General features: G+C 40.1%; 3 protein-coding genes and 1 long non-coding RNA gene across 6 annotated transcripts; 3 read left to right on the top strand and 1 right to left on the bottom strand.

Annotated features, from left to right (window-relative positions):
* Positions 1 to 66,231: 66,231 nt before the first annotated feature.
* Positions 66,232 to 154,102, bottom strand: OXCT1 (3-oxoacid CoA-transferase 1). 2 transcript variants are annotated; one of them, XM_065661637.1, is made up of 17 exons: positions 153,854 to 154,091; positions 151,303 to 151,411; positions 149,823 to 149,913; positions 138,438 to 138,573; positions 135,597 to 135,746; positions 133,813 to 133,919; positions 129,287 to 129,347; positions 106,190 to 106,297; positions 103,465 to 103,576; positions 102,893 to 102,987; positions 99,634 to 99,682; positions 96,575 to 96,647; positions 95,747 to 95,822; positions 81,038 to 81,127; positions 75,495 to 75,575; positions 73,210 to 73,311; positions 66,232 to 66,711 (listed from the first exon to the last, which is right to left on the bottom strand). In XM_065661637.1, the coding sequence occupies exons 1-17, from the start codon at positions 153,935 to 153,937 to the stop codon at positions 66,676 to 66,678; spliced, it is 1,560 nt and encodes a 519-aa protein (XP_065517709.1). In that variant the 5' UTR covers positions 153,938 to 154,091; the 3' UTR covers positions 66,232 to 66,675. The 2 variants fall into 2 exon arrangements, with proteins under 2 accessions (XP_065517709.1, XP_065517710.1); XM_065661638.1 differs by lacking the exons at positions 66,232 to 66,711; positions 73,210 to 73,311; positions 75,495 to 75,575; positions 81,038 to 81,127 and adding an exon at positions 95,220 to 95,295 and having other exon boundaries at positions 153,854 to 154,102.
* LOC136004789 (uncharacterized) lies at positions 153,373 to 158,631 on the top strand. Its single transcript, XR_010608592.1, has 2 exons — positions 153,373 to 153,559; positions 154,774 to 158,631. It is a non-coding gene; the product is annotated as an uncharacterized LOC136004789 (long non-coding RNA).
* A 12,268-nt stretch (positions 158,632 to 170,899) lies between these two features.
* Positions 170,900 to 174,460, top strand: RIMOC1 (RAB7A interacting MON1-CCZ1 complex subunit 1). 2 transcript variants are annotated; one of them, XM_065662409.1, is made up of 6 exons: positions 170,900 to 171,085; positions 171,514 to 171,614; positions 172,023 to 172,169; positions 172,564 to 172,695; positions 172,905 to 173,019; positions 174,167 to 174,460. In XM_065662409.1, the coding sequence occupies exons 1-6, from the start codon at positions 170,977 to 170,979 to the stop codon at positions 174,454 to 174,456; spliced, it is 894 nt and encodes a 297-aa protein (XP_065518481.1). In that variant the 5' UTR covers positions 170,900 to 170,976; the 3' UTR covers positions 174,457 to 174,460. The 2 variants fall into 2 exon arrangements, with proteins under 2 accessions (XP_065518481.1, XP_065518482.1); XM_065662410.1 differs by lacking the exon at positions 172,564 to 172,695.
* Positions 174,461 to 174,728: 268 nt separating this feature from the next.
* FBXO4 (F-box protein 4) lies at positions 174,729 to 183,047 on the top strand. Its single transcript, XM_065662408.1, has 7 exons — positions 174,729 to 174,923; positions 175,021 to 175,256; positions 176,850 to 177,070; positions 178,079 to 178,154; positions 178,700 to 178,878; positions 179,821 to 179,996; positions 181,404 to 183,047. Exons 1-7 carry the CDS (start codon positions 174,738 to 174,740, stop codon positions 181,491 to 181,493), a joined length of 1,164 nt encoding a protein of 387 aa, XP_065518480.1. The 5' UTR covers positions 174,729 to 174,737; the 3' UTR covers positions 181,494 to 183,047.
* Positions 183,048 to 204,465: the final 21,418 nt, after the last annotated feature.

Raw genomic sequence — 204,465 nt, 5'->3', positions numbered from 1 at the left:
TCCGGGGAAGGCTGCAGCTCCCTCCCGAGAGCTCTGCTGCGGCCACGGCGCTGTAGGCAACCTCTCCTGGGATGGCGTTCCGGGGCCCTGGCTGACTTTTGTTCCCCCATAGCCCTGAGGCTCCGCAGTGCCCTTCCTGCCCTTGGCGGTTGACTGAATGTGGAATGCCTCTGCGCTGGGACATGGGCACACTTCGCAGCTGATGCCTCCGCCCCCATCCGAGACAAACCTCTCCTTTTCCAGTGGCGTTGCTCACACTGAAAGAACACCCTTACTTGAACACTTCATGGACATATGTAATTCTGGGGGTGATTATTTTTCATTGTCCCCTGAGGATAAGATAGTACTGTTGCAGTTTTCAAAGGGTGACGATTCCCTTTTCACAAGGAGTCACCTGGAAAACAAAATAGTGGCAATAGGCACAAATTAATCCTGAGGACATTCCTGTTGGACACAAGGAAAATGTCTCACAATGAGAACAATCAGCCGTTGAAAAAATCTCCCCAGGGAAGTGGTTGACTTCCCAGCATTGGATACTTTCTAAGATTCAGCTGGACAGGGTGCTGGGACATCTAGTCTAGGCCAAGAAAGGTTGGACCAGGTGATCCTTAAGTTCCTTTCCAACCTGGGATTCTGTGATTCTAGTATCTTTCATTCTCATATTCCACGTACTCATCTTTCGGGAACCATTTTAAATGTTGGCATTAACAAAGCATTTATGTTACTGCCTCCAGATCAGTGAAGGAATGAACTCGATAAAGCCTTGTGAGCCGTCTTGATTGCCTGATTTTTTTTACTTCAGCATAACTGTTTGTTTTTTTTGTCAGAGTTGCTGACACGTGTGGAAGTTCACTTGGTAGATCTGACAAAAAGAACAGCCTGGAGAGAGCCACACCTGAGCTGAGACCAGTTACCAGCTCACCTTGAATTTCCAGGAGGGTCAGCTGTGGTCCTGTAGCTTCTATTCTCACTCAACATCATCTTTAACATCTGGGTTTGGGAATAAAAATGCAGGGAACAACTAATAACAACCCACTTTACTCTTTCTGTCCAAGTTTCCAGAGCAAGTATGAAGAAAAGCTCTTCCTTCAGCCACAAAATAATGATTTTTTTGAAAATGAGTGAATGTTTCTGAGGTATTTGAATAAATGAAATTTTGCTGACTCACTTTTTGCTATAGAAATAACTCTTAGGGTGGGTTTTTAGTGAGGAAACATGAACAGATGGTTGAACTCAGGGGGGTTACTGAATCTGAATCGAGTAGTAAATTAAAAAGGGGGAGGATTAAGCTGACAGACGCTGGAGAAGTTTAATTTTTGCACTGTTACTTCCTGGCTATTAGGGTGCTTATCTGTCCATTTCCAAAATCACTACTATTGGTGAATGTGGGAAGAAAAAAAAACCCACTAATAACTCAATGATGAAGGATGTTACTTCACATCACCTTCAAAGGACAGGCAGAAATTATAACAAAAAATGTCACCATTTTAAAGAGCACTCAAGTAAGGAGCAAATAATGTTTTTATCAACGTGATTGCCAACATTTGAGTGGCAAAATAATTAATGGATTGCACTGGTTACCTGGAAAACTGCTGTTGAACTTTTACCTGCTCCACTATTTGTTCTGTCTTTTCTGAGATAAAATTGACGTATACAGCTTTTTGACAGATTAAACATGTTGTTAATACTGTTGTTGACCTCCTCCAGTCTCTAAAGCTTTGGGTGTAGCTCAGAGCAAAATATATAGCTGCAAAATCCTGTCATTTTAAAATGTATTATTATGTATAATAACACCTGAACACTCTGGGCATTCTAGGTCTCTCAGTAATGTTTTCCACTTTACTGGACAACTCAAATGTCCTTTTCTGCACTGGCTAGAAACTCTGCTACCACAACTGATTATGTTGGCCTTTGCTTTGGTGTTTGCTTCCACAACTGATTTTTTTTTTCTTTAATGCCTAAAATAAGATTTTTCATAGTCTGGATTTTCAAACCATGGCTACTCTGCTTTGAAAAAAACAGTCTCCCCTAACATGTCTCACACTAATCCTGTTTGAATAGCTTTGCCTCTGTTTCTAATGCACTGTAACTGCTAAGGTAGCAGGCTTAAAAGCTGTCAGTGGGTCTCTGTGAACTTCTTGGAATGTAGGCTTAAATAACTTTGGAGGGAAATGGGACAGGAGAGAAAGCTTTTATGGAACAGAAAATAGGAAACATTTGTACAGCAACCTGAAGAAACACTGATGAGGAAGATTTGATGTAAAACAAAAAGGTAACTTGGAGCTTTTCAGTGGTGTGAAGCTTCAGCATTTGTCTATGTATCTGCTTGAGAAAACTCTTTGTGTATCAGGATTGAAGAGCAGATTAATGTGGTTTAGTTTGAACCTGCCATTTTACTAACTTTAACTGATTTATGAACAATGGAAGCTTATAAATCAAAATCTGGGTATCCGTACAACCTTTTGTTCCTATTTGAAAATAGTAAAAAAAAAGTAAAATAACATTTTTGGTCAAATTACTGAAATCCCTACACATAAGTCTGAACTGTCAAAGAAAGTGAATTTCAGGAATCAAATACTTTAAAAGCTCAAGAGAGACCAGGTACGTCTAAAATGAAAGGCAGTGCCAAGATACTGAAAAAGACCATCTTTGCTTTAATTCACAGCTATGCTCAACTCACTGAAGAAGCCATGAAGAGACGGAAAATTGAAATCGTACTATCTGTTCATCATGTATTGTATTCTTTCCAGTCTGCAGCTATAACAGCATGGATGAATAGTGACATCTCTGCTTCTATGGAAGAGAAAAACAGACTAATTTCGCCAGTAGGACTGTCGCTTCGGCACTCAGAATGAATTTCATTGTTAAAAAAAGGCTTGCCATAGTTTTTATTCTCTTAAAAATTAGCATTTTAATGGTAAATATTCACTGTTACACTCTGTCATTTTAACAGACACTTTGCCTTTTCATATGTCCTTGGCATCTATTTTAATCATGTGAATAACAAAAGAGTAACAGGATCTTTTTCTCTAAATTACATAAAGTACATTTTCCTCTCTGGTGAAAGAAAAAATGGCTTAATAGGGTATTGTCTCTCTCTGTAATTTTTCTATTATATCTGATTTATTTAGAAGGTACTCTAAATCTGTTAATGAATTCAAAATGGGGCTTTGAACAGAAGAATTACTATTGTTTAAATATTTGAAGTTTTTCAGCGGATTCTGCTTCCGAGGTTTGGTCTCATCCTCTTTCTTACTGCCCACTTCTATTAATAGCATTTTTTTCAGAACAAATCCTGGCTCCTATCCCATGTTCACAGCTCTCACGGCTTTAAATGACTCCATCAGTCACATCTGGCCGGCAAAGCCCTTCCAGTTGCTTTCAGCTGAGTTTCCAATTATCTTCTTGTTACTTTAGAATACAGTGGATCCACAGTATTCTCAACTTCATTACTCCTCACGACTAACAGGTGTAAAAACTGATTTTTACCTGTAAGACAAGTGCATTAATCCCTGGAGAGTCAAAGTAAGTAGATTGATGGAACAAAAAAAGAGATAATTTTTTTAAATGATTGTATGGGTGAATGGAAGAGGTAACAAGTATATTTGTTGTCAGTTCATACTTCATCTTGCTACTTTGACAATCTCACCTTGCATTTATTACACAATCTCTATTGATCAGTATTTTTCCTGTCAAAAGCAACTTATAAAATTAATAGACAGAAACAAAGCCATGTAGAAACAAGTTAAATGTCTTTTCTTCATTTTATGTGAAAGAATATGTCTGTTTCTGCTTTTCAAACAACAGAAAATGTTGTTTATTGTGCTCTCAGATTTGTTACTCTCTGCTAAGAAAATCTGAGCATCCTTTACTGGTGCTGATACTGAAACGGAGAAGGAGCTGTATTTATTCTAGGCAGCTGACAAATGTCAGGGTATTAATGTTATCCCTGCTCTTTGTTGTTATGAATTAAAGAGACTGTGAACATGATGGGTTAATATAAAGATCCAACATTTCTTTTTCTTCTTCTTTTTTTTTTTTTTTTACTCGCATACTTTATAACCAAAGCAGAGATATTACAATAATATACAGAGTACTCAAGGGAGCATATGTGTCTTAATGCAAATAAAAATCAAGTCCAAAATTTATATAGTACATCTACTGGAACAAAATGAAATAATTAAAGTGTATGGCAAGGCATTTTTAGTTAACCAGATTCTGGAAACTTGAAATAAAGAGGCTAAAAGGTGAATGATAATATTTTTACCTAGTCCTTGAGAGGAAATCAATCTCACCTTCTCTCTGAAGAGTGTTTTTCAGGTTTCTGGTTTTTGTTTTATAGAAGAAGGTTTGGTTTGTTTTCTGATTTTTGAAGTTTGTCATGCAAAGTCATGCTGTCTTACCTAAGATGATTGCTTAAAAACAAGTGGTTACTTTTTTACCTCATTAAAAATAGACAGTTTTGGTTATGTTGGCAGAGACTCTAAGGGCATTACAGAGAACAGTGATGGCAGAACATGAAACCCCCTATTTTCTAGCCAGTGCTGTAAGATCACAGCAAAGTATGAAACTTTGGTACAGGGGAGAATGAGAGACTTTTTTATTTCTAAACAGACCTGACAATGTTTAAAAATTTTCTGTAGAAGCCATGGACATTTTGTCATGAACAAGTATCTCTGTGGCTTGAAGGCCCCAAGTTTAGCTTGAAAAAGAACTTGTAGAGAAAGTTTGATTCATGCATTCAAATTTCAGCACATTCTCAAGGTAGAAAAAAAAAAGTTTTAACAAAACAAGAGCTAAATGAGTTACTTTAGTGGTGAAGTTATAACAGGCAGCTCAAAAGCGAGCTCCAGTACTGATCATAATCTGTGTAGCCAGCCAATGTGCTGTTGATGTGGTTGCAAAAACTTTATCAATATGAGAATATCTACCTTTGGTTAAAAAAAAACAAAACAACCCAGAGCTGAATGCCCCAAACCAAGCTCCGTCCTTCTAATTTTTAAGTTTTCCAGCAACAGCAAAAAAGAATTAAAAGTTTTAAAGGCAGTCAGGTAGCCTCATGACTCAGTTTTGTCAGAAAACAGAGCCCTTTGAATAAATAGAAGATTTGACCAATCTACAAAAAATACTCACTATAAAGTAATATAATAATACACAACACATTCCAGAAGAATTGAGATTATATAGAATCATAGAATCATAGAATAGTTAGGGTTGGAAAGGACCTTAAGATCATCTAGTTCCAACCCCCCAGCCATGGGCAGGGACACCTAACACTAAACCATCCCACCCAAGGCTTCATCCAACCTGGCCTTGAACACCGCCTGGGATGGAGCACTTACAACTTCCCTGAGCAACCCATTCCAGTGCGTCACCACCCTTACAGTAAAGAACTTCTTCCTTATATCCAATCAAAACTTCCCTTGTTTAAGTTTTAACCCGTTACCCCTCTTCCTTTCACTACAGCCCCTAATGAAGAGTCCCTCCCCAGCATCCCTATAGGTCCCCTTCAGATACTGGAAGCACAGCCTTCTCTTCTCCAGGCTGAACAGCCCCAACTTTCTCAGCCTGTCTTCATACAGGAGGTGCTCCAGTCCCCTGATCATCCTCGTGGCCCTCCTCTGGACTTGTTCCAACAGTTCCATGTCTTTTTTACGCTGAGGACAACAGAACTGCACACGATACTCCAAGTGAGGTCTCACAAGAGCAGAGTAGAGGGGCAGGAGCACTTCCTTCGACCGCTCCTTTTGATGCAGCCCAGGATACGGTTGGCTTTCTGGGCTGCGAGCGCACACTGCCAGCTCATGTTCATGGATGGATGTTCATACGGATGCTGGGATCTTACTTTCAGATTTGTAGCTAGCATAGACAAATTGTGACTGTTCAAGTCAGGATAAAACCTGCAAAAAAATGCAAGACAGAACCAAGTCAAGAAAAAAAGCCTATTTTTATTGACAATATTTATTACGCTATCACATAGAGGTAAGAAAAGACGAACCCATATGCAGAAAAATCAATGAAGGTAGTAGAAATTAAATGGATGATCAGAAGTGAATATTGCTTACAGGGTTTTACAGTGGACCACCAGAAACAGAAGATGAAATCAGTTTGTATGTGTCAGCAATTTAGGATGTATTTCAGACTTACTAGGCAGGTTATTTAGCAGCTGAAGGAGAAGAGGAGAATAGTATTTCTAAGTAGGTAGTAAAGTACTTTTAAATTTATTAAAATATGAAAATTAAGTGCTATAAAAAGGGACTCGGATTTTGCAACTGTTTCTTTACCATCAAGATATTAAGCATGACATCTTATGATTGAGCTTGGCTATGACTGAGAGGCACAATTATGTAGTTCCCATATCTTTGTTTTATAAAAATAGTGAACATCGGTCAAACTATTCATGTTCTGCAGTAATTGTTATTTAAAAGAAGTTAAAAGGAATGAGAACTGCATTAAACAGGAAAATAATGAAAGCAAATAAATACATAATGTCTGCTTAAGGAATGAATATTAGCAATAATATATAAACTATTTTTATTTCTGCGCTTGTTGGAGAATAGTCCAAAATCAGTAAGGAAATTAAAATACTCCACTGAATTCAGTGGGATTTGAACCCCCTGGATGGAAAACTAGTATCAGTTGGTTAATAGTTTATGCATCTACTGTGCTTATACCCTAAGCCACTGAAGATGAAAAGTCTTTTGTATTTTTAAATAGAAAGGGTGATGGATGACACAGACTTTCCAACAGGAGCTGCAGAGTATTAACAGTGGTCAGTTCCATTCTTGGTAACTGGAATCATGTTTCATGAAATTTGCATTTCTGCTTCCTGGATGAGGTTTTTCAAACAGGCCCTTGTTTTTTGCATGGTAATGAAGCACTCCCAAAAGGTGTTGAAAATGGTGATCAGGACTAATGAGATTTTAGCACACTATTCAAATTGGTATGCTAGCCACATTTAACAGGCTGCAGTCAGTGCAGGCTGGAGGGATAAGAGGTAGTGTTGCTTTTCAGTTACTCTCAGCCCATGATAGGTGTGACCAGTGAAGTTGTTCCAGCTTGGCATTTGCAGGTGGTACGTAATGCAGGGCAGAGTTTCAACCACAAAGAAAGGGGTGGTACATCTGGATTCTCTAGAGAGAAAGGTAGGAGGAGGACACTAGAGAAACACAGATGACTACCAACTGTGGGAAGTCGGTATTTCCATGGTGTGCCCCACTCCACCTTATGATGTGTATGCGTGCTTTGTGGTCATTGCTCAAAGGTAATATCCTATCCAACAACATAAAACTCCTTACTTGAAACCAGGGATATTTCTTCTTCCAAGCCAAGAAAATTATGTGTGAGAGAAAGAGGGTTATAACAAGAGAACGGAAAACATGGGTGGTAACAAAGAGAAGGGGAAGTACACCCTAAGGGCATGGAGAAAATGGATATCCAAAGGTGGTGGTATCACCATGAGGTTAGAGGCCAAATTCTGCTGCTTATCTGTACCCTTGAACTTCCATCCTCTGGGGCAACACAGGGGAAAGAGCTGGTCTTGTTTTCCCTCAGAGAGCATCTGTCCCTCTCCCGTCCAGACCCTCCCAATTCCTGTGGATTCGGCTCTGTTTCTCTCTGCTTTGAATTGCTGCCTTGCTCTTGACATGTATGGCAAATTAAATTATGCACCTAACACCTTAATTGCCTGAGAGCGCTGTACCTAATGAACCATTTCAAAGGCTGTAAATATTTCTAGCTAGAGCTTGGAAGTCAAGCATCAGTTTCCAAAAGAATTTTCTGCACGCAGGATTGGGCTCTAATTGCTGTGCATCACGACTTGCTGCCAGAATGAAAAGTTGTTACAAACAGTTTTATTAAATGCTGTGCAGCTCTGGATTATAAAGATAATTAAGTTTGAAAATGTAATGATCCATATGACACCATTCAAATGAATCATATGAGGAATTCCTAATAAAAATACAATCCCTTTAGAGAAAAACTTTTTTTTTATATATATAAAGTCACACATTTTAGTCTCTATGGCTTTAAAATGTTTGACTAATTCTTTTGGGAAAGACCAAGGTTTAAAAGACCATCAGAGACTCCTCCATATAACAACGCAAAGGTGCCGTCTTCCTCTAACCAGCCTCCTCTCACTTCTGTCTACCAGAGTTGCAAACTTCAGTGTGCTGCAAACACTGCAGCACTTACAGGTTGCAGCTTTAATGCAGTGCTCATTACTGTAGGAGCCAGTATTTTAGAAGTGGTTTCCCATTTTACCCATTTTTAGCTATTTTTCATTGGAAGCAGTAGCTTGGAAACCAGAATAAGGCCATGATCCACTGAAGCACCTATATGTAATCGTAGTCTGGCAAAAAAAGGGTATCAGCCTCGCATTTTGGATTCAAGACCTTGAAGTGTGGTCATGTTTTGCTGATATATCCAGAGTCCTGTTGAAAAATACACATTGGCCAAATTAAAATCATCCTTCAAAAGCTGTCTTTTGCCATCAACTGAATCAAACTGGGGGCAGGGAAGACACATGCAAGTAGAACAGTGGTGGGAGGAATGTGCCATTCAGGATGAGCAGCAGGGGGAAAAGGCCGTGTTCACACCCTTGACAGCAGGACCAGTGTTGGGGCTGTGAGCACCACTGTTCATGCCTTAACCTCACAAGGCCCGCTGAGAGCACTAGAGGTCATCTGTTTTGTTGGGTTTTTTTAAGGCAAGAAGGATGTCTCATCTAAAGTAGAGTCTGAATTAAAAATGTTCCTTGCAGATCCAGGACATCACTCTGACAGCAAAACAAAGATCCAGTGCTTTCCACAATGGCACTGAGCAGCTCTTTTCCTTGGCCTACAGCCTGAATTCAGCATACCATCACTTTGCCTGAATATATGTCTGATCTTTTAGCTCTTCTGCTTTTTTTCAGGTACTTGGTCTTCTTATTGCAAGTTTTGAGGGCAACAGGGAAAAGCAATTCTTCACAGCAATAAATATTTTCTTTCTGCAAACCAGCTGCTTTCAACGTGTGTTTTTGCAAGGGCTAAACAGGTTAGAGCATGACTATGATTTGCACACAGATATACCAGCTTCACTGAAATACCCTTTCTTATTTGTGCAAAGCAACAGATTTCCAGTTTCTGCTGCTGTGGAAAAGGGAAACTTAATCCAGACAGTGCACATGCTATTTTCTTTCACCTAAGGGGATATGGAGGGTGTTTTCCTTGTGGTAATTACAGCTTTACAAACCACATACCTGAGGATGAAGCTAAAATAGACATGGGACAAGGCTGGCAGGAAGGGTGGTGGGGATGTCATCATTAGTGGGCTGCCATGGAGAGAAAGCTCCTCTGGTACTGGGTCTAACATGGAGCCTGGTCTGGAGAGCCAGGGAATGGCTGGGTTGTGTCTACAGCTGCTCAGCTGCTGTAGACTATATCTACAGTCCTCAGCAGTAGCAGAGGCACTGGGAAGTGAAGAGGCACAGGTAGACTTGGAGAAGAGGAAGAAGCTGGAGGGGAAAAAAGCCTGGTGGTTAGTTTCATCGCTCTTTGGACAAATGAAAAGACCTTGCTAAGGACAGCACAGTAGCAGTACACAATAAAGTATATATTATTACACTTGATTAGTGTAATTTTAAGTGCTAGGTTCATTAGCACTCTAAGTAACCTTTCTTATTAACATGATTCTTTCTGAGTTGAAGTGTGGTAAAATGCAGTTCTATGTAAGTCAACAGACCTGTGCAACTGTAAGCATATGTAAGCATATCAGAAGCAGACATGCATTTTTGAATGGAAGAAAATAAACATTAATTAGAGCATAAGTATATTTGTTGAAAATCTCTGTGTGGAAGTGATATCACATATTCAGCAGCAGCTGAATTCTAAGTACCAGCTGATTATGTCTCCTCACCGTTAAATTAAGTATATGCCACCTGAGAAAGAGCATCATTGATTCCACTAACCATATGAAGTGAAAAAGCAAGAAAAACTGCCCCATTTTTACAATTTCATTTTTGAGTTCTCTGCTGCTGAAAGGGAAGTGGCAGCAGTGAATGGTCTGCATGATAAACAACTTGAATCACACACAGACTGAGGAGACACAGTGGGAAAAATTCTCACCCCTTTGAAGTCAGTGCTAGGCTTGGCACGGCACAGAACAGAGACAGCCTTCAGGAGCACAGTTTTGGCTTTCCCTGGGATGTTGCAAGAGCTTTGCAAGTTACAGTTGGTTAAACAGAGAGAGTGTTGTGGAAGGACTGAAAAAGCATTAACTACTTTTTCTATTGCAAATTACTGAGAAATGTGCGCTGATTCCCTGAATGGTTCTACTTTCTTGGGAACTGGATGAAAATTCTCATCACCTGTCTGGAGGCAGATGTCCTTAAACCCCAACCTAAAGCATACCAGAGGGCAAATGAAATACTTTGAAACCCTGTTGCCTCCAGGAAGAGCAAAGCTGTTTTGTGAAATGTGCTTCATGCATGCTTGAAGTTGGAAGTCCGGCTGGGACACAGTTCATCACCCACACTAGAGATATTTCAACACTCTGAGAGAAGGATACCTAATAGTCACCACTCCAGCTCTCTTCCCTAATACTTCTTACTGTAAAATAATGTAAAAATTCTCTTTACTGTGAGAAGCCATTTGAGCAGCTTTCAGGAATTTAGAGAAGTTCAGCTCATGTTGAAGTGCCACTTTCTTCTGCTGCATGGAGAGGAGCTGTAGGACAATGGAGGAGGGTAATTAAGAAAAACATGAGAGTAAAGGATTTCAAACACTGTGTGTGTGCCATCAGGGGATAAATGATTTGCCAATGAAGGAATAATACCTTCAGAAAAAAAGAGTCCTCATGAAAGTACATTGGTATAATCTGAACGTCTTTTTAGTGCGCAACCAGAACTTTCAAAAAAGGAAGTCTTGCTAGATACAGGAGGAATTTCTGGCATTTTATGTACACACACAAAGAAAATATTTTAAAAAGTGAGTATGAAAAGGCAATGAATCTCCAGCTGAAAGTGCCTGTGTCTGTGGAAGATAAGAGGTCAGGAAAAATCAGAAACAACAGTAATTTATTTAAAATTCTTCTTGTAATCCACTTACAGCATAGCGCCTACAGAACACGTTGCAATGGTTAGGCAGACAGCTGTGGCAGCAATATGTGCTACCCTAACCCTAACTATTTCCTCATTTTTTTGTCTCCTTGCAATTAATTTTCTTTACTGTAGTAGTAAATTCTTCAGCTCAGGGGTTGTTCACAGGTGCATGCTAATAGGGACCTCTACTCACTGATGCAATACGAATTAATAAGCTGCAGGACTAGGTAGCATACAAGCATTCAAGTGGATAAATGTGCATGTGAAAGCCTGGGTAGATTTTTGCTTTGTCATTCCTACAGCTCTCCCCCATGGCTCCCACAGCTCCAAACTTTCCTGTGGTGAGGAAAGCTGCAGGACCCACTAGCCACCTGACCCTCTGCCATCCATCACCAGGGACATTCGTGCCATCAGCCGTACCCTACATCGGAGGGGAGGTATTACTGCGAAAGATTTGTATTGCTTGACATTTTTATTTTGCCTAAAGAAAGGTGTTCTGGCCAAGACTTCAAAGCCAGCTCTGTTTCTTGAATTTTGAAAGCAAAATTTCTCGGGAGGATAAATGGTGGGCATTTTAGCTGGGGTCTTTGAAAGATTCATAAGAGGGAATAAATGTTGCTTGTGGTTTGTTTGATAAAGCTTGGGAAGTTTAAGATGCATCTCAAAAGTTGAGAGGAATGCTTAGGGACAGGGATAGGTTTTTCCTTTATTGGTTGTATAAATCAGAATAAACAATGAGACATAAAGAAATAATTATGAGACCTGCAAATCAGTGCCAGTAATGGTAACAGACTCTACGTGTTTAGGTACCTATAAACCTCTTAATACCTCTCAAGAGTAAAATTTCCAGAGATGTGTTTCCCTGTAGTGAAGAATTTTGTTTTCAACACGATGCAACATATAAATTTGTTATGCTGTGATGATAAGGAACTTACATAGGTTTTGCAAAGGACAAAAGACGAGAAAGTTTGTCTGTATTGAAAAAAGTAATAACACACACCACACACTGTGAAGTTATGTTTATAAAAAGAGAGCTAATTGCACACCATTTTCACAAAGGGCAGAGAATAATTCAGAGCCAAGCATGCCCAATGCCTTCCTGTTGCTCTGAGGGACCACCAGCAGCAAAACATCCACGCAGCCAGTCTTTGTGCTTGCCCCACTTCCCACTTTCCTCTCAGGGAAGAAGCCTAAGGGAAAGGTGGGAGAGGCTAAGAAATGTGCTCACAGATTCTCTGTTATTCCCCAAATGTATTGTTTTAGTTAACTCTTTAACAAGCATTTTGTTGAGGACAACTGAAGTATATGTCTGTGATTCTTTATCAGCTAGATGAATTTGATTATTTTGTATTCTTCCTGAAGAAAAACTAGTTTTTCAAGTCAGATTTTCACTTTTACAGTCAAGCTTTTAGTAGCAAAAATGTTGGTGGGTTTGCTTTTTTTTTTTTTCTTTTCTTTTTATTTGAAGCTCTGTAAACATTAGGGTGAGCAGCAGACACCACTCTGCAAGTTTAAAAAAACTCCAGAAAGTTTGTTGAGTTTTTATGTCCCAAATCCTGGTTTTGTCCAGTTATTCTCTTCCATCACACAATGTGTTCGTATCCTGCACCTGCAGTAATCACTTCCAGAAGAAAGAAAATTCAGTATTTGTTCCCCAGGAAAGCTGTTACAGATGTGCGTTAGATAGTTTCCTTTTCACTTTTGGTAAATTAAAGCAATATTTTAAATATCCTGAATACGAATTTTGTTTGCCTCTCTTATTACAAAGCCTGAAGGAAAAGCAGGAGACGGTCTCATTTCCTTAGCAACAGTCAGGTGTGATTTATGCCACTGCGTGTCCCTGCAGCTGTCTCCAAGCAACAAACCAAACTGCAATGCCAACTGTTGTACGCACAGTATACAGAGGGGGCTGAGAGTGCAAATACCTATCCCTGGCATTGAGCAGGAGGGAAGACTGAACAAACATAGGATTATCATAGAAATGGAAATCGATCAAATAATCTAAGCATCTCAGTTCAGCCTGCCAAATGCTCAGCATGCAAAGAATAATCTATTTTAAATCAGTCAGCACCTAGGTGGCAGCTGTAGATGTGTGTTAATACTTTACCAAGGCTTTGCCTTAGCTTATGAAAGTGGTACCACTGTGTCTGCTGCTCCTGAGCAGTTCTGATGGAAAACAGAGTATTTGTGTAGGGGAAAAAAAATATTTTCAGTATTAATTCACTCTTAAAGTAGTTGCCAAAATTTGCCCAACTTCATTTGCCATTTCAAAGCTGTTTCCTCTTTGAAGTAAAGAGACTTACCTCTATGATTATATTATGTTGGCAAACACTGTGCTTCCAAATAACAACTGTAAAGCTAGTGAGGCTTGCCAACTGCAATCATGACAGATAGCACTGTTTTCCTGAAAAAAATTACTGTTTTAGTTAAGGTGACATTTTCTGTGGAAGCTGAGCTTTTGCAAGCATCAGTCTGCCTGCACTGATGTTTTCTAGGTGCTTGTCAGCTATAGAGCTAATACCTGTGGGCTACAAAAACCACACAAGTTTGCAGTCCCTCCTGCTGACTTTTTGTTCCTACCCCTAGTTTACTCTTACTGTAAATCCATAAAACCTCTGAAATAACAGTGTTCATTCTACTGCTGAAAATTCAGCAATTGTGTACGAATTGCTCGATGCTGTAATCAGGGAAGACCTGCTAACCAACATGGTGAGGATGGAGCATGGAAATGCTGGGATCTCTGTGGGGGTCACCACCCACTGGTGATGGAAGCAATGCGCCAGTGTGTTTCACATCCCTGAGCACATGCTGCCCATGCCAGGCTTGATGAAGAGGCAGAGCAGGCAGAAAGCTCTGCCTCTCCCTGGCCTTTCTGCCCTATGAAATGTTTTTTCTTTCAGTGCTTTGCAGCATAGAAAACATCCCCAGGCCACCTGTGTGGCATGTGTGCAATGCCAGCATCTACAGCCTTTAAATATAGCTGCTCTGTAATACAGCCACTCTGTAAGCAGAGCGGAAAGACATAATAAAGAACACAAGAGCATCTCTCACTTTTAGGAATCAGCTCTGAAATTACAACAACATGGGTTGTCTGCGGGTCTCCAGAGGGTTGGCTGGCTGGGATCAGGCTTACACCAGTCAGGGTATACCTCAGCCTGGCTAACCACAGTTCCTGCCTTTTCAAGGCAGTTTAGCATGATCCTTCAAGCTTTCGACTTTTCACTTCTTGGTGTGCTACCTGAGTGGTTGTACTCTGAAACCAATCTGATTAATTTCAGCACATTAGGTAATAGCTGTCTTGACTTGTACTTGGAAAAGTTTCTAAACTGATTTTGGTTATTTTCACTTACTGCAGAGCATTTCCCACTTCATAGAATAAAATCATAAATGGTTTGGGTTGGAAGTGACCTTAAGGTTCAAACCCCCTGCTCGAAGCCCTGTCCTGGCCTTGAACACTGCCAGTGATAGGGCAGCCACAGCTTCTCTGGACAACCTGTGCCAAGGCCTCACCATCCTCACAGTTCTTCCTAATGTACAATCTAAATCTACTCTTTGTCAGTTAAAAGCCATTCCCCCTTGTCCTATCCCTACATGCCCTTGTATAAAGTCCCTCTGCAGATTTTCTGTAACCCCCTTTAGGTATCAAAAGGCTGCTATTAGGTCTCCCCAGAATCTTTGCTTCTCCAGGCTGAACAAGCCCAACTCTCTCAGCCTGTCTCCATATGAGAGATGCTGCAGCCCCCTGATCATCTTCATGGCCTCCTCTGGACTCATTCCAACAGGCCCACATCCTTCTTATGTTGAGGGTCCCCAACATACTTCTTAGGACATCTCCCTTTACCTCATATTTTTGTCCTGATTTTAAAATTTATCTTTTTGTGGAGCTTCTCTGGGAAAGCTCTTACTTGAAAATTTTTATAATCTACTAAAATTCTCATCAGCTGGCAGCTGTTCCTTAGTTTTGAGAGAGCATAAAACTGTAAGGCATAATGTTGAAATTTTTTTAATAATATTTTGCCCTGAAATGCTAAGTTCTTGCAGTAGCATAAGCTTGTATTCAACTTAAATATTGAGTTAAAAAAGAGTTTGGGATTTCTTATCTGTGCTGCAGATACTCACTCCTGTTGACATTGCTTCTGCAGACCAGGTCTCACTGCAATTTTGAGTATTTAAAAAGAAAACAAAATTGATCTTTGAGATCTAATGCAGTACCAAAATCAAGCTTGTTCTCCTATTGCCCTTTTTAACCCAGAATAATGAAACACAGATGTTTACATCAAAGGGCAATTTCTCAGAGGTTTGGGAAATGCTAGCTGCCCCAATCATTACAAAGTAGTTAAACAGAGGCACTCTGCTTTCCCTTGTGGAGTAGCACAAGTTTCTAAAATCAAGGAGCAGCGAAACTTTAAAACAAAAGGAGAGACTGCCTGGGTCCTTCTCATCTGGGCAGCCAAAGGAATTTTAGGTCCTTCTGGAAAAATGAAAAACACGAAAGTCTGTCATGTGTATGTAAATATGCAGATGTGAATAAGGCTTTTCTGGTATAAAACCATTGCAAAATGAGAAAAAAACTTGTGGAAAATACGAAGCCATTTCAGTTGGTTTAGTGCTCACATGCTTATTCTTTGTATATGTATTTTCACAAATTTTTATATACTTTTAGTATGAAGTTTGAAAGGATCACAATGGAAATAAACTTCCGTATCTTATGCTTTCCCTGAATTGCAGGGTTTTTATGCTTGAAAGAGGAAAAAAATGGTTCAAGGAACTTTTTTTTTTACATGATACCACTTCCTTATGAGTATTTAAAGGACGATCTAGAAATACCAAAAATTATATTATCCATCAGCACTCTATACTTTCCATTAGCCATTATACCTTATGTGTACATTTTTGCTCCTGGCAAGCTAATTTTAAATGACAAAACTTTATTTCAGTTTGTTATTTTTATTAAAATAAACAGCCTGTGATTGTTAGAAGTTTTTGTCTTAATCTTTTACCCTTTAGTTTGTTCACAAATACCAATTTCCTCAGTATCCTACTGAGGCTGCTCATAGTTTTTCAGGGTATATTTAGTGCTGCACAGAGAAGCAGACAGACTATGGGATAATAAAAGACTGATTTTGACACTGCCTTGCATCAGTCCTAGTAAAACTAATTAAATTCAGAGGCAAAACAGGCCGTCAGCGGGTCTGCATGTTGCAGTTCCCTTAAAAGAGTTGAAGACTGTCTTTTTCATCAATAACTGCAAATACCACCCCAGTTCTAGGAGTAACTGGATGCAAAATAGTAACGACTAAATTCATCATCAGAGAAGCCTGGGAGGAAGATGACTTCAAAGAACCCAGACACAGCCACGGGTTCTTTATGGAAATGGGGACGTGCAGAGCTGGACTGCAGCATCCTGGGATCTGAGTACCAGCCAGTGACTGCAAGTGGGTGGACGCCCACTGCAGAACTGCATGTTCTCTCTATCCTCCCCTCTCCTCAAAACTTGTGAAGCAAATCTAAGGTCCACCAGACACCCTTCTGTCCCCAGAAATTCACAAAGCAACAGTGTGTCACAAGGAAAGAGGCCAAGAGAAAAGCACATAGCTATATCACCTCTCTTTGTTGGACCAAAAACGTCAGATGGGGTGATAAGCAGACTAACACTCTCTCTCCCAGAATGACTGGCTACACCTCAGGAAAGAAACAGTGGCCAGACTGTGCTGCTTGACCCATGTCTTGAAATCCACACTTTCTGCTTTTCCTTCCTTTCTTATTGCCATAGAAAAAGAAAATCATCTGTGAAATGTCTATGCTTGACACTTCTGAGATTAATTTTCAGCCCTGTTACACCTCTTCTAGCAGCAGTTAAGTATGTGTCTGGGGGGTTTATTAATTTTTATTAGGGTTTGGTGTTTTGTTTTGGTTCCCATTAAACTGTGTTGCAGATTTGCAAATTTCTCTCAATGACATGTATCACAGAATCACAGAATCACAGAATCCCAAGGGTTGGAAGGGACCTAAAAAGATCATCTAGTCCAACCCCCCTGCAAGAGCAGGGTAACCTACAGTACATCACACAGGAACTTGTCCAGGCGGGCCTTGAATATCTCCAGTGTAGGAGACTCCACAACCCCCCTGGGCAACCTGTTCCAGTGCTCTGTCACTCTTACAGTAAAGAAATTCTTCCTGATGTTAACGTGGAACTTCCTATGCTCCAGTTTACACCCATTGCCCCTTGTCCTATCACTGGATATCACTGAAAAAAGCCTAGCTCCATCATCCTGACACCTACCCTTCACATATTTGTAAACATTGATGAGGTCACCCCTCAGTCTCCTCTTTTGCAAGCTAAAGAGACCCAGCTCCCTCAGCCTCTCCTCATAAGGGAGATGTTCCACTCCCTTAATCATCTTTGTGGCTCTGCGCTGGACTCCTTCCAGCAATTCCCTGTCCTTCTTGAACAGAGGGGCCCAGAACTGGACGCAATATTCCAGATGCGGCCTCACCAAGGCTGAGTAGAGGGGGAGGAGAACCTCTCTTGACCTACTAACCACTCCCTTTCTAATGCACCCTAAGATGCCATTTGCCTTCTTGGCCACAAGAGCACATTGCTGGCTCATGGTCATCCTCCTATCCACCAGGACCCCCAGGTCCCTTTCCCCTTCACTACTTTCCAGCAGGTCAACCCCCAACCTGTACTGGTACATGGGGTTGTTCTTCCCCAGATGCAAGACTCTACACTTGCCCTTGTTAAATTTCATCAAGTTTCTCCCCGCCCAACTCTCCAGCCTGTCCAGGTCTCGCTGAATGGCAGCACAGTCTATATTCTCTCTGAACATTTTTCTGTGGCCTATGTGACTTGAAAAAATGCCTAATGAAGTAGTCTTCGTTGCCTCTACTCCACATCATAAACACACACATTAGCCTTAGAAATACCAATTCCCAATTGACATGCAAAACCCATCTGCAAGAAGTTCCTGCTTCTTTACTAACTGTATGGAAGAGTCATTTCTCATTCCCTGATGAAGCTTTAACCAGTAAAGTAGCACAATGGCTCCATTTAAAATTTCCCTAAACAGCAATAAAATATTATTAATCCCTGCCTCCTCTCTGGTCCCAGATCACTAACAGCCATCATAAACAGAGCAAACTGGGCTATTTGTCTATGCTTCAGCTTATGCAAGAATAATTTTTTCTTTTTTTGATTCTTCAGTCAGATCTGCAGACTTTCCATCAGCTGCTTCTTTTATTCTCAACCCACATAAGTCAGTAAAATTGTCATCTTTTGAAAGCAAATATTGTACTTCTCATTTTCATTTAAAAAATAAATCAATGGAGTTTGTAACTGATAACCAGATTATGATTGCTTTTAAGATTCTGGTATCTTTTGCATGAGATAATCTGGCAGCGCAATAAAATACATCTATATATTACAAGGAACATTCACATATTCAATTGTCCTGTTTTAAAAGAGACCATAAATGAGATTTAGGATTTTAAACAGCCTGGATTACTTTCCTTCCTCTTAATTTCCAGCTGCTTTATTTTTATATGTCTTCCCTCCCTGAGAAGAGTTCTTAAGACTTATTCAAGATTTTAAAATATATATATGTATATAAAAAAATATAAAACAATACATATACACACACATTCAGAAACATATACCCCTACCCATATTACAAAGTAAGAAAATTCTTTTTGCGTCGCTTCTTTCACAAAACCTGAAAGGAAGTGAGACACTTTGTTCTCTGCAAAACTCTTCAAAGATGTTCCTCTTTGCGTTGTCCCTGTTTCCTTTCTACAACCTTCACACCCAGCCCAAACACAAGCACTCGATGCCTGCCTCAAGAAACTGTTCTGCAGTCCTGAAAGCAGAGGCAAAAGCATTACTAAAGTAATCATATCCAATAGTGCCCCAGCACTGTTTGCCTCTCAGTGTGGGGCTCTTGTGTTTTCATAATGCAGGGAAAATGTTCTTTTCGTTCTGGGGTTGGAACTGAAAAGTGTAAGGTTTGCCTCACATCCTGGTAAATAGCGTTATTATGTTTCATGAGGAGCACAATTACTTCCCAGGTGGCTCTGGAGTTACACTTTACTACTAAGAACATGCACTGAGAAAGCAAACCAGAAGATCACTGAACAAGTGGCGGCAATTGGCGAAAAGCTGGACAAGCTGTGTCTGTGTGCTTATTGGCAGCACTTAACTCTTGGGAATCACGGGCATGAGCCCTCACGAGTGGGGAAAGCAATCCCAAGGGAGAGGCACTCTCAGGGTTGGCAATATAAACTTTTTAATATAAAGTAAAAATTACCCTGTTTGGTAATTTAAAATGGTCACATTTAATAATTAAAATCTCAACAAGGTAGAGGCAAGCATTAGCAAGTAGGGAGGCAAGATCTCCAGCATCTGTGCCCTGGAGGACAGCGTATGGAGAAGGAGGGTCTCTGCAGAACAGTGGCAGCTCCATGGCCCATCTTGAGTGAAAGTGCAGAAACTTGCATGCTGGAGGAGGGCAGCAGCAGCCAGATTTTCTGAGTATTTAGGCTGCTCAAGGGGGAAAAAGCAGCCAAAACCAGGCTTGAGTGCCATTACTAACACATAAACAAATAAGCAGCAGGTGTTTGTGTGTACCTTGATATGTTGTTTATTTTATGCCAGCATGAAAACATAAATAAGATGAAGCAATATTACTTGTATTGCCAGATTCAAATCTGTTTCGCATCCTTATTCCAAAAAGCCCCAGTATTGTGGCTGTTGCATTGGAAATCTGGACACAGTATGGAGGAAATAAGCTAAACCACACTTTATTTCTTTATGTTTTTCAATTTGTGAACCTGTAAGTGGTGTCAGACAAAACAGTCACACACAATCTTCTAATGCAACTGCAATGACAGCTTAAGAAGTTTAAACTCCCCTTACCGACAAATAAGCAAAGCCTTATATGATGTTAATTTTCAGGTTTTCATTGATCCTGATTTTTGAGAAGATTTTAAGTGTTCTGAAATTACTGTCTAAAGCAACCACAGAAATTGCAGTCAGAACCAGCTTAGCAACTGCCTAATGCAAAGGAAAATTTCAAGAAACAACAGGACGTTACCATCTAACACCCAGATATTGCCCAGAGTCCCAGCCTTTAGCCCATTTTGGTGCATCCCTCAGATGAGTCTTTCCTGCCCATACCTGAGTATCCTTCAGAGTAATCCAAAAGCAAACAACCTGTTTGAGCATGACCTTTTTCCTGGACACTAGACTGTGCGGCCAGCATCCACTGCCCTTCACCTTCCTCAGGGGGCTCCATCTTCATGGGACCCTGGGACACAATCATCATAGCAGGTCTTTGAAGAGAGGCAGATACTGCAGTTGAAAAACAATTCGGTCTGCTGGTGGCTGCAGTCCCTGAGCAGTGTAGCTGACAGGCTGCAGCCTCCTGTGAAACCAGTCAGGGTATTCTGAATTTTCATGCTGTTGTGTGTGAAAGCCTAATTTTGCTGCCAACATTTTTCCCGACTATTTAGAAACCATAAAGGTATGAAAACCTGATGTGTGCAAATATGTTTTAATTTTTTTTTTGTAACTCTTTTAAAGCACTGTTTGGTCACTGTACATTTCTGCTTGTCTTGAAACTGAGCAGATTCATTTGCTGAGGATTTTTCTTATAGAGTTAAGTCTGAAGTGCATTATTTTTAGTGTTTTTATGCTACAACATTGCAATGATGGAGAGACTCAAGTGGTGACCCTATACCAGTGATTATCTCCTGCCATGGCCACAGGGAGTCTGAAGCGGGGTATTCACTACCCCCTACACATGGCCCGTGACCTGCCAGTTCCTTGAGCTCCCTGGCAGGGATAAACAAGGCAGCTGCATGGTGCTGAGCCATGTGCCTGCCAGGCACAGCGTATAGTGTTAGCAAAGACACCAAGTGCCAAACTCCTGCTTTCACCTGCTAACCTTCCTGGAAATACACGGTGCTGTAAATGGATAAAGACAGGAAAAAAATATATGGTAAAAACTCTTGATAAGTTTTCTACCTTTTCCTTTTCTCCCCTACATTTTATTTTGTTTTCATGACTGTAGATATTACTATAACACCTAATCAAAATTAGGTCAATCCCATTACAGTGGGAGCACTGTTTTAATGTCAGAAAAGGCCAGAAAGCCAGCCTTCAGGAAGGAGGAGATTTCCCTGGAGTGAGAGACAGCTTTCATGCCAGAGACTGCATGACCTCAGAGTTAAGCCACTTATATCAACTCCCTGTCCAGAAGAGGAGCAGTCAGAGCACACTGTTGTAAAAATTGGTAGCTGTATGTATTAAAGCAATCTCAATGCTGCTCCATGGCCCAAATTACTCTCTTCAGTGTTAAAACTCAGAGGAAAGCAAAGGCAGTATTGCTGTTAACTTGCCTTCTGCATCGCTGACTGGGACTGCAAGGACTGTAGCCCCATGCAAGGCTAGAGGTACTTTATATCCACAGTTTCTTGGGACTGGTTTAATCTGAGAAGGATTATGGTTAGTTCTGCAGTTTTGGTACTACTTGCTTCTAGCAATCTTCTATCACTGTCAACTCAGACTTGCAATGGTTTCTAGCAGAACTGTTAGCCCAAGACAGCTCACATGTGCTTCAGCACAAGCCCTGTGCTTGCTGCGCTGTGGGCTGGGAAATGCAGTTCCCTGAACTGGGTTGTGCAAGTAAAAATGGACATGTGCTCAAGCTCAGTTAACACCTTTATTCCAGCAGCTTCCAACACCTGTTCTTCATCCTGTGTTGGTTTTTCTGCCTCCTTAGCAGCAATAGGTGCATTTCACTGATACTTAGCAAAGCCAAAACTTCACTTGTCTGTGCTGGCTTTAGCGTACATAACATTTCATAATGCTCAAATCATGACTCAAAAGCCTGACCTACACTGTGGTTTTGGTATAAATTAATGTAAAATACTACATCAGCACTACAAAAGATGTCCTCATTCCTGTGCCTTTTAGGCTTGTTCTCTTTTTATTTTCCTGAAGAAAAGTTGATTTCTGTTGTGAAGCTATAATTATATGCGAATTTTCAATTGCTATACTTGTCTTAGCTTCTCTAGTTCTTTCATTAGATTTCATAATTCTTCATAAAACAATGATGTATACAGTGTCTTCAGAAGATTAAGTAAGACTGAATAATTGTGTTAAGTTATATAACCATTTACAATTCAATAGCTGCTTACATAAATGTAAATAGCAAATGCCCTCTCTCTAAGAACTTTGCATTTGTGATATGTCAAAGCAACACTTAGAAGGAAATTAGAGGTCAGCTAAATTGCATGCAGCAGAATTTAAAAGAAGTATTATTTGTTAAATTGCCTTAAATTTCCTGGACATGTAATAAAAAATAAGCTTACCAAATCATATTTTAATATAAAAGGTTATTTATTAAAAAATATAATGAACTGAAGAGATTGGTCCTGGTGACTATGCCTTTCAAGATTTTAGAACAAATAAATTTCGTTTCCAGACATCATTTTTACTTATAAACTGGAAAACAAGCTTGCTTGCTTTTCTGCTCCCAACTGGATTTTCGTTCTTGAAGGAAACCATCTTTGGTAGAACTACTTGAGAAAAATAGACTAGTCTCTCATCCAAGATCTCTGTGGACACAAAACAGGATATCTCAGTTAAAAGTTTGTTCATAATTTCAAGCATTAATTTTTTTCTGATGCATAGTCAGTGCGTAACATTTCAGGATTTTGACATGTTTTAAAATGTTGACACCATGCACTGCTTGGCATTATTTTTTCTTCGTGGAGCAGAGATGTAAGCATATAATATATACTGAAGTAGAAGACAGGTAAGCGATTAAAGATTAAGAGATGCCATCTCTCTTTTTCTGTCTCTGAGGCTACAGGGATAGCAAATGGTGATAAGATGATGATAGGCCATTTAGACCTCAACATTTCGTGAGATCAGCCTCAAAGTTAAACCACAAATATGTTCTTTGCTTTTAAATGTTCTTCCTTCCTTATGCTGATGTGCTGATTTTGTAACAGGAAAACCGTTGCCCCTTCAGTGAGTTTTACAAGAGCGTCTGTATGATATGGTCCTTTCATACCAGTGCAAAGTCCAAACTAGACAAACGTGCAAAATAAGCTTCTTGATTCCAGTTAGTAAAACTTTAACATTACTTAGCTGAAAACATGAAGCTAGATTAAATGACTCATGCAAGACAGTATGATTAAACCAGAAATGTAAAAGTTAGGACCACAGAAAGGATTTTTCATCATCTCAGTGTGAGCCTGTTCTTTGCTTCATGGGGCTGCCCACAGCTTCCATCTGACCAGGTGAAACCAAGAGCTTGGTTCAGCTCGTTCAGACTTCTCTCTTTCACCAGAATAAACTAATTCTATCACCACAATGCCATAAGGCAATTTACAGTAGTATAATAGACATTATCAGCTCAGACTATTGTCCATAAGACATTTTGATCATTAGAGCTATTTGAAATAAAAGCTTCATTCCTGTACTCTTGTCTTTGTCTAGAATTGGAGATAAGAGTCTAAGCCATTTGGTAGGAACTGTGGCCAAATCCCTGAGATACCAAATACTCATACAAATTTCCCATTGAAATTAGTGGTAGATTAGGTGCTTTGCCACTGCTGTTGATCAAATCTGTTCCCCAGATTCCTTTAAAGATCTTGGTCTTGCCAGTGAAACACTGCATAATACATTTCTGTGTGTGACATACATACACACAAGTGTGCATGAGTGTGCTATCAGGTTAGCTATGCAGTGCTGTCCGGGGACTAGTCCCACTCTTCTTCACCATTACGAGCAAGCAATAGCCATTCTTTATAATGAACATGAATTTGGGAGGCCAATGCAAAAACGACTCTTGCAATCCATTATAATTCTGTTCTTTTTTGCATGTTGTTATGTTTCCCAAGATATTACTGTATTATTCTATTGTATTCTTAAACAAAAAATACTGAATATGCCACTTGTAAATATAGCAATGCAACTTGATGTGCGGAACAGTTATGTGCTCTTTCTACCACTGCTGCCTGTGCTCCAGCTGTAGCAATGACAGCACTTTAGCTCTCTTGCTGCAAGCAGTTATTATTCTGCTTTTCCCCTTTAGTTTTATCTTAGCCTATTTCACTTCTGCAAGTTACAGCTTCTCCATCTTCAGATTAGTTCTCTTGCTATTAAGTAACTTCCATTTAAGACAGTGAATAGCCCATTGCAGATAACTGTGCATAGCACTCTTATTAGGTTAAGCCCTCTGCAGCAGGAAGACTTAGGTCAGACATTGGCCCTTTTCAGTCCAAATGTCATTTCCAAGAATAATTTCCCCTGGTTGCTTAGCAACTTCTCTTAATCTTTCCTTTCTCTCATTCATATCAATATCCAGTCCCTCAGCCACATTGCTAAGCCAAAGCATGCTGCCTCCGGCTTGCTGTTTACAGTGTCCTGGTAAAACAGTCAGAAACTCACTGATTTCATTGTTTTGCTCCCTGGTATAGTTGTTTTTTTGGTTGATTTGCCCAAGGAATACATCAGGCATGAGATTTGCAGGCATCGCAGAAAGAGATCTACTGCTGCCTTTATGCACTAGGGCACAGGGATGTGAGTCAGATCAGTTTTGCAGCCCTTGAGGAACCCCAGACTAGGCAGAGGTTGCCTCTTGCTCCATTTGTAAGTAAGCACCTAAGGCAATCTTCACACCATCATGTAAGGGTAAGCTTCAAGCTCCTAAAGAGTTCCTGAGCCTTTTATTTTTCTTTCATTTTTTCTTTTCTTCAATATCTTTGTCTGAAGCTGGCAGAACAGCAGCATTGCTCAGAAGGAAGGTGCTCAGAGTTTAGAGGAGTAACAGCATCAGGTGTATGTGATCCCTTTCCATGAAAAGAAATGCAGGCTGTCACTTAAAATACATAGCACAGTCTTGCATGATTGAAATGTAATTTTGTTTCTGCAGAGTAATTTTGGCCCTTGCTGGTTTATACTCATTTAAGCACAATTCTTTCCCTTTCTCTTCTATGCTGGTCAAGACCATGCCTCACAGTGCTGCAATATCACTGCTTACACAATAACCATGGGTCTAAGCTTTACTCATACACCCAGTTGCAGCTCAGAATTCAATGCAAGTGATATCGTATTTACTTAAAAGAAGCAGTTATTCAAGTCCCTCTGTCTGAAGGAAATATTTTCTCTGGGCGGTATTTAACAGGCATTGACCAAATTTAGGAACTTTCAATATTTCTCATCCCTATGATGGCACTGGTTTATCCACTGGCAAGAACAAAATAATGAGAACAAAGTATCACTATAGTCTCATACGGTTTGATTTTTATGGTTTGATTTTTAACTCTGCTAGCATCTCTGTGTTTGCTTATGCATAAATAACAAAGATATGCTCTGCAGTTTTGTGGTAACCCCACTGGTACCTTATGTTTCTCAAGCTGTAGGAAAAAAACCTGACCTTCTAGTTCTCAGCCATACCACTGAGGAAACTTCAACCAAGACCTTTATCAGTTTGAAAGTGTCCTTTACAAAACTAGGCAGATACCAGTGTTAGTCTAGATCAAATGGCCCTTTCAATAAACAACTAATTGAAATGTCAAAATAAAGTCACTTCAAGTTCTTGGTGATATTCAGGACTTCCCACAAGACTGGACAAAGCCATTATTTTCCTACATACCCCGGTACCATCCTCATGTACAGTGCAGACTGGAGACTCCTCTCCAAAGGTGAGAAATAGAAACATTTTTCAATGTGACTGGGGACAACAGATGGTTACTGGGTTGTTGGCAAGTCAAATGCCAAGAAATCTGTCTGTGAAGAAGTAAAACTCAGCTTAACAGGACATAACTTAATAGTCATCCTTGTAGCATGAAGCAAGTATCAACCAAGAGAAGTTCTTCACCTATATCAAGTTTATAAATAACAGTTGTCAATATTATGATTATACATCCTTCCTTTCCGTGGCACAAGAACAAAAGGATAGCTTGTGCTATCTTTTTTGGAGGAGAAAAGCACAAATCCTCATTTTTTTACTTGAACTGCAATAATTGGGTAGAATTATGAAGAAATCTGGAAAACTGCTACTAATGATGATACACCCTGGAACGGATATCATATCAAACAAAGCTAGACAGATGCGAGAAAAAAAACTCATATCCATTTCTTCTGCCCCCAAGAGTGAGAAGGGAAAAGGGTAAAAATAATGGAGACACATCATTGTTCATATCAGTAGAGAGAAATGGGTTTTCTTTTTGCAGATCCTTAGACAGAGGAGTTTTTTTAAAAACGAGGTGACCAGTATCTTCTGTGTCACAGCAAGAATTATTGGGAATGGAGGAAAACACAGCAGTAAATAAAGTAGTACTTAAAAAAACAGATGGAATTATGCAAAGGAGACAAATATAACACAGACATTAACTCAGCAAATCATGAACAAATTGACCTAAAATGACAGAAAAACTGAAAAGAAATATCATCCAAATTGCTAGAACTTGCAGTAAGAAGCAAAAAGAGTTGGAAATTTCTCATTTACAAGATGACATTTAATATAATTGGCATTACAGAAATGTAGTGGGAGGAATTGCATATCTGGAATGTTCAAAACATTGCTTTTAACCTGGTTAAGAGGAATAAAGCAGGTATAACGTAGGTAGAAAAATTACAATGTGTCACAGGCACCATTGCTCACTTTAGAGACTTGAAGTCCAGAGTAATAATAATCATAACAATAACAACAATAATAACTGGACTGGACAGCAACTTGAAAGCTGGTTATACCGTCTATGAGTTGGTTTGCTTTCCCGATTTTCAGCTCCTTTTTTCCATATTTGATACATACCTTGATACATATCTTGATAGACCAATTAGAAGATTATATATGTGGACAATAAGACTGGTCTGAGTCAGTTTGCTGTTCTGAAATTTGCATCTTTGACATGGATGCTGCCTGGCATGCTGCTAGTTCCTATCCTTATCTGTTCATCCCTTCAGACTGCTGGCTGCTGTTTCTGTGGGGTCTTTTTAAACTTTCTTTTAATGTTCACAAATTTTAACTTAACATAAAAACGTAATTGAACAAAGTTGATTTTCTTCTAAAAGTTTCATTATTTACATTCCCACTTAGTATTCTGTTGAGGTCTGAATGTTTTACCTCCTTCAGTTCTTCTTAAATCCTGTAAGATTCATGGATTAGCATCAGTACTGATAAAAAGGAGATGGTTATTTTCTTGTATGTGGGGAAAGTTTTAGGCAACTTCATCTGAAAGAAAAGTTCAGACAAAAGAGAAGGAATACAAATAAATTAGTTCTTTAAGAAAAGTTTTAGATGGTCAAAAATCTACAGTCAAGGCAGAGAACTTTTTTTGAGCAAAAGTTCCTATTGGATAAATGAAGGCCAGCTAGACAATACATATCTAATAGGGAAACAAGGAGGAATAGGTAAAATGAACATGATGTCTAGCTCAGAGTGTAATAGGAGGGTGTAATAAGACAAGTTAATGATGTTAGATAAAAATCCATGGCAGGCAGGGCAAAGAACAAAGCAAATACCTTTTAAGTGTTTTAAGAAAAAAAAAAAAAGAGGTAAGAAAGAAAGATGGGCACCCAATTTTTGAACAACTCTTTCTACCTCATTAGTAACAGCTTTTCTATAATCATCTACTGCTTTGCATCCAGGAGAAGGCAAGATGAGGTACTAGATGAAGTATTTTCATGACAATGGTGAAATGATTCCCAGGCCAGCAGTAACCAAAGAAGCACACCAAGCTACTGGTACAGGACAAACTCTTGAGTCAGAAGGGCCAGATAACTTTTTCACAAGTCATGAAGCAAATTTTCTGAAGAAGAGTCTAGACAGTTGATTTCCTCTATTAAAATAAATTTTAGGAGAAACAAGAGAAAACACCTGCTGGAAGAGTTGCAACATTGTCCACACTTCAGTAGGAATAAACAGAATGACAGATGGTGGCTTAATTTGATAGCAATCTCAGACAAAATAGTGTGAAATCAAACAATCAATTGTAGGAGATTCAACCCACAGAAAATTAGCCATCCTGCATCTGCCATGGCAATACATTTGCCACTGCTGCTCTTTATTCTGCCCAGGTATTTATAGATAGTTTTTGCTCTGTAGGCAGGAAGATACAGCTAATCTCAAAGGTTAAGGACTTCTTGACCTAATCCCCAGTTTTCTGCCTTTTCTGTGATCCTTGTTCTCCTTCTTCCTTTTTCCTGACTCAGTGCTCTTTAGTTGTAGCTGGAGAAATATCTTACACAGTAAACCTTTGTTGGCTGCTGTTAGGTAGAGTCTATCTAATCTGTCATAGGATTTAATTGATAAAGAATTACAGGAAGACAATAATTAACGTGAGTCAATGTGATTTTATGGAAAACAAGTCTTGCCAGACTGTTAATTAAAATTTATTGAGTGGTTGAAGGTGACAGACTTGAAGTCTTGAATGGTGTTGACATTGTTCTTCACAAAGTCATGACTGAAAAATGAGTGCTCTAAAATATCTTCAAAGCACATGAACTGGCTAATGAGTTGGAATGTTTCTTATAAGATAATAGGGAAAAATGTTGCCTGAAATATGAAAAACCATCATCAGCTATAGTTTCTAGAACTCCAGTGCACAGCAGCTTGTTTATAACCTAAGCAATGAGCTAAAACATGAAACAAACTCAATTAAAGTCTGCACGTTAACAGCAGAAGACTGTAAATAAGGGACAATGCATTTGAGAAGTCAGTAGAGAGCGGATATACACAATGGAATCCTCACCAAGATAAATCCCAGAGCAACCACCTGCTCATAACAGCAGCTGCAAGAAGGTTAGTCCACACGGCTTGATGCTTTCTCTAGCCCCATCTTGAAAAGCTCCAAGAACACAGACCCTATGCTTCTCTTCACAGTCTGCTTCACCCTGGACTGTTCCCACATGGAAAAAGGTTTCCCTTTATATATATTGTGGGCTGCTTCTGTTTCATCTTAGACCCTCAGTCTCTTGTCCGCTGCCTTGCACTCCTGTGAAGAGCCTGGCTTCGTCTTCTTAGTGACCTGTCTGTAGGCAGAAGGCTTCTCTGAGGTGTCCTCAGAGCTTTCCCCTCTTCAGGCAGAAGTAGCCCTGTCTCTAAGGCTACCCTGCTACCCTTGCAGGGCAGATGCTCCAGGCCCTAAGTATCCTGACTGCCCTACGCTGGACTCACTCTACCTAATAAACCTTTTCTTCAGGTTTTGCTATACAATAGAAGGCTAGAAAAGTGCTTCCATTAATATTCCAGCAGAGATTTGTAATTAAAATAAACTACTGATTTAATGGTATTAAGAGAAAGACATTTTTGTTCATTACTTATACAAATCCATACCAGCTCCATTGTGGGAAGCTTTATACTGGGGTTGGACTAGATCTCCAGAGGTCCCTTCCAAACTCAAGCATTCTGTGATTCGGTGCTCTGTATCTTAAAAAAGACCCTTTAATGATGAAGAAGATCAGGCTGTTACTGATTGTGGTTTGAGACAATTTTTGGCTGGATTTAGTTCTCACCGCTTTTTCTGGATTCATCAAACTTCCACAGAGGAATGGGAAGTATCTATTTTCTAGCTTCAGCAGTTAATCAGTTAACCTGGGCCAAGTACTGCTGGAAATAAAACCAAACCGAACCAAAACCAAACACAAAACAGAACACTAAACCAAAACAAACCAAAACAAAGCCAAGCTCCTATCTGTGATTGTTCATTTAACATTTTACAGTAATTTTACCTGACTACAGTGAGGTCTCTTTGTATTTGTTTCTGTGAATATTCTGTTCAATGAATTTACTCTGTGAGCTGACATGAAAAACACTAATATTAAGCTGTTTTGAGTTCCAAATTCGTTGACTCGGCAACTTATGTTTAAATGTCATGCAACATATGCATTAAATAAAAACAGACCAATATTTACGGTTGGGGTTGTTGTTTTGTTGTTGTTGTGTTTGTTTTTTTGTTTTTTTTTTTAAACTAACTACTCTTCATGGCAGTTATTTAAAAAAATATGATTGTAAATAATAATTAATAGTAAATATTAAATCAAATATCACTCCATTTTTGGACATCAGAGAGTGAAAATATTTGTTGTTCAGATGACATGTCATCTTCTCCAAGTCAGATATGCAAATGTCTGTCTCTGAAATATCAGTTTCCCTCATTCATCTCTACTTTTTATACCCAATCCAAATACTGTTCCCACTGTAAATTGCTTCTTAAAAATTTGCTTCAGATTAAAATAATCAATAATCATCACCATGTTTTGTTTTGCACTGTTGGAAACAGCAGAAACATGTCAGTAGAGATGTTAAGTTCCCAGAATACATCCTCTTAAATGAGAAACAGATTCATCCAGAATGAATAAACCATGATGATGCAATGCACATTGTTCTCAGAGAAAGCAGTTCTCTTCCACTTTGAAAGGAGCTATATTAACTAATTACATAGTAATAATCAGAACATGCTGATCCCAGGGATTAATGACCAGAAGGTTGTGATTGTTTCTGTGCACACCTTGGCACATTAGCTCCCAGCAAGCCCCTAGTTATTCATCCTCAGGAAATTGCATTGTCCTTATTGGCGTATTAAACTGCATATGAAAGTAGAGCCTTCAGGCTTACGGTTAGCTTAATTTTATCGGCTAGTATATGAATAACTGTTATGTACAGCAAAGGCAATGAATATCATGTATATCAAATTAATTGGGAATAATCCCTGAACCTTCTAGTAGCTTGATAATCACCACAGATTTTCCAGTCGCAACTTGACTGATCTCATTTTGCACCACTGTACTTCCTACCAGTACCAACATATTCACATTACCACAATTTATTTTTATTTTTTTAACATAAGTATATATGTAATTTGACAATTTTGGAGCTTACCTATTTCAAAATAGTAATTGCAGTATTCACAAAATTACAAAAGCTTTGAAGAAGGGAAGGAGTGAGTCGATTTTTTTCCTGCTTCAAGCAGGGGTTGCTGACTCCCATTAATTAATAGCAGTAAGAACCGTGACCCCAAAGCAGTGCAATGGCAAGTCCTCACAGCCAACATCCCTCTTTCCTAAGGGAGACAACCATGAGGAGAGGGCACAGCTTATTTCTCATAGAATATGTTCTTCCGTCAACATAATTTTCCACAACATAAAATATAACTGCTTTATTAAGTCCCAGCTAGACTAAGTAATTTCTTGCAGTATGATTTTCTAAGGCAAAATAAAAGGACCTGAACATCTCCCCAGACTTGACCCACACTGTTAGGGCTGCTACACTAGAACTAACTGCAAATTAGATCTAACAGGTTTGTTTTCTTATAAGCAGGGTGAAGGGCTGGCTTCTTCAGCTCAGCAGTTTCTTTAGCATTAGCTATTATTTGAGGTTTAACCAGGGCATGGACTGTTACTGGCATAAATGGTTTGATGACATTTGTAAGCACAGCATGACACCACCATGGTAACTTTTCAGAAAAGCACAAGTGGAACATGTGCTCTGGACTTGTGTTATTATGTAGAAAAAATGGTCTTCTTATTTAAGCAAGAAGCAGTATTAAAATATCAAATATGCCTTCTAAAGAAAGCAAGGTTGAGTGAAAAAGAAGGGAAAGCTCAAACTTTTCAGTCCAGACTAGAAATATGATAATGAGCAATTTTGTGGTCACTTTCGCCCAACCTGCTCCAAGGGCTTTGATTAAGCATATCTTTAATTCTTCATTTGTTCACCCTTTGTAATTTTATAAAACAATCTATTATATTTATATGTTAAGTTTGATTTTGTCTAAGTAGGACCATGAATTCAAAAGTAAATGGTGTTTTCCCCATCATCATATTATCCCAGTCACTTATGATTAACACAGTCTCATCTTATCTGGATAAAAGACAAAAGCAGTATTCAAAGCCATCATTTTATAGGTGAAATGGGAAGGTCTAGAAAGATTTGAAAATTGCGCAGAAGTGGCCTAGAGCTAAAGCCTGGGGACAACACCTTGATCACAGCTCACCCCATCTTCCTGCTTGCTTGGACCATTCCCTTGCCCTGCTGTGGGGTGTGAATAAATATGTTTTGGAGGAGGTTAGGTGTCTTGTTCTTCTTTTTTTTTTTTTTTTTTTTTTTTTTTTTTAGCATGCATTAGAATTATAGAATGATTTGGGTTGGAAAGGACCTTAAAGATCATCTAGTACCACTCTCCCTGCCATTGTATATGCTTTAGTACCAATCTCTGCTCTGAAAGAAGAATGTGCTCTTTATTTCACAGCAGGCTCATGCTCAGCTCACTCTCCTCTTTCTACAGGGATACTCAACTGAAGATGCCCCTTGCAACCAAAAAACTGTGTCATAAATATTATCCTCCCTTGAACATGGAGTTTTCTGGAGGATGGAGAAGTCCCTAAAGCAGAGTGTTCATCATTATTCCAGCAATGACTTTGAAGATGATGAGGAGGATTTTTAACTCAGTTCTGAAATCAAGGAGGATGAAACACGGTTAGCGAAGCAGAGATGTGAATTGTTTGCATTGGCTGTCATTGTTTATGAGGCATGTAGCTGCATGCTGTACAATTTCAGGATTCCTATGGCACTCATACTAAGACAGAGGAAAAAAGGAGTTGTGAGAGTCCATACTAAAAGTTACAGGAATGTGGATTAGTAGAGATATCTCCTTGCTGGAAAAAAAATATGTCTCTGGACCACCTGCAAGCTTCTTGACCAAAACACAGAATGTGGGCGCAATGCTATAGCTTCAGGGTGCTCATAGTGTGGATGAGAGAAGCTGAGCTTTGAAGAGTTTCCTAATACTGCTATAGAACTCTTAAAGATTATTTCTTGGCTGGGTAAAACTTCCATCAATTGCTCTCTGCCAGTCACTTTAGATTTCCCAAGTTTTGGAGTTTCTGCAAAAAGAAGGAAAGGAAGGAAACCCATTGCTGTCTCTACAGAAGTATGGCATGAAAGTCTTTTATCTCAAGCTCCCTGAGGACAAACAATGTGAGGAAGGGAACAAACGGGAAGAAATAGTCTGTGTGACTCACTAATATACAGGTGTACATAGCCAGAAGTATCTGCCTAACCAAGATCCAAAAAGATATATTCATAGAGTTCTACAATTCTTTGTATAAGGTCTTCAGCAACCCTTGATATCAAAGTCCTGCCAGAACCCTCCCAAAGCATCTCCTTATGGTGCCTGCAGTTTAAGGCCAGCAACAAGTTGCTGTGACACCAGCAAACCCTCATCCAAAGACAAGGGCTAGGACCCTGAAGATGAGCACTCCTGCAGACCAAGCTGTCACTACAGCAGGGATGACAACCTGGCTCTAGGCAGTGGCAGGAGGTCATTGGCACCAGCTGTATACCATGACAATCACAGGTTTGAAGATGGTCGGTCAGTTGCTGCTTTCCACAGAGGTGTTGGAACCCTTGGTCACCTGGACCATATGACCTCCTTGCTATGGGTAAACTGAGATTCAGTACATCATGAACAGCCTTCTGGGTTTCTGTTTGAGAGGGCAAGTCTAAATTTCAGTAAAGCCATTTCTTGCATTTTGTTACCCTTAAGCGAAAATCACTCTTATTTTTCCTTAGAAACAAAAGAACTGCTTGCTGAAATACAACCATCAGCAAACACAAGCCATCTTTGTCAAGGCTAAGAATAATAAGAATGGATGGCAGACATCTCCTCCTAAGAGATATGACACAAAATCTGGCAGGTGAGGATGCTGGCAGGTGAGGATGCTGACATGTGGAACAAAGCACCAAGAGACATTGATGTTCAGCCATCACTTGGTCTCTCCATATCAAAAATGGGTATCTTTCTGGAAAATAAATCATAATCAATGGACCAGGATGAATCTTTATAGCACCATGTTGGTCAGAAGAAATAACTAGAGATATCTTTCGGTCTTAATATCTATTATTCAGGTGATCAGAGCAGTGGATGAAAGATTGTGCATTCAGCAAGAACCACAGGCAGGAGCTAAGATAGGCAGGAGATGCAATCTCCTGACCTTCCAGGGGGCAAATAATTTCTCCTTAAAGCAAGTCACAATGTATTCTATAGGAAGGCACATAGCTTCTTGATTTCACCCTTACGTGGCGGAGCTTTTTTCCCTAGGAAACTTTCTATTTCTCTCCATGCTTTTATTGTTCTTGTTTTTTCATGAGACAAAGGATAGGAAGAGTACATGACTTTCTGTTGTAGCTCATGATTTTATATCCTACATCTGAAAATGAAATGTAGCATGAAATTTACTCTTAGTCCTAATGTGAAATTGGATCAAGTAAAAGCAATTTCTGTACTCTTAGCATGGAGAGATCCTTAAAAATAGCTGAAAAGGTCTCCGCTCAGTAAAAAAAAAATTACCATCAGATTTGTACCTTGGCTCAAAATTATTTTATTACCATCTAAGAATGATGATATTGAATTACAGATGGATCATCATATCAAGCAACAAAATTATGAGATTTTTCTTTTGCGTAATGTATTGTTCAAATCCTGGCTCTCTTGGACTCAATAAAAAGCACCAGGCTCTATGCAGCTGCAGCTGAAGGAACTTCAGCTACAAAACATTGGCTCTGATCGTAGCAGTTAGGACAATAGTTTTCATTTTAATAACAATGTTCAGTGACTCATGTTAATAAAAAGTCCTCAAGAAACATAGGCCTGGAATGCTTGGATTTTTATTTATTTTTATGAATTATTCTCCCATTTGAATATGGCTGTAGAGTTCAGAAATCTGTGGGGGAAAAAATCATATGATTACTTTAGCTATCATTCAAACTCAAGCTAACAGGACAGATGAGCTGTCTGGGAGGTTGTAGCGAAGTAGGAAGGAAGCACAAGGGCTCATAGGCTATTCCCCAATGGCTTCCCTTTGTGCTTTGTCCTGCTGCAAGATCTCGTTGGCAAACACAGGAGTTGCCATAGCACTGCCCAGCTCCTCACATGCGGAAGCATATGCTCTGCCATAGCCCCCAAGGTACAAAACAGCCCTGGCAGGGCAGAGTGTGACCCATTTGGTGCAACAGAAGATGCTCTTGCAAGAGCTGCCGAAAAGATGTTTTTTACAGACCTCAGCAAATAAAACAGCTCAGAGACCAAACTGGTCCTTAGAAGTACCCCAAAATACCCTTCTCCTAGTGAATGTTAAATAGCAGAAATACACATAAGTCAGCAGAATGAGAAAAATGCTAGTGCCTCCATGCATCCATAATGCTGGTATCCCTGTGCACGGGGAAAATGAGCCCTCTTGAAAAGCAACTTTTTTCTCTGCATTTCACATTGCCTTGCAAGGTACCTAAAAATACTGTTGAATCACCATGTATTGAGTAAATAAACAGAGCTCCAGTTTGTAATTTGTATAAAGCAGAATGATAAAATATAATGAAAAATTAGACCTTCCTCAGGCCATAAATAACGTTTTTGTAACACGGCACTGAAGAGTGGTTTGTCTGTACAAGAACAATGCAGGATGAACTGCGACCAACAAAAGCTTTTATACATCAATAAATTAAAATTGTCTAGGTGGAAATTATACACAGACATGCACACTCATATGCATGTGCAGAGATTTCACTAAGCAAATTATTCTTAAGATGTTTCTCTGAAGCCATAATGGTTGAATGACCAAACTCTCAAGCAATTACTCAGGTGCTTGCCTTCACCTGCTCAGGAACCCCTGGTACAGAGGAAAGGGATTAGCCACAAGTAACAGCTTAGGCAGGTGCAGGATAAGCTCCCAGACAGCAAAGCTGCTATTATTTTGAGGAAGACTGTTGCCATGGTTTCTACAAAAATATTCCAGGTAACACTGAACCACTTGCTCATTCTATTTCAGGGCTATTCCCCCTGCTAAAGTGGTGGTGCAGCAAAAATCCTTGCCCCAGCATCCATGCCTTTCTAACCAGAGAGTTCCCAGCCCATGACACGCAACCATGGATTGGGCTCCCTGAGCTCTGTCATTTTGCAGAAGTGAAGGTTCTCAGGTCATTGTGGCTGGACTGGTGCCCATGAACTAAGGAAATGACTCGAGATACAGTGCAGCACTAGAGCCCCAAAACTATCAACTTGCCATTCCAAGATGTAAAGTCACCAGTTTAGACCCTGTGACTCCTTACTTATCTACCACAGTAGTTCATCAGCATCCTGTGCCCCTGCTGTCACTTGGAAAGACCCTGTGGACCCCAAGGGTGTGTCCAGATCCCCACAGTAAGGGTTTCCAGAAGAAAACCTCATCAAAAAGGGTCTGAGCCCACAAGCACTTTCCTGAATGCCCAAACCACCAACTATGGGCTCTCCTGGAGCAAAACTCTGTAAGCACCACTTTGCAAGGGATAATGAATTCTCCTGAGGATGGAGAGGGGGTGAACGTGACTGTACACAGAAGTGTGGTCAGAGCTCCCATCCGTCAGGCTATAAGCTTACCTCATCCAATGACTAACATTAAACGATATTATTATAAAATATAGAAAATGAATTGCTAGCATAATCTGATTTCTAAATGCAATGGCATATGTTGAAAGCCATTTATCTGTGGTATGAATGGATGAGAACTAAAGCAGGCACACAGTGAGACGGTAAAAGTGGCTGGCCAGCCCCTGCAAGGGCATGAAACATCCTGGAAGAGTTAACCATGGCAAAGAGTGGTGGGATTTTTCTCAGTATGGATAAACTGAATACTAGAAGGAAGAATTATTAAGGCCAAAAGGCCTTAGCCTAGGCACTAGAGGCTCTGGAGCAGCACCTCAGCCTCTAAGGTGAGCAAGACGACGTGCTGAAGTGGGGCTTGACAGACATGTGACTGGGAAAACAAGAAGTGCCAGGCAGGGATAGTGGGAGACCTCATAGCAGCCTTCCAATATCTGAAAGGGACCAACAGGGGTGCTGGAGAAGGACTTTCATCAGGGACTGCAAGGATAGGAGAAGGGGTAATGGGTTTAAAGGTACACAAGGGAAGCTCAGTTTAGATATAAGGAAGAAGTTCTTCACCGTGAGGGTGGTGGGGCACTGGAATGGGTTGCTCAGGGAAGTTGTGAATGCTCCATCCCTGGCAGTGTTCAAGACCAAGCTGGACAGAGCCTTTGGTGGCATGGTCTTGTGTGAGGCATCCCTGATCATGGCAGGGGGTTGGAACTAGATGATCTTAACGTCTTTTCCAAATAAAACCATTCTACAGTTCTATGAGACTAGACTTGATGGCTCAGAAAGGCTTGGATCCTATTATCATATCTGCAGGCAGAAAATCTCAGTCTGAAATTAACGCTTTTTCCACAGTCCTGATGCCAGATAGCATCTATGAACAGTGCTCTCAACTTTGATACCTCTGTAAGAGGTTCATTCCCATTCTCATGCATGTCCCAGCCTTGGTTTCACAGCTTCTTATTACTGGCACCAGAACAGTAACAGTGTAACATTAATAGGACCTGGAGCTCAGAAAGATTCTATTCTAAATAAAAATATTTCTAAAGTAAAATGCTCTTCTGTAACTGTGTTTCCCTCTGAAGACATATTACAGAATGGCACATGCCTCGCTGTAGTATCATGGAAACCCTTCAGATACTACAGTAACAGGGATTGTGTAAAAACCTATATAAAAACTGTGAAATCCTGATTAGATATGTGTACACAGAAGGGAGAAGTAAAGTTAACACCTCTGCAGAGGCACACTATGAACTGCTTTATGTAATGGCTTCTAAAGTTTATTCTCTGTTGTAAATCTAAATGTAATGAAGCAAATAGCAATCTCTGTTCAGATCATCTGGGAAAACATTGTTTAATGTCATTAATATTGTATAAGAATGAGTTACAAGCCCACTGTTTCTTGCATAAAACAGATAAACTCTGTAGACTCAAGGGCTTTTTGTAATATGTTTGCAGCCGTATCATTTGGACAGCCCATAGGCCTCTCACAGCACCATCTTCACAGCCTGCTTTGGCCTGGCAGTGGGTACCATGTGGTTTTTGCTAAGTTCACAAAGAGTCAGGCTGTTCAATGGAACCAAAACCCCCAGGTATTTATAATGAGTGCCTTTGTGTGTGACTTGTGTATGAGAGACTAAACAGCCATGAACACTAAGTGATTTTGAAGAATTATCTAGCAACATCAGGCTGCATGCACTGCCTGGATAGTCCAGAATAGCCTTCATTCTACATTAGTGACTCCAAAGCCTTTGAATGATGGCGCTGATCTTATTCTTCACAGTATGACTGCTGTATGTTCTGAGTAAAAAAAGGGAATTGCGTTTTAAGAGTTGCAAGGATGTGCATCTTAGCTCCTACATAGTGAAAGGCTATCCTCAAAGGACAAGGCAGTTACTCTTTGTGCAGGGAGTGAATTTGCAGGATCCTGTAAACTGGGAAGAGTGACAAAATATTCGTAACAATCCAGACTGATTTGATTTTGTTTATGGACAATGGCAAAGCCCTCCAGAAAAACCTTACCTGGCACAGCAAGTTCTGGTATTTTAAGACACAAAAGCCTCATGCACAAGCCTCATGCACACTTGGAAATGACTTCATACCATCACAGGGGACACTGATGTGACAGACCCACATGCTTCTTAGACAGGTGGCAGATTAAGAAACGGGTGGTTTTTAACAATCTGTGGTCACAATTTCTATGCAGACTCTTACCTGTAAAGAGTTCCTAAATAATGTGCCAGGCTCTCATGGCTAGCGTTAGAGATGGACTTATGCACATCTATGATTATAGATAATTGTAAGGGTGGTGAGGCACTGAAATTGATTGCTCAAGAAAGATATGAATGCTCCATCCCTGGTGGTGCTCAAGGCCAGGGTGGATAGAGGCTTGGGTGACATGGTTTAGTGTGAGGTGTCCCTGCCCATGGCAGGGGGGTTGGAACTAGATGACCTTAAGGTCCTTTCCAACCCTAACTATTCTTTGATTGTATAATTAGTAGCCATGATTATGAAACATTTATTGACCTACTGGATTTCTTTATTGAGATACTCAAGATTAATTCATTAGCTTGTCCATGATAAAGTTCTTAAAATTAAAAACGTAACCTTAAGTAAGGTTAATTATTTCCAAACTGTGTTTTGCAAAAAAAAATTCTTCCCTACTGAAAGATAAAAATATTAGTATAAAATGCTTTTCTGAAAAAAAGACTAATACTGCCGTTGAAACACGTCTACAGCATGCATGTGCTCAGACACATCTGTACTTCTCCTGGTTTTGGAATAGTGGAATTGCCCAAGGACCAGCTTCCTCAGAGTTGTCTCTTTGCTGGACCAGTCACTCTCTTTTTCTCTTTGCTCACCTTTCCAAAAGAAATCTTCCTTATAGGTTAGCTAGCTTGGTCTTTCATCTTTTATTAACCAAAACTGATCACTAGAGTTTAATACTCCTATTGTACCCTACTCTGAAAGAGGAGGAAAAACAGCCTGCTAAACACACAAAAAAGAAAATACACACACAAACAAAAAAACAATACACCAAAAACAAGCCAGCCAACCAACCAAGCAAACAAACAAACAAAAAACCACACACACACACACAAACAAAACAAAACAAAACAAAACAGAACATCTCCCCTGCAAAGAGAGGGGAAAAAGAAAATATATTGATTGGGAGTGTTAACAAGCTAAGTGGGGTTGCATGTTGGTGATGCCACATAAGAAATTTCATGGCTGTCTTATATGCAGAGGAACAGTCTTCCACACAGTGTGGGCAAAACATATGCAACAGCAGCACAAGTGTTAGGAAAATAGACATACTGCCTGATTTACATTTCTTCATGGTCCCAGAAGTTGTAGGTGCTTTATCCTAGGATAGATTGGGCTCTCAATCCATTGTAGTTCATGTATGAAGTTTTCGAAAGAGAAATCCAAAAAAGTGAGTGCAGAAGGATATGAAAAGAACCTGCTTTTTTAGGATAAGCCACACTCTCAGATTGTGTCACAGAATCATAGTATGGTTTGAGTTGGAAACGACCTTAAAGATCATCTCGTTCCATTCCCCCTTGCCATGGACAAGGACAGCTTCCATTCAAAGCCCCATTCAGCCTGTCCTTGAACACTTCTAGAGATAGGGCATTCATAGCTTCTCTGAGCAACCTGTTCCAATGTCTCATCACTTCCATATAAACAGCTGTTATAAGGCCTCTACTGAACCTTCTCTCCAGGCTGAACAACCTCAACTCTCTCAGACTGTCTCCATAGCAGTTCGGCTTTAGCCTTCTGAGTATCTTCATGGCCTCCTCTGTACCGACTCCAACAGCTCCATGTGCTTCTTCTATTGGTGGCCCCAGAGCTGAACACTGTACTGCAAGTACTGTGCAGTGGCCTTACAAATACGGAACAGAGAGAGGAGATGTCACATCACATTCTTACAGAAAAACTCAGTTCTCTGAAAACTCAATATTGTTTTAAGTGTGCACACTGTACTGGCAAAACTACCAGATTTTTTTTTTTTTTTTTTTTTTGCTTTCAAAACTGCCAGATTTGTGCATCCAAAGGCACTTTCCAACATTTTAAGCCTAACAAAAGATGATAGGCAAAACTGGGTTTTTTTCTGTCCTCAAAAACTGAGTTTCAACCATTACTGCTATAAGTGCCACACTCAGTGGGTGGTATGACTTGCTATGGGAGAAGGTTCAACTCTGCAGTTGTGGCTCAAAGGCACCACACTGCTTATGGTCAGAGAGACACTGCACAGTCAAACAAGCAGCTTTTTTTGCAAACAGTTCTCACTCTGTGAATGTTATATTTCAAGCTACCATAGGCTCAGTTTATTCTAAGCAAAAATATCTTCATTTAAATAAAACTTCGTGATTTCATGTATGATTGATGAAAAAAAGTGTACAGAAGATATAGTAAGGTAATTTTAATAATTACCTTATGATAATATGATATGATAATATATATATTGTAAAAACTCACCCTGGACTAAGAACCTTACAAAGCAGCATCCCTGGTTTTCTAGAGCTATTTGGAGGAAGAGAAAAGGAGAAATCAGGGACATCGCTCACACCAGTGGCTCTCGTGTGACTTCAAATAGACGTGCTATTGCAAAAAAAAAATAACTAAAGACCCCTCACCTGGCTGGATCAACAAAGCAGGCGAGGATCATGGCACCAGAGCAGACATGAGAAGCCCTCAGTTATCCCTTCTGTCGAGACCGAGTTCTGGTGATGAGTTTAAGCAGAGAAGGAACAAGGATGTGCACTGAGACTCTTTTGAAGTGAATGCCCCAGCAGTAACTATGAGTGTCACCACCACTCCGGGTCATCAGTCACCAGTGCCGAGGGAGACCAAGGAGATGTGTTCTTACTGTCACCCAAGACAGTTGAAACACTAGGCAATGGCAGTACAAGCACGGTGTTAGCAGAGGAATCCAGTTTATCTTCAAAAACTCTTTGGGTTTAATTTCTTGCACTCTCACAGGTCTCACAGAACAAAACTCACCCCTTTTCTCCAGCAATTCTTCCTTCATCTGTTCTGCCCCTCATGTGGGGATACGATGCTCCATCTTGAAACAAGTCTAAGCTCCCCATTTTCCTGACCAAATGGGGTTTTCAGAACTTGCCTTTTCGGATAATCAGAAATTGTCTTCTAATTTACCATATGAATTTATTCATGAGCAATATGTAGCCATTTGATCCTCAGCAGATATGATCCTTCAACTCAAAGAGCTGTTTCTTCTCCTCAGCATTTACCACCCAACATGTTTATTAAAAGATACTGCATCCCCTCTAACCTTTGCTCAATGGCTAAATGAGCTAAGCTCAACAGAGGAAATGTTATAATTATTTTAAAATACAATTACCAGTTCTGCTAACAAGAGAGAACAGAGAGACTACAAAGACAGGAGGATTTCAGTAGTAACAATTAAAACATAAAGGTGTCTGCCTTAGAGGCTATAGCTAGAGACAATCATTAATTCCCCAAATATGTATTTCCCTATGACACACAGCAGTGAACAAGTCTCCCACTTAAGGATAGTTCACTTTATACTCCACAATACCAAACCTTCCTGGCATCCAGCCAGCCTCCATCTGGAACAGCAATTTGCCCGTCTGCTTGTCTTTGCCAGCAGTGGTCTCAGGAGGTCCCTCCGGCCATGGTATAGGCAAGTGCACTAGCTGTGGTGGGAGCAGAAGAGTAGGTGAGCCGAGGAGTGATCATTTCACAGGTTATTATTGAATTTGTTTTCCACTGACATAGACTGTCAGACTGAGCTGGCTTCATTTCTAATTAAGTCTTTCTTCAAACATTTTTAGGGAAAAGAAAAATCCCTTCTTTTCCTTAACAAAGTTGTGATTTTAAGACATTTCTGGTTTTACTTTGACATTTCAGAGATTTAATGGCAGGTGGGGCATCTCGCCCCACAGTGGGGAAAAGCCCTGTCATTAAATCAGGAGTGCTCAATACGCCAAACAATCAGCAGAAAAAACATCTCCAGTTTTGGTGACAGTCTTCTCCAAGAGGCGGCTGAACAGACATAAAGCTATGACTGGGTCATAGAACTGCTCACCCATGCCTGGGGAGAGATGCTATGGGAGGACACCCTTAAGGTACCTGTCTCCTTGTCTGAGTTAGAACCTTCAGGATTAGAACCTTGCTAGTCAAGCAAGAAGGATTAATCAGTTTTGAACCCTCTACCTGCTCTGGCTCACTGTGCTTAAATCCTGATGATGACTCCTACAGCGTATCTAAGAGTCCAGGAATTGTATTATATGTAGATGATATATGTATCCATATAAAAGGTGCTTCCATAAATGCTATAGGAAGCTGCTTCCATTTGCATAGAGGAAGAGAAATGTTCTTGCCTTGCAGACTGATAAAACCTGTAAAAGCTGTAGGAGATAATTTCTGTTCCTCATATGTAGTTCATTTTTTCCAAACCATTACATTTTCCTCCATGAGCAAAAGGAGGAAACTACAGCTGTTCATTAGCAAACTACATATTTACATCCCTTATGTGTGTTTGGACCAGACCTGGTGCACGTCAGGAAGGTTAGAAGAGAGAATACGACATGCAGCACTTGGCAGAAGCTGAAGGTGGGGAAATGGCACCAGATGACAACTGGGTCATCTACAGGAGGTGCTGAGACACTTGGCTCATACAAGAGCCTGGAGTATTTCCACAGAGCTACCTCATGTATTACCTGCCCCACTGCCCACCCAGGCTACACTCCAGGAAAGGGAGATAAGGACAATAAGATGTCTTATAGACCCGTGGATACTGCCTGCAGTCATCTGCAAGGTGAGTGCTTTTCTGATTGCTCAGGCTGACTTAAGCCTAGTCATTGGTAGCTTTCCAAAATGTCATATGAACAGTCAAATGAACACAATTCCTTTGTTTTGTAGTAGCTGATCTACAGTAGAGATGAAGTGCTAAGGAACAGTGTTTCCGGTGCTGGCACTGCTGGACACATCCTTGGTGCCAGGCACCTGAGGACACAGGTTTGCTCTGAACATCCCACGGAGAGCTTTACTGCAGGGCACTGCAGGATCAGTTTTCAAGGCAGGCTGCAGGGATGCAGAGCCCATCCTCCTGTCATCAGCTGCTTCCTTTGTTATAACTTCAAAAGACTCGGAAATTAAAAAAACCTCATTTTTACTTTGGTATATGCTGAAGCAGGTAGCAAAAGCCTTAATTAGGGTAGATAATGCCAGAAGAATAAAAACCTGATATAACATAATGTCTCTTGGTGGTACATAAATGTCAAGACATTCTTGGAATACAAGTGGTGCAGCGAAACAAATGCCTGTATTTTCATTATACTGAGCAATGGATGAAGATGCAAATGTCACCATATGGCTGAAGGGTGCTGTGCAGATGAGTGGAGGTGGCTTGCTCGCAGCGCACTGCTTGAGCCTGCTGCACGCCACTGCTCCTGGAGAGGGACCACTGCAGGCAATCTGTGCTAGAGCTGCCCAGGAGGGCATGCCAGGACTGGACTTTGATTATGTTGTGGGGTGCATCCCTTTTCTTTTCCCACTGGATTAATGCTGGCTCCACCTAGCGTGATACCTGCCTTGCCCATAAAACATACATAAGCTGCATAAGAGAAAAAAAACATTGACTTGGAGGAAGGGATGGGGAGACGGGGCAGAGAAGACCCTTTTCCATAAGCACTTCACACAGTGAGGATTTAGGCTCCAAGACACGTTGACAGTTCAAGAAATAAATAGTAACAGGATATAACCTGGACACTGGGCTTCAGTTTGAAGATAATATGACTAAATAAAATTAGCCTTTATGTTCCATTCAAATCATACTCTAATTTCACAGACATTTTCAGATGTCTACAGCACTATACACAGCAGAACATATTAAAAATGCAAATGGAAGGTGAATGACTAATATTAGAGATTAAATAAGGATATTTACATTAGATATAAGGAAAAAGATTCTTCCCTGTGAGGGTGGTGAGGCACTGGCACAGGTTACCTGAAGAAGTTGTGGCTGCCCCATCCCTGGCAATGTTCAAGACCAGGTTGGACAGGGCTTGGAGCAACCTGGTCTAGTGGAAGGTGTCCCTGCCTGTGGGAGTGGGCTGGAACCAGGTGATCTTTAAGGTACTTCCCAATCATTTTATGATTCTATGATGAGCTATTAAAAAAAGAATAGAAATTATTTTCTAAAAGGAGTAACTCCTTTCTTCCTTTTGCCTTATTTTTACTGTTGGCTTTGACTGATATTTTGCATTTAAGGGATTCTAAGTATGGCCTCAGGTTTCATTAGCACATGCATCTCCAGCCCCTGAACACTGCAAGGCCTTCATGTCCTCAGCATGGTCATGTGCAGTCTCCCAGCACCCTGGCAGATGGCTCCTGGCCTGAGTCTGCTGGACAACAGTACATGAACACAAGCATATATGAGGAGGTTCACATGCACCATTGAGTAACTGGCCAAGGCTGATTTTCCTCTCCTTCCCCTCCTGCTAAACAAGAGCCCAATAGTAGGATGAAGGGCCAATCAAGATCTTGCAGTTGGAAGATCTTGCAATTTTATACAGCTGCTGAATCCCTCAGGAAATATCCTGGAGTAAGTAAAAAAGGTATCTGCTTTTTCTTCAGCCATAAAGGGAATCACTTAAGAGGTGCTACAACAGAGGAGTACCCTCCTGACAACACCAAGGAAAATGCTGAGGTTTAACTTAGAGGAAACAGACTGCAATCCCACATTAATCAAGGCCAGTTCCTATGAAAGATACAGTTTTCATGACCAGCCAACTTAGGCAATGAATGAGTGATTAAAATCATCAGTTGATGGTTTTCTTCTAAGAAATGACAGATTAGACCAGAAAACACTGTAGTTTGACAAGTAAAAACAGACTCTAGAACAAATCAATCAAACCTTTTCTTACTACGCATTAATGACAGCCATTCCTTCAGCAAAGGATTTTTTCATCAGTTCCCTACACTGTAGATAAACTGAAATATATTAATCTATTTTCAAAGCAGGTGATTTAAAAACAGTATTAAAGTAAAACAGAACCAAATAGTTAAACTTTCCTCTAAAGGACCAGAGGTCAATCTTCCTTAATGTCAAATTTTAGTCTGTAATGCATTTATTAAGATATTTTTTTCTTTTTAAATCAGACAAACCTTTAGACAGGATAGTCTGATTTTTGCAGCTACTGCTGCTCCAGAGTGCAAGTCCTTTTTGCCTCTTTCCCCTGTCTCTGTAGGTCTCCTGCAGCAAGCACTTTCCCTCAGCGCCTGCCTGTGAGCTCTGGGTGTGAGAGAGAAAAAACATTAATGAAGTAGTTTTGGTGCAGTCCATATGCAAAGCACAAACCCAGCCAGAAAGGAATGCACTCCAGTTTTGACCTCTTCCAAGAACCCAAGATTTTTTGTAGACAGCTGAATCGAATCCACAGGTCTGTCGAGCTGATCGTGTCTCATCAAAGGGAACAGCAGGACACATTCTGGGGATAGAGCCATCACTTATTCAGGAGCACAGGAGGTTGTAGGAAACTGAAAAAGCCAGTGAGTAAATACAGAGTGACTAAAGCCTGGGAAAAAGGAGCAGTCTGCAGGGTACACTAGAGAGCAAAGGGGTTTTGGTGGGGTTTTTTGTTTGTTTGTTTATTTGTTTGTTCAGCTCTTCTATTCTGTATCACTTTAAGGTTTTTCATCAATTTTCAGTTCACTGCTGGAGCTCAGGGATTGCGTTTCAAAAAGGTGCTGCAGCTGCTCTCAGAGCTGCCACCAGGCAGAAGCCCACCACAGCCATTCACAAGAGGGAAAGGGAGACTGATCCACAGAGTATCTTATTTTCACTCAAAGGCAATATGAAGGAGCTTAAGAAACACAAAAAATGCCAAAGCTTCTGAAACCTCATCATTTGTAATATCACAGACTTGGTGAGGTGGGAAGGCACCTCTTGGAAGATCTTGTCCAACACCCCTGCTCTAGCTGGTCACCTAGAACACATTGCTCAGTGCAGCATCCAGTCAGGTTTCAAACCTCCCCCAAGATGGAGACTGCACACCCTCTCTGGACTGCCCAAAGTATGAGGCATGGCCTATTAAGTGCGATATCACTATCACAAGTATTTCAGTTTCAGCTTTTCTAATGTGGCAATATGAAAAGTAGCTTCTCTCTCTCCATACTCATGCTTAGTACCATTATGAAAGTCAGTCTCCACCAGCTTCAGATGCATACAATGAAATATATTTCCCACTAAATTAAGACTAGAATCATTTAGGCTGGAAAAGACCTTTAAGATCATACAGTCCAATTGTAAGAGACATAGACGAAAGACTACAAAGAACTAGAGTCTGCTGCTGTGCGCAATCCATAATTCTTCTTGTATGAAAATACTTCCAGCAGCACCCGACCCCTCTGCCAGGCCCTGGAGCGAGCAGGACAAGCTGCCCTTTACAAGCACAGGCTCTGCTGCTTATGAGCATGTCACTGTGACCTGCTGAGATCCTACACTTGGGTTTATTAGCACAAGCAGACTACACAAACCACATATTGTCTTTTACTAAGGCTTGCCCTTTCCAAATATTAATCCCTTTGTTATTCAGTGGATTTGCTTGCTTACAATGAGACTTGAACACCAGCTAATACTCTACATGATACCAACCAGAGAGGACCAGATATCCTTCATGCACGGTGCCTTTCTGCTCCAGGGACAAGCAGGAACACTTGAGCAGTGTTCCATCCCACTGCCCTCACCGGCAGTGTGCTTGGTGGCTGCAGCCTTGCTGGCCTGCCCAGTAAACATGTGCCTGCAGTGGACCAAAGCCTGCCAGGTTCTTTGCAGCACCCAGCCACCCCTGCTGCCACACAGAACAGCCCCAGGGCAGCTGCTGGCTGAGATTTCAATTTGTTGCAGCAGAGCTCTCCTGAAATACTGGGAAAGGTATTTAACACTATTCCCAGCAGGTGCCCACTGCTGCATCCCTACCAGTTCAGCCCAGCCCTTGGAAGTAGCTGCTCAGGCAGAGCTGTCTGGGAAGTCTGCAGTCTGAATGTCAGTGTAATGTCTGGGCATGGCCCTTGCTGTGGCTAACACCCCATAAAGGCAAGGCCCTCAGTTCATGAGCTTAGAACAGCCTTTGCTTCTCCTTTCCTTGGCTTTTCCACCTGCAGCGGAAGGGATGCTCGGATGAAGCAGACCAAGTGCCAACCTATCCATCTTTTTACTGCTCTCCCCAGAGAGCAGCACTCCCAATCACTCCAGCAATCCCAATCAGTTTCATCACTGTCCTTATATTATCTAATGCACCTGGTCTGCTTAGAATCCCCTTTGGTGTTCATTTAATTCCATAATAATACTGCCTAAATGCTTGTGAGCATCTCTAGGTGCATAACAGGGGAGAGCACAACCTGCTCACTGGCACATCCTTGCACAGCTGATGGATGCGCAGGAGTGTGAGATTCCTGAAGTAGAGCATTAAGGTTGCCGAGGTTTTCATCTAAGTTTAAAGAAGCCTCTTTCTTCTGCCTGACATGGAGGACAGGCGCCTTCTGCAGGGTATCTGTGTAAAACCTGTGCACTAATAAACATCAGCTTCCCTAGGGCAGCTCCTGCTGTTTTGGCTTGCAGACCAAGTTGCAGGAGGTGGTGAGAAGCAGTAACTTGTGGGACAGTTTGCCTCCCCTACACAGGCTGCTGAGGCTGGAGTGGGCACAGCACCTCCACCAGATCCCAACACAATTCAACCCCTGTTTAATGCTTTAACATTTACTGTGGGTATATTTGCCCTTGATCTTTCAGGGACCTTTTAACTTAGTGTTTTTACAAAGGGGACATGGGGGGAGATGACAAAGAAACAAAAGACACAGAAAGGAGTTATACCCTTGTCTTCAAATTTTGACAACACAGTACCTTAAGTACTTAAAGTTATTCATGTTCTTATCCTGACTCCTGCTTCTCTGAGATGCTCCATGACATCCCTGTGTAAGAAGCCGATTTGGACGTGTTAAAATAACAGGAGCTTCTGCCCATTCCCTCCTGCTCTAACATGTCCAGCAAGTACAGGCTCGCAGCCAGAGCTGGCTTTGCTTTTCCCAAGGATACAAAAATTATGGTTTCAGCTTCCACACTTGCAAACCCAGTGCCACAATATTCTCTCACTGTGCAATAACTTACCCTGTGGGCGAGATAGCACATATTTCTGTGAAGAAAAATCCTTCCTTTTTCTTACCGCACGCAGATATCCAACACCACCACCTTAGCTTGCTTTTCCTAGAAACATTCCTGAGTATGTGAAGGGAGTGAAAGAACAGGTAACCCTTCTGACTGTTGGCTTGTATGAGCCAGAAAATAAGTAGCAGATATTACCAATTACCCCGGATGGAAATGAAGAGGCAGGATTTAAAGAAGAGGGACTGAAAATGCATGACTTAGTCTTGTTCTTAATTGCATAGTGCACAGCTGGAGTAAATAAATGGAAACTTGTCTTGAAGAAAACAGCAGCAGGGGGCAGGAGGTAAGCACCTTAGGGCTCAGTGGTGGGGGTGAGTCTCCTTTAGCAAATATTCAGTGAGAAGAAGCCAGTTACTTTAAGCTGGTGTTTGAGAGGTTGTACCCATGGAGGCAGAACTACTGCCTAGCTCATCACATGCCTAAAAGAATCATAGAATAGTTTGGGTTGGAAGGGACCATCTCATTCCAACCGCTGTCATGGGCAGGGACACCTTCCACTAGACCAAGATGCACCAAGCCCTATTCAACCTGGCCTTGAACGCTGCCAGGGATGGGGCAGCCACAGCTTCTCTGGTCAGCATGTTCCAGTGTCTCACCACCCTCACAGGGAAGAATTCCTTCCTTATGCTTAATCTAAATTTACCCTCTTTCAGCCATTCTCCCTTGTCCTGTTTCTACATGGCTTTGTAAAAAGTCCCCCTACAGCTTTCTTTTTCACCCCTTTAGTTATTGTAAGACTGCTATAAGGTGTCCTGGATTCAGCTGTAACAATTAATTTTCTTCCTAGTAGCTGGTGCAGTGCTGTGTTTTGGCTATAGTCTGACAACAATGCTGATAACACAGAGCTGTTTTAGGTGTTGCTAAGCAGCACTTACCCTGATCAAGGACTTTTCAGTCTCATGCTCTGCCAGTGAGGAGGCGCACGGGAAGCCAGGAGGAAGCAGGACATCTGACCTAAACTAGCCAAAAGGGCATTCTATACCACAGCACACAGGAAGAAATGGCTGGGAGGTGATGATCACTGCTCAGTTTGGGCTGGGTATTGATTGGCGGGTGGTGAGCAATTGTATTGTCATAGAATCATAGAACAGTTTGGGTTGGAAAGGGCCTTAAAATCATTCAGTTCCAACCCCCCTGCCGTGGGCAAGGACACCTCACACTAAACCATCCCACCCAAGGCTTCAGCCAACCTGGCCTTGAACAGTGCCAGGGATGGAGCATTCACAACTTCCCCAGGCAACCCATTCCAGTGCCTCACCACCCTAACAGGAAAGAATTTCCTCCTTATATCCAATCTAAACTTCCCCTGTTTAAATTTTGACACATTGCCCCTTGTCCTGTCACTACAGTCCCTGACAAAGAGTCCCTCCCCAGCATCCCTATAGGCCCCCTTCAGGTACTGGAAGGCTGCTATGAGGTCTCCACGCAGCCTTCTCTTCTCCAGGCTGAACAGCCCCAACTCCCTCAGCCTATCTTCATACGGGAGGTGCTCCAGGCCTCGGAGCATCCTTGTGGCCTCCTTTGGACTTGCTTCAGCAGGTGCACATCCTTCTCATGTTATTGGCCCCACAGCTGGATGGTGTGCTCTAGGTGGGGTCTCACCAGAGCAGAGGGGCAGAATCACCTCCATCAACCTGCTGGTCATGCTTCTTTTGATGCAGCCCAGGACATGGCTGGTTTCTGGGCTGCAAGCGCACACTGCAGGCTCATGGTGAGCTTCTTAAAATCAACAAAGAGCAACACTCTCAATAAAATAAAATAGATCTCCTCCAGGTAATGAGAAAGAAAAATTGTGGAGCCAGAGGGAAGAGCAGCTGAAATTTGACAGTGAAAACTAGAAAGGAGTAAAATCAGCACCGCAAAGTTTGCCCAGTATGTCAGGGGATCACTTTGGGGTAGGAAGGTAATAGTTAAGAAAGCTATGAATATTGCATAGAAATTTAATTTGCTTCCACCAGTCACCATTATAGCAGATACCACCCTACGTGTCACTGGGGCCTATGAGTTGAGATAGCAACTTTTGTGCTCTGTCCATAGTGTGCCACACTGCAGGACGATGTCTCAAACTGCGAGGTGCAGATAAGCTGTGCTGAACCACACCTGTCTTCACAGGAGAAACCAGGAGAGCCGGCACTCGCTGTGTTTTGCAGAGCTTTACCCCAAGCACCACCTCCCCCTCCATGCCCCTTCCCCAGGCAATAACGGCTCTATTCAAGCTATTTCAATGGTCTTTTGATAAAATATTTCTCTCCACAATTAGGTATTCACAGGCACCAATGTCTGCGTGGCTGTGGACACATCCCCTCTCCATCCTGGTGGTGGCTTCCAACAAAACAAATCAGTTGCTGTAAGCAGAGAGCTTGAGTCATGTCAACGTTACCACTGGTTAATACGCTCAGAGATGGACAAATGTGAATTCATCGAAAAAAACAGCGTATCTATGTACTGAATTCCTTTCCTCATGCCAGCAAGCAGGTGAGTTGGCAGTGTGTTCCCAAGGTCTTTTCCATCAGTGTCAGATGATAACACTGCTCCCAGTCTGGAAAAACTTAGGAAGGAATTCAAGTGTGGAAGACAAAGGCGAAAAACTGCTTGTGGGGTGTTTCCTGAAGACTAGAGAGCTATCATAGAACCCTAGAATGGTTTGCATTGGAAGTGACCTCAAAGATCACCTAATTCCAACCCCCTGCCATGGGCAGGGACACCTTTCACTCAAAGCCATGCGGGAGGGAGACATTCTCAGAACAAACCTCTGGTGCGTGCAGGAAAGAGTACTTCCCCTTACATAGCATTTGTGTAGAAACTGTCCTGCTTTAGGGGTTATATCGGCCATTTCCTGATGGAGGCTTGGGAGGTCTCCAGGCAGGTTATTACATGTTTGTAGCCGTGGAAATTTTGTGCATGTTGGAAGCGGCCCTATTTTAACAAAAAACATTTTGAAAAAGCAATTTAATTTAGTGCAAAACACCAGCAGGGGTTCTTTGATAGCAGATTAATCTTGAGATAGCAATTTAGCTGAAATGAACTCCTTGCCAAACTAAGCAAGACAGGTTACGGGTTAGATGCAGAAGGTATGGAAGAAACTGGATGTCAGGCAATAAGATGATGTCAACCCCTATGGGTCTCCAAAAGCTATCCATGGTGTTTAACCCTGATTTTGGAGTGCTCAGATGGGATTTCATACCTTTGAAAATATCACTTCTGAAAGCGCTGTACTGAGTGGGAAGCACATTTTTGCGAAGAGGCCCTTCAAAGCATTAGCCTCTTGGGAGGGCAAGTGGCTGTAGGACAGCAGTGAGCTGGAGCAGTCTGACTGCCCCAACAGCTCACCATACCATCCAGCAGAGTCTGTGTCTCTGGAAAGCCCCCTTCTCCAAAACTAGGCTGTGTTTTTCAGCCCCAAAACCTCACCTGCCAAATCATTGCTTTAGAAAAGCCAAAACGCTAGAGTTTTGTCAACATGAAAGTAGAATTCTAACAAGCGTTTGCTCTCCTGCCTTTTGGAAGTTGATCAAAAGCTCTGGCTCTGGTGAGCGAGAACTGAAGCATTACTCGTTTGAGTGTCTGCAACTCTTCGCTACCTGCCTTTGCCCTCTGTTTTGCCTGTGGAGGAAGTCTGCCAGGCTTTTGGCTGGGGAGAAGGCAGCTGAAAGCTCAGCTTGTAAAACAAAACTTTCCAGAGGGTACCTAGAAACTGCTTATGTTATTTTGCAAATGCATTGAAAAGAAAAGCTTCAGTTGCACCGAAAAGAAACATTTTGGGATTTTTTTATTCTTAAGTGGCTTTTCATTCTGAAGTGTTTTATTTTGGTTTGCACCTTACTGAAAAGAGAAAATCTGTTTCATTGTAACAAAATGTTCTAAATGGTTGATCTGAAATTAATTGCTTTTTATCTTGTTTTGTAAAGGAAACTTTGATGCTTTGGGCTTTCTTTTCATTTTGCTGTGAAAACAAGTAGCAATATTGTGCAGCTTTCCCAGGCAAAGGAATATTGAATTTCAACCAGATCTTGTTAAAAATCACAAGCAAATGAATTGCAGAGTTTTGTCTGTATCTTTACAAACAGTGATTTTTTTATTCTGTTTTTCCTGGAGTTTACAAAGATTTGTGAGCTACGGGAAGAAGCTGGGGAAGAGTCTAATTTGTTGCTTCTTAATGGTACAGATGTAAAACATTATCTGCATCCTTATTTACAGCTAATAGCAAGATAACATGCCCGAGAGACAAATCATATGCTCTTTGAAGTGCTTGTTAGCTGGAAACACAACATCCCACAGCATTCAGCAAATAACAAAGGCTTGCAAAGGTATTGTTAAGTTTATTGTTAGAGAATAAAGATGATGTGAATGGACACAGGGCTATAAATACAATTTCGTGAAAGGCTACTCAGAGGAAAAATTGAAGCCAGCACCTTTGCGGCCTGACCACAGAAGCAAAGAGGGGTGAAGCCACGCGAGGGTGATGGAGGAGGGTCCTGGGCCAGCTGAGCTGGAAGCTGGTGGGAGGGTAATCAACTGCTCCAATGACTCTCCAAAAGCAAAAATACGGTCTGAAATCACACTCGTTGGCCTTCAGTGCTTGTTCCCAGCCTTTTACCATAGTTGTAGCTTCCTTGGAGAGTATACCTTTGTTGCCAAAGTGTGTACTGGAGAAAAACGAGATGCCAGGTATGGCTGAAGTGGGTCAGTGCCCAAAATCAGGTGGCAGAGCTTTGAGAGGGCTGAAGGCTTTCAGCTTTGAAAAGGGAAAAAAAGCAGGAATTTTCTACATTTCCAGTCTCAGTCTGACTAGTCCTCTTCCCTCTTGTGTTGTTGTGTGGCAGAGCGGGTCCCTTCTCTGTTAGAACCACCTTGCTGATAATTCAGAAACACACACCTCTCTCCATGTTTGGTTCTCACTTCCCTCTGTCCCTGCAGTGTTACACACAGCATGGTAAATCCCGAGAAATAGTCATATCCTCATCTTTTTCCAGGGTTACTTGAAGACTTCCATTGTGAGCAGCCTGAGAAATTGCCTTGAACAACATTATGGCAAAAGTCCCTGTTGCCATAAATGACAGAAATGAGCCTGCTGTAGGGTCATGGGTGAAGGCTGCACTGTTCCTCTCTGCTCTCTTGGTGCAGGTTTGCTCTATCAAAAGAATGACTGCATTGGAATAAACTGTTACTGTGCCAGACTTACCACCCCTGAGAGAGTTACTGTATAATTTATTATGAAAAGAGCATTTGACTGAGGGAATATACAGATGGTCAAACCTACTTTACACTCATTAGGAGCTGAAGTGAAGGTTAAACGAGAGGATGAGCTTTCAAGGATGCAGTCAGATGGGACATAACCAAAGGGAAATAACTTTTTCTGGTGACAGGAAAACTACCACCACTGCATAAAAATGTCCTTTAAAACAAGTTTAGTGAGACTTTTTCCAGCTACTGGCATGGGCAGTAAGAAAACTGTTCTGGCCTTGGGACTATGGGAGCCACTCCTCTCCCAGGCTTCATCTGAATTTTAAAAGGAGTTTATTCTCCTGGATACTATTATATTTGTCTTTGGGTGTTTGTTTTTTTGTTTGTTTGTTTGTTTGTTTGGGGGGTTGTTTTTGGTTTTGGTGTTTGTTTCTTTTTATTGTACTGGGATGTTCTGGGGATGACTCCAGAACCTGATTAAAAGACAAAGCCCTGACCAAGTGCACACAGAGCAGCCTTGCCCCAAGATCTGTCCCCGGCAGGTCCCTGCCTGCAGGCTCGGGGGCTCCATAGGCAGCTCACATCAGTACCCATGGCCCTCGCATCACACACATGCCCCATTTTGTAATCAGAGAAAATTACTTTCACCTGTCCAAAAATAATCCATGGGGAGTAAGCACATCTCCACTACTGAAACCACAGCTTGCCCTGCCAGCACTTCACATGCTCCATCAGCTCTAGCGTTGTCCAGAATACTAAGTAGCAAACTTTATGTATGCTCTTTGGCTATCTAAAAAGCTCTGAGACTGAAAGCTGGAGATTTGCCTTCTGCCTCACTGTTCCCTCATTTTAAGTGATTCCAACAGCAAGTCATAGGATTTTCAGACACTACGGCTCATAACACGATGTGCAGTCCCTTTCCAAGGGCTGGTAACAAGACAGTGCCCCAGGCAAAGAGATTTTAGATTTATCCCTAGCCACAGCATATCAAGCACCATGCCTCTTAGTATCACTGCAACATGTTTGACTGCATTCTTCTCCCACTTTGTCTTACACTCACGCAGATGCAAGCATGCTGAGGATCCTGATCATCTGTCAAAAATAAGGTACAACCCCCCCCATATCTCTTCTTCCAAGAAAAAAAGCTGAATTTCTTTTCTATCTACACAGTTGAAAAATGAGTATTCTGTTTGTACATGACTGAGAGGAAAGGAAAACTGGGGGGAAATTACGTGGGAGAGCCAGCTCCGCCTGTGCTTTCTGGAGATGGTTCTCAGCTGCAAAGATTTTTTGTTTACTGGGATTAGCAAATATCTGTAATCTTTGAACCACTCAAATAGAAGTAAGAGCCCTCTGCTTTGAATAATATCTCTGCAACAGCTCCATTTTATCCTTAAAGATCTCCATTGCCTTTAAGGCAAGGACAACTTCCACTAGACCAGGCTGCTCAAAGCCCCATCCAACCTGGCCTTGAACACTTTCTGAATATTTATGATAGCCTTCAGAAATGCCCCACACCAGCCAGAGTTCAGCACTCAGCTTCTCAGGGAGAAGATGCAACATCTCTGCAGAACAGGCAGAAGTGCCTCCTCTTTTCAGACAGCTTTGCACAGCCTCGATGAGACTTTGAGATGGGCTTTGACAGCATGCGGCAACTGTCACACCAGCAGCAGCATTGCACAGCACTTCCCAGCTCTCTTGCCCACCACCACTTGCTCTGCCCAGAGAGCAGCAGCGTGTCATGCACACATGCAAACAAGTGGCCCCTGGCTTCTGGCATGTCTGCTGCAGCCAAAAAGCCCTTTCACAGCAGGGTGCCTTTCCTTTGCTTTCCTCTGGCCTCTGCCACTAAGCCCTTGCTCCTGGAGGTCCCCAAGCACACGTTTAATTCTGATTAAATCTGAAAATTTGCTTAAACTAAACATGCACTAGTAGAAATCACCCAAAAGAGGATCCCATCCAAATCAATAACCGTCAGTAGTGACTTTTGGAGAGTGGGTCTATTGGAACCCCCATTGGTCCCTAGGACCAGCAGTGCCATGATATGATGCATGGGGCTGTTCACCTGTGACCCACAGCTGTGACTGAAATCGGCTTTCATTTGCTGCTCCCTGGTCCCTCTACCCCTTCTTAGTTGTGCTGTGAAAGTAATCTGATGCACAATTAAAATCCCCATGGAAAAAGCTCTCAGGTTGATACCTACTCAGAGGGATTGTTTTGCAAAGGGTCGGTCAGGCAGGTTGCTAGGCAGAGACATACAGAAGCGGTGATTTGGATAATTAATTTCTAGAGGTCACTAGTGGGGAGTGACTTGTGCTTTTGAAGCGAAGTTACCAGTGATTGTTACCCTTTCTCAGTTTCACTGTGATAATACACACTACCTTTATTTTTTATCCACGTGAAAACGTGGAGATTTTTTTTCCAGGTTGGATGAGTTTTACAGCTGCACACCTGAACTGGTCTGCAACATGTTCTTTGTAACTATTGCCCTGCTGATGTACTGAGAATGACTTTCCTACATGACTGAGGGAGAGTACTTTGGAAATTATAAATGGGATTTTGCAAGGCTGTGTTTTATTTTATATTGATCTGCAGCCGTTAATGTGTCCTAAAAATGCTGAATTGCTCTTAATGAGAACATGGATATGCTATTGCAGACTAATTTCACCATCCTTCAGTTTTATAGCTACTGGATTTATGCAGTTAGCTTGCCTTTTTTTTTTTTTTTTTTTCTTTCCAGGCTATAGGTTGTCTGAAAAAGAATCTTGAAATGTCAGTATTAATCGATACAGCAGCAGAGAATCAGCAAATACAAGCTTGTGAGCCTGAAGAAGAAGGGAGTATCAACAATACCGTAAGCATCTCTTTACATAAGCCAAACCTTCAATGACAGTTCTGCAGCACAGGGCAAGGAAGTGTTTCTGTGCCACTTCATTCCCGTTTCTCAGCCCAGCCCTTTGTACCAAAGACATCCTGAGCCATTCTCAGTCAAGGCAGTCAGACCTGGTGGTACAGCCCTGTGGCCTGCTGCTGTTTAAGCATGTCCCATACGATGAGCATCTAAGATCTGAGAAGAACCACATCCAAGCTTGGCATCTTCCTCCTCACCCCAGCAGGCATTGCAGCCAGGAGTTTGCCCAGGGCTTGGACCAGCCAGCCCCTGGATCTTCACCAAGATGCATTCACTTCACAGGAGGGCATTATATTCACTTTTCAAACAGAGGCATCCATGTGATCGCCAAGCTGAAATGAAATGACAAACATGCAACTTCTTTATTCTTCTCCTGGCAGGAGGTGCATGAGTAGCAGTGCATTATAAACGGGTCAGCAAATTAGGCAGGCTGATCTCAGTGTTAGCTCTGTAACACCATTCCTCAGCACCATCTCTGCCTACACCATCCATTGCAGCTATGTTTTGGCTGAGAGCATCAGGAGTGATCACTGCCCCCCTGCAGCCTTACAGTCAGGCACTGCACACATCAGCTCTGCTTTTCTGGTCTCACTTCCCCCACTGATACAGCTCAGCTGACGCAAAGAGATGTGCTTCTGCCTTCCCTCCTTCAGCTGAGAATGAGTCCAGGAAGCAGGAAGACTAATGAAAATCAAGCAGTCTTCCTTGGTCAAAGGGACATACTCCTTTAGTGTTGGGTGGGTGCCAAACCACCACAGGTGATGGACTTTATAGGAGCAAAAGCAAGATGGAACTAGATGGAAATTACTAGTAGACAGAGAACCCTATTACAGCTTTAAAGTTTGCATTTTTGGGTACGTCCATTGGACAAGACAGCTTTGCTTGCTGTAGGCTTGTACTGATTGCTTCATTCTTGGACAGATCTGAGAGAAAGTGTTAATTTCTCACAAAGCTGGATTTTCCAAAGTGATGGTGGAAGCACTATTTTGCAGGGTATGGGCATCAGGTACAATTTATAGTATTTATTTACTCACCACCTAAACAGATGAGATTAAATTTGTCCTAGAATTAATGTATGCTTTCTCTAGGTGGTACCAATGTGCTGCTTCTGTGGTTTGCCTGTATATTTTGAGGTTAACATATTAAATTTGCTTTCCAAGTTGCTTTTGCCAAATTTATGCAAACTAATTCTCCTCCTGGCTGCAGTTTTTGTGCTTCTTGTAACATGTTTTCCCTGCATCTAAAATTTTTTCCAATTTCCTTTCCTACCTATGCATTACACACTTTCCAGCTGAAAGAACAAAAAGGAATGTTCGAGAAACTCATCCAAAAAATAAAAGTAATTGACATAGGCACCAGCAAGAGAATATAATTACTTTGGGCAATCCAGTCTTGAAAGTCAAAGTCCCTCTCTACGCCATTCTGAGGTGCCAGAGCACCACACTGCTTGACCTGCCAGTTATGCAGAAGCCTTCATGCTTCTGTTCTGCATTTGCCCTGAAACTCCTGGCTAAATGCAGGGAGATGTCTACATGCAGGGGACCCAGAAAGGAGGGGAACTTTTAAACTCATGGTTTAAAACCCATGTCAATAAAACAAAAGCCATTCTTCAAGGGATAATTCAGACCTTGCCATTACTGGGTGAATGACTTACACATTAGATGATGGTCTCCTGCTCTTTCTTTATTCACAGCCTTGTAGCCCTTGCAATCCTTTCCGTAAAATAAGCTGTTTCCCCCCAAAGCAGCTGTCTTACCCAGCTCACCTCATAGTGTGGCAGGTTAAGTGCTTTCCTGGAACAAGTGAGATGAGCTTTGGATCTTCCTCAACAGTTAGGAACTGAACATTCAAACACACTCTCCTTGCTAAGTTAACACAGGGAAAGAAGCAGTTTTGCCATTTTTTAAAGGAGCTATGGCTGTGCCAATTCTGTGTTGAAAACTGCACAAACATACCTACTTAGTGAGACCCCTCAGCAGTCAGGTGGATGGCCACAGACTTGTGAATCTTATACAGGCACATGTTTGAGACAAATGTAATGACTTGCACCAAAAGCAGCCATTTTCTCACTCCGTGCAATAACAGCACTGGCAATGCTGAAAGTATTGCAGTAGCTGCAGTCTAAGCATCTACCACAGCTTTGACACTGTCCCACGACATCCTTCTCTCTAAATTGGCGAAATATCAATTTGATGGATGGACCACTCAGTGGATACAGAACTGGCTGGACGGCCACACACACAGAGTTGTGGTCAATGGCTCGATGTCCGGCAGGAGACCGGTAACGAGTGGTGTCCCTCAGGGATCGGTGTTGGGACTGGTCTTGTTTAACATCTTCATCGCTGACATGGACAGTGGGATTGAGTGCGCCCTCAGCAAGTTTGCTGATGACACCAAGCTGTGTGGTTCGGTTGATATGCTGGAGGGAAGGGATGCCATCCAGAGGGACCTTGACACTCTTGTGAGGTGGGCTGATGCCAACCTTATGAAGTTCAACCACGACAAGTGCAAGGTCCTATACTGGGTCAGAGCAATCCCAGGCACAGCTACAGGTTGGGCAAAGAAGAGATTCAGAGCGGACCTGTGGAGAAGGACTTGGGGGTGCTGGTCGATGGGAAAATGAACATGAGCCGGCAGTGTGCGCTCGCAGCCCAGAAAGCCAACCATATCCTGGGCTGCATCAAAAGGAGCGTGACCAGCAGGTCGAAAGACGTGATCCTGCCCCTCTACTCTGCTCTCGTGAGACCTCACCTGGAGCATTGTGTGCAGTTCTGGTGTCCTCAACATAAAAAGGACATGGAACTGCTGGAACAAGTCCAGAGGAGGGCCACGAGGATGATCAGGGGACTGGAGCACCTCCCGTATGAAGACAGGCTGAGGAAGTTGGGGCTGTTCAGCCTGGAGAAGAGAAGGCTGCGTGGGGACCTAATAGAGCCTTCCAGTATCTGAAGGGGGCCTATAGGGATGCTGGGGAGGGACTCTTCGTCAGGGACTGTAGTGACAGAACAAGGGGTAACGGGTTAAAACTTAAACAGGGGAAGTTTAGATTGGATATAAGGAGGAAATTCTTTCCTGTTAGGGTGGTGAGGCACTGGAATCGGTTGCCCAGGGAGGTTGTGAGTGCTCCATCCCTGGCAGTGTTCAAGGCCAGGTTGGATGAAGCCTTGTGTGGGATGGTTTAGTGTGAGGTGTCCCTGTCCATGGCAGGAGGGTTGGAACTAGATGATCTTGAGCTCCTTTCCAACCCTAACTAATCTATGATTCTATGATTCTTTACAAAAATTTAAGTTTTTCTCCTTATTGCATGCTCATGGGACAGTTTAAGAGAATAGAAATAGAAATTCTAGTTTTAGACCCTACTGCTCTCACAAATAAGTAATGTTCTACTTGCTTTTGCATGCTATTACAATAATAAAATGCAATAAATAAAATCGAAGTACCATGGGAGGCAGATGGAGAACCCATTGGCCTTCAAGGCAAGCGTTTCTTCCATGCTCTTATTTATTCTAAATATGTACATAAATACACGAACCAGGAAAAGCAACACAAACACAATAGTACTTTTACCTTTGCTGAAATCTCAAAATCTGTTACATAAATGCATTCAGGAAAGGAATTTCTCCTCCCACAACCTCCCTCCCTCTCCCCAGGTGTCTCCTAAAGTTGTTCCATTAAAAACTGCTATACATCCTGCAGTGTAAGTATATTCAGAGCTAAAACCCCATGGTCTATAGCAGCAGATGGATATGGGAAGAAGAGAGGCACAGAATACTGCAGTGTATCAAAGAAATTATAGGAAATTGTAAAACAGTTGTGGTTTAACACCAGCCAGCAGCTAAGTACCACGCAGCCACTTGCTCTTTTCCCCTGCAGTGGGATGTGGGAAAGAACTGTAAGGGTAAAGTGAGAAAATTCATGGGTTGAGATAAAGATCGTTTAATGGGTAAAGCAAAAGCTGCACACACAAGCAAAGCAGAAAAAGGAATTCATTCACCACTTCTCATGGTCAGGCAGGTGTTCAGCCATCTCCAGGAGAGCAGAGCTTCATCACATGTAGTGGTTACTTGAGAAGAAAACATCACTCCAAATGTCCCTCTTTCCTTTTCTTGCCCCAGCTTTACAGGCTGAGCATGACACCATATGGTATGGGACATGCCTTGGGTCAGTGGTAATCACCTGTCCCAGCTGTCCTCACCCAAATCCTTGTGCACCCCCAGCCTGCTCACTGGTGGAGTGGTGTAAGGAGCAAAGGCCTTGACTCTGTGTAAACACTGCTCAGCAATAGTGAAAACATCCCTGTGTTATCAACACTGTTATCAGCACAAATCTAAAACATAGCTCCCCACAAGCTACTATGAACAATTGGCAACAACAAAAGAAATGCAAAAGGGAGCAAAACTGCTCAGATATGGCTATAAGCAGCTTTTTTCCCTCTTGTCTAGTAAAACTTTTCCTTCAACATTTGTGTGAGTGGATTTTAGAGCTGCAAGACCGGTGTATTACCTGTCTCAGTGGTTTTGGCACTTACCTTGTATCCCCTGTCACATGGGTGACAGACTGTTGGATTTTGACTGTGCATATAAATTACTCAATAGTTTCATTTCAGAGGAAAACATCAAGGTTTTTTTCTGAGCCTTAACATTCTTCTTCACATTCATCAACCTGCTTTCTGATGATACTAAAGATAAAATGAAAATATGACATATTTACTCATGACCTTACACATGTACGGAAGGATGACCCAGACAAGAGTTTTCATCACTTTGCAGTCATCTACTTTATCATTCACTAGGTGGTTAATAGAATTTGTCTTCATGTGTCATCTAGTACTATTTTCAGAGTGCAGACACACACTACCACCAATGATTAACATCTCAAATGCTATCATTTCTACAGCAGTTTTAATCAAAAGGTAAAAAATCACTTCTCTAAGGACTACATATGTAGTCCATTATTTGGCTTGATTGAAAAACAAGTAATTGCGAAAACGAATGTGATAATTATGTTTGAGACTGACGCAACCGATACACCAGTGAGGTGAGAAGACACGGGGAATCCAGCTGTTAACTGAGTTTCAAGCTTCATTATTCTTGTTTACCAAATCCTTCCATCTTCAGAAAAGGTCTTAAGTTTTTTGTGCGTGCTGAGATGTGATGTGCTGGTGAGAACATGAAGTAATGTTTTACTGCACAAATGACAGAACACCATGAAAAATGGTAGTAATAGATGAAACCCAAGATTTTTAATCTTTAGTTTATTGATTGTTTTGAAATACATAGAAGGACTTCAACATTTAGTTTGCAGGGTTTACAGTACAACTACATTTTCTATAATATTTCTTTTTTTTTTTTTCTTTTTCAGGGCGAGAGTCAATAAAATATAAAGTTAAGTAAGTCCAATGTGATAATATAGTAGAATCATCATCTTCTTCAGGACAAATGATATCAGCTGTCCTGTCTTGTGAAGTGCTGTCAAGCAGGGGATATCTCAGTGACATCCCAATAAACATTCATGCATGTCATCTACCACTGAAGAGGAATAAGACGCTCTCATCCCTGTAATACCAATCATCACAACTACTATTCAGAGTAAACCTCACCTACAAAACCACGCTTGCCCCACAGAAAGGGAGATACTTTAAAAAAAAATCCTACTTTAAAAATCAGCTAAAAAAGTGGAGTCACAGCTTGTTGCAATTAGCTTGTGCGGACACATGAGATTTTCTTAACAATACCAATATTCTACCACAACGTATTGTCCTCAAGATAAAAAAATTCAAGGGTGACATGCAGATATTTGCACCACTTGTATATGGAGAAAGCCTGTTCTCCTTTCTTCCCCAGTTTTCAGCACTATAGTGACTTTCACTCTCTTGCATTAACACTGATACAAATAAGATGAGAGCTCTTGGTGAAGTGCGAGCTGCAAGCTGAAGAGAAAAAATAACCTGTTGCACAGACCTTTGCTGGTTATTTCTCACAACATCCCTGTGAGGTAGGAAGAAAAACATCTCCTTTTCCAGGACCAGGAGACAAGGCAGAGAGCACAGATGACATTTGTCAAGGCAGTATGTGGAGAACTGGAAAAACTGAAACCCAGGAGTTCTTGGCTCTTACTTCTTTGCTTCAGAAACCAAGGTGCTAACCTCTCAGACAACGGGTCATCAGTCTTTTTATAGCCGTACATTAATGACAGATATGGCTTCTGTGCGTATGCCAGCAAAGCACAGTTCTATGGCAGAAGCAGCATACTCCTGATGCTGCCCTTAGACACTTCCCTTGTACTTTGTATACATCAATAAATGTTCGCTGCAATAATGTCTTACAATTAATGTAGCAGAGGTAATTGTGATAGATCCACATTTCACTTATAGATTTCTTAAAGACTTCCCAGTTATTTAAATACATTTTTTTTGTTTGTTTGGATATATTAACAGTTACTCCCTTTCCTTGCATAACAGTTTTTATAATCCTCCCCTAAAACCAGCATCCATTCTGGGTACTCTTTATGAGAGCTTTGAGGGACGATGAACAAGACACCTTCAGGGATCACGAACATCCCATCAGAGCAGCTTTTCACCCATCCTTGGCCGTGAAGGTAAAGGCAGGCACCTTTTGCTGTGTACAGCACTCCACAAGGGTCAGAATTGTCACTGAAGTGTCTTTATGTACTGGGGAAGAGGCCTCTGGTCTGCTCTATCCAAAACCAAAACTGGTTCATACTGAGCTAAAATGGAGTAAACTTTTCTTACACAGAGAATTTTAATCTGCAAAAACTCTGTAAGCAGAACTTCAGACTACCTCCAAAGCAATAGAAATAGCCAAACTTTAAGAATGTGACTTGTTTGGAATGAGTAAGTAACATAGCAAATACACCTAAACAGAGAAAACAGCTGAAAACTAAATCTAGATAAAAACTAGCTTGTGCTAATCCTGCATTAAGATATTCTAAAGCACTTTGATCAATATAGTTTCAAGTCTTGCATGCAAATTAGCTATCAACAAAACCCCTAGCATATGTTTAGCAGTAGCCTTTGTACAACACGTTTCTTTGCCGTGGGCTCAGCATCAGGCCTTGCCTACACATTCAGGCTGCACAACAGCCTATCACCTGTTAGCACCCACCAGCTCAAGTCATACAATTCGCTACTATGGCAGTAATTTTGTACTAGCATAAAAGTGCTTACAAAGGCATTTTGTTTATTCCTTTGTGGGAAGAGGGATAATCTACGCTGGTATTGACAAGAAATTTAAAAAGAACTGTTTAGAGTTAAGTGTAACTAAACAAAATAATCTCACTAATCAAAACAGTTTTACTGCTTTCAAACCCATGTGTGGATCAAGACAAATTTCAAAATTGTCCATTAAAAAAAGAAGCATTTCTTATTTCAGAATGGAAAAATGCAGTACAAAGGCTAGTACAGGAGCTAAACATTGCTGGATTTTTTTATTCGATTTTTGGTTCCCTAGAAATGAGTTATACTTTTTCCACAACAAACATTGTCTATGGTGAATACCTCACCTATCTGGTATTCAGATGCCTTCCATACCATATCCCCATACTGTTTATTACTGCAAATCACAGGTATGATAGGCATATATATATATATATATATACATATTTATTCGTGCATCTACATTTTACATGTTTTTCAGTCACTTCGTTTGCTCCAGCCCTGATGTCAAAATTATGTCAGCAACTATTGTAATTGAAGTGTTTAACACATTCCTATTTACATGAATGACAGAAACCATTATACTTGGAGGGAACACTGCATTTTAGTAAATGCAGATCTCCAGTCAGTTCATCATCTGTATAATAAAGACATATTGTGCTGATCCGGGATGTGATATCTAATGCTGTCATATTAGCTATTTGCAAAAATAACAGTAATTTTGTAATTAATAACAGGTAAAGGAAGATCTTTATCAAATAGCAGAACGAGTATGAGAGAATGACTTTTCATTTTGATTCTCTCATGGTGTTGGTTCTAGTTATCAGGAGTTCGGTTTCAAACTGTTTAATTTTTGGTGATTCCTCAATTGACAAGTGGTGCAAACTTAATGTTTTTACACTTAACCAACTGTATTCCTTTAGAAAGAATCTTCCAAGTGCCTACAGCATTATCTTCCCAGTTCTCTGTGTAACACTGCAAGGACAGACCTCACTCCAGAAACAATCTTAATTTGCCTTTGAATGGAGGCTAGAGAGAAGGATTATATCTGGAAAGTAAGAGCAGTTCAAGTAGGAAAGTTGTGCAGCTACCAGTTGTATGCATGGGAACAGAGACTAATCCTCCTCCCTTCACATTAGCCCCATTCCTGTTTGCACGATTTAATTTGCCATGCAGAGGGACCTTGACACACTTGTGAGGTGGGCTGACGCCAACCTTATGAAGTTTAACCATGACAAGTGCAAGGTCCTGCACCTGGGTCAGGGCAATCCCAGGCACAGCTACAGGCTGGACAAAGAAGAGATTCAGAGCAGCCCTGCAGAGAAGGACTTGGGGGTGCTGGTCAATGAGAAACTCAACATGAGCTGGCAGTGTGCACTTGCAGCCCAGAAAGCCAACTGTATCCTGGGCTGCATCAAAAGGAGCATGACCAGCAGGTCGAAGGAGGTGATCCTGCCCCTCTACTCTGCTCTTGTGAGACCTCACCTGGAGTATTGTGTGCAGTTCTGGTGTCCTTAACATAAAAAGGACATGGAACTGTTGGAACAAGTCCAGAGGAGGGCCACGAGGATGATCAGGGGACTGGAGCACCTCCCATACAAAGATAAGCTGAGAAAGTTGGGGCTGTTCAGCCTGGAGAAGAGAAGGCTGTATGGAGACCTCATAGCAGCCTTACAGTATCTGAAGGGGGCCTATAAGGATGCTGGGGAGGGACTCTTCATTAGGGACTGTAGTGATAGGACAAGGGGTAATGGGTAAAAACTTACACAGGGGAGGTTTAGATTGGCTATAAGAAGGAAGTTTGTAACTGTAAGTGTGGTGAGGCACTGGAATGGGTTGCCCAGGGAAGTTGTGAATGCTTCATCCCTGGCAGTGTTCAAGGCCAGGCTGGATAGAGCCTTGGGTGACATGGTTTAGTGAGAGGTGTCCCTGCCCATGGCAAGGGGGCTGAAACTTGATGATCTTAAGGTCCTTTTCAACCCTAACTATTCTATGATTCTATGAATTATAAGAGATCAGAGTTGGACTGTGGGAGGTGTAGGACTGTTAATGTCAACAGACATACACTGTGAAACATCAGATAGAGTCAGGGCTAAGGACCTAGTTATTTCCACCAGTATAAAGAGCTTTGTCACTCATGAAAATGCTCAAGGGAAGTTTCTATTCCTGGTATCTCTCTACAGGTGTGTACATTTGCTCTAGACCACTCTAGGAAAAAACAACACACCTTTACAGGCACAGGAGAATGGACATTCTAAGTGCTGTATTTCCAGAGCAATGGAGTAACTTGTAAGTTTAATGACATCAGGAAATGCAGAAGCAATTCTAGGTTTGCATGGACATTTTCTGGTTCTGTGTGAAAAACGTAATGTTTGGCAGAGAGACTACAAGGCTTTTTTTTTTTTTTTTGACAATGTTAATATTTAGCATAACATCATTCAAAATTTAGGGAATAAATTTACCCTTTCATTAAAATCGGTAATGTAATGAAAGCAAAATACAATTCTGATAGTCACAGCCTGAGTTTAACTATCTGGAAACTACTTAACAAGCCCTTAGAAAAATAAAAAAAAAATAAAAAAAAAAAAGAAGACGAAGTAAAATTGCGAAACAGACGTCAATTTGTCTTCACCGAGCTCCCATTTGGAAACAAGCTTTCTGGCAAGTTAAGCCCAGTCAGCATTTCACGTTTAAATCTGCCTCATTGGTGTTAGTTTTGGTGAAACCTAGCAGAAAAAAGGGAAAAAAACACAACAGTTGGCATGCAGATATAGCAGTACAACCCACCATTCACTTTCACCTCCATGAACACTGTGCCACTGAAGACTAGAGATACTGTATTTATTTAAACTAATATATTTACAGTATTTCTGAGATAAACAGTCCCACCACTATATTTTCTGAAGCAGGAATGCAAGATATGTGTGGTGTGCTAGTATCCATCCTCTAGACTTCATTTATCTTGAGTTGGGTTATTGATTTAAGAATGCAAGCAGATTAAATAAACTTGGAAAGCTGAACCCGTACTTGCCCCTGCTACCTGCATGGTCTTCTTGCATAGCTTCCAATGCCAGCAGAAGAGATAGCTGTACTCAGGTGAAGGCGCTCCTCAGCTGCACGTTGCATGAACATCACTCAAAACCAGGCCTTGACCTAGTTAATGCACCAGCCCATAAATGGTTTATGGGTGCAGAAGTAGTCAACTGAGTTTTGGAACATGCACATTAGACAGGGATATACAATCAAATGTACATTACAATATACATACTGCACTTACAGTATATGTAACCTTTGATTTGATATTAATTTGAAGATTATATAGTTCAGTACTTCTAATCTTCCCTATTTTTTTTTAAATTGCCCTTTTTCATTCACATTCATTTGATTTGTTTGATGATGATGTAGTTTAATATTTCTATTTTTACCTTTTTTAAAAAAACTTGCCTTTTTCCATTCATATTAATTTTTTGTGTGACAACACACATGTTCTGTTGTTTTAACTCCATATACTTGTAAAAATAAATTAGTGGTATTGGAAGACATTCAACACGACAAAAATAAAACACAGTAAGCTTAAATAGGAAACTAGATGAGGAAAGAAGGTTTAAATAGAAACAATACAAGACTTTGAAGAGTAGCAGTGGTTAAACCTGGACTGCAGGTCTACACAAATATCCTGAGGAAAAGCTCTGCACTGAAGATCCAAGCCTCTTCATATATCTCCTGTTCCCAGCCCTATTTAAATATGTGCTCCAGTATCAAAACCAAAACTAACTCGTGATCTTGTTCAGGATAAAAAACACTTCCATAGATAATCTGGCTCCTAGTTCATTAATTCATCCCTGTGAAATATCACATACTGCATTCCTTCTGCCTCCTTCTCCCATCTTTTTCACTTAATGGTATTGAATAAGCTAACTCATGCAAAAGTGATATATAAAGGCCTTTCCAAGCATTAAAGACTCTTTTTTTTAGAATACAGGGCTGTATTTCCTGTACCAGTTAGATTTTTACATTTTCCTTCCTCTATCCACTGTCTATCATTATTTATAATCTTATGAGAATAACCACCAAGAAAAGCTTAGTTCATGAAGAATGTGCTTACTTTATCAAATGTTAATGAAATGTTTTTAGGAGATGGAAACTGTTCATTGATTTTTCAAAGTTGTGTGTGAACTAGGATAATAAATAGATGTAATAGGTACAAGTGCAGAGGAGATGGAGAAACTCCCTGAGTGCATCAGCTTTCCTGGACGAACTTCAGAAATGTTTCAACATTCCTAACTCTAAGTACTTATGTGCCTCACTTTATTTGTGCCTACTTCTGCCTTACACAGGTGGAGGCAAAAACTAGAGGATGAAGACAGCACCATTAAAATCTGTATTCTGCAAATAATGACAAAAGCCAATTACTGGAGGAGATTATTCTTTTTCTGCTAACGTAGATTTTGGTGCCGTCAAAACCTCAAGTGTTTTACATTTGAATAAGCATATTATGTTAAATGTAATGTCTGCACATCTGATGCTAACATCTATCATTTGTATGCACCACTCTCCGCTTCAGACATGGTCAGATCCCCATGACTGCTGAAGTGCCACAATGCAGGATGGAGATAGTAGAGGTGGTGAGAACCCAGCACCACTCAGAAATGGACTCAAATGCAGCTGTTTACTCTAAATAAAACGGGATTAAATAAGCATAAAACTGCTAATGTAACAAAAAGGAAGGTTTGTGCTAGGAAAACAAGGGCTAATCAAGTCTGAAATGCAGAAAACCCCTGACTTTTAAACCCCGTAAGAGTCAGTCAGTTTGGTAAGGGCTGAATGTGCCTAATGACGTCTGTTTTACAGTATAGATCCACACAGTTGCTACTTTCTTACAGTACCCTCCTAAGCAACACATTCTTAATACTATTTCACTTATAGGAAGAACAGCTTATCTTGCAAGCTTCACAGTACTTTGCTACCATTAAACAAGAAGGTATACTGGGGGAAGAGTTTGAATGGGCAGTTCTGTATGCAGCCTCCAAACTGGTAAGAAAGAGGACACAGGGCCTCCAGGATTTCCTGCAGTTCAAGCTCATTGGCTCTGATTTCCAACCCAAACTACCCTTGCAGCTACACAACACAGCCCTATGCTTACTTAGTTTTATTTCTTTATAGCAAGCAGTTCTTTCAAGACCTGGTTGTGAATGACGCTTAGATCTAATAACTTCTAATGACCTCACCAGGTGTGCAAAAGCAAGTTATTGTTCAGGAATGTAAAGAATCAGAGAAAAGAAACACAAACCAAAATAAAAAGTTGTCCAGATTTAGCATATTTGTTAAAATAAGTTGCTTATCCCTTATTAACTTCTAATTATTTGAAATAGATAAAAGCAAACTACATTTCCAACATCAACTTTTGTACAAAACTGTTCCTAATGTGACTTTGACAATGGGGGTGATTGATCAGGAGAAAACACAACATCCATTTAAAAATGAACTCAACACTCTACACCCTATTTCCTCACAGGAAATGTTCTTCCAGAAAATAAAACCTTATCCTTTCTTTTTTTTTACTCACTGGCAGATGCTTTTCCTAAACTCTGTTATCTTTGAAGATCATTTTGTAAAATACAGCTTTTATATATATATATATAAAAGAGAGATAGAGAGACTTATCCTGATTATTTTTATAAAGAAATACAAATTCAGAAGTATGGTTCTCTCATGGTCTCAATGATATAAACCAGTACCAGCCCAAATAGATTACCTGCCAAGGTGATCTCTATGCTAGGCTACAGCATATCTGACTTAAGCATACAAGATAAGAAGATAAGCCAACATTTTGTCTTTACAGCACAGAAAAATCAAGAGTGAATTGTTAATTTTTTATGTAATGCCAGTCTTTAATGAAGACTGTTGACTCTAAATCACGTGTTCTTTGACATTCTGTTGCTGAAAATGTCCTTTAGGAGATGTTTTCCCAAATAAATAAGCAGGCTGTGAAAACGGGAATGCACAGCTGAATGTGTCTCTAAGAAGGCTATATAGGCTATAAAAAAGCCTATAAAGGAGTAGTCTGCAATGGGCAGATAGTTACATATAAAGTTACAGCTATCCCTTACAATCTCACTTGTAATGAACCTAGAGAGATGTTTGTTTCAGTTCAGATCACCCATTGCACTCATGGAATAAAGCTGCTAGAAAAGGGTCAACTCCTCATTTTCCACCCATCATTTGCTTCAAACTAGCAAAACATATGATCCAAAAAACTGTAGCAATACAGTATCACTAAAGTTCCTGTCACTGATATAAACAAGAACAAGATGTCTCGTTCGGTGAACATAAATAATCAGAAGCACAACTGTTATTCTTGCAAGGAAGCCTGAGGCAAAGTCTTGAAATGTGGAAAAAAAGGACCAAGGATTCTGCTTTCTTTAATAAAGAAATAATTGTGGTTCATATTTCCTGTGTTTAGTGCCATAGAGATTTCAGGCACTTTCCTATTTAGCAATCAGTAGGTAACACTGACCCACACACATTCCCTGGCAGAGGTACATCCTCTGCAAGTAAGATTTGCTTTGCAAGCATTTATGCAAGCTGCATACTGTTAAGGTGTCATGGGAGGGCAAGAAGGGGGGGGAGTGAGTGGACAGGCTGTGTGGATTGGTTTAAACCACGACACAAGGTAAGTAGTACATAAAAGTGCATAAACCAAGCAGTATCTACATTTTTCATGGCCGCAGCTCCTTTAGTGCGGCTCATGATTTCAGGCATGACCACAGCAGCTGTACAAAACACACTGCACCAGTTTGCCTCCAGGAGAACTAGGAAATGGTGCCTGTGAAATGTCCCTTTCTGATCCCAGTGAGACAGATCCCAGAGACATAGATGGTGGACTATTGCAATACCTCTCATCAGTTGCTAACTTCAGGCTACCCTAAAGATTCAAGATTTATGCCACTGTTTTGTAACATTTACAGTAAAGTAGTAAGGGATAATGGGTGGTGCTAATCTTCTCTTTGGTCCTAATTGCCTTGCCCTATCATATCCACCATGCTGCTGTAAAGCTTCATCTCATAGGCCATCATTTTAAGTTTACCACTTCTTTATCTGAATTCTTTGGCTGCTTCTGCTTTCATCGCCTTGAGCATAGGCTGCTGGACTTTGAGTAACTCACTCTCAATTAATACATATACACTTGTCACCTGAACCAAAAAGAAACCACTCTTTTCAAACAAGCAGGTTTGGAACATGCAACAACTGGTGTCTTCTGAAAACAAAGGTCCTCTACTGTAGTGTCAGTCTATTTAAATGCTTACTATACGTCATACCTTTAAATCATTAAGTTTATCCCCAAATTAAATATATAAGGCCAAAACAAATTTCCTGACTGCAAAAGACACAAACTTAGAAGGTTGTCCTGGTTTCAGCTGCAACAGGTTGCTTTTTTGGGTTTTTTTCCTCCTTCCTAGTAGCTGGTGCAGTGTTGTGTTTCGGCTTCAGTCCAACAATAGTACTGATTGGTTTAATTGTTGCCAAGTAGCACTTACTCTGATCAAGGACTTTCCAGTCTCGTGTTCTGCTAGTGAGGAGGGGTACAAGATGCCAGAAGGAAGCAGGCACAGGACATGTGACCCAGACTAGCCGAAGGGGTATTTCATACCACAGCACATCATGCGCAGTATATAAACTGTGAGGAGTCACCCAGAAGAGACCAGTCACTGCTCAGGTTGGGCTGGGTATCAGTCAACGGGTGGTGAACAATTGTACTGTGCATCACTTGTGTTTACTGTTTTTTTCCTTTCCCCTTTTAGTCTTACATTATCTCCCTTTATTATTTCCCTTATCATTATTATTATTAGTAGTAGTAGTTTTATATTATACTTTAGCTATTGGACTCTTCTTATCTCAACCCATGAGGTTTACATTCTTTCCATTCTCCTCCTTACCTCTTCCGGATGCTGAATTAATAATTTCTTTTAAACACAGAATTGCTGAGCATGGGAAGTTGCTTCTAGCGTAAATTAAAAAATAACAATGACCTCTAGAAAATGTTACATGGAAAATTAATAAAGAAACAAACTCAGTTTGTAGCAGTTTCCTGCCTCTGCAATTGCAGGACACTTGTCTCTAACCAAACAACTGTTCTCAGATAAATGAATGTATTTTCAGAAGTAAACACATCTTTACTTAGAATATTTAAGAAAAACATACACTATAAAATTTAGTTATCAGAAATTACAGGAATTGTAGAGAAATTCCACAAGCTCATTCCTCAGATAGTTTTACTTACTATCAGTAGTATGCTCAACCCTTAGTAACAAACTCTTTTACATATTAACTGCTCTGCAATCTTTCAATTATGTGCCCTAGCCCTGTCAAGTAACTGCAAAGAGGAAGAGTATTGCACTTCATTACCAAATATTCCCCAACTATTTTTACAGCAGTTTGTACACTGCCATTCTCTCTGTCATTGCCAAAGGAGGGCTGACCTGTCCCAAAAGACTTCACATCATGGAAGAAAAAATTTTGCAATGTGCATGTAGAAGGCCATGGAGAAGCTATATGTTGTCAATCACACATATGCAATCGATTACAGTCTGGTGCGCTACAACTTTTCCACTGGCTTTTCCACTGATAAACCAGTTTTATGTTAGCATTGACTAAGACTTCAGAATGAATGTGAAAGTCAAAAGGCAGTGGCTTTCTGGATTAATGCAGAGCATATGTTTCATTTGTACAAGGCAATGGGAGAGAAAAAGCAAAGATATCAACAGTAGAGTACTTAATTGATTGGCACTAGTAAAAGAGAGTGATGTGTAGTCACCCCTGTTGAGAAGACTCAAACCCTACCTAAAGATAGCATGAAAACTTAGCAACAGTGTTAGGTAAACTAACTTACACAGTGGAAAAACAAATATTCCTCCACCTCCCAGATATGAATAAGCTCCTCTCTTCAAAGCATCATGAAAGTTCCATCTACACTTTGTCCTTTTACTCTTTGTCATTTCTCCATCTCTTCTGTTCATCCTAGCTGCTAATGCTTCCAATATAATCATACTAGATTAGTCCCAGATTGTCTTCTTATTTTCACTGAAAATCCCACAGGTAATCTACCCAGCCCTTACAAGTAAGGAGCAAACTTACTGTGTCTCCAAGACTTCATGCGATGAGTATTTGCGGAGAATGTATGTTCTGACACTAGACTAACTATATTTGTTTGTAAAATTACTTACTGCGAAGTCACAGCCAGTACTTTTCTTGATATCATCCACTGTCAGTCCTTCCCAGATTTCCACAAGGGTCAATCCCTTCTTCTTGTCCACATCAAACACAGCCTGTCAGGTTCAAATAGCACAAAATAATATTTTTATTATTAAAGCAGAAAATGAGGGTGTAAGTAGCAATATTGTACAAAATGGCGTGCTAAAGTAAGCAGTGTTCAGCCAGTAACAAAAGATGCCACTATCAGTGGGTTTCACTTTTCACTTTTCTGAATGACCACTTAAGATTTCTGCTACCTTTATCTGTACTTGAAAGAATCTAGAGTCTGAGACATTTAAGTTTTGTGAAGAAAGTGTGCAACTGCTCTTCAGTGCACAAAATGAAGACCATGTTCCCAAACAATCTGGTGAGAACTGTTAGGTCCAAAAGAAAGGGCTGAGATGTTCTTTGCTGCAAGATAATGCTCATGAGGAGATTATGAAGAAAACCAGGAAAAGACAATGTCTTCCTCACTCTTTGATTTCATTTTAAGGCCGATAGAGAGGTACAGTGTGGTTGATCCCCTTCATCAGATGATAGGATTCTCCAACAGCTATTGCACACTCAGTACAAATTTTAGTATTTCCCTAAGCTAGCAATGGAAGACAAGACTCAGAGCAGCCCTGCGGGGAAGGACTTGGGGATGTTCCTCGATGAGAAAATAAACATGAGCCGGCAGTGTACGCTTGCAGCCCAGAAAGCCAACAGTATCCTAGGCTGCATCAAAAGGAGCGTGACCAGCAGGTCGAAGGAGGTGATCCTGCCCCTCTACTCTGCTCTTGTGAGACCTCACCCGGAGTATTGTGTGCAGTTCTAGTGTCCTAAACATAAAAAGGACATGGAACTGTTGGAACAAGTCCAGAGGAGGGCCACGAGGATGATCAGGGGACTGGAGCACCTCCCGTATGAAGACAGGCTGAGAAAGTTGGGGCTGTTCAGCCTGGAGAAGAGAAGGCTGCATGGAGACCTCACAGCAGCCTTCCAGTATCTGAAGGGTGCCTATAGGGATGCTGGGGAGGGACTCTTCGTCAGGGACTGTAGTGATAGGACACGGGGTAACGGGTTAAAACTTAAACAGGGGAAGTTTAGATTGGATATAAGGAAGAAGTTCTTTACTGTGAGGGTGGTGAGGCACTGGAACAGGTCGCTCAAGGAAGCTGTGAATGCTCCATTCTTGGCAGTGTTCAAGGCCAGGTTGGATGAAGCCTTGGGTGAGATGGTTTAGTGTGAGGTGTCCCTGCCCATGGCGGGGGGCTGGAACTAGATGATCTTAAGGTCCTTTCCAATACTAACTATTCTATGATTCTATGATTTCTTGTTGTATTTTTAATAGAAAGCCTGGGAGGAAGTGGATGAAGGAGCAAAGGTTGTTCTTTCCCCTTGCAAGGCTCGCAAGTGCATCAAATAAAAACACATGTAAAATGATGTGCATTTTAATGATGCCTACCAGAGGGAGATATACAGGTTGCAAGCTAGTTGCCATGGATACCATAAGGTCTATAGTGATTTTTCTTAAAAAAAAAGAAAAAGAAAAAGAAAAAGAAGTTAGTAGCAAAAGAACAATGAAGACTGAACTTGAAATTAAAGCAAAGTCTTAAACTTATCACAGAAGTGTAGTTAGGTCCTGCTGTCCTTTGAGCGTAAGACTTATTTCTAGGACGGAAAAACAATAGCTCCTCTAAATCTTAACAAGAAAATCTGGGCATAAGGAAGTTAGCGTGGAAACAGAATTTGTAACACTACCTAAGTATTGTTATGTTCGTGCCATCTCCTAATAGAGCAACCAGACATGACAACTGGTAACAAAGGGAAAATTCTGTTTGTTGTTTATTTTCTATCAGTCATTGTCCACTCTAATTTTTTCTGTACCTTACATTTGTATGAGGTCAATTAGTAGAAGACTGAAAAAACTTCAGTTTTCATTTGTTTTCCCTTACTTCATGGAGGAAAAAAAAGAACAAACCATGTTTCAAATTACAGTAGCAATATACCACCAGGAGAAAGCAAATGCTACACCAGCACCTTTGATGAATTCTACTTCATATGAGAGATGGCTTATACAGGGACTATTCTAAGCTCTTAAAAATGTAAACACCAATAATAAAAGGAGTATGACTGCAGAAAAAATCTTAAGTCACTTATCCTTTGCTGAAAAGATCAGCTAATGTACTTTAAGCAGCAGCACTATCAGATGCTCACACGTACTTGCACTGGAGAAGAGGAATATATTGACAAGGATTCCAGAAAAGTATTTTACCTTCTCTGTAATGATGCGGTTTACACATTGTTTCCCAGTAAGCGGCAAATTGCATTTTTCCAAGATTTTATGGACATTGCCCTGTGTTTAACAACAGAAAGACAAATGTTAATTTTAAAAACCAACACAACTTACTTAGAATTCAAATGCTTACATGAAAATTGCAGATGTAGCCATTCAACGTTAGTGAAACATTCACTGTACTCAGAACACCCTTTGAATTAATTTCTATGACAGATTACATCTCCAGCAATTTGGGACAGTTATTACTTAAATCCCACATACAGGGAGATGAGTAATAAGAATCTCACTGTACTACCGAGTGGGCTCCTGAGTTTAGAACTTCTGTATTCTTCTGTTTTATAATTTGTCTTTCCTTCTGCAATGTGAGGATAAGAGATACATGATAAGACCCACTGATGAAGGACAAAAATAAGGGAAGGCATTACAAGCATGACATTTTTCTGTCTTACACTTTATCACAAACTGTATGTGCAGGATCAGCCATACACACAGGCATTTCAAATACCTAGGGATCAAATGCATAGTCATGCTCTGAAATTACTAAATACAGTTTCTTTACCTACACTGCATTCACATTCCCTCTATCTCTCCAGGAAAGCCCAAAAGCACAAGCCATGAGTGCAATAGGCTCATCTTCAACTGCTACACAGGAGTTACATCTCTATTTTAGACAGAACAAATTAACATGCAAATATAGAAGAAAATAATATATATATAATTGGATTTATTTTAAGGCACTTCCTCTTATGGAGCATTAAGTACCTGTTCCTCTAAACCCTAAGAAAAATACTACCTAATGAGAAGGAATAACTTTTGACATAAAGGTTTGAGTGGTGAGGTTTTTCTCCTTTTTTTTTTTTTTTTTTTTTAATAGGAGTTCACAAATGGCTTTACATCCTCCTAAATGAATGTAGGCTGCAAAAGCTCTGAATGAATATAAAAGTGAAGGATTATTTTATTTTCTGTCAGTATTTGTAGGTGTTTTACAGAGGTAGCATTAAGCACACGTTTATCCCATTACCATATGCTTTTATTTTTTCTCTAATTATCAATTTCCAGCTACGCATTTTGAAACTCTCAGAGTATTACATGTTTCATTTAACTATCTGAATCTAATACTTTCTAAATCGACAATCATCAGTTTGCCTTAAGGCTTAATATAATCTCAGGAACCATCTCTCAGCCAGTTTGACTCCTGAGTGATAACAAAATGAGCAATCCATGCACTTTTGAATTTATCTTTTTCTGTGAAGAACTATTTCTTCATTCTATTTCTAATTATACTGGCAAGATCCACATCAGGTATCAAGGCAACTGCTTTGATGAAACTCCCTCACTCGTAATGAAAATAATGACTTGCCACTGTTACTTTCAATTGATCTACTTATATCTCATCCATCTCAGGGACCTTCCTTTGTGCTTTGCCTAAGAGTCAAAATCAACCTGTGCTACTTGTAATATCTTCAGAAAGATATCAGGTATACTTCTCAGCCATATGAAATGAAGCGTCTCTTCAACTAAGATTGAAATGTACGGACTTGCAGAGGTGACAGCTTGAATATCTCCTGTGACCCTGAGAACTGGAACATTGCATCTTCCTAACACTTCAGCTGAAGATCATTGTATTATCAGTTGGCATAGAAGGCCACTTTTGGAAGACATTCATCAGGGCACTATCAGAATAGGAATCCAAATGGAACTGCATGAATTTTTACCATCTTGAGTTCATACAGGATTTGTTCAGATAAAGGAAAAGACTGCTGTGTAAATACGCGAAGCCTTAAGGTGTTTCGTCTACTTTAAGTAAAGAATTCTGTTGCTGAAGAACAAAAATGTCATTAATCTTCCACAATACATTAAAATCAAAACTATTCACAATGATACGAAGGAGTGTTCCATTCAGTGCTCCATGCTTCACTCATGTCCAAATCAAGTGCTTAAAACTAGTTTCCGTTCTTTTTTTCTGAATGGTGTAGACAACTCATTTCACAACATGGAACAATTACCAGCCATTACTTTACTATGTTTTGCAAAATGTGTCAATGATGCTATGAGGGTAAGAATTTGACTGTTATTTCTCTTAGGCAGTATTTAGCAGATTAGGCACAGCTGCGCAGTGACTTTTAAAAGATTAAATAGCAACCTTACATCCTATTATTTTTCCTCACAGTTATAAACAAAAAACTAATTTAGCAAAAAGTACATGAAGAAATATCGTAATGAATTAAACTTAAGGTCTGTTTGCAAAGTCTTTCACAGTGGCCTAAGCATATGGAGCAAAAATTGAGATACCCTTCCACAGATATGTACTCCTGGTTCCTGCCATGCTGTGATGTATAGATTTTCTGAGCTAGTGACTACTTCAAAGCAATGCTATTTAATTGTCACTGGTGAACTTAAGATCGTAAAACAGTTTAGTCCCTTTCATATAAATTTAATTCTTTGAGCTCCTGCATCATCCTGCTGATCATCCACAACTTCATTAGCTGCCTGTTTCTTGTTGTTTTAAACACGGTGGTTGCTAATTTCAGTCAACTACTCCTACTTCCTTTATAAGGCAGTGACTAGCCATTCTGCATCCATCTCCTCCATGCCATTATAATTTTTTTCATTTCTATGTCACCTTTCCACAATAGTATTTCTTAAGCCAAAGAATATTATCATAGAATCACAGAATAGTTAGGGTTGGAAAGGACCTTAAGATCATCTAGTTCCAACCCCCCTGACATAGGCAGGAACACCTCACACTAAACCATGCCACCCAAGGCTCTGTCCAACCTGACCTTGAATACCGCCAGGGATGGAGCATTCACAACTTCCCTGGGCAGCCCATCCCAGTGCCTCATCACCCCTACAGTAAAGAGCTTCTTCCTTATATCCAACCTAAACTTCCCCTGTTTAAGTTTTTACACGTTACCCCTTGTCCTGTCACTGCAGTCCCTAATGAAGAGTCCATCCCCAGCATCCCTATAGCCACTATATAGGCTGCTATATGGTCTCCACTGACCTGCTATGAGGTCTCCACACAGCCTTCTCTCCTCCAGGCTGAAGAGCCCCAACTTTCTGAAGCCTATCTTGTACAAAATTATTTTTATGCTGTCATCTTTCTTCTTTACCTTTTGGTTTTCATTACAAGTAAGATGTCTAATAATTAAAAATGCAAATAGCTTCTGGCAGAGCGTATTTAGGTTTAGTTGGAATATACTGTGTATCAGAGTTTATCAGTGTTAAGACAGATTGTAGTTTCACCTTCATAATTAAGTTACATATTTTGCCTCCCCTGCAAGGACTTACCCTATCCCTATGTTTAAAACCTACAACGTGTACTGAAAAGAAGAATGCATTTTTAAACTTTTGGAAAACTTATTTTACTGCTTAATAATCCATTACTGTTACCAAAAAAAAAAAAAAAAAAAATTGAAATATCCTTCACAAGATCACAAATCAAACAAAACTGACTCCAAGAACTACCTATTGCAGCAACTCTTGAACATGACCATTCAAGGTACTGCGTACATCTCATGCCTTTTACTTTATTTCCATCCATCAGATCTTGACTGCTGTTGATTTACAGAAGACTTTGGTGTCTAATGATAGATTTCAACAAAAAAACCCTTATTCTAAAAAGCCAGCAGACACCACAGACTGTCACAGTACATGCAGACATTCCTTGCACTCGGTAGCACACTGGGCTTTGAGCAGGATAGAAGAATGCTTCTCTGATGCATAGATGCAGATGCAGTAAGATTGTGAGAAAATATTTGGTGTAAAGAATTAGAAAGCTGTAGTGTGAGGTGTCCCTGCCCATGGCACGGGAGTTGAAACTGGATGATCTTGGTCCTTTCCAACCCAAACTATTCTATGATTCTGTGAATATAAAATCAGCTCAGCAAGAAACAGTCACTCCAACAAAAAGCTGAATTTCAGAACTGGTCTCACAGATAGAGGATAGAGGAGCACCCGAAAACTTTAAGATCAGTTTTTGATTTCCAAATGTTAGATTTTCATATTTCATATCATCTTCATTTATGAGCAAACAAGAAGAAGCAGTATGAAGAGCCCAAAACCAGCTAAGGTAAGAGGAAAGAGCACCAAGAGTACCCTCTTTAAAAATAAGAGTAAAATTAAAAATCATGCATATAGTTTAATTTTGCTGTGCAGTCTCACAAAAGCAGGAGAAATGATTGTCCTGGGTTTACCAGTAGCTGTTTTGCTCCTTCTCAGTAACTGGTGCAAGCTCTGTGTTTTGACTTCCAGCCTGGGCAGCTACTGGTAAACCCAGGACAATGATTTATGAAAGCCTACAACTGGCTCTGTAGTGGTGCTCACCAGGTATCTCATGTACTTAAGAGCCCAAGTTATGCATACATATGCCAATAAATATAAGTCTGTGCCTGGACTGTTTGTAACAGTGAACATATCTATGTTTCCATCTTCTTCAGGTTTCTGTACTCCTGCTGACAAAAACAACATGCAAACACTTCCAAATAACTGTACTGAAAAAAAAATTTTTGGTAATAAAGAGAAAAACTGGCATGAATAATTACATTTGTGTGGACTCTGGGCCTTAACCAAATTCCACAATAACTAGAAATTTAGCATAAATATTAATTCAGATCATATTAGCACCTCAAGTACATCTCTGAGTAAATGGATAATTACATATCCAGCTTGGGAGGGCTGTGATATGGATGCGAATCACATAAATGAATTTGTTTTGTACATTAATTTACTTATTGACACAAATGCACACAGAAATAATCAGGTCAAACTCAGCCCTGATACTAAAAAATGTGCTCCTTGAGATCACAGCTTAGTATAAACTGTGAAGCTACTATATTTTCTAACAATTTTTTAAAGTGAAAATTCATTCTTCAAACAATATTTAAAAACACACAACTGTTATTATATTTAGTTTTAATATTTACATATTATAGTTTACCATGTAAATTCCTTATGTTTGCCCTTATGCATGCTGAGAGGGATATTATCTTGAACAACACACAACTATTATTGCAAGCATTCAACAAACTTGGAATTACAAAAACACAAGAATAAAAGAAAAAAAAAAATAATTTTTTAATATTTGGTATACTTCCCTGAAAATTAAGATAGTTGTTCTTCAGTACATTTTTCTCATAGTTTGGATAGTGCCATTTTAGAAGTTTCAAATTACAAGTTTCTTTGACCTTCTGTGGGAAACTGTCTATAGCTATAAAACTCCCCCCCACAAAGAAGTCTCTAGATTAACCTCTTACCACATAATGTTGTAAGCTATCCAGCATTTCATCATGCCAAAAAGATCTGTGCTGTTAAGCTGTCAGTACCAATTTGACTGGCAATTTCAAAAGTAAATACCTTTTCATCATAGCAAGTATTTAACCATGGGGAACCTCATTTTCCAAATTATTCCGTGGCAAAGAGTAAAACCTCTGGGGTAGCATCTACTGCAGCTTGGCAATTGCCACCCTCATTAAACTTGTATAAAGTAACTAAAAAAAATATGTACAGAGCCTTACCTTGGCTGAGTGCTCCATGGTGACAACCACTTTGGTTTGTGCACTGGATACCAGGTCCATGGCACCTCCCATTCCTTTCACCATCTTACCCTAAAATAAAGTTTTTAATGGAAATGTAACATTCTGAATACTAAAAAAAAAAAAAAAAAAAATAAAGATAGAATATGATGGCTGCAATGACAGCACAAAATATTAATCTTTTCCTGAATAGAAATCCCACTTGTTTCATCACCACTGTATTCAAACACTAACAGAGCTTCACCAGAGCAAAACCAGCAGTCTCATTCTAGGCTCTATTTGATGCAAATAGGAGAAGAATGGTGAGTAGAATAAGGACCTACTGTGTGTAACTTAAATCTAAGTAGTACCATTGTCTTAATGGAAGCCCTGACACCCAGGAGTGATGAATTCAGTTCCAACAGCTCTGACATTAAAAAAGCAAAGTGTTCACTCTCCTGTTGATAGAAATGTCATTACTTCCTCAGAAGAAATCTTTGCTTATGAAATGTAGCAACAAGAACATGTTAGCACTCTCCACCTGCGAGTTTAGAAAGCCATAGCTTGTATCACTGTATCAGCGCAAACCAATCTTTTTGTTCCATTCTGGCCTTTGGATATCATTTCAGAACATGGCCAAATAAATTAATGTGGATCAGTATTCACTTCCGTTTGCCCCTCAAACCACACAATGTTTCCTGCATCTGTGACTCATTCTTCTCTCAGAGTGCCCAAATTTCATCTGTTATCACAGCAGCTGTATTATGGCTTGGTGTTCAACTACCTCTATTTTTACTTTCTGTAATGCTACAAACAAGGCAACAACTTCATATTCCATTTGCTGAGAAGGGCGAAAGGGGAGCGAAACATCAAGGTACCTTGATGCATGATACGGGAGGTCAGTAGGAAATACAAGGCAAGGAATTTTACAGCTTAAATTTCTGTCTCAAGTGTTATGTATTTGTTCTCTTTTGACTGGTTATTATCTGTAATTAAAGTAAGTTATGGACAGTCATAGCATTTATTTTACGTTTTATAACCAAAAAGTAAACCGTTAGTTGACTGGAAAACTTGCTAGTATAAGCCTTTTCATTTTATTAGCTAGGTAATTCAGTACTTTACTAGCATCAGTACCTATGATCCACTATATCAAACATATGGAAGGGACTTACTGGTCTCTTGATCATCTTGAAGAGAATATGCACACTCTCTCTCCTTAAAAAATCTCCAAACAAAGAAAGAAAAAAAAAATCCCGTATTTTCTTACTGTTTGCACTGTAAATAATAAATAAAATCTTCCTGTGTCTATAAACAACCCCTTTGGAATTTCTCACATCAGATTAATGTTAATCACATTAATTAACATTACCACTAAGTATTTCTTGGCAAATACAAACCTGAAAGGAATGAAAATATTTATCTCCATCCTTAACTTCCTATCATTCAGATAATTCTCCATCTTACCTGGAAATACAGAGCTCTTACAGAGACTGCAATAATCTCTCACCTGTCTGGCAAAGGCTCACTGACAAGATAATGCAGAATAGCTGAAGACGATGGATTATCTCCCTAGTAACTCAGAATGTGTTTTGCTATCAATACATCTGTCCTGACAATTCAATTAGCTCATTTTCCAGACCTTTTAGTTCAACTAACTAGTAAAGACCTATAGCAAGTAGGAAATATCTGAAGAAGTAAGCGATGATGAAGGACAACAAATCTACTTCTGGAAAAGATGTCATATAGGACTCAGAGAAAAAACTTCATACCTTTGCATATGCAGAAGCCACAGAATGAAAGTTAAGTTCAAGAGAATGACTTGTGTACCTTTAAATTGCTACATCTATGTCTCCTCTTTAAGCAAACATACTCATCAATGTAGGGGGCTGGTCAAGCAAATCAATTAAGCATGAACTCAAACTAGCCAAGTAATTACATGTTTTTATTTTGAGGAATACCCAAAGCATAAGAGCTTTACATCACTCTCAGTGCATCTAGCAAACTCGCACAACTTGTTCTTTCCCCCACACCATACTGGCATGGGGGACAGCTATATATTACATTTGAATAAAAATGCTTGAGGCTCAAAGTGATTTCCCGAAGACATTTTCTTTCTTTTGCCTAGGATAAGTATACAAAACAAAACAGTTCTGATATTTATAAACACTGCACATTTACAAACAACAAACAATTTCTGTTCCTTTTAAATTTTAATAGTATATTTAATTGCACCTGACATAAGTCAGACTGTTTTATTTGAATACTTTGCACATGATATGCAGTCTGTCATAAAAATAAGTGTTTTCTTCTCCTGAAGACTGCTTGCCAAAGCCACCTCTGAGGTGAAATCTCTGGTTTATAGTGCTGGATATTAGCTGAAGTGGGAACTATACATTTCATTTCAATAAAGTGTTAATTTTTATTTATTTTTTTATTGAACAGGGCAAATAGCAGACAGTAAAACTGTTCACTCTGGGTTACTTAATAAGGCATTTAAGTGTAATGTAATAATGTGTACAAAGTTCAACTGTTTCAAACAATAATAATAGTAATAATAATAGGAGGTATTTCAAACAAGCAACTGATGAAGTACTTTTGCAGGTTTCCTGCTCCTTCTTACCCTGTTGGTAAGGTTTGCATGCCCCTAAACTCCCATTTATTTAAGATTATTTTTGTTAATTTCCAATTACATTGGTGGGCTTAGCATAAGAAAACAGAAAGGAAGACTTACTTCAGTGGCAGAACACTGTTAATTTGAAACACTATTATAAAGCCCACTTCATCAGCAAAAGCTTGAAGTGAGAAGAAAAGATATTTAAATTACCCATGTGCTTCCTGAGGGGTCCAAGGTTGGCAATATTTATACAGAGGGAGAGGGAAAGGATAGAAACAAGCTGACAGTTTCCTTGTAGCTTCTCAGTTCCAGAAAAGGTCCATACTACAGACAAGAATTCTGCTTTTCCCATGGTGCTTAATCAACAGTTCTTGTTAAGCTGCAGTCCAAATAACCTTGGGATGCAAGAGGTGGAAACTAATTTAAAACAGAGGATTTTTTTTTTTTAATTGAGATATTTAGATCTTCGGCAGCTTCACAGCCATGAACACACAAAATTAGTGGAATATGTTATAGAATGCCTACTTTTTTACAAAATAAATTATTCTGTTATTGTGGTGATGCAACATATTTAAGAAAATATGAGAGAAGGTACGTATCCTCTCATGTGATGTTTTCATATCTGAACATCATTTGAGTGGTCAAAATACAACATTAAAGGATGACCCAGGGAGCTTTGTAGCTGTGTAGTTTTGTATAAAGTTGTGTAGCTTTGTAGCCAGTCAGTCTCACCTCAGTGCCTGGCAAGATCATGGAGCAGATTTTCTTGGAAACTGTGCTAAGAAACATGGAAAAAATAAGGAGGTGACTGGTGTCAGTCAGCATAGTTTCACTAAGGCAAATAGTGCCTGACATACATGTTGGCCTTCTGCAATAGGGTTAGCATTGGTGAGTAATGGAAGACCAGCTGATGTCATCTACCCAGACTTCTGCAAAGCATTTGACACCATACCAGACAACATCCTTGTCTCTAAACTGTAGAGATATCAGTTTGATAGATGGAACACCCAGTAGGTAAAGGCTGGATGGCCGCACACAGAGAGTTGTGATCAATGGCTCATTGTCCAACTGGAGACCAGTAATAAGCGGTGTCCCACAGGGGTCGGTGTTGGGACCAATCCTGTTCAACATCTTTGTCAGCAACATGGACAGTGGGATTGATGCACCCTCAGCAAGTTTGCTGATGACACCAAGCCGTGTGGTTCAGTTGATAAGCTGGAGGCAACGAACGCCATCCAGAGGGACCCTAACATGATCAAAAGGTGTCCAGTGTCAACCTCATGAAGTTCAACATGGCCAAGTCCAGGGTTCTACACCTGGGCTGGGGCAATCTTAAGCACAAATACAGGCTGGATTGAAATTGGATTGAGAGCAGCCCAGAGGAGAAGGACTTGGGAGTGCTGGTTGACGAGAAGCTGGACATGACCTGGCAATGTGCCCTTCCAGCCCAGAAAGCCAAACGTATCTTGGACTGCATCAAAAGGAGTGTGACCAGCAGGTCAAGGGAAGTGATTTTTCCCTTGTACTCTGCTCTCATGAGACCCCACCTGCAGTATTGCATTCAGCTATGAGACTCCCAACAAAAGAAGGACATCATCCTGCTGAAGCAAGTCCAGAGGAGGCCACAAAGATAATCACAGAGCTGGAGCACCTCTCCTATGCAGACAGGCTGAGAGAGCTGGGGTTGTTCAGCCTGGAAAAACAAGGCACTGGGGAGACCTTAGAGCAGCTTCCAGTGTCTAAAGCAGCTACAAGCAATGCGGAGAGGGCCATTTTACAATGACATGTAAATACAGGACAAGGCGGAATGGCTTTAAACTGGAATAAAGTAGATTTAGATCAGACATTAGGATGAAGTTCTTTATAAGTATGTGAGACACTGGCACAGGGTGTCCGGAGAAACTGCGTCTGCCCCATCCTGGCAGTGTTCAAGGCCAGGTTAGATGGGGATTTGGACAACCTGGTCTAGCAGAAGGTGTCCCTGACTGTGGCAGAGTTATTGGAAGTAGAGGGTCTTTCAGGCTGCTTCCAACCCAGATCACTCTATGATCCTATGACAGAGCCAGAGAAAATAATTTAGCTTAATAGCAATCCCTAAACAGAAATCTTCCTGCTGGTTTGGTCACCTTTGCCATCCAAGACAATTTGTGGTGTCCCAAGCAGAAGATTGTGTGTACCTGAAGGTGAGCGAGACAGTAAAGATATTTTTCAAGAGAATGTGAAGTTTTTTCACAATGGTATAGCAAGCAGGAAAAAACTCATGAGAAAATCCAAACCAGCTAAAAGGAGGTGGTTGAGAGAAAAGAGGAAAGATCAGGAGCCTTCCAAGCTTTTGAAGGTCTTGAAACCACGCTGGTGTCTTATACCTGTCTTTTATATTCCCAGGGGGAAGTACTCTTCTTCCATAATTGAATTTTATAGCTACTCCAAACATCATAAGATAATATTCACCTAAACTGATCTGGTTGTGTTAAAATAACATAAACTTTCAAGACAAACAGATATCACATCAATTGTACAGCAAAGCAGGTGCTAATATGTTTGAGAAACAGTGAAAACAATGGCAACTGCGGCGTTTGAAGGATTAATACTCAGACTGAAGGAAACAAAAGCTTGAATAATTCAATTTAAAACTGAATATCAAAGGGCATCCAAGGTGAAAATGTGTACCTGTTTGAAAAGGAACTAAGGTACTTCCTTACTGAGTCCCTGCCCATGTTGCCAACTGCCCTAATACTGTATTAAATAAATACCATCCAGTCTGAAATTTCTTTCTTTCCATTAAATGAAAGAATATATATGCTTCACACTATGCTCAAAGTTAGGGAAAACTATTTCAAAAAACTCTTACAGAAGATAATGAATGCTTCTAGTTCAAACTACAGTTGTAATGGAGGCTTCCCATTCAATCTGTATTTTCAGTCATCTCCCTGGAAGCAGCTGAATGAGCTACTTAGAATGAGAGAGTGAAGACTTTAAAAATGTCAGTGTGGTCTCTGACAGCTACAAACACAGACTAAGTAGCAGGTATGGAATCCATCACCAGTCTCAAGCTCCTTACGAAAGGAAATAATTACATCGTGCCAGTGATGGCTACTAAAATTCGCAGGAACTGGAACTGCATAAACTTCATAGAATTAGACCATGATTTGGGTTGAAAGGGACTTTACAGATCATCTAGTTCCAACCCCTTTGCCGTAGGCACGGACATAGAAATTAATGTAATGCACTAGATAAAGATACTTCCATGAGGACCATCAATGGTGTTACTGCTGCAGTCGAGAGGATGAACTTCAAAATTTTCTGCTCTGCCCTCTCTGAAGTGCTGTGTATGCACTAACATACATTAATCACATAGGTTTCCCTATCCATATAGGTCTGTCTGTCTTCACAGATGTGCCAACTTCAAATGACATGCATAGCACAAGTTAGGAGGTCACCAGAGACATAAATAGTTATTCAACAAAAATAGCTTGTTAATTGTTATGCGGTTAGATGTCGTTAGTTTGGGTTTGGTTTTTTTGTTTGGTGGGTGCATATTAACACAGAGCTTAGCTTTGTACAAAAGAGATACCAAGCAGAAGGTAATATTAAAAAAAATACATATGCATAAATCTGCTCTAACTACATAACAATGTAGATAAAAATCCTTTGCCCATTGTTAACAGTCCTGTCCAGTGTTTAAAGGAAATGTACATCTATAGTTGATTACAACATGAAGGCTGCAACTCTTCCAGATTTCACTTCTCATTTCTTCAGTGAAAAAGACTGTATAAATACTGTATCAAAAATTATGGATAAAGCTGAAGATTAAGTGTTCTAAAATATACTTCCTTGTCCTATTTTCCATTGATTTGATGTCCTTATATGACACATTTACAGAATTACTGTAATTATGCTGTCAACTATGACAGCTAGATTAGATTTTACTCCAAGAATGTGACTAAATAAACATTACCAAGAAACAATTGGAAATCATTAATGGGATTTTTTCAATCAGTAGAGCTGCTAATTCAGCACCACAACAAAGAGTTAATACTAGCTGAATGTAAGAAAGCTGAGCAGACTCTAAATGCATGAGGGTGAAGATATTTTTTAAAGGATGTCCAAACAGAAAATGACCTGTTTTTCCAGAATGCTAACCAGATATCTCCTAACACACGCACACAAAATGAAAAACAAATGTAAAAAGAAAATATAATTTAAAAAAATGGAACATAAGTTCTTGAGTGACTGATACTTCCTGACAAAATTTATTAATAACCGTTCCCTAAAATGCAACATACACAACTATGTGCACTAACTATATTCATATATTTAGTTGCTATAACCAGAAAATTAAGGAAGCATAAAATACGTGCAAAGAAAGTTGACCTAATTTTATTCTTTAATTAGTTGGTGAAATTTTATTCCTTTATTCTCCCATAAAAATAATTTTAAAAAACTGCTGGCAACAGATTCAAAAGACTGAATGAAATTCAAATGAATACAGTGAGAAACTGCATCTCAAAAGCAACTCAAAACAGTCTGTAACATGCATACTGAAATGGATGTGCTTCACAGTGGTAAATGTTATTTCAGTGTAATAGGACAGTTAATCCTTCCATTTACTGTTGCATACTGTTTCCATAACACAGAGCATAACATGCAATAATTAAATATTACTGCCAACATAATACTAGTCTCACTTGAAAGTGATGGTTCCATATCATAGTCACAATTGTTACCACTAACCTGCAGATTTGGAGTCTTTTGACATACACTTGTATTCTTGGCAGAATTTCTTCAGCTCTCATTTTACAGATGCCTAATGCAAAGCAGCCGTTTCCCACATGAAAATTTAAGAAAGTATGAATAAAATACCAACAGTGAGCTCCTACATTCCCTCCATGAAGTCTGAAGAGAAATCAATAAAAACAAAATTGGTAGAAAACCCTCAAAAAGGTGAAAGAAGTAGAGCTAACGTAATACGCTTGCTTTCTCCTTTGAGATTCCAGGACTCTTCAGTAGTGGTAATCATGTGCTGCAAGAGCTCTGCAGGGCTTCCAGGCACATGTTTGTTGGGAGAGAAGCAGTAAACTGATATACTACTGTAGGCTTTATTCCAAGACACGTGCCTGCAAATACCTAACAGCTTTTTATATTAAAATAATACCCCATTGAAATGTAGATTTCCAAGGAGAAAAAGTAACTGCAGGTCCTGTCCTCTTTCATTCAACTACTGCTGTATATCCCTTTCTCAGTCATGTCCTAAACATTAAACAACTTCACATTGCCACTATGAGAAATACAGTCATTGAGCATAATTAACCTGCACATTTTGTATTCATATAGAATTTAGCTGATTTGTAGTGCTTAATTCATTTTACAGTTAATAGTTATAGAAAGCTTCCTAAAATTTCTTGTAATGCTGTACAACTTAAAACAACAGTTTGACGCACTCAGTGTCACAGAAATATTAGAAGAGTGTTACTAAACGGTGCATTTTGATTCAAAAGTGTAATAAGCCTTGTGCAAAGACTCTGCTTTCTTCAAGCAAAGTGGCAAACAGCTGGCAACAGGGCTTCTTGGAGAAGACCTACAGTGTTCCCAGGCTTACAATTTCAAGTCAGAAAATCGTTTGCTGTGGAGCCCTCACCTATCAGATTTGGCACTACAAATAGTAATTAAAAAAAAAAAAAACAAACCCCAAAACCCATCCCACAGTCACTGCCTCTGCCAGTTTACTATCATTTTAAAAATATCTCTACCAATGAACATGTAGTTTACCTCATGGCCAAAGTGTACAAAACTGTCCAGAAGATGTACTTTGAAGCTCTGTAGAAAAAATACCAATAATGTGTAAAATTATATTCCTAACCTTGGGTTATACTGCCCTCTACTCCTAATAAAATATTTATTACTAAATTTGAATTGTGTTTCCTGATGCCTTCTTTTCAGATAATCTTCTTTGCCAATGCTTAAAAGTTTTATATAATTTTCTTCTAATTTGCTGTATTATTAGTGCTTTAATCATTTAGGTTTGACTAGAGCATTAAAATCTAAGACTGTTGCTTCTAAAGTTTAAGGATTTTTTTTCCAAGAATTATCAAGATTTATGTATCCAAACTGCATCACCCTGCAAAAATTACATCACCCTCTTCTTCAGCCCCCTGACTGCACTACATTACTTAACCAGCAGAAGAATATACAAAGCTAGAGCTAATTTTCTTGCTCAGAATTGTATTTAGTTTATTGTTTTTTTTGTAGGGAAAAGAGATATTAAACCAGCTCAGTCTCAGCAACACCTCTCACACCGCTGCTTGTTAACTGAACTGCTAGCCACTAGGCTGTAAACCTCGTGGTTTAGGAAATTGCCAGCTTCCTTGACACCTTTGGATGTACCTGTCTGCCCTTGTGGACTTACATGTATCCAGTTCACTCAGTCAGTCCCTATTCCTCTTATACAATGAGTACTATACACCCTCCTCCACTGAACTGTAGAGGTTGCTAACCATTTCTCCTTGGATTACTGGGCTTCATTCTGCTCCCTGTCCCTGTCTTCAAGCTCACGGGGCTGATTACCTGATCTTACTATTAAAGAGGCTAAGAAGGCATTAAGTACCTCAGGATTTTCCTCATCCTTTGTCACTATGTTCCTCCTTCCCCCATCCAGTAAAGGACAGAGATTCTCCTTAGCCCTCCATTTGTTACTAATGTATTTACAAAAACACTTTTATTGTCTTTTATGGCAGTACCAGATTAAATTCTAGTTGGGCTTTAGCCCTTCTCATTTTCTTCATTCATAATCTCATGACAACTTTCTAGTCCTCCTGAGTATATTACCCTCTCATTAATGGTATGCTTCCTAGGTATACTTTCACCCATAACAAGTTTCTGCCTACTGGAATGTGACAACACAGCCATTTCATCCATTTTGCTTTTTCATATTCATGAACCTCCAGCTGCAGGGCTCCTCTGCCTGGTTCCAAGTTTTTTTTCTGCTGGTGTAGCATCACAGCTGTATCAGTAGTCATATTTAATATGTTTTTATGGTTAAGGGATGTTCAGAAATTCATATTAAGAAGACAGAGGCTCTGGTGTTTTGTTTTGACCAATACCCAGTCTCTTGACACATCACAATGGCAATCAGGTACCTTCCATTAGGAAGGCTGTAGCAAACAAAGCCATACGTCGTAGTAAGGTGCAGCAATCAAAAGGGCACAAAAACCTGTTTCATAAAATGTTTCTATTTTGAGGGTCTCAAAAATTCACAAATAGAAAGGAACTACAGACAAACAAGTAGAGGCAGGGAGATGTGCATTCAATCCCACAACTTTTAAAATCCCAAGCAACACAATGCAAACTGCCACAAGAGCCAGGACTGCTGTGACAGTACAGTTTTATGCTGCTGTCCTGCCTGCAGCAATTCCTTGACAGATGCTTCAGAGATAGACGGGTCAGATCCTGTGCCTGTCACTCACAAAGCGAAAAGTGGCTCCACACAGCGGCTCCCAGCAGCCATGGGCTCCCATCTGCTCTGGCCTGTCTGCCCTACTACACAGTGGTGGCCTGGTCATTTCTCTTCCACTTCTCATCACTTTCTCCCACCTGCACTATGTTCCCAGAGACTCCCCAGAGAACAACCTCCTTCTTTGCAGCCTCCTTCTCCTTTCCCTCTCCAGAAACCCTCTTGTTGGAGAAATACCAAAGGGAGAAACACGAAAAGCCATTAAGTCGTAGTGCTTAACAGAATAAAACTACCAATAAATGACAGTGTTTAGGGAGTAACTTCTGCATAAGCAAACAGCATTGTTTACTACATGTACTTAAAATATTCTCACCCTCTTCTTTCTTTACTCATGGGATTTTCCTCTGCATTAGAGATTAGCATATGAGAGCAAAGAAAGGGCTATTGTTGCAGTGAGCCTCCTTAGCTCAGTTCCTAGTAAGAGCAAGTAAATACTCACAAGCACACGCTAGGGCTCTTATGGGAGAAGGGTAGCTTCATGGTGGTACTATTCAAAACACAAAATTTAGAGTTATCACTTGCCTCTGAAATAATGGTGAATACCACCAATCCAAGAATTCAAAAGCTACTAGTGCATAAGAAGTTCTTAAACCAAGCCTAAATGCAAAACTGAGTAAAAAATGTTACAGTAATACAGTTTAGTTTTGTTACACTATGAGCTTTCAGAAATCAATCTTTTTATCACCTCACACAAATCTTGTGACTAAAAGAACACGCACCATGCTCGCAATTCAACTTAACTGACAATGACATACCACCTTACTTACAGGAAAGGCAGGAAGTTCTGAATGCCTATATGCTGGTTAATCCCATTTTAAAAATCTCTACTGTACAATAGTAATAACAGCAGTAAAGCAGATTAAAAATCATCTGAACAAGTCTCAAAACAAAGTAACCAGAGGGAAATGATTGATGTTTTGAAAGGCTGGTTTTAGTAATAAGGCATATTTACTCAGAAGTTTATACAAAGTCACTGCAAAGAAAATGTGCAGACAGCCAAAGCTTAGTAAGAGTGGCAAATGAAGGTAGCAAAAAGTCACATATATGCATGTATGATAGTAAAAAGATACACCTCGAAGGTAACAAAAAGACAAATAAAAGCTACCAAAAGTTTTATTTTATTCTTTCCTGTTTTAAAAATGCACACATAGTTCCTAAATTTGGGACTGAACAGAATGAAAAGGCATTTTCATAAGCAGAATATATAATTACAGATATGAAAAAGAATGCCCTTGATATGGATGCTAGATTGAAATCAATATATTCTAGAGAACATAAAGCATTTAAAAAAGGAATATATGTCTGCCCAGTTTTAAGAAAAACTTAAAATACAATCTGAACTTCAAAGTTTCATGAACTATATTTGTAAATACACCTGTTTTATTAATGCCAAATACTAGCTTCATCTTTTGATAGATCAGATCTTGAAAGACAAGTCACAAAAACCATCAGTGAAGAAATGTCAACATCATGATCAGAAAAATTAATTTAGCTTCTATATGGGAAAAAGTATTCTGAAAGAAAGTAAGAATTGCACAAAGCTACTGGAAAAGTTAGTATTACTTAGATCCTGAAAGCATTGTATGATATTGTACATATTATGTGTGCCTGCGGTGTCTGTGAATTTGTCTGCTTTTGTTCAGTGTAAGTCTAGGATACTAAAAAAAAAACCAAACAAAAACCAAACAAAAAACAAATAAAATTAAAAAAAAGGGAGGAAAAAACCTACCTCAAGTAAGAAACCAAGCAAGAAAACAAGTAGTGAATTGCTCATGACATTACCTCTCAAGATTGAATGCTCTAGTGAATAGCTTTTCGATTCAAAGCTATTATGTAATCAACGTAAAATTTCATATCCTGAGATACCAATATGGTCAGTTGAAATTACTGGGATTTTTTGGCATTAAAACCTATTCACCTGTTCAGGAGTGCCTTTTTCAAATATTTCAGCTTCATGAGCTCTCACTAGAGGTACATTTTTACAGTTTAATAGGAATACTTTAGTGCAGGAATATTTATTTATTACTTGTTCACTGGGTATTTTGAAGAATGCTTCTCTTGACACTTCAATTTACAAAATCAACAATAAAGCAAATACAGCTATTCTTCCTACCTAAAATTCAACCTACCCCCTTCCACTTTCTAATGGGTCTTTCAAAAACAGCTTGAGTAAACACAAGGCTTTAACAGGTGCAGGAACATTTAACACTACTTTTGCAGGACCAAAGGACTGTCAAAGAAGAAAATCTCAGGAGTTAAGTAACCTTGAATACAAAAGATAGTCTAGGGACACTTTCATATGTACAGTGTTACTTCATTTTGCAAAAGTATAAAGAGAATGTCAGTTTAAAGCAATTCACCTGAACAAAACCTAGAACTTATCTGACAATTGAAAGAAAAAGATATAGATTAAAATAATCTTGAACTATGCCAATAAGAAAAATCTCTAAACACTATTAAACCCCACCCAAAAAAAAGTTTCTACCATAGCAGCATAACAGCCTAAGTTTAAATGTTTTTTCCTCCTCTATCTTTAAAATTTTGACAGAGAATGTAATAATTCTGAATCATTTTTAAAAGCCACTATGGAAGCAAGTAATTTCTACATGTATAAAACACCATGGCCACCCCAAATTAACATGAAGGAAGTGCTTTCACAAAAACAGAATTACCTCACCCAGTGAAAGAAAAGAGTAATTCTTAGACTGACACACAAAAAAAATATCCTACTCAGCTTGTCAGTGACATGTACTTGCAGTGCTGGACTGACAGCATACATTTATTTATGTCGATCATCTGAAAAAAGTACATTTGACTAAATGTAAGTGTTTCAAAGTTAGCGATTTAAAATATGTAATTTGAGTTTGGGTGACTTATCATACCTTTGAGATACAAAGCCATGGATAAATCAGGTGAACTCCAATTTCAGTTAACCAAGGTTTTAACTCCTTGAAAACATACACTATCGTAATTTTGCCTTGGCTCAAATGGCAAACCTAAGGTCAAAATTTAATTTGCTTTACTCATATTTCAAAGTGTGTGGTGATTCCATGACAGAGGCTGGTTTCATTTTTGATTCTAGTGACATGTTTTTGTAACTCTAGACAAAAAATAAATTGGAAATGAGTAATGCAAAGCTAACCAGTATTAACTTAATGCATGTCATACTTGAACTCTTACAGTGTATCTGACCATCAAATAATGTTTAGCACAGAGTTCCATCAAAACACATAAAACAACAATAGAAGAGCACACACAGGATCCCAGAGTGCTGCACTAACAGAAGCACTAATTTTCTGACCCAGTTTTTCATGCTATATACTTGATGACAGCACAAGCAGAAAAGTCTTGAAAAGCTAGCATTTCAATCAATGGGGTCTGAAAAGATCTAGGCAGCACTAATTTGTCTGTTCTCAGTTGTGTGACCACAAAATCAGGTTATGCTGTGACAACATCTAAGGCAGACTGTTTTCTTATGGATGTCTCTCCTATATGCTATATTTCAACCCAGCCATAACCTCTTCACATTCCCTTACAATCACTCACATGGAGACCTGGAATCACCCTTCATATATTCCATTCTCCCACATCTGCCGGTACAGACCCTTTCTTTGTCCCCTCTTGCTAAAAGCAGCTTATGCTCCAGCCACAGCTCCACGACTTGTACACTCACAAGCATGCTGGAAAAGTCACACAGACTGCTGGGCTCAACCAATACTCCTCCAAGAGACAGAACATTCATTGGGTTTTTTATCTCCTCTACCCAGCTTTCAGTTTTCAAAAGACTCTCCTGAAACTTTTAGCAGTGCTCAGACAGATAGAAATATGCCTCATTACCTTAAACCAGGCTAAAAAGAAAATTTGTTTCTAGATGTGTTTGATACAAACTGTATCAGAAAGAACCATATTGAAAATATTAAACTTGCAAACCACGTGAAAGGTAGATACGTTTTTTAATGCTAAAACATAAACTGTGTTCAAAGAATGGCTTAATGTAATCAACTGCTTTAATAATACACTGGGATTAGCTTGTACTTTTATGGTTGAAACTTGCAGAAATTTTTTGGTGAACACAATAGTATTGCTGCCTTCTATATTTATTCAACATGGCAATGCTGTGATCCTTTGACAGGAACTCTGAGAAATATAATGCAGACATTTTAAAAGTAATTTTATTATGAGCTACATATTATTTTACACCTTCCTTCTAGTTCTTGCTCAAGGTACAACTATACAAGAGTTGACAGTCTCAAGAAAAAGCACTAGATCTCAGCAAAAGAAATGTAACATTTGAAAGGCATAGACCTAAGAGGAAGGAAAAAGGCTTGTGCATAAATAGTGTTTAGCTTTTCACAATGCTCAGCACAAGAATAATTTTAGGGGGCTCAGTGCTGATAATTGCAGCTTGGTGCCAGAAATAGGCAAAAAAACCCCTATCAACCTTAAAATTGAATATATTCTATATTTTAATGCTTTAAGCTTCACAAAACCCATTATGCTTCAGCCCTTTTCTCCTTTGCCTGACCCTCAGCTACATTTATATTTTCCTAAGTATAGTGCATTGACAGTAGTACAAGCATCTACTTACAGGAATCATCCAGTTGGCCAGGTCACCATACTTAGACACTTGCATAGCTCCAAGCATTGTCAAATCAACATGGCCTCTGGCAACAGAAAGTGTGTAATTAGCATTATCATGTTCAAGTAACAGCCCACAGACCATAACAAGCTTTTGTTCACATTATTATTACATCAATATAAAAAAGGTGGCATACCACAGAGGTAGCAACCATTCTGTCACACACATAAGCTGGTCTTTTTTTTCCCCTGCAGATGTATCACTGATGCAAATTTTTCTACTGAGCATCAAAAATGTTGCTACTTTTTGTTTGGTTTTGGCTATTGCATGCACAGTCAGTCAGTTCTGAACTCATACTTTTAAGTGCACTCCTTCGCATATTTACATGCACTCATTATCTTTTCAGAGCCATTAGGATTTAGTGTTTGTTTGCATCCAACCTCCTTCCCCAAAAAAACAAACAAAAACCAGCTGCAGATAGTGAATTTCCATTAGGGAGGTGGAATGACGATCACAGTTGCAAGCTGAGCAAAGAGAATATACAGACTGCAAGTACAGATTAGGTACTTGGAAACGATGAAAAAGTAGTTGTTAAAACATAGTTACAAATGTGTTTATATACGGCCAGGTGGTGGTAGACATGAACATCACTATAGTATCTATTAGTTACAGTGTTTTTCTATTTCCAATAGTGTGACCTAATCCTCTGTAAACCGTCACTGCTTAAATCCATGTTTATTTTACAGGTTGTTAAACGCTAACTACATTTCAAAGAATTACTAATGAGTTCAGTCACTGACTCAGTTTCAAAAGATCAGGGTTTGTGTTGTTACGTACCCTCTTATCATTGCAAATGATTCATCGCTAGAGAAATAGGAAGAACCTGGAAGAACAGTGACTGTCTCCTTACCTGTAAAAGAAATAAGTTATAGTATGTACGTGTTTGGTCTCTTTGACAAATGAAGTCACAGCTATTGACCAAGATAAGTTTTTTTAATCAAATTCCGTTGGAGTCTGCGCAACTATGGACCTGATTACACTTACTATGTCACATGTAAACCTAATCAATCATAGTGAACTGTGTAGCAGTTTCTTACAGTTTTTAACGGTAGGACTATCCCCTCTTTGACTAACAGTTCCAGGCAAGACACTGCTGACACCAGAGGCTAAGAAATCTCTGTGCATTTCAGCGTTCTGCTCTACCTACAGAAAAAGTGAGAGGTAACTCTTTTGAAACAGAGCATCATCAGGACAGAGGGAGGTTGCAAGGAAGAGTGAGCAGACCGCTTTGAACAGTCTAGAGTGATAACAATGTACAGTAGAGAAAAATAAATTACAGATCTAGTCTGCTCTTGCTTTGTTAGAGTACACCAGAGAATGTGCTTTTGTGTTCTGTACTGTTCTTTCCACAGTGCTTGGATCAAGCAATGCAGCACGCATGGAAGTGCCTTATTTTGACTCTGTCCAGAGCCCTTTCTTTCCTTTCCTGCCAGCACAGAAACAGTCTAAGCAACAGCCATGCATACAGCGTGCCTCTTGAAAAGCATAAGAAACACAGCTGAAGGTGAAATTATAAACCAAGCAAATCTTTATCACCAGATGACTTTATGAAGAAAAAGTGAGAGAGGACGGAGACATCTTTACAGTTTCCAGAAAACAGTGGAAAAGACAATGGGATTAATTAAGAGGATGAGAAACAGGAAGAAAAAACTGCAGGAAATTAAAATGGAGACCCAAGTTACTTGCTTTAATTTGTTGAGTTTACTTGATGTATATTATATGCCAAGATATTGTATGAGAATTTAATTTTGACACAAGAGCACGGTATTAAAGTTATACAGCAGTCCTGTAGTCAGACCTCAAGAGTTCACCATGTTAATATCCAGACCTTCTAAAACTGCCTCAATTGTCTTTCCCTACCAGGTACCCACCCAAGGCAGTGGGAGAGACAACATAGCCTGCAAGGAGCTAGATGGAGTGAGAACCCTGGGATAAAGTGACAAGCTAAGACAATGCCAAGTAGAAAGAGACACAGAATAACATAACAGCAGCCCCACATTACTCTGTAAGACAGAACTCTGCCTTGGGGACAAAGAACCCATACATTTTTCAGAGAAATACAACTGCATCTGCAGATAATATCTGGCAAAAGCCCAAACCAGGAGAGTATTTTCAAAATGTGGACTTTGAGGGCCGATACAGGACCATACCAGTAGGTGAATACAAACAGAATTAAATCCTACTGTTTTGTCATACAGCTTCTGTTTTCTTCATGTTTTTATATATTTGGCTGGAAAGTATCTAGAATGGTCTTAATCCAACTAAGTGTCTCAGAGACTTAGCAGCTACTGAATATTTCAGCAATGATAATGATAATTTTGGTGGTAGAGCTGAGGTTCGCCTATCCTGTGTCTTGTCTACTGCAGCTGCAGAGGAAGATGTAAAAGTGCTTAACAGCAAATTAACAATACTAGCATTATCTTATTTCCAATGTTGCATTCTGACCTCTTAAATTAGCTTCATTCCTGCAAGATTACCCCTTCAAAAATATTTATCATCCATAAACAACAATTCAAGATCATCTTGACATCCATATAAGAGCACAGTGATTCTTCAGAGTATTTATCAGTTCTTGGATATTTTTCCCATCATCACTTTGTTAATGTGTTCATTTCTAATGCACCCATATTAGAACTTAAGTTCTGATGTGCATGCATATAAAGTTACTTCTTACAGTAACCGTTTTTTTATTCTAAATATTTTTTCCTTCCAGTGATACCTTTAATTTTAAAAACAAACAAACAAACCACAACATTTTCAGTTCAAGTGTTAACATAGCTCTCATATCCCTAAGACATTTTTCTTCACACAGTTTATCGCGTTACCTAGCTACTATTGAAATGCTGGACTCAATTCCTTAATAATTTCTTATTTCAAATCAATTTCTTATTTAAAACATAATACTGAAAGAGGGGCAATAATATAGCAAATGATAATGGTATCAGTTGGTTAAACCAGGCAGCAAATATTTCAAGTCAGTGAAAAACTGCTAGACTTCATCCTGATATTAAATAAAAAGCAGATAACTAAAAAATATAAAATGCACATGTTTTCTATATGAAAAAAACAGCTCTAAGATGTCAGTTATGGGTCTATAACCTATACCATTAACATTAATGAGAATTTATACCATCCCAAGGCCTACTTTTTTTTGTCACAATGCAATATATAGCTGCAATTTTACATGGAAACAGAACAGATGCAGGAACAACTTCCCATAAAGAAAACAGATATCAGAAAGACACATTAAACCATAAAAAGCTTACATTTTTACATTGTATGGCTACTTCTGAGGTGTCATGCCCCAAACCAGCTGGGCGAGAACAGTATGTGAGGACTGGCATTTCTAGGAAGCTCTTTCCCCCTGCCCTGGCTACTGTTCTCTCTCTAAATGCAAATGAGTTGCAATCCTGCAGCTTACTAGCCTGGAATAAAGCAGACCATCATACACAGGATGTTTTAAAACATGTCCCAAACACAAACCATGTTCTAGAAGACACAATGTGAAAAGTAGCAGGAAAACAAATCCACATTCACATCTAGGCTTAACAAAACAATTTCATTTCTGAAAAGGAATATTTGACCCTTTACTGCCTGGCCTCAAGGACAACTTCCTTTAGTAGCACATGGAATGCACCAAAGCATAAGCTCTTTAACTAGAATATTAAACATCTCCATTGATTAAAACCAACCTTCAGTTAAAAGAAGACAAAGATATTAATATTCATAAACAAATAAAACAAGAGTCTGGGTTCATATACTGAATCAAAATTATATTTTTAGATTAACATTGATTAATAATTTTCCATTAAATAAATTTATTTAAAATAGTTTACCTGCATTAATCAGGTCTGGATCCACTTCATTTTCAAGTGGATAAGGACCCTGAAAACAACACAGATATATGTGTGCTTTATATTAAAATACATTTGAGAGAGAATTCACAACTTCTTTATTATTTCTAATGCTTGTTACTGAAAAAGAGTTCAGCACAGACATACATTTTTTTAATCTTCAGCAGAACAAAGTCCCTGACAACAGAAGCCACAATTTACATCAACTATCATATGAGGACTGATCAACATATTGTTAGAGGTTGTTAGAATGACTACATAACCAGAAAGTTGGGGGTTTGTTTGGTTGTTTTGGTTTGGTTTTAACCAAAGTGACAGACATTTTTCAGAAAAACATAGATAGGTGAAACTTCCTAAAACAAAACAACACTGAAAATAATGTCTACTTTAAGATTTATTTAAAATCGTGTTTAATGAGGCTTACAAGGCTTGGTCTTGAAAACTACTGAAGGTTCTGACACCTTCTAGCAAAACATGTACTTAAGAACATATTTAGCAAAGTAGGACTATAATCCTGAAATAAACATTTCCTGAAAAGCTTCCCTCCACTAATGAGAGTTTTATCATCGTGAAATATCTCTTACAGACCACGTGATCAAGAGTGAATCTGCGGGGGAAGCACTCTATAGACAGATAGGAAAAGCCTCACCCTCACAGGCCCTTCTTCTCATGGGGGATTGCAACCACCCTGATATCTGTTGGAACGACGGTACAGACCAGCAAAAGCAATCCAGGAGTTTCCTCGATTGTGTGGAAGACAACTTCCTTCTGCAAGTTATAGAGGAGCCGACAAGGAGAGGTGCCATGCCTGTTGGTGTGCTCACCAACAGGGAAGGGCTTGTTGGAAATGTAACGCTCCAGGGCAGCCTTGGATGCAGCGATCATGAGATGATCAAATTCAAGATCCTCAGGACAGTGAGAAGAGAGTGTAGCAAGCTCACTGCCCTGGACTTCAAAAGAGCAGACTTAGGCCTCTTCAGGAGCCTGCTTAGTAAGGTTCCATGGGATATAGCTCTGGAGGGCAGGGGGGCCCAAGACTGTTGGTTGATATTCAAGGATCATCTGCTACAAGCTCAGGAGTGCTGCATCCCAACTAGAAGGAAGTGCAGCAGGAGGGCCAGGAGACCTCCTTGGATGGATAAGGAGCTGCTGAGGAAAATTCAAAGGAAAAAAGAGGCTTATAAAAAGTGGAAGCAAGGACAGGCGGCCTGGGAAGAATACAGGGATGTTGTCCGGGAAGCTAGGGACCAGGTTAGGAAAGCTAAGGCCCAGTTAGAATTAAGCTTGGCTAGGGATATTAAGGATAACAGGAAGGGATTCTATAGGTACGTAGTGAATAAAATACAGAGTAGGGACAACATAGGCCCCTTGAGAAAGCTATTGGGAGAACTGGCTACCCTGGATCTGGAGAAGGCTGAGGTTCTGAATGACTTCTTTGCCTCGGTCTTCACTGGCAAAGGCTCTGACTGCACCACCCAAGTCTTGGAAGGTAGACGCAGGGACTGTGAGAATGATGACCCTAGGCCCACTGTAGGAAAGGATCTGGCTCGAGACCATCTTAAAAACCTGAACGTACACAAGTCCATGGGACCTGATGAAATCCATCCGTGGGTCCTGAAGAAGCTGGCGAATGAAGTTGCTAAGCCACTGGCCGTCATATTTGAAAACTCATGGCAGTCAGGTGAAGTTCCCGATGACTGGAAAAAGGGAAATATAACCCCCATTTTCAAGAAGGGGGAAATGGAAGACCCGGGGAATTACAGACCAGCCAGTCTCACCTCTGTGCCTCGTAAAATCTTGGAGCACATTCTCCTGGAAGGCATGCTAAGGCACACGAAAAACAACAAGGTGCTTGGTGACAGCCAGCATGGCTTCACTAAGGGGAAATCCTGCCTGACCAATTTGGTGGCCTTCTATGATGGGGCTACAGAACCGATGGACAAGGGTAAAGCAGTTGATGTCATCTACCTGGACTTGTGCAAAGCATTTGACACTGTCCCACACAACATTCTTGTCTCTAAATTGGAGAGACATCAATTCAATGGGTGGACCACTCGGTGGATAAAGAACTGGCTGGATGGCCGCACACAAAGCGTTGTGGTCAATGGCTCGATGTCCGGCTGGAGACCAGTAATGAGTGGTGTCCCTCAGGGATCGGTGTTGGGACCGGTCTTGTTTAACATCTTCATCGCTGACATGGACAGTGGGCTTGAGTGCGCCCTCAGCAAGTTTGCTGATGACACCAAACTGTGTGGTCCGGTTGATATGCTGGAGGGAAGGGATGCCATCCAGAGGGACCTTGACACCCTTGTGAGGTGGGCTGATGCCAGCCTCATGAAGTTCAACCATGACAAGTGCAAGGTCCTACACCTGGGTCAGGGCAATCCCAGGCACAGCTACAGGTTGGACAGAGAAGAGATTCAGAGCAGCCCTGCGTAGAAGGACTTGGGGGTGTTGGTTGATGAGAAAATGAACATGGGCCGGCACTGCACTTGCAGCCCAGAAAGCCAACCGTATCCTGGGCTGCACCACAAGGAGCATGACCAGCAGGTCGAAAGAGGTGATCCTGCCCCTCTACTCTGCTCTTGTGAGACCTCACCTGGAGTATTGTGTGCAGTTCTGGTGTCCTCAACATAAAAAGGACATGGAACTGCTGGAACAAGTCCAGAGGAGGGCCACGAGGATGATCAGGGGACTGGAGCACCTCCCGTATGAAGATAGGCTGAGGAAGTTGGGGCTGTTCAGCCTGGAGAAGAGAAGGCTGCGTGGAGACCTCATAGCAGCCTTCCAGTATCTGAAGGGAGCCTATAGGGATGCTGGGAAAGGTCTCTTCGTCAGGGACTGTAGTGACAGGACAAGGGGTAACGGGTTAAAACTTAAACAGGGGAAGTTTAGATTGGATATAAGGAGGAAATTCTTTCCTGTTAGGGTGGTGAGACACTGGAATCGGTTGCCCAGTGGGGTTGTGAGTGCTCCATCCCTGTCAGTGTTCAAGGCCAGTTGGATGAAGCCTTGTTTGGGATGGTTTAGTGTGAGGTGTTCCTGCCTATGGCAGGGGGGTTGGAACTAGATGATCTTGAGGTCCTTTCCAACCCTAACTGTTCTATGATTCTACGAAATACGGCATATATTTGAATATGACTTTTAGTAAAATTATGATCAAGTTGGGGGTGTGTGTGGAATGAAACCCAGCCCCAGCAAGGTAAGTACACCACAGTAAGTGACCAAGATATATTCTTACCAAGCCCAGGACTCCATTTTCACTTTGTAAGTGAACAGTTATGTCTGGACTGATGAAGTTACTGGCCAACAGTGGGATTCCAATACCCAGATTAGCTGAAGAGAATAGGTTAAGTCACAAACATGAATATACTGCAAACTAGTAGATTAAAAATAAAATATCATTCTACTATGATTAGAACTGTTCTCTTCAGAAACACCTTCATTTTTAGTTAGATGCCTCATATGTGTGATGAATTATTTTGCCATTTGGATTGTCCAACTGCATTCTGTCAATGCTTTACATGATATAAAAACACAGTGCAAGTAAGTTTCATTTCCAATGTACGTGACTTTTTTGAGAAATTCTTCAAAACATTCAACTGTTAACAAACTTTTCAGATATGCTTGGATAAAAACTCCACGTACCCTATTCCTTAACATCCTGTATATTTCAATAAGGTATTAATAAATGACAGAAGCCCAGGCTCTGTGAAAGACAATGAACATGGTAATTAACCTGCCTTAAACAAACTAGCTATGGTATTATTCTAGTGAGTCATCAGTCTAACCTATAGCACAGATGAAGGATACCATACATGCCATCCTCAAACTCTAAAGCAGCCCGTCTGATGATTCTCTCCCTCACATTGTCTCCTTGTTTCTGTTTGGCCTTCGAGTCTTCAGGCTTTCGAACTGATAAGCGCTGGAAAAAATGAAGTAATCATAAGTAAAGATTAGAATCCAAATTCTTGCTTTTCACAGCACAAAAGCCTGACATGTGATTGCTCAGAGGTACTTTGTGTAAGGATAAAATTATTTATACATCTCCTACAAAAAAACCCAACCTTTTATTCTATCAGTTTAAGTTTATCTAAGCCAATGAAGTCATCAAATATCCCCAGTGATGGCCTTAGAGCAAAATGTTATTTCTTTGTCTATATTGCCATGGCTTACGTAATACACTGACAACTGGTTAAGAAGGCACCAAGCATTAGTGCAAATATTAGCATGTCTGAGATTCATTACCCAAGAGATACCTAAATAGATTCTTTAAATGTCAGCCTAAAATACAAGTACTGCTCTCTTTCTGCATTTAATTCAGTGGTGCTAGTCTAGATATATATGCATGAGACAGACAAATGCCAGTCATCCAAAGATACTGGGAGCTAAACAACCAAATTTTCAAACATAAATCTGTATAATCTTGCAAAATATGCCTGAGATTTTCTGCCCTTGAGTTAATGCTTTCTAAATCACATGTTGGTGAAAATGCCATGACATTCCAGAAGTTTGCAAGACTTTTTTGAAAATTATTGTTTACATAGATTATGTTCTTTGCACATCTCTCCCATGCATATAAAATTGCTCAGGGTAGCACCATGTCCTGCACCCCCATGTTTTTCACATGCTTTCCTATTTCAGGCCATAATAAACACATCATGCAATATTATCCTCTGTTACTTTTCATCACCACAAAAAAAAAATTTTGCAGTCTCTTTTTTCTCCATGTTGGAAGTCACTTTGCTCTCAGGCAGTCAGAAACAGTCAGTATAAATCTTCTTGAATTCCCCAGAGGCTTTCTTTTTATGCCTTGGCTATTTTCCCTAGAATTGCTTCACTTGCAAGTTACAGAAAAAGAACAATCACAGAGGGTTTCTCTGCAGCAAAGAGAAGGTTGGACAGAGAGTATGACTTGCACTAGAGGGACCATGTCTAGGCCAAATTAGGAAGGAAATGCTATTTAAATCCAGCAAGAATTACAACAGACTAGATTCTTTGTATTCTCTTTATTTCTCATCTCTCCGCTTACCACTATCATACTCAACACTTTCATATGTACAGCCACTTCCTTATACATAATCTTTTATGGAAGAATAAATAAATCTACCATTTCCTTCCTATGCTTCTATTAATGAAAGGCACCACTTCCAGAATTACAAAATTACACAACCAAAAATAATCTCTGTTACTTTGCTGAGCCGTTTATAGTAGTTCTCCTCCCCCACTCCTTCATTTTTTCCTGAAGCATATAGGGAAGAAGGCAGTTGACTAGGTAGGTGTATTCACTCATACAGGCAACCCAAAGAAAGTCAGGTGTTTGTACAAAGGTATTCTCTGAACAGAGAGTCACCTTTTCATCCACTGCCAAACTGCAGTGAAAACAGCAATTCAATTAATGCAAAATGGATTTTGCTCATAAAAGATGAAAGCTTTTATGTGAGATGCTGCATCCTCAATAATACAGGCCATTACCCTCAGTATAACAAAACATGCACAAAGAAAAAAAAAAAAAGAGAAAGGAAGAAAATATATTTGACACATTTGTTTCCAGTTAAATACTCAACAACATGCAATATGTTTTTGCAGAATGAACAGATGGAATGAAGAAAAAAAAAAAAAAAAAAAAGCTTTTTAACCTAACATTCCTGAAAGAGTTTTAGCAGAGAAAAAGCCTTATATGACTTGCTAGGACCTTATGACTTGATTTTAATATTAAAAGTTTAATTATTACTATTCTTCTCTGCACTGGTTTTTGAGATTTTTTTTTCCTTGTGTCATATATCTCCCCCTCCACCAGCTCTTCTTATGACACTTTGAATAATTCCCACCTCCAGACTATGGAGACATAGGAGAAATAAGAATTTTCAATTACACTTTAAGAGCACTGCAAATCACCAAAATGAATAATACAGGGACACAGTCTGAGTGGGCAAAGCCACAGAAACAAAGAACAATTATGTAATCCTTATTTTTCAGTGATGGAATATTATTGCCGTGATGTTGCCATTGACATCTCATACAGACCAGAAATACCACTGATTAAAGAAAAAGAAAGGGGCGTTTGCAATGTAACACAATTCAATACACAGCACAAAAGGGGCTGATGCTGGCCCTACATGCTCATGTTAAAAGCTCTACAGCAGAAAATATCTGATCATCAAAGACATCTCATACTTAGTCTACGTGTTCCCCTTGTTGTGTCTGCAGCAGGTGAAGTAAGAGAAGGAAGGAGAAAGAGGTAGCATTTTCCATCAAAATTTCAGCTCCGTTAGAGACCCCAGGACTACAGGCTGTGCTCTTAAATTGTTCAGGGAATGAACCAGAGAGGCTGAGGTATAGGAAACAATGCTTGATTCTCAGGCCTACACCTAACTACTAACTACATAAGTACCTACCCAAGCTTCCAGCAAAACTCAACAAGTGTTTCTAACACTATGTTCTCACTGCTAAGACTTGGTGGCTAGAGAAAAACCCTGTGTATTCTAAAATATCCACCAAAATGAAATATATTGTGACCAAACACTCAGCTGCTTACTTCAATTCTCTTCTCAAACTTCTCTCCTTTTATCAGACGATCAACATAGATTTTGGGAACATGAATGTCTTCTGGGGCAAATGCTCCTATATCAACTATTTCTTCTACCTGTAGAGAAAAATGGAAAAGTGAAAATATTTAGAAAAGCTTATTCAACAAGATATTAGCCATGAGGTTTCAAATATTGAATATACAGTGAATCAAATAAAGAAAACTAAGGATTAGGACAAAATAGATACACCCCTTAAAATAGGCTAGCTTAGATGCTTAGATTTCCTCTTCTTTAAAAGGACATTTCTATATACAAATTGAAAGTAGTTTATATTTTAACAGCACAATTTGTATGACCACCTTGAGAAAACATACAATATACAGTTACATCAGAATTGGTTTCACCTACAAGTAATTTCCATCTAAATAGAGAGAAGCAATATGCTGGTAACAAAACGTCAGAGTATAAAGCAGAACTGGGAATTTTAAGGATACAAACAGAGAAGCCAGCTTGAAGTTTCTCCACGGTGTACTTGAAAATAAAATTGAAAATATTTGAACTGTAATAATTGATTGTAAAAGAGATGCGAAAATCTAGAGTTCTCTATGTTTTGTGAAGCAGAGATTCAGCACAAAATGTCACAATTCCACACAGAGTATATTTGAAATTACACCTACTTGAGCACCACAGATAACAGGATTTTCCTTCCTTCTATACCTGAATGCAGTGTGGTCTATGAGGAGACCCTGCTCTGGTTAGATGCCTGCAGCACAGACCCTCAGCTGTGTCTGGTGCTTTCCCTACAAGCCTTACATGCAGAGAGCTCACAACTCTCTGACACAAAACAGACACTGGGTTGGGGCTGTACCTGCATCTGACCACAGAGGCAATGTATAACATAAAAGCTACAGGTCAAAGATAATGTCTGAAACAACCTAATAAAAAATAAATTAAGTTTCTAAACTGCTTTATCACCAAGAACTAGTTAAGCTTTCAGGAATGTCTGAAGTCTAACCTAAAAAACAAGACCCAGGTTATGACATATCCGTAAGCATACATCATTTAGGAGCCATTACCAGTGAAGCAACATTAAAGAGCTTAAAATTCAGTTTGACATCCTACTGTTACTGCACAATGTGATCAATAATAAAATCTATAGTACCTCTGATAAGCAGTTACCTTCCTACCATGCTTTGCAGTTGACAGTAAACAAACAAACAAATCCACGCTAAAAATGGCAGAGGGAGAGAAAAAAATTAAACTAAAGATGAGGAAGATCAGGTTCAGATGATACTTAAAAGAAGCCCTTGGGTAAATAGACAGGATGAGACAAGTTGTGAAATCTGTAAGGCAAAGGCTGTAAGGAAGACACAGTAACAGCAACACCAAAATCAGTGTCCATGGAGAGCAGACACTTCCAGAAAGTCCTTATCCGCAAGATAAAGAGGGACAATCAGAAGGAGTATTTTCAGAAGTCAGACTTGCTTTCATGAAAAATGATGCAATTGCATCCATCCCCTATCTTGCTTAAAAATTTGCTATTTTACACATGAAACTTAAAATTAAGATGGAGACCAAGTCAAACACAGGGTCAAATGAAAAAATCCTGAAGCACACAGTTGAAAGAGATTGCACTTTTGGCGCAGTGACTACTATAAGAACATGCTCAGAGAAGACTTTTCAATGAAGCCATGCACAAGCAGAGATGATCTGCTACCAGCAGAATTCCCAAATTCACCTTTCTTAATTAAATTTGTCCTCATTTATCAGGTGGAAAATTAGGCCTAAGGAATACTAATTGCTACCGATTTGAATTTTCTCATTGAAAGACTTGCATTTGCTGCAATAGCTGAGATTATAAAACCAGAATCTTTGCTGGCACAATTCAACCAACTTCAACAGAATTATACCATCAGAAAACTTGACACACTGTATCTTTTCCCCCATAGAATACACAGGATAAACAATTTATCCAACAATAAATTGGATTTTGTTGTTAGTCACTCTATCCCTTTAATTGGTTAATATTTCGCCCCTTTGGAAACAGCGGTCAGTGTGATAGCTTTTCCCCTCAAGATCCATCAACATAATTATTTATTATTTCTGTATGTTTTCCTAAATGAACATAACAGAGACAAATTGCATTTTGTCACAGGGATTTCAAATTAGCTTAACAATCTCTACAGACTGGACCATCTTTGTGTTCACAGGCAGTCCCCCTACTATTCTTACTGGTGCTTTGCAATTTCCATCTTCTACTATTCTGCGAAATAAGAATCAAATGCAATTAAAATTAAGCATATTCAAATATTCATTGAGCAATAAAAAGGAATTTTGAAAAGGGATTAAAAATTTGCATGTAATTTCTGCAATACATATCATCCAGCTCTGAAAGTGAAATTAATCAGCATGTTAATACGAAACAGAAAGAATTCACACAGTGGAAGTACAAATGTCACCTGATTGCTCCAACCCTCTCTCCCAACTCTGCTCACAGGGAACTAGAACATACTCCAGCTGAGACACTGTAGGTGGGCTGCCAGCTACTCCATCAATATTGCCAGCCGTGCTACCAGAAATGAAGCTGTGCCAACAAAAGTGAAACCGGGAAATCTGACAGCAATGGGAATCAGCAACTTAACTTTCTGTGACCACTGCAAGACATAACCCAAGCATCCTTCTAGATAAGAATGATAATGCAAAAATAAATAGTTTCATATCTGAGCATATTCATTAACCTTTCAGTTTTCATATTCTTTTATTGAGTTTTCTGTAACACAAAGCTGCTAAACCTCAATCAGACATGCAGGGGGGCTTTCATATTAATAGTTAAAAGGGACTGTGTGAGTTTTCTTCCTGGCCTGCTCTTCTTCCTATCTATCCCTTAGTTCTTTCTTCCCTCTACTTACCTTGCCCCAGGCTTTATTTTGTCATGAACAGAGGAATCCCTGTAAGCATAAAAAAATCATTCTATGGCATCCCACCCAAGAGACACAAAGTCTGGCAAAAGCATAATAAGGGCAGACCACCTCCTGCACTTTTTTAAATTAGCAAATCAAGGTATTCAAGATTGCTCTTATCATATTTGTAAATTTTAAATCTTAAGTTCATCAATAAAGAAGAAGACAGAAAATGTTTACATCTTTGCTACACAGGTAAAGATAAAGAGTAATATCAAGAGACCATACAGGCTGAGTTCCCTCTTCTGGGAAGACTCTGATGTGTGCATGATTCAAAAGTCCTTTCATTGTTTCAAGAGTTTCACAGTATTGGTTTTCTTCCTGGGCATAAATGTTCTTGAAAATCTTGTCTGATTGCTGACAGAGACCAGAATGAATAAATTCAATCATTCTTGAATACTGGTTTATCTGTAAGTACACCCAGAACTTAAAAGCTGTTCTCCGCTATGATTCACAAGAGCCTTCTGCCATTCCTTTCGGTATCAGCACTCATAGAATCAGTGGTCATTTGTTTTGCAATATCATTTCCTTCTGTAATTTACATCCACTTTTCCCTGTTTCAAGTAGTTTGATTTATTTTTGTTTATGGAAATTTAGCTACTCTTCTACAGCTTAATCTCGGAATTTCCGATGGCTTTGAGAGAGAGAAAAGGAACCTCAAAGGTTATGGACTTCCATTAGAAAGATAAAGAACTCTGGTTCTTGACAAAATAGTGGCAAGGAAATTACAAGGACACAAATATTCATGCCAAAACACGTGAAAATAAAAAGGCCTTTCCTTTGAGTACACACCTTTCAACCTGTTTCTGCAGCCTAATTAGGTCCTCTATGATACATGAAATGTTTTCAGCTCTTTAGGTTTTAAATCTCAGTTTTCGTAAAACTAAGCTATAACCAGAAATGACGATATAATTCCTTATTATGAGAAAAAAAAAATAATCAAAAATGTGCATGTGTGGGTGAGTGACAGAGAAAAAGAGACTGGGAGAGAGAGAGTGCTTAGAAAAACCTGTGCATTTTTAAGTAGCTTATTTTTACACTGGCTTTATTAAATCTATCACTATCTTAATTATCCTAGTACACTTCAGATCTTCAAACTGAAATAATTAAACTACCCAGCAGAACATAAGTAGAACAAAACATTACAACTGGTCAAATGTTCAAAACAACCTACGAATGAAATCAAATTCAGTCCATTACATGCTCAAGACAAACTCATGAGAGCAGTTATCCACTTCACTACTGGAAGAGTCAGCATGTCACTGCAAAATACAGCATAACATTTACAAAATCATGAGAATTTAAAAGAAAAATTAAAAGCAAAATAGGGGCTATGATGAAAAGTTGTGTGTGTCTGCTATACTCAAGATGCCAGAATGCTCAATCATTCCCATGGCTGAAGACAAACAAAATTTTTTAAAAAAAGGTGCAAGGTCAATTTTTTAGACTGAATTTTGCAAGAAACTTTGATATTGCAAAATAGTGGAATAAACTCTGAAAACAGGTCACTGGAAATTAAAAACACACTATACATACATACTTATTGAGCTACAGGAAAGAGCAAAACAGGTTAATATTTACTCAGTTCTGCCTGCATGCAATGAGGTAAAACGAGATCTTCTGAGTTCCTTTTTGTCCTTTTCTGACTAAAATCAGCCAGACTATGAAGTTTCTACTCCTGCCAAACTGCTATGGTAATGAAATGACAGTTAGGCAGAAGCCATCCTGAAAAAGAGAGTTTTCCAACAACTTTAAAAACCAAGCAACTACCAAGTAGTCTTGATAAAAGCACGTCTTGGTCAATAATCACCCCGTTATATTCACATCAGACTTGGAATAAAGGCCTTCATAAGCATAGTGAGAGGCAAGGGAACAGTAAATATCAGTTAAAAAATAAAAAAGTTCAGGTTTATTAGAGAATAACCTAATGAGACTGACCTGGGTCACACTGAAGGTCCATTTAGTCTAGAAGCCCTTTTTTGGTAAAGAAAGGGAGCTTAGAAGTGTGGTACTTCTGGTTATACTCTTCCATTTCTAGGAATGTGCAGTTTAGGGACATCCTAAGTCAGAGGCTGGACATAGACCACCTTGCTTCATAGCTTCTAACGGACCATAAACTTGTCCAATAGTTTTCTTGGAACCTAAGAGACCCTATCATGACATTCCAACAGTTTAACTAGTATGAAAAACATTTCTCATTAGCTCTTGTAATTTCACATCTCTTTTTAAGACAGGAATAGCACTGCTCCTTCTTTGACTGTTCTACACCAATAAAGACCCTAGGTACTTTTACACTTTTTCCTGTTTTCTAGTAGACTGTTATCCTCTGTGAAAATCATAGAGAATAACAGTGAGGTTGTGCTGACAGTATGTCATTTCTTATCATCAGGGAAGCAAAGCTGACATAAGTCTCCAGGTTTGTCTCCAGGTTTTTTATCATATTGCTATAGATCCTTGTAAATTAGGAGCCCTTGCTAGCTTATACTCATTTCACCTTTGTTTTCTGTTTTAAATCTCTTCAATTACCTCCACTTCTAGTTGCCTCAGGCTTAATCTCTTCTCTCGCACTTCTCTGCACCTGCTGCTTGTTTCCTCCAACTGCCCCCTTTCCTTCCATGCATTTTGCATCTTCCTACATGCTGTACTGCTGACAGAAGAAAACAACTAAAAATACCTGCTTTAGGTACTCACACACAGAAATTCTGGAATAATAATTGCAAAGGAAAGAGGAAACATGCTTATTAACTGCAAAAACTACGTATATGTAAAGCTGTGTGCATGCATGGAAGAATACGAAAAAGTTACACACCAGCCTCTGAAAAAGTTCTACCATAGGCACAAAACTACATTTCTTCAGAGCTTTTTTAGCTAATCACATTTTAGCACAGCCAGAATAGATAATATTCTTTAGTTTCAAGAACATTATCAAAGTGAGAAGATACTGAGATCTCTCAAAGGAATAAACCTCAGAAGGTAACATTCTCAAAACAATGTATTTTCACCTTTCTTTTCTTTATAACTGGGAAGTTCTACCCAAAGTAAAAACTCACTTGGGCAGAATCACTTAAATCACAATAGAAGTGATCATATAAAATAGCTATCATGCTTACGAAGATATACTGTAAAAATGTATTTCGTAAGTATAAGATGAAACTTGCAGGGCTTACCTCAAGATGTTTGCAAAACAGATAATGAAGAAAAAAGCAAAGTCTGCTGTTATTGGTCACTGAAGGTACTCCATTAAATTGATGGAATAGCTTGTTTGACAGTTTCCCCAAGTAGGTCTATATAAATCTGTATGCATCAAAAGCTAGAGATAAATGATAGCTATCTTCTTGCTTCCTTAAATTTATTTGTTTGGATTTTACACTATTTTTCTACTGCAAAATTACCTAATTACTTTATAATCCAGCATTCTCTCAGTCCCAGTATTACCAACCTCCCAGCCTCCTGCAGCAGGCGCATCTAAGAAGTGATTCCTTCCTAATCCCTTCTCAAAATTTGGTTGGTTTTCTATAAACCATCAATGAACTCATGCTGGTTGTAATCACATTTTGTGACTTCTGCTTTCTTGATGAAATTAGGTGATTTCAGAGTACTCAGTGCTTATTTTTACTGTACTCAACTGAATGATAGTACTGACAACAAGACCAGGAACATTTCTTACATCTTAATTACAAACTGCCAAATTTCTATTCAGCCTAGGTTCTTCATACAAAATGAAACATAAACATCCACATGGAATACATATAAAATTGCCTTCTCGGATCTGGAAAACGCAATTTTGGAAGATTTTTTTTAGATTACATTATGTAATTATTTTTCAATCAGGTAACTATATTAATGGGAGAAGAGCCAGAAGAAAACAAACAAAAACCCCACAATCAGTGGAACATAAGCTTCATCTGTTAAGGGCTGCCTAATGGTGAAAGGACCTGCTTAACCTGTACTAGGTACCCCTGCTGAATGCAGTAACTGATCACATCTCTAATTTTTCCACTACAGAAGGGCTGCCAATAGAATTAACTCTACCAGAATGATATATTTCAACATTTAGAAAAAAAGAGAGAAGAAAAAAAAGTGCACTGCTTTAAATTCCTCTACTTATTTTTAAAATACATGAAGACTGAAAGCCTTTGAACTATTAGAAGGTAAAAATAAATAACTGACAAATGACGAGACTGAAAGAAACCCCATCTCCTACTCATTCCAAGAAATGTAAGTTAAAGGTCAGGAGCTAAATGAACTAACAAAAATGAACTAAGAGGATTTTAAGTACTGAAGGTAAAAAAATAAATAAAAAAAAAAACACCCCAAAAAAGCGCAAAAAAAAAAAAAAACAAAACAACAAAAAAACAACACTCAACCCAAACACAATTCAAATACAGTTCTTTGCGTCTTCCAGGCTATGCAAGTTCAACTATACCACCCTCAAATTCAAGGAATACATCTCAAAATCAAACCAGAGCACATTAAGCACAAGACATACAGGAAGGTAATCAGGCCAAATCAATATATTAGCAACTATTTTGTAACAAATATGTTGCAGGGTCTCTCTGGTAAGTAAAAGAAACTCTGCTTGTACTTCAATAAAGGCAACAAAGAGACTCATAATTTCTAAATGGCATTTTACATACAGATATGTATTAGTTATCTTTATTTCAGATACTCATTATAGACGGTGGTAGTTACAAGGACTTTTGAAAACTACATGCTACTACTTTCCTTGTGAACAAGGAATCGCTGTGGTCCATTTTGCTAGTGTTAAGGAAGAAGGTAGTCAGAGTACTTTCCAAGGAAAGGATCAGAAGAAAGAAAACAACTGATGGTAGTATGTCATGTGGCTTCTATGCTTCCAACAGATTAATCTGAAACCACAGGAATGTGGGCATCAAGAGATTGCAAGTAACAAATTTTAAGAAAAATAAAACTTAAACACACTTAATCATCATCCTTCCTGAAATCTGCCTGGAAAGCAAAGCACTAGACATGCATGGAAATAAGAAACAAGAATAAAGTGCTTCACAGAACCAAAATTGTTATTTGATGGTGAAGCTGATAGAAACATAAATCAGCTCTTCATGCCATAAAAATAAGAAGTTTTTGTGCTTATCACACTAATGAGAAAGCTTTTATTTCTTTTCCTCTAGCAACGGTGAAAAACTGTCTTTAGCACACCTGATATTCAAAGTCATAACAGGTATGATCTCTAATCTCCTAATCATATCAAGTTTTCTATTCTGTCTCTGTGTTTATAAATCAGCGGGAATTACCTTGAAGAACATCAAGCCAATACTAATCGGCTTAAAATTCCCAACAGAGCTCTTATGCAACTTATTTAAACTGATTTTTAGATAAACACTTTATTTGGGTTTGTAAGCTTTCCCTCCCCAGCCCCTCAAAATAGAAATACATTATTGTTAGGTTATGATTTAAAGTTAAGTGGCCAACTTTACATAACTCATATGGTTTTCCTCTTTCCCAAAAGCCTCCTGGCAGACAGCTAAATAGGATACATTAGTTTGGCATATGTTCAACCTTGACAGAATCTGATAGAATCCATAACAAACAGCAACTCATGTCTACTTGTACAATCGTTCAATTTAGTCCTTTAAATGTTTTTTCTTAAAACCCCAAATTAGTTCTAATTGTGAATGAATGAAGCACATCTACCATCACAAAACCATGTGAAGATAGCTTTTCTCAATGCGTGTACACCAGGAGACACTGAGAGTATCATAGCTGAGGAAAATCAAGAGATAGTCTACTTCAGTGTAGTCTTTCTTAATTGCTGGTAGCAAAGGCAAACACAAAGCACAACCCCTCCTAAATGCCTTACAAGATGTAAGCAAATGCCACAGCATCAAGAATGTGCTGCTGTCCAGGTGAGGAAGCTGGTATTTCAGCTGGCATCATTCTAAAATGTTACAAAAGCTACAAGAATTTTCAAAATACACAATGAAAACAAAAACCAAAACAAACCAGCAGTGCAAAAGCAACAGAAACAAGGGTGCGTAAGAACTTGCCTAATTCACTTAAAAGAACAAGGGAGAGCCATGAGACATCAGTACGACATCCACCAGCCTAGAATTCGAACAGGCAAATATTTTGGTATAAGAAACCAAGTTTCTATTATGAAGGTACTGTGGGAAAAATACGTAATGCAAACTATTTTTATTGAGAAATCCAGTTTACTAGATTTCTCAATAAAATCAGTTAAACAACTAATTGCTAGTAGTGTTTGTACCTTTATTTGCAGTTCTTGATGCTCTGTCTTTGAGAAATTAAGCACTTTGAGAGTCTAGGGGGCACAGGCGCTCCTTAGCATGTTGCTTATACAGCCAATTGGCTACATAGTTGCCCTATTTTCAACAGGAACATATTCTAGCTCTCCTCTCTGCTTTCCCTTGCTTCTTTCAACAAAAAGAAAAAACACCTGGTATAACACATTTGACTTAGTCCGAAAGTTAACAAAAAAGAGAAATGTGCTTGTTTTTCTATAATAATAATAATAATAATAATAATAATAATAATAATAATAAACCAGTATAAACATGTGGTAAACTAAGGAATTTAGTACCTAATTTGTGGGAATATCAATGGGAGTGCACTTCCACACAGTGGACTTCATGACTGCAGAAGTACAAATGTAATGTACAAAGCAATTTAATGCAGTTTTGGAAAGAAATGGAAGACTAGGTGACTTTCTAATAAAAAACAGGAAACTGGGAGACCGAAAAAGAAAACTTTGTAGTCCTCATCCATTCTTTTACCATCTTCTGCAGCCTGAAAAATAAACATGATTTGAAGTCAAGATAGTCTTTGCATCTCAATCCTTTTACTTTTCTTTAAATTATCACTTTCTTCACTGAATAATTCTATTCTGTAGCATTTGCAGGGAAGGATGCTGCGAAAGAATACTAAAATCTGAGCTACTGATTCAAATGCTTACTCCAAAATTCTCTCCACAGCAATAATTACAAAGCTGCAGCTTTTCAAATCTCTGCATTTGTCCACCTGAAAAAATGCATTTGCTTCATGTCAGTTGGCACTTACATTGTGAACTTGTCATATTATTTTCAGTTTGAATGTCAAATCTTTCCCATTTTCTACTAGATATCTCCATTAGCACTATTAATAGCACAGAAAATAAATTATTGCTTGACAACATCAATAAAAATACAGATGCATATAAAATCCTTCAATCATGCCTAAAACTCTTTGTGCCATATTTTCAGTAATATACTCATATGTCATTTAAAATGAAGAGACTGATAAATCATTGATTAACATATCTTGCATACAAAGCAGGGGATAAGAATTATCATTCATTTATTGTACACATTAGTATATGCAATAAAAAGTTAAATCTAGAGTATTTTAAATCCTATTAATTTTCAAATTCCCATGATGCAGGACATACACTTAATGAAATATAATTCAAAGGCACAGCATATCAGGCTTTCTACAAATTTTTATGCAAAAATATCCCCGACTAAATTTAGCTATAGAAGCAAAGGCTTTCTATCAGTTTCTCCAGCACACGGACTTCCTTGCAATCTGCAGTATCTACTGATCAACCCTGGATTTGCCTTAGCTTGTGCTTTTTGAATGTCATTTTTGTTCTTAACACATGTGACAAGGATAAAAGGATTTTTTTTTCACTGACAATTATATTCATATCTACAATGAGCTTCTGAAGCTGAAGGCTGAGAGAGCTCATGAAACTCATTCAAGAAGGTATTGATTTAGAAAGGAATAAAATATGAGAACAGATTAAAAAAAAATCAAATTTTTCACCACGATGTTGTGTGAAAGTAAAACTATCTGAACAGCAGTCAGCAATAATTTGATCTGCTATGAATTTTAACCACTTAACGTTCACTACTCCAGCAATGAAGTGCCAAATCTGTACCCACATAATTAAAGGTAATATATAAAAGAAAAGCAACTGTAGGGAAAAAAAAATAAACAAACAAAAAACAACAAACAAACCACAAAACAAAACCACATACCTAAATTAACTATTAAAGAAGGTCAGAAACATGTTAACTAAATGTAAAAATAACTCCCTTCTAGCTCAGCCTACTAAAGTGCATCTCACATCATTCTAAGATCAACTGCACAATGGTTGTAAAACTATTTTGCTTTTCTGTTCCACCTTTTAATAAAGATATACACACACAGAAGCAAGGAATCAAAAGCAATTAAGTGAAATAAAAACAACAAAAGAGCATTCAAGTCTGGGGGTGGGATTCTTTTTTGAAAACTGAAATTACTGTGGCAATGGTATGCAACCTTTTCTAGGAGCTGCTTTTCCAAATCAGTACTAGCAGTCCCTAGGTTTAAATTCCAACCCTTCTCTTGACCCATTCTGTAACCTTCTATGATTGGAGCCACAATAGCCATGAAACTGCTTCTTAATGTTGTTGAAGACTGAAGTAGAAAAGGTATTAAACACTTCAGCCTCTTTTGTACTCGGTAATTTTACTCTCCTCATGGAGCAGTGATATATCAACATCTTTGGTCCCCCAGCCCACTATATATGTAGCTTTAGAAACATTTCTTGCTGCTTTCAAGTCTGTTTTATTTTGCTGGAGATCTCTGAGTTTGCTCCTTTATGCCTAAATTTTTTTGTTTGTCTGGGTTTTGTAATGCTTAGCCTCGGACATCTGATCTTGGTCTCATTTTCTGTCACTTTTCTGTGTTTGAGAATACAATGATTGTGATCAAGGTCAAACTCCCACCGCTCTTCCAATGCTTTCTCCATGGTGGAAAAGTTTATTCTCAAGCTCTAAACACAGTCTTCCTCAAGTTTCATTTCTACTTAGCTATATACCCCAGAAATCTTTATCTACCAAGTCTTTGAGCTGACAAAATCATCCTTCCTAAGAGATATTTTGCCATTTTCCCTTCTATGTTTGCTAAGGATAATGAGCCTGCAGTTCATAGTCACTCTCGACAAGTGTTCACTCAAATCTTTTATCTAAGGTTCTTTTAGGAAAGGATGTTGTAATATCTATATTCTATAATTTGGTTATCTAAATTCAGATCCACAAGCATTTCATATCCAGGATTTAGCCAAAACCTAGGCACGTAAACCCAATCATATAGTCAAAAAACCTGACAAACCACCTAGGTGTTTAAGATGCAAAGACTTCCATACTTATATTAATAATATGAATTTTTATATATAACATAACTTTTGCATATATTATACTAATGTATTATGGTAACTATAATTTTATTGCCACTTGTACCAAATGCTTCTAGTAAGGAGGCAGCATTAAACAGATCAGCATCCATCCTGTGCCAAATGGGATTCTCAAACAAAACATTCCCCCACTGAAGATTTCTGGGACACCCCCTCAGCAACCACTGCCTGAGCACACGGAGTCCTCATTGAGCAATTAAACAATATCGGAAAAGGCCATAGCAACACAATGGTTACAGCGTTTGCACAGAAATTCTTGGCCTCAAATGTTGCTCTACGGTTTCCTAGAAATACATCCCAATGCAAAGTCTGTGCCCATCCCAAATCCACTTCCTGTACTAGGGTTCAATTTCAAGTTCCTTGGATGGGGAGTCCAGGTAAGGAAAAAGATTCTTTTAGACTCTGTTTTCCACTTTAAAATAGTACTTGCAGGTTTTTTTACAGTAAACTGTCCCTATGTAAAAACCTTGAAGGATTTCTCTATTCTGAGCTATGCACCTGAGGGAAGTTTTGCCTTTGTTAGAGCACTTAATAGAATAGACACCAAAAAAAGGGCATTCATTTTCTAGTTTCCCTAATAAAACACAACGCCATGATTTAGCACAGATAAGAGGATACAAATAGCTTATTCCAGTCTACTTCTGTCCCTTAGTGTGGTGCAGTTCATTGTACCTGAGATAATGGCATTCACTGACGTGGCTGTGTTGTCACTAGGCAACCAGAGATAAAATGCTGGGTTTAATGATTTTTATTTAATGCATTTTTATGAGAAAGTACACTCTCTTGATACCTCCCCTCATATTATTTGAGGTGGAAAGGCTGTTTATACAAGGAGACATATTTAGCCATCCTCTGCAATCCGAACAAGAAAATTATTCAAACTGGATATTCAAACAGTCAGTCAATAAGTATTTCTAAACATACTATTACCACTATCAAATGCTTACATCATGGTAGTGGCTGAGATCTCAAACCACTTCACCAGCTACAAGTATTCAGTAGGTCTCACCAAAAAGAAGGGCAAGGGCAAGAAAACAGATGAGCTGAGGGGTGGGTGTTTGGGGCTGTTATGAATGTTTATGTACTCCTTCATGGCAGAGATCAAGCTCAAGTCTCTATCACCCTTCACCTCTCCCACGCTAAGATGAGGTCCACACATGGCAAGGTGACACCATGTTCCATCCTGTGGCTTTGGGTTACCCCAATTTTTTCCATAAAAAAGGCATTATCATTAAAAGCTGACACTCCCAGTGGGGCTGTGCTCACAGGTGCCTCTATAGGAAGAGGCACATATTAGTGAGCATCCTAATATCACAGCCGTTGCTCTAGCAGTCTAGGCACACATAATCCCTGTAACTCTGAGGTACTAGACATTTCATTTCCCATCATACCATTCAACAGGTCTGCTGAGGGGCCTGACAACAGTGCTGGCTGCTGTATTCAGCAGATACCTCCCTCATGCAGCAGAGTGTTGGAAATGTTAGCACATACATTAGGCCACACAAGCCCTCAAGTTTCTTCACAGGCTGAGCCCTTCCTCTTTACCTTTTCAAGGGCTGGTGGCTCACACATGACTTGTCACCACTGATTTCCCAACTTTCCTGTCTTTCTGCAATAGGAGCAGGAAAGTGTTTATAGATTAGAAAATCAACTGAAAGCCACAGCCTGAGCGTGTGAGGGCCAGACAAAGCTACAACTCTGCATACCTAACTCAAGTTCTGCAAGATTAAGTGAGAAGCAGGTGCACAGAGAACTTTTTAAATGCAACACTGTGTAACTATAAAACCAGATAAACCCCTTCATAATTTTGCCTACGCATAGATAAAACCAAACTAACTGATGCTGCCAATACTGGTTTATTTAACCTTTTTCTCTGCAAAGGTTACCTTCCAAATAACAGGAATCACGAAGTTCAGTTGAAAACTTCTTTTTGACCTTTAATAATAGTCATCTTTAAATTAAAGTAGAAATTTAACTGGCCTCAGCCACAGCTGGATCTTCTGTGCCCCAGCATACAACCTTATTATCTTGAATGTTAGCAGGTTCTATTTCCTATTGCTTAAACAAAAGAAATGCATGTAGCATTTCAAAATATTAGTTCAGGTCAGCAAACACCTCTTGCATTTCACTCTGATCTTAAAAAGGGTACTGGACAGCTACTTCTGACCATTTGCTTAGTCAAAACAAACAACGCTGAGGGTCAGACACTTTAATTACAAATTAATGCTGGGGAAATTTAATAATCAATAACTCTCCAGGGTTTGCCACAGACATAGGTGGTGATGGTACAGCCTGACTCCTGCTTCAGAAGGGTGAGAAGCCCTGCTCCTCACAGCACAGGATAGTTTCTAAGCAAGCAATAGCTATCAGTCTGTGGGTTTGTGAGGTAAAGGGTTTTTTTTGTCTCTACTCTTATCCTCCATACCTACAGGAAATGCTGCCAAGTTCTCCCACCTCTGAATTGTCGCAAAAATTGTCTTTACATACTTCACCTAAGAGAGTGCAAAATGCCACAAAGACTTTAGTTTAAGAGACCAGCAGCTTTAACACATTAAAGAAAAAAAGTGTCTTTTTCTATTTAAGCATGTCAGGAGATTTCACAGGTCCTCAGGTTAACTTAAAAGGACGAGTTACCAAAAGAAATTGATTCCTAGGGCACTTCCCACTTCCACCAATTTTACAGATACCTTGAGATTGGATTTACAGTAGTTTATTCCTCCCTTGGTATGGAATGCACTATGCCAAGTACCATTCTATATTTTTATCAATTATAAGAAACTAAAATAAATTGAGAGAAAGATTGGTGAGCTAATAAACCCTCAGAAGGAAATATCGATAACCAGACACACAGGTAAACTTGGTCTATTCAACTATAACATGTTTTATAACAAAACACAAAGTTAGACATCTGTGATAAAGAAATATCTGCCACATTTACAGAACATATTTGGAAAAACACTGATTACACTTCCTGAAGAATGCTGGAAACAGATCAACAAGATGTAAGCAACACTATAGGAGCCCCTGTATAATGATCAGCAAAGAGTGCAGGTATACAAACAAGGAAGCAGCAGGACTGAAGAGTAACTCTACTTTTCAGGTGACATTAGTGGCAGCAGTGTTACAATCCTGAAGACACTCCAATTAGTCACATTAGTAAAGTTTCAGAAAAAAAAAACAAGCAAGCAGGAGATGGACATAAAAAGGACAGGAGAGCTGAAGAAAATGTTTTATAGTTAGAATCCATATGACCTCAATCTGTTCATCATATTAACAGCACTGAGAATTCATCCAGTGGGAAGGAAATGCCAACTTCAGAAAATTTTCTAATCTAGCAGAAGAAATGGAATCTAAAACCAAACTAATTACAGTAAGAAAACATATTTATACCAGTGAGGGTGATTAACCACTGGAATAAGCACAAACAGAAGGACGGTTTTTCCAGCTGTTTTATTTGCATCAAGGTAGGGTAAGGTTCTGATTAAACCTATCATCCAAAATTCAAATTATACTCTGATTGAATATACTTACTGGCTTAATAGTGACATAAATGAACAGCCCAGTACCCATTCTTCTAACTTAGAATTTAACAAATAAAGTTCTGTTTCTGAAAAAGATATTTCTAAAAGACCAGATAAAACTTGATGTATACAAATAAGGAAGAGAAATAAATAAACTACCAGAGTAGCTATGAGAGAAAACAACAAAAATCCACCAAAAACCACAAACCAAAACAGTCCCCTTTTTCTTAGTATTTATAGCACTCATTTTAAAGGAAAAATTTCAACAACTCGAAAATCAGAATCAAGTATTAGAGGAATATGCTTCTAAGTTTTCCTAGCCATCTCTCTCAGCTTTGTTCTTCATGCTAGACAAGCAAATGTTGACAGCAAAAGTCTGGTTGCATAACAGGTGGAAAGCTCCACCAGCAAAATCAGGATGGGAGTGCCAAACAGAGCAACTACAGTCCTGCAATTTCCAATTAATCAATGCATGACTCTGAAGACAGACCTGACCTGTAGCTAGTTCGATGGAAAGTAGCATGGATGACTTCAAATCTACTGGGGGCTGGTGGAGCTGCTCTGGTAAAGAAGGGGAAGAACAGTTTTGGTAGGAGGCTTGCCAGACTGGTCAAGGAGGCTTTAAACTAGATGTGTTGGGGGAGGGGGGCATCATTCCATCCCAACACACCCAGTCAGTTGCCAACACCTATAATAAATGCTCAGAACAATGTAGATATATTCCAGCTGCTCCAGCCAACGAGCCGGCTTCAATTGGAGCTCGTCTCAGATGCATCTATACAAACGCCCGTAGCATGGGGAACAAACAAGAGGAATTAGAGATGTGTGCACATCTACGGGGGTATGATATAATAGGCATCACAGAAACATGGTGGGATGGCTCCTATGACTGGAGTGTTGGAATGGAAGGTTACAGGCTCTTTAGAAAGGACAGGCCTGGCAGCGGGGAGGGGGAGTTGCCCTTTATGTTAGGGATAGGCTGGAGAGTATGGAACTCTGTCTGGGGACAGGTGAGCAGTTTACAGAGAGTTTGTGGGTCAGGGTTAAAAGGAAAACAGCTGTGGGAGACATTACTGTGGGGATCTGTTACAGGCCGCCTGATCAAGGAGAACCTGTGGGTGAAGCACTCTACAGACAGATAGGAAAAGCCTCATGCTCGCAGGCCCTTCTTCTCATGGGGGATTTCAACCACCCTGACATCTGTTGGAACGATGGCACTGCACGGCACAAGCAATCCAGGAGGTTCCTCGATTGTGTGGAAGACAACTTCCTTCTGCAAGTAATAGAGGAGCCTACAAGGAGAGGTGCCATGCTTGACATTGTGCTCACCAACAGGGAAGGGCTTGTTGAGAATGTGGTACTCCAGGGCAGCCTTGGATGCAGCGATCACGAGATGGTCGAATTTGAGATCCCCAGGACAGTGAGAAGAGAGTGTAGCAAGCTCACTGCCCTGGACTTCAAAAGAGCAGACTTAGGCCTCTTCAGGAGCCTGCTTAGTAAGGTTCCATGGGATATAGCTCTGGAGGGCAGGGGGGCCCAAGACTGTTGGTTAATATTCAAGGATCACCTGCTACAAGCTCAGGAGTGCTGCATCCCAACTAGAAGGAAGTGTGGCATGAGGGCCAAGAGATCTCCTTGGATGGATAAGGAGCTGCTGAGGAAAATTCAAAGGAAAAAAGAGGCTTATAAAAAATGGAAGCAAGGACAGGCGGCCTGGGTAGAGTACAGGGATGTTGTCCGGGAAGCTAGGGACCAGGTTAGGAAGGCTAAGGCCCAGTTAGAATTAAACATAGCCAGGGATGTTAAGGATAATAGGAAGGGATTCTACAGGTACGTAGCAAACAAAAAACAGACGAGGGACAAAATAGGCCCTCTGAGGAAGCTTTTGGGAGAACTGGCTACACAGGATTTGGAGAAGGCTGAGGTTCTGAATGACTTCTTCGCCTCGGTCTTCACTGGCAAAGGCTCTGACTGCACCACCCAGTTCTTAGAAGGCAGATGCAGGGACTGTGAGAATGAAGACCTTGGGCCCACTGTAGGAGAGGATCTGCTTCGAGACCATCTTCAAAATCTGAATGTGCACATGTCCATGGGACCTGATGGAATCCATCCGCGGGTCCTGAAGGAGCTGGCGAATGAAGTTGCTAAGCCACTGGCCGTCATATTTGAAAAATCATGGCAGTCAGGTGAAGTTCGCGACGACTGGAAAAAGGGAAATATAACCCCCATTTTCAAGAAGGGGAAAATGGAAGACCCGGGGAATTACAGACCAGCCAGTCTCACCTCTGTGCCTGGTAAAATCTTGGAGCACATTCTCCTGGAAGGCATGCTAAGGCACACAAAAAACAACAAGGTGCTTGGTGACAGCCAGCATGGCTTCACTAAGGGGAAATCCTGCCTGACCAATTTGGTGGCCTTCTATGGTGGGGCTACAGAACTGATGGATAAGGGTAAAGCAGTTGATGTCATCTACCTGGACTTGTGCAAAGCATTTGACACTGTCCCACACAACATTCTTGTCTCTAAATTGGAGAGATATCAACTTGATGGGTGAACCACTCAGTGGATAAAGAACTGGCTGGATGGCCGCACACAAAGCGTTGTGGTCAATGGCTCGATGTCCGGCTGGAGACCAGTAACAAGTGGTGTCCCTCAGGGATCGGTGTTGGGACCGGTCTTGTTTAATGTTTTCATCGCTGACATGGACAGTGGGATTGAGTGCGCCCTCAGCAAGTTTGCCGATGACACCAAGCTATGTGGTCCGGTTGATATGCTGGAGGGAAGGGATGCCATCCAGAGGGACCTTGACACGCTTGTGAGGTGGGCTGATGCCAACCTCATGAAGTTCAACCACGACAAGTGCAAGGTCCTGCACCTGGGTCGGAGGAATCCCAGGCACAGCTACAGGTTGGGCAAAGAAGAAATTCAGAGTGGCCCTGTGGAGAAGGACTTGGGGGTACTGGTCGATGAGAAAATGAACATGAGCCGGCAGTGTCCGCTCACAGTCCAGAATGCCAACTGTATCCTAGGCTGCATCAAAAGGAGCGTGACCAGCAGGTCAAAGGAGGTGATCCTGCTCCTCTACTCTGCGCTTGTGAGACCTCACCTGGAGTATTGTGTGCAGTTCTGGTGTCCTCAACATAAAAAGGACATGGAACTGCTGGAACAAGTCCAGAGGAGGGCCACGAGGATGATCAGGGGACTGGAGCACCTCCCATATGAAGACAGGCTGAGAAAGTTGGGGCTGTTCAGCCTGGAGAAGAGAAGGCTGTGTGGGGACCTAATAGCAGCCTTCCAGTATCTGAAGGGGGCCTATAGGGATGCTGGGGAGGGACTCTTCATCAGGGACTGCAGTGACAGGACAAGGGGTAACGGGTTAAAACTCAAACAGGGGAAGTTTAGATTGGATATAAGGATGAAATTCTTCCCTGTTAGGGTGGTGAGACACTAGAATCGGTTGCCCAGGGAGGTTGTGAGTGCTCCATCCCTGGCGGTGTTCAAGGCCAGGTTGGATGAAGCCTTGTGTGGGATGGTTTAGTGTGAGGTGTCCCTGCCCATGGCAGGGGGGTTGGAACTAGATGATCTTGAGGTCCTTTCCAACCCTAACTATTCTATGATTCTATAAATCTCTACTTATAGGACTCTCTGCTTTAGTTAAGCTAAATGATCAGTGGGTGATAAAGGGAAACAGGGCTGGGAACAGGATCCAGAATTCAGAAATCCCTCTGCCAAGTATCTGAATTAATATCCTACACAAACTTTTTTCTTCTCCCTGTAAGTATTATTGAATATTGGACGCTTCAGCCTTGAACAATGTTAACTAAGGAGTTAGGCAAAACTCTTTTCAGCCACCTGGGTTCCCTAGCGATTAGCTTTAAACAGCTGCAAGCTGATAATGCTCTGTACTGAGAAAGTGCTAAATGCCATAACGAGGTCTCTCCTTTTGACTCCATGGGTTTGAACTCTTAAATCCAGACATAACATTCTGTATTCCACTTTGGAAGAAAGGCACTTAAAAGTTAAGCAAATAAGGCACTGCATTTGTTTCAAAATATGTATTTGTCCTAAATCTCTGATTATGCCTCTTCACCCATTAATTTGTCCTTAAAAAAACAGAGTTGTGAAGAAACATTAATGTACCATCTTGCAAGACGCCTGTCAGTTTCTAAGTGTTATTGAAAGTGCAACAAGATTCAAGGTGGACGCAGTTCACAGCAGATCTGCTTAAGATTGCTAAGTGGAATTACAGCAAGAAGGGTGTCTCATAATTGTTGCTCACTGACAAGAAAATTCTACCCTATCACATGTGGATAGAAGAGCAGACAGAGAGAATGAAATGGAATGTAGGTGGAAGGCTTTGATCTACTTAAATTCTCTAAATGCCAGACTGAACAAAGTATTGAAGGGCAACTGTCTAGAAGGAAAGGGAATGATGGAAAATTATTTCAATTTTAAATGGAAAAATATTTTAAACCTCTCTTGAAAACCAACTGTGAAAATTCATGTATTGCTGCTCAATTGTCACTGTAAATCATGTGACAAATTCTATAGCACTTTTTGCCACAGTTCTTTTAAACACAAGGAAATAACTCAAGTTCCCAAATGTATTATCCAGAGATGTTTATATAACAAATGTTTTCCATGTGAGATTTTATAAAAAAAAAAAAAAGGAGCAAAACCCAACACCCGAACAAAATCAAAACAGAACTCCTGAAGAAATAAAAGCTTATTCCATTTAGAATTTTCTACAAATAGTCCTGAAAAGTTTTTCTTTATCTTACTATCAAACCTTATATAGGTTTTGTTAGGCATATAAAAAGCTAACATAGATGAAAAAATGAACAGAGCATTCTATCTTTCAGATATTTCTATGCACTAATATATTTCCAGTGTAGGCTGCTCCAATGTTTTAAACATTATTGTATTAGATAACAAGGAAAAAGAACAAAAAGAAACTTACAGATTATCTAGTCCAGCCTCTTTCTCAGGCACAACCAAACGTCTGTATCTTATTCTGGACTTACATTAATGTAATTTATGAAATTTTAGAGCCCACAGCTGTGATACCTCCATGATTTGCCCTATCTGGGTAGAGTACAGGGATGTTGTCCGGGAGGCTAGGGACCAGGTTAGGAAAGCTAAGACCCAGTTAGAATTAAATTTGACCAGGGATGTTAAGGATAACAGGAAGGGAATCTACAGGTACATAGCAAACAAAAAACAGACTAGAGACAACATAGGCCCCCTGAGCAAGCTCTCGGGAGAACTGGCTACACAGGATTTGGAGAAGGCTGAGGTTCTGAATGACTTCTTTGCCTCGGTCTTCACTGGCAAAGGCTCTGCTTGCACCACCCAAGTCTTGAAAGGTAAACGCAGGGACTGTGAGAATGAAGACCTTGGGCCCACTGTAGGAGAGGATCTGCTTCGAGACCATCTTCAAAATCTGAATGTGCACAAGTCTGTGGGACCTGATGGAATCCATCCGCGGGTCCTGAAGGAGCTGGCGAATGAAGTTTCTAAGCCACTGGCCGTCATATTTGAAAAATCATGGCAGTCAGGTGAAGTTCGCGACGACTGGAAAAAGGGAAATATAACCCCCATTTTCAAGAAGGGGGAAATGGAAGACCCGGGGAATTACAGACCAGCCAGTCTCACCTCTGTGCCTGGTAAAATCTTGGAGCACATTCTCCTGGAAGGCATGCTAAGGCACACGAAAAACAACAAGGTGCTTGGTGACAGCCAGCATGGCTTCACTAAGGGGAAATCCTGCCTGACCAATTTGGTGGCCTTCTATGATGGGGCTACAGAACCGATGGACAAGGGTAAAGCAGTTGATGTCATCTACCTGGACTTGTGCAAAGCATTTGACACTGTCCCACACAACATTCTTGTCTCTAAATTGGAGAGATATCAATTTGATGGATGGACCACTCAGTGGATAAAGAACTGGCTGGATGGCCGCACACAAAGCGTTGTGGTCAATGGCTCGATGTCCGGCTGGAGACCAGTAACGAGTGGTGTCCCTTAGGGATCAGTGTTGGGACTGGTCTTTTTTAACGTTTTCATCGCTGACATGGACAGTGGGATTGAGTGCGCCCTCAGCAAGTTTGCTGATAACACCAAGCTGTGTGGTCCGGTTGATATGCTGGAGGGAAGGGATGCCAATAAGAGGGACCTTGACACGCTTGTAAGGTGGGCTGATGCCAACCTCATGAAGTTCAACCATGACAAGTGCAAGGTCCTGCACCTGGGTCGGAGCAATCCCAGGCACAGCTACAGGTTGGGCAAAGAAGAGATTCAGAGTGGCCCTGCGGAGAAGGACTTGGGGGTACTGGTCGATGAGAAAATAAACATGGGCTGGCAGTGTGCGCTCGCAGCCCAGAATGCCAACTGTATCCTAGGCTGCATCAAAAGGAGCATGACCAGCAGGTCGAAGGAGGCGATCCTGCCCCTCTACTCTGCTCTTGTGAGACCTCACCTGGAGTATTGTGTACAGGTCTGGTGTCCTCAACATAAAAAGGACATGGAACTGCTGGAACAAGTCCAGAGGAGGGCCACGAGGATGATCAGGGGACTGGAGCACCTCCCGTATGAAGACAGGCTGAGAAAGTTGGGGCTGTTCAGCCTGGAGAAGAGAAGGCTGCGTGGAGACCTCATAGCAGCCTTCCAGTATCTGAAGGGGGCCTATAGGGATGCTGGGGAAGGTCTCTTCGTCAGGGACTGTAGTGACAGGACAAGGGGTAACGGGTTAAAACTTAAACGGGGAAGTTTAGATTGGATATAAGGAGGAAATTCTTTCCTGTTAGGGTGGTGAGGCACTGGAATAGGTTGCCCAGGGAGGTTGTGAGTGCTCCATCCCTGGCAGTGTTCAAGGCCAGGTTGGATGAAGCCTTGGGTGGGATGGATTAGTGTGAGATGTTCCTGCCCATGGCAGGGGGATTGGAACTGGATGATCTTGAGGTCCTTTCCAACCCTAACTATTCTATGATTTTACGATTCTATCTATGTTGTTATGTACTTATCCTTATTTTCAGGAATTTCTGCATAAGGTGTTATGTTAATCTTCTCAAGCACAGCCTAAGACTATTGTTTTTTCTTTCATCCACATTTTATTTAGAAACTGGAAGGTTGTTGCTCTGTTTTCTTTTCAAAGGCTGATCAAAGTGAACACGATATCCTGGCCAGGATCAGATGAACAATAATAAACTGAGGAACCATAGTGAACTAATTACTAAAACAGAGCATAGTGTTAGGAGTAGGCAACCCAAGGATACAATTTATACCACTGTCCCTGATAGGAAATCTAACAAAGAGTCAAGAAAAGGAGAACTCTGTCCTCAGAATACCATGCAAACCAAAGGGGTATGCTGACTACAGGGGTATAGGGTTTACTATGTTTCAATTTCCTACCTCTACCACAGTTGTCTTGGCAGCTTTGCACATAGGTTGGTTGAAGTTTCTTGCAGTTTTTCTGAAAAAAAAAAAATATAAAATGAATAAATAGTAAAGGCTGTAACAGTAAGAGGAAAGACTTTTCAGAGACAAGCTACTACAAGTGTCTCTAACATAAATATCACAAATCTTTTTGACAAATAGCTAGAGAAAAGAAAGAAACAGAAAGCAGGAAAAGTATTATGAATTGTGTAAGATGAAATCAAACCATATTTTGTGACATTAGAAAATATTACAGCTCTTTTTCAATCAGCACCTTCTCTAATTGGAATTGGGTATGTTACTTATAACTTCATTTAACAGCTCCAAGAACAGCAGCAAGCTTGGCTTTGCACAATGTTCCTTCCTATTATTTCACTGCACAAAGAATTAAATTAATCTTCACAGGGGGCAGCACAAGGCCTAACAACCTCTCAAATCCCACATGTGCCTTCATAGTTCAGACTAACACTTGGGATAGCATTTTTCACAGTAGTAAATTTAATCCAACCCTTCTGATTCAAAAGCCTGTTCCAGTTTTGGCACTCACAGCAAAACTCTGGCATTCATCCTAAGTATTCCCAACCAGTATTTCTGTAACAAGGAAAAAGAACCTCTAGGGAATAAAACTAACACATGATCCAGCTGGAGACCGGTAACGAGTGGTGTCCCTCAGGGATCAGTGTTGGGACCGGTCTTGTTTAACATCTTTCTCAGTGACATGGACAGTGGGATTGAGTGCGCCCTCAGCAAGTTTGCTGATAACACCAAGCTGTGTGATCCGGTTGATATGCTGGAGGGAAGGGATGCCATCCAGAGGGACCTTGACACACTTGTGAGGTGGGCTGGTGCCAACCTCATGAAGTTCAACCATGACAAGTGCAAGGTCCTACACCTGGGTCAGGGCAATCCCAGGCACAGCTACAGGTTGGGCAAAGAAGAGATTCAGAGCGGCCCTGCGGAGAAGGACTTGGGGGTGCTGGTCGATGAGAAAATGAACATGGGCCAGCAGTGTGCGCTCGCAGCCCAGAATGCCAACCGTATCCTGGGCTGCATCAAAAGGAGTGTGACCAGCAGGTCGAAGGAGGTGATCCTGCCCCTCTACTCTGCTCTTGTGAGACCTCACCTGGAGTATTGTGTGCAGTTCTGGTGTCCTCAACATAAAAAGGACATGGAACTGCTGGAACAAGTCCAGAGGAGGGCCACGAGGATGATCAGGGGACTGGAGCACCTCCCATATGAAGACAGGCTGAGAAAGTTGGGGCTGTTCAGCCTGGAGAAGAGAAGGCTGCGTGGAGACCTCATAGCAGCCTTCCAGTATCTGAAGGGAGCCTATAGGGATGCTGGGAAAGGTCTCTTCATCAGGGACTGTAGTGACAGGACAAGGGGTAACGGGTTAAAACTTAAACAGGGGAAGTTTAGATTGGATATAAGGAGGAAATTCTTTCCTGTTAGGGTGGTGAGACACTGGAATTGGTTGCCCAGTGGGGTTGTGAGTGCTCCATCCCTGGCAGTGTTCAAGGCCAGGTTGGATGAAGCCTTGTGTGGGATGGTTTAGTGTGAGGTGTCCCTGCCTATGGCAGGGGGGTTGGAACTAGATGATCTTGAGGTCCTTTCCTACCCTAACTATTCTATGATTCTATGATTCTATGTATAGTTGTACTGGGATCTGCACCACAATTCTAAAAGACACAACAAAAAACAAGCTAGCTGTGTCAACACCTCTATATATTTTTCAGAATATTTAAGAAAAAATATTTTTAATGGGGTTCCACTGATTGCATCTCAGCGTTTTTCTGTTTTAAAAGGTAGAATTCTTGAAAACTTTTCATCAAAATGCATGAAACTAGGGTTCAAAACAAGCCAAACTCTCCTATTCCTTTTCCACACAAACTTTTCTTTTTCTCTGAACACCCTTATTTTCCAACACCACCTCCTCCTGTCTTCCCCCTTCTGCGTGATGATCATGCCTAATGGCACAGCCATGATGAACTTTGGGATGCTGCTGCGAACTTTGGGATGCTGCTGCCATCTCGTGGCTTTGGGGGAGATAGCGAATTGAAACGGCCAACTCCTGAGGCTACCTTTCAGTTTTAACAGGATTTCCACAGAAATCTGCAGAGACCTACAGAATCAAAGCTAAACCCAAAGACATGTATCTTGGGAAAATCCTGTTTTACTGACCATATGCAGCAGCTGTTAAGTCTCCAATGGAGGCTACAGAAGGTACAATATCTTTTGTCCACGGGTCTCCCCAGTGTGTAAACACAAAGGGATGTAAACCACTAAGAGTAAAGAGTGAACAATTAAAAAAACAACTCAAATTTCTATTCTTCTAGCTATTAGTAAATTGTCACCCTAAACTATGTAGAGTCAAAAATGAGAAGAAAAAAAGAACTACAAAATCTGAACTAAAGGAGAAGGGAAATGGATACAGATGGGGAAGGCAGACGTGACTACTTTTTTGAGCCAAAGAATTTTCAAGATAGTAGTGACTAGTCTGCCAATAAAAGAAATTGATATGAAATTATTTTTACATAGGGGAAAAAGTTACAATAAAACATTTTAATGTCAAATTATGCAGAGTTAATGGGCTTGATTCTGAAAATTTATAAAATTTTATGCAATTTAGAATTAGTGTTAGTAAAGTTGTTTTAGAGGCAGCAGTCTTTTACGAAATCAAATGTCTCATTTCTAAAAAACACATCATGTCATGAGAAACATTCTAGAAAGAGTCCCACACTGCCATAAAAGTGGTAGCAGATTTGAGTAAACAAAACCTATGTCTATCTAGACATACCTCAGCAAACAAAAACAAAAGTCATGCAATAAAAAAAAAAGTATGTAAGAGTCCCATTGACAGTGAATATATAGACTCTATGTGGCATGATGTCACAAACACATTTTCCTTTTCACCCTGCAGGTCACAAAAATATTACTGTTACATTATTATCTATGACCATCTACTCTTCTGTTGCCTCCTGCAGGATCTGAAATGAGCCTATATTTCTCTGTTCTAGGCCATCAGGCAATGTGTCTCATCCAAAACCGGAACGGGTCACTGCTTATTATGAGCAAATTCTTTTAAGCTAGCAGTACTCAGCATGGAGTAAGGCACTAGATGATGATGTTCCCATCTTTGATTAGTTACACTTGAAAGAAGGAATCAAGATTTTCAGGTCTTTACTCCAGGCAGAAGTAATATCTGGTATCAACTGACCAACAGAACATAAGGGAAGGGGGGGGGGGGGTGGGAGTGGGGAGGGGGAGAAACAGACGGAGCCAGTTTGGTTTCTGTGAAGAATGAAAGAATTTTTCAGAAATAAGTATCAGTAGACACACACAGGGTAAAAGCACAGACAGCAGAGGCTCAAGATCAAAGACAAGCCCAAGGGGGAAGACTTTCCTGTATTCCATGTCCCAGACTCTAAGGAAAGGGGTTTAGAGCCATCAAATTCACGTGCATGCACACAGGAAAGTTCAGTTTTCAATCAGAAACCAGTGGGCAAGATAGGATGTCATGAGTTTTAGATTAGATTTAGATTAGACATTAGGAAGAAGTTGTTCACTGTGAGGGTGGTGAGGTGCTGGCACAGGTTGCCCAGAGAAATTGTGGCTGCCCCATCCCTGGCAGTGCTTAAGGCCAGGCTGGATGGGGCTTTGAGCAACTTGATCTAGTAGAAGGTGTCCCTGCCCATGGCAGGGAACTAGATGATCATTAACGTCCCTTCCAACCCAAACCATTCTGTGATTCTATGATTCCACATCTTGTATAAACTGCAACTGATTACCACAACACTTGGCTTTTCATCTTATAGCCATAAACAAACAAATAAAAACCAGGTATTAAACATAAGTAAACCTCTCCTGCTTCAGTTCAGGACAAACCAGAGCACAAATACAGCAACCCAATAAATCAACAAGTCAAATATCAATTAGCGATAACATCAAATAAATTACGTTATCACTAGCACAACACCCAAACATTTCATTGCAGAAGATGTTTAAATTCATATAATGCCTCTCCCTGTACCACTGAGATCAATATGACTTTGAATACAGTTTTCAGGGGCAGGATCAAGTTTTGCTATCACTGACTGGCCAGGACACTGACTCTCATCCCTTCTCTTCTGATATACACACACTTGCACTTCTTGAGTCAGCCTTCAGATGCGCAAGAAGGACCCAAACTAACATGAAAATTGAAATTAAAAGAATGTCACTACATTTCTCCAAAGTCATCATAACGACTTTGGTCTGCTAAGTCACATTTTTAACTACCAGTGCCTTATTTGACAGTTATGTTTGAATTCTCAAAAGCCATTATAAAAAGCAATTATATTTTGGTTTTTCAAGCAGTATAATTTGACAGTAGGGAAAGGCAATATGAAAGATAGTGAAATCAGTGAAATATCATTTTGACATTGCACAAGAGACAGGATTCTCCTTCTCTTTCATTATCTAAACTGTTGAAGAATCTTTTCCCACTGGTACGCAAGTCATACCTGAAAATTACGTTTCCTGCACGATCAGCTTTCCATGCCTTCACGAGAGCAAAATCTCCTGTAATTGACTTCTCTAGAATATAGTGACGGCCATCAAACTCTCGCACCTACAGAGAAAAGTATACTATTGAGACGTAGTTTTCTTCAAACAGATCTCCTGTGTAGTATTTGTTTATGGGATTAATTTTATGAACTATTATATTTAGACCTCTTCTGTTACTACACAAAGCTTTATTTGAAAAAACTGCAGCTCAGCTGTATAATAATAGAGAAGCACAGAAAGGTTGTAAACCCCGGTTTCATCATTTAGTGAAACTGTATGAGAAACAGATCCATATTCCTGCTGCTCCATCTACTGGAATTAGACATGCTTTTTTCCTGCACATCTACCAGCTAACCAAAAACAAGTGCTAAAGCAGAAGCACTAAGTAAGTTTGTAATCACTGCCCATCACCAGATACCCCAAATGTAAAATTAAATGGACAAAGTGAGACATATTACACAATTCACAACATGTGATGGGTGGAATTTCATTTGTTTTTTTCTGCATTTATGATCCAAATTTGTAATGATATAGTGCCTGAAGTGAGAATATGTAACTGATGAACAGCTAATATTTTAAACCTATATAGAACCATGAAATAGCATTTCTCTTCAACAATGCAGAAAGTTAGAGAATATATAAATACTTGAGACCTGGTTAAAATTCCTGAGAGGCAGAGGAAGTATACTAAAAGTCAGAAGTCAGGTTTTCGGTCCTGTAAGAGGAGATCTGAGCTTTTAAAAATGACAGCTGCATTCAAAATGGATTTGATCAAATCATGCTAGTCACGCTGTTAGCCTCCCAAAAGCCTGAGGAGGGTGAGAGAGATGTTTCCACAATTGTTAAAAGTAGAAGAAAAATGTTATCAAAATTATAAGCTATTTAATTAACAAAATGTTCCTTCTAATTGTAAAACACCATAATGACATATTCAGTAAGAAAATAAAGAGGGAAAAAACCCCCAACCCTAAGTTATTAATTAAATACTGAAAATAACCACATATAAAATACAAAAAACCACAAGGGTGGAAATTACCTTTACCCAGACATGTTCTTGAGGTAGAATTTAATGCAGTTTGCATTCTATTTGGAATTTACAGCATTAGCCACATCCACTTCTTGAAGTACAGTTATGGCACCAAGAACCTATTTTCTTTATGAATCCCTTGTTTCTCACTTGGAAGCCACACTTTTTTCTCTCTTTGCAATTTCAAATGCTCCGACTAAACGGCACCTCTGAAAAGCATTTTCTGAAAGGCTGTGTCAACTGAACTTTTCCCCATCTAACAGGAAAACTTCCCATCTCTGCTACTGCTAAAGCTTCATGTATAGTGGCAGGGCTGCTTCCTCCATTCCACAGCATTTAAGGAGCACCCGCCTCACTAGCAGGATGCTGTTCTCAATCCATACTGTGCACTGTGCTGACCTGATATACGATTTTCTTTGAATACACAGGTAATGTGGTCAGAAAACTGTCAAGTGAAGAGTAACTCCGCAAGGCAGGCTTTCACCTGGACTGACTTTTGATACTAAGTCACCGTGAAGCTGTAAAAACATGCCTAACACATGACAGAGGACAGAAGCAGTAGAAGCAAAACGCATCCGGTACAACAGAAAACCTCTTAATGCAATATACTAAGGTTAAACTTGGACAGGAGGTGCTTAAACTACTATTTATCTTGGAAATATGTAAGAAATTCAGTTTTTAAAAAAGGCTTCCTAGTAACAATTGACGTCTTACCTCTCTTGGCTGGCTAGCAATAGCGATGGTGCCATCTGTGTTGTATTTGATAGGCGCACCCCCTTCCTGCACCAGCGTCCCATAGCCAGTACTGGTGTAAAATGCTGGGATTCCTGCTCCTCCTGCTCTAATACGTTCAGCAAGTGTACCCTATGGGAAAACGTATTTAAGAACACTTGGGAACACCAAATCAAGCTTTGCTGAATGGGTAACGTAACTTATTTTTACATCCTGTCATTTGGAGCTTTTCCTTCTGAACTCAGCAGACGATCACATCTATTTTTCCTCCCATTTTAGCTCTCCTTTGTAGGATTGGTACTTGATATGGCAAGAAATGCTTCACACATGGCCATAAATTGCTCAAGAATAGACAACTTGCTGTCAGCTCTCAAGCCCTATCACTTTGGTGTGCCTCCTCTCCTTCAGCTTGTTTTCCAGTTCATTACTGTAAGTACAGAGGTTTTTTTCTCTTTCCCAACTAAATAAGCTTGAAGATTTTTGTTTTGGAAAAGCCTAAACTACAAAAAATATGTTTCTACATAAATACAAACTACATAAGTATGTTTCATTCTCCAACATCTTAAGCAAAACTTCATACCTCACTCCAAGATGAATCAGCCACACACAGCAGATCAAGAAAGAGAGTTCAGTGATCTAGGTTGCCCATGCTAAGAACACCAAGAAGCCAAGAGAACAGCATTTCTGCTGTATTTGGCCACCGAATCTACACTCTGCTCTATGTCCATCTGTACTGTGAATATTAACAGTCCAAATTTCTCATCAGCCTTAATTACAGACTTATGGCCAAAGACATGTCTGCCTGCTTTTCATTAGTATCTTTTCTTTTCTTTTTTTTTTTTTTTTTTTTAATATATAAATATATGTATTTCCGGATTCCAAGCAAGACAAGACTGTCATGGTCAATTATCTATCTTGGCAGCTTCCAAAATACAGGTTGCATTTTCACCAGTTATCTTGTAAGAAACACAGTGTGTTTCCAAGCAGCCTTCACATTTCAGGATCTCACCAGGACCTCTCCCTTACAGTGTAACAAGGACACAGCAGTCCCCCATTTTGCCTGAAGTCATACCAACTTGAACAGCATTTTCCAGAAGCCTATTTCATCTTGAAACAGGCATTTCAAATCACACATATCCTAGCAGGTCATTAATTCAGCTGTTTACCATTGCACACTGCAGACCCAGTATTTTCATTCTGGATCTACACAGCTTGTCTGTGCAGTCCACAAAACCAATTACATGCCTAAGGAGTTCAAGATCTAGATGAAAGCATTCAACATGAAGTAGGAAAAAAAAAAAAAAAAGAAAACAAAAAAAACCAACAAATTGTGAGATTTGTGACTTTTGAAACATGGGAAGTAACAAGTGCCTGGTTATTTTCTGGCTGACTGGGTATAAAATGAGCTTTTCTGTCCATCTCTGGGATTCTAAGAGATACTCCCAAGAGATGGACTCTTCTCCATAAAAACACAGGACTGTTGCTTTACCCAGACACTTAAAAAAAATAGCTGTTTAAAGCCCAAAGATTATGTGTCACCTTTGGAATTGCCATACACTAACATGCTGTAAGCTTTAAATTTAGAGCACTGATTTTACAAAGCTACATCTCAATGGAATGTGACTGATACTCATTATTTTAACATCTCATTGCACTCAGGCTATTTATGTAGCTTGGCAGTGCTAAAGTAATTAAAACTATGCTACTAAAAAGTAAAGTTGTAAATACTGGCTGATAACTCTACATAGAGGTTTAGTTAACATTTAGTGACCCAGCCCAAAAGAGTTGTCCCACAACGAACTGAAATCCAATTTGATGTCCACCCACTAGATGGCAGACACTGCACACACAACATCCCCTAAAGCACGCAAGAGCTGCCACTAACACGGGAATTCACGAGCGGCTTATTTTGCCCTTACATAGGCCATAGTAGCCTACAGTCTGGGAAGAACTACCAAAAATCAAACACTGTACAATAAAATGTATATATATATATATATATGCACACACTCGAAGTTAATATAATGTAACTAGCCATAAAACAAATTCACATAATACAACCAGTCAGTTTTTAACAGACTGTTTCTTAACAGACTAGTTGCAGTGCACCTCCCATGAGCCTAAGAGGCTGTACTGGGCATGTGTGGCAAAGTTCTGGTAGCAGGGGGACTACAGGGGTGGCTTCTACGAGAAGCTGCTAGAAGCTTCCCGTGTGTCTAAATGAAGGCAAAGCCAGACAGCTCCAAAATGGACCCACTGCTATCCAATGCCAAGCCCACCAGAAGCAGTGGGTAGGGCCTCTGGGATAACATATGGAAGAAGAGTGGGGTGGGGGTGGAAACTGTGCAACACCAGCTGCAGTCAGAAGGCAAAGAACTGAGGAAGTATGTGAGAATCAGCTCTGTAGTCACCAAGGTCAGTGAAGGAGGGGAGAAGCTGCACCAGGCACCCCTGCACACCACGGCAAAGACCATGGTGAAGCAAGCTGTCCTTCTATTAAACTCATTTCCCCAAGTCAAGTCTGTTTTGCCCATGACAATAACAGGTGAGTGATCTCTCCCTGTCCATATCTCAACCCGCCTTTCACTATATTTTCTTTTTCTTGTCCAGCTGAGGAGGGAGAGTGATAGAGCAGCTATGGTGGGCACCTGGCATCAGCCAGGGTCAACCTACCACACGCAGCTAGTGCTGTCTGTCTTCACCATACATCTGCACAGAGGTGAAACATTTAGACTGCAAAATTGTTTTGTAAGAACATTTCAGCACTATTCTACTCAGCAGTATTTCAGCAGAAATCAGCAGTCTCCTAGAGACACTTCTTACCTGGGGTGTAAGCTCAACTTCAAGCTCACCAGATAAATACTGGCGTTCAAATTCAGCGTTCTCTCCAACATATGACGACACCATACGTTTTATCTGCTTAGTCTGAAGCAGAAGACCAAGTCCAAAATTGTCAACACTGTGTGGAAAAAGCCAGACAATACTCAGCATTTATAACAGATTTGGGATATTCAAAGCACTTGATAAGCTTTAATGACTTAAAAAGACAGAACAAAGGTATCTCCTTCCACTTTAGACATAAGGAATTGGAGATAAAAATCAAATTCCATCTTTTAGAAGGAGAGACATCAAAGATACAATTAAAATTTAGGAGTCCAGTGCTCAGACCTCTCCTCTTCCAAGGCACTAAATAGATCTCAAACTCCCTTTTAAAGATATTTCACATGAAACAGCTACAAATACCAGCTTAACAAGTGGTGTTATTTTACTTACCTGCTCCTTTACAAAGCCTTATTAATAAAAAGTCACACATGGCATAATCTGGTTTTGAGTGAACAAAGAGCTATTTTTTTGTTTAAACTCTTACTCCTGAGGAAAAAGGCAAGTGATTGATTAGCACCTCGATGAGAAAGGCACATTCACATTTATAGTGTTAGTCTGTATATAAGGCAAGAGAATATTTGTAGTTAAATTTTCTTATTACGGTAAGTAATTCAATTTGAAATTGCCTACTTCAGCAAAAGATATTAACACTGAGGTCAAAATTTTCTTGTCTGTATTATAATATCAGCTTAAACTGAATGCCAAAGATAACACATTACATTTTTCTTGTCCCAGTGCTTCTAAATTCTGATATTGTGAAGACATTACTCTCTATTAGTCTTTAGAAATTTTGTCATGTTTGTCACCCCTTACTGTGTACTGATGGGACAAGAACATATTTCAAGAGTTCCTGTGACCAAGGGTAAAAGAATTTATCTCAGTTTGAAAAAAACAGTAAGTTAAAATATAAAAATTGAAATAATCAGATTATATTGCAAAGGCATGTTTCTTTCACATTCCCAACACATTATGCAGGATGTTGGCAGGCTGGCACATGTGTGCAAAACTCCACGACATTTATGTTGGTCATGCAACACAAGTGGAGAACAGAAAGACGTCATGGTCCAGAAGCACCCAAAAAAAAGTAACATATACCTACCACTAGATGTCTCAACTCAGTATGACTTCATTATCTGCACAATGGCTTGAGATTTCAGCGTAAAAAAATATTGAAAAATATCAAAGGAATACTTTGAGAAACCAAACCCAGTATCCAGCATGCTGTAACTAGCATGAACATGTACTTATAATATATGCATCCCGTTGAAAACACCACCCCCAAAGAAGAGCTCCAAAAAGGTTGTCTGTATTTTTGTAACTCCATTACTTGCTTTAATGAAATATATCCCTTTCCTGTACAACTCTCACCCTTTTGGTATTCTTAGATCACCACGTCTCCAATAATGGTTCCTTCTTTATGTAATCAGAAATGAGCTGGTTTTCCACTAATGACCAGATGGAGCAGTGCATCAGACCTTTTACCCTGTATTATCTCTCCTTATACCTTACCGAAATTATCAGTCAATATATCCCCTGTGTGCTGTGTAAGCTATGGTGATGGAGAAAATGCGAATGTAAAGGAGACATGTATAAGTACTGCAATACAAATCTATACTCCCCATACAAATGAAAAAACCTCAAAAAAAAAAAAAAACAACAATCCCCACAAAAAAGCCCCCCCCCCCCCCCCAAAAAAAACAACTCACAGCTATGTTACTGAAGGCGGGGGGGGGGGGGGGGGAAGGAGGAGGAGATGACAACAACTTACAAATCAAGAGCTGAAATGTATTTGTTTTGCACAATGAAACAGTGTAGATCAGAAGAAAGAATCCACCAAGCCACCACAACCAAATCCCACTTAATGTACATTAATATCCCACCACTTCAGGATCCTTTCAAATATTTCAGCTGCAACCTCATGACATCCTTTCAAAAGGCCATATTAAAAAAGTTTACTGATATGCAATAGTCATTTTCAAATATTAAAGTGCCAGTGATGAACCCAGTTTTGCAATAGCACCACTATGTTCTCACTGCTTGCCAGCATCAATGTCCCATATCACATGCTGCAGATGAAGGCATTGGGGCTGAGCAGAGCAATATCAGCATCACCTCCTACCACAACACTCACAGTAGATGCATGGAAAGACGTGCAATCAGAAAGACTTCTCAGCTGCATTCAGAACAAGGACTATTTTAAGGTCTGAACAATTTTAAGAAGATAGCCCACTTCTATGCATACTCATTTTGGAAAAAATTGCAATTTTGGAAACTGCAATGCGAAGACATGGAACAAGTTCTCTGACCTGGATCTCTGAATTTATTCTATATTCTTTAATAGTAAAGAACGTGAGTTACTATGACAGCTTGCTCCATTCTCTGACTCTGACCTATAAAAAACAAATAAATAAATAAAAATCTAACTCTGATGCAATATTTAAAATGTCGCAGTGCCAAAGCCTTGAGACTAAAATGTGCGTTGCCTGGAAACAACCTATATTTCCACCTCCCCACAGGAAAAGATTCCAGCAGTTTCAAACTAGAAAATCTGGAATAGAGAAGAAAGAGGAATCTGAGCAAAGAAAGGGATTAATACAAACAAACAAACAAACAAAAAAATAAAATACAGATGCCAAAACTTCCACTCAGAGCAGGACAATTTCACTTACAAGAAAACCACAAAACCCTGACGTGTCATTATAAAAGGCAGCAAGCAAACATAGCAGACCAGCCAATACCTGATGGCAGTTTAATGGGTTTGTGTTACTAAAGTACTGTGTAGCAAAAGTACAGAAGTTAAACAAAACCATGCAGTGCTTTATAGTGCAGTAACAAGTAGGGGCAGCTTGAACTGGTTACAAACCAGTCTGCCACTTCTTTGTTTCATTCAGGTGGTTAACATTACTCTTACTACTCCAAAATTTGCAAGCCATTGAATAGAAAGAGGCAGACAAGAGACTTTTGCATGCAGAGGACAAAACTCTAAGTGTGTGCTCACATGAGAAAGGCATGGCAACAAAGCTTCAGCAGATTTGCAATGGTTAAAGAAATTTCTGCTTGATTATACTAAGATATATAATCCACCCTCCTACAGTCTCAGAAGCAGTTATTGCAGCCCACTGTCCTCAATAGGATTTTGCTTATCTTGCAGGATCCCACATGGATACACTTGATTTTTTCATACACTTGATTTTTTCATCTGCTACAGGCAGGTATTTTCTCTCAAACAAAACTTAGTACTTTACAAAGTCCCATGTAGAAATGCAATAGAAAGTTGCACAGAAGTTAGGCTCTTGTCACATACATCCCAAATTGTTCTTCACATCTTAAGTCATTCCTTTCTCCTCACCACAAAGGCTGTCTATTAAACAAAAAAACTGCAGTGAGGAGCAGTCACTGAGCACACAGGTCATACAACCTTATTTCCCCAGCACAATGAGGAGACCAAATTTACCTTCAGAAAGTCATGCACCAAGGGTCTCTGACTGCCTGATAGCAAAAAACTACTTTAATTCCCAGGCACATTTCATCTTCAGAGCAGCATCACAAAATCCAATTGCTGTTACTCATGTTTATTTTAGATGCAACTTTCTTAAAAGAAATACAGTGCTATCCATCTTTTTAAGGATGCAGTCTTCATTCAGTTTTCCAGCTAAAATAACCCTTTTGCTTTCTATGCTCATCCTTCCCAAAACTCACTCTGAGCACTTCAGCCTGTTTCACACTTCCTATGGTTTTTTCTTATATTTAAACGTCCTAAGAAACAAACATTTCACACAGGAGTGAAAATGCTGTTTATGATATTATACTCCCTACCCTTTGCTCTTCACTTGACATGCCTATCCCAGAATACAAATAAAAATTTCCAATTTAAGAAAATTCCTTTCACTGTAGTATTTTTCATGGCAATTATTAGCTACTTGCTCTCCCTTTCCATATTTTGCTGCTTTCATGGATGTTGGTTTAAGCACAAAAATTTCTTTGAACTTCTCAACTTAAATTATGATTATACTGAAAATATTACTGTTTGATAGAAAGGGCATTGCCTGCAAGACAGATATTTTAGGGGTAACCATGAAAAGAAAACCAGATCCTTTAATGAAGGCGTGGATTGCAGGCATCCCATATATCTATTTTAAAAGCTGGATTGAGTGCTTTAAAAATTCAAACAAAGGTGAGTGCAATAAAAATGTGTTGCCCAAGATAGGACAGAAGAAGGCGTGGTGTAAGTTGATATAGTTGTGTGCTGTTGGAAGAGGGAAAGTACACATTAGTGCCTAGGCAGAGAATGCATTCTTCAGCTCTTAAAAATGTTAAGATTTCTAGAAGTTTCCCTTTTGTGTATTAAGACAAAATTTGAATCAAGAGAATATACAAAACATATAGAAAAGGATATCTAACCTGGCACTCATAGGTAACCTAATTTTCCCATTCTATTGATGTGGACAAGAAACATTAAACAGCTCTGGCTGTTTAGCAACACATTCCTTCCAATTGTTTTGTTCCTTTCAGACCTACGAAACCTTCCTGTCAAAAACTAATGTCTGCCTTCTCTGATAAAATATTTGGCAGAGATGACTTCCAGAAAAAAGACTTCAATGTCATGCTATTTTGACAAGAGACACAAGATGGCTTACAGGTAGGGGTGAGGGTGAGTAAAAGGAGATAATCATGCTCTCCTCTCTCTCTGTGTGTTTGTAAAGACATGCATATGTGTCTAAGAAAAATGGGAGTGGTCAGGACACACTGGCTGCCCTTACGGGGAACACTGGAAACCCATGGTGAGCAGCATCAATTACCATGATGGCTTCATTCCACATCTCTTAAAGAACAGTCTTCCTCTATATTAATTGTTCAAAGAATCTCCAGGAGCCGTAGTGGATATTTCTGGGAGACCCCATCAAGACCAGAAGTCACTGGTTAGGAAAGATTAACATAAATGTGTTTTGGAGAATTAAAACACATTGCTCAAAGAGGAGATAACAAGATGACCTACCTGACCTTGCTCTTCTCATCATTTGGTGATTGGAGGGATGGGAGGGTAACATAGGTTAAGACACTAGTCATCTTCTGGAGAACCATGAGCAGTCTCTCCAGGAATTCAGCAGGTCCCAGTGCTGCAGAACTGTGTGTGAAATTTGATAACAGATAGACCTGCTCCAGAGCTAGACATTTTCCTGACAAGAGACTAGGACTGGGAGACGAAAACAACTCCCTCTAGCATTCTCCAATTAAAAGAGTCTTTTCTTGTCTGCTTTACTATAGCATGAAACTTTACCAACATGAAAAAGGGTATGAAGATACCATCCAAGTTCTTACTGATGAACATTCATAGGTCCACAAAAATAATCATAAAGTATAATCCTGGAAGCACCACAAAGTGATTCTTTCTAGACATTGTGCAGAAAATGCATCAATGCCTACTAGATGGTGACTGCTAGAAGACACTGCACAAAAGTGCAGGCATACCAACAGTAAAATAAACATGGACAATCACCCACGTAAGAGTTCTTCATGACTTATCTTTCCCAGTCTTCTAATTGCCTCTTAACAGTGAGACTATGTCCCACAACAATCCCCCATGTTACACTAGAAGACTACTAAGGAGCCAGCTCAGATGATACCATGTTTCTCCTCCTTTTCTGTCTCCCACTTCCAGAAAGTGGAGGAAGGAATGAGAGCCAGATGACGAATGGCAGTCAACTAACCTGAAGAGGAAAACAGATTCAGTTCATAGGAAGGTCAACTAGACAAAGGCATAATGTTTATTTGTCCCATTGATTCTTGAGAAATTGTCTATAGCCACCTTTTTTATTTCCTGCTTCCTAGGACATTTTCCCACCTGTCCTAATGGGAATTTCTTAATGGAAAGCAGAAAGGAGAGACAGAATCTCTCTGAGGGAAGGTGACCAAGATAAGAGAAGGAAGGGAGAAGTATGGGTGCTGCCATATGCTAAGGCAGTCTTGGTCAGGAGAAGTAAGAGCTAGGACAGAAAAAAAGGCAGTGGGTCAGCTCCCAGAAACCACAGAAATTGTCTCACCCCCTTTTCAGCCCATGGCAAAGGACAAAAGAAACAGTGCACTCAATCTCTCTCAGCTCAGCAGCCTGGGAATTCTGCCACTCCTGAGGGGAGAAAGAATAATGAAAATAAGGGAGTCCCAGGTTGTGCGAATCATAAAGCCCTGTGTGCAAGTTGGAGTGACTAAGCCCTAAACCCCCTCTGCTCCTTCTCTGCAGTGTTTGCCCTGCAAAATGCTCCACTACTAAAGCCTTCTTAAGTGAATTCTGTCCTCTCTGCTCCAGTAACTTTACCTCAGCTCCAGCCGCTTCGCAAAATGGCAGTATTCTCCCCCCACCATCCTCCTCCAAAAACAATGGTCCACTACTGTGGGAATGATGGAGGCATATAAGCCAAGTCCATCAAAAGATTGCAAAGACAGGTAATTTTTTAAGAGAACAATTACCATATAATGCACGGTTAAGTCAGCAGCAAAGTCTCTTCTTTCCACATAAATTTCCACTATGAAATCACAAACTGTGTTTTCAGTTCAACAAATAAAACAACTCTATTCAAAACTTCAAAAATTCACCGTATTTTTCCTTCTCAGTGAAGCTATATTGTACAGACTAAATCTGATGAGTTTTTTCATTTCCTCATTAATGCATCATACTTCAAAAGTTTCCTGTCTGAAAGCTAGGTTAAACTTTTATTGTCACTTTTCTAAAACCAACTTGAAACAGTTCCTCAACAAAGCTGAGTTCTATACCTGTTCTGTTTCCATTTGTAATCACAACCAGAATGTCACAGGCACAGCTGATTTCTCAATCATGTTCCATGTAGTGCAAAGTTTAGTACAATTCATGCTGCTAAAATGCTAACTAACCTCTATACTAAAATCAGCAACATGACCTGGTCAGATTTTCAGGGATTTGCAATTCACACAGTGCCACCAATTTAATAGCTGTATCTGATTAGATATGTTACAAAGAATGAAGATGATAAAAAGAGAAATAAATTGCTTCACAGAATCAACACTGAAAATATCTTAAATATCTTGCTTCATTATTTCGGCAATTTGCCACGTGCAGGATTTTACTTCACTTCTCTTTCCACCAAGAGAGACAAGAGGTATTGGTGACCTTGTATTTCACTTCTGAAAGTATATTTGAGATGTTTAAGGAATTTCTTTATGCATATACAAAAATGAATCACACAAGGTAAGATACTCTGAGCATCACACTGATCACATCTTTATGTACATACAGGCTTTTTCCCAGGCCTTCAGAGACTTTTTCAGTAATATTTCACTTCTCTGAATCAAAGGATTGTCAAATTCATGCCATTAAACCACTTGCCACCTTACTTTATGTGAAAAAACTTCTAAACTCTCTGTGAATTCAGAATGTAACTTCCACTTGACTGTAAGTTTTACATATAATTTTAATATATAGAAAGTAATATAAATACATATCTATGAATATGTAAGTATATATAACAGATATAAAGATATATATATAAAAAAGTAATAATAAGGATGCAAGAACAAATATGGAGTCTGTGGGAAAGGTGGCTCACGTTTTGTTTTTAGTGGAAATATACAATTCAAAGTAATGACTGAAAAATGAGATAACCTTAAACTTTAATACAACTAGCAGTTAAATATTTTGAATTTAAGGTAGGATTGATAGCTGCTAAGAACAGAAAAACACCCTTTGTGCTTCAAAATATGGGGTGCAGCAAGTCTACCATTGCATCTGATGCCATATACTGCCTTATCTGGAGATCTGGCAATTGCAAGTAGCCCATTAGGAAAACAAGGGTATTGTGTTCAATAGAAGTAAATAACAGTGCACTCTGGCATCATGATCAACAGTACAAATGTTTATTTCAAAGCCATTTTCTCCTTTCTTTTGTATAACACTGTAACATAAAAAGAACTTTGAAAACAGCTCAGAGACCAAAGATTAAAAGGTATTACCAGCTTTTTGAACAAGACAGCCTGAACCTGTAATAATCTGACAGCATGCTGTCAATCTCCTTCTAGATGAGCACCTAGGTAATCAGTAATTAAGATATTAACCATGAGTTCTCTATTTTTACTGTAAGTGAAGATCTAATGTGCAACACTATTGAATTCAAGAAGAATGTGTATTTAAGCCCCAAAAGCAGACAAAGCCAGAGGGAAGTAGCTCTTTTGATACAACAGTCAGACCACATGTGCAGCTACTCAAGTAACGGACTTCATTTTTACCATGTACAAATTCAACCTATTTACGTGGTAGAGACAGAATGGAAGTATTGATCTCAGAATGTGATTACAGCCAAAATTAGTTATCCATTTCATTAAGCAAAATTAATAATAATAATTTGGTGCCAATTTATTAAAATATCATTAAAAAATGTTTGGCTATGTTGACAGGTTAAACAAAAATAGGTTTTGTTTCTAAATTTAAAGGGTTTATAATAATACAGCATCAAGGAAGTATTTAAAACATGAACAACATAGGCAAAATAAGCTATCAGGGAAGGTGTAACAGGCAGTATTTTAGAAGCACATCCACCCACCATGGTATCTTTCTCTATCTCTGGTTCACAAGCTCCAGTTTCCCCTGAAGCAAGTTGTGTAAATACTAGAGATACTGGATATTTGTACTGCTTCCCTTTCAAACACTTTGCCTTGTTTGGCTTTGCAAAGTGTAACTATGGTGCTGTTTCACTAGCTAGCACAAAGCACATGCACTAACATAATCCACAGCAACAGACAGTAAGTTTATCAATATGATGTTCTAACTTAGGGTGCCTAAGAACACTCCACACACTACCGTTCAACTTGTCCTTGGCAAGCCTTTCAAAGGCTTGAACAAGGATTTTACCTGCCAGCAATTATGTGAGTTGAACAAGGATTTGTGGGAGGAATCTCATTCCTATTACACTGCAGCACAGAACAGTAGGGTGTGAACTTGAGAACATTCTTCTTCTTTAAAGCTGTCTCCAGTCACTGCCAAGCATTTCTAGGCTTTGCTGAACCTTCTTTCCAGCTAAAAGAGAGTTGGTAAGAGCGCTTCAGGACTTCCTAATTACTGCTTTTTACCTAGGTACAAGTGAAGCACTGTCTCCATTGATGCTATTTTAGGTATGAACAGATAGCTCTGTAACACATTTTGTGGTTCACGCATATTGAAAGACATGTGACTTAATCCACACAGCTGCACTGTTCTCCAGAATAGGTTGTCTGTCTGCATATTCGGTTCTTTCCCTGCTGCAATTGCAAGCTGCCTGATAACCCTGATGCAGGATGAGAAAACCCAATCACAACCAATTACCTTCTGCTTGCTGGAAAAGCTGGAGAAATCAGCTGCAGTGAGGAAGATGAAACACAGCAAGGCATCAAGTGCAGCACAACAGCACCAAAACAAAACACACTGAATCCCGAGGCATGTTTGAAAGTAACAAATTACTCATCCCACAAAGTACCTGACAACTCACCCTTCGAATACTATTGCTGCAGGATACATGACTGCTGTGCCATGTCAGCTTAAAATTTTAACTTAATATTGCAATACTTTTTAATATCACTATACTTTTGGACATGGTATTGGAAGATGCTTAAATGATATATACTGCTGTGATAAGGATTGTGACCCTATTAGTGATGACATTGGTGTTTTAACCTGGCTCCCAAATCCTAAAGAACTATAGCAGAAGTTCCATATAACAGTAATACAACTAAAACAAGAAACAGATGAGACTATACTTTATTATGAGTTAAATTTCAAAATAAATTATGCTGTTCACCATGAGAGCAGAAGCAGGACTTTTACAAACTAGACTTTATGAAAATCTAAATGCGTTTGGGCATCTTCAAATCAGCACACTGTTGTATGAGAAACTTGCCAGACTCCCACGAATGACCATGGAAAACTAGTTTCAAGTAAAAAGAAATTAAATATTGTTTTTCTGCCAGCAACCAAACATGTCACAGTAATCATTCCAGCCTCAAACTCCGAAGAATTTTCAGGAAAGATAGCATTATTTCAATCAAAATTAATTCTAACCTGCAACACCACCAACGATGTGCAGAAATGCAATGCAAAATGTCTTCTTCTCCATTCTATTCCACAATGTTTCTCTTTTAACTTTTCCTCACACCCTAACCCTCCCCTCCAACCCAGGAGCATCTGTGCAATCTCTCTATCTACATATACATGTGTCATTCAGAGATAAGAGTATGAGGAAAGTGAATGATCTCTACATGACTGATCTTTCCACTCAAATTATTTCCGTCTCTTTCTCCTTTTTATCATCCAGGAGAAATAGCTCCCCATTGTCATGGTTTAAGCCCAGCCACTGGTGTGTTATCAGCATTGTTCTCAGGCTAAAGCCAAAACACAGCACTACACAGCTATTAGGAAGGATTAAAATAACTTACAGCTGTAACCAGGACACCCACAAGAGTCTAAGGAGCTTGAGTTTGGAAGTGTATGTGCCAAATACCAACACAAATCATATCTATTACCCAATCAACATGCAAGAGCAAGCATGAAGGACGAGAGAAAAAAAAAGAAAAAAAAAAAGAAGATAAACATATTGTAAACTTCAGCCTCAGAAGCCTGAAATTCATATATAAACTAAATCTGTGGGTTTTGAATGGTATTCTGGTTTTAACTTACGTTAAAATTTTGAAACAAAACAGATTGAGATGCAAATCTATGGAGAAAGTGTGTGGCAGAAGTAATGACACAGCTGAAAATAGCACAAGGCATTATTAGATAAATCCTACCTAATTCACTTCTTTGGCAAGGCTGGAGTAATTGAAGGAGCAAGGTTTATCTATTTTCATTCTGTATGAAGAACAATGTTCTTTATACCCAAACAACCTTTCTGGCTCACATAAACTTGTCTCTCTTTTATTCTAATGTAGGTACAAAAGAAAACAGTTTCCCAGTGACATTTTTTTTTCCTTTCAGCAATTAAATAAAGGCTGAGCTCCTACAGAACAGATGGGAGACTACCTACATGAGAAAATGGCTCATAATTACAAGTATTATAAGTTCCATGGAAACAATACAAAATTATCATTATTATTTCACCACAAATATGGAATTCAAACGTAAAAAGTTCACAGAAAATGTAATAACGCAGTATACATAACAAAGCACTGAATTTTCTGGACTCATTTCAAAATTAAGATTTTCAAACAAAGCGTATGGTTAATGCAAAATTCTTATGACAAAGGGTAAGAATTTTTCATACATATCAGCCTTTTCACATGAGCATAATATTTAGTCTGTACTTAGCAAACCATAAAGATATGAATACCTACCCTGCATTATTACTGACTGCTGTTATTCCCTTTACCCCAGTCTTCAGTAAACCCCCAATGAGATTTTCAGGAATCCCACACAATCCAAAACCTATGTAAAATAAAAGAAAATTAAATATGTAACAAGTGTTTGAAAGAACACAGATTAATCAAAAGTCTAAGAATGTGCACTGCTTTATGAAAAACCTTTTTTGAGCAGAACAAGCTCCTTCTAGTTGACTTCAATAAAACAACACTTCAGGAAACAGTTGCACCCTAGTACTGGAATCTTCCAGTCTCTAGATGGTTCCCGGTTTGGAGGAAATCCATTTAACCATCTCCGCTCACACACAAATGGCCTTTGGAGAAGGGCTCCAGGACCTTGATTTGTGTCCTATCCACAGTACTCATTATTCCTTGTTCCCTTTCTACCCAATTAATCTTCAATGGTTTCTGCACATAACAGCATCAAACAGGAGGAGCAAGGAGCTCTTCCATACAGCCTAGCCTACAATTAGGTGATAAAAATCTGGGAAACTTACTGCTCTCAGGAAGATGTGTAACTGGAAGTACAGTAACCCAGATCTCTACCCAGGCTGAAATGCCTCACACTCCTACCTATTATGCAATAGCCCAGTATGCCTAAAATGAAACACCATGCCACATCCGAGGTGCTTAAGTCTTAGGCCAGGCCCTAACACTACAACTACTATCATTTTCCTCCCAACTACTTAGCCCCACACCTTCTTTTGCTCTAAAACCAACAAAAAATACAGTAATTCTTCCTAGAAGGAATTTTACCTCATTACAGATCTCCAGTGAGGTTTCTCATGCTTCACAACATTATATTAGTTACTTCTTCAATATTGAAAATCACTTATAACTTACTACATAGAGAGATCACTTTTCTCTCAGCAAATAGCATGAAATTGTGGAAATCATATAGAATATTCAAAAGCTCAAGTCACAGTGAAAGTCAGTATGACACAACTTCTTCATTCCTGTGGAAATGCTACACATAACCATTTAGTGTAATGTTGATAAGTATTATCTTCACTTCCTACAGCCACAAACAGGTTAGGTGATTTGTTCAAGGTCATAGAGATCAAGTTACTTGGCAGATATAGAATACAGAAAATGCTACCACAAGAAAAAAAATTAAATTTTATTTCCTCACCATCTGAAATAACAATGCTAACTTGAAAAATCCTAAATTGATTTTCTGCATTCAAACTGTTACAAGTGAAGTCCAACCACTTCACTTAGTGGGGAAAAAAACCCACTGATTTTTCTAAGACTTCTTCTCTCCCCTAAGGCACAAAGTAGGATTTTCTCACTGAAAGAGTGTCCCCCTTTTAGCACAATTAAGAAATCACTTGTTTAAAATACTCACACCATATGGATTCTCAAATTAGTCAATATTAAAACAAACATCGTCAACCAGTAAAAAGTATCTCATTAATAGAATGTAGTTGTATCCAGAAATAATTTAAATATTTACCACCAACAAGTATAGTTGCCCCATTGGGTATATCTTTTACAGCTTCAACAGGATCAGTATAAAATTTGGTGTTGCGATGACAGCTAGTGGAAAAATAGTATCCAAAACTCTGGAACAATATTAAAATAAACAATTGAATTAATAAAAAGCATTACATAGTAGCTTTATAATGATGACCATCTCCCTGGATAGATAAGTGGGAAAAGATTGAATAAATATTGCTGCTATAAACAGTAAACACTGGGGGGGAGGGGAAGAGAAGGGCTCAGGTCTCCAAAACAAGGACTCGATTGTCTCTTCCCAGCACCCATATTTTACAATGTTCACACGCATAATGAAGGCTTTAGGCTTAATATTAATCGATTTGACAATAACCAAACTGATTTTATATTTCTGAATTCTGAATGCTGACAAATTGTGCTTACTGTGAACAGATCCACAAACTCAGCAACAACTGAGCACAAGTCAGAGCAACACGAAGGCTGCTTTAAATAATATATTGTTACTTGCAGCTTCAAAGATATCCAGACACTAGACATAACCAGAAATAGCTGAAGCACAGCCAACACCACCACAAAATTTGAGCAGAGGCCAAAGAACAATATGAAGTACATCACTGTGCTGGCAGCAAAGTAAGAAAAGATCCCTTTCAACAAGGTAAACCTTTCTCCAGCTTCCTAACACAGTCTTATAGGTCTTCAATAATTTAAGCTGAAGGATCAGGAGACTTCAACAAACGGACAAAACAGGGAGGGCAAAAGGGAAACCAATAAAGACCTCACTCTCAAAACTAGATTCCACAGTGCAAGACCATTGCACAGTTACCATCATAACTCATCTATTATATTCTTAGGTCACAGTAACCTATTTTTTGTTGTTGTTTATTTTTCTTTAAAATGGGGAAGAGGGAGAAGAATGAGTAAATATATAATGAAGCTAACCTATATACTGTTTAAAGACAATAGCCTAATTCTTCCCTTAAGAGCTGCCTGAAGATCCGGTTACAACCAGAGCAGTAATTTTTGGCTCAGTTTCAAGATGACACAAACTGCCTTCTTTTATAAAATTAAGGCTGCAAGAGCTTATATTGAATATTAATAAAATCTTTCTGAATGGAGGCTCCTCTGCTTCCCAGTGGAAACACTGATGTTTCTTTGCTCTGGTGGGCTCAAAAATAAAAAGAAAAATCAGTACATGGGTCATAAGGAACAGTGCCACGTGAGAAAAAGACCCTTCTCTATGCTCAACTACACCATGTTTCTCTCAGAAATGTTTTTTTTCAGGACAGTAAGACTGCAAAGAACGTCTCTTCTGATCACATTCAGCAGGCAAGGGACAAAATGAATATTATAGCTGGCAGCCTCAGGAGATTTGGTACAAACAGGTCAGCAAGTAGAAATGAAGACTAGGGCTCGAGGTGGCCAGACCACTGCCGTGCCACACATCAGAAAATATTTTTAAAAGACCATGTGGTACCTTTTCCTTAATCTTCCCAACTGCCTGCCACAGAGGGGAACAACAGAGCAGCATGTGTTACATATGCATGTGCTCCCAGGATGGATGTCTCTAAAGAGGGTACATGCCCTTCTACACTAAACAGGTTCTTTCCAGTCCCTTTCCCACCCATTCTGCTCTTTGAGAGCAATGAGATCTTGAAGAACCAAGGTGCCTAGGATCACCCATGCTCCCCTGCACACGGAGGCAGCAAGCTAAGACCTCATGAGCTGGCTGCAATTCTGACATCTCAGATTTAAAACAGGAGTCACATGAGGACAGACAAGCTTCTAGAACAATCAACAAAAATTTAAATAAACTTTATAGACAAGCAAAATACAACTTAGCAAAACAAAGACTGAAAGAGTTATGACTATTTGCCCATAAGGCATCAGGAAGAGTAAACATGGGTATGAGAAGAACAGATGAGCTCCTTCAATTAAAATAAAATAAGAAAAGCCACAGGAACAATTTTGGCTGAAGAAACTAAAAATTAACTTGGCTATGGTTGCATGTGGGCTGGAAACCATTATATCAGTGAGGTCAGGCAGAAGCTTCCCCCAGGAAGAGGAAACAGAGCAAAGGAGCAAACTGCATGGCAGAACTCCACACTGTATGAATGGCAGTGCATGGAGGGCTGCAGGGAGCCGTGTTCCTGACAGGGGCTCTTCCTCCCGACGCCTGCCCCTACCTCAAGAAAACACCAAAGTGGTGAGAGGACAAGACTGGAATATGCAGCAACACACTGCAGTGGCGCAGCGGGGTAAGGAAACAAACTAAACCTTAACCCTCCAGGCTGGTCCCCAAGGTCAACCGCATCCCAACGCGCCGCGGGGGCCCGGCTTGCCCTGGAGCAGCGCTCTACCCTTCTCCTCGCCGCCCAGCTCCCGCGGGCCAAAACCGGTACCAAAACCCCTTGTTTTTATAGAGAAACCCAGCCTCATGGGTCGATTTTGTCTACGAACGGCTTCCCCTCGGGCTCTAGGCGCCCGCCCGGGCAGGGTTCCGCCAGGCGCCGAGTGCCGGCCCGTGGTCTGGTCCGCGGGCTCGCCTTTACCTCAACCGCGGCGCCCCGCGCCCGGGCGGCGGGAAGAAGGATGCGGCGGCTGAGCGGCGGCAGGAGGAATTTGTACGCCGCCATCTTCGCGCTGCTGGGCTCTCGGCGAAGGGGAGTGGGGGGGGCAGGCAGCGGGGCAGGGCCGAGGTGGTGGCTGCTGCTGTCCAACGTCGGGAGAGGGGAGCGGCGGCGGGCGGGATGGCGGAGCCTGAGGGCGGAGGAAAAGAGGGAGGCTGAGGGGCTCGGCCCTGACGTCGGCTGCGACCGAGGCGGGGCCGATGGAGGGACGGGTAGGCCGCCGTCGGAGATGAGGCGGCAGCCGGGGCCCCGGCGGCTGCCGCCCCTGCCGCTGCGGCGGCCCCACCCCGCCAAGCCAAGCCGGGACGCGAGAGCTGCGCAGCCCACGGATACCACCAGTTTTGATCTATAAGCCCCTCAGAGACACGGAAAAGGCATGTGCAAAAACGCTTCAGTGCTACAGTACCTTCAGTTTGAAAGGACGGGGATCTCCCCCTCCATCACTTCCACAGACAACTATGTGCCATTGCAGATGTCTCCCTGTGAAGTCAAAGTGGCTTAAATTTCTGCCCTACCACTATCACAGAATCATTAGTGTTGGAAGGGACCTCTGGAGATCATCTGGTCCACCCCCCTGCCAACGCAGGGCCACCTTGAGCAAGTTGCACACGATCATGTCCAGGCGGGTGTTGAATGGCTCCATAGAGGGAGGCTCCACAACCTCCTGTGTCAACCTGTTCCAGTGCTCTGCCACGCTCAACGTAGAACTCTTCCTCATGTTGAGGTGAAACTTCTTGTGTTTCAGTTTATGGCCATTGCTCCTTGTCCTGTTGCCGGATGTTTGTTTATGTTGATGTTTATTTATCATGAGATCCCCTCTCAGTCTCCTCTTCTCTACACAGGCCCAGCTCCCACAAGCTCTCCTCATAGAAGAGATGCTCCAGACCCCTGATCATCCTTGAGGCGCTTCACAGGACTCTTTTCAGTAGCTTCTTTTCTTTCTTGTACTGAGAAGCCCAGAACTCGACACAGCACTCCAGATGTGGCCTCACCAGGGTCAAGTAGAGGGGGAGGATCACCTCCGTTGACCTCCTGGCCACACTCCTCCTGATGCATCCCGGGATACTATTTGCCCTCCTGGCTGAAAGGGGACACTGCCAGCTCATAGTCCTTTAAGGACTAACATCACAAGAAACAATGGAATGACAGAGGCTTTGAATGGTTAAGTTTCCACCGTACAGCCCCTAGGGGTGAGCCAGGCTCCAGTAAGCACATGGTTTCCACAGGGCACTTGGATGCTATGTTTGGGTGGGAAAATGTTACTAGAATAGATGTATACTCGTTTAAGCAGCCACGTGATGTGAACTGCTGGTATTTCTGCTCCTGCTAGAAGGAAAATTCAAAGCATGCCTCTGCTATTATTTACAGTCTAAAAATACCACAAATGATTAGCGCATGCCATAATGATGCCTGATGGAACACAAGGATTCACAGAAAATTGTGAGCATTTGTTCAGATGAAGGAAAAGACCAATTCCCCTCACACACATGACGAAAGGTCACACTTCTTGCAGGTCACACTGCTTTTCCTTTGTTTCCAGCCTGTCTCCAACACAGCTGCTGTGCTTAGCCATTGAGATATGAACATGCAGCAGGATAGTTTACAATGAGGAAACCAAGGTTTTAAAAGAGTGCTGCCAGTTTCCAAAGTGTTAGCGCACACCCAGCCATTGTATTCAGAGCACTGGTCAAGCCTTGCAGCCTGTCTGTGGCCCTGCCATAGGCATTTTAAAAGGTGGCAGTACCGGTTGTTACAGTCCATGTTACAAACCTTGCAGATGCCCATAAAGCACAGTGGAGACATCTTTGCTGTCAGGAAAGCTTAGGGTTAGTTTTTTCCTAAATAGTCACTTTATCTAACTAGTCAGTTAAGTCTGCTGCAGTTCCAGGTGTAAAAAGCTACAAATTACACAGGCTTAAAGAACTGAAAAACAAAGTAACTATACAGCTTGCATTCTTCCATGGCTAAGCATCAGCATAAAAGTTTTAGAAGGTGGATTGCTGAGCTTCAGTTCTACCTACATTTCATATAAACATGTATATTTCTTAAGTCAAGTTTCCTGTCTTGAAAAAAAAATTCATAAGCATTGAAAAACTTGTGTAAAACAAGTTTATTCTCTTCAGTTCAAAAAATATCTTCCTTTAAATTAACAGTGTGCATTCTCAAACTTACCAAAGCATTCACTCCTGAGTACTTGTTACATACCCTGAGAGCATTTATTTTGTATGGGGTTTGGGTTATTTGTGACTGCAACAACATTCCTCCTTGCAGGCTGAAGGAAGGGGGCTAACTGCATGCAGTTGTTATAGTGCATGAGTATTTGTACTTCCTCGAAACAACTATTTGCAAAGCTGGTAATTCTGCTTATATAAATTATAAGTTTTGAACTAGATAATTGGGGGAATATACCTTCTGCTTTTCAGGTGCTATGGATTATCTAAAATCAAAATTATTAAAAAAAAAAAACAACAAAAAAACCCCATCCAAAGCCCATGTGCTTCAGACTGCAAACCCTCTTATTTCAGCTTAGAAAAGCTTCAAACATACCTGAATGAGTAGATAAAAGAATTTGTTCTGGAGTAGTTTATAAAGCATAGTAGATCATCTACTTTGTCTTAATTTTTAAGATGTCTTAAAGCTCTTCACACAAGGACTACAACTAAGCAGCGAACATGAAATAAGCCTCTGAAATGATCAAGAATACTTTTAATATAATCTTGGTTTATTCATTGAAGTAAATCACATGACAGTGGTAGCATGCAAGTCAAACACTTTTCAAGGTCAATAGCATTTACAAATGAGTAGTGGGAGAGTTTTGAGCCATTGATGCCAAAAACATGTCAGCAGGGAGGCATTCTGGAGCTCCCACAGGTTAATCATTATATACACCGTATAACACCAGCTTACTTATACTACCAAGCATAATAAAATGTCAAAGTCAGCACTCCAATACAGTGAAATAATATTTCCCAAACAACCCACCAGAGGGTCAGCAGATAGGCAGGCTATTTTTGTATGTTTGATTTACTTGTAAACAGGGGAGAACCAGAACTCTGAGACTAACAACTTTGTTTCTAGACAAATTTCTTAAATTTTGTTTATCCTCAACCCTGATTCTAGCTAACTGAAATTTAGCAATTTACCTTTCTTTATGATCCATTGCAATCTGCCAAAGAAATTCACTTATTGAGACAAGAAAATCACATATGGAGTCACATAGAAGGGAAAATTCTTTAAACTATGAAGAATACACAGAGAACACCTAAACTGACATCCAGTGTGGTAATAGATCTCAGTCCTGAAACAAGGGTGTTTAAGTACTTCTGAGTATTACTCAAAGTACTGAAGTATTTTTTATATTAATTATTGAAAAGCATTTGAAACCCATCTTTGGATAAAGTGGAATGAACCTGATTCCCTTGTTACATAATGAAAATTATAAGAAAAAAAAAAAATTATTTAACAGCTTCCTTGTCTTCCTGCAAGGATGGAGTACTACAGGGAAAACAAAGAAAGAATATAAAACTTTTGATACAGACCTAAAAGCATTATACAGTTATAAATACATTCTGGCTGAGAACATAAATCTAATTATGGGCTCCTGTGTGATACATTCAATTATTTTAAGATCAACTCAGCGAGCTTACAGAGGATATATTTAACTAAGGAAAACAAAAGGGCTGCCACCTGCATCACCAATGATTACACAAGTAAGCCACATGAACATAAATATTCAACTTATTAACAAGCTTCCAGTGAAAGGAAGGTCATTACAAATAAAAATGGATATTTACAGATCTAGTGAAAAGTATACATGTTAAAAATCAGCAGGGATTTGCATACAAAAATTCTTACATAATTAAATATTAAATTGGGAAACCAACAAATAAAATACTCAAAAGCCATGTTCTAGACAGTTTTGGAAATGTAAAGCAAATGAGAGAACCACAGAGCCAAGATTTTTGAAGAAAATAACATGCAAGGTATGGAGGAATCCCTTTGCTGACTAACTCTGGCAACATTTTCTCTTCACAGTCCTAAGCTTAAGATGAAAGGCAATAGCAAGCTATGAAAGGATCCTGGAGCTATGTAATAAGAAGAATTAATAACCTTCTCTTTGGCAAAAGAAGTTCTTTATCCCTGGAGGAACTCTGAGCAAACAATAGAAGGTCAACAATTATTTTTGTTACAGTATCATAGTAGAAGACAGGATCTCAATTAATAAAATTTCAAAAACCTAATTGTATGAGGAGCTGGACATTATGAAAAATAATCTGGCATGATTTTTTTTCATAATAATCTAGTTACCATTAGAGCAGTCTCATATTTTAGGCAGGATGCCCTGCTTTCATATAAACAATACAGAAGTTTCTAGATCACATCAGTTTATCTTGTCATTATTACAAGCTAAGATAAGCAACTATGAAGAACTTAGAAGCCACTGAACATTTTATACTTGGTCAAGATCAGAGAATTAAAGTTACTACAGCAAGTTACTCACGTATTGACTTTGACAGCACTAAGAAATAGCCACTGAAATATCAGCAGTTAAAAGTTAAGTAGTTACAATTCTGTAGTCTTGAAAATACAAAACTTTGGACTTTCTGCCCACTGCAAATGCTGTATCTCAATTCAAAACCGCAACATTTACAAGGTATAATTATGCAGTACATAAAATTAAGGTGTAATTTTTGTTTAAATAGAGTCACAAAGTCTGTTACTGAACATAACCCTTGGCACTCCTATTTATATTCATATATTGCTTAGTTAGTAACCGTCATCAACACTGTCTAAATTAGTTAAGTGTAATAACCTTCAACAGCGACAGTCAGTATGTCTACTAGTTCTGAAGAAGGGATAAGTGACTTATCACTCCTTTACAGCAGGAGCGAGATAAAAACAAAATGCCTATTCAGCAGATACTTAACAGCCACCAGCTGCACAAGTTCCATATGTTTGTGTACTGATACTTATGGAGGCTGCTCTAAACTCTTATTCAGAAATCCCTATGAATTTCTTAGTCCTCATTTTTGACAGGAGTATTTTTGTTGCAAGAATGCAACAGAACAGGAAAGTCTGTTCACCCCCTTCCCCAGTCAAGCTGAAAGAATGGGATTATATTACAAGTCCACACCAACAGTGCTGTAAAAGAGAAAAGGTAAACATAGCAAAAGAAGCTACAGAAATAATGAACTGCAAACAGGAATCCCATGCAGCTGTCAACGCTGCAAGTCCGTTCATGTTTGGTAGCACTACTGTAACAATCTTCCCTGGATTCTGCAATACAACTCTACGCTAATAAGCTTTCAAACAAACCTCATCAACAAGAGTATACCTTACATGCAGAGCCTATGAGGACTTTGTAAAATTACTAGTGAAGAAATCTTCTTTCTTTTGTTCAGTACGCAACTTAGGACAAAAAAGCACAGAGCCTTAGGATGGTAGAACTTTGTTTGCAGATGTGCACAGTAAACAGATGACACACATAACCCCCATACCTCACAGCAGCTAATGCCGTACAGTAACACTACGGGACAGTTGCCAGAGCTGGAAATGAAGAAAGCAACACCTGCCTGTCTGCAAGTTTCACCCATCTCTGGTTTCCTTTCTGAAACTTGGACTTTGTCATCCATTTCATAGGTGTGGAGCTTCATTGGCAAACACCATTTCATGGCTAGAAGAGTCTTCTAGCATGCAAACTCATACATGCAATCCAAGCCCTTGTAACTAATCTATTATCTATTGACTAGGGAGACAGTTCCCTGCATGCATTGACAAAAACAAGTGCCAATCCATTCTCACCTGAATTGATGTGCCTAATTCTTCTAGTCCATCCAGCTGCTGGAGGAACAGCTGTGTGGAGTTCAGAACAGCTTCACCTCTACAGTGGGCAATTCATCAACAGTTTGGTTGATACTCTCAATGATATAAAACTAACAAGAAAAGCAGATAGTCATTTCCTGTGATATTTCATTTCTGTCACAATCAATGAACAGAAGAATTAGTAATGAAGGTAACTTACCTTTCACATGAAATATATGGTAAAACAGGAAACTTTTGTTGTTACATGTTTTGTAAAATTATTTAAAATGAGTCTCTACCATTCATTCATCCATCTTTTTAAAAGGCCTCTTCGAATCAGTCAGCCTCTTCCCCAGTTTCAGTAAAGTTTGTCTGTCTGACTTCTAGCCTAGTTCTACAAATACACACTCAAAAGAGCCTGGAAGCCTGCCAAGACTAACCAGCAGGTTCCCTGCATTTGCAAGCACAAGGCTGCTTGCTGCAAAGCTCAGGGGCCTCTTGCTCTTAATTTCTGTACTGTGCTTTTGGGGTTTAGCAGAATTTTACTTCATATGACATGGTTTAGTGTGACGTGTCCCTGCCCATGGCAGGGGGGTTGGAACTAGATGATCTTAAGGTCCTTTTCAACCCTAACTATTATATTGTTCTATGATTCTATCTTGACATAACTACCAGGAAACATCCCCATTAAAAGCTGGACGATCCTGAGCGCACTGGTGACACCCCGTGGCAACCTGCTGAACTCTCAAACACAAACGGCTTCAAGGTGTTTTGACACTGTTTTCGTTCAGCAAAGATGCCTCTTCTCAGCGGACGCAGAGGCCCTAATAAGGTGCTACTACTATAGCAAGTTTGGCATAGGAATCTTTACGTACCAGTGGTAACCACAAAGACTGAGTCGAAGCTAGCTACTATGGGAATGTCATACAGAGTCTCAGATCCCACATAATTTTAAAGCACCTTTAGAATGTGTCATTCACATGACTGTAGATTATTCACCCAAGTGATAAACATGATGCTTTTTGCTTGTAGTGCATTTAAATTGTCAATAAATTAAAGCAAGTGCTTCCTGAATTTCATTCAGCCTGCAAGTTATCCACACCAGGAATCAGAACATATGTCAACAATATTGGATTTCCCAATTACCTCACAGGGCAAAACTCTGATTATCATTAACATAGTTTGCAACTCCAGCAGCTGTACACCATAAAGGAGGAATTACCTGTGACAAGAACAGGTCTTCAAAATCAGTGTGCTTGTATTTATTTTCCTATGCCTTTGAAAGTTAGGCATTTGGTTGAACTTAGGTTGAAGCGAGTTCCCTTGGCAGTTACATTCCCAGGTAGCAGATTTCCAGCAAGCCAACCAGAACACCTGAGATACTTCAGATCCCACTCCATGCTTAACATACAAGAAACATGGACTTCTTGCCCTAGCAAGGACAGTACATGCATTTGCATGGTTGAACATTCAATCGCAACACAGGAAAAGGGGCAGGAAAGCTTTTAACATACCTGAGATTCCCAGTCATGTTCATCTGAAAGACACAATTACATGAGAACAATGAAAAAAGCAGTATTGTATAGTGGGAAGAAGGGGAAAGAGAGCAGAACAGCTGTTTAAACTGGTAATCTTTCAAGAGAAACACGGTAAACTACAGCTTGACATGTCTGTCTTGCATTCTCAAGTACACACTGCATCTTATCCATCCCATGATCCTTTCAAGAATTTTGCAGTTTGGTTTTGTTTCTCAAGAGAATCCCCAGAAGAACCAGAAAAGTGTTAATGCTAGGTGCTACATAGATTGATACAATACCCCAATTAATAGATTTAATATTTCTATGATCCAAAAGATTCAACTTTAGAAAGCCTCTTACAGTAGCATAGAACTTTACTAAAAGCCACGTAAAGGTTCTCCAAGGGTACATTACAATTTCAGAAGGAAGTTAAAATCTCAGCTTACAGCACTCAGATCAGCTTGTGATCCAACTGCAGGCTAGGTCTGTGGAAAAAATGGAAGCTTTCAGTCAGATAAATGAGCCAACTTTACACATGAAACCAACACATGACTCTGGGATTAATACAGTCGCAGACGGGAACATGCAATTAGGGACATGAGTCTGGTCACTGTGACCTATTGACATTACTTCAGCATTAGCTAGAAGTCAGCCATGAATTACATACATCCTACATTACATACAGTTATCAGCTGCAGACCGGGGTGAAGACTGCTGTAAGCAAGTTCTCCCAAACCGACACGTACACCATAAATGAGATGTGGCAGACACAGGCATTCTTCTGGATAAATGCATCCACAGTGCACACCATTCTTTGATTATTAACATTGTAATAGAAAAACACAGGTTTCCTTGTTGCAAGTAAACTATTTCCTTCCAGTACAGAATATTGTACACTTTATACTTGCTTTTTGAAAAGAAACTACTTCATCTCTCCCTCAAGCATCACAAAGCAGTTCCTATCTGTCCATTCCTAATGCTCCCTTATTCAAGGGAGGTCATTTTCAGAAGACAGTGGTTCCAAAATCAGAGTTCAGTGTATGCCACTTTTAAGAACCAAAAACCAAACTGTTAAATCATTGTGTACACCCAGAACCTATTTAAATGTGAATCAGATACCATGTTGTCCTAGTTGCAGATGACTACAACGTAAGAAAGCAGCTGGTTTACATTTTGTCAGGGCACCACCCAAACTACATCCAGAGCAGAAAGCAGGTAAAACAAAGAACAGTCATGCCAGGTTAGGAAAACAAATGTATGACACACCAACAGTGTCTACGGATATTTGGCCCTCACATGTCTCCAGAATAAATATATTTCACATCTATTGACACAAAGGGAAAATTCCATTACAGATCTCCCTTATGCCCTGATTTCACATTTGGCATCAGCAGCATGAATATCAAATGCTCTGATTTGGATATATTTCAGACTGAATATATAGCCATATTTTAAGAGGACTAAATTTGATACTTCCTTATTCAATGACATGACATTATCCACTATGACACTGAGTTCTGGAAATTATTTCATAGTGCTTAATCCTATGAACATGGAGGCAATCTTTGGTAACTATCTTCCACTTTCTTAGCATTATTCTGAATAAATTCCAGTTTAGCCTTCCCTGGTAGCCACAAAGCCACACAGTGAAGGACAGAGAACATGCTGCTTCTTTTTTGAATCTGAAGAACATTTGAAAGGTAATACCATAATATTGACATCTTTCTCACAGATATTATTAGATACAATAAGCTCATGAAGTTCACATACAATAAACACCCTTGATTATTAGTTTCTGTAAATAAATACTTTTTTTTTTTCAAGAGCAGAAATATTTCATTCCAACAATACAGTGATGAAAGGCATGAGAAGGACAGAATATCCTACAACATAGTTTAATAAATTCAGATTCTCTAAAGTATTTATATAAAAAACATTTCTCATAATCCTCAGATAGCACAGTTTATGGCACAAGTCTGACATCTGAATGCAACAGTCCAGTTGTTAGTGATGCAGCTCTGACCAGCTTGAGCCACAAAACAGATTTTGAACCTCGCACCTTTTTGCTCACCAAAGCTCCTTTGTTGGTTCAAACTGAAACGAGATATACCAGAAGAAACCTTCACACTTATTTTGAGCAAACTTCTGTCATTCAATTCCACAAGACAAGCATGACTAAATGTCATTAATCCATATAAACAAGTAAAAAGAGAAAGTACCTTGGATTAATTTTTATAAACTGCTCCTTAGCCACTACAGGAACACCACAATAGCAAAGCCTCATTTCTAAGACAGCTAAATCAGCATAATGCTCACCACACACAAAAATTCTGATTAAATCCTGAATTCATACTAACACCCAAGAGAATGGAATTTGTCCCTAGTTTAGGCAGTTATGCTTTTCTGACAATATCAAAGATTGTAATTTTCTTAAACAAAAGAACGCTAACAAAACTCATTTACTTCTAATTTCTTTGCTGACAAAAAATATACCATTACTACTTAACATTTTACAAATATTCCCTAATTTAATTAATTCACCAGATATCAAATGCATTTGTGAAACTATTGCACAGCTGAATAAGCCTACCTCATCTTTCCTTAGTCAACTCACGTGTCTCAAGTTACAATTACTGTGTCAAATTCAGAAACAGTTGCCTGACACTTAAATTACCTACAAAATTTATGAGGATCACACATTAGTCATGCTTGCAAAATAAGGGCAAGAATTAATTCTGAAATCATAGTAATTCAGTGTCATTCTAAGATGCTGTACCACACACAGTATTATAATTTCTTTCAGGTTTTACAGGACTTGAAGCATGCTGCTATAAATTCATATTAGCCAAGTACATTCGTATTAATATCCATGATGTATTCCCTTTTCATTGCAAAGACACACTTTGATCACAGACTCTACAGCTGTTAGGAATCTGCTACATAAGGGATCATTTCTGACATCTTTTGAGTGTTGTTTGACCAAGTCTAATCTAATTTTTCCATCTCTGTCTTTCCATTCAATTTTCCCATTACCAAGTACTTCCACCTCCATACATAATCTTTTTTTTTTCTTTCCTTTTTTTTTCTTTCCTTTTATATTTTTATTAAACATTAAGAGTCAGTTCATAACCAAAGCAAATAGTAAGTGATCTGGTAATCATCACCAGGTTTGGTAACCTCTGGCCAGAGGACTAATCTGCTGAAAGTGTCTCTCTTGTAGTTTTCATTCTAGAGCTCAAAACCACACAGGATCAGAGGGCTGAGGGGTCCCCTCCTTGCAGTCTACATCTTCCTAACTACTGGCCACTTTCTCCCCAAGAATTACTATGGCTTCATTATCGCTGCACTTAACTACCAGAATTAAAGAAAATTTGTAAAACCTTGTCCTGGGTTCAGCAGTAGCAGTCATATTTCTCCTTCTTAGTAGCTGGTGCAGCACTGTGTTTTGACTTTCAGCCTGGGAACAGTGCTGATAGCACCGATGTTTTTAGTTGCTGCTCAGTAATGTTTACTCTGACCAAGGACTTTCTGAGAATCATGCTCTGCCAGGGAGAAGGGAAAGCCGGGACGAAGCAGAGACAGGACAGCTGACCCAAACTGACCAAAGAGGTATTTCATACCACAGCACGTCACACCCATTATATAAACTGGGGGCAGTTACCCGGAAGGGTTGGATCACTGCTCAGGTCAGGCTGGGTATTGGTCGGCGGGTGGTGAGCAGTTTGTATTCTCTTCCCTTGTTATTTCCCTTATCACTATTACTGGTGGTAGCAGTAGTGATTTGTGTTATACCTTAGTTACTGGACTGTTCTTATCTCAACCCGTGGGAGTTACATTCTTTCGATTCTCCTCCCCATCCCCCCGGGGCTGGGGGGGGAGTGGTGGTGGGGTGGAGAAAGTGGGGAGAAGGGAGTGAGTGAGCAGGCTGCGCTGCTGAGTTGCCAACTGGGCTTAAACCACGACAAACCTGCTGTGAGAAAATGGGGGAAATTACTCCCCCCAGACCCACAAAGCTGTATTACAACACTAAGGGAACCTTAGGGTAAAACACAGTTGGCATGCATGGAATCTACCCAGTGACAGTTCCCCAGGCAATCCTGCAGCCTTCCGCATCCTGAGAGAAACTGACCAGAGTGTGGAGCAGAGCAAAGGCTCCACGGCCAGGCTCTGCTGTACTCCCTGCAGGAGCGGGAACTCACGGGCACCATATACTGATAAACCACACAGCAGCTGCCAAACAAGGAAACCGGATTTGTACTTTAAAAAGCAAAGTAAGGGAATTTTACACCAATTGGTAATAAAGTGTGTGTGACCAGAGTCACTCAGCTCCATAGGCACAGAGTGAAAAACTGAAACCTGTGTTACTATGGAGAAGCCTGGACAGATGCAAGGGCCTCCCACAAGGCCAAGATGAACACTGACGAATGAAGAATTGACAGCAGGAGAGGCGGCCTTGCCCTTATGTAGATAGATTAAGAAACAGGGCTAACGAATCTCTAATTGGGAAGGACCATCCTTGAAGCCTGATACATCTTGGAAGCACATGGACATTGTCAACATATGGCTTCACAGATCAGCAAAGCTTGATCAGGGTGTCCTTTTGATGAAAATGATGTGACCTTATACAAATTAACTGACACCTTCATACATGGTGGGAGTGTTACAGTGAGTTACTAACCTGAATCACATTGTATAAATATGTGAAATTGGGAAAGTAGGGATGACTCCACCATAACTTCTGGGATCAGGCAATGGGTTGAGCCTCTCTGTCCTAGGTTTACCAGGAGCCGTTTTGCTCCTTCTTAATAGCTGGTGCAAGCTCTGTGTTTTGACTTCCAGCCTGGGCAGAGAGCTGATAACACCGATTGTTTTTAATTGTTGTTAAGTAATGTTTATTCTGGCCAAGGACTTTGTGAGTCTCATGCTCTGCTGGGAACAAGCGGAGGCCGGGAGGAAGCAGAGACAGGACACCTGACCCAAGCTAGCCAAAGAGGTATTCCATACCACAGCACGTCATGCCCAGGGAGGTAACTGGGAGTTACCTGGATGGGCACGGTCTCTCCTCGGGGGGTTTGAACTTGTTCGGCAGTGGTATCGTATTCCCTTGTTATTTTCTCTTATCAATATTATCATTGGTGGTAGCAGCAGTGATTTGTGTTATACCTTAGTTACTGGGCTGTTCTTGTCTCAGCCCGTGGGAGTTACATTCTCTTGATTCTCCTCCCTATCCCTCTGGGAGCGGGGAGGGTCGGGGGGTGGGGGGTAGCGGTGAGTGGATGAGCTGTGTGGATCGGTTTAAACCTCGACACTGTCTTCTCCCCCATAGGGATGCCTATTGGATAAGAACTTTATCTTATGTGTGCTGAATGACTAACTCACACTTGCTGTTATTAGTGATTATAGTCTGGTTGTGTATCAGTTCAAGCTTATTTTTATAGACACTACCTTAGCACTAGCAATCTCTGAACCTTACCCTGTCACAAACTTGTATTTTATATACACACTTGTATATATGTACTTGTATATATACACTTGTATTTTTATAAAAACTTGTATATATAATAAAAGACTTCAGCTGAAGTCTATTTTGTGTAAGTCTGCAGAGACCTGAACATTTGAAATACAGGATTTGACTTGGTGATGCTGTCAGTGCAGGTCCCTGAATAAGATAGTCAAATCACCCCCATATTTGGTGGGCTGTCAAGTAGGGTCCCCATAACGGACATGAACGGGTTAGTTGGGCACAAGGGTCTCATCCTTCTTGGGACACTGGCAGGCTGGTCAAAATATAATGTGACAGTGCTGGTGTGCAGGACAAATTTGGACAGGTAGGTGCAAGCACTATACAATCCTTAGGCAAAAACTATTGACCAAGTCTGAGACTAGGATTGGATCCAGCTGCAGACAGCTCTTCTGATATCTGGGGATCAGCTGGAAAGCAAGGGTCTCCCTGCTGAACTCTGTGACTCAGCAGGAGTGTCTCCCTAACATGTCTTGCCCACTGGCCTAAGGCGAACACCCATTCCGTGACACCTGCACAAGTTAAAAGTTCTTGAATAATTATAACTAATCTTGCCAATAATGGTAAAAGTGTATCAATTATTGCTGTGCAAAGCTGCTTTCTCTAGACAATTATATATTATTGATTAAAGCTAAAAACATTTTTCTAGTTTGGATAATACTAAACATAGAGGAATGACACATGTGTGTTTATGTATTGTTTCTTTACCTTACAGAAATAAAAGATGTCACAGATATCTACAGCAAGGTAGATTATGCATGTCCAAGACATTAGTTGCTCGTTCAGAGTTTTCAAATATGTAGAGATGTGAGGCTAGCCCAGTTCCATAGTTACATATATCAGGACAGTTAGTGTTTGTGGAATACTATAGGACAAAAATTACTCCAAAGTGTACAGAATCACAGAACCATACAATTGCTTGGGTTGGAAAAGACCTTTAAGATCATCAAGTCTAACCATTAACCTGGTACTACCAATTCCACAGCTAACCCAGGTCCCTAAGCACTACATCTACACATCTTTTAAATACCTTCAGGGATGGTGACTCCACCACTTCCCTGGGCAGCCTGTTCCAATGCTTGACAACCCTTTTGGTGAAGAAATATTTCCTAACATTTAACGTAAACCTCCCCCGGTGCAACTAACTTGAGGCTATTTTGTCTTGTCCTTTGTTTGTTACAATGTGTTCTCTAGCAGCATACACATTTACACACAAAGATGTCAGAAGCTCAGGGTATGTGGTTTGGAAGGAAAGAAGCAGCAAAATCTACTGTAGCAATCTACAGAAGCTATGCTACATTCACACCATATATACACACATGCACATGCACAAAGAGATATATATAAACCCAAAAATAACATGACAGCTCTGGTAATGACATATTCTTGGCTCTGAAGGAAAAATCCTGACAGCATTCCATCTTCTGTCAACCACAACTGTTTACACACCCCAACACTTTTCCTGTTGTGCTTCCACTAATTTAGAAACAAAGCCTGCCTCTGACGAGCCAACACATTCTGCCCTTCCCTATTAGTAACAATGGCCTTAAAAACACATACTGCCAGGAATTGAAAGATCATAAACCCCACATAAACCCCTTCATCTTTTTACTATCCTTTTTTTTTTTTTGACATCATTTTACTATAGTGCAATTATTCCCTAAAGTAACTCTATGCAGTGAAAGCGTTTTCTGCTTCAAAGTAATTTATGTTAAGTATCACCCAGAAAGAGTGTTTCAGAGAAATACTGGATGCAAATCTTTGTGTGACGCTCTGAGAATTTGAATTTTAAGATCTCCTAGCTCTGAAAAATTTAGTGACAGGGAGCAGACCTCAAAACAGACCATGCTCTTTCACATATCTAGCAGGGACTCATCTAAACAAGTTCTAAGTAAAAATGAAAATGTAAGGCAAATTGAGCACACTGTTCTCTCAGATACTCAGAAACCTAGTCTCTCACCAGCCCTCAGACCAAAGCACTTTGCAAGGTGTGGGGAGAAGTCTAGCATAGCAGCTCCACAAACTACAAAATGTAGCTTGGGGCCTAGTGCTGGAGGAACTACATCTTGAGGAATGATGGAGAGAGGCCACAGCAGTCAGGAGTGAGGCAGGGCCCATGTGGAGGGCTTGCTCACTGCAGTGAGGAGACAGCACCCCAGCCTGCTCAGCCCCGATGCTCTTCCACTGCTTCCTCACACATTTCATGCAAAATCAGGTTGGGGGGTGTGTGTGTAAATAAATTAATAAACAAAGAAGCAAACAAATCAACCCACTAAAAATCTTCAAGGTCCTCTTTTCCAGGGAAGTGGACATCACCCCCTTTTTAACATTTGTAGTAACTTCTATTTTACCAGCTTATATGCAGAAACACACTTCTACCATCTCAGACACTGATGAGAAATGTCAAAACCAGATTTCACTGTATATTTAAATAAAGAGTATATAACAATTTCTGTGAGAAAAAAAAAGTTATTGCACAAACATCTAGCTTTCAAAATAAATTGTAACAGTGCCTGAAGCACAGTAAGAAAAAAAGGGACCACTTCCTTAATCAAATTACTCAGCACACAAACCTTTTAGGTTTATGTTTTGCTTTCTTTCATTTTTCAAGAGACATCTTGAAAGCTGGATGACATCTCCTGCACCATTAAGGTCTGACCCACCTGCTCACTCAACTAGTTACGAAGAAAGAAACTAAAAAAGCAACATAGTACTGAAAAAGAGAAGGGCAGGCAGGACCAAGCAAGCAAAGGATCTGAAGAAAGGCTATTATTCAGTCCCAAAACTGACCATAGGGAAAGTGTTGTATTCCACTCCAGTCATGAAGCACCACCTCTTCTACTCCTAGGCATGATATGGTTAACTACCACAGTATTTTTTGTATTGGCAACACAGCTGTTCCTTACATCTGTTCCCTGTATCTGGCTACAGACTAAGCAGGAATGCATGACAATACACATCCAACCAAAATATTAAGAGATTTCTCCTAGAAATAGACGATTTCTGGAAGTAAACACAACTTTGCCTTTTACTTTTTTGTTGAATTTGATCTGTTTGGCAACTCTTCCAGAAGAGCTAACACAGCCAACAGCAAAAACATCTATGTCTGTAAGTAAACAGTTTTCCACTACCTAAAGTACTTCAGTAAAGGGCACTTTTTGCTGTCGTTTTGGGTTTTTGTTTGTTTTTAAGTAATTCAATGGGACATGGGCACAAACATAATGTACACTACGACTTGAAGAAAATTCTTTGGTCAATTATCCTTTTAAAATAATCAAGCTAACAAAATCCAGAATATTGTGAGGTGACACGTTACTCCAGTGGACACTGAGGCATTAGCTTTTTCCAGGCAGGTAAAGAGGGGGAGAAAGCTAGAGAAGCAATATGGTGAATTACAGCATTTTTGTAACTACACAACATAAAGTATTAGCTGATTTGATGAGGAAGTAGTAACAAGACTTTGTTAAAAATAGAAGGAAAACTTACAAATTTCCTCTCATTGTATGGAATCTATTTAAGCACTTCTCAAGTTCATTAAGTGTTCTATTTAAAGGTGGACAAAACATTGGAGCAAAACTCTCCAATATCTCTAACCAAAGCTATACAGTTTCAAGATTATTTAAGTGTACTTTCACAGCTGTACCTCTACGTGTTAAGTAATTCAATACTAAAATATAAGTTAGAACCACCAATGTATTTATCAGCAGAAAATACGAGTTTGGTCTCAAAAGAACGCCGCTGCCTTTTGTTCACTTATGGGCAAGCCCTATCTCACAGTGAAGCTGTGCAGCATCCTTCTGGGGGCAACATATGGACACGCCACGTGCTTCCGGGGGCCCCAAAACACATCTGCACTAGCCATATATACCTCTTGTAAGAGACAGCTTTAAACCCCACATAAAGCTAATCCCGAAGTCCCGCCTCCAGGCCTGCCCTCCTCCCACTACCTCGCCCTGGAGGCCCGGCGAGGCCTATTAGCCTTCACCGCCGCTGCGGAAGGCTCAGCCGGCACGAACGGGGAGCGAGCTCCACGAGCCTTCGCCCGCTCCCATCCCGCCCTGCCGGGGCAGGCGCCGCTCACTACCGGTGAAGTGCGAACGCCCGGCGACCCCGGCCACAGCGCGGCTGCGCCTGCGTGCCCCTCCCCGTCCCAGCGGCACCCGCCGCGGCAGGCGCGCCCTCCCTCCCGGTGCCGACCGGCGGCGATGGGGGAGCCGGGTGGCGCGGGGGCCCGGGGTGCGGTGTCCGCGCTGCGGCCCCGGGTGGCAGCTCTGGGCCGGCGGCTGGCGGCGTCCGGGGGAGCGGGCAGCGACGGTGAGAGGCCGCAAGAGAACGGGGACGGGGTTGGGCCCTGCCCGGCCTGGAGGGCAGCTCCGCCTTCTGCTGCCGCCGCGCTGCACCGCGTCGCGGCCCGGGCGCGGGGCCCGCGCTGAGAGAACGGCTGAGGGCTCCGCGCCTCCCTGCTGCAGACGGCCTGAAGTGTGCGAGTTGTGCCTGTAAATGCACGACTTCTTTGGGAGCGGAGTGTGTAGAACTGGTTTTGAAGCATCAGACCACGGCCATGAATGCCCTTAAGCAGTGAAGGGTGTAGTCTGACAGGACAGCGGGCCTGTTGGAATGCTGTATTCAGCTGCTCTTGTGGATAGTGCAAGGGAGGATAAAGCCACGTGAAATGAAACGGGAGAGTAAGCAAGGCTCTGAGTGCTTTCCAGCGCTAAGGAAGCATTGTGTTCTTCCTTCAGATACCTTCTTAGCAAAGGGCTCTGCTACTCTGGATAAATTGAAGGACTTCCGTAACGAAGGGAAAGAACATCCTTCCACGCTTTTGCAGCTCTATACACAGGTAGTATGTGTAAGACCTTCAGAGCTCCCTTTCAAGAAAGTCTGCTATGTAGGGTGTGAGAGAGGGTTGGGTGTAGGCGAAAGGGTATACCAGAAGGAGATCTCTATAACTTGGTGTCTGCAATGCACATCCATGAAGCGCAGGACTGCATTTGTTTCAGTAAGAGGGTAACTTAAGAGTTGGTAATAATCGTGCTGGTACTGAAGGACAGAAAGGGGCTTGAGTTTACATTCACTGTCAACATTCTTAAAATACTTCTAACTTCCAGTGTTTGTAACCTAAATGTGAAAAAATACCTTAAAATCATAAAATTCTATAAACTGTATTGAGCTTCTATGTTACCGCACACTACTATCTGATTATTTTCCTGGTAGCTTTTCTACATTGTTTATCTTCTTGTTTTCATAGGCTGTCTTAGACATTACATATTTTGAGGAGAACCAGCTTGTGGATGAAGATTTTCCAGAAGAATCCTCCTTGCAGAAAGTGAAAGAACTTACTTGTATTCTTTCAGAGCCAGAAGTCCTAGTGAGGGAATGCAGCATAAATGAAGAAGTGAGTACTGACGTTATTCAGCCAGAGAATTAGCTATTGCAGTATTATGAAATAAAAAATATCTGAAATGGGAGGGCAGTATTTGTGGTTTTGATGGGCAGTATTTAAGATCTTTTGAAAAATTTTCAAGTCTTATTTGTATTAAAATTCCTGAAAATATTTTTTTTCAAACAACTTGTTGCATGCTCGCATTTTTTTCTTGCTAGTATTTCAAGATTCTGTGTGCTTTTGGCAGTTGAAATCCAAACTATTAAGCTTGTGTCTGTGACTGTTGCTGTCAAGTACAGCCTGTGAAGTTAGAGGCTTAATATAATGCTATTTGCATGTGTAAGTATGTATATAAGTAGTTCAGGTGTTTTTCGGGGTTAGCCCAGTTTGTTGGATTTTATTTCAGCCAGTGAACATCCTTGGTGCAGAGTTGTTAGAATGTCTTTACTGGAGAAAAGGAGCCCTGCTTTACATGTATTGTCATACAGCAAAAGAAAGGAGTGAATGGCTACGAGAAAACATTGCCATATTTAAGAAGGTAAAGGAGATTGAAAAGTTCTATGAGCATGTGAATACAGTTTTAAAATTTGACTATTTGCTTTGAAAATACAGCTTCCTTTCTCCATCCTTTCCCCCTTTCCTTCCCCTTTAAGTAGTGTTTTGGGAAATTCATAGCAAGAAATGTTTCTGGCTGTCATTAAACTAATTAGAACTTAGTTTTTGCCTTTTTGTTTTAATTGTACATAGTGTCTTAATGATGGAGTTCATTACCTGATGAAGATGCTTAGCTTTAGATGCCCTCTTCAGCTAAATGAAGATGTCTCACTTCAAGATAAAGACTCAGCTAGATTACTCAGTGAAGGTAAAAAAAAACCCGGAACAACTCCAAAAACCCCATGACCCCAAGCTCCTCTTACTAATTGCTCCACTTTATGAAATGCTTTGTTGCACATTTTTGTTGTTTGACTTCATTTGTGTGTGAAAACTTGTCACGTTTTAAAACAAAACAGATGAAACTGATAAGCTGGCAGCAGTGCTTTGTCCCGACCTCTCCCTTTTCTTTTTGACTCACAGAATTTAGGAGGTGGCAGTGCTCATTTTCTCTGTGTTTTTGAGTGCACTGGAGGAAGGCAATCTGAGGCAACGAATGTTTTGTGCACAGCATGAGTGTTTTACAGCCATCCAGTTAACTCACAAATGTTGAAAGCACGATCATGACAGCAGATGGTGCTGCGTGTTCTCATATGGGCCTTCCTGTTTACATATAGGGGAACACAGACACAAGCACTGAATTACTGACTTCACACAGGTGTATGTACAGAGCTGGTTAGATTTGGCAAACTAGGGCGGTGCAGGAGGAGGGGATTTGTAGGGCTGGCGCTGAGGACATGGTGCCCTCATTATACACGCTCAAAACTCGCTGTATTCTATCTATGGGTGTTGGACCACCTTCTTGCTTAATTTCATCTGAAAGTGGCATTGTGCCATTTAAGCTCCACAGCAGAGTCAAGTTCAGTAACTGATTTGTAGATTTATTTAAGATTTGATTTTTTTTTCTTTTTTTTCAATGACCATGGACTCACATGTCTGTTACAATATTCGAACTGCTGATGATCAAACAGCATCATCTTTTAGGCTTAAATTGGGGGAGGCAAAGAAGTATTCTAAAATAAATATGCGTAATCATGTCTGTGCTAAATGGATTGTAAAGAAATACTGAATTTTTCTAAGATAAATAGGCAAACACAATTATCAAAACAACATGTATGGCAGTCTTAAAAGACTTTAGCAGTATGGAGGGACAAAATGGATAAATGATCAAGGACTTGATCCAGGTTCTCTTCTGGGCAGTGTCAGTCATCCCATGGTTAAAATTTGGGGGGTTTTGGTGTACCTCATTAACAGGCTTATGCTACCTATTTGGATTTTTTTTTTCAGTGTTACTGAAAAAAGTTAAGCTGTGTACTTACTTAGAACAATAAAGTCCTTGATCTAAATTGCTTTTGCAGGTGTATTTAGTGACACTCACTTACTGGCAATGATGTACGGTGGAGAAATGTGCTACTGGGGACTGCAGCACTGTGGAGAAGGGAAGCAGGAAAGCCTTGAGACAACAGATCCTGTCTCTAACAGTGACCTGGGTTGCAGATCAAAGAGTGTGTGGCTGGATTTCCGAGAAACGGGCAAAAACATGTTAGAGAAATATGTGGCTGCATGCGAGGGACCTTTAAAAGGCCAAGGGTGGAACACAGCAGCTGCAAAACAAATGTTGTGTTACCTCATGAAACCCTGCAACTGAAACAGGCTGCGCTGGAAAAAATCTTACGTCTAAAGAGCTCGCTTAGAGAGCACGCTGCTTCAGTATCTGACCATCCTTCTTATCAAAACCTACACTGTTCTTACGTTAAAAACGGGCATTCAGAGAACTTCCGGAATACAGGTCCGTAACAACTATTCCTGAAGCATAAACCACAAACGACTGCAGTGAGCTGGCACACACGGAGGACCGCCTGTCTCTCCGCCCCAGCGCCGGCGCGATAGCTCCGAGGGGCGGTGGCAGAGGCAGTGGGGCTCGGGGCGATGGCGGCTGGTGGAGCGGAGGAGTGGGGCGGGTTGGAGTCCTCCGTGCGGGGTCGTCTCCGTATTCTTAGGGAACGATGGAGGCGAGTGACCCGAGAAGGCAGTGCTACCGCCGCATTCTCGGGTCTTTCGCCTCCTTCGTTTCCGGAGGAGGCGGAGAAGGTGAGCGCCTTGCAGACACTGCCGGTGAGTGAGGCCCGGTCAGGGGCAGGGAGGGAAAGCCTGTTGGATCTTCACTGTTCCGGTCGCGGGTTGTTAAACCGCTGCTCTCGACGGTTTTCAGATCGACGTGCAGCTGAACATCATGTCCTATCTCTCGCCCCAAGACTTGTGCCATTTGGGAAGCACGAGTTGTTACTGGAGGGCTGCTGTGCAAGATCCGTTGTTATGGAGGTATTTTCTCCTGAGGGATCTCCCTTTCTGGACATCTGTTGATTGGAAATCACTCCCAGATGTCGAGGTTTTTAATAAAGCCTTTTCAGAGGTCAGCGATAATGCACTGTATGATTACATGGCAGTGTAAGTATCTTCATATTCTCTTGCACAACTTACTACAGCAGTTATAGTCAGCCCAGAGGCATGTTTCATATTTACAGCAGTAACACTGCTCTAAGCGACTGCTTACATTTTTGATGGGTCTCAAATCCACTATTTTGGAAATACAGTTGCCTGGTTTTGTTCGACAGTCTTTTTGTTTGGAACAAAGAATGTAAAATGTTGAAACAGTCAAAGCTAACATTACAAAAAAAAAAAAAAAAGCCCTCTGTAAACTGCATGTTTATTATGCCACAGAAATACAGTCCTCTCAGAATCTGTGTGTACTGTTAGTCTTGCTAAAGATGTGTTCTTCACTCTCAGTACAATGACATGATTTCTTACTTTAATAAAAGTACTAAGGAGTCCTTAAACTACAGCAAGTGGAATGAATTTTTTTATTCTATTTTTTTATCTTACCTGGGGGGAGGGGGCAAAAAAAGGAGGGTTTCTTTGAGTGTGTACAGAATAACAAGTAGTAGTGCTTCTCAATAGCTGTAAGACAGACTGTGGTTTCAGCTAGTATAGTTGAAAAGTGTAATAACACTAATAATGTGTTTGGGTGACTGAGAAGATCTCTTAAATAGATTAGTTTTTGTGGTGGTTGTTTTGTTGTTTTGTTTTTCTCAATTGTTTTGATTTTGATTTCATTAAGCTGTTGCTTCAGGATAAGTGCCCTAACCTCTGCAGTCTCTGTGCTCTTCATCTGTATGTTACAGATGGGGGAGAAACACACCCAGAATTTGAAGTGCAAAATATCTACTGATGTTGAACATTGGTTTTAAATCTCTTTAGGCCCCAATACTGTTCAGCTGAATCACATATTGGGAACCACCTACCACTGGTTCCCATTGTGTCTCTGTGCACTTAATGGTTTTGCTGAGGTCAACTGAAGCATCTCAGTTTGGGTGCAGGGGAGCACATGTTTAAGGTTTCCTAGAACAGGTTTGTCCAGCAGCAGCCTGCTGTGACCACAGAAGCAGAAACTGAAGCTGCTCCTCTAGGATGTCTGCCACTTGTATGGCTGTTACTTCTTCCCTTTGATTACCAAAGCCTTTCCATGCCTTCCAGTTTCTGCATCAAATGAGCACATCATAAGCTTGCAGACAATACCTGTCTCACAACGTGTGTTCTCTGTGCCTACAGGGGAAATGGTCATTTTTAGGTGGTGTCACCTGTTTCATGGTTAATATGTTCAAAACCAGTCTAATTGAGGTTTGAAATGCACTCAGAAGTCTCATACATTTTATACTGTATGTGACTCACCAGCTTGGATGTTATTTTACCAATTGTGTTCAGTGAAGGTGGGGAATTTGTAACTTTATTTTATTTTGTATTTTAAAGTAAATTAAAAGATCCATAGACATAAGTGCACTAAATAAGAAGTCAATATTTGGACTTCAGAAGGACTGATGCCTTTCCTGCTTGAAACCATCAGTTTGGAACTTCCATCGTTTTTGGCGTGTGCTTGAGTTGTGACAAAGCATGAGAAGTGTGGGACCTGAATCAATTTAAGTTGTTTGGTTAATATCTCTTTTGTATTTGTGTTTAATTTCTAGTTACGTCTATTTTACACAGATACAAAAAAAGCTGCCCCCAGAGCAGAAGAAGTTTGAAATCAAGCCGTCCCCGGTATGGGGCTGTCACTTCCTTTTTGCAATCACTGGTCACTCAGGCAGAACCTCGTTTTGCTATGTTTGGGCCAGGTTTGGAAGAGCTGGATGACTCTTTAGTACAAAAGATGATGACATGCCCAGAAATTCTGCTCCTGGCTGGCCTACCTCAAAGGCAAATTCATGGTAATGCTGGTTTTGTTTTCAGCTTTTTTATGTTATAAAGAGATACAGCAAAAAAAACTTTGGGGAGAAATGGAGAAAAAGGATGCTTTATTCTTTGCTTGAAACTTGTAATAATAGTAGAAAATATAATGGTGGAAAAATAATCTGTCTTTGTATTGCTTTGGATAATTGCAGTAAACATTTGAAATAGAATTATAGCTTCAGTGAATTTATGATTAAATTTGGACAATGGCAGAGGATTCATTTTGCTCCTTGTAGTTCTATTTTCTGAATTCCATGTTATACCTGCTTTTGTAATAGATAAATGCAGACAGAACTTTATTTACACACTGCCTGCATTAAGTGGCTAAAACCCACACTTTTGTTTTTATAAAGGAAGTCAAGACCGATCCTTTATATGATTCAGTATTTTGGTGTCAAATGGTGAAAATTTAGTTTAGAAGAGTTACAGGAGGAAGGAAGGATTTTTTTTCAATGTTTAAAAAGGTAGGCTTGAATATCTGTAATTTTACTTCAGTCCAAATGAGAGAAAACAATTTCTTAATTTTAACTAGTGTTTCTTTCGGGCACAGGAGAATTTTAATAAATACACTACATGTAGAAAGTGTGAAAATACTATTTTAATGGCATTACCTTTTTTCTCTCTCATACCCTTTTCAATACAGTTCGTAGTAAATAGACTAGAGCCTTTCATATCCCTATTTCAGCTGAAGAACACGAGTCTGGCTCCTCTGTGACTTAGGTTTCAAGGTTCAGTCTAAGTATCAGAAATACAGAAATTCCTCCTTCTGATGTTTTAATACCATTTAATTGATTTTAGTTAAATTGTCATATCAATTAGAGCATGTATAAAATTTAATTGTAAAATAGAAAATATTCTACCCTTAACAGCAACACCATAGGCTTGGATGAACCCATTTTATAACATCACTGAAATTTTCAGCCTACCACTTAGTTGAATTCAGTAACCAAATGGTTTTAACCTCATATAATCATTTTTCCCCATAGGAATTGGATCAGGAGTCAGTTTTCAGCTTAATAACAATCAAAAGTTCAATATTCTGACATTGTATTCAACCACCAGGTAAGATATGGTCACCACCAGGTAAGATATGGTCTCCACCAAAAAAAAAAAAAAAAGATAAAGTACAATTTCTAGGTTAGTTTATACTTTTCCTCATATTTTTATCATGTGATTTTTATGTGTGCGTTCACACGCATGGCTGTCTCTTACAATCTGAAGCTTCAATGCATATCTTCACTTTTTCCAGCTGTTAAATTTTCATGTGCGCATAATAAATGTCCATGAAAACTTTTTTCCAAACCTTACACACAGTAAACTGCTATGACAAATACATGACAGGTGCTTCTGTCTCACTTGATGCATTGATTGAGTCCCTTTTGCAACACTGTGTAAACTCATCCTGGGAAGTAGTTTCATATGTGTCTTTCAGATTGCTAACCATCTGCATAGGTGCACTCGAAATAATGTAAGGATGGGAGTGGGTGGGGAGAAAGAAAACTGTTTTGCTGGCTCAGGCTGTTTTCTTTCCCTCTCCTGTGCTGCCAGGACTCACAAAATGCAGTTTTTGCGTTCTCAAATAACCCGACTACTGAAATATCTTTCAGTGTGGAAAGGAGGAGAGCAAAAGCAGAGCAAGCTGTTGCTGTGAATAAGATGTTCTACCAAGAGAACAGCATCATAGGGAACCAGCAAGCTGTGCACTACAGTGTAATAGCTCAAGTGAAAAAGGTGTGCGAAGTAGTGGATGGATTCATTTACGTTGCTAATGCAGAAGCTCATAAAAGTAAGGGATTTCTCTTTATCTATTCATATTTTGCAAATGATTGGAACATCATAAAAGATGCAAAGAATGTGCAATACATCAAAATCCATGTTCTGATTATTTAAAAATTTCTTCATTAATTAGCTTCACTAATGCTGTTTCCTCATGGGTTATGCCGTAAAAGAGGTTCCCTATCTGAGATACTCTCCCTCATTTTCCTTTGAGGAGTTATGGCACGTTTTCTTGTGACAGATACTGATAAGGTTGCTCTATCTAAGCTATGGGTGGAAAATGATCTAGAGTAAAAAAAAAACAGGCAGAACTAACAAAATAGCAAAACCAAAAAACCCCCCAAAACCAAAAAACCCTAGGCATGGCTAGGAGAAGCAGCCTGAAATGGATTGGTGTTGGCATAATAGCCTTAATAGCCTCAAAATAGAACCTTCACCAGTAAAACTGCAGTAAAGATGCAGTTAGTCCAAATCAGGGTAGTCCTATAAGAGGCTAAGCCAAATACCTGTTCTGTTAATTGTCTTTATGTCCATAAACTTTAAATGGAGAGAAGGGGATTGCTCAGAAGAGAGTGAAAAAGAGTGAAGGAATATACTAATCAGAAAAGTATGGTCAGTGGGAAAGGGCTGCTGACTTTGCAGTGTGTGAGTATTAGTGGCTTATTGCAGTTTTGATCTCTTTGAGGTACTTGAAAAACACTCAGATGCTGAGGACGGGAATAGGCTGCCTGTAGAATCTGTGGAGATCTTTTAATAACATCTAAGTGTGACATGATCCATCTGTGTGATGACATGAATGTGGATGATCCACCCTTGTGACAAGGAAGGTCATGTCCCTTCCAGCCCTCTTCTTTCCTCACCTATAAAATTGTAAATTCTTGTAAAGTAAAAAAGATAATTCCTTGCGATTTGCATGTATTTAATGCTCTTGTATTTAAAAATTGTTTCTTAGAGCATGATCGTCAAGAGGAACTGGCTCGCATTTTGGCAATGATTGATCCAGCCCTCGGGCCTGCAAACAGACCTCTACTGGTTTTGTCTAGTGTCTCTCACACTGATGTGAAAAGAATTCCGTGTGTTTACATGGCACATCAGTTGCAACTAAATCTGCTGCATCAGCCCTGGATGGTACCTGCTTTTAAACCTTTTATTATCTTTTTTTCCCCATATCTCTGTGGCTTAAATTTAATTTAGTCTCGTATTTCTGAACTGTACCTGCCTAAGCAAGTGTGCAGCTTTCAAAACTAGTACATGAGGTCTCCACTGAAGTGAAGAATTTCGTTTCTGTGGTCCTCTAGGACGAAGCATTAGCCTGGTTGAACATAGGGGAGCTAAGTGGCTTGCCCACTTACACACAAGAAAGTTAAGATGGACTCAGAATGTAAGGAAGGACAAAATGCTGTCCATGAAGAGACTAAAAGGAAGCTTCAGTTAATTTAAATATGAATTTTCTGAGTCATGATCCAAGGTCTTGGACACATGATAGATTTTTCTGCCATTTTCAGGGCACAGTTAATTGTCACTTGCTTGATGAGTTTTTGACAGATCAGTTTTTACCTAGCATGTGAGGCCCTGAACCTGTTCCTTTATGCTTGTCAAGCATAGTATATATCAGTATGTCTCAGCCACACATAATTTCTTTTGTGTGGTGTTGTGTAGCTGAAGAGTAATACTTAATAAACCCCCCCAAAATTCTGATTTAATTCCTTTGATTTCATAAGGAACATTTTTACGGGGTTTTTAAAAAACATACCTCTTTACACTGCGTTACAAAATATGAGAAGAATGTGCATTGAATTGTAAAGCTAGCAGCTTTTTTGCTTTAAGAATTACGAGAAGAATTATCAAGTAGATTCTCATTCATAATGTTCCAGTATAATGTTGCAGAATAGCTGATTGAATGAATAAAATTCATCTTGATACAAAGAATGAAAGGCTTGCCTAATGGATCTTACAATTAATTTTGTAGAGTAGTATCTTCTTTTTGTACCTATTCTTAAGAAACCTCTTTTGTCTAAGGGACCTTTAAACCAGTGATAAAAATTTAGACTTGGTATGAGTATTTCTCACTTTAAAGATAGATGGAGTGATGCTAAAATGTTGTATCTTGTTACATGTAATCTCTCTAGTCTGAGAGAGCTGGGGCTCTTTAGCCTGGAGGAGAGAGGTCTGAGAGACGATCTTACAAAGGCATGCAAATATCCTAAGGGTGGGCATGGAGAGGACAGGGGCAGGCTCTTTTCAGTGTTGCCCAGGGATAAGAAAAGGGTCAATAGGCACAAACTGAAAACACAGGAAGTTCCACCTGAACATGAGGAAGGACTTCACTGTGAGAGTGATCGCACTGGAATGGGCTACCCAGAGAGGTTGTGGAGTCTCCTCTGGAGATACTCAGAACCCCCCTGCATACAATCCTGTGCAGCCTGCTCTACATGAAGCTGCTTTAGCAAGAGGGTTGGACTAGGTGTGGTCACTTCCAACCCCCACCATTCTGTAATTCTGCAGTCTCCACTACAGCTTTTTTTATCTTCACAGGTGCAGGACACTGTAGCTGCAACTTTAGCTGGATTGCTAAATGGAATTGAGTGGCTTCTGGAAGAGGCAAATTGTAAAAATGCACAGTAATGGAACTGTGCATTGTTTTACTACGTAGAGGCTTTGTGTCCTGACAGAGCACTGTCGGAGATTTTAAAGAAAAACCTGCATGTATTTCTCTGCATGTACTTTTAATAATGTTCTTCCAACTGTAGTCCTGAATTAGAAGTAGGATTACCTGGATTCCAGCAGCTGATGCAGAAGTTATTTGGGGACACTCTGGGTGTTCTGTTCTTTTTCTTTCTTTCAAGATGGAGCGTTTAAGATTCAATCTCAGTATATCTGATAATCTAATCTCTTCTGTAAGTATACCTAACACTGTGGCACACATTGCTCATTTAGTAAATACTTCTGGTGGATATCTTGACAGTGACGGTTCCCAACCAACGAAGATGTACTGTATGTTGTATGGTGATAGGTTGACAGAAAGATACTATCTCTGTAAAGAGAGTAAATTCCCATATTTTTTCCAGAAACAATATTAAGACAAGAAATAGCACCTACACAATAAGTTATTCCAGACCAAAATTCTTAGAAGTAAACAAACAAGGTACCATATATGAGTTTTTTCTTGTTTGTGATCTTATTTAATAACCAACTACAAAAGACTTCAACTGATCTTCTGTTTTCTGTTGCAGTGAAATTATTACTTTGAACCTTTAATGTCATGAGAAAATGTTGAACAGAATTGTTAGTACTTCAGGGCTTTTGTTGAACACACAGGACCTATCAGTTATTCGAATAGTTGTGGCTTGAAATTTTCTACGCGGTTACAAGTATTTTTATAAAAAGGATGACAACATTTTAGAGCTGGAATTGCATTTTCTATGTTAATGTCATTTGGGATAGTTCTAGTCTTCGCCTTTTTTAATATTTTTTTGATTTTTTGCCTATGCATTTATTTGTTCTCATTTTCTGGGTGTTTTTTTTTTTTTGTTTTTTTGTTGTTGTTTTCTCATCTCTCTCTCTCCATGGAAATACAAAAGTCTTACAGTTTTGTCTTGGGCCTAAATATATGGTTGTATTCAGCTGTAACTGCCCTCAGTCTGGTTTATGTGTGATGCACAACACAGCTATGTCAGAAACATTCCATTTAAGACATTTGAGAAATTTTCGATTTTTTTTTAATAAAAAAAGACACAGGAACTGTGTATTTTTTTTTTATTATTTTTTTTATTTCCATCTTTGCACAACTCAGCTTTCTAGATAATTTTGTATGTTTTCTAACCAGGACATAAGGGAGTTTCAAGGGAAGATCCATGGGAAGCTATAATATGGTAATTCTGTGTTTTATCCTTGGTTGGTTTGGTTTGGTTTTGGGGATTTGATTTTAGTAGGGTATGTATGCTTTGCCCTTTAAAATAGAGAAGACACAAAAGTTTGTAAGTATCTGGGAGAAAATTCCACACTTTGTGGCTGGCTGTATGTGATTTTTTCTGCTAGTCATCATAATTCTGTAATGATCTGTCCGTAGGGCGTTGAAACCAGCAACCAGTTGCAATGATAACTGCAACAAATACATTTTTTAATGCAAAACCTTTCTTCTGTTTTCTTCATAAGGAATAAATTAATTTTCAAAGAACAGTATTTCTAGTCTTTCTCAGTGTGTTAAGCCCCCACATAGCTGCATACACACATGTGCACACTCACAATGTCTGCAGTTATGCTGTCATAACAGGTAACATTATCATTGTCATCATTAGTTGTTAATGAGCAATGCTATTGTGTTTTCTGATTAACATATAGTAATTCACTGTAATTTTAAATGGTGAAGATAATGTAGGGATTTTCATTTTTCTTAATCTAAAGAACATCAGTTTTATTAGCTTAAAGATAGGTGACTTAAAGAATTAAGAATTGCAAGTTTTAAGGATGCAACCTAGGAAACAAGCTGAGGAAATCCTAGGTGCAGAGCTGATAGTGCTCCAGCTTCTTAGGAATTGCAGAGCTGATGGGGTAGTTTGTGTGACTGAGTACTGTGGTGGATCAGTGCAGACGAGGTAGATGAGTGTGTGTGCTGTGCAAATGACCAGCTTACATGCACAGAGGTATGCTGTGGAAGAGGCAACCAGCCTGTTAAGTATTCATGTGTCAGATAGCTGCAGAAATGGATGCACTGCAGATTTCACCTAGAACTACTTCTTAGATTTCACCTGAAAGCCTTCCTACTATTTAAATTCCCAAGTCTGCTAGTTCAGAACTGCAAGTCAATTACGCATGCTGCTTAAATTTTTATGAATTCAAAATTAGTTTGATATGAAATTAGAACATTACTAAAATGTATTTTTAAACACGTGTGTGTGTATATATATATATATATATAAGAATAGATTTGGGTTTGTATTTATCACAGTAAAGGCAACTGTGATGCATTTGTTTGTAATGAAACTGTGGGGGGGAGGGGGGTGGCTGGAATCAGGATCTGGAGCCCAGAAATCTTCATGTGATGGAGGATTCTAATGGTATTATAAAGAAAATCATTTTCCTGCCCACAGGATGTTTATCTAAACAGCATTCACAAAATAAAAGCAAAACATGAAAATGACAATACCTGTGATTTATAAAACTCAATTACTGAGGCTTCACCTGAGCAGCTTTCCCAAAAAGAAAGGGGCTGTGGGGGTGCTAATTTTCAAGTCTTTGCAACTTCGAATAACCGAAGTGCCTGCTGTCATCTCAAAGGCAGTACGTGAGGGTACCTACCCAGCTCACAGGTCAGAAGCAGCAGCACACTGACAGTGTTCCCAAAACTTGCGAGGTTTCTCGCCGTTTCTTCTAATGGAGTGGACCTTCGGGTCCAACTGGGAGCGGCAGTTGGGTCTCCGTGCTCCCCTACAGCTTCAGGGGGGAGTTATGTCCCACTCCCACTGGATGGCGCTGCTGATCCACATCAGCCTCTGACGCTTTTCAAGCAGCATCCCTACACCACCCTGTGCCAAAACTGCTTGATCAATTTATCCCTTCTCAGATACGGCAGACGCAGCTGCAGCTGCAGAAGAGCCTTTGAGAAAATCAGCATGCTTTTCAAAGGCTTATAGACAGGGGATGTGCTCCCTATTCTTTCATGCTGGTGGGTATCAATATAAATTTGTATGGTAGGATGAGTAGAACAGAAAATAGCTGGAGTCACTGTCAGGAAGCTGTATGGAAATAATTGCTGGTGTCATGTCAAGGTGATGATACTTTAGTCTGTGATTTATTTGTCTTTTGTGTCATTTTAGCAGTAGTGGTTCTGGATAACTAGTTTTCCTCATGTATGAGAGTAAAGAAATAATATTCTTCAGCCAGTTACAAAAGATGATATTATAGCTAGAACTTATGCTTGACTCTCAGGCCAAAGTATGTTTGCACACAGGCTGCTCTCAGTTCCCTTGGGAGGATGAAACTACAAATCAAGAATGCAGGCAGGTGTGTAGCAGAGATATTCAACAGGTGAGACAGAGGAAACAGCAAAACAAAGTGGGTCTGAATAGGTATATTTAAGAACCAGTGATAGACTATCCCCTTCCAGCATTATGTTTGCTACCTCTATCCTTCCCAACAGGGAGGTCACACCTGGTCCATTGGTCAGGCAGAAAGCCTTGTCTGTTTGTCCTGTGCAAGTGCTTGCAGGTACCAGTCTGATTGTTGCTGGCCAAGGTCCCTGGGCAGGTGCTCCAGCCTCTTGACCTTTTCTAGATTCCGTGTAGTTTATATCTCACATACTGCAGCCTTTAAACTGGCCATCCTGCTCCAGATTGAGACCCACAAGTCCTGGGCAGAGGGAATGAGCACTTGACCTCAGTGTAGCCCCATATGTGGTTAGCCTTTATCACTGCACGGGCACACTGCTGAATCCAGGTTCACTGGTTCACCAGGAGCTCAGGTATCTTCTGCAGAGCTGCTCCGAAAACAGTCAGTCCCTGGCCTGCATTGGTGCATACTGTGTTCCTTCCTGGATGCAGGACTTTGCATTCATCTTTGCTCAACATCTGGAGGTTCCTGAAGCACCTGTTGGCCAACTGAATGCATGCAATCTTTCTGGCTGTCTGTGCACAAGGAGCCTAGTATCTCCGGGAACACTGGCCCCACACATGAGAGCATGCAGAATCAGTCACCTGATGATCAGTCTTTTCTGGAAGGCTGAAAACTATCAAGCCATCTGCTTAATCAAACAGGTAGAACAATACAGTAGTAGAGCCTCAAAATAGATTCTATGGCTTGGCAAACTCGAGGGCTGTGAGTATGAAAGGCTGATATTGTCCCAGAAGTACATTTCACCAACCTCTGAGAAGTGTAGCATTGTGAAATGATCCTGGTGACAACACAGAAACACCTACTGTATTCACTAAATTATTTAGTACTACTCTCTGCAAAATTATAACAATAAAATAAATGCTCTGTTCTCAGGAATCACAATCAAGGAACTGAGTTAGATAGGGAAGGACTGAGGGATAGGGCTCTATTTCTTTATCAGTAATGTTCTGTTGTAAGAAGATATAATTTTAGTGTAGCATCTTTCATGTCTTCTCCACGGACTTGAATTACAAAGGCAATTCTACAGCCTGATGTCAGGGGAGACATGTTCTACAAATGTGAGCATATAATGGCTGCTTGCCAAGAACAAAACCAAGCCTTTTTCTCTACTTTGAATCAAATCCAGCTTGTCTTATGAAAGGTTTTTATACAGGTTTCCTAAGGAAATGAGTCTAGAAACTGCAGTTGCTTAGAGAGTTCTCCTGTAAGAGTGATAGTATTCACAGCCAGTTAACTTTGAAATTCAGCTGGTTTCTTCTTATATTTTGTGAAGATTTAAAGCAAGTAATTCTAATTTACATGAAAGCAATAGTTTAAATTTAACCTGCGTATGTGCTATACATTAAATTCTGTAGGATAAATTATTTCAAATTTTGACATGAATTGGAATCACGAGGATTTAAGTAAATGGGTTGCCTGAGAATTCTGATTTTAAAATACAAACTTCATTCATCACATGTCCAAACCTTGCACAATAGAGCATAAAGATGCACTGACACAGCTGCACATTATGCTTCTTTTAAAAAGCACAGGTTATTTGCAAGACAATAAATGCAAATTACAATTTTAATTAACAAAAATTTTAAAAGAATCTTGTATTTTTTTCTGCAATTAGAGACTCAAATTTTGTAAAAACATAAATTATTGAGAGCAAAGAAGCTAATTACCTGATTACTGCTACATTTATGTAAAATAAGATGGGCAACTCTTTATTGGGATAAAGATTTTTAAGAGTGTCTTGGTATGCTTGAGTATGCAGAGGCATAAAAGGAAGCATCGGAAACTGCTGCCACAGCAGCCAACAAGATTCATGGTAGGCACTGAAAGCCACCAAAAATGGAAAATTCTGCCTAGCATCTAGACCCTCGATACTGATATTTCCACAGTGTCCATTGTCTATGGGTGTCCCTACTGCCACCTGAGTCATCTGCCATGTTTCACATGCTGAGTACAAGACTCAGTCAGCTCCTGCCTCACTTTGCCCCAGGGGTATACTCCATGTGTCTCTGATCTCTAAGCAGTACAGCACAGCAGTTTCCTTCCTGCTCTATTATTCTGTGCACCAAATTAATTTCATTGGCCTGACCTGTGATTTGCTGAGCAGATGATCCTTAAGTCAGGAGTGGAAGAAAATGCAGAACTGAGCCAAATCCACAGAATGTCACAAAATCCTGTGAAATTCCTTAAGTCTGATTTTGTATTCCTGGTGAAAAAGCTGCACAGGTATTTCTGTGCATTTGTACCTTACTAGTTCAGTTTATTCAAGGTGAAATGCAGATATTTGGATGCTGGAATATCAGTGTTGCCACACTGCTACCTTCATGTCAAAAAGGCCAGTTTGCTCCAGAGAGGCACTTGCAATCATACTGAGAGAATGTCAGGCTGCATATTTATGAGTGCAGGTAGAAGCTGGCATGGCAGCCAGGGCACCACTCCTAAGAAAAGGTATCTTCTCCTTGACTCCTCTGTGAAATATCTTAACAGACTGTCCACATTTGAAAGCTGCCTCCAGTTATAGAGTGAATTCAGGACAAATTTGCTGTTCTCGAAAGACTGCAAGTTTATTACTGTGTGACTATTCCAAAATAAGAGCACTTTGTTCATTCAGACTACACCAGAACAACATACTCGCATCCTGGGAAAAGAGCATCAGCACACTGGGTTTAACTCAGGGTTAAAATGTTATGAAATAGTTCCAAAATAAATTCATGGAAGGTAAGCCTCAAGTAATAATCCTGTAAGCTAAACAAATACTGTATTTCCAAAATACAAATGCAGTTGAGTTAAATCTTTGAATTAAGTCTTTCTCTTTCTTCCTGGGTCATTGTTTGACACACTGTGATCACAAGGGTCCTGTGAAGCACACATCCTGTCCTGTGGCCCATGCAGGCCATGCTTGTACTGTACATCAGCTGTAGCACATCCCAGAGAGACGTACTGCAGCGCTGCTCACAGCTTGACAGCCCTGGATGGTTGCTTATTGTGAAGAAAGTGCATTGTGAGTTGTATGTTTGTGGACCCAGGTCCAGAAGGCACAGCTTGCACAGTCCATCGAGGGTGACAGCAAGCCATAACAAGGAGTAATCTGGTCTAATCTCCTCTGGGGTACCAGATTACTGGATCTCACTGAATACCTAAAACTTGGTCATAATGATAGTGAGCCAGTGCCTAATAGAGCATTGACATAGCCTGAATCCACTAAAAGCGTGTTCCTTCTGGCCCAAGTTGAGAGAGGGTTGGAATCCTCTAACTTGCTACTCTAGATTAAGGAATCACTAAATAGTGTGTCACCTCACCACCTCCCCTTCTCTCTTTCTTCTCTCCCACCCACCCCACCCCATATTTATCAGCAAGGTTTCTAAAGATAAGTTTTCATCATATAACTATTCAAGGGTAATTAAGTAGTATATTGTTGAGATTATCTGAAGTTAGTAACACACAGTTCCTATACAGAGAGAAAGGGGGTGTATGGGGAGGAAGAGGGAGAGAGTGAGGCAGAGAGGGGGGCAGAGACAGGGGGAAAGATGCATCCCCAGAAAGAATTTCAGAGATTCTGTTTTACTTTAGCATATTGCAACATCACTCCTCCTAAAGAATTTAGTTTATGATATTTAATTATTTTTTCTTTATCTCTTTGAGACAGCCTGAAAGTCTTGGGTAAAATAGTGCTGGAGTCTTTCCCAACTAATACTTTGCTTTTATCTGGATACTGGCAATATTGTGTCTTGCTCCTTGCTATCAATCACACACAGAGGTCACAGTGCTGTTCCCTCCGGAAAATTACCCCATTGTTTGCAGAATAATAAGGCCTTCCAGTACAGACTGTTTATTTCAAAGTCTAGGACATCAGAGTCCATTTTTGCCATAAATGTGATGAGGTCAGTGTTATTACTCCTTTAATATGCTTAATATGCTCTACAATCTGACTACAGATTCAAATCCTTCAACTACCACATATGTGGCAAGGGTCATCAAAGTCAACAGTACTCACATACCTTAAATTCAGTCTGTGAGGTTTTGCAAAATGAGTGATTTGGTTGCCCTTTAGAAATTTTAAGATAAATATATATATATATGTAGATGTAATAATTTATCAAATTTGTTCCTTGTTCAGTTGAAGTATTCGAATCAGATTGATTTTGAAGCTTTAGGTTCAGCTGGTTACTGGCATAACTCGGTCAACAGCATAATGAAGAATCTCTCTAACCAGGGGAGGCTAGAAGAACTAGGTTTACCAATTAAACAAAAATGAATTAGCAGCATAATTTTCTGCCAAAGGACATAAACCAATACCAGTAAGGGAAAAAAATATACTCAAGTCACTATTTACTGAAGACTGTTTACTTCGATTCAAGAGCCGAATACATTTTTATTGATCTGTGCATGGACCCTTTTTCAAGTTCCTTCCTTCCAACCTTCCTTCTTTCCTTCCAACCTTCCTTCCTTCTTTCCTTCCCTCCTTCCTTCCTTCTCTCCTTCCTTCCTCCTTTCCTTCCTTCCTCCCTTCTTTTCTCCCAACCTGCTTGCGATGGCTTTGAATAGAATGGGCAGAGGTGTATCACATTCTCCATATCCTCAGCATATGTACTCTTCCAGCACTCAACATCCATGCTTCACACTTGTCCTCACAACTCCTCTGACCTTCTTCTTTCTCCCACCAGACCTAATCCTGGCCCCACAATCCCAGGGAGAACATAGATTATTCATTCTGATTCTCTTCTGTCTCCATGCAGAGTGTGTCTGACTTCTCAGCACCAAGGTGGGTGAAATCCAGCAGGGCTTGACCTGCCAATCCCCAGTCCCTCTTCCTCCTGTCTCAGATATCCTGGTTGTTTTTCAGTTCTAACAGTTGCATTTTAGATTGATCTCTGACTTTCTGCCATTACCTGTACTTCTCAGAATTGCACCTTTCCTGGGCTTTCCAGACTTTCCAGTTTTCTTTTCCTTCTTTAACTGCTCATCATACCTCTGTCTGTTTCCTCAAGTATCTCTTTATCATTTACATAAGGCCATCAAAATGGCTATTGTGGGTCAGCCCATCATTTCCACTGTATCATCTTGTCATGGTTTAAACCCAACCACAAATCTTGTTCACTCACTCCCCCCCCACCTTTTTTTTTTCTTTCCCTCTTTCTTTCCTTCCCCCCACCCACCCCGACCCTCCCCGCTCCCAGAGGGATGGGGAGGAGAATTGGGAGAATGTAACTCCCACGAGCTGAGATAAGAACAGGCCAGTAACTAAGGTATAACACAAATCACTACTGCTACCACCAATGATAATAATGATAAGAGAAAATAGCAAGAGAAGAGAATATGATACCACCGCCGAACGAGTTCGACCCCCCCGAAGAGAGATCATGCCCTTCCGGGTAACTCCCAGTTACCTCCCTGGGCATGACGTGCTGTGGTATGGAATACCTCTTTGGCTAGCTTGGGTCAGGTGTCCTGTCTCTGCTTCCTCCTGGCCTCCCCTCGTTGCCGGCAGAGCATGAGACTCACAGAGTCCTTGGCCAGAATAAACATTACTTAGCAACAATTAAAAACAATCGGTGTTATCAGCTCTCTGCCCAGGCTGGAAGTCAAAACACAGAGCTTGCACCAGCTGCTAAGAAGGAATAAAACGGCTACTGGTAAACCCAGGACACATCGACAGTGGCTGGACATGAAATGTACTTTCCTGGCCCCCAGCTATTCGTTTTGCAGACATTCTGAAGCAATCATGATATCTTTGCATTTATTAGCAGTAATAATTTATCCTCTTTCCCCTTTTTTATACGGCTGTCTCGTTTCCTTTTACATGTTTTTGAAGCCAAGCTCATCTGTTATTTCTTTGTCTAGGTGAATCATGGTATCTCTTTATCAACATCTCTGGATCCAGATTTTATTTTTATTTCTGCAGCACCTACTGTTCTCATCCAGACACATTGAAGCAATATGTGCAAGGTACTGTTCACACACAAAGCAGCAAGGTAAATCTTAACTCCAGTGCACTCACCATTATAAGATGAGAAACAGAGGTAGATAAAAATAAGTGGGAGTGCTTGGGTGGGATGAGAGTGGATGGCTCTGTGCAGTGATACAGACATCTCAATAAATCAGTTTTAAAGACATTTTCCTTTACTTACCCAATTCCTTTCTGATATCGCTTTATGTATACACTCATCTCCTCTGTGTTTCAATATTGTTTGTTAGTTATCTTCATGGTGGCTTCTTTCTCTTTGCAAAACCAGATTGTGTAAACTTTCATTGCTGCTTCTTTCATTTTATTGGGAAGAATCAAAGCTTATTTTCCTGTTCACATCTCTAAATCAGGGGAGTGCAAAGAAGCTGGAAACTCTACCACCCAAAAAAATCCCAGTTTACTTATGTTTGATAACTGAAGAGTTTCTTTAGAAACGTTCTATCTGAATAGACCTTTACAAATTCTACGTCCCACTCTTTTGATGATCATCAGTTTTATGCACTACATGAGGAGAACCCTTTCATATACTGCCCTTGAAAAGAGCTTGTGGATTTCTGGGCCATGTGACGATGTGCTGGCTAATACGAAATAATAAAAACTGAAGCTGGAGACTTAAGTGAAAACATGAGTGGAGGCTGGGAGAGAAACTGGGTAGTCTAGACATATTTTTTTCTGTGGTGCTGCTCTCAGATTCACTGAATTCTTAGAATTTAAAAGGCAAACAAAATCAGACATATTTCAATGCATGTCTGATCAGATTCTTCCTTCTCAGCTCAGAATGAAGTCTTGTAAAAATATCAGACTGACAATCTCTTACTTTCTATTTGCTCCGTAGTTAAAAAAATCAAGAAATAGATTTTTATTTCCAGAAAATCTGTGAGTTATTTTTAACTATTGTATCAAATGTGCTATTTTCATATGAAAATATGAAAATACAGCTCTTTCTTGAACACAAGAAAATTACTTTGTACTCCTAAAAATAACTGTGATACTCCTAATGAAAACTACTCAGTAAAGAAGTTAGAAATTCATTCTCATAAGTGTCATACATGAATTTGTCCTGTTGACTTATTTATTTATTTTTTCCATTTATTTTGTTAAATCCAGAAAAAGACTTTGGTTATGGTAATTTCCCCCAAAACTAACCAAACAAGAAAAGGGTGTAGAAAATATTGGAAAATGAATTTTAAATATGTGGTAACAATTCATCCATTGTCTGCAGGCATTGTGATGGAAAGAATATGCATCTTCAAAACTGTTTATGGAAAATGGAGTGTGGAAATGTTGGGGCAATGTGTAATAGCAGACAGCATCTCACAGATTAAGGATCAACAGCCAGACATCCACAGGCTTAAAGTTCTTTCTTTCTAACAGAATTTTACACAAAGTGATCAATATTTCTCTCTTTATTGACACTGAGGGAGAATATCACTGCTGTCTAATTAGTTCTCTATCTATCTGCTGCAGAAATGACAATGGATGTGCTTATCACTGAGAAAAGAGCAGAAACCACTAAAACAAATAGCTACCACTATGGTGACACGGAGCCATAGAATCAAAAAATGTTTTGAGTTGGAAGGAATCTTTAAAGGTCATCTAGTCCAGCCCTCGTGTTGCAGGGGGAATACTAATAAGCCTGAAGAGAAAAGACTTCGTATTTCACAGAGGACTGTAAAAAACAGCCTCAGTACTTGAAAGGGAGCATTAACAGTATGGCAAGAGGTAATTCAGTACCGGCTTTGCAGTGCTTATACCTAGTGTTTTTTTCATTTACCTAGAAGTAAAAAAGAAACTTGAAGAGTTTGAGATTGGTATGCTTATTACTAAATGTACAAACAGCAGTGCAGCAATATGGGGAACATTTTGCATTTTCTTTTTACCCAAGTACAGCTGCTCTTGTGTGACTAGTGGCAGAATTTACCATAAAAATAATTTAACTACTTTATGAATGCTTACTATTTCATATTGATTACTGGTGGTTTAAGCCAGAAGTTGCACCATTTCCACCAGTATTATTAAATCCTAGAATTAATTTTAAGTAAAACTTACCTCATAGTTACAAAAAAAATAAAGATTTTTTTTCCCTTTTTTTCTTCCCATACAGCATGGTATGTTAGGCAGTATGTTAATTCCAGTTTTTATAATACTGCTTAGGCAATTTGGGGAGCAAATAAGATGAACTGGAAGACAGGAGGTGGAGAATAAGTTAGATGATTTTTCTCATGGAGGATGAAGAACTAAAGGAATATCCTACCTGCAGCAGGATGTTTGTTTGTTTGCTTGGTTTGGATGTTGTTATTCAGTTATTTTGTTCTTAGATTTTTAGGTGTGGAGATACCTAAAATAGGTGTGCATACCTAAAATAGGATGGGAGTGCAGCATTATTAATGGGAAAGAAAATGCATATATACATCATGCAAGAGGCCTGGTGGCATGCTGCCTTCCCAAGAGCACCCTGCTTGTTTTGTCTTTGGGTCTGTAAAGAAACTTATTACCTGATTGTTAAAAGTCAGTGCACCCGGAGTTGCTGTTACTGATTTCATATGCAACCTCAAATATTTCTCTTTGTATTTCACATGTAGCTTTATCGATTCTAAGTGTCACTAACATGCCCATGTTACTCAATAACTAAGGACAATAATTCAGAAAATTACCATAAGAACCCGTGATGAAAGACTGCTAAATCTAGTAATACAAGAATACTACTCTGTGTTTCAGTTCTGAGTCTTTACTAAATCACATCTGCTGTAAATTCAGCACATTATAGAGGAACATTGGAACAACTACCATGTCTGTAATTTAATACCACCATTGTAAATAGGCTGCTTGACTGCAGACAGTGCTATAAAGTCCATTCACATACAGGTTTCCTGAAGCACAAATAAACCAAATAAACTTAATAATCTGAACAACATAAATTCAATTAATTATCACTCCAATCTATTTCTGGAGGTCTTCATTGCCAGTAGGAGGAAAAAGGAAGGGATTAAATGGAAAACATGGCTTTTATCTTTAAGATGGGTGAGGTCATCAGACTGCAATGCCTTCTAGGTATAATGTATTTTCAGGTTTATTTGAAAAAAGAAGTTTATACTTCTGTCTCCATTTAGTTTTTTAAAACTTGGGCATAGATACATGTAACTGTTGGGTCATCGAATGTGATTGCTAGAATATTAGGGTATGACACAACAGGATCCCGCAGCCATAACAGAAGGACGGACTGAGTACTTCAAGAGATCTACATTACTGCACCCAGTTGAATCCAGTGGTATTTTGTTCATGCAATGCCATGTAGGCATACGAGCTCACTCAGAAGAAGCTGATGCAGTTCTGAGTGGCATATTCTGTATACCATGACCCTGCATGGCTCATGAAGTTATCACTTCATATGCGCATGTCTAGGGCTGCATATGACTGTATGACAAAAATATGTATGACCTGTTTAAAGGGTTGAGCCAGACCTCTCTATTAATGAGAGCTTCGGGCTGTTCTTTCAGTGGGTGGAAATCTTGGTTCAAACCAGGCACTCAGTCAGCTAGAGGAGGAGCTAGAATTTCTGTTTCTTCTGAAGACTGGGTGAACTTCTCACAGTCTATGTAAAAGACAGCAACACCATTGATGCAACTGCCTCTTCCTCAGCTGCATTTCTTTAGTTACAGTCTAAACATTTGAAATATTCTGTTATGATAATTGTAAATTAATTTTTTTGCCACCCTGGACATTTATTCCTTGTTCTTTTTCCCTTTGGCAAATACCACTCACTGAATTCAGTCATCACTGAAACTGGAAAAATTGTTGTCAAATAAACTATGCCTAAACCCCCATTAAAAAGAAAATAAGTTTGTCTAGCCATGCTTGTCTGGCTAGAGACAAGCATGGCTAGACAAGCATGAGAAAGATTTCTCCAAACAAACTGTAGTCTTCAGAGTGGGTCTCACAAACAACTGAAAAATCTGGACATACATGAAGTAAGGTATTTCAGGTGCATCATCAGCAGATGTGGTACAAATAGCAGTTGTAAGATCTTTAAAGCAGTGCTACTCAGCAATACTGATAGAGCAACGAGATACTTTCCAATGGAAAGAGCTAAATAAGACTGAAGAATAAAGAGTTTGGGACTCAGAACTTAACATCTTTTTTTTTTTTATATATATAATGGAGAAGCTTTCAAGGAGGAGAAAAATTTATTTCATTCAATAGTTTTGTGCTATGACGTGTCCCAACATGAGGAAGCACACTGTTGACTATCAACAGCCTGCAGAGACTTTACCCCACTGCTCCAGCTTTAAAGAAAGAGGACGACACTCTGCAAGGCTAAGCCAATGTAAAGGGAATGCAAAACTCATGGTGCCAAAGAGGCAATAATCAAGAGAAATTCTGAATTAGCCACCCAGTGGGAAGACTTTCTTAATGTCTGTTTCTTGCTCCCAGAGCTTATTTATTCAACTGCTTTTAAGTGGAAAACATGCTCATGGCTCTCCCAGAGATCAGAAACGATTTTTTTTCCTTACCTACCTAACCAGACAAAAGAGTAAGTTGATCACAGGCTCTTGCATTTCTGGTTGTGTATTGGTGTTTCCTTGCCTTCAGTCTGATGAGGAAACACACTCTCATGTACTGTCATGCCAAACTGAAGGGCTTGATCCTAAATCTCCCCTTCCCTTTGCAAGTCTTTTGCCACTAAGCTACTTTGTAAAGGTCCTGTCAACCTCCTCTTTCATTTTTAAGTGTATTCTATTTGAACAGGGTATGATGGCATGTAAGAGGGAATGTAGGTAAAGTATGTCTGAATTGCAACAGAACTTAGACACAATGCATTTAAGGCAACTTTAACAATTAGGAAATGGTTGACAGTGGCTGGGGTTTTTTTGCACCTCTTAGAAAGTCGCAGCTGTGACACCTGAGCATGGCCTAAGTTTGGTCATAGTAGCACAGAAACTCTGTAGATGAGCAAGATGAGCAATGAATTCCACCATATTGAAGAATTCAGTGGCAGTCTTGCACTTTCAGTTTTAATTTGGGTAACTCATTGAACAGCTGGAGACAGTTTGTCAAGTGAAAATTTGAATGACAAGTTGGACTCCCTCTGTGTAGAGAAAGTAGATATTAACCCATAATAAAACTTTTCTTTGCTGCAAAGGAGCTAATAAGACACAATAATAATTGTATTACAAGTATTCATATTATTCAAAATCCTGATGCCAGCTGGTGTTCAAACCATCTTTGTCAGTTCAGAGACAGGGAGATTAGTGTTATGTGAATAGTACATTATGAGTCCAATTCTCTGCTGCCAGCAAGGGGTTTTCCCCTCATCAGAGTCTTAAATTGCTTTTCTATCCAATTTTGTTATCACACTAATTAAACTTCAGAAGGTGATTTCATGTCCTTCTCTGTGCCATTACCTTAGCCAAAAGAGGAAACGCTATACTGTGTAAATGACAGAAGAAAGCACATTTCACTGGAAGAGGACGTCGAACCTTCTTCCATACCAGAGGCCACAGGATAGACAATCCAGAGCAGGACCTTGGCCTGGCTGTGGAGGAGAGAGGGACATGGGCAAGTGGCTTAGTGATTTCTGTTTACCAGTTTAAGGGGAATGGCACTGTGTTGAGACCATCTTTACCACCTGAACCAAAAGTTAAGCAAAACCCCAAAACACCATCAAAACTTGTAACTGCTCCACTTGCGAAAGTTAAAAAACACAGCACACTTTCTGTGCTTTGCTCTGCCTATGGCTTCTCTGCCATATGGGAAATGACTATGTTATCTTCATTTGACTTGCATGTTAGGTTACAAAGCTTAATGATTGAGAAAAATTCATATACAGAGAGGGGGAAGAGGTAATAAATTCCTTTTGGCTTATCTGTAGTGACAGATACACAGAAGTTCACTCTGAAGACCGATTGCCCCTTTCCCATTTACATCACAGGTCTGACCATTCCTCTGGCATGGTAGTACCATTACACTGGGTAGAAATTGCATTAGTTAAATTTATGCCTGCTTACAACAGGCTCTTTTATGCAGCCCAAAGAAGACAGCTGCCTCCCAGCTGCTTCTGTGAGGGCCCTGGGCCTGTGCCACCACACAGGGGCCAGCCATGTTCAGTTTGCCTCAGCAAGCTCTGGGCTGGCTGTGGTGACTTGCTGCAGCCTCCTGTTGAGCTACAGACCCTCCTGCTGAGGGAAGAGGCCAGGCTTTAAAAGGCAGAAAGTGTTGTGTTAAGTGGTGAAGGTTCCAGCTGGCTGCCAGGAATGTTCCATTGAGTGTTTTCGCATGAAGCCTGTGAGAGATACGAGATCCGGCCGCCGTGTGGGGCACCTCTTTGCAGTGACAATGGCCAACATGGCACTCCCAGTGAGGCAGCAGTGCCGCTGCTGCTCCCTCTGGGCTTGCACAGAGCACAGATGCCTCTAGAAAGGCAAGGTATTAGCTGGCTTTGCTGGGTATTGAAGCAATGCAGATGGAGAGCAGAGGAGCTTGGTTTTGTCCATTTTGTTCCCTGACCTGCCTCTCTGCTTTGCCTTCAGATAGCACCTAAGGAGGCAGAGGGGACTGGAAAAGAAGGGGACTAGATATTACTACTTTAAACCAACAAGTAATAATAAAATTGAAAGATTCAGCTGCGCCATTGATCTCCTCAGAAATGAGGTGCATGCAAGACTCAATTCTGATGTTACTGCCTTTTCTCTAGAGCAGTGGAGGCTATAAAGCTGTTTATTGCACGCAGAACTAAAATAAATTGAAATAATCTGGAAAAAAAAGACTGTGTGGGCTCTTCGTCAGCAGTGTGCCCCTGCGGTGAGGAAGACTTCCTGTATACTGTGCTGCAGCGCAAGGCAAGAGCCTGCAGGCTGAAGGAAGTGATGTGTTTCTCCTGTGCCATGTTTTGGAGGCCACTCCGGGAGCACCACATCTGGTTTTGGGGCGATGATGTCCCAGAGGTGGTGATGTACTGGAGGGCAGCAAAATCCCATTCAGTGGATTAAGGGACAGTCAGAGACTGAATTTATAGAGCCCTTGTAATTTGTGGTAGTAACACAGAAGACCATGGACCCCCCAGTGGAGATGTTTTAAAATGAACAAATCAAAGATCTTTTACTAACTGCTATACTTAAAACCATAATTTTGCTTGCGAGATAGTTCTCAAGGCTGCTCTGCATTTACCTGTTATAAAGCAAGAGGAGAATGCCAATGCAAAAATCTCACTACCAAGTTTTGAAATACATGTCAGCAGCCTCTAAATCACACAGACTCAACATTCCCTCTCCCTTCTTCCCTTGTGTGAGAAGTGGATGTCAGGATATGCATCCGCCATCCTTGGCAAGTGTTCCTGCCACATCACTTACACTCAAACCAATCATGAAGCTCTACAGGACAGAGAGCTTAAGGGCTGAAAGCAGTGCCACTTCTCCTTCTCTGCTGGAATACCTGTCAGACTATATGGTATCAGAAAGCCAGAAGCTGCCATAGAGCTTTAACTTTCATCCAACATAAGCGTCTAAGATTAGACAACAGAAATCATCTGGCAACAGACGCTGGAGCAGTTTGGCCCCATGAGGTCACTGCAGATGGAATTGTCCTACACACAGAAATGTGGTTCTGATTTTCTGAAGTGAAACAGAAGGTGATATAAACTATTCTTGTAAATAAATTGCATGCATATAAGGCAGCTCTAAGGCATTTACTCTGTGTGCTTAACATTCCTGTTGGACAGGTATGTACATATGTCAATGTGACTGCATATTATTTTAGGTAATTGCATAATTTTCTTGGGCATTTTTTTAGTTATTTAATATTTTTCAAGGAAGACAATGTCTTCTTTAACACTGCAATACCTACATTTACTGATAAGGTAACAGGATGTTGAAAGTGTAATTGGTTGGTTGCCTCAGACGCCTACATCTCTAACTGGCATTAATAGGAAAATTTGACTTTTGAAATTTAGCATTATCTTCTAGGGGATAAAAAAAGCTTATGAATTGTGAAGGGATCAAAGTAATAACACATTCATAGGCAGACTTTTCATCTATATTCCTGGCTTTAGGAGACTAATTACTTCAGAACCTCAGCTGTGACAAACATTAGTACTAAAGGACTTAAGACATTTTCTATCCAACCCAAGGAAGTTTGGTTTGGTTTTTGTTCCTCCCCCTCTAGTCTAAGAATTGTGTTCTCTCTGGATATACTTATTTTATATTCTGGCAGCAGATGGATATTCAGTCCGCATTATAACACCAACCGCTTTGTCCCTTCTCCTTTAGCACTGAAATTCAAAAGTTATTCACCCTGCATTTCACCTCTCATTATCAGTGACAGTACAGCTTAGCTAGCTAACACCTTTCAGGCTCATTTTAGCAAATTTTTACAAAATGGGCTGTTTCTATGAAATAGTTTTTTCTAATACTTTTTAATTACAAATCACTGACAAATATTGGGACTGCATTAAAATAAGTACATTTCTTCAATGCCTGTTAGAGATTGCTTTAATTAGTAGTAGTGAGGGGGTTGTGCATCTTACTTTTCAGTGGGTTTATAGAGTACAGGAAGTAAATTCTTTGATGTATTCATATAGTTGTTGTCTTTCACAAATATAGGCAGAGGGAGCTTTTGCTTACAGATCAGCCATTGGACCTAACTTCTGATACAACTGAAACCTTGCAAATGCAAGACAGTTTCATTTCCAGGGTGTTTTTTGTGAACAAAGTATTCATGTCAAAATCATATAATTTTTTTAAATATTAATAAGTGTGCATATGCATATATGGAACACAAACACTGCATTGCTAATGTCTCCATTCAGTATGCACAGCAAACCCTCAGAAAAAACTCAAAATTCTAACTTTAAAAAAAAAAAAAAATTTAAAAAGACAGAGCAAGAAGACCCGTTGAATACAATGAAAAATGTTCAGTGAAATTCGTTGAGCAAATATGTCTTATTTTACAAGACTGGATAAACAGTAAAAGGATTAGCAAAAAAAACCCAAAACTGACAGAAGTACATGTGACAGAGAAAGTATTACTAGCATGAATATTCTACAATAAATTAGTAAATAAGTGCAAGATAGATATTATTATTATGAATTTACAGATTATAAGAACACATTAATAAAAGACCTAGTGCTGTAAATCTCCAATTTAATTGCTGCTGGCCAAGAAGAAGGCTTCGGTTTCTTAAGTTTGCGCATATCACAACTTTGTACAAAGTTTATTTTCTGTTTTCAGTTTGCATGTGTAAAGAGAGAAAAATCTGCCTTTCCTTGTTTTCATAGGAAGAATTTAGTAGAAATGTAAGCAGAAGTAAAAACTAGGAAACAAAATAGAAATATAATTTGCTAACCTATGCAGTTCTTGGTCTCAGTTTTGGGAATGGGCACACAAGATTTCACCAGTTCAGTATTTCAGAACTTGCTCCATATTCATTTCTCATTTAGAAGTACTTTAGCAAAACTGTAATAAATTTTGTACTCAAATGCTTATTTTGCCTCTTTCATTAGAGGCTTGCTAGTTATTACTGATCACATTTAAACCAGTACATCTATTCCTACTTCAGAAGTCTAGCTCAAAATGTTGAGAAACCTCTGTGTGGGTGCATCATGCTTTACATAATGCAGTATCTAATGAATATGAGGTCCTGTATATTCTATGTAAGAAGTATTTGGCCTGAATACTCTCTATCAGGTATTTTGACTCTCTTCCAAACTGCCAGGAGGCTTTGGTGAGACATTACCTTTTGTCTTTCTGATGAACTTGCAATACATTTCCTTTTTTTTTAACTCTTTGGAATCTTAACACCTATATGAGCCATGGAGTTTGCTGCCATAAGAAATTAAAAAAATGGTAAATATAATAAGCTTAAACCAATCTGAGAAATTAGAATGACATTCATGGAGTTTATATTGCTTTCTTTGTTTGAGATTCTTGCAGTCTTTTGGCATGTTAACTGTTTTCTCCTGACAGAGTCAGGAAAACAAACAGTTTGGATCAGTTTCTGAATAGCAAGTTCAAAATGTGAAATCATCTTTATTAATCATAGAATCATAGAATAGTTAGGGTTGGAAAGGACCTTAAGATCATATAGTTCCAACCCCCCTGCCATGGGCAGGGACACCTCACACTAAACCAGCTCACCCAAGGCTACATCCAACCTGGCCTTGAACACCGCCAGGGATGGAGCATTCACAACCTCCCTGGGCAACCCATTCCAGTGCCTCACCACCCTAACAGGAAAGAACTTTCTCGTTATAGCCAATCTAAACTTCCCCTGTTTAAGTTTTAAACCGTTACCCCTTGGCCTGTCACTACAGTCCCTGACGAAGAGTCCCTCCCCAGCATCCCTATAGGCCCCCTTCAGGTACTGGAAGGCTGCTATGAGGTCTCCACGCAGCCTTCTCTTCTCCAGGCTGAACAGCCCCAACTTTCTCAGCCTATCTTCATACGGGAGGTGCTCCAGTCCCCTGATCATCCTCGTGGCCCTCCTCTGGACTTGTTCCAACAGTTCCATGTCCTTTTTATGTAGAGGACACCACAACTGCACACAATACTCCAGGTGAGGTCTCACAAGAGCAGAGTAGAGGGGCAGGATCACCTCCTTCAACCTGCTGGTCACACTCCTTTTGATGCAGCCCAGGATACGGTTGGCTTTCTGGGCTGCGAGTGCACAGTGCCGGCTCGTTCATTTTCTCATCGACCAGCACCCCCAAGTCCTTCTTTGCAGGGCTGCTCTGAATCTTTTCTCTGCCCAGCCTGTAGCTGTGCCTGGGATTGCTTCTACCCGGGTGTAGGACCTTGCACTTGTCATGGTTAAACTTCATAAGGTTGGCATCAGCCCACCTTACAAGCGTGTCAAGGTCCCTCTGGATGGCATTCCTTCCCTCCAGCGTATCAACCAAACCACACAGCTTGGTGTCATCGGCAAACTTGCTGAGGGCGCACTCAATCCCACTGTCCATGCCAGCGATGAAGATGTTAAACAAGACCGGTCCCAACACCGAACGCTGAGGGACTCCCCTTATTACTGGTCTCCAGCTGGACATTGAGCCACTGACCACAGCTCTGTGTATGGCCATCCAGCAAGTTCTTTATCCACCGAGTGGTCAATCTGTCAAATTGATGTCTCTCCAATTTAGAGACAAGGATGTTGTGTGGGACAGTGTTGAACGCTTTGCACAAGTCCAGGTAGATGACATCAGCTGCTCTACCCACCTCCATCAGTTCTGTAGCCCCATCATAGAAGGTCAACAAATTGGTCAGGCAGGATTTCCCCTTAGTGAAGCCATGCTGGCTGTCACCAAGCACCTTGTTGTTTTTCATGTGCCTTAGCATGCCTTCCAGGAGAATCTGCTCCAAGATTTTGCCAGGCACAGAGGTGAGACTGACTGGTCTGTAATTCCCCAGGTCATCCAATTTCTCCTTCTTAAAAATGGGGGTTATATTTCCCTTTTTCCAGTCGTCGGGAACTTCACCTGACTGCCATGATTTTTCAAATATGATGGACAGTGGCTTAGCAACTTCATTCGCCAGCTCCTTCAGGACCGACGGATGGATTTCATCGGGTCCCATGGACTTGTGTACGTTCAGGTTTTTAAGATGGTCTCGAACCAGATCCTCTTCTACAGTGGGCCCAAGGTCTTCATTCTCACAGTCCCTGTGTCTGCCTTCCAAGACTTGGGTGGTACGGTCGGAGCCTTTGCCAGTGAAGACCGAGGCAAAGAAGTCATTCAGAACCTCAGCCTTCTCCAAATCCTGTGTAGCCAGTTCTCCCGAAAGCTTCCTCAGGGGGCCTATGTTGTCCCTCGTCTGTTTTTTATTTGCTACGTACCTGTAGAATCCCTTCCTATTATCCCTAACATCCCTAGCCAAGTTTAATTCTATCTGGGCCTTACCTGCTCCCTAGCTTCCCAGACAACATCCCTGTACTCTTCCCAGGCTGCCTGTCCTTGCTTCCACTTTTTATAAGCCTCTTTTTTCATTTGAATTTTCCTCAGCAGCTCCTTATCCATCCAAGGAGGTCTCCTGGCCCTCCTGCTGCACTTCCTTCTAGTTGGGATGCAGCACTCCTGAGCTTGTAGTAGGTGATCCTTGAATATCAACCAAGAGTCTTGGGCCCCCCTGCCCTCCAGGGCTATATCCCATGGAACCTTACTAAACAGGTTCCTGAAGAGGCCAAAGTTTGGTCTTTTGAAGTCCAGGGCAGTGAGCTTGCTGCACGCTCTTCTCACTGTCCTGAGGATCTCAAACTCGACCATGTCGTGATCGCTGCATCCAAGGCTGCCCTGGAGCATCACATTCTCTACGCGCCCTTCCCTTTTGGTGAGCACAAGGTCAAGCATGGCACCTCTCCTTCTTGGCCCCTCTATTGCCTGCAGAAGGAAGTTGTCTTCTACACAACTGAGGAACCTCCTGGATTGCTTGTGCCGGGCTGTACCGTTGTTCCAACAGATATCAGGGTGGTTGAAGTCCCCCATGAGAAGAAGGGCCTGCGAGCGTGAGGCTTTTCCTATCTGTCTGTAGAGTGCTTCACCCACAGGTTCTCCTTGATCAGGCGGTCTGTAACAGATCCCCACAGTAATGTCTCCCATAGCTGTTTTCCCTTTAACCCTGACACACTTATTACTTTAAGATAATGGGAAATGATCTTAAAGTTCAGTGTAGACTTATCTGAGGCTGATACTTTTGTCTTAATTTAGCCTTCTAGGTTCTATGTATTTACAGTAAAAGCAGTATCTAAGATAGTAAACTTAGTTAGGTCAGGAATTTCTCCATTATTCCATGGTCACCGCTTTAGCTGCAGCATAGGCACATTCTTTCCCTCTCCTTATTTCTATTTGTCTCCTGACTGGAGCCTGGAATTGCCCAATCTTTCTGTTCTGTTAAAGATAAAAGATTCTTTTGTTCTTTCTGAAATTAAATTCTACACTGTTTCCAAATAGTGTTGAAAATACTTTAAACATCTCCTTTTCTGTTTCATCTTACAGGAATCCCTTTGTTTTTATTGGCCTTGCTCTAAGTCAGATCAGGTAATTCTCTAGAAAAAGAAACAAGGAAGGAGGCTTCTATTGTGCAGTATCTGCCTCCAAACACCCCTCTTCTCAGCGAACATAAAAAGTACTGATTTGAGGATCAATCAGCATGTCTTTTTCTCTTCTCTGACTCATTCTCTGTCTTTTCAGAATGGTTTGAAAAACAAAGTATAAATTGATGAATAAACCTGCAATTAGATGCACATAATGGAACAGAAAGAGATCCCTGCTGTTGTGTTAAAAGGCTAGGTACTTACTTTCTGGTTTGAATTTCTTTGATTAATTCAAAAGATTCCAGTTGCAGATCAGATGCTAGAACTCAAATGAGATCATACACTCATAGAATGGTTAGGATGGAAAGGGACCTTAAAGATCGTTTAGTTCCAACCCGCCTGCCATAGGCAGGGACACCTTCCCCGATGACATGTTATTTATTATTTTAATGCATTGCAGTTTGTTCTATGGATATTACAAATACAGCAGGTTTTGGATTGCTTCCCAGTAT

Source organism: Lathamus discolor, chromosome Z, assembly GCF_037157495.1.
Source record: "Lathamus discolor isolate bLatDis1 chromosome Z, bLatDis1.hap1, whole genome shotgun sequence".
Classification (NCBI taxonomy): Eukaryota; Metazoa; Chordata; class Aves; order Psittaciformes; family Psittacidae; genus Lathamus; species Lathamus discolor.
The sequence above is the reverse complement of the archived record's forward strand: the minus strand, read 5'-3'. Positions and strand labels throughout refer to the sequence as shown.

Bases quoted from the DNA above. Each gene is read 5' to 3' on its own strand.
- OXCT1 (XM_065661637.1), bottom strand. From the start codon at position 153,937: ATGGCGGCGTACAAATTCCTCCTGCCGCCGCTCAGCCGCCGCATCCTT. The intron at 135,747-138,437 runs GTAAGAAGTGTC...GTTTTCCCATAG, and splicing joins AAGTTGAGCTTACACCCCAG to GGTACACTTGCTGAACGTAT. The intron at 103,577-106,189 runs GTAAGCAGCTGA...CATTTTTTCCAG, and splicing joins AGTTTGAGAAGAGAATTGAA to CGCTTATCAGTTCGAAAGCC.
- RIMOC1 (XM_065662409.1), top strand. From the start codon at position 170,977: ATGGGGGAGCCGGGTGGCGCGGGGGCCCGGGGTGCGGTGTCCGCGCTG. The intron at 172,170-172,563 runs GTGAGTACTGAC...ATTTTATTTCAG, and splicing joins AATGCAGCATAAATGAAGAA to CCAGTGAACATCCTTGGTGC. The intron at 172,696-172,904 runs GTAAAGGAGATT...AATTGTACATAG, and splicing joins ACATTGCCATATTTAAGAAG to TGTCTTAATGATGGAGTTCA.
- FBXO4 (XM_065662408.1), top strand. From the start codon at position 174,738: ATGGCGGCTGGTGGAGCGGAGGAGTGGGGCGGGTTGGAGTCCTCCGTG. The intron at 175,257-176,849 runs GTAAGTATCTTC...TATTTTACACAG, and splicing joins CTGTATGATTACATGGCAGT to ATACAAAAAAAGCTGCCCCC. The intron at 177,071-178,078 runs GTAATGCTGGTT...TTTTCCCCATAG, and splicing joins ACCTCAAAGGCAAATTCATG to GAATTGGATCAGGAGTCAGT.